The sequence below is a fragment of the Engystomops pustulosus genome, chromosome 2 (genome assembly GCF_040894005.1).
Source record: "Engystomops pustulosus chromosome 2, aEngPut4.maternal, whole genome shotgun sequence".
NCBI lineage: Eukaryota > Metazoa > Chordata > Amphibia > Anura > Leptodactylidae > Engystomops > Engystomops pustulosus.
Genome location: NC_092412.1, coordinates 138,987,156 through 139,246,906, shown reverse-complemented (window position 1 = coordinate 139,246,906; position 259,751 = coordinate 138,987,156). Strand labels below are relative to the sequence as shown.

At 41.1% G+C, this 259,751-nt stretch overlaps 5 protein-coding genes across 8 annotated transcripts; all 5 read right to left on the bottom strand.

Annotated features, from left to right (window-relative positions):
• Window positions 1–10,279: 10,279 nt before the first annotated feature.
• SRSF10 (serine and arginine rich splicing factor 10) lies at window positions 10,280–23,984 on the bottom strand. The gene is made up of 6 exons (XM_072136698.1): window positions 23,762–23,984; window positions 17,222–17,326; window positions 14,943–15,046; window positions 13,378–13,543; window positions 13,249–13,296; window positions 10,280–11,839 (listed from the first exon to the last, which is right to left on the bottom strand). Exons 1-6 carry the CDS (start codon window positions 23,824–23,826, stop codon window positions 11,578–11,580), a joined length of 750 nt encoding a protein of 249 aa, XP_071992799.1. The 5' UTR covers window positions 23,827–23,984; the 3' UTR covers window positions 10,280–11,577.
• Window positions 23,985–34,940: 10,956 nt separating this feature from the next.
• Window positions 34,941–37,426, bottom strand: LOC140116609 (fatty acid-binding protein, liver). The gene is made up of 4 exons (XM_072133087.1): window positions 37,273–37,426; window positions 36,860–37,032; window positions 35,686–35,775; window positions 34,941–35,077 (listed from the first exon to the last, which is right to left on the bottom strand). Exons 1-4 carry the CDS (start codon window positions 37,337–37,339, stop codon window positions 35,027–35,029), a joined length of 381 nt encoding a protein of 126 aa, XP_071989188.1. The 5' UTR covers window positions 37,340–37,426; the 3' UTR covers window positions 34,941–35,026.
• Window positions 37,427–51,672: 14,246 nt separating this feature from the next.
• MYOM3 (myomesin 3) lies at window positions 51,673–136,429 on the bottom strand. 2 transcript variants are annotated; one of them, XM_072136696.1, is made up of 37 exons: window positions 136,275–136,429; window positions 134,837–134,967; window positions 128,446–128,526; window positions 124,834–124,984; window positions 123,801–123,958; window positions 118,435–118,530; window positions 114,800–114,888; window positions 96,796–96,840; window positions 94,779–94,919; window positions 93,917–94,078; window positions 90,743–90,884; window positions 87,868–88,067; window positions 87,021–87,074; window positions 86,657–86,784; window positions 86,335–86,518; window positions 84,962–85,136; window positions 80,441–80,562; window positions 79,044–79,231; window positions 78,826–78,952; window positions 78,249–78,427; window positions 77,804–77,918; window positions 74,388–74,544; window positions 74,008–74,114; window positions 73,569–73,613; window positions 71,414–71,550; window positions 69,152–69,296; window positions 68,099–68,158; window positions 67,946–68,013; window positions 66,808–66,918; window positions 64,091–64,178; window positions 61,505–61,543; window positions 58,162–58,267; window positions 57,325–57,488; window positions 56,403–56,439; window positions 54,575–54,597; window positions 52,763–52,818; window positions 51,673–52,568 (listed from the first exon to the last, which is right to left on the bottom strand). In XM_072136696.1, exons 2-37 carry the CDS (start codon window positions 134,941–134,943, stop codon window positions 52,290–52,292), a joined length of 4,266 nt encoding a protein of 1,421 aa, XP_071992797.1. In that variant the 5' UTR covers window positions 134,944–134,967; window positions 136,275–136,429; the 3' UTR covers window positions 51,673–52,289. The 2 variants fall into 2 exon arrangements, with proteins under 2 accessions (XP_071992797.1, XP_071992798.1); XM_072136697.1 differs by having other exon boundaries at window positions 86,657–86,781.
• Window positions 136,430–146,786: 10,357 nt separating this feature from the next.
• Window positions 146,787–167,850, bottom strand: IL22RA1 (interleukin 22 receptor subunit alpha 1). Its single transcript, XM_072133086.1, has 7 exons — window positions 167,673–167,850; window positions 157,104–157,236; window positions 156,477–156,670; window positions 154,298–154,479; window positions 151,681–151,819; window positions 150,968–151,089; window positions 146,787–147,915 (listed from the first exon to the last, which is right to left on the bottom strand). Exons 1-7 carry the CDS (start codon window positions 167,713–167,715, stop codon window positions 147,157–147,159), a joined length of 1,572 nt encoding a protein of 523 aa, XP_071989187.1. The 5' UTR covers window positions 167,716–167,850; the 3' UTR covers window positions 146,787–147,156.
• A 20,764-nt stretch (window positions 167,851–188,614) lies between these two features.
• IFNLR1 (interferon lambda receptor 1) lies at window positions 188,615–251,354 on the bottom strand. 3 transcript variants are annotated; one of them, XM_072136693.1, is made up of 7 exons: window positions 251,145–251,354; window positions 231,807–231,954; window positions 209,851–210,014; window positions 194,589–194,743; window positions 194,072–194,228; window positions 193,108–193,232; window positions 188,615–189,551 (listed from the first exon to the last, which is right to left on the bottom strand). In XM_072136693.1, the coding sequence occupies exons 1-7, from the start codon at window positions 251,203–251,205 to the stop codon at window positions 188,898–188,900; spliced, it is 1,464 nt and encodes a 487-aa protein (XP_071992794.1). In that variant the 5' UTR covers window positions 251,206–251,354; the 3' UTR covers window positions 188,615–188,897. The 3 variants fall into 3 exon arrangements, with proteins under 3 accessions (XP_071992794.1, XP_071992795.1, XP_071992796.1); XM_072136694.1 differs by lacking the exon at window positions 251,145–251,354 and adding an exon at window positions 242,622–242,713; XM_072136695.1 differs by lacking the exon at window positions 231,807–231,954 and having other exon boundaries at window positions 251,145–251,352.
• Between the last annotated feature and the right edge of the window lie 8,397 nt (window positions 251,355–259,751).

Here is a 259,751-nt window from a genome sequence, read left to right as displayed (position 1 = left end):
TGTAGCAGGCCTTGTGTTTCCTAAATTGCCTGGAGAATTGGTATTCACTATCATACCCTGCCTCTGCTAGGCCCCTTCCACACTTGCGTTGCAGATCACGTCAGAGTCTGATCAGGGTGCGATCAGGGTTTGGTCAGTGAAAAACTGACATTTTGCATCAGAGTTCAATCAGTTTTCAGTCAGAGTTTGTTCAGTGTCTCAGTTTTTCACGCGCATTTTCAATGTAATTTCTATGCGTTTTTCACGCGCAGATAATGCGCGTGAAAAGGACTCAGGACTGAGTTCTTTCTTTTCTATGGCAATTGATGCGTGAAAAACGCATTGCACTTGCATGTGTCTCAGAGTGCAATGCGTTTTTGATGAGTCTCCATAGACTTGTACGGTGCGTTTTTCACCCGCGTGACTTGCAAAAGTAGAGCATGCAGAGATTTAAACACGCGTTAAAAAAAAAACGTGTGTGCGCATAAAAAAAATGCAAGTCTGAAAAAGCCCATTGATTACATTGGGTCAGAGTGCAATGCAAGTTCTGCACGTCAAAAGCATGCGTGAAAAACGCAAGTGTGGAAGGTGCCTTAAGGTTTTACTTAGAATTATTGTACTACTGAAAATTACTGAGGATTGAATGACATGGAGGAAATACTGTGAGTGCAGTCATGGATCCCACCAATTTGATAATCTAAAGGGGGCCTGGTTCCAGGAGTTACAGTATTCCTTAGGGGATCCTCCTGAAGCTTCGGGGCCAGGAGGATGCGGGATCAGCCCCTGCTACGTCCTCACATGTCTGAAGGAGTTATGTGAGTAGGTAGCCCCTTCGGTCAGATGGCCCCACCCCTCCTCCAAGTTACAGTCAGAGTCTGGCAGAGGGGAGAAGAGAAAGTCAGACTGCTGCAGGGGAATGAAGAAAGGTAAGTAGTAGTGTTTTTTTTTTCTTTAATACTCTGGAAGAGGAGACAGGAGGCCACAGGAAGAGGCTGGAAGACAGGAGGCTCCAGGTAGAGAAAGATGGAGGACAGAAGGCCTCAATATGAGGAAGGATAATATGGAGTATGAAGCCCATAATAAGAGGAGGATGGAGGGCAGCAGGCCACATTATGAGGGGGATAAAGAACAGTGGCCACACCATGCCCTACTTGGGACTGTAGGAATAGGGAGAATGTGTAGGCAGGACCGAATTATCTTTGGAGGCCCTCCTGCTGGATTCTCTGCGTACAGAGGGACACTGGAAAGAAGCTGCAATTATGCAAATTCTCCCTGCTTCTTTGTAGTGTACTAGTGTCCTCCAGTATGATTGAACGTTGTTGAATATATGGAGTTTGGGCACTCAGTCGCTAAAAGGCTCGTCTTCACTGTACTAGGGGACTGGCTGGCTATATGCAGGGAACTGGTTGGCTATCCATAGGGGCTGACTGGCGGTGTTATATGGCATAGTAGTAGTTTTAATTGTAGTACTATACATAGGGGACAGTATTATAGTAGTTATTCTTGTACGTAAAGGGCAGTATTATATTACTTATATTCTTGTACATAGGGGGCAGTATTATATTACTTATATTCTTGTACATAGGGGGCAGTATTATAGTATTTATATTCTTGTACGTAGGGGGCAGTATTATATTACTTATATTCTTGTACATAGGGGGCAGTATTATATTACTTATATTCTTGTACATAGGGGGCAGTATTATAGTATTTATATTCTTGTACGTAGGGGGCAGTATTAAAGTAGGTATTACAAACAGACATGGAAAAAATGGTGGCTCACCCTTGGAGTGTCTTTAGTACACTGTGCTCCGTGGACAGAAATTCTTGGTCCGGTTATAAGAGGAAATAGGAACTATAGAAAAATGGTGCAGTCCATAAGCACCAGCAGAAAAATGTATACCTTTTAGTTTATTGCTGCATATTAAAAAAGACAGACATATAGTAACAAAAAATATGCACATGGGCGGCTCCTTATTTATAGAAGTTATATTCTTGTACATAGGGAGCAGTATTGTAGTTCTTGTACACAGGGGGCAGTATTATAGTAGTTATATTCTTGTACATAGGGGACAGTATTATAGTAGTTATATTCTTGTACCTAGGGGCAGTATTATAGTAGTTATATTCTTGTACACAGGGGGCAGTATTATAGTAGTTATATTCTTGTACAAAGGGGACAGTATTATAGTAGTTTTCCAACACTCCGGCTATAGCCTCGGGTGCAGGATCGGGTCTCCGAGACACCCAGAGACCCTAGGGAGATGCGGTTTATTACCGCTCCTCCATTCTCCACAGCATTGCGCTGAACAATTGTGATGCAGAGAGGAGCAGAGCTGACACTGACACCCGCTCTATATACTCGAAGGTCACGTGACTGCTAGGTCTAAAGGGGTTAACCAGAGCGAATTTGGTAAAATTATAACTTTGGAGTTACACTTTATATTACAAAGTTTACTATTACCTGCACCATTCATTTCTGGAAAAAAATTATAATAATTCCTCTATTTATATAGCGCACACATATTATGCAAATTATACAGACCAAATCGGTCCCCGTCCCCAATGGGGCTCACAATCTAATCAACCAAGTATCAAGTATGTTTTAGAGTGTGGGAGGAAACCAAAGGACCCGGAGGAAACCCACGCAAACACGAAGAGAACATACAAACTCTTTGCAGATGTTGACCCTGGGACTTGAATCCAGGTTCCCAGTGCTGCAATGCTAACCACTAAGCCACCGTACTGCCCTATTATAAATAGCTTTAAAAAGTTTACTCTTTAACCAGTTAAAGACCAGGCCCTTTCCTGTGTTTTTTTTTTTTTTAAACTTCCATGTTTCACTCCACACAATCAAAAATCTATAACTTTTTCATTATTACATGTATAGAGCTCTGTGATGGCTTGTTTTCCGCGTAACAAATTGCACTGCATAGAGATGGTATTTATTCTTCCATGCTGTGTACTGGGAAGCAGGAAAAAAAATTAAAATGCAGTGACAATGGTGAAAAAACCCATTTACGGCGTTTTATTGTGGGCCTGGATTTTACAGCTTTCACTGTGCTCCCCAAATGACATATCTACTTTATTCTATGGGTCGGTACAATTACGGGGATACCAAATTTGTATAGGTTTTATAATGTTTTCATATGGCACTAATAACTTTCATACTTTGTTGTACGGAGCTGTGGGTGGTGTCATTTTTTGCGACTTTTGATGTTTTCAATGATATCATTTTTTGGACTGTATGACCTTTTGATCACTTTTTAGAGATATTTTTTTAAACTGACAAAAAAGTGGCATTTTCGACTTTGGGCGCTATTTTCCGTTACGGGGTTAAATTCATTGAAAAAAAAGGTTACTATATTTTGATCGGCATTTTTGGACGCGTCGATAACTAATGTGTTTATGATTTTTACTGTTTACATTTATATCAGTTCTAGGGAAAGGGGGGTGATTTGAATTTTTAGGGGGTTTTTTTCCAAATTTTTTTTTTTTTACTAGTTTTCAGACATTAACCCTCTGCTCTGATCGATCGATCCTATCATACACTGCCGTACTACAGTATGGCAGTATATGGGGATTTTCCTCCTCATTCATTAAAATGTGCTGATAGCACATTGTAATTAAAGGGTCAAAACGAGACAGCCTCGGGTCTTTGGAAGACCTGAGGCTGTCATGGTGATGTATCGCCTCTCCCTGATGACGTCACAGGGAGCGACTATCCTCGGCAAGATACCAGTAATCAAACACTGCGCCGGAGTACAATGTAAACGCCAATGTATTCATGAGGGGGCGGGATTGCTGACGCACGGCAGTCACCGCGGGCCTATGGAGCGGTCTCATACAGTCTCATTGAGACTCGTAGGCTTGCCATGTGCAATGATCTCTAATAGCCAGCAGATGGCAGGCTATTCGAAATGATTGTAATATTGCTATATACTGCAATACAGTAGTATTGCAGTATATAGTATTAGCAATCAGACCCTGCAGAGTTAAATTAACCTGGAGGGTCTGAAATAATGGTAAAAAAGTTGTAAAAAAGTTTAAATCACCCCCCCTTTCCCTAGATCACATATAAAAGCAAATAAACAGTAAGAATCATAAACATGTTTAACATGTTTGTCTGATCTATCAAAATATAATAATGATTTTTACCGGCGTTTAACCACGAAATGGAAAATAGCGAAAGTGCCACGTTTTGCGATTTTGAAAAATATAAAAATATTCTATAAAAAGTGATCAAAAGGCAATAAAGTCCTCAAAATGATAGAATTAAAAATGTCATCAAAAGTCGCAAAAGACACCACCCACAGCCCCGTACAGTGAAATATGAAAAAGTTAATAGTGCCAAAACATAGTTTCTACGGTTGAAAAAAGACACTTGTCCATCAAGTTCAACCAAGGAAGGGAAGGGATTTGATGAGGAAGGGATTTAGGGGAAACAATTCTATATAACATAACCATCTATGTTATTTAGGTGTAAAAAGGCATCTAGACCCTTCTTGAAGCTATCCGCTATCCCTGCTGTGACCAGCGCCTGAGGCAGGCTATTCCACAGATTGACCGTTCTCATAGTAAAAAAGCCCTGTCGCCTCCGGTGATTAAACCTTGATTTCTCCAAACGGAGACAGTGCCCCCTCGTCTTTTGATTTGATCTAATCTGAAACAACTTCCCACCATATTTTTTGTATGGACCATTCATGTATTTAAATAAATTAATCATGTCCCCTCGTAGTCGTCTCTTTTCCAGACTAAATAAATCTAGTTGTTTTAATCTTTCCTCATAACTGAGACCCTCCATACCCCTTATCATTTTTGTGGCTCTACGTTGAACCCTCTCCAGCTCCAGGGCATCCTTTTTATGGACCGGTGCCCAGAACTGGACAGCATATTCCAGGTGTGGCCGAACCAGTGCCTTGTATAGTGGTAATATTACATCCCTATCACGAGAGTCCATACCACTTTTGATACATGACAAGATCCTACTGGCTTTAGAGGCAGCTGATTGACATTGCATGCTGTTATTCAATTTATGATCTACTAGTACCCCCAGGTCCTTCTCAACAAGGGACTCACCCAGATTTACTCCCCCAAGGACATATTTTGCCTTTGGATTATTGGCCCCCAGGTGCATAACCTTACATTTATCCACATTAAACCTCATTTGCCAAGTGGATGACCAAACATTCAGTTTGTCCAAGTCACCCTGCAGCCTATGAACATCCTCCATAGACTGTATTACACTACACAGTTTGGTGTCATCTGCAAAAATAGACACAGTGCTATTAATTCCTACCTCTATATCATTAATAAATATATTAAATAGTAGTGGGCCAAGCACAGAACCCTGAGGTACACCACTTATAACTGGTGACCATTCCGAGTAGGAATCATTGACCACAACTCTCTGGATACGATCCTTCAGCCAGTTTTCAATCCAATTGCAAATGATTTCTGCCAAACCAATAGCCCTAATTTTACCCATCAGGCGTCTATGAGGGACAGTGTCAAATGCCTTTGCAAAGTCCAAGAACACAATATCCACAGCTGCTCCTCCATCCAGGCATCTGCTAACCTCTTCATAAAAGCAGATAAGGTTAGTTTGACAACTTCTATTCTTAGTAAACCCATGCTGGCTGTCACTTATTATACTATTTGATGTCACATACTCCAGTATGTAGTCTTTTACTAACCCTTCCAATACTTTCCCCACAATGGAAAAGTGAAGATTTTTTTTTTTTTGTACAGGTTTTCATTTATGAAATTTATGTATGAAAACATTATAAAACCTATACAAATTTGGTATCCTCAGGATCGTACCGACCAAAAGAAAAAAGTAGACATGTAATTTGGGGTGCTCAGTGAGAGCTGTAAAATCCAAGCCCACAAGAATATGGCGCAAATGCCATTTTTACTGCATTAAGAATTTTTTTTCCGCTTCCCAGTACTTGGCATGGAATAATAAATGCCATCTCTATGAAGTGCAATTTGTTAAGCAGAAAACAATCCCAAACACAGCTCGTTACAGCAAAAACTAAAAAGGGCCACGTCCTAAAGGGTTAAATAATAAGTGAACCCCTAATTGTGGGACAAAAAAAAATCCTAGCGGTACGACAGCCATGTTTGAATTTTATGGTTATATTTATTTTTCAGACCCCCAAGGGTACTTTACCCTAGGTTGTTTGATTGATCCTACTATATGCTGCCATACTACAGAATGGCAGTACATGGGGATTTTATTGATTTACAATGTGCCACTGGCAGTTTTTTGGGTGGTGTTTACACTATACACTAATGCATCTCACGTCGTTAAGGGGTTAAAGGAAATCTATCTGTAAATGTGTATAAAGTGCAGCAAAGCCATATATTTTGTCATTTTTGAAAATGATTGCAAGTAATTTTTTTTTTTTACATTGTTAATTAATGAGATTTCAAGGTAAATTTTATACTTTACATTTGCATTTGTAGTCATTTCTGAAAGAAAATCTATCATCAAAATAAAGCATGATAATCTTTATAGTGACTTTGGTAATAATTTTTTATTTGTTATCCATGGCCACCTTATGCTGATGCGGTTGGCCCTGGGTTCCTGGAAGATGAAGGCATTGAAGCTATGGACTTGCCTGCCCCCCAGACCTGAATCCGATTGAGCACATCCATCTGGAACAGCATGTCTTTAGTCCAGGTCTGGGAGGAGACCCTTAGTAGACCATCCACTACCTCATCACGAGCATGGTGAGCCGTTAAGGTCTCATCCACGATACTGAGCCTCATATTGAATTGTTTTGAGGACATTAGCTCAAAGTTGGATAAGCCTGTAGTGTGTTTTTCCACTTTAATTTTGTGCGTGCGATTCAAAACCCATTGGTTAATAAATTTGATTTTCATTGATTTTTTTTTTCTTTTGTGATTTTGTTAGCACATTCAACAGAACAAAGTATTCAATGAGAGTATGTAATTCATTTAGATCTAAGATATGTTATTTGAGTGTCCCCCTTTTTTTTTTTTTTTTTTGAGTGTTATATATCTGTGATTCAGAGTGCCAAATTGTTTGCTTCACCCACGGATTTAAAAGAAACCTACCACTTCGGATATGGCTTATAAACAGGAGATGCCGTGCACCAGCTCAGGGTGAGCTGGTGCCGGCACTTATCTTAGTTATGTTTTTAAACTGTTTTAAAGCATTTAATCACTTTATTAATGTTTACATCGGAAGTAGCTTCCACCGAGGTCGGCGCTCCATGCGTGCTACCACTTCCTATTCAGGCACACACAGGGTCGCGGGCTGTTAAAACGCTTTAAAACAGTTTAAAAACATAACGAAGATAAGCGCCGGCACCAGCTCACCCTGAGCTAGTGCTGCTTATAAGCCCTATCCAAAGTGGTAGGTTTCCTTTAACATTCCCTTTGCTGCATATTTTGGAGAATATATACATAGGGAGTACATTTACTTTTTATAGGTAATCTGGATTTGTATATATTTGTGATTTTTTTTTTTAAATGCATGAAGACCTACACAGTTGCACGAATGTGATACTAGTTGCCAACTGTTGATCATGACAAATGCAATATCCAGCTTCTCTGCTTTTAAAATATATGGGTTTCAGGAGTGCATTTCATTGATATATATTGCAGGTTGTGACAGTCTTTAAACTTCTAGCCCAAAAAGCAGATTTTTGGTTCTTTCAGTTTCAGTGATTATAGGATGTATTCATTCAAGTGAACATAGGACTATGAGACATCTATGAAATGTTTTTTTAAACTGAATCAGAAGCATGAACTTGCATACATCAAATGGCTTACTTGGCCAATTTTCAAAATGAAGTTGTTTGCCTTCAGAAAATATATGGCTTTATAAAGTTAAAGGGGTATTCTTGTCTGGGCACTCACATTCAGTTTCATTAACCCCTTAAGGACCAGGCCCTTTTTCGTTTTTATTTTTCACTCCCCACTTTCAAAAATCTATAACTTTTTTATTTTTCCATGTACAGAGCTGTGTGATGTCTTATTTTCTGCGTAACAAATTGCACTTCGTAGTGATGGTATTAAATATTCCATGCCATGTACTGGGAAGCGGAAAAAAAATTCTAAATGCAGTGAAAATGATGAAAAAACACATTTGCGCCATTTCTTGTAGGCTTGGTTTGTACAGCTTTCACTGTGCGCCCCAAATGACATGTCTACTTCATTCATTGGGTCAATACGACCACGGCGATACCAAATTTGTATAGGTTTTATAATGTTTTCATACATTTACAAAAATTAAAACCTCCTGTACAGAAAAAAAATTCTTCATTTTACAGTGTTCTTGCGCTAATAACTTTTTCATACTTTAGTGTACAGAGCTGTAGGTGGTGTCATTTTTTGCGACTTCTGATTACGTTTTCAACGCTTTTATTTTTAGGTCTGTGCGACCTTTTGATCACTTTTTATAGAATTTTTTCTATTTTTCAAAATGGCAAAAAAATGCAATTTGCGACTTCGGGCGCTATTTTCCGCTACGGGCTAAAACGCAGTGAAAAACGGTTATTATATTTTGATAGATCGGGCATTTTTGGACGCGGCGATACCTAATGTGTTTAGGATTTTTACTGTTTATTTATATTTATATCAGTTCTAGGGAAAGGGGGGTGATTTGAATTTTTATGTTTTTTTAATATAATTTTTTTTTTTTTTACTTTTTTTTATTTATTTTTTTTACTATTTTTCAGACTCCCTAGGGTACTTTAACCCTAGGTTGTCTGATTGATCCTATCATATACTGCCATACTACAGTATGGCAGTATATGGGGATTTTGCACACCATCTATTTCAATGTGCAGATCGCACATTGTAATAGATGGCCTAAAACATGATAGCCTCGGATCATTGTGTGATCCGAGGCTGTCATGGCAACGGATCGCCGCTCCCCGATGACGTCACGGGGAGCGGCGATCGGAGCCAAGATGGCGGCGCCCACGCGCCGCCGGCTCGTTAATGCCGCCGGCAATCATAGGGTTAACACCCGCGATCGGTGCCCGTGTTAGCGACGGGCATTTGCTTCATCATGAAGCAAATGCCCGGTGAGTATGAAGAGGGCTCAGCCCGTGAAAAAATGTTTTACCTGTGTGAAGATAATTTCTCATAAATAGTCATATAGTCCCTTAGAAACAAGACTTGGATACGGCCACCTCTGCTGGAGTAATTGCACAAAGAAACAAAAAGTTTTTGTAAATAAAATGTCTGGGAGTTACTGTACTGCATATCCCACAGCCGCCTTTTGGTAATGAACGCGGAATCCAGGTGGTCAGGCAGGGCTCAATAGCGCATTGGTGGCCACTGCTGCCAAAATATGAGGTGGTCGTATCCGAGGAAGATATCTCATTTATAAGGGTCAACATAGCATTTATGAGAAATGATCTTTACACAGGAACATTTTTTATAATAACATCCAATTGAAGTAACGTTTACATATGGCAAATGAATAAAATGTAAATACACCTTTAAGTATTATTCTTTATCCTGCAATTTCAGTTTTATGTGTCAAAATAAAAAATAAATAAAAAAATAACCGGCCAAGAATGCAACAAAATCTACAGAAACACCTGGCAGGGACAGGGTTACATAAGGCTATATATGGGTTACCATACATACTCGAGTATAAGCTAAGGCGCCTAATTTTATCACCAAAAACTGGGAAAATCTATTAACTCGAGTATAAGCCAAGGGTGGGAAATGCACTGGTCACAGCCTCCCAGTATACAGCCAGCCAGCCAGCCCCCCTCCCCCTTTGCCCAGCACAAAAAAAAAAAAAAAAAACCCCAAACAAACTTATATACTCACCTTTGGGTGGACCCAATGTTCGTCAGGACTCCCCCTTCTGTCTCCTCCATGATACTTGGGTCCCCATGGTTTCTATTTTGCTTGCTGTAACAGCCCACAGAGGCACGGTCATGCACTCTGCACGCGCACACTATGATGCGGCTGCTGATGACGTCACAGTATGTGCCGGCTGGCAGAGCACATGGCCACTTCTCTGCCGGCTGTTACAGCAGACAGAAGAGGAAACGCGGGGACCGAAGCATTGCGGAGAAGACAGAAGAGGAGCCGCGCCGTGCATAGGGGGTGCCAGAAGGAGAGTATGCAAGTTTATTTTTTAAATTGACTTTTTTTGTGCTGAAAAACTCTGCTTATACACGAGCACCTACGGTATATATTTATATTCTATATTTTTGAAATTCTTGATTTAAACTTACACACATTTAAAATACTTACAAAACTATATGTACAATACAATATAAAAACGTCTGCCTCTAAATAAGACAAAGACTTAAGTTTAATGGAGAATGGTTTGACATATCAAATACATCATTTAAAGAACACATTTGAGGATATGAACTAGAAGAAAATCTGTCTAAACAGAACTGTTTATGATTTTCAAATATAGCAAATATGAATATACATATTGATCCAGAAAGCGACCAAACTGTCCCTACAGCATTTCCTGCACTGTTATACCTAAGGGTGACACCTGTTGAACTGTAGACAGATTTTTTTTTTTTTGTAACACAACCACTGACAACACAAAGTTACTAGTCTAAAATGAAAAGAAAGTCAGTGCTTTTGTCTGTTAAAACCACCACTTCCTTTGGAGAACACCTGGCAGGTCAAGATTTTTACATATAACCCATATGTTGATAGTTTTCTCCTTTTGTAGGAGAAAAGTTACTGTAGCTCATCAGCATGCAAACACAATGTTAGATGTAAAATGCACACCTCAGGTCAATATTGCATATTTAAAAGTTGTTGAGATTTAATTCAAAACCAAGACCTATATACAAAAATGGTGCAAAGCAGACAAATATAAAAAAGGAAATGAGATAGATGGATTAATAGAAGAGATACCTTGTCAAGAACTAGTAAAATGAACCTGTGTATGTACTTTGAGACAACCAAATACTCTTAGAGCATTTGTACCCAAATTATAATAAAATGTAATTTCACAGTACTAGATCAGGCTAGCATGGGCTGCATTAGGATCTGTCCTCAGGATTTGCAGTACTATTAGAATTACTAATACTCTTCATATTGGTGAGGGTGGGTTGCAGAATCTATATACTACATGTTGGCGATCCACTGATACCTGATAACCTAATTCTGCAGCACCATTACTATGCTTCTTCCCTTTTATTTTTAAATGCAGAACAAAGTAAACTAATACAGCTAGGTAGAAACAAATACAATCTTGCTGTAGAAGAATGCAGAATACTTTTATGGTCCATTAGCCATTGTTTTTTGGTTTAGTGACTTATAGCGAGATAGCACTAGTAACTAATAGACATGCCCTTACTAAACTCTCTTATCAGCACGTCAAACATTAAAGACGTGTTCCAAAAGAAAATATTGTATTCTACTAACTGTAAAATATCTTAATTTAGTTTGATCAGCTGCTGTTAGACAAGTAACAGAAATGATTATGACTATTGCTTGCACACACAAAAAAAAAAAAAAAAAAAAAAAAGGTGTGTGTGGGAGGGGGCGTAGATGGAGAGAATTAAAAAAAAAAAAAAAACCACCATCACATTTCTCTGAATAAAATGGTTCACAGGCGCCATATTAATGACCACTTGATTTGTGACTGTTCCAGGACCGCGATCTTGATTTTGATCTTGACCTCGACTCTGAATGAGACCGAGACTTTGACCTTTCCCGCTCTTCTTTTCTGGACTCCCGACTTGCTTTGTATTTGCCATCTGCTTTGGATCGGGACTGAGATCTGGATCCAGAACGACGTTGCTCTTTTCTTTCTTCTCTTGGCTGGGATTTGGATCGAGATCTAGAGTTTGATCTAGATTGTGATCTTGGTCGGCGATTGAATCTAAGATAAGATAATAAGGTTACTTTGGAAATATCCCATATTGTTCAACTTTTTTTCATGCAGTTGTGTTTTTAACACATTTATTTTGCACAATTCACCTGCAATATCAGAAGGGCAGTGTGAAGTCACTATTTGAGATATACACGTTAGTCCACAATCAGGGCAATTTTACCCCCAGTAAATAGAGACTGAATGAAATTACAAATATGTAGCAAAGCACACCTGAATGTAGGAGCAGAACACCACATTTTCAAAGAACACAAAGCTCAGACTCCAAGCGTCATTGAATCAGCCAAACTATGCGGCCTAAATAATCTGACAGCAAACTGTACCCACATACCAGCACACAGGAGGGGGGCTGCAAGTGGGGGAGTAGGAATTACCCCTAAGATGGGCCAGTGGGGAGTCATTGGGGATTGTATCTATACCGGAGGCTAGTAAGACTCTTGTAGGAACTAACAGTGGTGCAGCCTCATTATGACTCATGTTGAGCCCATCAGGCATATTAACCACCAACAACCAAATATAATTTCATTAACTTCCTTTATAAAGCTTTGTCCCCATCCCTAGACAGAGTTTACAGGCATGTAGAGGAACAAACAATCAGGTCCTAAAGCTGCATGCAAATGACCAGAGATGGGTCCAATGATCCATTATCATATTGAGTTGTCCATTTTATTCATGAGTGGGAGGCACAGCCACAACCTCCAGTGCATGACTGACAGCCTATATAATGATGTGACACTCCTGGTGCTGGCTCTTCTATGTGTTTTTTGGTACTGGTGGCCACGCCCCCTGCAGCATGTGTGTGTATGAGATACTCCTATACACATGACTGACAGCTTGTATAATGATGTGACACTCCTGATACTGGCTGACATGCTGTTACTCCTATACACTATTTAGCCTATGTATGAGTCTCTCACAGGCAACAGATAAAGCACAAGCCCTAGCAATACTTTACATTAAGCACAGACATAAGCAGGTGAAGGAAAGGGGAGGGATAACATCACTTTACCTCCATGTGCCCAGGCTCATTTATATAAGAAAATATTATTTTACAATTCTTAATGTATGGATTGACTATATGAAGGCTGGGATGGAGTCCTTGAGAGCTTCTCCAACAGGTAGTGGTGACAGAATAAGTTAGAGACTATTAGTTACATATGTTTTAATGTAACTAATACATATGTTTTAATTCAGAACCTTTATATGAACTATGAACAGTTCAAGTGTTAGACATTTTAGACACATTCAATGCATGAATTCAAAGCTGGAAAAAGTTCACACATGTCAAGCTGCTATAACTGAACGCAGATTCAACTATGGATACAAACAAGAACACATCCAGATAGCAAATGCAAATATACTGGATGTGTATGCAAGAAACTTTGCAAAAGTTTACTCACCGGCCATGATGTGAACGGCTCCTACTGCGCCGTGGTCTTTCAGCTCGCCTAGTAAGTATATAAAATAAAAAGTTAAACCACTGTTTTGCAACAAAAATAACAAGCCATACCATCACAATATATACTTACCCTCTGGGACTATACGATCTGTCATAATTCTGCTCAAAAGAACGACTCCTAGACCTCCTTCTTTCATAACTGCGGCTTCTGGAACGCCTATTGTATCTGTCATAATCATCGTAACGTGAAGAGCCATAAGAGCTTCTACCTTCTTTAGCTTTCATCTGATTTGGTGCTGTAATGAGAAGAGGAAAAATAAAAAAGGCCGCTAATAGTATACAACATGTCCAATTTTCAGTCCACCAAAATTTGCCAATGTAAAAGTTTACATCCAAATAGATGAAATAAAACCCCTCAAACTCAAGTTGTGCTGAATAAATAGCTACCAAGTGACCAAGAAAACATATTGCTCTATCCTAATCCGAGGACTTTTTTTATTTAAAATTTTACACAATTCAGAACTTTTAGACTCTAGCAATAAGACTAACGGAATAAAAAATATGTTAGAATATTATTACAGGTCACTCCATGCTGAACAAAATTGTAGTAGGTCCACAAGTAGGGGTACCAATCCTTATTTCAATAAATCATTAACTCAGCGCTCAGTAGAAGTTCAATTGCAAATATTTTTTATTAAAACCTCACCGGTTGATTTTTAAAAAACCAAGACCGAAACATTAAATAGATGTGGCTTGCTAAACAGCGCTTTATTGATGCTTATACCACAGAAGATATTTTTCATTGTTATATAATGGCAATGACACAGACAAATGGTTTTCCAAAGCAATTACAATAAAGTATGTTAACCCCTCCACCCATTTCCCACCCCCTCCATGTGATCTGGCAAATTTTACTTTCGTAACACACCTTCCTCACTTCTCTAGTTCTCGGTGGGGCAGCATCTAGCCAGTGCCTGCCTTCCCCCACATAACCTAGCATGCTACCCCAAACACCCTGTGTACCAACTCTAACGTCTTCCTCCATAAAGTTTCCTACTCCCTGCACGTCCAAAACATATGCAGATCGTCCGCATCGTCCTCTGAGCATCTTTGACAGCAAGCGTCCCCCCACAAGCCCATTCTCTTCAATACCTTAGGTGTCTGATACACTAGATGGAGTAGGAACAGCTGTGATCACCTTAAAGCCACATACTCTGATATGCTAGTACCTCTTACTTCTACTGAGTGCTGATTTTATGTGATGCATGGGGTACAGTTTGCTATTATTAAGAAGCTAAAGGACCTGAGATGTCACTCTGGTCACATGACATGAACTGGGGGAGGGGGAAGAAACAAGCAGGACATGCCCCTCCCTCGGATGCCAGGTAATACAAGTTAAAATGTGATGTGTGTGGATGTAACCGAAACCATTTTAGCTAAAAGAAGGGTGTCGGGCAGTAAATATAGCTCTATAGGAACCTGTCACTGGCTGTTTAAGTGCAAATCTGGTGACAGGTTCCCTTTAAATAGGACCTCTAGATCACATCACTTGGCACTAGATATGGATCATCTACTGGTTTATTCTATGGTAATTATTGTGGTATGCAACCAGTCAGATCCTTAGTCTTATTTTAAAACTTAATCTAAGAAGTAAAAACAACAATTTCTAAGAGCAATTTTTAATTCCATACTCACTTTTACGATCGCCTTGAGCAAACTGAATTTCAATCTGACGTCCACAAATCCATCTTCTATCTAGATTATGCAAGGCATCTTCTGCATCACGGACATCTTCAAATGTGCTAGCAGTTAAGTCACTTTACAATATTGCATGGATAAATGACTGTTTCAGGTGAACAAGCAAGAGAAGCTCAATTTAACAAAAGTACTGTACATTTAAGAATAGGTTTCAGGATCCGGTTTATTTTCCAGTAATATTTTATTTCTGATGGAATAAAATAATTGTCTTTCACTTGCTTTCTAGCACGTATCTGTCATTTTTACACACTGTTCCAACACTGGCCACATAGGTCATCCTACACAGATCACCAATGAGGACAGAAATGGTCTTTAGGACCATTCACACCAGTGCCCCCAGTCTAAGCAGTTCCAACTCCTAAACTCCAAATTCTATGATGCACTGTGAAAGCTCTTTATCATCTCTGTATTTAACTTGCAAAGCTACCAAAACTTCTAAAGCAATTTAAAGGGACACCCAGGAAAAACTCCTTACCCCATTATGATGTTGTACATATAATATGTTACGAATGCCGTCACAGGTCTGCTTTCATCAGACACCATCATCACTTTTTCTACGCTTTTGGGGTTATATAAAGGAATTACATATAGGAACCAATAACTAAAAAAGGCGATCATTCCCCTGTATAAGTCGGGAACTAGTGATATAATGGAAAATTGTAAAAAAATAAATAAAAATTCACTGGAGTGAACATCGCTTATAGGTCACAGATAGTTTTGAAAATGCAGATCAAAATAGATATGATCCACTGCAAATCCAAAAAACTCAAGGATATAAATAGGTCAAGCTTTAAGAAGCTATGTCAATACTCACCTTTGATCACAGGGAAAGAACCATGTGCACAGAAAAGAGGGTTTATTTTTCACATTGAACAGGGCTCCATTGTTATCATTAGCAACAGAAGGGACATGACAGACCCACTAGCAATTCTGAGAGAATAGGTTTTTATCACCAATTGTCTGATTGTGCCATACTTCCCCTCATCTCGCCAATGACTTACAATTGGCTGTGCCTTCAATTTTAGGTTTACCATTAGTACAGAAATCTGTGAATGAGCTGTAAATCTGTACAAAAGGGAGAATAAGCATGGAAAATATTCATTTGTTCGACCCACTCCCCTTCAGAATGTAACAAATCTTAAAAAAAACAAAAAAACAATAGGGGCAGAATAAAAAGCAATTATATGCAAAGCCAGTAGAATTTAAAACAAGCTTGTCAACACTTTCCTTATCTATGCAGGCCAAAAAATAAACACAAGCATTGCTAAAGCAGCAGGAACACTAGTGCCTCAACGCATCAACAATCCCTTTTAAAGGGTTGGGGGTTTCATGGCTTGAAACCCAACTTTGCCAGTACATATTCATACCTTCCAAGCCTGAAATGTAAAAAGGATACCAATGCCAGCTCATTTAAGTATGATTGTGGTTGGTTATTAACGCAACCAGTCAAAAACTACCACCTAAAGCAACCCAGCGTCAAACCACGTACTTACAAAAGACTGTAAACACGTCTTTGTTTGGCAGGATACATCAAGACTCCTTTAAGCTTGACAACCATTCATTCAACTTTATCTTGTCCTTTTATTTCTAAGAGCTTGTCAGTAGGACTTGCCATGGGGTGCTTGCCAATTAATAGATGCTTCTATCTTTAACTTTGAATTATACATTTTCTGAATTAAGCGAAGCTTTGATCATATTTTGGCTTCTTCTTGCAGCTTTTCTTTTCCCACTTTCCCTTTAAATCTTCAAGCCTGATCATTAAGATGTCTTTGCTTTGTCTACTTGTCTCTACTCTAAAGGTTTTCATGCTTTCTCTGTGGTTCGCCTTTATTGTACAGCTTTAAACTCTGAGGTAATAACAGAGGACAGCAGAATTAATGGACAATATTCAGATATATCTCTATCCAACACACAGAGATGCCAAAAAATGCAGTGAACAATGTTAATGACACTAGATCCCTGTTATTCATGAAATACTATAGAAAATAAAAATTCTCAAATGGTCAATAAACAAATGAAATATCAACACTTATGTAATTGATTTTAACAATGTGAAGAAAACGCCACAGAATGCTGCAGAATTACTTTGCCATGTATGTACAGTGGCCAATACAGGAATATGATCACAGCAAAGCAATTCTCACATGCTGTTACCTCTCACACCATCTTCAAAACGTCATATTCCCTCATCAAGAGGCTGGAGGAAGAAAGGATATTGAACATAAGCAAATCCTCTTGGGCGTCGATTGTAGAAATCAAGTGGGACGTAAACATCAACAATAGGTCCATATCGACCAAATTCTCTACGTAGATCTTCAGACCTGGAATAAAGCACACGTAGAGTATATCAGATACTAAGCTATATAAACAAGTTAAAAGGGGCTCTTCATGGAAAATATTTCATGAGCTATCCAAAGGATTGTTCATTAAAGGGAACCCGTCACCACTATTTTCACAAATACAGGTAGTGACAGGTTCCTATAGAGCTCTAATACCTATTTGACACCCTGCTTGTAGCTAAAAATTATGCCCCTGAGATTCCCATATATTCAATTTTATAGTTTTATCTGGTAACTAAGCATGGCTACATGGAGTCCAGGTGGGCGTGGCCTCAGGCTGAATCCAGCAGCTCCTCCCCATCCCTATCTCTGTATGCTGCTATAATGTCATGTGACCAGGGTGACATCATCGCAGGTCCTATAGTTTTTGTAGCATTAGGAACTGTACACTAAGCACATATGTCATGAAATCACAGCATATTTAGTGCTCTATAGGAACCTGCCACTACCTGTATTTGTAAAAATAGTGGTGATGGGTTCCCTTTAATGTCATATCGGTGGGGAGCTGACAACTGGGACCCCTCAAATCAGTCAATTGCAGCAGCCTCCTGGCTTCCAACATAACTGTATGAAAACCCTTAAATTTAAAATGAAAACCAACTACAGGTCAATATTTAAGGGATATTATTTATAAATGCCTACAGATCAGGTGGAAAATGTTTTCAGAATTTTAACTCTCTGCTTTCCCACATCATATGCAGCATTTTATCATCTGGCATAGTACATCAGGAAAACAAGAGTCAGGACAGATCCCTATTCTATGGCGTCTTATATACCCTGTGCAGAAAGTAGGACAACCGCTAAGCTTCTGACAGAGACAGTAATGGTATCCCTTCCAGGACAGACTACCACTGGGAATTTCCCTTAGGTCTGTTTCCCCATTTTTTATTTACTTATAGATTAATGCTTTCAAGTATTCATCTAAGAGGTTAACATAGATATTAGAAACAATGCCTCTATTAGGACCACCTCCAACTGAATAGTTCCATCTCTAATAGACTTCTCGTATGCATGCCGTAGTTGAACTATAAAACTGTGCATGTGGTAGATTAAAGCTTTCCTACAACTGCACGAAGGACTTAAAGAGTACCTGTCACCCTCAAAAACGGCACTAGGAGCTGCTTACTAAAGTAAGCAGCTCCTAGTGCCAAAACAAACGCTGCAGTGTTACAATGCGTTTTCAGAAACCGCAGATAATGCTAACAAACATCGCTGCGCTGTACACTAGAAACACCGGACTGCTGTGCATATTCATGAGGGGACGGGATTAGGGGCGGTGACTGCGGCATGACGCGTGGCAGTCAACTCTGGCCTACGGAAAGGGCGGGGCTCATGAATATGCCGGATCGCTTTGAGAGCAGTCCGGCGTTTCCAGTGTACAATTCAGAGGTGTTTGTTAGCATAATCTGAGGTTTCTGATAACACTAGCATTGTAACACTGGGCATTTGTTTTAGCACTAGGAGCTGCTTATTTTCACAGTTTTTTTTTTTTTTTTACAAGTTCTCCCCTTTAACTGAGGCATCTATAAGAGCCTCAGTTACAGAGGAAAACCACCACCTGTCATTGGTGGTGCTGATCAGAGCTGGACTGGGTCCAATTAGACCGAGCAGCTTTGGTTTAACTACTTTAGACCTAGCGGTCATGGCAGCAGTGCCGGCGTTGCTCCTCCGTGCATCTTGCTACTTCAGCAGGATGCTGTGAGGAGTGGAGAAGGCAGAAGCGGTAATGAACCGCACGTTCCTTCTCCCTAGACGTTGGCGCCGAATGGCAACCTGCTCCTGCTGACGTCTAAGGTCCTAGATGAGTTAATAAAAAACGATTAAAAGATTGTATTGTCACCAGGACTGTATCAATGAAATTATAAGCTTGACCCACAAAAAAGGAAAATTTTCACAGCTCCAAACGACGTAGCATGAAAAAGTTATTAGTGTCATATTTTAGCTTTTAGTGTCCATGCTCATCAGGCAAGCTTAAATCCAAGAGAGATTAAAAGAATAGTTTATAGCAAGGATCGGCACCCTCAAAAGAGGCATGGGGGTGCCAATTGTAGGGGAAGGTACTCCCAGAAGGAACTATTCTCTTAATCTTGCTTGGAGGTTAAAATATAATGGTCCTGAAGGGATTGTGATCCTGAAAAGTACAGCCTGTAAGATCCTATCACACAAACAGGCTCTTACAGTCTCTGCACCAGACAATTCACCTGTAGACTGACTGAGCTAATAATCTGCTATACTCAAGTATTGCATAGTATTACAATGAGCAAGCAATCGGACGATTGCTTGTTCAATTCCCATAGTGGAACTAATAAAGTGTGGAAAATAAAGTTTTTAAAAATAAATCAATAAAAGAGTAAAAATGCTCAATGCCCCCTTTACATATAAAAGTCACATATAGGAAAAAAAAGGGAAAATCATCACAGAAACCCCACAGAGTATAGCTGCATTCGTAAAGGCTGCTACAATAAACTATCATTAGTAAACCTGCACGATGAACACCATAATAAAAAGGCTCAAAATTTGTGATTTACCAAAATTGCGCCCTCCACAAAAAGCAATAAAAAGTTCAAAAAATAAATATACTCCAAAATGTTATTGGCATAAAGTTCAGCTCGTCACGCTGAAAATAAGCCTCAAATCAAGTGCTATACCTCTTGGAAGAGGGAGATCCCAAAACTATAGATGTATTATTTCTACATTAGCCCACATTTATCAAAAACAGCATAACTGTATCAATTCACTGGAATGTCCCTACACAGACTATCAGACTAATACTCAACCTCCAAACATGCTCTTAAAACCAATCTCTTTAGGCAAGCCTATCACAATCGCTATCTGCATGAAACCTCAACTCTCTATTTACTAACCCATCCTCCTCCTGTCTATTATCCAACAAACATCAAATATATATACAAAGCTCCAGGCTTCTCTGCAGTCATTCTTATGGACTCCGTATATAAGATGGCGGCTGATTGATTGATGTTCCCTTATAAAGAACGGCTGGGCCATTATACAAGCTCTTATACCTTCATCTGCAGACCAAGCTCTTGGAGACCAGGCTCTCACTCCTATGGTACTCTCATGCAATATTATATTTTTTATATGTCCTCTTTGATTTGTAAAGTGTTACGGAATTTGATGGTTCTTACGAGCATACCCCACCAAACATTAGCTTACAGAACAAATGATGGCGGTGCCCATACTTTGTTTTTTCAATGCTGCTGGGGGCTGCAATTTGCAGCAAACCCAACCTCTCTATGGATAGGGCTCTTCACCCAATGAGCCCTCTGCAGACAGCCTTAGCACCGTACATGTACAGCTCTTCTGGTAGGTTCATGCTGAAAGCCCCTTACCGTCTGGCATGCGGGAAGCTGGAGCTTTGACAGTTAGGCAGAAGAGCAGCCTCCGCACAGAAGTTGGAGCTACTGTGCAGAACTCTGGGCTCCCGCAGGTAGGCGCTCTTCTTTACTTCCGCTCCATGCCGAACCTGACGCTAATTTACTACTTTTTTTTTTTTTAAGAGCCTTTTTTTATCACATAATACTCATTTGATTCATTAGCAAAATAGACTATAAGCAAACGGCTTTCAGCATGAACCTACCAGCAGCTCTAACTGATCAGGTTTCTGTGGTGGTAGGTTTCCTTTAATGCGGACCTGTCATCCTTAACAAAAAAACCCTAAAGTAAGCAGCTCCTAGCATTACCCCAGATGTAGCAGTGTTAAACTGCTAGTGTTATCAGAGGGAAACGAAAAAGCTAGCAGTTTAACACTGCTAAAAATGGGCTAGCACTAGGACAGGTCCTCTTTAACCCCTTAAGGACGCAGCCATTTTACAGCTTAAGGCTCAGCCCGATTTTTTGGATTCTGACTTGCTTCGCTTTATATGGTTATAACTTTTGAACACTGTTACTTATCAAAACGATTCTGAGATTGTTTTTTCCCCACATGTTGTACTTCATTTTAGTGGTAAATTTTGGCAGATAAGTTTTGCGTTTATTTACAAAAAAAAGAAAATGTGATGAATTTTTTGAAAAATTTGCCATTTTCGAAATTCTAAATCATCACGTTTTCAGGCAGATAGATTTACCAGCTAAATAAGTTGCTGAATAACATTTCCCATTTGTCTACTTTACATTTTCATAATTTCTGAAATATCTGGATAATTTATTTTGACGTCACGCGGCTTGCAAATAGAATATCGCTTTTCCGGATTTTCAGAATTGACTATTTTGGGGATAAATACAGTTTTGAATGAAATTTTACATATTTAGCATCAAAACCCCCTATATAACCAACCCATTTTCAAATCTGCACCCCTCAAGCTATCAGAAACAGCTTTTACGAAGATTGTTAACCCCTTGAGATCTTCATAGTAATTGAATCAAAATGGAGGTGAAATTTAGAATGGTCATATTGTTCCCTTATACGTTCATTTAGCACCAAAATTTACACATTTCCAAAATATAAAAAGAGAAAACCCACCATACAATTTGTTCTGCAATTTCTCCTGAGTACAAAGACCCCCCACATGTGGCCGTTACTTGTTTTATGGGGGCACAGCGAGGCGCAGAAGGGAAGGAGGGCGCTGCAGCTGCCAGGAATTTAGTTTCCTCATTGGCCCCTTTTGAAGGCTGTAAAATTTTCGCTTTTTCGTTATTGGGGCCATGTGACGGCATTTTTTTTGCGGGATGAGATGCTTTTTCCATTGTTACCATTTTGGGGTTGGTATCACCTATTGTTGAAAATTTAGGAACTTTTTTTGAGGGCAGGAGTAGAAAAGCATCAATTCTGTACTGGATTTTTTACTTTTTTTTTTTTGGTGTTCACCGTATAGACTAATAGTCATGTTATCTTTATTCTATGGGTTGATACGATTACGGGGATACCAGACATGAATATATTTTCTTACGTTTTACTAAATTTGTCAAACAAAACCCTAATGTGGGGAAAAATCTATAATTTTTGTATTGCCATCTTCCAAGTGGCATAACTTTGTTACGTTTTTGGCTACGGAGCTGGTTGATGGCTTGTTTTTTGCGGGACATGTTGTACTTTGCACCAGTATCATGTCTGAGTACATATGGTTTTTTGGTCGCATTTTATATCATTTTTTGTGGGATTGAAAAGGTAAAAATCATAATTTTTGGAGGGTTTATAACAGTTTTTTTTTACGGCGTTTATCGTGGGGGTTCAATAATGATTTACTTTTATTCTACGGGTTGTTACGGACGCGGTGATACTATATATGTGGGGTTTGTGTTATGATTTAGACTTTTTTTTTGAGTTATATGTCTCTTTATATGTTTTGGGGGTTTGGGGCATTTTTAGTGATTTATGACTTTATTTTTTTATTGAATAACTTTTTTTTTTACTTTTTCACTTTTATACCATGGGACATGAAGAAGCAATCTTCTGATTGCTTCTTCATGATAATATTCTGCAATACTCATGTATTGCAGAGTATTATCAGTGTCAGCCTATACACTTGCATAGGCTGGCACTTTGCCAGTAAGATGACGTCACAGACGCCATCTTACTGGCAATTCTTGCTAGTAACTCTGGGGTCCAGATCGGACCCCAGAGTTACTATAGCAACGATCGGCGCCCCCCGAAAACGGTTCGGGGGGGCCGATCGTGGGGGAAAGACCCCCCAGATACTTGTTAGATGCCGCGGTCGCGCTGACCGCGGCATCTAACGGGTTAAGCACCCGCGATCGGAGACAACTCCGATCGCGGGTGTTACACTGGGGTGCCGGCTATTAGTTACAGCCGGCACCCCGTGTTTCCCGATGCCGGTTCGGCTCTGATCCAGAGCCGAGCCGGCATAGGAGCCGTGGCGGATATATCCGCCACTGAGCGCTAAGTCACTGCGCTCCGTGGCGGATATATCCGCCGCGGAGCGCGAAGGGGTTAATGTCCATTAGGGAAATTCAGTGGTGGGTTTTGGAAAATGGGTTGGTACTAAAAGCCAAGCTTGGGGAATAGCCATCAACCTTCACACTGGTGCTAAGCTCACAGTAGGATACACAGGTTGGCGTGCGGGAGATTTTAGTAACTGCAAATTGAACTGCTCTTATAACACGGGGGGAGTGACTGAGGCCATAGTGTACACGTTTCTAAGGCGGGAAAAGCCGCGCGATACTAGACACTTGTATATACACACAATACACGGAGCACAGATCAATGCTGCGATACAAAATGAGAGTCCTGTAGGCTGCCTCTAATACAGATTTGTTAGAAAACGTGGTCCGGCATGTGGTCTTACAAATGCCCCAATTCTAATAAAAATATACCCCAGAGCTAACATGGCGGACACACAATACAAGCGGCCCGCACAGATCTGTGTACGGTTACCGGACCCATCGGGCGTTATATGCAAATACTAGGCCGCTCCTACCACTAGCAATATCTACACTTACCGGATGTCGTCTGCCACATTCCGGACGAAAAGCGAAGTGTTGGGGGGACGGAGGTACCTAGACATGGCGGATTTGTAAAGGAAACAAACCGTGTACAGTTACACGTTGCCACCAGCACACGAGTACAATGGCGGCTCCAGCGTCCGCGCTCTCCTAGGCCTAACGCGATCTCGCGAGACTTTGGGGGAGGTGTGGCGCTATGAAGGCGTGGAGGATGCTGCTGGCGGTCGTGTGGGCGCGCTGAAAATTATCAGGAAGTTGTAATATTAGTCCAGCTTTTCCTAGGCTACTTTTTTTTTACTCTGTAAAGTTTTTGCCGCAGACAGTACGTGTAACATATATATTCTCATGCTGACGGTGCATGTGCTATAGAAGCACAGTGTATGAAATAAACGTATGACATACAGGGCGCACTATAGAGCGGCAGATGTGGATTGTTATACTGCCATCAGTCGGACGGGAAAAGTAGAAAATGGCAGGAATTGCAATCATTTCAGAGTTTGTAGGACAGATAAATGGCATACAAATCCTGATGAATGTCCACCATAGTTTCGGATGTGTCCGTTAACTTGTCTATAGTTTTTTACTTATTTTGCGTAAAAAAAACCCCATTTCGTTGCAATATTTTTTTCTCCCATGTGAACATGGTTACTTTGCATTTGGCTGCTTTCATATTAACTTGAAAACAAAAGTGTTTTAGACCCTCAGGGCGCTTTCCCACGTGGTGGGTTTTTTAATCACGTTTTTAAATGCATCTAAAACAAAACTGGGAGTGGGTTTGACCAAAACGCATATGCGTTTGCAATGAAACACATGCATTTCATTGGAAACACATGCGTTTCAGGCAAACCCCCCTCCCACTTGTATTTTGGATGCATTTAGGGCGCTGTCCCACGTTGCGTTTGCAAACGCAGAACAAACCGCGCCCACCGGGGCGGTCCGCGGTCCGATCGCATCAGTGTTTCTATGGAAACGCCTGCGATCGGGAACGGGCCGCGCAGGCGTTTCCATAGAAACACCGATGCGATCGGACCGCCCCGGTGGCCGCGGTTTTGTCTGCGTTTGCAAACGCAACGTGGGACAGCGCCCTTAAAAACGAGACGTGGGAATGCACCCGCAGGCTGCATTCACATGTGGCGTTTACATCACGTTTTGAAACGCAATACAATAGCTGATGAGAGGAAATTTGCCTAATTACATTTTGTTAAAACACAAGGTGAGCATTATGTTAAAATTCCATTAACACCTAAATATTAACTTTTTGGCGGCGTGGATGAGTAGAAAAGCTTGAATTATGTAATTGATTTTTTAGTTTATTATTTTTGGTGTTCACTGTATAGCGAAATAAACCTATTTTGATCCTATGGGTCAGTACGATGACAGGGATACCATACTTCCATACTAAATTTCTCAAAATAAAACTTATGGGAAAAAATCATTTTTGCATCACCGTGGCATAACATTTTAATTCTTTTTTTGTCTATGAAGTACTCTGCAGTATCATTCTGGAGTAGGTATTTTTTGTGATCACTTTTTATTTGTTTTTTATGGGATCAAATAGGTAAAAATCATAATTTTGGGCAGGAAAAGGAAGCTGTGAAAGCACATAAAAGCTGCTCCACCACGCCTCTTTCCAGTGTCTTCCTGCCCTTTCTGAGGCAGGTGCTGTGAGAAAAGTCTCCCTCCGAGTGGGGGGAAAGGGGATGGATAAGGACAAGGGCCTCACCTCAATCGGGGGTTTCCTCCATTCCCGCGGGCCACAGCATGGATCCGTGGTCCCCATCTGCCTGCTAACAAATCCAAAACTGAGGGGGACTGGTTCAGCTCCTTACAGAGCACAGCTAATCCTCATGCGGGCTGCGTGCACGCTATACAGATGTCTCTATGACCGTAAGTTTTACAATCCCTTTCACTGTATGCTCATTGCTTTACCACCAACGTTAGACACCAAGTGTGATTCAGCTCCTCTTATCTACCATGGTGGATGATTGCAAAAATTCACCTTTAATTCTGGTAGCTGTAAATGAAGAACCCAATATATTTAGATATAAATTGAAATAGGAAATATTTTTGCCTATGCTAGTTCTTATCTTTCATGTCCTAAGAAGAGATTCAAAAACCTAAGGACAAAGAAAGAAAAGAGAAGACTAAATTGTCTGCTAAATCTAAGAGATGTGGTGTTTGCAATGCTGAACTGTTGGATTCATACCCCAAAGTATTACGTCCAGATAGTCTCGATAAAGTTTTACATGATGAAGAAATATCTATATTTGAGGAATTGAAGTCAGTGCTTAAAGAGGAACTTTCTCCTCAAATTCCATTTACCACGATCTGTCTGTCAGAACCGCCCCTAAGAGATTCAGACCTACAGTGCCAATGTATAATTATGATAGCGATTCTGCTACTCTGTCATGTTCGGGCAAAGATTCGCTAGATGAGGACTCCTCTCCTGGGTATTCTGAAGATCTGCCTTCCTCCAGATATTATTTGGCTAATGAACATATAGATAACCTTCTCTAGGCCATACGTAATACTCTGGAAAAGTCTAAATCGATCCAGGACGACCTCTTTGAAAACCAGACGTAAGAGAGTTTTCCCAGTTAATCAAACCCTTTAACATTAGATTTTGGAGGAATGGAAGGATCCAGAAAAATCTATTAACATGTCTAAAGAATTCCGTAACAGACTTTTATTTGAAGAGAGTGAGACTGTATTATGGGATAAAACTCCTAAAGTTTATATTCAAATAGTAAACTTTATGCAAAAGTAGTGAAAAAAACCAGATCTTCCATTAGAAGATTTTGGATCGCTAATCTGACAGCCCGTTTAGAAAGATCTGGGACACTGTTATGCTTAATATAAAGGCTAATATATTGTCCACCTCGGTAGCCAGAACCCTATATTTTTGGTTAACTGAATTAGATGATCTCATTTCAGCCAACACTGATAAGGACCTAATACTTCAATGTTCATAACTTTTGCTGACTGTTTTAGACTAGCTGCTAAAGAGAGAACCTTGTCCAATTCTGCTCGTAGAACCTTGTAGCTCAAACAGTGTGGGGATGACATAAGATCTAAAACTAAATTGTGTGGTATTCAAATCACTGGTAGTTTTTTGTTTAGGCCTGAACTAGACACCTTACTTAAAGAAGCAGCAGATAAGAAAAAAAGCTTTCCCTGAGATAAAGACACCCCAAAAACTAACTTTTTTTCATAATCCCAAGGATTATAGAGAACAGCGTAGGGGGTAATGGCAAAGAAAGGAGATAGAGCTACAATAAAAACAATTATTTCAAAGTGGGGGGTCCCCTTCTGTCTTTCAGTCAGCAGTGGCAGGATGTCTCTCAGAATCTCTGGATCCTTAGTGTCATTCAGCGGGTTACCTCGCTCCTCAAAAATTTCGAATCCCCTCAACAGTCTCCAAGTATGAATACTCTTCTATGGAAAAATGCGCAGGACTTGGTGTTAATGAATGTAATTATCCCAGTCCCCAAATTAGAGGACAAGGGTTTTTCTACCCTTTCTTTCTAGTAAAAAAGCCCAATGGCTTTCACCGATAAATAGTAAATTTGAAAGGGCTGAACAAATATATAATTTACAAAAGATTAAAAATGGAAACCATCTCTTCTTCAATTCCACAAATTCTGCCAAAAGCGTATATTTGCACGATAAACTTGAAGGACACCTTTTATCAAGTTCCTATCCAGACATCCTGTATTCCAGGGGTGGCTTGGTGACAGCATCTTACAAGGACATTCCAGAAATGGGTGCTATACTCATGGGACAAATCTCCAAGTCATCTAGACTGCAAGGTAGAGGTTCCACTAGAATTAAAAATATCCCTGAATTGGTGGACCCGCTCTCGAAATCTAAAGAAGGGTGTACCTATCTATTCAAACAGATGCAAGTCAGACTGGTTGGGGAGGTGTCCTTCCAGGAGATTCCCTACAGGGGTCTTGGTCCCCTTATATCGAAAGGCAATCCTCGAACATTGTGGGAGACACTAAAAAGACTTTGCTCGGTGTCTGCTGCATCAAACATCAGACTCTTCTCAGACAACAGAATCACATACTCAGGGCCGGATTATAGGCGGGGCTCCCGGGGCTCGAGCCCCGGGGTCCCCATCATCTTGCCCCCCCTAGGGGCCCCCACCAGATCGCACCTCCCGCGCCACCCGTCTGAGATGCCCGCCGCTCCCAGACTCAGATGACCGCCTCCCCGCTCATCTCCCTGGACGACAGAGACGCCCCCTTTACAGGTGACACCGCCTCCACCTCCAAGGCTACCCCCCTCGGCACAGGTTACCGCCTCCCACCTGCCCATCCCCGGCATGTGTGGCCGAACAACCAACCCCCGCCGGCCCGCCTGAATAAGAAAACCCGCTCGATTGCCCCGCCCCCCCGCTCCCGTTCGAACAGGCACCCACCGCCCCCCTGCCATCGCCAGCCGAACAAGCGAGCCCCGGCATAGGTGACCGCCTGCCGGACCGCCCATCCCCCGCCATGCATGACATCAACCCCCCCGCCCGGACAAGCAACCCCGCTTGAGCCCCCCCCCCTCCCCCGCTAGAAAAAGCACCCGGTGCTCCCCCTCCCCATCTGAACAATCGTCACCCCCCCACCCCTCCGCTTGAAAAAGCACCCGGCGCACCCCCCCTCCCCGTCCGACAACCCCCCCCCGCCGGAACAGGCACCGCCGACCCCCTCCCAGCCGAACAACAACCAAAAGACCCCCCACCCGCCTGAAGCCACGGCCGGTAAGGTAAGTATATACATTTGTATTTATCTGTGTGTATATACTGTGTATATACTGTGTATATGGGTATATACTGTGTATATATGTATATGCTGTTTATTTATGGGTATATACTGTTTATTTATGTGTGTATATGGGTATATACTGTTTATTTATGTGTATATACTGTTTATTTATGGGTATATACTGTTTATTTATGGGTATATACTGTGAATATGGGTATATACTGTTTATTTATGGGTATATACTGTGAATATGGGTATATACTGTTTATTTATGGGTATATACTGTGTATATGGGTATATACTGTTTATTTATGTGTATATACTGTTTATTTATGTGTATATACTGTTTATTTATGGGTATATGCTGTTTATTTATGTGTACATACTATGTATATGGGTATATATGCATCTACTGTGTATATACTGTGCATATGGGTATATATGCATCTACTGTGTATAGATGCATATACTGTATTTATACACGCATATATGTGTGTACTATATATATATATATATATATATATATATATATATATATATATAAAATTATATATAAAATTATATATTACGCTGGGTATATGGTATGTATGTATTTGCTGTATATACTGAATGTGTGTGTATTTGCTGTATGTGTGTATATACTTTATGAGTTTGTATATACTCTGTGTATTAATGTATAAATGTGTGTATATATGGGTGCAAGTATATGCGTGTAGAACTTTATCTGTGTGTATATAAGTATATAAAGGTGTGTATATATCAGTGTGGGGGATGTATATCTGGCCCTAGTATGTAGCTGTGTTACTGGGGATGAGGCGGCTGTATGTAGCTGTGTTACTAGGAATGAGGCGGCTGTATGTAGCTGTGTTACTGGGGATGAGGCGGCTGTATGTAGCTGTGTTACTGGGGATGAGGCGGCTGTATGTAGCTGTGTTACTGGGGATGAGGCGGCTGTATATAGCTGTGTTACTGGGGACGAGGCTGCTGTATGTAGCTGTGTTACTGGGGATGAGGCGGCTGTATGTAGCTGTGTTACTGGGGATGAGGCGGCTGTGTTACTGGGGATGAGGCGGCTGTATGTAGCTGTGTTACTGGGGGCGAGGCGGCTGTATGTAGCTGTGTTACTGGGGGCGAGGCGGCTGTATGTAGCTGTGTTACTGGGGGCGAGGCGGCTGTATGTAGCTGTGTTACTGGGGGCGAGGCGGCTGTATGTAGCTGTGTTACTGGGGGCGAGGCGGCTGTATGTAGCTGTGTTACTGGGGGCGAGGCGGCTGTATGTAGCTGTGTTACTGGGGGCGAGGCGGCTGTATGTAGCTGTGTTACTGGGGGCGAGGCGGCTGTATGTAGCTGTGTTACTGGGGGCGAGGCGGCTGTATGTAGCTGTGTTACTGGGGGCGAGGCGGCTGTATGTAGCTGTGTTACTGCTGGGATAGTGGAAAGGAAGCAGGACGACGTGTATGTACGGTACACTCAGTGGGGGCCTCCACCAGATTTTGCTCCCAGGGGCCCCCACCAACCTTAATCCAGCCCTGTGTGTACTTCTATACTACAGTAAGGCCATACATGGCAGGATCCCAAAACCAGATAAAAAAATAAATAAACAAATGTCATAAACATGTCAGATATTGTTGTGTCCCAAATGTCTTGATCTATTATTGTTATTCCCGGTGATGAACCCCGTAACGGAAAATAGCATCCGAATTTGAAAATAGCACTTTTTTGCCATGTTGAAAAATATAAAAAAATTCAATAAAAAGTGATCAGAAGGTCGTACAGCCCTAAAAATGCTAGCATTGAAAATTTCATCTGAAGTCGCAAAAAATTACACCACCAACAGCTCCTACACCAAAATATGAAAACGTTATTAGCGCCAGAAGATGGCAAAATCTGAAGAAAAAAAACATTTTGTACAGGAGGTTTTAATTTTTGTAAATGTATGAAAACATTATAAAACATATATTTGTTTGTAAAATATATACGTAAGCAATTGTCCTTGTAAATAATATTCACTAAAAAGAACTACAGGTATGCGGATTGACATAGGACATACTGATCTGGCTGAAACGTTCAAACTACTAAAATGGCATGCGAGTCTATGACAGTGTATGTAATTCAGAACGTAAGGAAGCCTGCATGGACCAAACTTTGAAACCCGAACTTACACAGAAGTTCCCAGAGACACATCCAAGGGGACAATACTCTGCAATGCCCAGTGGGTGTAGACAAATACATCAGAGCCCCGAACTACCAAGATAGTAAGTAAATATATGGTGGGTATATATTATACTATTTTATTTATTTATGTTTTAGATATATTGCCCATCAATGATTCGGCAATATGGATCTATCTTCACTGAAAGTATATTGTAACTGAGGAAGAATCAGTTTCGTATTCAAAACACATTTTGCCATTTTAATGTTTTAATGATGTTTTTAATAATGTCCTACTGGTTTTTAATCAGTTTTTAACACAATAAAACAATGGGGAAAATTTATCAAGCAGTCTAAAAGTCAGAATATTTCTAGTTGCCCATGGCAACCAATCACAGCTCACCTCATTTTACCAGTGCTCATGAATATTTTAAAGGGGAGCTGTGATTGGTTGCCATGGGAAACTAGAAATATTCTGGCTTTCAGACAGCTTGAAAATTTGCCCCAATGTTTAATATCACATGGTGCTGCGCCAAGTACCATATTTTTCAGACTATAAAGCGCACCAGATTATAAGGCGTACCATCAATAAATGCCTGCTAAAACGTCTAGGTTCATATATAAGGCGCACCTGATTGTAAGGATGAATGACCTGTGCACAGTTCAAGGCAGCTATTGTCTGTAAGTATGGTTCATATATAAGGTGCACTTGACTATAAGGCGCACCTTTGATTTCTGAGAAAATCAATGGATTTTTTGTGCGCCTTATAGTCTGAAAAATACAGTACTTTAACCCTAGGTTGTCTGATTGATCCTATCATATACTGCCATACTACATTTATAGTCTGAAAAATACAGTATTCCTTGGGGAATAACGGGAGATTCAACCAGGGTGAATTTAAACTAAAATCTGAAAGAAGTTTGTGTCTTGGTGTGCGGAACCCTTATATATCTAAAATCTTAGATTTCCTCCAGCATGGGTTCTTAAAGGGGTTAAGACAGTAAAGGTACAAATTTCAGCTCTCAGGGCTTGTTTTGAATTCCCACTTGCGGAACATAAACAGATTTGTCAGAGCCATAGTTAAGACTGCCTGACTATCCAGTCTGACATTCTGATATGTTTCTTAACATTAGTCCTAAATGCTTTAACCAAGAACCCCTACAAACCTATCTCAGATTGTGACATCAAACATTTAACCTTTAAATCTTCCTTCCTGTCACACACGGGGGTGCGGCAGAGTCTCTTGGAGCTAAAGTCTGTGGACTCCTCTGACCACCCCGGGGGATGATGTTACTAGCCACAACCCGGGACCAGAGTCTAAGTGGCCCCTGGTCTTCGCCGGAGCCCGCCACAAAACGGGATGGTCTTGCAGCGGCACACAGGTGCACCGGCAATCCGAGATATGGATCACGGGGTCACCCGTGACAGTACTACCTCTTTTAGGGGCCCTCTCCTTCTTTTTCTTCCATCTCCTCCAGTTCACCTTGGTGATGGAACACCTGTGGAGGAAAGCAAAAATAAGACAAAGCCGGATTAGGTGCTTGGACCTGGCATGGAAAAAGCTGAGGACATCTTGAGGACATCTTTTGGCCGGAGGCTGAAGTGGCCTTCGGGAAGGCAGAAGCTGGAGAGGCCCTTGGGAGGTCGGAGCAGCGCTGGGAAGCTGCGGAGGCCGGAGCGACTCTTGGGAAGCCGCAGGCTGGAGCGACTCTTAAAGCAGCTCTTGAAACACCGGAAATTGGAGCAGTTTGTGACACACCAGGGACTGGAGCAGTTCTTGGCGCACCAGAGCGGCCTCTGGGCAGGCTGGAGACTTTGGAGTGGCCTCTGGGCAGGCCGGTGACTCTAGAGCGGCCTCTGGGAAGGCTGGAGACTCTGGAAACACTGTGGTCAAGCAGGGCAGGCATGGAAGCCAGACTTGAGGTTGTTCGAACCTGGACCTGATTTTTGCCAGAAACGTGGTGTAGGTAGCCATGTCCGGATCACCACTATTCCACAAATGAATAAAAAAGAGAAAGAAGTGAACTGGGAGGACATCAATTTAATGTGCAGCAAGCACTGGGAAACAAAGCTCCTGCAAAAATTGGGGTTGCCATCAAATTTGTTAGGAATAAAAAATTTGGGTCCAGACTCTACTGCCAGAAAACATGACGGGGCGACTGGAGTAACAGGAGGAGGAGTCGCGGGAGCCTGCTACTTTTGGACAGTAATCTCTTGAGACTCCTGGGCGATATTGCTGGGAAGGTCAGCCAGTAGCTGGAGTGGGTCCCTGGCACAGTCAAGGTCTTTAGCAGGATACATGACCTGGGCGAAATCCATGGCCGGATTTTACTGTCACACACGGGGATGTGGGAGAGTCTCTTAGGGCTAAAGTCTGTGGACTGCCTGGACCGCCACGGGGTGTGATTGTACTATCTGCAACCCGGGACCGGAGTCTAAGTGGCCCCTGGTCTTTGCCAGAGCCCGCCGAAAAGCAGGATGGTCTTGCTGCGGTGGGGTGCCACAGGTCATTCCACGGGTGGGCATAGGCCTGTGGTGGCAGCCAAGGTAGGGAAGCAGGAAACCGGACACAGGGAAGGCAGGACCTCTGGATGACCACCGGGACACAGGACTGCCACAGGAATACAGGACCGCCACAGGAATACAGGACTGACACAGAAACACAGGACCGCCATAGAAAAACAGGACCGCCACAGGAAAACATGGAAGCGTCTGGAAACGAACAGGAAACACGGAGGTGTCTGGAAATGCACAAGAGGAACACAAGAAGTTTTCACTTCAGTGGCAATGGCTTGAAGATCCGGCAGTGAGTGAAGGGAGGTGTCGGATTATAAGGGCGCTTCGTATTAGCCAGCGCCAATTAGAGGGACGCTGGCCCTTTAAATCACAAAGTATCACCGTGCACGCACCCTAGACAGCAGGGACACGAGCGGGCCTAGTCCTGGACGGGAGCGGGACCCAGGACAAGGAAGACCGGACCAGGAGCGGGGAGAGGTGAGTGCAGGTCTGGGGACAGGGCACGCTACATAGTCGCAATATCGCGGGGGCACCCGTGACGCAGGGCTGGGGGAAACATGGATCGCGGGATCACCTGTGACACTTCCTAGTTGCAGTAACATTGGTCAAAGACCCTTACTCAGGGCTGGGGGAGACATGGATCGCGGGGTCACCCGTGACACTTCCTAGTTGCAGTAACATTGGTCAAAGACCCTTACCTCTCTATCCTGGAGGATCATATTGAGGTTGGATTCTTCCTTCTTCCCAAAGGTGGTCACAGATTTTTATTGTAACCAGGAAATTGTACTACCCTTTTTTTGTAACAATCCTAGTGCAAAAATCTTTGTGCAAAAGTAAAAATCTATCCAGTTTTCTGGGAAGAACAAAGGACAAAAAGCTTTGAAATCAACTATTGCAAAATAGATTAGATCCGCCGTCTCCAATGAATCAAACAACTTAGATTCCCCTAAGAGCATCAGAGACCACTCCACCCGAGCTATGGCGGCTTAATGAGCTGAAAAAAGAGGAGCTTCTATCTCCCAAATTTGCAAAGCAGCTACCTGGTCCTCTAACCACTACTTGGTCCTTGCTAACCACTATCGCCTGGACATTTCTTCAAGCCTTAATATGAGCTTTGGGAGAAAAGTACTCCCGGCAGTGATTCCTCGTTAATTATTTTATCTGGTAACTCTCCAGGTGCTGTCATGGGGGACGTTATGGAAAATGTGAATTAGACTAACTGGTAATTTGGTTTCCATGCATCCACGGACATAATTTTCTCTACCCTGTCCTTTTAATTTCTCAGATTATTGTTTTTTAGTCCATCTTCCTCAGAGACAACCCCCGACCCCCAAGAAAATACATAGCTTTTGAAGGTCATGGATCAGGAGCACAGTTGCAGTGAAAGTAAGTATGTTGTCCAGTGTACTTTCTCATGTACATGTTCATCCCAGTTACCTTGATAAAGAAGTGAAACCTTGTATAAAGGGATGTGAAGCAGTATCTGCAATTAAATAGATATGGAAAAACCCTGAGGTGACAGTTATGGAAAAAGAAAAAATAAATACTCTCCATTCTCTGTATTGATGTTGTTGATGGAAGCAGAATAGATTAGTATTCTATTTCGTTTCTATTAATATGCAATAGCAAGTCCCGCACGGTTTTTGTTTCTGATTCAGTGAAAACCCTCTATGCCTTCCACATTAAATATAACGGTATAAGTTTGTTTCTTTTTCAGTATGTGCAACAATTTTAATATAACAAAATACAATTTTCAAGTTAAATTGTTCCTTTATTAATAGACAACACATATTTTGGATTTTTTGTAAAAAAACACAAAACACTATTTGCAGGATATTAAGCTCTCTTGCTCTTCCTGACTAGTGTTGCTGAGCCAATGGAGATTGTCTGCAAGGAAGAAAAAAAATATGTAATAAAATCACTACTTAGCACCCATAATAACTTTAAATATTAAATGTTTTCTATCTCGTTGTCGTTGCCATATTGTCTGCCCATAGCCCAAGAACACATTGGAGTTGACCATTACTCCTGAGTTCAGAAAGTTCATCTAATTTTGACAATATTTATTGGGCACCTTGATGCACCTTTTTGCATGCAGATTTTAAAAATGAAGGTAGATTAATAATAGGAAGAGGCTTTGCTATCCACTCCTTTTTTTAAATCTTCTCCAGGAAAGTGTAGCTTGAACATGTTAAGACACTGGAGGCAAAACTGTTCTTAGTGCTGCATATGTGAAGTGTAAAGCAGATTGAGCTAGAAAACCTCTACACCAGCAAAGGTGAGAAGGTTGAGGAATGTTCAGTGCTTTATCCTCAGGATATTTGACAGTAGGTGAAAGCCCAATGGACACTTTGCCTTGCAGCACATTTTTTTATGTAGAATGTAGGTACTTCTGCATAGGTATGTTCAGCAGCTTTACACATATCTAGCATGCGGTTAACAGTTTTGCAGAGTCAAAGGGGCTAGCAGACTCCCTCTAGTGAGCAGAAACCCACCTCTACCATTTCATCTCCATTGACTTCCTGAATGTGAGTGAATGTGTCGCTCTTGCAGATTAGTTTTCCATTTTCTAGATTAACAGTAACCTGAAGAAAAAAATAACAACAGTTTCCCTATTAAACAGATTACAATTATAGAAATAAAACCGAACAGACCTGTCTTCCCTAATCTATCATGATAGACCAGTCATACATCTTAAACTGATACTAGTAACTATGTTTTCTGTATAGATGTTTGATCCAGAGGAAGGTAGGACAAAACCCTCTGAGTAGTGATGAGCGAACCCTTTAAAACCCTAAAAACTTGTTCGGCAGCATCCCCGTTTTCGGGGGGATGTCGCTCCTGATAACATTAAGGAGTGACAGTCCTCCCCAAAATGGCAGTGTCGTGCGGTACGAAACCCAAAATTTGCGGTTCAGTTCCACTCAACATTACACCTGCCATTGTTGCCAATTTTACCTCACCAGGAAAAATATCCTTTGTGATCACAGAATTGGAGCAATGACTCTAAAATAAAGGCATCATTTGCAACTAGTTACATTCTTTCTGTTGGATAGCCACAGTATTGATAAGTATCTAACCCTGAGTTTTGACTCCTTCCATTGACCTATGTCCCTTCAGCATGCAAAACTTTGCCCTTAAGGATTACATGGCAAAGCTTCCATACATTTTGTTATGACTGTGCCTGGTTTCTTAGGACTAGGCTGATGCGAGCTGCACAACCAGTATAGTTTATTATAGTACATATTAAGTATTTATCATACTAAGTATTTATCAATGTGGCACAGAGTATACCAGTGCAGAGTTAAACACGGCTTGTCTTTCATTGCTTAATTAATCAGTGATATAGTGATGATAATTCTAGCACAAGATATGACTGTCAAGTTTTCCTTCAGACCTTCTTTTAATTAGTCTTGGTAAAGTATTTTTTTTTTTTTTTTTTTGCAGCTTGGTTTTTTACTACAAGGACACTTTGCTTCAGAGGCCATGCCCCCTTTATCGTACTAGTTGGGAAATTGTCAAAAACAGTCTAAAAGCCTTGATAAATTTGGCGCAAGGCATTTTAGTTGTTTGACATCAATGACACCAGAATTCTGGTGTAAATGGATTAATAAACTCCGCCTCAATTATGTCTATTCTCAAAACAATGTGCAGACAATAATTCTTTACCTTGATTTTTTTTCCACCAATGGCAGTGATTTCTGACTCCTTTCCAACAGTAAAAGAATTGCTATGAGTCTGCTTTGGGGTCTTTGAGGTAACAACAAAGTCATTTCCAGTTTGCTTAATTTCAATAACTGGGTTGATATCCTTTGCTACTTTGACAATATCCTCTGGTAAACCTGGAAAACAGAATATTCATGAATATAAGCCACAAAATGTATACTTAAATTGCAGTGGAAATGCCAGTCCCTGTAGAAACCACTGTGTAGTTTAATTATGGCACTTGCATGTAACTTTTAATCTCCTAATTAGAAACCTACTGTATGGTAATGCCTACGCTAAAGCAGATATGCTCACCTTGCAGTTAGTACAAAGGGTAACTAAAGTAAAAACCTTTAACTAGCGCATGCATTTCTTACCTACAGCTCTCAGGAAATTCTCATAGTTCTCCTGAGCGTAAACATTCCAGGTTCCATTGAAAGCCATAGCGACTCTCTGTGTTGGAGGCAGGCAGAAGGATGTGAGAGGAGTGATAAGTGATGCAGCTTGTGCTGAGGCAGCTTATATCTTTCCAAAAACTCCATTGGCTGCTTCGGATGTCATAATAATTAACCACACTGCAATGAATCATTAATAACTTGTTTGATGACCATAGCAATGACCTATAGGTAAGTGTCCAGTGATACGTGTGAATATGATGTAACGTTACATTGCCATATCATACTCTAAAAAGAGTAATTATGTAATGCAATGTCTCTTAAAATGATGCTATTCTTATACATTCTTTAAGTTAGGCTTTGATGTTCTCTTACTCTTCAATGACCTGGCTATTTGCAGTTCAGTCAATTTTTTTAGGCGTTTCATTGTTACACTTTAAGAGCCCTAGCCGTGTTATTTTAAATGCTGACATGTTTTTGCAGTTAGACTCTTTTGAGGTACATAAAGACCCACATTTTAAATACCGTGCAAACTGCACTATGTGCAGTTTGTGAAGTGTGCAGGGTGCCCATGATTCATGAATTGTGTTGCATGGTCTTCATTAATCTGGTGCACCCTGAACTGCTCTGGAAGTGTGCACCATTTTTTTTTGTGCAGTTTGTTCATGCTGCAAAATTGTGACGTATGGTCTGATTAAGCACTAACACGCCCATTTTGGTGTACATTTTTTCTGATGTACATCTGATGTGGACATTTCTTAAAATGGGGCATTTGATGTGGACATTTCATTAAAGGGACATCTGATGTGGGCATTTCTAAAAATGGGGCATCTGCTGTGGACATTTCATTAAAGGGGCATCTCATGTGGACATTTGTTTAAAGGGGCATCTGCAGTAGACGTTTCATCAAAGGGGGCATCTGCCATGGACATTTTGTCAAAGGGGACATCTGCTATTGACATTTTGTCAAAGGGGACATCTGCTGTGGACATTTTGTCAAAGGGGATATCTGCTATGGACATTTCTATAAAGGAGGCTTTGTTGTGGACATTTCTGTGAAGGGGGCTCTGCTGTGGATTAGAGGGGAGCTCTTTTGTTGATATTTCATTAAAGGGGAGCTCGGCTGTGGACATTTCATTACAGGGAGCATCTCATGTGGACATTTCTTTAAAGGGGGCATTTGCTGTGGGCAATTCATCAAAGGGGCATCTGTTAAGGACATTTTTTAAAGGGGGTTCAGCTGTGAACATTTCTATAAAGGGGGCTTTGCTGTGGACATTTCTGTAAAGGGGGCTCTGCTGTTAACATTTAATTAAAGGGGCTTCTGTTGTTGACATTTCATTAAAGAGGGGCTCTGCTGTGGACATTTCATTAAGGAGGTGCAGCTGCTGCTGGACATTTTATTAGAGTAGCAGCTGTATTTTTTACCCTAGGGCTTATACTCAAGTCAATAAGTTTTCCCAGTTTCCTAAAGATGCTGTTACAGATGCTGTCAGTAGACAATTGTAATACTTGGTAGTGAGGCCCATAAATCCTGAAGCCTTTTTTGGTAACAAACAATGTGATCCAAATTTGTCATAATTATGTCAAGTTTCATTCATTTACTGCTCAAATTTAGCCTGATTCTTAAGTATAATGTGTCACCTTTCTAATCACATGTTGTTACATTATTTAGTAAAAAAATACTAATAATGGGACTGGGTGGGTGTGAGCTACACAGGGCTGCATCCTATATGAGGTAGGATAAAAATCCCACCTCAGGTGGCAGTTGCAGGGCCCTGAAGGGGATGGTATAACAGCAATGGGTACAGTGGGTGATTTGGCAGCCGTCTGAGCCGCTGGCAAGTCCGTATCTGTTTTATAATTTTCAAACTGGCCAAATTCTCAAAGGGGTTTTCCCACGGATCACAAAAACGAAGGGTACCCATGTACCTCCGTCGGATCCATCGTTGCTCCGTCAGACTGACCCGCGCATGACCATTCTGCTCCATTCTTTGAACCTGACAGAAATTGCTGAGCACCGCAATTTTCCCACTGAGACCCCCACTGATCAGCAAGTTAGGCCCTATCCCATGAATAGCCCATTAACAATAAAATCTTCAGGACCTATATATATATATATTAATAACCTGGGGGGGGGATGCCTTAATGTGGTGCTTAGGATTAAAATGTTAGTCCTAGAGGCAGTACCCGGGTTACGGTAGGTTTGTAGGTTTTTTCTTAAGTTGAATTTGTATGCAAGTCGGAACTGTATATTTATAATTGTAACTCCAGACAATTTTTTTTTGGTCTCTGTGACTATTGGATTTTTAAAAAATGTTAGATTGTCATAAGAACCAGGAATAACAATAAAGCTTAATTACAGACACCTTTAATAACTGTTAGAGCTGTTTATTGTAGGGCTTATTGTATCTAGGGCTAAAGTACAGTAAATTACCAACATCTAGAGGTCTGTTTGTAACTACGGGTCGTCTGTAAGTTGGGATTGGGTACTGTATATAACGTAACTGGAGGGGGGAATTGTATAGGGTATATATATATATATATATATATATATATATATAATTACTGTAGGTAGTCTGCTGGATGATACATTACTGAAGGCTGCTGGCTTTTAATTACTGAAGGGAGGATGCTGGACCTAACATTACTGAAGGGAGGCTGTTGCTGGGCATTTCATTAGTGAGAAGATGCTGTTGCTGTACAAATAATAAGTGATGGAAGATGTTGGATATTTCATTAGTGAGGTGGAGGCTGCTGGATGTTTTCTCAATGAATGGAGGCTGTTGGACATTTAATTAGTAAGGAGATATTCTGCTGGGTAGAACATTTATAAGGGGGGCTGCTGCTGGACAGTATATATACAGTACAGACCAAAAGTTTGGACACACCTTCTCATTCAAAGAGTTTTCTGTACTTTAAAAATTGTAGATTCACCCTGAAGGCATCAAAACTATGAATTAACACATGTGGAATAATATACTTAACACAAAAGTGTGAAACAACTGAATATATGTCAAATATTTTAGATTCTTCAAGGTAGTCACCTTTTTTGATTACTACACCATCACACCTCCTCCTCCATGCTTCATGGTGGGAACCAGGCATGTAGAGTCCATTCGTTCACCTTTTCTGTATTGCAACCAAACTCTCAAATTTGGACTTCTCAGACCAAAGTACAGATTCACACTTGTCTAATGTCCATTCCTTGTGTTCCTTAGCCCAAACAAGTCTCTTCTGCATGTCCTTAACCCCTAGGCGCACCAGGACGTTATAGTACGTCCCCGGGGCTAGATGCTTAGCGCACGGGGACGTTCTATAACCTCCTGCTTCTGGCACCGGCTCACGAACGGAGCCGGTACCAGAAGCAGCGGCTGTCAGCTGTCTAGTACAGCTGACAGCCTGCGCTAACACCCGCGATCGGAGCCGGCTCCGATCGCGGGTGTTAACCCCTTACACGCCGCGGTCAAACATGACCGCGGCGTGTAAGGGTGTTTGCGCTGTGGATCGGATCCCCGTGCCGCTTACCGGGGGATCCGATCCACTTCTGGGCAGCTCCGAGGACTGGCATGTGCCCCGGAGCTGCCCGGTCTCCATGGCAGTCAGACCCCTTCCGGGTCTGACTGTAAACTGTCTGAGCATGCGCAAGCTTGCTCAGACAGTTTACACTGCTCTACAATAAAATAGTATTGTAGAGCAGTGTATTGAACTTAAACCAGTGATCAGAGCATCACTGGTTCAAGTTCAAGTATGTATAAGTAAAAATATGCAAAAACACTTAACACTACACATTATAATAAATAAAAAATAAAAAATGTCACTTTCCCATAAAAACACTTAATAAAGTATAAAAAACACAAAAACACAAAAAACCCTGCATATTTGGTATTGCCGCGTCCGTAACAATCTGTATAATAAAACAGAATCGTTACTGGACCCGCACGGTACACGCCGTAGAAAAAAAAACGCAAAAACGTTCCGAAAAAAGATAATATTTAATTAATACCCTATAAAAAAATGCTCTAAAAAGTAATTTAAAAAATGTTATGCACTCCAAAATAAGCCCACTAAAAAGAACAACTCTTCTCGCAAAAAATAAGCCCTTAAACAGATTTGTGAGGCGAAAAATAAAAAAGTTATGCATATGAAAGACGGTGATGCTAAAAGTAACAACATTTTTGCCAAATTACTTTTTATGCACTAAAAATGGGAAAAAAATAAAAAATCTATATAAATGAGGTCTTTTTGTAATCGTGGTGACCCATAGAATAAAAATAATATACTATTTTTATGGTATGGTAAACAGCCAAAAAAAAAACCCCCATAAAATCTTCCTGAAAAGTGATGATTTTCATTTCCTCCACCAACAAAGAGTTAATAAAATCTCACCAATTAGCCTATAGATTCCCCCAAATTACGTACCAGAAAAGTGCATCTCATGTGGCAAAAGAAATAAGCCCCTATAGGTCCACATTAAAAAAAGAAAAAAATTAAAGCCTGTACAATGTGACATAGCAAATCTGATCTGGATCGCGCCTCCTTCCCTTCTATGCCCGGCCGTGCGCCCACACAGCAGGTTACCAACACATATAGAGTATCCGTGTACTCGGGAGAGATTGGGTAACAAACTTTGTGGAGCCTTTATTCATTTAATCCATTGTAAATGTTTAATTTTCCACCCAAAATGAGTGTATTGTGAAAAAATATTACAATTTGCAGACTGCACCTCCATTTTGTTTTAACCCCTATAAAACACGTAAAGCGTTAACAAACTTCTTAAAAGTGGTTTTTCATACGTTGAGGTGTGTAGTTTCCACAATGGGGTAATTTACAAGTCTCACTATTATTTAGGCCTCTCAGTGTCAATTAGAAGTTGAGCAGGTCCATCTAAATACAGGTTTTGGTGATTTTACAAAAAATTTGAAAAATGGCACCTAAATTCTGAGCCTCATAACATTCTAGTAAAATATGTGGAATCTTAAAAAACCATGCCAACATAAAGCAGACATTTGGGAAATGTAAGTTATGAATTTATTTGGGAGCTATGACTATCTGCATCAAAAGTAGAGAATTTAGAACGTTGAAAATAAAGAATTTTTCCAAATTTTTGCCAAATTTAGTTTTTTTTCATAACTAAACACAAAAGATATCATCCAAATTTTTAAACTAATTTGAAGTACAATGTGTCACGAGAAAACAATCTCAAAATCCCCTGGATATCTCATAGCGTTCCAAAACTATAACCACTTATAGTGACACAGGTCAGATTTGAAGAATGGGGCCGCGTCCTTAAGGCCAAAATAGGCTGTGTCCCCTAGGGGTTAACAGTGGTTTCCTAGCAGCTATTTTACCATGAAGGCTGCTACATGTTTGTTTGCTGCTAGAACTCTGTGTGGCAGTGATCTGGTCTCTAATCTGAGCTGCTGTTAACCTGCAATTTCTAAGGCTGGTGACTCGGATGAACTTATCCTCTGCAGTAGAGGTGACTCTTGGTCTTCCTTTCCTCTTTTGGTCCTCATGTGAGCCAGTTTCTTTGTAGCACTTAATTGTTATTTGCACTTGGGGACAAGTTTTCCCAATTTTTCATTTCTTAAAGTAATGAGGGACACTCATTTTTCTTTACTTAGCTGTTTTTTTGTAGCCATAATACAAATTCTAACAGTCTATTCAGTAGGACTATGAGCTGTGTATCCACCTGATTTCTGCACAACACAACTGATGGTCCCAACCTTATTTATAAGGCAAGAAATCCCACTTGCTATACGTGACAGGGCACACCTGTGATGTGAAAACCTTTTCTCATCAAGCGAATGTCAACAGTGTGCAAAGCAGTAATCAAAGCAAAAGGTGACTACCTTGAAGAACCTAGAATATAAGACATATATTCAGTTGTTTCACACTTTTGTGTTAATTATATAATTCCACATGTGTTAATTCATAGTTTTGATGCTTTCAGTATGAATATACAATTTTTATAGTCATGAAAATACAGAAAACTCTTTGAATGAGAAGGTGTGTCCAAACTTTTGGTCTGTACTGTATATATTCAATACTGTATGGAGGATGCTGGACAATACATTACTGAAGGGAGACTGTTGCTGGACTTTTAATTAATGAGCGATGCTGTTGCTTGACATTTAATTAGTAAGGGGAGGCTGTTGATCATTTCATTACTGGAGGGAGGCTGTTGCTGGACGCTTCATCAGTGAGGGGAGGCTGCTGGACATTTCATTGGGGAGGGTAGGCTGTTTGACATTTCATTAGTGAAGGGAATCTGTTGCTGGACATTTTATTTGGAAAGGGAGGCTGTTGCGGGGCATTTATTTATTGAGGGGAGGCTGTTGCTGGGCAATTATTTATTGAGGGGAGGCTGTTGCTGGGCATTTATTACTGAAGTGAAACTGTTGCTGGACATTTAACCCCTTAACGACCGAGCTCTTTTTTGTTTTTTCATTACCATTTTTCACTCCCCACTTTCAAAAATCTATAACTTTTTTATTTTTCCACGTAAAGAGCTGTGTAATAGCTTCTGCGTAACAAATTGCACTTCATAGTAATGGTATTAAATATTCCATGCTGTGTACTGGGAAGCGGGAAAAAAATTTGAAATGCAGTGAAAATGTTGAAAATACGCATTAGCACCATTTTCTTGTGGGCTTGGACGTATTCCACTGTATGCCCCAAATAACATGTCTACTTCATTCTTAGGGTCGATGCGATAACAAATTGTATAGGTTATATAATGTTTTCATATATTTACAAAAATTAAAACCTCCGGTACAATTTTTTTTTTTGTTTTGCCATCTTCCGGTGCTAATAACTTTTTCATAGTTCGTTGTATGGAGCTATGGGGGGGGGGGGGGGACATTTTTTTGGCAACTTTTGGTGACATTTTCAATGCTATCATTTTTAGAACTGTACGTGTAATCACTTTTTAAAAAATTTTTTATATTTTTCAAAATGGCAAAAAAGTGGCTTTTCGGCTTTGGGCGCTATTTTCCATTACGGGGTAAATGCAGTGAAAAAACGTTATTATATTTTGATCGATCGGGCATTTTCGTACGCGGCAATACCTACAGTGTTTATGATTTTTACTGTTTTGCTATATTTATATGACTTCTAGGTAAAGGGGGTGATTTGAATTTTTATATTTTTTTATTATAATTTTTTTTTTAACTTTTTTTTGTTTTTATTTTTACTATTTTTCAGACCCCCTAGGGTATTTTAACCCTAGGTTGTCTGATTTATCCTACCATATACTGCCATATGCTGGACATTACATTAGTGAGTAGAGGCTGTTGGTTATTTCATTAGTGAAGGGAGGCTATTGGATATTTCATTACTGAAGGGAGGCTGTTGCAGGACATTTCATTACTGACGGAAAGCTGTTTCTGGATATTTAATTAGGGAGGGGAGACTGCTGGACATTCTTTAGTGAGGGGAGCTTCTTCTGGACAGAACATATGTAAGTGGAGGGGAGGCTGCTCCTGGACAGTATATTTATGGTATATGAGTATGGTGGTGTGTTAATATGTCTGTGTAGTATATATTTGTATTATCAAGTGAAATGTGCAGGATGGGTTGGCAGCCAGAGTTTAGGTACATGGGGACGCGATCCAAAGTTTGCTTCAGGACCCACTGGTATTATATGTTTATATACTTGTATGTTATGCATTTGCACAAATCTGTGGTTGTATTTTTGTATGTTCCAGTGACACTAATAATTTCTCCTATGGGAATAATAAAGTTATTATTCTATTCTTGTTACACCGCTGCAAACAGGTTTTAATGATTATGTGGATGTCGAATGAATGATGTAGGATTATGAAGAATGTATACACATATGGTACCAAAACAACAGAGCTTGTTCCAACTTTAGCACTACATATTAGGCGCTAAAGTTGCGTATTTATGGAAAAATAGCATCTTTCAGATTGCATCACCCATTGAGCAAAATGAATTTGTGCTTTCTTTGCCACCGGCTTCGGTATAAAAAGATCTTTTAAACTTATTTTTGTACTGCCTAATCAGATATGTGTACCTTGTAATAAAGTTTTTCCTTTATCTATCTTGTTTTGTAATATGTTCCCATTCCAGTTCTACTGTTCTATGTCATTTGTCCTTTGTTCTACTGTTCTATGTCCTTTTCATACACTCGTACCCTGTTTGCCCCAATTTATATTTTTTACCTAAAATTCATAAGGACACATTTCCTCCTAATTTTTATCCCATTGTCTCTGGTGTAGGCTTCCTTTTTGAAAGGTTGGGGTCTTGGCTTGACACACTATTGCAGCCTTTTGTTTTGAGGTTACCGGGGGAAAATCTGAGACAGTAAAGCCGTAGTGTGTGCAATTAATTATATATCTTGGTCCAGTAATGATAGTTGGTCGGCGTGCAACATCGCAGTCCATGGGGGTGGATGTAGGTCTGTGGCATTGCAACTCCAACAGTACACTACTTTTTCCCCCATACTGCAAGATTTTGTAATCAATGTACTTCACTGGGCATTGTTTTAGACAATAAGTTAAATTGGCATCAGCATATCGAAAAGGTATGCATACATGCTAACAGTAATTTATTCTTTTTATGTTGACTAAGATCATTTGATGTGTCAAGGATAACGATGGTAGGTTTTATCATACAGTTATGATGAGTGCGTTTGCATTTGCTTTAGCAGCTTGGGGTAACAATCTCTAGTAGAGATCATCAAAGGTTGGATAAGATCATTAGGAAGGCATCCTCGACAGTGGGTATGACCTTTGAGAAATGGGAGGAACTGGTACAATGTGGAATATTGAGGAAAATGGATAAAAGCAGAGATAATATCGACCACCCCGTATATGGTGTGGTTTTAGTTCCCGTTTTATTTCTATGAAGTGCAGGTCTGAGAGATTTAAAACATTCTTACCAGCTGCTCTCAAGCTGTCAAATACTGTGAGGAAGGATAGACCAAGTCAAGATTGTGTATTAGATTGTGGTTGTGATTGTGATTGTGGTTTTCTGTTTTTATCTCCATCAATGTTTTGTTTGGATTTTATATTGCGGATGTAACACTTTAAGTTCCCTTTTGGATAATAAAGTTATTTATTTTAAAATTTATTTATAACAGAATCCTTTTTTCATCTTTCACAATCACTTTTTTCTACAAAAACTAGGCTGCCCTTTTTACCTGCATTGGCAACATGAGAAGAAAAATATCTATTCTCTTAGTAAAATCCATTTGTTGAGTAGATCCAATGGTATGGAAGGTATATCAACGACTGCCTCCTCATCTGACATGGGTATGGGGAGGCAGTTGTCTACTTCATATCTTGCCTCAATAACAATTTACCTTTGATCATCAACCACATGACATTCCCTTTTTCGATATACACCTTGAGGGAAGTTCTATGAAAAACATGGACTTCACTAAGCTTTACTGAAAGCCCACATCAGCTAACATATCACAGCTGTCATCCACGTCACACAATTAGGAACCTTCCGATAGGCGAATACATTAGAGCAAAAAGAGTCTCTTCCAAAGGGGAATCTTACAATTCAGAATGTCATCACCAAACGTCTACATCAAAGGGGATATGGTTCCAAATTATGTTATAGAGACCAAAGTATTACAAACAATTAAGATCTAGCACATTATCTTAAAATCAAAGTAAAAGAGCCAACCACAGTTACAAACAAGAAACCCAATTTTGTTACTCAATACTGCATGTAGTATCAAGAAATCACTCACATTATAAAAAAATATTTACCTATCCTATATCGGGACAAAACAGTGAGTCAACTTCTAAAAGTGGGTGTACAGTGTGTCACCAGAGCACCTACTTTGGGGAAAATATTGTCTCCTAACTGATTTACAAAAAAAAGCACCAATCCTATGTGGTTGGGATATATTTAGTGTATGTTGTGGGGGCAGAAGATGCAACATCTGTCATTACATGCACAAAACATTCTCCTTTGAATCTTGTGTCACAAAAAGTCTTCTTTTATAAAACAACATATCTGAATTATGAGTCCACTTATGTGGTCTATCTGGGGACATGCAAGCAGTGCAAACTACACTATGTAGGCTGCACAGTTAGAAAATAAAAGAACCACATAGCAGAACACATTAGTGGTGCCAATCTTAATAATGTTGTAAGTACTCGGAATGTTTCAGCAGCTTCCAAACACTTTCATGACTGTCATAGAGGATCTACACATCACATGACAGTGACTGCTATAGAACAGGTCCCCCACAACAATCGCAGCGGAGACCGCACTAAAAAGCTTCACATGCGTGAAGTCTTTTGGATTATGGTGCTAGAAAAACGCTATCCAACGGGCCTAAACTTCAGAAACAACTTATTTTTTATGTATTAACACAATGCCTACCCTGTATAGATAACAAACCACCACCATTTTCATATTTTTATGTATATTTCTACGCATGATTTACAATTTTTCTATGTTAATTTCAATATAGATCAATATTATCATATAGCATAATATATTTACCTTGTGTTGCTAGATCCTATTGCTCAATGCACATCATGTATCTTTGTGTTCATGCATTTTTTGAGGGTGCAATGTCATTTACTTATATGTTTGTGCAGTCTTGATGATTACGTGTCTTCCTATTTACACCATCTTTATGTTTGATCATGTGATCTTCGCACGTACACACCTCCAATGTCTGACCATGTGACTTTCATGCTGACACGCCCACCATATGATTGGTGTTTCCGGTGGCATTCCTCTGCATTTAAACGTGTTCACCACTTTTGAATGGCAAGGTGTGATTAAGGGTGATGTCACACATGGCGTTTTTAGGCCGCTTTTAGTTAATCCATTTGTGTACGATGCGTTTTTAAAAAATGGATGCCTTTTTTAACGCATGCATTTTTTACAATCTGAAAACTAAAAATGGCCCAAAAACGGCCTAAAAACGCCATGTGTGACATCACCCTAAGGACTATGACAAGTGATGTCACTTTTTAACCAAAAAAGGATTATATAAAATGTATTAGTTTTTACATCTTATTCTTCTGCCAGAGCGGATATATTTTTTAATTTTTTTTTTACAAAATCTAATGGTAGATGTCCTTTTAGATGATTATGCATTTCGGAGGTGGACCAGTGGTGGCGCACGCTGTTCAGTTATACAATGTCAGACAAAATGCTACAGTTGCACAAACACTTACTGTAATAAACACATGTGCAAGCACAAAATCCCCTTTTTTCAGTGCAAACTGTCCACAAAATACTAGCGCAGACACAATAATATAACTAGGTCACAGTGTTTGTATAATACAATTATATGAAAAGACTTTTTAATCCTCAAAGCATAAACCAAAAAATTATATTTTGTGACTGATATTTATATTTGTTTGTTGTTAATTTAGAGCAGGGAGTAACTAGTCTGCAACTTTAGCTAGGATTGTAGATTACCACATACAGTATTTAGGGGCACATACATTCTAATACATAAGCACAGAATTTGTACTGTAGGCAGGCAGCTTTTTGCATTAAAAACTGATTAATATCTTATTAGGGCACAGTTTTGCAACTTATTTGCACATATATTATTGACCACTTATAACACTCGGCAGTTGCTTTATCTTGTTAATACCAAAATGTAATCTTCTAGAAATTTGCTGGATTTCAATGTAGGCATCTGTTTGAAGAACAGGTTACTGACCTTACAGACTGATATTCAGACAATTTAGAAACTGACACGTTAGACCTTTTTTTTGAATGGAGTCTAGGTTACTCACCTTACAGAAGCAGCTTGTGACATACAAAGTTCATTGACCTCTACCTGTAAGTAGACAAGGTCATAGTTCTGCAACTGAATATTATATTCACTAAGTTTAGATTTCAGAATGTAGTGATTTTACCGTTGATATATTAGTACTGATTACAAATTAGAGGAAGTAAGCTGAGAATTGGGAATGATAGGTAAATAGGTGAGAAGTATTACCAATCATTTGACTTACTGGCTTTTAAAGCAGTAGTTTGTGATCAGAGCAATTTCTAGGTAGCATGTTGTAAAAAGCGAATCTCAAAAAATCACCCACACCCTCCCTGGAGGTTATTAAAATATATATAATGCGCCCTGATTTTTAGTATAAACAGCCCCCACAAATTATAAATACTAGAGAAACAAATTTATGTATGGATTATAGCGTATGTTGCACTTTCCCATTAAGTTACATTAGACATTGCTTCCCCTAAATTAATTCTAACATATACAGTGCCCCCCTTTAATCAAAATGTACTGTGTCTTTCAAATTATATTACTGTGTCATGAATTAATATAAAGCAATTTACATATATAATTCACCAGAACAAAGCTTAGTACATAAATACAGCACCAGTATGGAGTTAAATACATAAGAAACATACTAGAACCAAGCATCTACCCCCTCCCACCAGAATATAGGTAACCCCAGCACACTGCAGCCAACCTCCCCCCCCAATATATAGTTTTCCCCAGCACAATGCAGCCCCCCACCACAAGTATATAGGTAGTCCCCAGTACACTGCAGGACCTTCCATTGTATAGGTAGTCCCAGTACAATGCAGCCCCCTACCTCCAGCATACAGGTCGTCCCAGCTCACTGCAGCTCCCTCAGCCCCAATATATAGATAGCCCCAGCATGCTGCAATACACCCCCAGTATATAGTTATCCCCAGCACAATGCAGACATCCCATGCTGATAAAGGCAGCCTCCTTCCCCCATTCCCCAATATATAGGCAGCATTCTCCCCCACTCCCCAGTATATAGGCAGCCTATTCCCCAGTATATAGGCAGCCCACCATCCCCCAGCAAATAGGCAGCCTCCTTCCTCCACTCTCCAGTATATAGGCAGCCCCCCCACTCTCCAGTATGTAGGCAGCCCCAGCACATAAAAAAATAAACTCAGCTTCTGGTGCACATTGTGGCTCCTCTTCTATCTTCAGCAAGTATTGTGACCCAGCTCTGCACACACACTAAGATGTTGTGCACATAGTAATACATGCTCAAGAAGAGAGAAGAAGAGCTGCAGTGAGCGCCGGAAGGTGAGTACTTTTTTTTTTCTACTGTTGGTAGTGGCCCTGTTTCTTCCACCATGATGCGCCCAGGGCCGTCGGCCACCGTGCCCAGTAGAAAAAACAGGCCTGGTCGTGATAAGAAATCAGTAAACATCTGTAGTACAACAGTATTGTGATCTATATTTAAAATTTGTATTTGAAGGCCCAAATCAGAAATGGTACTCAATCATAAAAATCTGTTCTTTTTAGATTTTCTCTGTAGAATCCACTCTGGGTTTTAACATCTAAATACTGATATACTAACCATACTGTTTGAAAATGATCTTACAATGTCTTTTACTCATTTGGATTTCATCAGTTGCCATTTTTACTTACAGTTGTTGGTTGTGCTCCTGATAGGTAATTACTTGGAGATTAGCTAAAGTTTATAATGGGGTGGCACATCAGTCAGCCAGTTAAAGGGAGTTTACCGCTTTACAAGAAAAAAACGGTATTGCATAGGGCACTTTGTATACTTTCCATACATATTTTCCTGTATCTAAACCATCTGTCTTTTTGGAAATGAGCTTCTTGAAACATCAAGGGCAGGGCTGTGTCTGATGCACACATTTTCTTCTTTTTACAGATCCTTTTTGCAAGGACATAATTATGTAAAAGATCTCTGTTTGTGTTAGGAAGCATATAAAGAAGAAACTAGGTGTAAAAACTGACAGTCTGCCCCTGGTTCACTAAGAAGCTCATATGCATAAATATAAAATATGGAAGGCTTCTATTGTGCCTGACACATGTGAGGAAGGAAGGAAGGCGGGAGGAAAGGTGATAGTTATCTGCCCATTTTCTTTAGAAGAGATCTTTCATAAATAAATAGATAAAATTTCACATAAAAGAGGCAAAGTGGGAAAGAATATATCATGCCCTACCTCTTGGCGCAGGTAACTTAGTTGTGTAAAATTTGGGGACAGATTCCCTTAAAGTAAAATGCAGTTATATCGAAGAGGTCTCCAATTCACAGGATGAGAGATTGCTGTGATCCAAGGACTCCTAGAACTCAAGAGCAATATGACATGACCATTTTGTGCATATGTGATCTGTTGAATGCAGCCTGAAGCAGAAAAAACTTACCTCTTCTGGGTTTGGAGCACAATAGGTTTTGAGTTATGAATACTAATGGAAAATACTGCTCAGCTGTCACAAGCACAATGTACATAAAGTCATTTTCTATTCAAACAGAATAAGGAGCTCTGTTAGAAAACCCCTTTAATATTTACCCCTTTTAAATATTTTTGTATCATGTAATCACACAAAAGTCAAAGGTTTTTTTTTGCATATAAAAATAAGATCATACCATATACAGACATATATAGCTCAATTCCTTTATTGACATTTATTTAAACAGATACTATTCTCAGTTTTTACATCTCTACACTAACAGCACTCTCAGGTAAGGTATGAAATATTGTTATTAACATTCTTTGTATTATGTTAAAACTCCCCTGCTTACCCACCAGAACAATCACCTCCAAAGTCATATGCAAATGAGGCAAGAAGAGACACTTTTTGCCTGAGTCACTTCTTAATGCTAGAGGGGGTGGATGATTGTGATTCAGTGTGCTACTGATACAGAGAGAAAGGCATGCCTGGGAATTAAAGCTGCAAATAAAAATGTAATCCCTGTCTATGTGTTTAACTGCTGTATCAACGCTTCTGTAGCATAGAATGACAATTTGAAAGAGGAGGTTCTTGCCATTTACAATTATATCAGAAGCATGATTCCGTGTTCTATAGAACCCACAATAGGGACATTTGAATTGATTCTCCTCCAGCCTAATCTCATGCAAAAAGTGACCATTCTCAACATTTTCATTTGATTTTAGAGTTTATTTATTAGAAGTAGAGGGAATGGTAGAAAATATATTCTGTACCCAACCTGAGGGTGGCTTTTGTTAAGTAGTATAAAAACTGGTCTCACTGGTGACACTTTAATTCATAGAGTTAGGTCGCATGTCTTCTTAAGTTCTTCTGGTTCTTCACCATGTTTAAAAACACTTACAGTCACTTGCCCAACCTCTGAACCATACTTATTTTTTACATTAATGCTGTAGCGCCCAGAATCTTCTGCACAAATCTTCTCTATGGTCAGAGTTACAATTGTACCCTTTATATCCAGTTTATAGCGATCTTTAAATTCCACCTTCTTTTCATTCTTTACCCAAGAGACCTCAGGAGCAGGATCTCCAGATATATGACAGGTTAGACACAGGGTCTAGTAATAAGCAGAAAGTTTCCTGTTAGGTATATATTATCACCCCAGATTTTGTATGAAAAAATATATATACGGAAATAGCAAAATTTATGTGATTTATAATGTGTACAGTAGTGGAGAAAGTAACCCAAATGTAAGCAATATATTAAAAGTTTAATGTTTTTTTACTAACATAAAATATTCATCAATAATACCTTGTCTATCATTATTGTTGCCAAATCAGGAAGACCTCGGACCACTTTAGCGCGATCTATAAATATTAAACACATATTACACAGTAAATTATACATACATACATCTTCACATGGCTCAGGGTAAATGCTCTTGTAATATTGTATCAGGTTGGGTAAATCACTGCAGTGACAGTACTATGTAAGTGCAAAAGTAAGGCCATATGCACATGTTTGCTTTCTTTTTATCTATGGGCTTATACACATGACTGGGGTTTCTGAGTGTATGAGCCAACTGCCCAAGGCACAAAACTCAGGGCAGGTCTTTTCTGCAGTTATCAGCATGTGATCTAACCTCACAAATCGGTGACACATGGACTACAAATCTTTGTAGTGCGCCAAAATAATAAAATCACTACATGGCGTACACAGCGATTAGTAAATGAGTTAGTAGGTCTGGATTGTCAGTGTTCAAATTAGAATTGGGTCGGTAATCCATAATAGATTCACCTCAATGTATTGAGTAATGCAGAAAGTAAACCAGTAAACTGGCTGTAAGATAGCCGTACCTTATATTATCCTTATATTACCGGCCATATACTATGTTTCCGTCCTCGGCAAGCATACATGTGTGTAAAAGGGGCCTAATACTTATTGATTTTGATGCCACATTGATTTTGATGCAAAATGTTCTCTAATTTTCAGTGTTCTACCATGTGAAAATTCTCTAAGGGATGTATTCCCTTGTATGGATGCTCTGGAGCAAGTGCAAATTGTGTATCCCGAAATATATAGTGACCCCCTCAGTGAAAAAGCCCCCCTTGGCTTATATTTGAGGGAGCAAGGCCAGGGATAGAAGGGGCCCGCAGCCTGCCAGTTGGCAAACTGTGGGTCCATGACAGGGGAAGAAAATCAATTGTATGTGTTTAAGACACGCACACAATTGATAACCACAACATTGCAGGCAAAGACAGATGTGTGTGCTGTACGCGTCAACTGTATGATGTCATCAGGTGGTGCCACTGCCATCTCATACAGAGCGTACAGACCTGTCTCTGCCCACATTGCTGCACTGGTAGCCGAGGGAGAAGAGGAAGCTGTGGGGATCACTGGAGGTAAGTACATTGTTTTCATTATGAGGGCCCTGTTTCTGCTGCATTTTATTAGTGAGGAGAGGAGACATTTCTTTTATGAGGGGAGGCTGAAGAGGAAAATCTGGACCAATTTTATTGATACCTGTTATGAATATATAGAAGTATATAGCTAGGGGGCGACATGTCGGATCTGTTCTTGTACATCAGCGCCTTACACATGTCACCACTATGCCTCACTTCCCCAAGCTTTATTTTAAGTAGGTTAATTAACTGGGAGAGAGAAACCTGCATAGTCCTAATTCACAGCTGAGCAGCACCGTGATTATTCATACATTTCACTCCAAAAAGACAAAGGGACATATGAAACATTACTTCATTGTCAGTTATAGAATTCTGGGCAACCTTAGCCAGATACCAGTTATGGGAGCATAGTAAGTGGGGCCATGTTCGGTCTAAAAAAAATACAGGAGATCTGAATAAGTCTGATGGCACCAGAACCATAATCCTATGACTTCACATTAGATAACACTCATCCATTGTCCTGGCAGTTCCAGGTAGGAATTTTATAAAACTTACCGAGGGGCGGACAGGGTGTATTTAAACAACACATGTGAATGAGGCCTTACAAGTACTATTTTTTGTATTATTCATCTTATAATTATTATAATATATTTAATTTCATTAAATGATTAATGTAGTCATTAAAAATTGTATTTATATTAACCCTTTATTGGTTACTTACTTTTTTCTATTACTGCAGCTTCCCTGAAAGAAATATAACAAACATGTAATCTTAAAATGTTCTAAGCAGAGAATACCATAATAGTAATTACACCATAAAAAATACAAAAATCCTAAATCTTTGACATTTTGTGACAAATTAAAGGGTTTTTCTCTGTTCACTTACTACTGATAAGTTATCTAATGGTTAAGTTAATAGTAGTTGATTAGTGTGGGATGATTAGAGTGGAGGGGTGCCAGTCTTCCACTACACTAAAGATGGAGCTACTGCTAGCACTAATCCATCTGTTATGTATCACCCTTCTGGCCTCAACACAGCTCTCACAGCTCTTATGAGCTTATTGCTTATGAGTCAATGTATGGGTCATTAGTAAAAGAACTCTGAAAACCCCTTTGATTATATATATCTTATATATAAAGCTGATAGTCACATCCAGAGCTGCAATCATTTATCTACTGTTAGATCATCTCAGCTCTGGCTGTAATTGGAGTATTGATCTGCTGTTATTATTCTTACTAGATTACTAGATTACAATATGTTTTCAACAGCCCTGCTTACATTATGTCATAAATGTGATACTCCAGTCACATCCAGTGCTGCAGTCTTATTCATGCCATTATAGGGAGTTCACAGATAAAGTACTTCACATTATGTGGACTATTATTCTACTATGTTTTGATTTTTCAAAATAAAATGTCTTTGATTTGTGCTAATTATTTTTTTGTTAACCCATTCTATTTTGTTATAGCCAAGTTATTTATTATATTATTATAGATATTCCTATTTGCTACAGGTCAAACTACTAAAACCCCTTTCAGTTGCTAATTTTACTTGCCTTTCTGCTACAGGAAAACTGTTGTATGAGTGGGAGCAACAAAATATTAGCATATTTCTGCAATGGCTCATTACTTTAATGCACATATGTCTTAGTTTTATATCACCATGGAGGTTACACATCCTCCTTTCTTACTGCAGCTATTGAAAATTGACGTTGGAACTTTTTATGATTGTGAAATAAATCCACCTTCAAAGGGGTTTGCCCATAAAAGAAAATTCTCAAACTTCAATCACCTTGTGATGTGTACACAATAAAGATAATTTTTAATCCCTTACTTTACAATTTTACTCAGTTTTATTGCTGTCACTCGGCTGGTGAGTGTAAAAATCCAGAGTGTGGGTGGGGACTCTCTAAGCAGACACACTATGATTCATCTAGTGCTGTGAGAGTGCAGCTGTGTGCTGAGAATGTGCTTAGATTATCAGGGTACAGGTTTATATATATTTTTATTTAGCTTCTGAAGATTCACTATGATGAGGTCCCTGAGATGCATATAACACATGACATTCTCAGATCTGCTATCACAGCCATAATATACACTGTTAGCTATGCCTCTCCCCCTCCCTTGGATAAAGACCTTATCTGCCTGTAGATTTTAGTTTTACTCTCCTCACGCTTCTTGCTGGCAGGAAGTCTGTGTGTGTGTGTCAGCTTGTCTTGGAATGCAAGGGTAGGGGGCTGGAGGCAGAGAGGAGCTCAGTGCAGCATCAGACAGGAGAATAATGTGTCCTGCCCGTGCCTAGACTCCTGATTTAGGGTCTGATTCAGGGGCAACGGAAATTGTGTACACCAGGACTGGTAGAGATTGGTTGGAATTATATCTGTGAAATGCATTATTTTTGTTAATAACAGTGAATTAGAGAATGTGTTATTTTGTTATCCTTCTTGTATTTGTGGGAATACCGCTTTACTAACCCCCAGTATGATTCTAAACGAAGTATCATGCAGGACATTTGGGAAAAGACAACTTTAAATATCACAAACACTTACTTGCTTTTCTGGTACCCTTCCATTGCATCATCAAATGCTAAAAATTAAAATATGTAATATTAAAACATGACTGCATTAGGTAACTATATGCTGTTAATATTAAATCCAAAGGCCCAACTACTGAAATATTATAACTAAAACCCAAAAGATAATGTGCTGATTTTATTTAGAGATTTATTAAGGGGGGGGGGGGAAATTAGCATATGCCAGCGCAGGGTGCTACAGTGTGTGATTAGACTTTGCCACTCCCGCCATGCCTGGTATATCAGGAGGCTCCGGCAATTCTATGCAGGCTATAATGAGTGCGCAGGCTACAACTGCCACATGCTACTTGTTGTGGAGGTAATATAAAGGAGGAAATAATCACAATTCCTGGACATGTGCAAGGAATTGCAATTATTTCAAAGCTTGTATGCTAGACAACTGGCATACAAGCCTTCATAAATATCCCACTTAGCTTTTTTTGCTTATTTTTACTAATATTAAATAGTATGCAATAATATGCAATGGCAGTGTTAATAAATTCCCAGAAATAACAATATAAAACTTATATACTTAAGTATAATCCAAGATTTTCAGCACAGTTTATGCTAAAAGGCCCCCCTCAGCTTATACTTGAGTGAGGGCTGGCTTGGGCACAACAGCACAGGCCTCTATGCCCATTGGAGGCCCATGTCAGTGATTATTATAGAACTAATTTTGACCAAAACTGCCCGCTCGAGTACTATTATTGCAGCTAAGAGAGTTAATGGTATCTACATCTTAAAGAAGCAGTGAAAGGGTGCATTCACACGGTAGTATGCCCACCCAGCGCTGGAGAGGAGGTGTCCCCTCCATAGGAAACAGCGTCGCAAGGCTGCACACTCAGGTAAAGATAGAGGATGCTTTTTTTAACACAGAGGCATAATTTGATATTTATTACCTTTACCACTGAGGTCAAGTGTCCGTTTATGGATGTCTTTACCATCAAACAGCTCAAGTGTATATAGACCTCGGTCTGCATCAGTTGGATTGTTTATTTGTAGCCATACTTGATTCTCTGTACTGCCCGATTTAACCTTTTCTGTACTGGACAGTTTCTGTGTCCTGTGTATAAAATTTGCAATGTTTAATATATGCAGGTATTTTTTAGAATATTTTTTTTCTCCTTAGGAAATAATCCTGTCAAAGCTGCTACATTTAATCAGTAACTGTACATATTATGCTTGTAGACTGCTTATATAGATAATTCTGGCAGTTACCTGCCTCAAATATTACAAAAACTGATGTGGTGCTCTGCTTTTTTAATTTAGTCAATGTAAAAATACTGACCTTGGCTCTGAATTGGGGTATCAAGGCAGCATTTATTTGTGCTTGGCTATATGGATAGGATATATACATAGATCCCCATGTACATATTTCCCATTGAGAAGGCAACAAATTAAATATATGCATTGCTATATTAAAGATGACCTCTTACCACCTCAACCATCTCTTTTAGCTCCCATCATTGCTGAGCAATTCTTGCTGGTAGTTTCAGCAACCAATATGTTGTTCCGGCACTATACTGGTATGCACAACTGTTCTAGAGCAAAATTACCAAGTTGGTAGGGAAGGGTGATGGCAAGAAAATAATTCAAACTGCAATGGAATCGGTGGAATGTCAGGTATTAAAGAACTGAAAGGGTTGGAATTCTTGGAAGGTATGTAAGGCTGTCTTGGAGTCAGTCATCTATATACCATCTGTCATTTCTTTAAAGATTGGAGTGGTAGTACATACTTGTGATGCCACGCTGGATTCATTAGATCTGTGAATTGTTTCACATCACTGTAGATCTTAATTCCTTCAGCCGTGCCTTGGCATTTCAGAGGGGAGGCAGATAGTGCTTATAGGAGAACAGATAGATTAATCAGTAAATCAGCCTTATACAGTCAAAGGGGATTTGGGTACTCTGGAAAACTTAATGGGGCCATAACAAGGTTTAAAAAAAAATAAAGTGTACATACCTGCTAAAGCTCCTGTTTCCTGCATTTATTTGGTAATTGGTATCCTGACACTGCAGACTGGGACAAAAGTGTTGTGGGTTACCGGACCTGCTACAGGAAATCGGTGGCCTTGGTGGACCTCAATTACTTCACCTATGTCCACTGACAATATTTCTTGGACACAGGTTAAGTAAGTTTGGTTTTCTTTACCCTGCTCTGGTCCCCAAAAGGGATTTCCAGGAAACCCATTTGAGTAAAACATATTGTAACAGATGTAAATCCATTAAAAAAAAATTTGGTTCAGCATCCAAAAGTAGTTAAAAATCAGTTTCTTCTTTATTATTCAAACATTGTTAAAATGTCCATTAACAAACACCAACATGTTTCAGGAAAAACCCTTATTCATGGCATCGTAACAGATGTTAGTTACAGTAGAAGACCAAAATTTTTTACATACCTCAACTATGAGAAACAGAATGAAAACAAATCCACAAAATCACATTGTCTCATTTTAAAGAATTTTATTGCAAATTATAGTGTAAAATATGTATTTGGTCACCTACAAACAAGTAATATTTCTGGCTCTCACAGACCTATAACGTCTTCTTTAAGTGGCTCCTCTGTCCTCTGCTCATTACCTGTAGCAATGGCACCTGTTTAAACTTTATCAGTATAAAAAACACCTGTCCACAACCTCAAATAGTCACACTCCAAACTACACTATGGTGACGACCAAGGAGCTGTGAAAGGACATCAGAAACAAAATTGTAGACCTGCACCAAGCTGGGAAGGCAGCAGATAGGAATCTACAATAGGCAAGCAGCTTGGCGTGAAGCAATCAAATGTGGGAGCAATAATTAGGAAAATGGACATAGAAGACCACTGATAATCTCCCTTGATAAGGGGCTTCACTAAAGAACTCACCCCTTGGGGTCAAAATGATGACAAGAACGATGAGCAAAAATCCCAAAACCACACAGGGGGATCTAGTGAATGACCTGCCGAAAGCTGAGACCAAAGTAACAAAGGTTACCATCAATAACGCCCTACGTCTGTAGGGACAAATACAATGCAGTCTGTAGATCCTGCAGTGCCGAACGTGCCCCCCCTGCTTAAGCCAATAAATATCCAGGCTTTTCTAAAGTTTGCTACAATGCATTTGGAAGTTCTAGAAGAGTATTGGGAGAATGTCATATGAAACCAAAATAGAACTGCTTGGTAGAAATACAACTTGTTGTGTTTGGAGGAGAGTGAATGCTGAGTATCCAAAGAACACCATACCTACTGTGTAGCATGAGCATGACAACATCATGCTTTGGGGCTGTTCCTTTGCAAAGGGACCAGTTTGACTGATCTGTGTACATGAAAGAATGAATAGGGCCATGTATTGTGAAAATTTTAAGTGCAAACCTCCTACCATCATGCAAAGGTGGATGGGTCTTTCAGCATGAAAATGATTCCAATCACACCAACTGGACAATGAAGGAGTAGCTTCGTAAGAAGCATTTCAAGGTTCTGGAGCGGCCTACCCAGTCTCCAAATCTCAACCCGATAGGGAGCTGAAGGTCTGTGTTGCCCAGCGACAGCTCCGAAAACATTGCTGCTCTAGGGGAGTTCCACATGGAGGAATGGGCCAACAGTGTGTGCCAACCTTGTGAAGACTTACAGGAAACATTTGACATTGGTCATCACCAACAAAAGACATAAAACAAAGTATTGAGATGAACTTTTGTTATTGGTCAAATACTTATTTTCCACTTTAATATGCAAATAAATTCTTTAAAAATCAGACAATGGGGCATATTTACTAAGTTCCTTGGTTCAGCTTTCTGGCGGTCTATGCACATTCTTTCATCTGCAAACTGCTTGCACGTGTATTTAAGAAGTGCTTGCGCCACTTATGTGTCGCATGCAACCCTTTTGTCGTGGCTGTACTATTCTTCATGCAACAAAAATTTTGTTACTTAAATGGGCATTCTGGTGCACCAGATTTAACATGCAAAGTCCGACATATGTGTGTCGTACAGCCCATGTTAAAGGTGCACTCTGTTGGGGCAGAGCAGGGTGCGCCAGATTCACTAAGATCGTGCACCAGAAATCATGAATCTGGCGCTTCCCCGCAATGGACCCGACAGAGTTCACCATCTTTTTTGTGGTGCACCTTTAACATATGTTGTGTGACACAATTTGAAAGTTATATACGGCGCTCGGTCTGAATTGTTTTTGATAAATGTGGGCCAATAAATTTTGGAATTTTGTTCAAAAAGAAAAGTCTTCAGAAACTCATTTCTAGACGTATACTAATTCAGTTCTTTTTTACAACATTTATAGTGAGTGGGGACTGTGAGTGAGTAATTCAGGAAACTGGCGCCCTCTGCACATATTGCAGTTTACAATGATTTTATTATACGTGCCCCAATGTAATTTTCTGGATTTGTTTTCACATCTTGTCTCTCATAGTTTAGGTCTACCTCAATTACAGGCCTCTCTCATCTTTTTAAGTGGAAGGACTTGCACAATTTATGGCTGACAAAATACTTTTTTCCCCATTGTAGGTCGGGGACTGTCTGTATAGGAGATGAGTGACACTGAACTCCATTAATATCTGTTGCACTACATTTCTAGAATTCATGCAGTAGATTTAATCCTTAAAGGGAACCTTTTTCTGGACCCATAGAGAATAGTGTACACATTGTCAAAGTGTTTTTATTGTAAAACTGTCTTTTTCCGAAAAAAAAAGATAAGTTGGATCAAAGTTTACCTTTCTGTATGAAGAGCAGTGTCCCTAGTGGCCATTGAGGAGCGGGGCAGGCATGTATGGTGTCCTGAGGGTAAAAGCCACAATGGGAGGAGATATGGGGGAAATGGGAGTTTTTTTAAAATATAAAATCGTTATATGGAGCGGTTTCCTGAGGGTGGGGCAGAACCACTCCTCACCGGCCACTCCCATGTGACTAGGTACACTGCTCTGCATACGGAAATGTAAACTTCGATCTAACTTTTTTTTTTTTAAAAGCCAGTTTTACTATAAAAACTCTTTGGTAATGTGTAAACTATTACCAGAAAAAGGGCTCCTGATAACGGGTTCCCTTTAATGTAATTTTATACTGTGCTCTTCCCAATTTGTAAAGGCTTACCACTTATTCTTGAAATTTCTTTCATAATATCTTCAAAACCTGAAATAATACAAACACATATTAACATACATGCTTACACATCCACGTACCCATCTATTTTTCTTTATTAAAATAACCAAAAGAATAACCCCTTACCTCCACAATTAACAGTTCTACCATTCAGGATTATAGGCTTGCATGATAACAGATATACCAAATTTATATATGTTTTGTTATATTTAATACCTTAAGATAAATGTATCCCCACATTTTAACATAACTTTAAAAAAAAACATTTATGGGTGGTGAATTAACAGAAAAGCAATTTGCTTGGACTTTTATGCCTTCATTGAATTTTATAGTTTTTATGTTGTAATAGATCAGGCATTTTCAGATGCAGAATACCTTGTATATTTATGATTTTGATACTATTATGTGTTTCAAAGAAAGGGGGAGATTTTTGCATCTTTTAAATCATTACAACCCTGGAAGCCCCTAGGAGACCATTCCCAAACCCCATTCTTACACCGTTACCAACACAGTGCCTCAATAAAAGACACATCACAGGAAGATGTTAAACTTGGTAAACTTGGTATATACTTTCTTGCTATAGCCACTAAAATATAAATGGGGTGGGGGTGGGGGGATTTAAATTAACTCCTTATTTTTAATTTATGATTCAGACAATCAATATTTATTACTGTTGTGCTGGTCGCAATAAGAAGGTAATAAAGAAAATATATTTTGTTTCTTACTATTTCCCTTTTTACCCAATAATGACGCTACGCAGTGTGTCCTATCACTATTATTGTGGCTCGTGGGGTTCCCTAAGTATTCCATATAAATGGAGCGCTGGTGCATGTGCTGTAGGACTTCCAGGACAGTCATTTCCTCTGTCCTATAAAAGTGAATGCAGTGCTGGTGGAGTTAAACAATAACTTGATTGTAACTTGAATATTTTGTCCATTTAAATCTGATTTAAGTAGTCCCTTTTTTTGAGAGCGGTGAAATCTCAGCAGCTTCTCTTATTCCACAACCTGCTTAAAGGTAACAGCAGATCAGACATCATGTTCAGTATGACAGGTTCACTATAAATCTGCATATGCAGGAAAGATGCATTCATTTAATTTAGACAAGTTAAAGTTAGGCAAGTTAAAGGAAACCTACCACTTGAAGTGGCAGGTTTCTGATGGAAATACCGGGCACCAGCTCAGGGTGAGCTGGTGCCGGAGCTTATTTTTGTTAGTGTTTTAAACCGCGGTATCGCGGTTTAAAACACTTTTTAAACTTTATAGACGGTGCAGGGAGGTACCTCCCTGCGCCGGCTATAAAGTTTAAAAAGTGTTTTAAACCGCGGTATGGTGCCCGGTATTTCCATCAGAAACCTGCCACTTCAAGTGGTAGGTTTCCTTTAAAGTGCATGCATTTTTTGTCTGTTTTATTAGGTAGACATCCCTAGCCACAAGTCTGCCAGGTCCTAAGGTGAAGGCTAAATTGTCATGAGATATACAAATATATTTGACAGTTCCAATATCTTTACAAACATATTATTCATATTTTTGATAATTGAATCAAGAATGGACACTGCCATAGTTGGTACTAACTTCTAAAAGTTATGCTATCAGCATGTATGTTAAGACATTGCACAATTTTTGTATGAAGGCACTATGACATTGAGATGAAACTACAACAACTGTATGTAGGGCTTCAATGTATAATGTAGGAAGATGGAAGGAGGCTGCAGACAGCAATAAGACACATGTGTTATGGGGTTTATAGGAAACTGTTGTGAATAATTCACCCAATTTTTCTACTGTTAAGCACAGCACTGCAGCTTTAGAAACAGGCAAGTATGTGTATAAAATGATGACTATGCACTCTTTGTCCACTAGAACTGCTGGCTGCCCCAATATAGGGACACATTTACTTACCCCGTTCCTGCCCGATCCCCGATCCGGAATGTCCGACGAGAATAAATTCTACCGCAATCACGTAGATCCTGCATGTGTCGTTTCCCCGCTCAGGTCTACCGAAGTTCACCATCTTCTTCCCAGTGCATGTAAGTGCTTGGCTTGCGACACAATTTCAAAGTTGAATCCTGCGCCTAGTCCGAATAAGTCGGATGCGGCAAAATCCGATTGTGTGCCACAAAATCCTCTTTGCAAAACGGAAATTGTCGGAACATCTGACAAAAGTGCGGCCACAGGACCCTTAGTAAATGTGCCCCATAATGTGTGTCTAGTACGTAAGTGTGCAATGGGTGATGCTGCCAATTGTTTAGCCCCATTATCCTGGGTGTCTTCCAATAGAACAGGAAACAGTAGGGGAGACTGCTTAGTCAGACACTAGTAGAACTACTTGCCCCAGGCAGAGAGTGGCTGAGCAGCTTTTCTCAGTATTTCCTGGGATGTCAGGAAACACAAAGCAAGTCAAATGTTGTGGTGTCTAGAAGCATTGTTGCCAGTTCTATATTATTATATATAATTTTACTTTCTTACTGTTAAGCCACTTTACTTTTTTTTTCTTTTCTTTTGTAGAGCCCTTATAAGGAATATATCTTGCAAACCTGTAAAACTTTCTGTATTTTGTGTGATGTTATTAACTCACCTTCTTTGGTAAGATCCAAATCACTAATATCTTCACCTCTGCTATCCTTCACCACAGCTTTATAATGTCCTTTCTCTTCATTTGTAAACTGTTGAGAGAATTTATAACACTTTAACAACAAATTGTATTGCTTTTGGATCTTTTTCTACTACAGTCCAGTTTGAGGCAAAAGGTTTAAACCAAACTATTTTTTGCATATGTTCATTTACAGCAGATTTGATGTGATTAGCGCAAATCCAATGCATGCCCCCATGTGTAAAACCGCTCCAAGGCATTTTATTATGCAGGCATTCTTGTCCAAATCAAGTGTCTTAGCAAGGTCAGATTAAGCTAACAATACTCTGGGAACAAGGGTGAATTATGGCCCCATTAAAATCACATTTAGACCACAATATCTTCAGGATTAGGTAGATTACTTGTGACCAATTCCTAAGGACTACTGCTGCATGTGTCTTCACTTCTATATTCCCTGACCCATTGTTCTATTTCCAAAGACTTGCCAACTGTAGCTGCATTCCTGTATACCATGACCGCTTTTGCCTTAACTTATACATAGACTATATACAAAGACCATTGTACTCCCATTCAACTCTTCTCCTGATGAAGCCCCCTCTGCAATTGGGCACCCAAGGCACAGGCCAAAAAGTGCCTTATAACAAATATATACTGTACCTGTGTCTAACCTCACAAATTCTCAGACTAGAATCTGTTTGAAATGCCATGGAGTGACCATTTTTAAAGAAAATCTACCATCAAAATCAAGCTATATATTCATAGATCCAGGCACCTTGATTGTGGAATTCTTCTTACATTTGTCAACCATGGCCTCCTTTCTTCTAAAATCAACTTTTAAAATTAAACTAATAAGCCAGGCTATGAGTGTGTTATCAGAGCCTTTCTGGGCTTCAGATTCACATGATTTTATATTCTGAAGGAGCACTTTCCCCCCTTTCACTGCATGCTCACTATTCACTGCTGCCAAGATTACAGTAGGTACAGGTGGGGGTGAGGCTGAGACTGCTGCACGGTGTAAGAGCAGCTTGTTCAGTGAAAGCACAGAGGGCTTCTGTAAAACACTCATAGCTCTTTAGGTTCATTGGCATGGTTTTAAATGTTTATTTTTGAAGGAAGAATGCCACGTATAACATATAAGAAGATTCACAGATTCACATTCACAGTGCCTGTATATATTATATAAGTATGTGACTTTGATGATTTTGTTTAAAACAAAGGCTATGGCATATGATTGGGATATCTACTTTTGTCCGTAAAATGTATCTGCTAATACTGCATCCATTGTCTTTGCCTCAGAAATTCAGGGGGCTTAGGCCGCTTGCATACAAATATATGGGGGCCAGGGGCGTAACTAAGAGAAGCAGGGCCCCATAGCAGATTTCTGCATGGGGCCCCCTTCCCCTTAAAAAATATTTATACATATTTGTACACACACTTTTACACACTCATATATACACACAAACACACACATATGTATACACATAAATACATACACATAACATTCTGCTCTCACTTTTCTATACTTGTACATACATACATACATGTATACACTGATACGCACATATTTATGTACCCATCTACACATTTATACACTAATATGTACAGTATATACAGACATACAGTATGTACACATTCATACATTTAAACACACACAGTATATACATCAAATTTACATATATACTGTATTTATGCATACATATAATATATATACATCATATACGTTTACATACAGTATACACCCACTGTGTATACACATACATGAAGTATAAAAACACTATATACACACATAATTCATATACATATAGCATATGCACACATACATACAACATATATAGATATATATATATCTACATAAAGTGTATACACTCATACAATATATATACACAGTATACAAGCATACTGCATATACACACAGTATATACACATATACATACAGTATATTGAGCATATACACACACATGCATACAGCACATATACACACATGCATCAGTATATTCAGCATATACAGGTGGTTGTTTTGTTGAATGGCAGCGTCCAGCAGGAAGCAGGTGGGCATGCCAGCTGGCTGCAGAAGAGGTGCGTAGACGGGCCTGGTTGCTCTGCCTCTGCGCCCCTGTCACGAGGAAGTGATAGCCCCGGGAGAGCGTTGATAATTTTGACTCTGCAGACTGCAGTCCATCCCAGGCCCCTTAGCAATGTGGGCCCCGTAGCAGCTACAGCTGTTGTTACGCCACTGATGGGGGCCATTGCTGTGACTGGATCACGGCCTAATAGATGTCTGTAGCACATGGTTGCGTTGCAGTGAGCACACAGTGTTTAACCCCACGTGACCAAGTAGGGTGCCTGCACAGAAAAATATAGGAAATGTCCTATATTTTGCCATATTATGGCCCCAGCCTTTCAACTTTCAAAGGCTTTCTCCTGAACATGACTGTATGCTGCCTGATCATACGTTCGTGTGCAAGGGGCTTTATAGTCAGCGTGCCGGATATATGTATGGGGGCAATGGGCCTTATAGTCAGCCAGAACAGAAACAAATTTTCCTCCATGCAGGTACTAAAGTTTGAGATCACCCACCACCTCAAAAGCATATCTTTTACAAGTTTTACAAGTCCCAGGGAATAGTACCTATCATTGTCTATAAACTTAAAATAGAATGGAAAATGTACATGGAGATAAAGATGCTATTTTTGGTCACTTACTTTTTTGATAGACAATGTTCCTGATCCACTTTGTCCATCAAATTTCCCATTTTGAAGTGGCTTCTTATCAAAGGACCATTTAAGGGTTGTGTCTTTCTCAGTATTTGTCACCTTAACAAACAGGAAAAATGAATACAGGTTAGCCATCTTGCATGCCTGGTACATATTCAGGGTATCAGTACAGGCGTTCCCCTACTTAAGAACACCTGACTTACATACGACCCCTAGTTACAAACGGACCTCTGGATGTTGGTAATTTACTGTACTTTAGCCTTAGGCTACAATAAACAGCTGTAACAGTTATCACAGGTGTCTGTAATTAAGATTTATTGTTAATCCTGGTTCTTATGACAATCCAAAATTTTTAAAATCCAGTTGTCACAGAGGCCAAAAATTTTTTGACTGGGATTACAATAATAAAGTATACGGTTCCAACTTACATACAAATTCAACTTAAGAACAAACCTACAGACCCTATCTTGTATGTAACCTGGGGACTGCCTGTATTCTGCAATAATCCCAATAGGAGACAAATAAGTATCTCACGCTGTTGTGGTTGAAACCTAACGTTATTTATATTTTGTTATTACAAATAACAACTTAAACTAAAATATGATTTTTTAAAATTACACAGGATTTGTAGAAACAGGAACTCAATCTAGCATTGTCTTTGGCTGTATTTTAAGCTCTCAAGTCCAATCAGAAACCAGAAGGAATTATGTTAATCAATGTAGCATCAAGATAAGGGCCAAATGTTCCCTTAACCTGTGGGTTTGTACGATGTCTAGGAAAATCATTTTCCAAATGGTTAAGGAGCTGTAAATGTGATAAACTGCTTATATTTACCTCTCTCCTTGCTCTTATTCCACCACTGCCCTGCAAGTCACTGCCAGTTTAAATTTGGATATAGAGGATGGTGGTGATTATGGCTGTGTTTATGTACATATGTATATATTTTTATTGATATTTGTGTATATAAGCGCCACATCCCTTTGCCTTTGAAAAGCATCCAGATGTCTACTATACATAGGATGTGCTCAGAGATACCTCACACCTCCTTCTCCTCCAACAACAGGATGCTAGACCCTGTTAAAAAAAACATTCATTATAAACATACAAAAACATTATAAAAAAATACCTTGCATGTTATGATAACATGACACTCTTCTGTAACCTTCCACTCCAATTGTTCTATAAAATGTGGACCTGTTATAAGTAAATAATCTCATTTGACTGACTGTTCATCATTTCACCAAACTAAAAATTATATGGAGGGAAACTTTTTTTTTACCTTTCTTCTTTTTCCATTGCTTACTTTTTTGCTTAGACTCATCGAGAATCTTATCAAAGTCTGTGAATGAAGTTACATGTAAATAAATCAATAAAATTTCTTTAAAACTGGTTAAAAGGGAAACCACCAGTGTTACCCATAGCAACCAATAACTGCACACCTTTTACTTTTTCAAAAGTTAAAACCTAAAAACATCTATAGTTGAGTAACTATTCATAGGTAAACTACCAAAAATGACATATATTCATAGGTAGACATAGACAAAATGTGATCTTGGTACAGTAGACTATGATACATTTATGCTGGTAGATTTCAGCTATAAATTGTGTGTAACCTTTACTTTTATTGTATATCTTAGAAAACTTGATAAATAACTACCTTATATACTCGAGTATAAGCCTAGTTTTTCAGCACAAAAAATGTGCTGAAAAACCCAAACTCGGCTTATACTTGAGTCAAAAAAATAAATCAAACCTCGCCTTTCTGGCGGCACCCGTAGATCTTCTGTGCGATCCATCCGGTATTGTTGTGCTGCACAACGGGGAAGGGGGGGTCTATATACACTGGGGCAGGGGCTGGCAGGCTATAAACACTGGGTCAGGGGCTGGCAGGCTATATACACTGGGGCAGGGGCTGGCTGGCTACATACTGGAGAGGCTGTGACCAATGCATTTCCCACCCTCGGCTTATACTCGAGTCAATAGGTTTTCACAGTTTTTTGTGGTAAAATTAGGGGCCTCGGCTTATACTCGGGTCGGCTTATACTCGAGTATATACGGTAATAATAAGCATCTCCAGTTGCTGTACCGCAACAATTATAAATTAGCAGTGCGAGTTCAAATATGAAGTGACCATGACCATTCTCTGGATTAGGTTGGAGGAGACATATCTACTCTTTATATCAATGTCATAAATCCACCTACAAAGTATAGTTTATTTAATTTTACAACATAAAAAATGTGCCCTTGAAATACATGGGTCCATGTGATAGCTGTTGGCCCAATAACACATTTGTGTGCATGTAGCCTGAGCTCCACAATATATGGTGCTCACCTTCTCCAGTAAGGACAATACTAAACTGGTTTGCTGCTTTTCCATCTTCCACTTTGGCAGTATATGTGCCTTTATCTTCTTCACTAAAGTCTTCTTTGATGATTTCAATGAGACCATTTTCTTTGTCAAACTTAATTTTACGTTTCTGCAATGAGAAGTATACTAGACTAGTATGTATTATCGCCAATTTTTTTGTTATAGTGCCTTGTGTTCACAGCTAATGCATGTGTCAAAACACTGAATATTGGAATTTGTGAGGAAAATTGATTAATACACTCCTCCCCCCCATGACATTATGTATTTTAAATCACTGCATCCCAGTGATCAAATGAAAGACAAGATGCAGACTGAATAATTGAGATTGTATAGGGGAACTCTAGGAGGTGGCGGTTACATGTTTTGTCATGCAGTTCAATCAGCATTGAAATAAAAGGAATAGAATTTGCACCTCTCATTAATGTGCTCTCTACTTTTATGATTAGCCACTGGTTTCGACTTTATAAGCTGCATAAATAAACTTTCATGTCAAAACACAGCCTTACACAAGATTAACATTTTGCATCACGAAAGAGAGGGTTGACCATGGTTCTTCTTGACCACCTGGTGATTTTAAACTGACTCATTAAGTGTCCATCACAAAGTTTTGTACTATCCAAATGCACTTTATGATTAAGGCTGTCACGGGTGCTTAAGTTATGGGTCGCGGGCTCAACCGTGACTCTCAGTATTCGCAAGCGCAGCGTCCTGGCCTCTTACCTTTCCCCGCTCCTGTTCCCGATCCTCCAGCTGTGCGAGCACGTCCTGGTCTCCTACGCTGGCTTCAGAAAATGTAAAGGCCCAGCGCTTAGTTAATTGCCGCTGGCCATTTCCCAGAATTCTATATAAATCAGCCTCTCCCTGTACACCCTTAGAGAAAGCATTGTTTCATGCCCTGCACTGTTATTGTGATTTCCCGTTGTGACCCTGGTTCCTTTCCTGACTACGCTCCTCTGCTGCCTGCCTTAACCAATTGCTACTTCCCTGCCTCCAATCCCATGCTGCCTGTCCTGACCTCCTGCCTGTCCCCAACTATGATTCTGCCTGATGTCTGTGTACCTCGCCTTGGCTTTCCCCGCGGAAAAAGTCGCACCTGTGGAAATACCTGGTACTATGCTGCACAAATGCATTTTCTCTACAATTTTATTGTATTTGTATTTTTTTTTTCATCTTCCCAGTACACAGCATGGAATATGAAGTACCATCACTAGGAAGTACATTTTGTAAAACATTATGGAATTTTGAAGAAGGGGAGTGGATAATGGAAACACAAAAAATGCTGCTCACTCCCGGCCCTCTCCATAGAGAAAAATGTTGAGCAGCGCCTTTTCCCCGGCTACGGAACAGTACGGTGCCATGTGCCCATTGTCGGCCTATGTGGGACGTATATATGAGATATATACATGTCCCGAAAAAGGCAGTGTTAATGCAGCATAAAAGTATGGAGTTCACGTAATGGAAAAAATAAACCCTTAGATTACACTGCCAACCATGGGGCATGAGCTAACAGTCGAGATCAAAATTATCTCTCGGCAGTTGGCAGGGGTCAACCGTATCCAGGGAAAGTGCAAAGAAACATGACACAATAATATATCAGACCTTCTCAGACATAATATTTTGTAAATGATTAGTATTAAAATTATTTTCTTTTCTTTCTAGTGGATTATACCTTCCCAGAGATATGTTATGAGACAATTTATAACTCAGTTACTTACCTGGAGTTCACTGAAAGTACATTCTCTGACGATAAAGCACTGTGCGCCCTGGCGATCATGCGCCCAATATCCTGCATGTGTCGCTTCCCCGCTCAGGTTCAACGGAGTTCACCATCTTTTAAGTGGTGCATGTAAGTGCATTGGCTTGCGACACAATTTGAAAGTTAAATCCCATGCTCAGTCCAAATCAGTTGGATTGTCCGAGGGCCCGCCACCTAATTTCTGTTGCGTGAATGACAGCATAGCTGCGCTAAAAACTGATTGCAAAGCTGCACAAATACCAAAAACGGTGAACGGTCATACAAAAGTGTGACCTGTGACCCTTAGTAAATAAGCCCCAATATTTTGTAAATGATTAATATCAAAATTATTGACTGTAAATTTCAGTTGTAGAGGTGGTTTTCATTTTCTCATTTATTTTTCTTAAATATTTGATTGTATATGATATATTGATATTTTGTAGATAAAGTGTATGCATACATATATACAGCATATATATAAAAAAACATACTGGTGTATTTTCAATGACTTTGTCATTAAAAATCATTTCCAGATCTGCAGCAGGGGACAGTTTTTCCACTTCTAACCAAAGACGCACATCCCCATTCTCCAGCACTTCCACATTCCAGCCTGATATTTTCTGTATCACTAAAAATATAAAAATATAACATTAAATCCCATCACGTGTACCAAGCCATCACATTTCATTCATAATATCTTTTCTGTATGCATATACTTTCCATAGGCAGCAGCAGAAAAGCTTGTTTTCAAGCATTTTTGACATACAATGTATTTCTACGTTTAATGTCACCTATTTTCTGTACAAAACAAACTAAAATCTTTTAGGATGGAAAAAAGACCGTAGAAGTACACTTTAAAGGAAATCTAACATCAGAATGAAGCATGCTAAACCAGGGGCACTTACTCATAGATCCAGGTACCGTGACTATTGTAATCTTCTTATATTTGTCAACCAATCCCTCCTTCCTCCTAAATTAACTTTAATTATAAGCCAGACACACTCTGGATGGCAGAGGAACTGGGGGATGTTCTATTTTACAATGTAACAGCCTGTTAAATTCTGAATCATTAGCATAATTTAATAGTTGATTTTAGAAGGAAGGAGACCATGGATAACAAATATAAGATTACCACAGTCACAGTGCCTGGATCTATGAGTAAGTGTCACTGTTTTATCATGATGGATTTTGATGGTTGATTACCGTATATATTCGTGTATAAGCCAAGTTTTTCAGCACAAAAAATGTGCAGGAAAACCTCACCTCAGCTTATACACGAGTCAATAAAAAAAAAGCTTATATACTCACCCTCTAGGGGCCCCAATGCTCACCACAGCTCCTTAATGTCGGCGCAGCTCCTCTTCTGTCTTCCCCACGGCTCCTCTTCTTTCTTGGGTCTTCTTTCTTGGGTCTGTAACAGCCGGAATAGCCATTCAGCCATGTTATCTGCCAGCAGGCGCATACTATGACGCGGCCACTGCTGATGTCATAATATGCATGTTACAGAAGACCCAAGAAAGAAGAGGAGCCGCGATGAAGACAGAAGTGTAGCTGCGCCAATATCAGGGAGCCGCGCAGAGCATCGGGGCCGCCGAAGGGTGAGTATATAGGTTTATTTTTTTTTAAGTGCTGGGTGGGCTGGCTGTATACTACTTGGGGCTGGCAGGCTGTATACTACAGGTGGCAGGTTGGCTGTATACTACAGGGGGCAGGCTGGCTGTATGCTAGAGGGGGCAGGCTGACTTTATACTAGAGGGGGCCGACTGACTTTATACTACAGGGGGCTGGCTGTATACTAAAGGGGGCAGGCTGGCTGTATACTACAGGGAGCAGGCTGGCTTTATACTACAGGGGGCTGGACAGCTGTATACTACAGGGGGCTGGACAGCTGTATACTGCAGGGGGCTGGACAGCTGTATACTACAGGGGGCAGGCTGGCTGTATACGTCGGTGGCTGGCTGGCTGTATACTACATGGGGGCTGGCTGGCTGTATACTACATTGGGGCTGGCTTGCTGTGCACTACATGGGGGGTGGCTGTATACTATTTGGGGGCAGGCTGGCTGTAAACTACAGGGGGCTGGTTGGCTGTATACTACATGGTGGCAGGCTAGCTGTATACTACAGGGAGCAGGCTGGCTGTATACTACTGGGAGCTGGCTGGTCATATACTACTGGGACCTGGCTGGCTGTATACTGGGAAGGGGGGTCTGTGACCAATTTATTTCCCACCCTCAGCTTATACTCCAGCCAATAGGTTTTCCCAGTTTTTGGTGGTAAAATTAGGGGCCTCGGCTTATACTCAGGTTGGCTTATACTCTAATATATATACAGTACCTTTAAAATTATTACAGCACCATTAAGGAATTAATGGTGCTCTATAAACAAATTATAATAATATAAATTTAAAACTATTAAATAATGACAGCATTTCCAACTTATGGCTAGGAATATCAGCATGGCAAATAAAGATATGGCAATGTTTGCTTAATCTTCCTTCCAGATATTAAAAATTGTGAGGGCATTTCTTGTGTACAGCCCCCTTCAGGTCAACCCACTGAACTGTAGTATTACAAACAGGTAGCCATGGCACTGTTTATGGATATAAGTAACCATCTAGTTATATAGACTGTGAAAATGCACTTACTTGGATGTTGGACTTCATGGCTTTTTTTGAGCAAATCTGATAATTCTAAGAGGGAACATAATGAAATTATAGAATTGTTAATGACTACTGTTCATTACTAGTTCTATTTGTTTACACAATTATATTATCCAACCTTAGGCCCCATGCACACAACCGTATGGGGGTCCATGATAGGGCTGTACAATTTGTGGCCTTATCACAGCTCCCAGAGGCGCCTGGTCACAGTGTGGTCAACATATAATGAAATGAGTTTTCCATGCCTAACAAATTAATGACCCACCCTCATGCTATCAGATGCAAAATAGAGCTGATCTTTGGGGAGGGGGGGTGGTGGAGCCCCTGATCTGATACTATTTTATGGATTAGATCAGCTCTGGATAACATATGCTTTTTATTAGATTATTTTTACTTATTTAACATTCTGTAACTAATTTCCTACCATCCTTTGTTAGTGTATGGCTAGCTGATACCCCATCCGCATTTGGAACTTCCACTGAATAGACACCTACATCTTCATCAGATGGCTTTTTCAAGATTAACTTGGACCTTAAAAAATAAGAACAATGAACTGTATGTTTCTGAAAAAAAAAGGTGCAAATTTTAAATTATGCATTTATTTTTTTTAATTCAATTCAGATCAAGTATCTGCAACATTTCAGCTGTTTGTAGGCATGCTCCCATATACAGAACTTCAACAAATTCTCATACTCCTGTAGGCAATGTCAAAAGAGTAATCATATAAATCATGTACAATGTACATTGCCATAGAAAGCTACAGATCTTGAACAAAGAAAATAATAATCTAATAAAAACGTTTACTTGTTTCCCTCTGTATAGATGTTTGTTCTCTCTGGATCTGGAGCACCCTTGTAGTCTTTAGACCAGTCGAACTGTGGGGAATCAACTGGATCTGGATTCTCAAAGGATAGGTATATGAATCCTTCATCATCCACACCAACCTCAATTTCATTTGTGCCTGTGGGTGTGAAATAAATAATTTAAATGCTTTGTAGGATGTCAGGGCTACAATCAGGGCAGGTTAAAAGGAGTCTGTAACATTGCACATGCAGTCTAACAGCAGGAGTGGAGGAAACTGTTAGAGCACACAGTAAGGACACCAGAATGTTGGAAACAAGTATACAGGCAGCCACCTGGGTTACCTACAAGATCGGGACTGTAGGATTGTGCTTAAAGGGTATTTCAGGAATATGAACTTCTGAGACAAAAAATGATAAATCTATAAATAAATGAGTAAAATGAAACTCAATATCATGAATCAAAAAAATGGAGCTTAAATAGTTTGCTTTTATGATTCACTAAATTTTATGGGCTTTCTAATGCCCAACTTCCATAATCCTCCATGCTCTGCTCCCTGTGATGATCTAACAGACTGTCTTGCTCTGTTACCATAGTAATGATGTGTGTAACTGCCATCACTGCACATTGCTTCACTGAGATAACCCACTTAATAACCCACAATGTGCTGCTTGTATTGCTTCCTTAGCTTCCATGCACAGGAAGCAGTTCTCTACAATACTAACTGACATCATTGGAGTTTGCAGGTAATTAAGGAAACTTAACAGCTAAAGCCTAATGCACAGACTAGAACAAGGCAGCAAACTTGTCCTTAGTTACCTGCAGCCTCCGTTACCAGTGGCTTATACAGCCCTACATGTGGATAAAGAAGTAGCAGCCGCTGGTGTAGAAAGTTTGTTCCTCCGCCCCCGCCACACTGAACACCCGCTCTGATGCCACACTACTGGCCTGACAGGAAAGCTTCTCTACTGCAAACTCTGCAAGTTGCAGCCACACATCAAGTTTGGCTTCCCAGTAGTCCAGGGGATCCTCTACCTGGGTAGGTCACCACCTGCTGGTGAAGGGTCTGCTCCATGTCCTGCTGCTGGTGGCGGCCACCCTCCTCACTAGGCGGGTGAAGTAAGCTGCTCATTAAGGACTCCAGACTTAAGCTGCTGCTGATGGAGCTTCTACTGCTCCTACCCCCCCCCCACTCTCCCCACAGCAGCCGTGGCAGTAGTACCTGAGCGATGACTGCCAGGAAGCCCCTTGTCAGACCTGACAGAGGATGGACAATGGGGCACATAGGCAGCGGCCAACTATCTGCACAGTATTTCTCTATAATATGCCAGTTGTTCCTCCCTCTTGGCAGCTGGAATAAATGCACCCATTTTTGACTGGTAGTGAGGGTCCAAGAGGGTGGAGAGCTAAAAGTCATCCCTATGCCGGATGTTGACTATTCGGCTGTCACTAATTAGGCAAAGCAGCATGCTGCGGGGCCATCTGCGCAAGTGACTCTGAGGGACTCCCGGTCTCCATATCCACAGTATACTGCGACTGTGCTTCTGGGTCATCTGCCTCGTCTTCTACGTCCTCCGAATCCTCCTGCTCCTCCTCTCCTGTCACCTGAGTAGAAAAACCACTAATTTCACAAGACTCTGCTTGTGCTCCAATTTCCTCCTCCTCCTCCAGTTCAGCCCCCACTGGACTCATGTGGCTATGAGATGTAGTCGCCACTTCTCCAGTGCCCTCACCAGAGAGATTTTGCAGCATCTGTTCCAGGACATGAAGCAGTGGAATGACGTTAATCATCCCGCAGTCCTGGTGACTGACAAATAAAGGGGTCTCTTCGAAGGGCCTGAACAAACGGCAGGTGTCACACATGGGCTGCCAGTGGCTGACATAAAACAGCGCGCGTTGGGTGAGCATGGGCTGAGCCCTCTCCATAGCAGGTAAGTCTTTGCTGCATATTGCCATCTTGGTGACGATCGTGCACCCGGTCTATCAAAATATAATAACGTTCTTTTACTGCGTTTAACCCTGTAACGGAAAAGAGCGCCCAAAGTTGAAAATGGCACTTTTTTGCCATTTTGAAAAATACTAAAAATTCTATGAAAAATTATCAAAAGGTCATACAGTCCAAAAATTTGTAACATTGAAAACGTTGTCAAAAGTCGCACAAAATGACTTCACACACAGCTCTGTACACCGAAGCATGAAAAAGTTATTAGCGCCAGAAATGGCAAAATGCCCCCAAATTGTTTTGTAAGGAGGTTTTAATTTCTGTAAATGTTTGAAAAAATTATAAAACCTATACAAATTTGGTCCCCCTGTGATCGTACCGACCCAAAGAATAAAGTAGACATGTCATTTGGGGCGCACAGTGAAAGCCGTAAAATCCAAGCCCACAACAAATTGGCACAAATGTGTTTTTTTCACCATTTTCACTGCATTTGGAATTTTATTCCATGTCCCAGGACATGCCATGGAATATTCAATACCATCACTATGAAGTGCAATTTATTACGCAGAAAACATCACAGAACTCTTTACGGGTAAAAATAAAAAAAGTTGTAGATTTTTGAAGGTGGGGAGTGAAAAATGGAAATGAAAAAACAAAAAAAGGCAAGGTTGTTAAGGGGTTCAAAGTTCTAGTTACTGAACTTGATAGATTTATCTATCAATAAAATTGAATTATTAGCTAAATATTCTTTAGGTCCATAAGGGGTTGAGCTTTAGTCACCTGTCATTATCAGAAACATTGCTCCCTGCAGATTAGGAAGGAGAAAGTTAAGGAAAAAATGATGAGAAACTTCTCTCATAAATAAAGTATATGAAAAGTTTATGATTATCACCTGCTCTTTTTTTAAAAATAAAAAATAGCTTTGGAGGTTTACTTACACTGTTAGATGTAGCCTTTTTTCAGATCAAAATGAAAATCTACCATCAAAATCAATTATGATAAACCAAGGGCACTTACTGATAGATCTAGGATCCGTGACTGTGGTCATTTTCCTCTGTTTGTTGTCCATGGCCTCCTTCCTCTAAAATCAACTTTTACAATTATGCTAATGAGCCAGAAAAGCTATGAGTATGTTTTCAGAGCCCTTCCATGTTGTATCTTCACAGGCTGTTATATTCAGAAGGAGAGTTTCCCCCGTCCACTGTATACTTAGTGCTGCCCAGATTACATGAAGTGCAGGGGGAGGGTGAGACTGAGAGTTGTTGCTGCAGTATTAATAATCCCAGTGCCCTTTAGGCTCATTAGCATAATTATAAAATTTGATCATAACTGTGAGAATCTCTTTATCATACATGACTTTGATGGTAGATTCATTATTATTCAAGCATGCAAAAATCTGGATAAATTGTTTTGGTGAACTAAATGCAAAACTGATCACATTAAAACTTTCTATTGACTTTAATGAAACTTTCCGAACCTGGCTTTGTCACAGGTGTCACAGGATCGCAAGGCACAGATGCAATACCAGGACCAGATGTGTTAACAGCCAGAACACGGAACTGGTAACTCTTATCTTTTTCCAGATTCGAGATCTAAGAAAGAAATATCAAATCAAGTAAGTAATAATGTAAGTGATACACTGTAAGTCTCACACAGGTAACCATTAGCCAAGAGGCCTATTTTGACATCATAAAATAGTTTATCTGCCCATTTCACATGGCTCCATGCACATGACGTGTGTTTCACTGGGCAGTAACCCCAGAGATGCTCTATCTTTTGACTGAGTCATGGCATGGTGAGACACTTTGTGCTGTGACTGTGTTTAATAGATCTCTATGGGGGCCATGACCTGGCCACAATTTGTGCTGGGATATCACACATGGTTGTGTTTATAGAGCTTAAAGTGAATCTAAAATATGTACCTTCATATGTGTGTTAGGTATAGGATCCTCACTGATCCTTTTCCAGTCTCCAGTGCCTTCTTCACATGCCTCTACAAGGTAGCCAGTCACCACGCTGCTTCCTGTGTATATTGGGAATTCCCAGTGGAGCATCAGGGTGTTGTCTCGCACTTCTCTGCATCTAACATCATATGGCGGACCTAAAATTTAAAATACAAATGTTCTGACAGAGGTGTAACCTTAAGATTCTGGGTCCCTTTGCCAAAGAAGGTCCTGAGCTACCATATATTATTTAGTGCACTGCTGTTAACCCATTTGGCTCAACTGGGCTCGATCTGACATCAGAGCCAAGGTGTGAATGCCTCCTCTGATGTACTCTGATGAAAAGATGAATCTGACAGTATTGCAGCAGCTACATTCTTTACAGTTGTCATTAACACAAGATGATTGGCTTCTGGGACCAAAAGAGAACAGACAATTCCTTTTACTTTGTCATACATTGATTTACTGATTTCTGTAGATAATAATAGGTGGAAACTTGATGAACTTCATAAAAGCAGTGCTTATAATTAAATTCTATTTCTAGCCATATCATTACCTGGCTCAGGCATGGTCCATTCCTCACATTTAAAAAGGTCACTTGGCTCAGACATCTTTCCAACTCCTGCCGAATTCATAGCTCGTGCACGGAACTCATAGAAGTGTCCTTCAGTTAGACCTGTTACCTTGGAAATACATACATTACCTTACAACAATCAACTTAACTAAGGACAGATACAAATGAATGACAGATGGAAAAGAAACAAGAAATTATACCTTGCATATTGTTTTTTGGATTGGCTCATTATTGACATCTTTCCAAGCAACATCATCAGAATCATGTTGATCAAGAAAATATCCTTGTATTTCTTTCCCTGCTGTGAATTTTGGAGCTTTCCAACATATTGTCATTTCATCTTTCCCACAGCTCAAGAGAGCAAAATTATAAGGAGCCGATGGACAGCCTATAAAGGAATTATAGGTGTAATGTGATACGTTTTTTCTGCCAGGATTCACAGAAATATCTCAAGTCCTGCTTTTAAACAAAGAGTTTGCTAGCTCTACTTGTCAGCTTGTAAGCAGGACCCCCACATTTTATCTTAGAGTCTTCACAACATGAACAGAATTTACAACTTTTTCACATTAAAGGGATATTCTCGTTTAGTCATTCACATTTAATTGAATTCATCTGTCATATACAGACATTTCTTCAAGTGGATGTTATTAAAAAAAATGTTCCTTTGTGAATATTATTTTCCATAGAAACCTTGTCCGTGGATATGGCCACTGCTTCAAGAGTGATTGCACAACTAAACGCATAAAGACAATTTCCAATAAATGTAGTGAAGTTGTCCCATAGAAACCTTGTCTATGGATATGGCCACCATTTCAGGAGTGATTGCACAAAGAAACAAATTGTTTTACATATCAAATGGCAGGGATTTACTGCTTGCCCCACAGACATCCTGTGGTAATGGACACTGAATCTAGGTGGTTGAAAAGGCTCAATAGCGCATCTCTGGCCACCGCTTCCTGTATCTATCTCATTTCTAAGGAACAAAACATGGCTCCATTTATGGGATATTATCTTCACTTAGGTACATTTCTTTAATAATTGAAGAAATGTATCTATATGGCAACCCAGAGAATGGCCAGATGGGAATACCCTTTTAAGCTATGTTTTTCCATATTCAGTGGCTCAATTGTTAGGCCATGCAGTCTTAAATTGGGGCAGCACGGTGGCTGAGTGTGTAGCAGTACAGCCCTGCAGTGCTGGGGTCCTGTGTTCAAGTCCCACCAGGTCAATATCTGCAAAGATTTTGTATGTTCTCTCCGTGTTTGCGTGGGTTTCCTTCGGTTTCCTCCCACACTCCAAAACATACTGGTAGGTTGAATGGATTGTGAGCCCCATTGGGGACAGGGACCGATTTGGCAAGCTCTGTGCAGCGCTGCGTAATCTGTGTGTGCTATATAAATAAAGGAATTATTATTATTATTATTATTATTATTATTAAATTCAGCTATTACAGGAAGCCTGACAAATTTGCATTCAATCCTTATTCCTCATTCACATTGTCACACTAAAAGTATAATGATCTGTTTTCAAATGTAATAGTTATGGTCTTCATGAGTAGAAAGATAAGGCTGCTGGGAAAATATGGTTTTGCACTTACAGATCGCTTCATTTATATTCAGTGGGTCAGATATTGGTGATCTTTCACTAAGTCCAGCTTCATTTACTGATCTCACACAGAATTCATAGTCTTTACCAGTCTGCAGCTGAGGCACAGTAAACCTGTAAAAAGAAACAATTATTAATAAATTAGGGTTTATAGATAGTAAGCTCTTGCAAGCAGGGTCCTTACGTTGATTGTTTCATATGACTGTTTTTACTCTGTAATTTCTTATTTTATTTTTTTATGTCCTCTATGATTTGTAAAGCGCTATGGAATATGATTGTGCTGTATAAATAAAGATTATTATTATTGAAGTGTAGTACATCTGTTTCCTTTTAATAAAGAATTTTGGGGAGAAGAACAATATGGAATTATTGATAACTTTTTTTTAGATTTTTTGTTCATTACTGTGGTTGTTCGTTCCCCACACACAGACTTAGGGCCGACTGTCGGCTCTGCCGCATTTTAGGGAAATAATAACTGTGCATAATGCATAAAGTTAAATCCTCACCATAGTGATCAGTCCATGGCACTACATATGTCATGCCTGTGATCACAGAGTGATCACACAGTAATGTGAAATAGGCCTTACATGACCCTGTGTTCCTATTACCACTTGTTCCTGATAATTGCACCAGTTATCAGTGCATGTAAGGCCCTTAAACATCTTATTTAAACATCAACTTTTAATTTTTATTTTTCCAAACAAAGCTATTGATATATATAATGGATCCACCCAGTTGCTTGAAGGGTCATAATTTTAGGTAATTTAAAAGTATGATTCACTTATTTTTATGTCAAACTCTGCCACTGTCAAATCATGACACAGTCCCCCTTGCATCACCAACCCATTGGCACCATTAGCCCTTTTTGCATAGTAGAAATTAGTTCTTGTTCTCTTTTAGTAGTCTGAGAGGTGAGCTCTTGAGCTCTCATTTACATAACATCACCAAGTGTCATTTGCTTTTCAGTATAAGACAGGAGTGTTATACTTCCAATGAGCTGCAGCCCTAAAGGTTACAAATGCCATTTCTTAACATATGGTTAACTTTGGAAACCATGGGTTTTGGTGATAGATTTATAGCTTTGGTAAAATTATTATACAATGACTCCTCAGCAAGGATCTTAGTTAATGGGGAGATATCAAGGGAGCTGAAACTGAGTAGAGGTTCTAGACAGGGTTGTCCATTATCGCCTCTATTATTTGCCATTGCTTTAGAGCCCCTAGCTTGCAGAATTCGCCAGGCGCAAGATATACATGGTTTTAGTTACGGTGGGATCCATGAAAAAATATCATTATATGCAGACGACATCCTGCTTTTTTGTGGGACCCATGCAACCATCTCAAGAGTTTTCACAGTTTTCTCCGAATTCGGGGAGTGTTCCGGACTAATGATAAATTGGCAGAAGTCGGCCTGCCTCCCAATAGACCCTCTTGGTGATTTTTTGCCTAGGGATATAGAGATTTTAGCACCGGATGGCTATATAGACTACCTGGGGATAAAAATCTCAGTGGATGTACTCAGATTTAATGAGCTTAATATCACACCGCTATTAGGACACATTGGAAAGAAAATTAAAATTTGGAAAAAATTACCTCTCAATCTGTTGGGTAGAATTGCTTTGATTAAAATGCAACTCCTTCCAAAAATCCTGTACACAATCTCTGGATCCCCCAGAAGACTTTTAAGACAATAGAGAGTCTCTTTAGGGAACTAGTATGGAGGGGAAGACAACCTCGTATCAAGCTGGAGGTTCTTATGCTCCCATTTGAAAGGGGAGGTTACGGACTTCCTGATTTGAAAATATATTTCTTAATTTCACAACTAAAAATTCTTCTGATATGGGACTCCTTTCCTTTGGCGGACGCACACACTAGGCTATTACAGACTGATGAGGGCATAGTGAAGTTGAATATACTAGAAATATTGGAAACTGGTATATGGGACGGGCAAAATAAAATGAAATCTCTTCCAACTTTTTTCCTCATGTCGCAGGTGTGGAGAGAGATAAAATCTCTTTGGACAATGTTAGATCTACTCCCATTTACCCCTATATGGAGGAACTTGAACTTGGGGGCTCCTGTAGTCTTCACTCCACCCTGGACCGCAAGAGGGATTATATATATACACCAAATTATTAGGGGTGGTAGGATTAAGCCCTTCTCTGTAATTCAAAAAGAATTTGGGATTACCCAGGTTTGTTACTTTGCCTACTTACAACTCGCTCACTGGTGGTCCTCCTCTAATAAGGTAGTGATGGATTGGGATAGTCTACCTCCGGCGATAAATATAATATAGGCCTCAGTCAACAAAAAAATGAATAATAAAAAACTCTATAATATGTTGGTGCTACAAAAACACCACAAATATACTAATAGAGTGGCAGTAAAATGGGTGGAGGAAGTGGGAATTCTTGAGGACCAGGCATGGTCAAAAACTTGTGGTGATATTTATAAAATCCCGTCTCATCATCTGGCCCAACTGTCCATTCTCCAGAGAACATACTATACACCACAAAAAAATCTCAAAGTTCTCTGGAGAGAGGGTTTGTTGCAAAAGATGTGGTAAAGAAAAAAACGATGATGTGCATACTCTCTGGTTTTGCCCTTCGATTGAAAACTATTGGAAGGAAGTCATTAAGGTCACTGAGTGGTGTTGTGACTCCCGTATTCCCTTAGATTTCAAAGTTTGTGTATTGGGCATCTGGCAACGAACTGAAGGTCCTGATAGGGGAAAACTCGTAGCAAAAAAATTGCTGTTTCTTGCTAGATTCTGTATCATCAAAAAATGGTCTTCAGTAGATCCGCCCTCAATAGCTCTTTGGAAGCGTACAACCAATAAGACAATTTTGGCGGAAGGCCAGGGAAGGGGTATAAAATCTAAAGCAACCTTTTTCAAGCTATGGTCTAAATGGCTTAACTCCTATTTGTCAACAGAGGAGAAGAGGGTGTTGGGATACCCAGCTCAATTGGTCTAGGTGGGACATGGGTACCGGGAGAGAGCCCCCCCCCCTACCCCCCCCCTTTTTTTTATTTTCTTCCTAGAGGGGTTGGTGTTTTATTTAAAATTATTAATTAGAATTAAGTGTTTATTTGTTGGGGGTGGGTGGTAATGAATTTAAAAAAAAAACAAAAAAAACAAAAAAAACAAAAAAAACAAATGCCATTTCTTGACTGTATGTTGAACCAATTTATTGCAACAATTTAAGTGAATAAGCGACAAGGTAATTATTTAATCAGTGCCCATTTTCAGCTAATCTGCAGCTCAGCTCCGGTTCATAAACATTTTATCCGCTGTTACTGACAGAATCTCTCTGCAGTCATTTGCTGTTTTGCCATAGCTGGATTTCACCTCCTCAAAGAGGACAGCCTTCCTGTTTGCCTTCTATAGTAAGCTTGCTGTGTACCTGTATTCTGGTATCTTTAAGGGAATCTCTCAGACACATCTTGCCCCCCAAACCACCCAAACCAAACGTCCAACCTCTAGTGAGTTGCTCTGCATGATGGCATTGAAATAAGTCAGTGGCTCCTGTGAATTATAAAATTAACCCCCACCACTCAGTTTTGTGATCCTGTGAATTGAGTCAGCCGAGTGTTCCTAAACTAATCTGAGTCTGAGCCTGCAATACCCCATTCCTCCTGTGTCCTCTTGTAAACATACCTCTTTCTATGCTGTAGCTTAGCAGGAGGAGTGTGCAGGAGTCCTGTTTACAATAGGACAGAGGAGTAAGGGCTCATTCACACGGTCGTTCTTGGGGACGTGCATGCGGCCGCATATACATCCCCATAACTGCAATTGCGGCCCGGCAGCGGTATGGTGCTACACATGTGGCACCGTTCCGCGCCGTACACCACAAAAAGTTAGAGCATTTTTTAATTCACAGGAGCCACTGAGTCATTTCAATACTATAATTGAGAGCAACTCAGTAGAGAAAATGCAGTAGGACCTTCAGTTTGGAAGGCTAGATGTGCTCAGCCTTTAAACTCTTTGCTTGTATCCAAGCTATTCTTTTCTTTTGTGATTTTCTATTGCATTTGTCCTGATGGGTTTGTCTTGGCTCTGGAGACTATTCCTCTATGTTTCTACTGTCTTGTCTTCATCTCTGTGTTTTGCACTTTTTCACAGTAAGGATCCTGCATTGCAGTAATCTGTATCTGTATGACTTGTTGTCCTTCTATTCGGCGTAAAGCATTTGAAAGAGTAATGGATTGATTGTTCTTGATTTGCTACAATCATTTCCACTTTCTAAAACACACTATATTGGAGAGGCACTATCATGCTTCACTAAAGCATTATTTTCAATATGCCTTTTCACACCAGTGTGAATCTGCCATAAAAATGTGCCATACTTCTTTTTGCTGCTGCCTTGCTGATATCTGTGATCACAGATACAAGCCCATTATTTTTTTCTGTATTGCGGAATGCTGACATTCCACCCATACAAAAATTTTATTATTTTCTTTTATACTAGCTATTATATGATATCAGTGTAGTGTCCTAACTACAGTTTACTTACCTTGTACACTGCAGTGGCTTGTTGTTTACAGGATGCCACACATCCTCCCCTACCAATCGACTGTATAAGTAATAACCAAGAATCTCGGGTTCATGTTCAACTTTCTCCCACTGTACTACTGAAGATGTCTTTGTGTCTCGAAGGGCTGTAATATGCCCCGGGGCAGGAGGAAGCACTGTAGAGCAAAAACATTTAATAGATTGATATTAGTTTAAAAAGAACTTTCTCCAAACAAACACCTGATCCCCAGGTCCACTTGTGCCGGCTGTTTGTCATCGGTTAAAGAGAGCAGACCTCATGTTTTAAGGTAGAATAGATTGCCTGGGCCACAAACATGGCCAGGAATAGGACCTTCTCTGAGTGTGGTGGTTCAGCTAGTCAGCTCACACATTTGTCCATGTGCTAGCCATTGAATTAATCAGTAGCACTTAGACAAAAAAACATTCCTGTATAGTTAGTAATCTGATTTTCTAATATTTTTATATTGAAAGTTTGTATTGATTTATTTTAAAACCTTCATAATGAAAATTCCATACATACTTTTAAGGAAAGTCACCCAAGGCTGCATTCACACGAACGTATGGGGGACGTATATATGGCCGATGTATATACGGCGTGTATACGTCCCCCATACACTTCTATGGTCTCACAGCCCTGTACGGGAGTTGTACGGTGCAGGACATGGCCTATCTTACTCCGTAATACGGCGCTGTGCGCTGTATATTCCAATGGAGAGGGGCGGGGGTGACCTGCACTCATCCCCTGCTCCTCTCCGCAGCGCTGATGTATGCCCGCCGTACTACAGTACGGCGGGCATACATCGTGTGAATGTAGCCTAACATATACATTTTTACAGGACTGGTAGACTATGCTACATGTATAAGAGCCATCCAAAGCAGCCCTGACAAATGATTTGAGGAGTAGCTTTTAACATCTATTGAAGGCGTATACCGATCTTAAAAAGAGAATACTAAAAAACAGCCTCTATGGCGCCTCTTTAGAGTGCTTATGAGAATGTATTTGCTCTAGCCAGACTGGCTTCTTTGTTATGCTTTAGAAAGTGTTGGGGTCAAGGACACCATTGGTGCTAGTAATTGTTAGTGGAATACTTGTTATTGTAAATTAAACTATTGCCATGTGTTGGTGAAAAAAAGTTAGTCTTTTTCCATCTTTTATTACTTTCTATTTAACCGATTTGGCCCATGTTACTTTATGGTTAGTTTTGAAAGTGTTTTTTTGTCATATGGTGGAGAAAACTGATTTTCTCATAGATGTTTGACAATTGTTTTGTTAATATTTAGCTTAGTCTATACTTCCTTTATTCCTTAATAAATAAAATATACTTCATATAGAATGATAACAGAAGCAGTCACCTAATGTAGCTTTAAGAGAGATTGGGGAACTTGGGTTAGATGGATCACTGATTCCATGTTTGTTTGCAGCTTGCACCCGGAAACAGTAGGATTTGTCTTTTTCAAGATCCATTACCGAAAACCGTGGAGAATGGAGAGATTTGTCCAGATTAATCCTTTCCCATTTCTTGCTTCCTTCAATGCACTTGACAGGAAGGTTATGTAAATATGTAAATGCAAATACTGAGTGAATATATGTTTTTATGAACACAATACATTTGCTTTCTTTTTTGTCTAGCTATATCAGCTTGGCAACTTGAAATATTAATGGTTAAGTACAAACCTTTTCTACATAATAGTTTATAGGCTCTTTTCCACATGGATCAGGTTCATCCCATGAAAGCACAATGTAGTCTTCATTGACCTCTGAGGCATGAACATTTATTGGTATTCCTGGCACTTTGACATCTTCTAAATCAAACAAAGAAGAACATTGTGCACTAAATAGTCATCAAAGTATAAAGTTGTTGAGAATTCATGTTTATAAATCTAGGAACATGTAATTTAATCATGTAAATTATGAGAAATCTGTCATCCATGAAAATATATAAAAATTAAATCATCTAGCTCCCATATTAAATCAATTGCCATAGAGACTACTTTATGCCATGTTTAAGTCATGCAGTGACTCTGATGTACACACCTACCTTTAAGATCTTCTTTATTGATTGTTATTTCCCTTGCTTCGTCATATGGAATTACTGGTTATAGAAAAGAAAACAAAATAAATAGTGTAAACTGGAATTTGTGTATATATCTGGGTATTACTGCTAAACCAACTCGATTCCTGCATCTTGGTTAAACTATCATTTCATTTGAAATCATTTTACTGGTTTGGCCTATATTTGCATATTGATTTCTGAGAATTTCAGAGGACCATGTAAGAAAGGTAGCCTTTAAAGGAAATCTACCACCAGGATCAGGGATTGTAAACCAAGCACACTTTCATGCTGTCAATTGACAGCTATGGAGCCTGGAGCTCCTCGGGCTGATTTGCATACATTTTATAGTCTTTTTTTTATTATTTTTTATAAAAAGCAAAAGAAGAACAGATCCTGCATGTAAGTGTGCTTGGTTTACAATGCTTTATCCCTTGAATGGTAAACTTTCCATAAGAATAATAGTTTCCTCCCTGACCCATATGAGCATACTTTAATTTATTAAACCTACACAAAACAAACCGATTCTTATGTACATAAAATATACCTTTTATTTACATGTTAAATAATATATAACATGCTGATACACTACCCTTAAGTTCTTATAATATCTTGCAAATGCATTGGGAGGGAAAATTACAGAAGGGAGCCAATAGTGTTCTATAAGAAAAAGGAAGCTAGGGGGCTAGAGGACATTTAGTTTTTGTGGGGGACTCTCTAAGTGGGGGTCTCTCACCAAATGAGAAGCATGCAAACATTTTCTAGATTGATGAAAATCAAAGTTAATGTTCTAATTAATAGAGTTGTGTACATTTAAAAACATTCGTATACAAACCTATGGATTTTTTCTCCTGATCCGGATCTCTCATGGTCACACAATCAGTAGGTCTCGAAGGGTGACTAACTCCAGACTTATTAAGGGCCTTCACTCGAAATTGATATGTATTTCCTTCAGTAAGTCCACTTACAGGAAGCTTGCAGATCTTTGCAGGAATTTGATTGCATTGTGTCCAATCATTTGTAGAAACATCAAGTCTTTGTAAGAGGGAAACATATGAAAGAATTGTAATTGTATATTTTACTTTGTATAAAATCAAAGAGTGTTAACACCTTAACGACTTGGCCCTTTTTAGTTTTTTCACTTCCATTTTCACTCATCACCTTCAAAAATCTATAACATTTTTTTTTCCACGTAAAGAGTTGTGTGATAGGCTTATTTTATGCATTACAAATTGCACTTCATAGTGACAGTATTTAATATTCCATGGCGTGTACAGGCAGTCCCCGGGTTACGTTCTGCAGGTTTGTTCTTAAGTTGAGTTTGTATGTAAGTCGGAACTGTATACTTTATTATTGTAACCCCAGTCAAATTTTTTTTGGTCTCTGTGACAATTGGATTTTAAAAATGTTGGATTGTCATAAGAACCAGGATTAACACTAAAGCTTCATTACAGACACCTAAGATAACTGTTATAGCTGTTTATTGTAGCTCAGGGCTAAAGTAAAGCAAATTACCAAAATCCAGAGGTCCGTTTGTAACTAGGGATCGTATGTAAGTCAGGTGTTCTTAAGTAGGGGACCGCTTCTACTGGGAAGCGGGAAAAAAATTCCAAATGCAGTGAAAATGGTGATAAAATGCAATTGCAACGTTGTCTTGTGGGCTTGGATTTTACAGCTTTCACTGTACGCCCCAAATGACATGTCTACTTTATTCTTTGGGTTGTTGTGATTACGGAGTTAACAAATTTGTATAGGTTTTATAATGTTTTCATACATTTACAAAATTTTTTATTATTTTGCCATCTTCTGGCGACAATAACTTTTTCTTACTTTGGTGTACGGAGCTGTGGGTTGTGTCAATTTTTGTAACTTTTGATGGTGTTTTCATTGCTATAATTTTTAGGACTGTGGGATCTTTTGATCACTTTTTATAGATTTATTTATATTTTTCAAAATGGCAAAAAAGTGCATTTTCGACTTTGGCCGCTATTTTCCGCTACAGGGTAAAACGCAAACCAATATTATATTTTGATAGATCGGGCATTTTCGGACGCGGCGATACCAAATGTTTTTAGGAATTTTACTGTTTATTTATATTTATATCAGTTCTAGGGAAAGGAGGGTGATTTGAATTTTTATTTTTTTTTCATTATAATTTTTTAAATTTTTTTTTTATTTTTACTTTTACTATTTTTTAGACTCCCTGGGGTACATTAACCCTAAGTTGTCTGATCGATCCTATCAAATACTGCCATACTACAGTATGGCAGTATATGGGGATTTTACTCCCCATTCATTACAATGTACTGATAGCACATTGTAATGAATGAGTTAAAACGAAGTAGCCTCAGGTCTTCGGAAGACCCGAGGCTACCATGGCGACGTATCGCCGCTCTCCGATGACGTCACAGGGAGCCACGATCCATGCTGCCCATTGTTTGTTTTTGCTTGCACATGTATTTATAAAGTATCCCAGCTGCACGATACCCGACAGATGGACCGTGCGCCACATTTATCATGCATTTATCATTATATTGCAGGCTCTATGTTAAAAGTACACCAAAAAAAGTTGGTAAACTGTTGGAGAACAGGTACCACAATTCATGAATCTAGTGCACCCTGCACACTACACAGGTAAACTGCACATAGTGCAGTTTGCACTGTTTTTGATAAAGGTGGGCCAATAAGTTTTTTAATTTTGTACAAAAAAAAAAGTTTTCAGAACCTCATTGCTAGGCACCTAATAATTCAGCTCTGTTTTACAACTTTTACAGTGGGGACATAAAGGAAATCTACCTCCAGGATTAAGGTTTGTAAACCGACCGCACAGACATACTGTTGTGTGCCTCCTCTGTCAGGATCTTTTCTTCTTTTAGCATCTTAAGCTGTTGTTTTTACAAAAAAAACACAAGGGGATCCAGGCTCCATTGACATCTATTGAGCCTGGAGACCCCCAGGTTATTTGCTTTATTTTTCTTCAGTAATTTAAACACTATTTTTCACAGTTTTTTTTGTAATCCCTCACGACCATTTGATTATGGAATAAATTGATTCCTTGTATAATAAATGCACTGCACAACACTATGCTGTGGATAAGAAAGGAAAGTAAAACCCTCTGCTATTGAACTAATTTAGGTCAGTATGACCTGGAATCTAAATAGTGAACTACATGGTACTAGCAAAGGGAAAAATACAGGTAGCCAGTGGTAACAAACAGCCTGTCTAATAATGACAGTAAAGAGTCAGATGCCAGTCTGTCTTTATACCCAAACAGAGAATAGAAAAAATTGAAAGAAACATTGGGGGAGATTTATCAGAAGTATCTAAGAACAGAAATGTTCTAGTCTCTCATGCAAACCAATTAGAGCATTGCCCACAGCTGTTTATAAAATAAAGCTGATCTCTGATTGGTTACAATAGGCAAGTACAACAGTTCTGCTCTCAGACACCTATGATAAACCTCGCCCAAATGTCTTTTACAAGCTTTTTAAATATTATGTAACTTATAAAAAGGGATGTGACTTCACCAATTACCAGAACTGTGAAAATTGGGTGACCACTTAGCTTCTTTAAAGGAGAGGGTGCATATAGTCACTCTATTAGCTAAAGACAATGCATGCATGCAGCTTACATTTAGGCAAGTTCCCAGTCTTGAGTCCTTAAAATAGTTATCCATAGAATTGTTATACTATCTTTTACAGTGTAGTTACCTCTCGATAAAGTAACCAATTATGGGACTGCCCCTGTCATCACTTGGAGGAGTCCAGGTTAATAGTAGGCAGTCTTTTTGGATGTCTTTGCACTTTACACTGAGAGGAGATCCTGGTTCCCCGGGCTTGTTTGGTTCAGCATCTTGAGAAGAATGATTTAAATATAATTAATTTTATGAACCTTAATAAATGCACATGTAATCCTATCTATGGTAAATTCTTGATATGTTTTTCCTAAACATAATCATAAAACAACATTATCAATAATAATTGTACAGAATTTGTAATAAAATCCTTACAAAGTGCCATTTCACTAAGCAGTTTAAGTTCAGCACTAGAATGGCTCAAGTCCTACAGAACAGCTCTCCATTTTGTTTCAGAGAACGAGGAATCTTACAAAGTCCTTCGCCAGATTGCCAACAAGTTCAAATAAGGCAAATAAATAATAATAAAATGCAAAAATCCTTTAACTATATAATGACATATTCTTTATAAAAAACCACTTGAAACTGAGAAGCGTTACTAAATGCCACATAAAGATCCACTAGATCAATTTACTGGTCCTTGGCAAATAATTAATTAATGTTAAATGGATTATATTACAATATAGTGATTTTGAGACCAAACTAAAGTAACAATATCATGTTTAAGTAGACAAAGAAACATAACACAATTTAGGGCAGGTTTTTTGTACAACTAGGTTTTCATATTCATGGAATGGAATAATTTTAATTGGTAACCTGGTTTACTACCTGATGGAAATCTCTGTGTTGTATTGTGTCATGTCATTTACAAAAGTTAGTCTGCTCACAGGATTGAGTTCAAAAACCTCTTGGTTAAAAGTTAAAAGGGTAACAGAGCTTACTGATCAGTTACCATGTTTTTTGCAGTACAATCAATATTGGATTTCTTTGCTTTTAAAATGTAGTACTGATATTGAAAACAATTTAAACTGAATATTTTTGCATCATGTCATGTAATAGCTGACATGAAAAATTAAACTTTATCTTGATGCATTATTTTTTTCATTTTAGTCATATTGTCCACACACTTAATCCACTATGGTGGAATAGACTGCCTTCCAATTTATGAATAGGCTTACTGTCACGGGTGGACCCGCAACCCACATTGCGGGTCGCGGGCTCACTCGTGCCTCTCGCTCCCCGCAGGCGTCGCGCCAGCGCGTCGCGTCTCACCTCTCCCCGAGTCCCGGCCTCGCTCCGTGTGCACGTGGCCCCGTGCCTTAGGGCGCGCGCGCAGCACTTCTAGGAAATTTAAAGGGCCAGCGCGTCATTGATTGGCGCTGGTCATTTCCCAGAAGGATATTTATATCTGCCTCTCCCATCTAACCCTGCCGGATCTTTGTGCCTCACAGCCTTAGAGAAAGCTCTGTTGCGATTTGCCTGCGTTCCAGTGTCTCCTGCGTTCCTGACTCCCTCCGTGTTCCTGTGTTACCTGACCTCCTCCGTGTTCCCGTGTACCAGTGTTCCTCCGTGCTGCTGTCGTGTGTGCTGTGTTCCCGTACCCTTCTGCTTGGACCTCCTGTTGCTGACCCCGGATTGGACTCAAATTGACGTTGAATCTCTGCCGCCTGCCCTGACCCTATGCCTGGACTGTGACCTCAAGTTTGACTGCTGTTTCTGTACTTCAACCTTGGCCGCCACTGCAGAAAAGTCATGCCTGAAGAACGACCTGGTGGTACCATGCCGCAGCTTGTCTAACCCGCTTTGTGGCGGGCTCTGGTGAAAACCGGGTACCACTTAGACTCCGGTCCCAGGTAGTGGCTTGAGTCATCGTCTGCAGTGGTCCAGTGGATCCACATCCCGTAGCCTGACACTTACTTTGCTAATTCCTAGAAAGTAGCAAAAAGTAGCTAACACAAAAAAAACTTCCTTAAAATCAATGATTTCCAGCAAAGTAAAACAGTAAGGTTAATAAAATGTATGTCAGAAAGTTACACAATTGTTCACTAAACAAAAAAAGAATTCTGTATTTGCATATGGCTAAATAGTATCTATATAATAAGATTGTATAAGATTGGGCAATTCAAAGAGCATTTAAACAAAAAGTAGCACCTAAAAATATAAAAAGTGGAGTATAAATGCCAAAATACAATGGCACCAGGATCTATTGTGCTCTACGTCATTTTACAAATTATACAAAGGAATAAAAGCAATAAAGAACTAAACCTGTCTCATACACACTGATGTGTATCAGAAATACTTGAACCAAGTCTGATATTGATGGGTAGAACATTAGTATGAATTGTTGCTTTTTTTTTCAATATAGCTGTTTAAAATCTTTATTTTTTCGTGTGGTTAACAAGACTGATTTCTTATTTTAAGATAAGATAATCCTTTATTAGTCCCACAGTGGGGAAATTCACATTTTGATTAGTTTGCTTTGGTGAGTTAAATGCAATCCTTTTGTTTAATTTTTTGTAACATTATGTCCCCAACAAAGCGTTTACTAAGACCCAGCAGCTCTGCCATGCAGATCATCAATTCCAATAGAGGTATCAGCTCTGCAATATATCTATCTATCTATCTATCTATCTATCTATCTATCTATCTATATATATATATATTACTATATATGGCTCCCTGAACACTATTTATGGGGGTCTCAGTAGTAATTTTAAACTCACATTTACTGGTCCTTATCTGTTTGAGCACAATATAGGCTGTGTGGAGGCAGGCTAAACAATTTGTCTCACTGATTCATATATACAAATTTAGGGATCATTCAGATGGCTGTTATGGGGCAGTGATCTGGTTGCATTGTTTTTTAACAAATCACAGCCCCATAGACCCCAATTGCTCCCGGTCACAGTTTGTTGAGCACACAGTGTGCCACTGCATCGTTACCAAGTATGGCGGCTTTGCCGCAAAATATTGGACATCTCCTATATTTTGGCAGATTTGCAGCTTGTCTGCTTATGGAGGGAGGAGTGGTGAAGAGCACTCACCCTCCTTCTCCTGAAGGAGACACATGGCTATGTAAATGTGACCATTGATCATGGTTTCAGGGAGCAAGACAGAAGCTTGATAATCAAAACTGTTACAAAAAAAAACATAATCTGCAGTGAATTGTAGAGTATTTATGTACTGCAAAGTATAGTGAATCTAAAGAACAATAAAAATACTGGAGAAGAACAAATACATATAAACCCACCTTTTACAAACATATAAGTGGTTTGTTCCTGATGCCCAGATGTAGCAGGCACACTGACTGTGTAGAAACCTTCATCTTCTTTAAATGCAGGAGACCCACTTAAAGACACATCAAAGCCTTCACAGCTTATCTTCCTACTTTCTGTCTCTTGTACTATTGCTCCTGTCAATTGAAAACAAAAAGTGTAAATAGATAGTTGGTGCAATAGTTTTCATTATAAAAGCTTCTTGGAAAGATAGAAGGGTCTGATCCAGAACTTTATGGATGAAGATGAACGCAATGTATTGAGACAGGGAGCTTTTAATCCCCACACATAATAAATAGTGACTTACAGAAAAATAGTTGAGAAAGATTAGGAAAAGGAAAAAAAGAAGAAACAGAAAGAAAGAGATAGAAGTGGTTCATTGCTCAAGAGGAGCAAATAAGGGATGGGATAAAATCTATACTTAAATAAATATGTTGATTAATTGTTATTAAACAATATTGTATTTGTATTAGCATTTAGAGTGGATTTTTTAGAGCATGACCAACCTTCCAACAAGCTTACAGAAAGCAATAATCCGGTATATGTACATGATGAATAACATAGTCTCTCTGCCCATTATATTACGGAGCAGCTTACCCTCTGCACATGTAATAAGGCACCTCAGAGAGAAATGTGTTTTATAATAGGTAAGTGAAATAAAAAAATCCACTTTCTTCGTTCATGCTATTGATTTATGCAATGTTTGTTGAAAAGTTAGTGACAGATTACCACTCTTATATAAGTATGTTAGGACATATGAACATGAGTAAATTTTATTGGAGTTAGAATATTAATGTATTTGCTATTTTTTTTCTTGAAGTTATGAAATATACACACCATCTCTAAACCACTGTACACTTGGCTTATGTCTTTCAAGACTGGAGGAAACAGAACAAGACAGCACAAACGACTCTTTCTCTCTTGTAAAAACTGGTCCCAAGGTACTAGTAAATTCACCTTCATAGGCTGGAAGCAACGCTATAAACAATAAACAACTAATCATTTAAAGATAATACAAATTGAAGTCACAATTTTGTCTTGAAGTCATGTAATACATTAAAGCATTTTTTGCCACACTAAGACACACCCTCACAAAAAAAATGTTATCCCCTGGTTTGTTAGAATGATGCAATAATAGACGCGGAGGCCTCAAGTGCTAAAATACAACATACATTTAAAAATGTATTAAAATAGAGAAATATAGTTGACCGCTCACCTTGTATGTCGATTTCTGTGCTGGCTGCTACTCGGGGACCACGAGTAAAAGATAAATGCTGAATGGAAGAAAACGCATGCCGCACCAGGTGTGAATAAAAACGTAGTTCTTTATTTTCCAGAATTTCTTCAGATTAAAAATAGTACTATTTTTAATCTGAAGAAATTCGGGAAAATAAAGAACTACGTTTTTATTCACACCTGGTGCGGCATGCGTTTTCTTCCATTCAGCTTAAAAATGTATTGATGTATAGTACTTCTGTTTTAATTTCTAAATATCCATTCTAAATTAATTCTCTAGTGTGTGAGGGTGTCAAACTCAATTTCACTAAGAGTCACATCAGCCCTATAGTTGTCTTGAAAGGACCAATGTAAGTCTAGCTTTGATGTCTGTTTGGTGGTTGTCCTTGTGCCGACCACCAGGGCCGCCATCATGGAGTGAATACTCTTACTCACTCCTATTGTTCCATACGACTGTTTGTACTCTGTAATGTAATATTTTATTTGGATATATCCCCTATTATTTGTAAAGCGCTGTGGAATATTATGGCACTAGATAAATAAAGATTATTATTATTACTCCTCAGTCTCGACACTTTTACAATGCAAATGAGGTCTGGAGGAGGCACAGTATTCCCTCCCCATACCCCAGCACAAGGACCAGAGCCACAGAAGCTGCAACAAGGCCCTGAAAATGAAATATTAGCTAAACAGAGCAGTTACTGTACCTTCCACCCGCTTCTTCAGCAGTTGAGGAGCGCAGAAACTGACTGATATTTTTATCTCCGCTCTGTTTGGAGAAGTGCAGCTACCTCCTGCTCTTCCTACATTGTCCTCTGACTCAACAGCATAGAGGACCCATGTAATAGTTGATGGAGAGAAGGAAAAGGGAAGTCATCATCCACCTCTCTCCAGGGAGATGAGACTTTTTCGCATGAGCTCTCAGAAGATGAGAAAACACTGCATTCTAGATCTCCTATACAAGTACCAGCTTTGTAAAAGTGATGTTATTCAGGACTTTTTCAGTCAGCTGTAAATGGTCCATGAAATATAAACCTTTTTCTGGTTGTATTGTATTTCACAGGCCAAACACAGCCCCGGTAGTATATTACCATCTGCTCCCAGGGTTGTGTTTGGCCTGTGAAATACAACCAGAAAAAGGTTCATATTCCATTGACCATTTAAAAAATCACAGAAAACCACATACATCAATTGACAAATAAATGTTTTGAACATGTTTATTTTAAAGGGAATGTGTTGCCAATTAACACATTTAAAATTATTTAAAGCACAAAACTAAATAGATCACCTTTTTCTAATCGATATTTATATTCTAATTTTAGATGTTAGGGGCCATCTTGCCAGAGCACTAGTAACAGCATTTACAGATATGCTTTACAGCATCCTTATGTCCATAGGCAGCCATAGTCTGGAGCTGACAGTTTGAGACGTATTAAGAGTTTTCTAGGCATCCTTTGTGCACATAAGCTGTAACATCTTTGATGATGAATATTTGTACAAGGATAGGGTTTTCTTGCTATTGCAACCTGTCTTGCCAGTGATTTAAGTTCTGTAATTGTTAAAAAAAACTTTATTTTCTGGTGACACCTTTCTTTTAAGTATTCAGAAGTTTACTCACCAGGATAAGATACGGAATCCCAACCGGACTTTAATCCTATGTATTCTGGAAATCAATAAGTACATTTGGTTTAGAGTTTAACTTCTTTAGAAGTTCTTACACAAAGTATTAGTTACTAAATGCAAAGAGAAGGAGATATGGAAAAACAAAGGAAGTTCAGATTCAACTGAGAGCTATTTACACCTTTGATGCCAAGATGCAAAGAAATGATTGCTTGTTTACCTTAACCCCTTAACGCTGAAGCCACTTTTCACCTTCCTGACACGGCCCATTTTTTAAAATCTGACATGTGTCTATTTAAGTGGTTATAACTTTGGAACGCTTTAACATATCCAGTTGATTTTGAGATTGTTTTTTCGTGACACATTGTACTTCATGCTGGTTGAGAAATTTAATCAATACATTTAGTATTTATTTATGAAATAAATGGAAATTTGGCAAAATTTTTGAAAAAAAAATGTTTTCCAAATTAAAAATTTTCTACTTTTTGGAAAATTGGTCAAATCACTAAAATAACTTGATAACTAACATTTTCCATATGTCTGCTTTAACTTGGCATCATTTTTTAAACATCTTTTCCTTTATTTAGGATGTTAGGAGGCTTATAACTTTAGGTGCAATTTTTCAGATTTTCATGAAAATCATCAAAACCTACTTTTGGAGGGTCAGTTTAGTTAGAAGTGACTTTATAAGGCCCACATGACAGAAAACCCCCACAAATGACACCATTTTAGAAACTACACCCCTCAAAATATTCAAAACAACCTTTGGGAATTTTGTTAACCCTTTGAGCGTTTCATGAACGTGAAAGATAAATGAAAGTAAAATTAGAGAAATGTAATTTTATCTTACTATAGATTCATTGAACACTAAAATTTGCACCTTCACAATGGGTTAAAAAGGAAAATGCATTTTACAATGTTGAGGGCAATTCCTCTTGAGTATGCCAATACCCATTTTGTCACTGTACCCTGTTGTACAGTCACAGGGAGGCACTTGGAATGGAAAGAGCGTTGTTTCGTTTTTGCAGGGCAAAAATGGCTGAAAAAGTTTTCATGAGACAGGATGCATTTGGAGAGCCATAATGGTACCAAAACAGAGGAAAGCCCCAACATGAGACACCATTTTGGAAAGTACACCCCTTGGAGAGTTTAGCAACGTGTAATTTGTGTATTTTCCCCAACAGGTGTTTGATTCAATTAGGCCCCAAAAGGGAAAAAAGGTGAAAATTTTCTCAAAAAAGTCACTTTTACCCCAAATTTTTGTAAGCCACAAGGGATAAAAGATGAAACAACCCTATAAATGTGTAAAACTATTTCTCCTAAGCACAGAACTGCACCACTTTTGCATATAAAGTGTTGTATGGGTACACAGTAGGGCTCAGAAGGGAAAGAGGGGCTTTGGCCTTTTAGAAGCCAGATTTGACAATCATCCTTTACATGTGTCAGGATGCATTTGGAGAGCCCTAGTGGTACCAAAACAGAGGGGAACCCCAACAAGTGTCACCATTTTGTAAAGTGCACCCTTTGGAGAATTCAGCAAGGTGTAATATCTGTATTTTCCCCTACAGGTGTTTGCTTCAATTAGGTCCCTAAAAGGAAAAAGGTGAACATTTTCCCAAAAAAGTCACTTTTACGGCTAATTTTTGTATCCCATAAGGCATTAAAGATGAAACAACCCCAAAAAATGTGTACTAGCATTTCTCCCGAGTATAAAATTGCCCCTCACATGCAAATAAAATGTTGTATGAGTATGCAGTGAAGCTCAGAAGGGAAAGAGGGGCGTTGGCCTTTTAGAAGCCAAATTTGACAGACATCCTTTACATGTGTCAGGATGCATTTAGAGCAGTGGTTCTCAACCTTTCTAATGCTGTGACCCCGCAATACAGTTCCTCATGCTGTGGTGACCCCAAACCATGCAACTCGCAGTAAAAACACAGTAAAATTGCGGCTCCGATGGCTTTAGGCGACCCCCGGTTTTGGTCGTTCGACCCCCACTGGGGTCCAGACCCACAGGTTGAGAACCACTGATTTAGAGAGCTGTAGTGGTACCAAAACAGAGCGGAACCCCAACAAGTATCACCATTTTGGAAAGTACACCCCTTAGAGAATTTAGCAAGGTGTAATATGTGTATTTGTCCGTTTGATTTAATTAGGACTTAAATAGATAAAAGGTAAAAATTTTCCTATAAAGGTCATTTTAACCCTAATTTTTTATAGCCACAAGGGATAAAAAAATGTAATAACCCCCAAAATGTGTAAACCTATTTCTCTCAAGTGTAGAAGTACCCCACATGTGTATATAAAATGTTGTATGGGCGCACAATAAAAGGAAAGGGGGAGGTTTGCGTTTTAGAAGCCAAATTTGACAGAAATGTTTGACATGCATTTGGAGAACCCTAGTGGTATAAAACAGATAAGAATCCGAAAAGTGACCCTAATCTTTGAATGCACACCCCTTAGAGAATTTTGCAATGTGTAATATATGTATTTGCCCCTATAGGTGAATGGTCCAATTAGGCCCTATTAAAATCATTAAAAAGGTGAAAATTTTCCTATAAATGTCACTTTACCCCTAATTTATGTAAGCCACAAGGGATAATATATTAAATAACCCCAAAAAAGGTGTAAAACTATTTCTCCCGAGTGTAGAAGTACCCCACATGTGCATATCAAATGCTTTATGGGTGCACAGTAGAGGAAAAGAGGGATGTTTGTCTTTTAGATGCCAAATTTGTAAGAAATCCTTCACATGTGTCAGGATACATTTGGAGAGCCGTAGTGGTACCAAAACAGAGGAAAACCTGAAAAGTGACCCTAATTGTTGAATGTACACCCCTTGGGGAATATAGCAAGGTGTAATATGTGGTGCAGTGTAATACACATGGTGAAATGAGCATTTTGAACATATAGGTGGTTTCCAAATATGATGTGCAATGGAGTCCAAGATGGAAATTGAAATTATTTCTGGAAAGTTCAGTGCCCGTTATGTGGCACCCCTTATGAAATAATGGAGGGGTATAGGTATAGGGAGCAACGGGACATAACAGTTGTTACAATTATTCATTTTACCGAAATTAATTCACAACAGGTTGGGCGTGAATTGTGAATGTCTAGTGTATAAGGAGGTAGAATATATCAAGGGACCATCTAAACTTCTGTCACTCTGGAGGTGTCGCAGGTCTCTTAGTAGTATATAGTGTCCATCCTAACTCCTCTTTTGGAACAGACTCTTTATTGAGTCCTACCATTAGAAGCAGCAGAATTTAGCGGGAAAATGCTGTCCTGGCAAAACACAGGAACATCTAAACCAGAGGTACTGGGGCCCTGTCCTTCTTGTCCCAATATTAGTTTCCTAATATCTTCCTCTTGAAAACGGAGAAATGATACGGCAGGACATTGGAACAGCTCGTAAGAGTTGTACAGCATCATCTGTACAATGTGCACGGCCAGCACTTTTGTACCATATCTTCGTTTTAGTAGGGAAATTATCGCCAAGTGTTGCTCTTATTCACCCTAGCGATGCCCATTGTGACGAATATTGCTGCTTTTGGCTGGACCAAATCGACCAGCCAATAGCGCCAAACATGGACAGAGGGGGGCAACAAAACCCCTCTGGACCGCAAGGCAAAATTGGTGGCTGTCAGGAACAGCCGCCACCCTGCCCCGATCACCGTGTCTACAGACATGGTGATCGGTATTACTGACGTCATAAGTAAATTCGCTGCTATTGGCTCATCTGAATTGAAGAGCCAATAGCAGCGATAATAAACTGGGGGTGTGTGGGGGGGGGGGACGTAACCCTTCTGGTCCATGGGGCAGGATGGATGGCTGTGAGGAACAGCCGCCGTCTTACCCCGATCAGTGAACAGTTGCCGTCTTACCCTGACCGGTGTTGGAAAGTCACTACCCGCCGCACCGTTCTATAACAACGCTCGTTGGGAATAGGCTATACAATCTTTTTTTATTTTTTAAGCAATTTAGACAAATAAGAGCTTATTTGTAAAAAAAAAAAAACCTTAATTTTAGTGGGTTTTTAGCCTATTGAAGCAATTTTATTAACTTTTTACGTGTGGAGGAAAATAAAATCATCAATTCTTGTTTTGGATTTTTAGCATTTTTTTGGGGGGGTGTTCACTGTAGCATAACAATAATATATTATCTTTATTCTACGGATCACTACGATTACGGTGATACCTCATTTATATAGTTTTATTTTTATTTGTCCAATTTTATTGAAGGAAAACTAGAATAGAAAAAATTGCATTTGTTTTAGTATTGCCATTTTTATAGTGGCATAATTATAGTATTTTTTAGTTTACGGAGCTGGTTGTAAGCTTATTTTTTGCTCTTTTTATTGGTATCATTTTGGTGCTTGTAACTTTTTCGGATCACTTTTTAGAACATTTTTTGTAAAGCAATTCGATAAAAAGTTTTAATTTTTGGCAAGTTTTTGGGTTTTTTTTTTACCACGTTCACCGAGCGGGTCCAATTATGATTAGGATTTATTGTACAGATTGTTACGGACGCGGCGATACCAAATAAGTGTTTTTTTTTTCGTGATTTAGTGTTTTTTAAACTTTATTACTTGTGTAAAGGGAAATGTGGTGTTTGGGGGGACTTTCACTTTCTTTTATTATTTATTTTTATTGTAAAAAACCTTTATTTATTTATTTTTACTTTTTTTACAGTTACTGCCATCTAAGCTTGAACGGCGTGTTAGGGGTTAACACCCGCGATCGGAGAAATCTCCGATCGCGGGTGTTAGAGGCGGGTGTCGGCTATAATATATAGCCGACACCCGCAGCTTCTGGCGCCGGCTCCGTTCAGGAGCCGGTGTTAGAAGCTTGACGTAATAGTACTGCATTTTGCGGGAACGCACCTCCCGCGATGCAGTACTATTACGTCAAATGTCGGGAAGGGTTAAAGGGGTATTCCAGGAATATGAATGTTTGATACAAAAACCCATGATGCTATAAATAAATGAATGTAACAAAACAAAAATGTCATTAGTCACAAAATGGAGCTTAAATAGTTTGATTTTATGATTCACAAAATTTTATGGCCTCTCTAAAGTTATCACCAAGATGGCCGCCACTGGAAACTACATGTCCCAAGATCCTTTAGTTCTCAGTAACTCCTCCTACCTCTTATGCTCTGCTCCTAGTGATGATGTAACAGGTTTTCTTGCACTGTTACCATAGTAATGATGTGTAACTGCCATCATCAAAACACTGGCCATACTGGATGCACCTCAACCAACTGACTACAGCCAAACATAGTGGTGATCACATGACCTGCCCAGGCAGGTGCAGGACATGTGATGTGGACATGTGACCAGCGGCCATCTTCTGTCCTGTGTATGCTCTGCAACGGACCGTGCAGAGGAAATGAGCGGACTGATTAAAGGGCCAGTAGCATTTTAATTCTCCATTACAGTCCATGTCATCAGCATTTTTCTGCTAACGGGAGCAACATTTTAAATAACAACTAGAGATGAGCGAACACTAAAATGCTCGGGTACTCGTTATTCGAGACGAACTTTTCCCGATGCTCGAGTGCTCGTCTCGAATAACGAACCCCATTGAAGTCAATGGGAGACTCGAGCATTTTTCAAGGGGACCAAGGCTCTGCACAGGGAAGCTTGGCCAAACACCTGGGAACCTCAGAAAAGGATGGAAACACCACGGAAATGGACAGGAAACAGCAGGGGCAGCATGCATGGATGCCTCTGAGGCTGCATAATCGCACCATTATGCCAAAATTATGGGCAACAGCATGGCCATGACAGAGTGACAGAATGAAGCTAGATAGCATCTAAAACATCCAATAATTGACCCTGACACTATAGGGGACGGCATGCAGAGGCAGCGGCAGCAGGCTAGAGAGTGTCATGGCGACATACCCTAAATGGACTCAGGCTTCAAACCAATGGGTGGCAGAGAGGAACCAAAGGAGGTGAGCAAGAAGCGCTCAAATAATATCGGTACATGATAAAAGTTTGCCAGTATATTTTGTGGATTACACAGCAGGGTGGCGACAAAGTTAACATGGAAGCCATGAAAACAACCCAAAATTCTGCCTGACACAGCTCGTTTGATAAGGGGACGATGTATGGAGGCAGTGAACTAGTAGTAGATTAAAGGTGCTGCAGTTAAAACTATGTTAGTTGGATCTTGGCATGGAGCTGGCGCTCCGCTGCCAGGCGAGCTTTCGCCAATCCAAGCCCCTGTCTCTAGGCTACTCCCCAAACAGCACTTCTAAGAACCTTTTGTATAAGATCAAGTGTAGTAGCGTTCTTATAAGTTTAGGATATGCCGGCTGAGGGGAATGTAAACAGATGCGCAAGAAGCGCTGAAATAATATCCCTAAATGGTAAAAGTTTGCAAGTATATTTTGGGGATTACACAGCAGGGTGGCGACAAAGTTAACAACTTTGATGTGGAATGCCCTGTAATAGCTCTTGGGCGGTGTGCCTTTTATCGCCTAGGCTCAGCAGTTTCAGCACCGCCTGCTGTCGCTTAGCGACGGCACTGCTGCTGTGCCTAGAGCTACCGACTGATGGCGCCATGCCCACGGATGGTAATTCGGAGGAGGAGGAGGTGGAGGAGGGGTGGGAGGAGGTATAGTAGGCCTTTGAGACCTGGACCGAGGTAGGCCCCGCAATTCTCTGCGTCGGCAGTATATGACCAGCCCCAGGGTCAGACTCGGTCCCAGCCTGCACCAAGTTAAGTGTAGTAGCGTTCTTATAAGTTTGGGATATGGCGGGTGAGGGGAATGTAAACAGATGCGCAAGAAGCGCATGATGCGCATGGAGCTGGCGTTCCGCTGCCAAGCGAGCTTTCGCCAATCCAAGCCCCTGTCTCTAGGCTACTCCCCAAACAGCACTTCTAAGAACCTTTTGTATAAGATCAAGTGTAGTAGCGTTCTTATAAGTTTAGGATATGCCGGGTGAGGGGAATGTAAACAGATGCGCAAGAAGCGCTGAAATAATATCCCTAAATGGTAAAAGTTTGCCAGTATATTTTGGGGATTACACAGCAGGGTGGCGACAAAGTTAACAACTTTGATGTGGAATCCATGAAAACAACCCAAATTTCTGCCTGACACACCTCGTTTGATAAAGGGACGATGTATGGAGGCAGCTATATGGACGACTTTTGGAGGTAGCAATGGAGACAACGTGTGGAGGCTGCTATGGAGACAATTTAATTTGGATAGTGCCTGTATGTGGCAGTCCCAAACATTTTTCAAACCAGAGGAGCAGGTAGGTGGCCCTCCAGTAAAATGGGATAGATTGAGTGCCTGTATGTGGCAGTCCCAAAAATGTTTCAAACCAGAGGAGCAGGTAGGTGGCCCTCCAGTAAAATGGAATAGATTGAGTGCCTGTATGTGGCAGTCCCAAAAATTGTTCAAACCAGAGGAGCAGGTAGGTGGCCCTGCAGTAAAATGGAATAGATTGAGTGCCTGTATGTGGCAGTCCCAAAAATTGTTCAAACCAGAGGAGCAGGTAGGTGGCCCTGCAGTAAAATGGAATAGATTGAGTGCCTGTATGTGGCAGTCCCAAAAATTGTTCAAACCAGAGGAGCAGGTAGGTGGCCCTGCAGTAAAATGGAATAGATTGAGTGCCTGTATGTGGCAGTCCCAAAAATTGTTCAAACCAGAGGAGCAGGTAGGTGGCCCTGCAGTAAAATGGAATAGATTGAGTGCCTGTATGTGGCAGTCCCAAAAATGTTTCAAACCAGAGGAGCAGGTAGGTGGCCCTCCAGTAAAATGGAATAGATTGAGTGCCTGTATGTGGCAGTCCCAAAAATTGTTCAAACCAGAGGAGCAGGTAGGTGGCCCTGCAGTAAAATGGAATAGATTGAGTGCCTGTATGTGGCAGTCCCAAAAATGTTTCAAACCAGAGGAGCAGGTAGGTGGCCCTCCAGTAAAATGGAATAGATTGAGTGCCTGTATGTGGCAGTCCCAAAAATTGTTCAAACCAGAGGAGCAGGTAGGTGGCCCTGCAGTAAAATGGAATAGATTGAGTGCCTGTATGTGGCAGTCCCAAAAATTGTTCAAACCAGAGGAGCAGGTAGGTGGCCCTGCAGTAAAATGGAATAGATTGAGTGCCTGTATGTGGCAGTCCCAAAAATTTTTTAAAACAGAGGACCGGGTAGGTGGCCCTCCAGAAAAATGGAATAGATTGAGTGCCTGTATGTGGCACTCACAAAAATTGTTTCAAACAGAGGACCGGGTAGGTGGCCCTCCAGAAAAATTAAATGCATAAAGTACTATAGGTAGAGCCAGTGGGCCCTGTCAAAAAATAGCCAGTTTCCTCTGCTTTACTGTACAAAGAGCAGGAGAAGGAGGAAAATGAGGAGGAGGAGGAGGAGTGGATAAATTATTCAGGTTGAGCTTCCTTCACCTGCTGGAGATTGGAAATTAGGAGAAATCCATGCTTTATTCATCTTGATAAGCGTCAGCCTGTCAGCGCTGTCAGTCGACAGGCGTGTACGCTTATCGGTGATGATGCCACCAGCTGCACTGAAAACCCGCTCGGACAAGACGCTAGCGGCAGGGCAGGCAAGAACCTCCAAGGCGTAGAGCGCCAGTTCGTGCCACATGTCCAGCTTTGAAACCCAGTAGTTGTAGGGAGCTGTGTGATCATTTAGGACGATGGTATGGTCAGCTACGTACTCCCTCACCATCTTTCTGTAAAGATCAGCCCTACTCTGCCGAGACTGGGGACAGGTGACAGTGTCTTGCTGGGGTGACATAAAGCTGGCAAAAGCCTTGTAAAGCGTACCCTTGCCAGTGCTGGACAAGCTGCCTGCTCGCCTACTCTCCCTCGCTACTTGTCCCGCAGAACTACGCACTCTGCCGCTAGCGCTGTCAGAAGGGAAATACTGTTTCAGCTTGTGCACCAGGGCCTGCTGGTATTCATGCATTCTCACACTCCTTTCCTCTCCAGGGATGAGAGTGGGAAGATTTTGCTTGTACCGTGGGTCCAGGAGAGTGAACACCCAGTAATCGGTGCTGGAACAAATTCTTTGAACGCGAGGGTCACGGGATAGGCAGCCTAGCATGAAATCTGCCATATGCGCCAGAGTACCAACGCGTAAGAATTCACTCCCCTCACTGGCCTGACTGTCCATTTCCTCCTCCTCCAACTCCTCCAACTCCTCTTCTTCTGCCCATACACGCTGAACAGTGAAGGACTCAACAATGGTCCCCTCTTGTGTCTCGCCAACATTCTCCTCCTCTTCCTCCTCATCCTCCTCCACCTCCACCTCCTCCGATATGCGCTGAGAAACAGACCTCAGGGTGCTTTGGCTATCAACAAGGGAATATTCTTCCCCCGTCTCTTGTGACGAGCGCAAAGCTTCCGACTTCATGCTGACCAGAGAGTTTTTCAACAGGCCAAGCAGCGGGATGGTGAGGCTGATGATGGCGGCATCGCCACTGACCATCTGTGTTGACTCCTCAAAGTTACTCAGCACCTGACAGATATCAGACATCCACGTCCACTCCTCATTGTAGACTTGAGGAAGCTGACTGACCTGACTACCAGTTCTGGTGGAAGTTGACATCTGGCAGTCTACAATCGCTCTGCGCTGCTGGTAAACTCTGGATAACATGGTCAGTGTTGAATTCCACCTCGTGGGCACGTCGCACAACAGTCGGTGAGCGGGCAGTTGGAGGCGGCGCTGCGCTGCCCTGAGAGTGGCAGCATCTGGGCTGGACTTCCTGAAATGCGCACAGATGCGGCGCACCTTCGTGAGCAAATCAGACAGATTGGGGTATGTCTTGAGGAAATTCAGATTTAACACATGGGCCAGGCATGGCACATGTGTCAGTCTGCCGAGTTGCAGAGCCGCCACCAGGTTACGGCCGTTGTCACACACAACCATTCCCGGCTTGAGGTTCAGCGGTGCCAGCCACAGATCAGTCTGCGCCGTGATGCCCTGTAATAGCTCTTGGGCGGTGTGCCTTTTGTCGCCTAGGCTCAGCAGTTTGAGCACCGCCTGCTGTCGCTTAGCGACGGCACTGCTGCTGTGCCTAGAGCTACCGACTGATGGCGCCGTGCCCACGGATGGTAGTTCGGAGGAGGAGGTGGAGGAGGGGTGGGAGGAGGAGGAGGCATAGTAGGCCTGAAACACCTGGACCGAGGTAGGCCCCGCAATCCTCGGCGTCGGCAGTATATGAGCAGCCCCAGGGTCAGACTCGGTCCCAGCCTCCACCAAGTTAACCCAATGTGCCGTCAGCGATATATAGTGGCCCTGCCCGGCAGCACTCGTCCACGTGTCCGTGGTCAGGTGGACCTTGTCAGAAACGGCGTTGGTCAGGGCACGGATGATGTTGTCTGACACGTGCTGGTGCAGGGCTGGGACGGCACATCGGGAAAAGTAGTGGCGGCTGGGGACCGAATACCGAGGGGCGGCCGCCGCCATGAGGTTGCGAAAGGCCTCGGTCTCTACTAGCCTATAGGGCAGCATCTCCAGGCTAAGCAATCTGGAGATGTGCACATTAAGGGCTTGGGCGTGCGGGTGGGTTGCACTATATTTGCGTTTCCGCTCCAGCGTCTGGGGTATGGAGAGCTGAACGCTGGTGGATGCTGTGGAGGATCGTGGAGGCGACGATGGGGTTTTTGTGGCAGGGTCCTGGGCAGGGGGCTGACTAGCAGCTGACACAGGGGAAGGAGCAGTGGTGTGCACGGCCGGAGGTGAATGGGCTTGTTGCCACTGAGTGGGGTGCTTAGCATTCATATGCCTGCGCATACTGGTGGTAGTTAAGCTAGTAGTGGTGGAACCCCTGCTGAGCCTGGTTTGGCAAATGTTGCACACCACAGTCCGTCGGTCATCCGGTGTTTCCTTAAAGAACCTCCACACTTCTGAAGATCTAGCCCTCGCCGCAAGAGCCCTCACCACGGGAGCTTCACTAGTTGACAGTGGCGCTGATGCACCAGCTCTGGCCCTGCCTCTCCGTCTGGCCCCACCACTGCCTCTTCCAACCTGTTCAGGTCGAGGACTCTCCTCCGTCTCAGAAGCACTGTGTTCACCCGGCCTCTCAACCCAGCTTGGGTCTGTCACCTCATCATCCTCCGATCCCTCAGTCTGCTCCCCCCTCGGACTTCCTGCCCTGACAACAACTTCCCCACTGTCTGACAACCGTGTCTCCTCATCGTCGGACACCTCTTTACACACTTCCACTACGTCAAGAAGGTCATCATCACCCACAGACTGTGACTGGTGGAAAACCTGGGCATCGGAAAATTGCTCAGCAGCAACCGGACAAGTGGTTTGTGACTGTGGGAAGGGTCCAGAAAACAGTTCCTCAGAGTATGCCGGTTCAAATGCCAAATTTTCCTGGGAGGGGGCAGACTGGGGGGGAGGAGGCTGAGGTGCAGGAGCTGGAGGAGTGGCGATTTCGGTGACATGGGTGGACTGCGTGGAAGACTGACTGGTGGTGGACAAATTGCTCGAAGCATTGTCAGCAATCCACGACATCACCTGTTCGCACTGTTCTGGCCTCAACAGTGCTCTACCACGAGTCCCAGTAACTTCAGACATGAACCTAGGGAGTGTAGCTCTGCGGCGTTCCCCTGCTCCCTCATCAGCAGGTGGTGTCTCACCCCGCCCAGGACCACGGCCTCTGACCCCTGCAGTAGTTGGACGCCCACGTCCCCGCCCTCGTCCTCTACCCCTAGCCCTCGGGTTAAACATTTTTAAAATGAGAGTTATAACTTTATTTTTTTTTTTACTTTTTTTTGTTTTTTTTTGTGTTTTTTTTTTTTTTTTGTGTTTTTTGTTTTTTTTTGAGTTTTTAAAACCAAACAATGCTATCCTATTGCTATGGCTATTTTCTAGCCAAGTATCAAAGGAAGCACAGTACTATGCCAGATGAGATGACACTGAGTTATTGCCTAATAGAAATCCAACCCCTACTGAATTTTGCCACTTCGGCCTTTGCTATGGATATGTGCGCCACTAAGCGCAGAACACAGCGGTCGCAAGTCCCACTACAAATTGCTCAGAATTGGCAAGTACATGCACTGCAGAAACTACAGCCACCAGCAGATCAACCAGAAATCAAATATATAGAACGCTACTGTAGGCTTCAAGAAGCTGTTTGTATTCTCCTATGGCTATTTTCTAGCCAAGTATCAAAGGAAGCACAGTACTATGCCAGATGAGATGACACTGAGTTATTGCCTAATAGAAATCCAACCCCTACTGAATTTTGCCACTTCAGCCTTTGCTATGGATATGTGCACCACTAAGCGCAGAACACAGCGGTCGCAAGTCCCACTACAAATTGCTCAGAATTGGCAAGTACATGCACTGCAGAAACTACAGCCACCAGCAGATCAACCAGAAATCAAATATATAGAACGCTACTGTAGGCTTCAAGAAGCTGTTTGTATTCTCCTATGGCTATTTTCTAGCCAAGTATCAAAGGAAGCACAGTACTATGCCAGATGAGATGACACTGAGTTATTGCCTAATAGAAATCCAACCCCTACTGAATTTTGCCACTTCGGCCTTTGCTATGGATATGTGCGCCACTAAGCGCAGAACACAGCGGTCGCAAGTCTCACTACAAATTGCTCAGAATTGGCAAGTACATGCACTGCAGAAACTACAGCCACCAGCAGATCAACCAGAAATCAAATATATAGAACGCTACTGTAGGCTTCAAGAAGCTGTTTGTATTCTCCTATGGCTATTTTCTAGCCAAGTATCAAAGGAAGCACAGTACTATGCCAGATGAGATGACACTGAGTTATTGCCTAATAGAAATCCAACCCCTACTGAATTTTGCCACTTCAGCCTTTGCTATGGATATGTGCGCCACTAAGCGCAGAACACAGCGGTCGCAAGTCTCACTACAAATTGCTCAGAATTGGCAAGTACATGCACTGCAGAAACTACAGCCACCAGCAGATCAACCAGAAATCAAATATATAGAACGCTACTGTAGGCTTCAAGAAGCTGTTTGTATTCTCCTATGGCTATTTTCTAGCCAAGTATCAAAGGAAGCACAGTACTATGCCAGATGAGATGACACTGAGTTATTGCCTAATAGAAATCCAACCCCTACTGAATTTTCCCACTTCGGTCTTTGCTATGGATATGTGTGCCACTAAGAGCTAAACACAACGGTAGCAAGTCCCCCTGCTAATTCCTCACAAAATGGTAAAAGATGCAAATTAAAATAAAAAAAGTAGAACGTTATTGTAGCCCTAAGAAGGGCTGTTGGGTTCTTTGAGAATCACTCCTGCCTAACAGTAAGCTAATAGAACACCCTAACGCTTTCCCTGAGCAGCAGCAGCTCTCTCCCTAGCGGCATCCAGAGACAGAATGATCCGAGCAGCGCGGCCAGCGGCTAGTCTATCCCAGGGTCACCTGATCTGGCCAGCCAACCACTGCTATCGACGTGTAAGGGTACCACGTCATGCTGGGTGGAGTGCAGAGTCTCCTGGCTTGTGATTGGCTCTGTTTCTGGCCGCCAAAAAGCAAAACGGCGGGAGCTGCCATTTTCTCGAGCGGGCGAAGTATTCGTCCGAGTAACGAGCAGTTTCGAGTACCCTAATGCTCGACCGAGCATCAAGCTCGGACGAGCATGTTCGCTCATCTCTAATAACAACTAATTACACATAAGCTTATATTTTAAGGACCCAATTGTATATAAATTATGCTGATTCCTGGAATACCCCTTTAAGCACTATGTACAAGCAGATATAGATATGTCTAGTGGATCTGAATCCGTCGCCCAGTGCAAGAGTTTAACTGGAACTATAAATAGGGCTGGAGGTGTAGAGAAAGCTTAGGATAATTGATTAAACACACAATGGTCCACATTTACTAAGATGCTTGCTGGCGGACTGTGCGCGACCTAAGTGAAGTGGGAAATCAAACAAAATTGGTGTCAAACGTTTGTGCTGGTTTGTGCAGCAGAAAATTTCGTTTGTGCAGCTATCATTTTTAAGATATTAATAAAAGTTTCCAGAGGTCATCAAAGGTCAACCAGTCCCCCCACATTGCCCAAATCAAACACTGTCGGAGCAGTGCAGAGGGAGCCAGATTAATGAAGAATGTACGCCAGAAATCCTGAATCTGGCGCACTCTGCATAATACATTCAACATAGTGCAGTTTGCACTGTTTTTAGTAAATGTGGGCCAATGTGTTTCTGTGCCATATACAACCAACATACATGGTGTACATAATATTAAAACCACTCCCCTTTGGCTGAGCCTGAAAAAATACTAGAAGTTTAGGTTTTGTAGTGGAGACATAGGGGGTTATTTATCATTAGGCAGGCTCCTTGGGACAGTCCTATATTCTATGTCTATTTTTGGAGCACTGCTGCCCATCAGATTCATTAAAGTGGCTTTGGCACTTTAATACATGCTCTTATGGTCTACTTTCTGTCTGGTATCTTTTTAAAAAGTCCCCTCAAAATGCATAAAAATATGTCATGGCAAGGAGGCAGATGACAGGGCTCACTGTCTTGTTTGTCTTTCCTATATCTAGTCCCTTATTACAAATAGGCTTCCAAAAGCGAAGCCTATCCAGACACCTCCATTCCGTTCATAAAGTTAAATAAATTGCTAAATAACAGAGAATTATTTTGGATATTTAAACTACAAGGTTAAAGGGGTATTCCCACAAAGACAAGTTTCTTAAATGTACTCAGGATAACAAAATAATACATTCTCTAATTTACTGTTACTAACAAAAATTTCACAGCATTGGTCATTTCACAGATAAGACCAACCTGTCTTTTCAGTCCTGGCATACACAATTTCAGTTGCCCCTAGACACCACCCTATAACTTCTTGGTTTTCTGTCTGTTGGCCGTTAAGCTGAGATTTCTGTTTCTCTCTCTGCTTCATGCACTCTAGCCCCTCCACTTGCATTCCAGGATGAAGCTCTCACTGATTCACAGACACTGAATTCCTGCCGGTAGCAGCGTGAGGAGTGTAAAGCTACAGACAGATAAGTTCTTTATCTGGGAAGGGGGAGAAAGGCACAGCAGATCTAGTAGTGTGTTGTGGAATAGCAGAAGAGTAGGAGAGCTAACTGTGTCATTGTATGTAATAGACATCTCATGGATTTTATCATCTCTGATCTCTTTTTCTATGTTGTCAGAAACTAATACAATGTTCAGAAGGTAAATGAAACTGTATATAAACCTTTTACCCTGATAATCTAACCACATTGTCAAGCCACAGAACTAGATGGATAAAAATGTGTCTGCACAGAGAAGCCCCGCCCACACCCTGGAATTTTGCACTGACCAGCCTGGGGAGTGATAGGAGCTACAACAGCAATACAGCTGAGTAAAATTGTAAAGTAAAGGGTTACAAATTATCTTTATTGTGTTAACATTACTAAGGGATTGAAATTTGAAAATTTTCTTTCATGGGAAAACCCCTTAAAGCTTCAGATAGCCTTAAAGGATAACCCTGAATTTATAATTATTTTACCAAATTGTCATATGTGATACCCCTTTAAAAACAACCTGAACAATGCCCTTCTTGTGTTACTTGTCCCTTTCTTTCAAAAGTTATGGCAGAGGTGAAGTGGGCGGAGATTAACATCTGCCTGTATCTGCCTTGTGTCCAATTCACCCTGCCCACAGTTCCCACGATACCTTGTGTTCTCTAAGTCCACTGGACACTAGCTATTGTACATACAGGATGTATATGGTGACTAGCTTGGCACCTTTCATTAAATAATAGAAAATTAAATATGTAATAAGTTATAGTAAAAAGTTACATGAAGTGTATAGTCTGTGATATTTGAACACAAATGGATAATAGCTCCTCTGTATTGTGCACAAAGTTTTAAGTACAAGGTTGGAGAGGGGGTGGAGTATGAGGTGAAGAGAGAGAAAAAGTTCTGTAGAATCACAGACTGGGATGGAGAGACTGACAGGAGGCAGGGGAGATCTTGAGACATCTGTATCCACAACACTAAACACGATCAGCTCTGCTATACACACAGAGAGCAGTGTCACATGACCTTCCACTCCTTCTCCCACTCCATATCTTGTTTACAAATGTACGGTTCATAAGAGTAACCAGAAAAGGCAGGAGTCCAGCAAGTATAGAGCCATGGGTATAGCAAAGAAACTGCTGGAGACAGCAAACTAAGAGTATCCCTTAACACTCTGACCAAATCCAAACTAGCAGGTGGACTGGAAGTCCCAGATTTAAAAGATAATTATATGGCTACTATACTAAACCAAGCCAAAACCTGGTGGCTAGATAACTTAGGCTATAAGTGGTATTCCATAGAAAGACACTGTAACAATAACATACCTTTAAAAACCTGCTTAATCTACTTATTATGGAAGATCCAATCCCAACCTCCCAAATTAAGTACCATGTCAGCCACAGAACAAGCTTGGAAAGTATTAATACTGTCTAACTCTAAAGAAATAACACATTAACCGCTAATAAAGATACCAATTTCTTTCCTTGAACATAGCATACAAACCATAAACTTACGGGGTTGGCATTCCCAGAACGTAACAAATTTAGATGACCAAATAACAAACAAAGACATCACTTCCTTTACCTCCCTATCAGACAAATTTAAAATTTCCCAAAGTGAAATTAATGTCCACACACAAAACCACACTACCATCAATAAACAAGCATGTGCTATACAAGATAAGCCCACCCGTAAAAAAGGAACCTCCTTCTTCTATACACAAATAAATAACAAAGAGGAACTTAATAAACTTCCGCACATGCTGGGAAAAGGAGTTGGATTTATCCTTCTCTATCAAACAATGGTGAAACGCCATATCACTAGCACACTCTACAGAATTGGAGGCTATCCCATATGAGATGGTATTTTACACCATTCCGATTATACAAAATATACACTACAAAAAGCACATTGGTAAATGTCCTATGGTCCTGCCCCAAAATCAAACATCTCTGGCAGGAAGCTTAAAAAATATAGGCAGTCCCCAGGTTACATACAAGATATGACATACCCCAGACAGAATTTTTTTTAGTCTCTGTGACAATTGGATTTTAAAAATGTTGGATTGTCATAAGAGCCAGGATTAATAATAATAAAGCTTAATTGCAGACACCTTTGTTAACAATTATAGCTATTTATTGTAGCCTAAGGATAAAGTACAGTAATTTAACAGTATCCAGAGGTACGTTTGTAACTAGGGGTTGTCTGTAAGTCGGGTGTATTTAAGTAGGGGACCACCTGTAATCAAGAACATGAGCAGTACAAACATTCCTTTCACTGCAGCCCCAGCTTTACTCTTGATGGATCTAAATGATCTCCCCCTTAAGAAAGGGAAAATAGCATCTCACATCTTAATGGCACAAAGCTAGCAATCACCAGACTCTGGAAGGACACTGGATTCCCCAATATTGGGCAAGTGATAACACAAATTAACAGAACATATGCACACTGAAAAGCAAAAGCGATAGAAAATAACAAATATAGTGCTTTCTGCTCACTCTGGGACATATGGTCACAAAGTAAAATTTGCTCAAGGCCCTTTCTGTTATTCCTTTGATGTTTTGTTCTTTAAGAATGCCTCACCGGCGAAGGTTTCCTAGGTTGTATACTAGTTACTCACTTAATGGATTCACAAGAATCCACTTTTTTAAAAAAAAGAACAAACCTATAGAGCCTATATTGTACATAACCTGGGGACTGGGTGTACTTACTTTGCTCCAGATCCTCTTTATTGTAACAGGGCCCTCAAGTGCTCTGTTGACACTGGCAGAGCCAACCAGTGGCCGCAGCAATCGCATGAGGGAGGATGCTGCCATCACTGTGAAGTCCTTGTGGCCTAGCACACTCTGCACCCCCACAAACCAAATGTCTTCTGGTGCCAAAACTACCACAAAGTACGGAAGTAGAAACTCAGCTTCGTTCTCTGTGTAGTGGCCAAATAAAGTTACCACAGCTCATCTCCCTTTCACTTAAATACTAGGTAGCTAATTCAATTACTGGGAAATAAAATTACTTACGTTTAACAAGAACATTAGCAAAGGAGGTGGCCTGCCCAAAGCTATTTGTAGCTACAACACTGTAGTCAGCCGAATCTTCCATAGAGCATCTGTTAAGGAGATGTAAACAGAATTATTAATGAAGAAGAGTACAAGGATAATTGTAGTAGAGGACAATAGAGAACAGTGTATTTGGCACTTGCTTATACTTTGGGATTAAATGGATTTTCCTTAGAATACAACATCAATATCTAATGCCATGTTTTTTAGTGACTGTGCAACTGGAGCTGACAGCATGTAGGGGCCACTGGAGACTAGGCTGGCTGTATGGCAGCTTGACTGCTGGTGTCACAGAAGCCTGGATTGTGCAATATGCAGCCACACCAGTGGCGTAACACCAGTGGCGTAACTTGACACTGATGGGCCCCAGTGCAAAGTCTGTGCCAGGCCCCCCTGACTATAATGTATGGTTCATAGTACTAGTCTCCTCATATGGGAACGCGAGACCTTATGGGCCCCCAAAGCCTCTTTGGCCCGGTTGTGACCACATCCTCTGCACCCCCTCAAGTTACGCCCCTGATCCACACCCATTTGGGCCTGCAAGGAGAGAAGCAAGAGGTGGAGCCAACGCAGGTGTGAAGGTTTCCCCCAGTGGCATTCCCCCCCTTAGCTGTTATGATGTAGTTCCATGATTGTAGCGGCAGGTCAGGAGCACACTGGGTAGAATAGAGATCTGAACAGCAACATGTAACAAGCTTGCTATGAACATCTACCATTAGAGGCCTAGCAGGGCTTTAGATTGGCTTGCTGTAGTGGTATCAATAGTGATTGGCTTGAAGGAACCTCTGTTTGGACCAGTGGTCAGCTTCACTGGAAAATGTCTCCATTTGTCTCCAAATGTCTCCAGCACAAACACACTCAAAGCACAAATCTCAAGACAGAGACCAAAGACCAACTTACTAATATCTGCTACGCCTTAGAAAACATTAGGAAGATTACAATTAGTTACAAATATAATGTAAATAACATTTTAACCCTTGACATATAAATATTGTACAAATAATGGCCTATTCCTCCCACTTCATGCAGGAAGTATGCAGTTTAATATGCAATTAAAGGAATCCTGAGTGCGAATGAGGGCCTAAATATTTGGATTACCTGAGTTAGGGAAGATAATGTGGTGATCAGTCCCACTAGATCACTGGGACCAGAATTCTAATATATCCAGTATTTGAATTTCTAAGCTACACATTTAACCTCTATGTTCAGGGTAGACCTGAAAGTGTTATTCTGGTACAATGTTGGTCAATCTTTGAAGAGTATTACCATTATTCTGCTAAAATTCTCACTGTATACTGTAGAAAATACTAAATTTTTTGATTTTGAACTACCTTTTATGTTATTTTTCTGAATCTCTGTTTAACGTCCATTGTTTGTACTTCTGCATCTTTTCTGCATATCCTTACATGTATTGTCATATTCTTGTGGTATCTTACAAGACCTTTTTACCCTAGTATGCTTTCCATATGGCTGCAATTGTGAGGCTCAGATGACAACATGATAGATCTAGTACACTGTTTAGAAAGTCACATTGGTTTGTAATTCATTATGTGATTTCCATGTGTCTTAAGGTAAATGCATCATTAAATCTAATCATGTAACTCTGGTTCTGAGTAAAGATAACATAAGGATCTTGTAAAAGTTATGATATAATTATTTCAAGTGTGTGACTATACAGAGCTTTATAGTAGGTTCATATGATCAATTCCTAGGTTTGGCCACTAGATGGCAATAAACAGCAAAATACTGCAGTGTTACATAGAGCAAAAGAATCAATATACAGTGTGAATACACAACACCTGTGTACAAGCTGCAGTTTTCATTATTAGGGTGGTTTTCACATCGTTGACTGAACCCATTTTGGCTTATGGACACATACAGATTGGTTTTCTCTTCCTGGCTTCAGTTAGTTTTCACCTTAGTGAACCATTATTTCAATTGGCCTTTTTACATTTCAGTTTTTTCCACGGATCCAATGTTGGCAGCGAGCACAAAAAGAACAAGTTCTAAACCGACCACTGATGAGTGAAAAAAAACTGAAGTGTGAAAAACCCATTGGAAAGAATCGTTCAGTAAGTGAAAAATCACTGAAGACAAGAAGAGAAAACCAATCTGTATGCGTCCATTAGCCAAAATGGGTTCAGTGAAAAATCACTGATGTGAAAAAAAACGCAATGCAAGTCCACCCTTATTCTATGTTTACAGCTGATGTGAACTGGGTCTTATAAGGGTTATTTGGAAGCATTTTAAAAAAATAATCCTAAAACTAATCCCTTCCCTTCTTGTTTTCTTGTAAACAGTGACTTATACTTACTGATAAAAACTAAAATTCTCAGAAACCATGGTAGCCCAATATGCTTTATAAACTAATTTCAAATAGGAATTTTTCTGAAGGCAGCAAACAAGAACATATGGTACAAAATGGAAAAATAGTAGAAGGCAAATCAATACTGATACAAATGTAACCATTGATTTCCATATACAGTAGCCTACTTTGCATCATATTTCAATAATTTATGTATAGGCCATTGTCTAAGTGGTTCCCTGATTTTCACCCTTAACTCAGTTCAGGAGATCTCCAGATTACAGTTGTCTCTGTTCAGTGAGATGCCATGTGTGGCACCGAGGGACAGGCAGGGAAGTGGTCAGTGGACAAGCCAAAGGACAGGCAGAGTTTGTGTATTATGTGAGTAAGCTTTAGATCAGGGCATAACACATAGAATAAGTAGGTTACACAAGCAGAAGTTAAACACAGTTAATTGATAAACTTTAGTGGCCACATTTGTAGGCCACTAGAGGCTAAGTTATTTATTTCCCGTAGGAGAAGATGCGTTAAATAACATTTGGTGTAAAACAGTTAATTGACAAGACAAATGGTGCACACAGTGGCCCACATTTATTAAAGCCCCTGCACCAGTTTTGTGTCTGACTTTTCACGTTCTTTTCAGTGCAAAATTCTTGCATATGTATTAATAAAGTGTCCGCGGCACATTTGAGGCTGCACTATAACTGACGTGACAAAAAATTCTGCAGGGAAAGGGTTGTTCCGGACTGTGAGAAACATTTAAGGTGCACCAATAAAAGTTTCACTCTGTTGGAGCAGTGCAGAGAGCACCACAAATCATGAAGAACGGGCGCCGCAATTCATGCATATGTAGCACACTGTTTGCACTATTTTTAATAAATGTGGGCCATTAACCCTTAAGTTTGCAGCCAGAGCAGATACATTTGCCTGACAACTCAGAGGTGGTAAGTAATGATGATAGCACCAACAATACAAGTTACGTATAAGGAGCAGCAACAATCTCAAGGGAGATATACTAATAACTGACATAGAACCTCTAAGTGTTTCTATATCTCCCACAAGAATTATTACCCTTGAGTCTAAAATTCAGCACCATATACATGTGAGGTCAAAAACATGTTGTGTATGGCTGATAAAGGCTGATTTAATATTGCTTGTGGCTGGGGGCCATGGTTCCACAAAACATTTTCAGTTGGATGTTCTCTCTAGCCGCTCAGCTTTTTGGTTTTACAATTTTTCCGACTGGTATCCAAACTCTACTGAAATTATTAAATAAAAGGATTAACTTTACCTTCGGATCTCCAAGCTAAGAGTGCCAAATTCATTGAGGATTCTATATTTTCCAGGGGGTGAAGTTTTTACTTCAATAAGTTGCCCATTCTTAAACCTGTAGATACAGCAAGATTTACACAGGAAAGTGTGCTTACCAGAGGGTAAAAAGAATTACTAGAGACAGTTATAAAATACTTTAAGTGGGACAAAACCATGTTACCAGTACGACCTTTTACATGAACGTATGCACGCCCGGTCATGCATACAGCCTGCCCTGTTCAGGGGAGAAGTGCGGAGCGGCCATACTAACGGAGAAAGATAGAGTGAGCTTTATCTTTTTCCCCGATACGGTGTTGTGGGAAATACCGTATATTCCGGCATATAAGACGACCTGGTGTATAAGACGACCCCCCTACTTTCCTGTTAAAATATAGAGTTTAAGATATATTCGCCGTATAAGACTACCCCTTTTCCAACGCATACAAAACACCGGTAAAAATTTTTTAAAAAACTGATTTGAATTTAACATGGTCCTTTTTTTAATTTAAATTCTTATGACAAGCAGGTATATAGCAGGAAAACTGTCGCTCATAAACATAAGGCATACAACAACAACAACATTACCATCGTCCATTTTACTGTAAATGTTACCATACTGTACCTTAAATTTTTATTTTATTAAATATTCCATGCCATGTACTCAGAAGCGGGAAAAAAATTCCAAATGCAATGAAAATGGTGAAAAACCGCATTTGCGCCATTTTCTTGTGAGCTTGGATATTACGTCTTTCACTGAGCACCCCAAATGACATGTCTACTTTATTCTTTGGGTCGGTACGATTAAGGGGATACCAAATTTGTATAGGTTTTATAATGTTATCATACATTTACAAAAATGAAAACCTCCTGTACAAAAATTTTTTTTTTGATTTTGCCAACTTCTAGCGCTAATAACTTTTTTATACTTTGGTGTACGGAGCTGTGGGTGGTGTCATTTTTTGTGAAATTTGATAATATTTTCAATGATATCATTTTTAGGACTATACGACCTTTTGATCACTTTTTATAGATTTTTTTATATTTTTCAAAATGTCAAAAAAGTGCCATTTTAGACTTTGGGCGCTATTTTCCGTTACAAGGTTAAACGCATTGAAAAACCGTTATCATATTTTGATAGATCGATACCTGATGTGTTTATGATTTTTACTGTTTATTTTTATTTATATCAGTTCTAGGGAAAGGGGGGTGATTTGAAATTTTAGGTTTTTTTATTATAATTTTTTTTTTTTAACTTTTTATTTTTTTATTTTTACTATTTTTCAGACTCCCTAGGGTACTTTAACCCTAGGTTGTCTGATCGATCCTATCATATTCTGCCATACTACAGTATGGCAGTATATGGGGATTTTCCTCCTCATTCATTACAATGTGCTATCAGCACATTGTAATGAAGGGGTTAAAACGAAATAGCCTCGGGTCTTCGGAAGATGCGAGACTACCATGGAGACGGATCGCCGCCCCCAATGACGTCACGGGGAGCGGCGATCCCAGGTAAGATGGCGGCGCCCATGCGCCGCTATCTTTTTGAGGCTGCCGGCAGCTTTGCCGTCAGCCATCACTGTGAAAACACTTGCGATCGGTGCTAGCAAAGACTTACCGGCTATGGAGTGGGCTCGTGAGCCCTCCATGCGGTCGTGATTACCGGCGTATAAGACGACCCCAGACTAGACAGAAGATTTTTCTGTCTTCAAAAGTCGTCATATACGCCGGAATATACGGTATGTCCTTCAAAATGAATGGACGTATTGCCCACTGAAATGCATGGAGCCTTATGCGAGCTGTACCTCAACAGTATGGTACGGATTGCACATGGCTGTTTTTACACTTTCATGTGAAAGTAGCCTAAGGGCGAGGTTGGACTTTATTCTTGAGTTACTGCACATAAGGAATACTTTTTATACTTGTTCCCCAAGTAAGGAAGTTACAAAGGGCACATAAAGATGAGTATCACTGTTTTATACAACTGATGTGTAGCAGAACTTCACTGTTACTTTTAAAACTACCGGTATATAATATATTTCTATGTGCTCTTCTAGCAAAAGAGATATTCCCCACTGAGAGGGATTTCTCATCTTAAATTATGATTAATAAGTAAGAAATGGTGCTGGTTTCTGATTTGTCGGAGTTGGCTTGTAGACATTTTTTTTTTTTAGATTGTGAGGAGTATTAGCGATGACATATTCTTGGAATATACCACAATCTTATGTGATTGAAAAATCATTTAAAAAATAAAGTTATTAGTTCCCTGTAGTTGACACTTTAGAATGTCATGGTGTCCTCTTATATGTCTAGTTGTCCATGATGTAATACAATGGTGGCCAAAGATCATGGGAGGGACTGTATATTCTGAAAAATCATTAAGAAAATTCTCAAGCAGAGAAACTCTATTCCCTTTAATGTCATTATATCCTAGTAGGGATTGCCTTCAGGAGTGACTTCAAAAGACATCTTGTGAAGGTAACTGCATTCTGGAACCAGAAATCTAGCTTAAAGGTGCTAACTCTTTAAAGGCTAAACCTCAAAAGGATAACAGCCAGTCAGCTGATCTTTGGTAGCAACTTCCAAAATATCTGAACACTGGCTTCCTACACTGCCTAGTGTCTTGCCTAACACAGTCGACTCCCAGTACCACCCAGAATTTCTCCTGAAAATGTGTCTCTGTTGAATCAAGTTAGGCCAACTTGCTCTAGGGCCCCTACCATATGTGCTTCAGCACCCTCCTGACCTCTCACTTTAATAGCTCTCTGTGAAAAAGGCCATCCGTGATACACCATACATCATATTCTTGTTGCATTCCAAAATCCTTAACGTTTACATATTTACTCTACCGCGGTGTTTCATGAAGCTTGTATTCTGTTTTAAAAATTGCACTTCTGAGTGGAACGATTTAGTATTCTGTTCAATGTACTGTGAAGCTAAACAAAAAATTCCAAATGAGGTGAAGTTGAGAAATTAAAACACAATTTTCTAACTGTTTGGTTTTTACAGCTTTCATGATAAACCAAACTTATTTAGGGTTTGTAATTTTTAATGGGTTTTTATATTACCGTATGTTAAAAACCTACTGTTACGGCAATCACAGATGACTTGACAGGGTGCAGCAATGGAATTAGGAGCTATAGCTTCTCCACGCCCCAGTAGCCTCTTTCCATCCCTCCTACCAAGAAGTCTTCAGTGTACAGATCGTTGTTGCACTCTGCATAGTCTATGCAAAGCCAGAGCTACTGTGCATGCGCAGAACTCCGGCTTCTCAGATGTGTGCATTGCAGTTGCACGCTGACGACTTCTTGGTAGTAGCGATTGAAAAAATGTACTGGTGGGTGGAGTAGACATAGCTCCTACTCTTCCGAGAAGCTTCGCCACGCCCCATAGGCTCTAAATTTGCATATAGATCAGATTATAGTTTTTATAAAGTTCTGGGCCACTAACAGTTTTATTTAAAAAGATCATAGAGCTATAATACATTAAATGAACCTGCCACTGGATCTACCTCCATTAATTTTATACATCCGAGTCCATGAACCAAATGTATACATTAGACAATGTATGCTGAAGGGAGTTTGCCACCTCCAGCATGCAGTAAAATGTGCTGGCAGCATATTCTAGAGAAATTCTATGTGATTTGTAACATACCTTAATTATGTCTGTCACAACATTATACACAACATGCCAACAGTTTTATGTTGGAATGAAGATATGCTTGTTTTCTTGAGAAGAGAATAATTCCACCTGTATACCACAAGCTATCCTTCTGGCAAATTCTGTTCTTACCTGACACCCAAAAAATGTAAGTTGCTAAAAGCTTCTAAATAGACATGAGTATTTATAAAAAAAAATGCCACCTATGTAAAGTTCTTTTTATAGCCCTGTGCATTTTATGTACATGTTTTGCACCAAATTTATGAAAAGGCTCATAAACCTTAGTTATGTCTGCTATATTGTTATATTTGGAGTTATGTAGTGGAAACAAGGGCATTAAAGATTCGATTTTATTGATTTAGGTATATAAAATACATATATTGAATATTATTTATTAACCCCTTAACGCATTAGGATGTACATGTATGTGCTGGGTTAGATCGTTGCTGCCTGTGACGTCATCGGGGAGCAATGATACGTTCCCATGGCAGCGTGGAGTCTGTATCCAGGATCTGTCATTGGCAGGATCTATAACACTGTGCAAAAGACATAGGGGCAGATTTATAAAGCTGTCTGAAAGTCAGAATATTTCTAGTTGCCCATGGCAACCAATCACAGCTTTCCCTTTAAAATATTCATGATCACTGGTTAAATGAAAGCTGAGCTGTGATTGGTTGCCATGGGAACTAGAAATATTCTGACTTTCAGACAGCTTGATAAATCTGCCCCATAGTGTTATAGATGCCTAGCAAATTCTTCATATACTGCAATACTGTAGTAAAAATACAAATAAAATTATAAACATGTTAGGTCTAGCTGTGTCCTAAAAGTCCGGATCTATCAACATGGTTATTCCCAGTGGTGAAATGGCGTCCAAATGTCCAAAACTTTTTCGCCATTTAGTAACACCATAAAGTAATGTAGATGGAAAATTTGGAGTGCACAGTACAAACTGTAAAACCTGTGTCCATAAGAAAATGGTGAAAATGCAGTTTTTTTCTAGAATTTAATTGCATTTAAACATTTTTTTCCAGTTTCCCATTGCACGGAAAGGAATATGAAATGTTGTCACTAACAAGTAAAACGAGCCCTCCTTTAGCTCCATAAACAGAAAAATTAAAAAGTTATGGATTTTTAAAGATGGGGAGTGAAAAATGGAAACGCAAAAAACAAAAATGGCATTTCCAACCGACCGCATTTCTGACGGACCCCTTGCCGCTCCTCAGACTAATGGAGCAGATGTCCATGCATGACCGTTCTTTTCCGTCAGCTCCATAGAGATTAATGGAGCAGAAAGTCATGCGCGGCCGGCTGCTCCATTAGTCTAAGTAGCTGCGAGCGGTCGGTCGGACCACTCGTTCTCGTGATCTGCGGGGGTCTCAGCACTGAGATCTCCACTGATCAGCAAGTTAGTTAGCAAATTGGTAGTTACTTGTTATAGAATTACCTTTAATCTGCAATATTAATCTAACATTAAAATGAATAGGCAGCAACTGATTTATTGGCTAGTTTGGTTGCCTGCTAGCACTGAATGTTAGCATGGGGAATAATAGAGTATTGTATGTGCTCCAAGTCTGAGTGGGCATCCACTGAATACTCTGTTGTGTGTTGCTTTGAGCAGGAGCGGATTCACCATTGTAGAATGTTGGTGCTACTAAATAAGCTACATAGATAACTCTGCCTTACCACTGGACAGTTGGTTTGGGATTCCCCAAGACAGTGCAGACCAACACAACAGACATTCTTTCCCACACACAGTGTGGCCTGAGGGGTATCCAGAACATGGGTGCACGTCTTGAACATAACTCTCTGAATTCTTTATTCTTTCTGGATTTTTCCTCAGCCTACATGCAATAGAAAAATCACAATGTATGATATGTATGTGTATATCACAGATTAATACACACAATCAAAACATGTACATCATATAAACACATACTTTCAGTGAATAAAAAAATTACTAGCAGAAACATAGTGTAGATTCTTCTTTGATTGGCCTTAAAAAGGTATTCCCACAAAGACAAGTTTCTTAAATGTACTCAGGATAAAAGATAACACATTCTATAATTCAATGTTATTAACAAAAATACAGCATTTCACAGATATGATTCCAAACTGTCTATCAGTCCTGCTTTACACAATTTTGGTTGCCCCTAGACCCGACCCTGGATCTTCTGAGTTTAGGGTCGGCAGACATCTTGTTTTTCTGTCTGACTCTGCGCTGAGTTCCTCTCTGCTGTGCCTCTAGCCCCCACCCTTGGGGACGAGGTGAATATAACGTTTGGGTTTTATTTCACCAAGGGAGAAAAATCATAAAGGGCGATTTAACACTAAACCCCTGCCAATAAGGACCTTTATTTTGTTCCCTTTAAATACCAAAATGTTTGAATTGCAATACCAAATGAGCTGAAGGCCAGCAAGCTAATCCATTAACTAAATAGAAGACACTAATAGTTACCATGGTGTAATCTCTATACTTTCTGCTGTATGATGGTTGTTAGGTTGCATATGGAAGTGAATGCTGTACTAAACCATATGGAAATGTAACTAGAATCTATATCCTGAGTTTTAGAATCTGTAAAGATTTAAAGTGAAATATTTAATGAGAATGTTGGAAAATTATTTTTTAAGTTTTTTAGGAACACTTGTTTCTGTAGTCAATTCTCTGTTTAACCAGTAAATCGAGCAACAAACATGAGTCTAGTCAAGAAATACTTACTTTTTCATGTAGTGCTCTACGATCTGCTCTGACACGCAATGCTCTGCATGCCTGAAGTACCTTGATTTCTAACTTCTCCATACTGTTCCTGAAACCAACATGTTTTTGTCCTCTTGTTTCCAACCACAAGTCTGAAGAATTCCACTTTATTCTGTTATCACAGTGAAAGCATTTATTGTTGATTAATATTGTTTCATAAAATTTTCTTAAAGTGAACTTGTCATTAGGAAGGCCATTTTTACATGATGATAGGTTTCAATAGCCTCTAGCATGTTGATTTTAAAAATGCCTTTGTCATGAATATGAATAACGGCAATGCTTTTTAATTGTTTCTTTAATGTTACCTGTCTCCCTGCCTCCAGTGTGTGGTGAGTCCAGGGAGGGGTATTTCAAATGAGAATTGCTTGTGGCGGTTAGCTGACTAACGTGGGGGTAGTAAGAGTTCTAAGGGGGAAAGAGGGCGATGAGTGAGGAGGAGGCATTACAGAGAAGATGACTCATGGAATTTGAACTGACCCCTGCTGGCAGGGAGCCAGGTAATGTTGAGGAAACAATTAAAAAGCATTGGAATTATTTAGAAGCATGGCAAAGACATTTTATAAATCAACATACCAGAGGTTATTGAGCCAGTCATCATATAAATATTCTGCTTAGATTTTGCTGCAGTATACCATGAACCAGGTCTGATTCAGCTTTTGCATGTGGTGCCACTACAACCATGATTGAAACAGACCCTCTAGGACCCTCTATGGCTTTCGCACATAATGCTGACACGCTGGCCTAAGGTGTTTGCTAGTGCCCCCACCACACTCCATGAATGTTACTGGAAATGGTGGGAATGATTGGTTGGACATAAGGTGCTGGGGAAAGGGGGAATTGATAGATGGTTGAGAACGGCACAGCCATTGTGTGAATTGGGATATGTTTTTTGATTGAGTAAAGAATATTACTACTAAGTTGGAAAAGGAGTGTTTCTGATGAAAAGAAAAATTTTACATTTATACAAGTAACATCGGCCCTTTGACAGTTAGGGCTGATATGACCCTCAGTGAAATTGAGTTTGACAGCCCTGCGCTATATATAATACATATATAATGCATATTGAAATATAGTAGAAGTAGTACATCTGTATACACTGTTACAGGTGTTGTACCAAATATAAGAGTTATTCCTTGGAAATAGTTCCCGATGATCAGACAATGTCATTCAGTGGTTAGGGAATTACATCATCTTGGGTCAAGCCCCTTAAGGCTTTTATTTACTGATTAGGACCTTCCTAGCATAGAAGCATAGAAATCTTTAATATCAAAATTATTTATATACTCTGTTCAGCTCTTCCTACTTGGTGACTTGTAGCCTTCTGATAAACAATACAGAGGTAAGCAAATATAATATACCATTAGTATATCTTAAATATAGCTTGATAGGTGTTGCATACACTTGTTTAAACAAACCTTGAGCAAATGTATCTAAAAAAAATCCATATACAGGCGATCCCCTACTTAAGAACACTCGACTTACATACGACCCCTAGTTACAAACGGACCTCTGGATGTTGGTAATTTACTGTACTTTAGTCCTAGGCTACAAGGATTAACAATAAAGCTTCAGTACAGACACCTGTGATAACTGTTACAGCTGTTTATTGTAGTCTAGGACTAAAGTACAATAAATTAACAATATCCAGTGGTCCGTTTGTGACTATGGGTCGTATGTAATTCGAGTGTTCTTAAGTAGGGGACTGCCTGTATTTAATCATTGGTATTTAATAATTTGTATTATGTGGTGAGTTCCTCTCGACTCCGGCATCCTAGAGTATCATAGATGACTGCCTTGAGTTGGGTTTTATCGGTGTGGAGCCTGTAATAATTGTAAGACTACTACTTTTCAAAGTAAAACAACTAAATTAAAATCTACCGCTACCATTTGCCTTGGGTGCATGGGCAGAGGAAAGCTGAGGCACAACACAGATCATCAGGTATGGTTATCGCTTGTATGTTGGAACGCCAGTATAAGCTTCAAACGGTCTTAAATGACTGGTGCATGTTGGGTAATACAATAAAGGCTTGGTTCCTGCCAAGAGGTCTTAATATAGATGAGAAGCTGCAGGTTCTGTCTTATAGTAAAAAGCCTTTGTTTAAGATGTACAATAGAAAACAATTCAGACCAGCCAATCCAATCTCTCCTCTTAGTGCGGAGTACTGCTTGTGACAATAGTTATTTGCGTTTCATAGGCTCCACCTTTCTTTCTTCTATCTGCCAGAGATGTAGTATTGAGTTATTATACTTTCTTTGGTATGGAGATCTGGCAGTGTCCTCTACACACAACCAAACTTAGAACAGAATTATATTTCCTGGGTTTAGAAAAATGGCAACACCTATTAAAATAGTTGATAAAATTATATATGAATATATGCAAATGTGTCTTAAACAATTGATGTAAGGACATTTATAAAAACAAAACAATGGAAATAGATATGAAGATGCCCCTAGACCAGTGATGGCGAACCTTTTAGAGACAGAGTGCCCAATCTACAACCAAAACCTTCTTTTATGTCGCAAAGTGCCAACCAGACAATTTAAGCAGTAGCCTATTGATCCCAGCTGTATCACAAGTTTCAATCGTATTGGTTTCAATACAAGTTTCAATACAATAGAAAGAAGATGGAGAAATTTGGATTATAGCTTCCTTCCAGAAGAGGAAGATTAAGGGGACCCAGAGCAGGAGCTCCAAAGGTAATCCATCTCTCTCCACACCTTCTTGCTTCTTGTGTAGCCCTGGCAGCCAAGGAGGTATCGCTTTAAAATAGCACTGAGCATAGCATGTCCTTATCTTGGACCGCAGGCAGAAGCCTTGAGGTGAAGGCATGGGTGCCCACAGAAAGGGCTCTGAGTGCCACCTCTGGCACCTGTGCTATAGGTTTGCCACCACTGCCCTAGACTCTTACGTGGATGGGCAGTGGGACAGACGTCACAAAAAAAAAAAAAAAAGATTTCCATCTCATCAATTATACCCTTCACTGCCAAGGAATTGAATTCAGACAACATTTTAGAATCAGTCCTAGACATTCTAGAGATAAAGTGTGGCCCTTCCACTTTGCCTTAATTGATGAAAATTTTATGTTTTTGGATCAGAGGTAAGGAAATTTTTGATACTGGGTGAATAACTACGGTATTAACAACTATGACATTTTATTTCTACCATTCTTCAAACTATTGCACAGTTAACTCTCTACATGTGAAAACCAGTATATGACTTTCTTCACTTAGTGATTTGCCATCTAAAAGGATTTACTGGACTATAGGGATCTCTCTAAATATATTTGCGCAAAATTTGGTTGGTAACCTTTTTCCATCCTCAAAAATGTTAATAACCTATCCAACGTGATGTTCTAATTAATTGAGAATTTAGGGAGCAGGAACAGACCAGACACTACACAACGTAAGGAACTATCAACTTCCTGCTTCGTCCATCGAACAGTTGAACAGTAAGGGAGCTGGGTCTCACACTCCATATTCACCCATTAATCATTTTGGGTCCAGAAAACCCCTTTTTATAATCAATTTAACAATTTATTTTCATTGGACTATAAGAAGAAAGAATGTACTTACAACGTAAATCTAAGTGTCTGTTCAGCTCTGGCTATTGAGAGGTCAATAGAAGGGACAGGCATGTTGGCAAGTTCTTCCTCACTGAAACGCGTAGAATTGAAACAATATAAATAGAATCTTTACTATATAACAAGAAAATTTACTATATAACATGTTTTTTACTATTTTTTGTCTATGTTAAATTAATGGAATCATTTTATCTTTTGGTTCTCAAAATTGTTTCTAAATGGACCTAAAATATTTATTGCTTTAATACATCTAAAAACATGAAAGAGCTTTGCAAATTTAGTGCTTTGTATGTACAGCCCCTTTTCAAATCTAGGTCTTGGTAGAGTTGTGTACTTCATTCATGGGATTTTATTCCATCTGCATATCTCATGCTAATATGCAGAAAATAGTTTTTTTTAAATTGTATTTAATTGCAATACATAACCAAGAGAAAAGGACAGAAACAGATTTTGAATTTTAAACCAGATGAGATTCCCTTCTATTAAAAACCCTGTCGAAAATCTCCATATACTGCCATACTCTTGTATGACAGTATATGGTAGGATCAATCAGACAACCTAGAGTTACACTTAGGTTATTAGCATCACAACATGGCAAAATGAAGATTTTTTTTTCATAATAAAGATTTTACATTTTTTATTAAAACACAGTAAAACCTATGTACATTTGGAATATTTGTGATCATACCAACCCAAGAAAGTAAGCAGAGGTGTCGTTTTTTAACAGAAAGGTGAACAAGTAATACCTCTGATGAATCAAGGTGAAACAAGTGTCAGGTGGTGTCCACCCTTGGTCTGTATATACCTGTATATGTGTCCATTGTCCTCTGTTATTCCACTGGGTAATGTGCAATACTTGTTTGTAAGCAAATAACTTATGCTTTATTGGATGTTGAATTAAGAGGAGATTTAACTTCAGAAAAGGTCACTAAGTTGTACCGTAAACTATATGTTATCCACATCACATTACAGACAATTTACCAATGGGAGAATTTATACGGGCACATGTTGTAGTAGAGAGGAGGATTTTTTCACCAAAAATGTAACCATCTCTGATAGATTAAAAAATAGGCGGTATTCATCATTTATCATAACAAGAGCTTTTGATATTGCTAAAGTGAGAATGACTTGGTTATATTTTCAACAGTTTATAGTGTTGATTTTTATTGGATATATTGAACATTATCACAAAATATTGCCAGTTTTGCATTCAGATGATAAAATGTCAAATTTTCTGAAAAAGATTTATTAAAAACGGCAAAGACAGTAGGTCATTGTATCTCCACCCATATATGAATCCTCTTGCAATGGCAATAAACAAAACTGGTCTAATCTCATTGCAACTGGTCTAGTCTCATTGCAACACATGTCCATATGTGCAAAAAACTAAAACATTTTCTTCTTTGCAGACTAATAAATATTTATCTATCCAGTCTTTGGTAAATTGCAATATAAAATATATTGTGTATTTTCCTGCACTCTATGTCATTTGCAGTATGTCGGTAACAGTAAGAGAACTTTTAAAGTGTGATTCGGGGAACATATATCTGATGCTATTAACCCCTTAGCGCTCTGCGCCGTAGCTGTACTAACGTGGCTACTTTGAAGAACCTAGAATATAGGACATATTTTCAGTCGTTTCACACTTTTTTGTATATAATTATAATAAGGAATAAGTATATAATTCCACATGTGTTAAGTAGTTCCTCATAGTTTTGATGCCTTCAGTGTGAATCTACAATTTTTATAGTCATGAAAATACAGAAAACTCTTTGAATGAGAAGGGTGTGTCCAAACTTAGCTGTAGCCCCTGTCCTTGCCTGGATATTTTATATCTATCTGTCTTTCTGGATCTTTCTGTCTCTCTCTTTCTCTCTGCCTACCCGTCTACCTCTGTCCGTCTTGTTCTGTCTATCTCTCTCTATCTGTCACCTTTTGTCTGTCTCTCTCTGTTTGTCTCTGTCTGCTTCTCTCTCTGTATCTGCCTGTCTCTGTCTTTCTCTCTGTCTCTCAAAGTCTGTCTCTCTCTATATCTCTCTGTCCATCTGTCTCTGTCTGTTTATGTCTGTCTCTCTCTGTATCTATCTGCCTGTCTGCCTCTGTCTTGCTCTGTCTGTCCATCTCTCTCGGTATCTCTGTCTCTCTGTTTGTCTCTGTCTGTATCTCTATATCTATCTTTCTCTCTGTCTGTCTCCATCTATCTGTCTCTATGTCTGCCTGTGTGTCTTTCTCTGTCTGTCTCTCTGTCTGCCCCTCTGGCTGTCTGTCTTTCTCTGTCTCCATCTCTCTATCTCTATCCATACTACCTCATTCAGAAGTTGTCTTATACTCATTGCCTATAGTAACCAATCAAAGCTCAGAGCTAATATAAATGACCTGTGGTAAATGAAGCTGAGTCATGATTGGTTGCTAACTGCTACATTAGGGGGAAAATGTAATCTCAAAACCTAGTCTATGAGTCATAGAGAGTGGCACAACGCTGCAGATTCCTTTAGTGGACATACACACACTCACATACATTAACTCAGCTTTATATATTAGATCTATGTGCAATATATATATATATATATATATATATATATATATATATATATAGTTATTTTAATTGAATATGATCCTCTATGTATTTTTCATGAATAACTAATGTAAGACATTTTCCTTTAAGTACCAGTAAATCTATTTTAATGAGACAGATTTTCCATGCCAAAAAGGATTAAAGCCTATGTAATTCTATCACAGTATGCAAACATGTTAAATGTTTGGCATTACATCTACATTCTTGAACAGTACACAGAGGGTTAGAAAGCTGACAGATGATGAATAAACCTAATATTTTGTGTAAAAGTTTTGATCTTGCAGCTGCTTGGAAATATAAGCAAAACTCAGAGGACATTTAGTAGACGTTTGCATCTGTTTTCTATATTTGACCACAATAGCCACTGTCCCCATAATTAAATAATGAAGCAATTAGGTCCTCTATATTTTCATTGAATCAATGTAATGTTTTTTTATACTGCATTTGTTATGTAGGGATGATGTAGGTTACCGTATATATTCTCGAGTAAAATCCAACCGGAATATAAGCCAAAGTACATCATTTTACCACAAAAACCTGGGAAAACCTATTGAGTATAAGTCTAGGGTGGGAAAAGCATTGGTCACAGCCTACACCCAGTATATAGCTAGCCAAAGCGCTCATGCCCCCAGTATATAGCCCGCCCATGCCCCCAGTATAAAACCGGCCAGCCCCCAGTATAAATCCAGCCCATGCCACAGTATACAGCGAGCCTATGCCCCAGTATATAGCAAACCCATGCCCCAGTATATAGCCTGCCAGCCCATGCCCCAGCATATAGCCTGCCAGCCCCCATTATATAGCATAAGCTGGCCCCAGTATATGGCCAGACTGACCCGTAGTATATAACCAGCCAGCCCTCTAGTATATATCCAGCCAGCCCCATAGCAAATAGCCAGCCAGTTCATAGTATATAGCCAGCTAAACCCTAGTACATAGCCAGCCAGCCCAAAGTACATATCCAGCCAGCCCATAGTAGATAGCCAGCCAGCCCATAGTTTTTAGCCAGCCAGCCAGTCGACCCCAGTGTATAGCCAGCCAAAGCCCCGGTATATAGCCTGCCAGAACATGTCCCAGTATAAAGCCCACCAGCCCATACCCCAGTATATAGCCTGCCAGCCCATGTCCCAGTATATATCCTGCCAGCCTATGTCCCAGTATATAGCCAGCCCATGTCTCAGTATATAGACAGCAAGCCCCCTTGTATATAGACTGTCAGCCCCCAGTATATAGCCAACCCTCTAGTATATAGCCAGCCCCATAGTGTATATAGCCAGCCAGTTCATATTATATATCCAGCCTCCAGTATATAGCCAGCCAGAACATAGTACATAGCCAGCCAGCCCATAGTATTTAGCCAGCCATCCTCCAGTAAATAGCCAGCCCATAACCCAGTATATAGTCTGCCAGCCCATGTCCCTGTATATAGCCTGCTGGCCCATGCCCCAGTATATAGCCTGTCAGCCCATACCCCAGTATATAGCCAGGCCATGCACCAGTATATAGTCTGCCAGCCCATGCCCCAGTATAAAGCCTCCAAGCCCATACCCCAGTACATAGCCTGCCAGCCCCTGGTATATAGTCTGCCAGCCCCTTGTATATAGCCAGTCAGCCCCCAGTATGTAGCCTGCCAGCCCCCAGTAAGTAGACAACCATCCTGCCAGCGCATGCTCCAGTATATAGCCTGTCAGCCCATAACCCAGTATATAGCCAGGCCATGCTACAGTATATAGTCTGCCAGCCCATGCCCCAGTGTAAAGCCTCCAAGCCCATACCCCAGTACATAGCCTGCCAGCCCATAGAATGTAGTCTGCCAGCCCCTTGTATATAGCCAGTCAGCCCCCAGTATATAGCAAGCCAGCCCCCCAGTTTATAGTCTGTGAGCCCCCAGTATATAGTCAGCCAGACCCTAGTATATAGCCAGCCAGCCCCTAGTATAAAGCCAACCAGCCCCTAGTATATGGCCAGCCAGCCCTCTAGTATATAGCCAACGCCATAGTATATAGCCAGCCTCCCGTATTTAGCCAGCCAGCCCCCTATTACATAGCAAGCCCATAGTACATAGCCAGTCAGCCCATAGTACATAGCCAGTCAGCCCATAGTATTTAGCCAGACATCCTTCAGTATATAGCCAGCCCATGCCCCAGTATATAGTCAGTCCATTCCCCTGTAGATAGCCTGCCAGTCCCTAGTATATAGCCAGCCAGGCCCCAGTATAGAGTCTGCCAGCCCCTAGTATTTAGCCAGACCTATAGTATATAGTCAACCCCTTAGTTTATAGCCAGCCAGCCCCATAGCAAATAGCCAGTCAGACCATAGTATATAGGCAGCCAGCTTTCAGTATATAGCCAGCCCCCTAGTACATAGCCAGCCAATACAAAGTACATAGCCAGACCATAGTATTTAGCTAGCCAGACTCCAGTATATAGCCACCCATACCCCTAGTTTATAGACTTTAGAGACATTTTGTGTTGAAAAACTTGACTTATACTAGAGTATATACGCTATATGCTGAATACTGTATATAGGTATTGGGTAGAACTGAGATACGTATATTAGTCTGGCCCTCCAAAACCATTCCAATTTCTCATGGGGTCCCATGTGAAAATTAAATGCCCACCCCTGTCTGAACACAGCAGACTGATGAGAAGAAGTGGCTAAAACATAACTCATTGTATGCCTAGAGAAAATTTCACTTGATAATGCAGATCTGTAAAGAGGTAAGTCAATCAGGCAGCTGTTTATAAGATGATAAAGCATAACTAAACATTATAGAATTGTTCTTTAATAAAGTATATAACAAAGTTTACTATTATTATATGCACTATTGATTTATGCAATTTGCTCAAAAGTTTAGATACAGTTTAAGGTACAAACAGCATCACTCTTGTCCATTGCCTTTATTGGGATTGCAGCTTAGTCTTATTCTGTTAGTAAACTGAACTGGCTTGCAGTTACAGGCACAAATCCTGTGATTTCTTAAAATAACATGTACATTTTATCTAATCCTGAACAACCCTTTTAATACTGAAACATTTGAGCATGACTTTACAAATTTTTAATTCCAAGCATATAATAGAGAATGGATGTAATATGATTGGTCCAGTTAAAACAGCCATTGAATGTATATACACAGATTTTTATCCAATTCAATTTGAATAAATAGAAGAAACTGATCCTTTCCCTTTCCATCTGGCATCAGTTGTTTCAAAGGTGGAAAGGCCCAAAGGTGTGTATCTTTTTGTCCATTTGTAACTTCTTCAAAAGCAGTAAAAAAAAAGCACAAAATTGCCGCAGAGAAACCCAGTTTAAACATATATTGGTGGTCATTTACTAAGGGCCCGATTCGCAGTTTCCCGACGTGTTACCTGAATATTTCCGATTTGTGCCGATTTTCCCTGAATTGCCCCGGGATTTTGGCGCACACGATCGGATTGTGGCGCATCGGCGCCAGCATGCACGCAACGGAAATCGGGGGGCGTGGCCAAATGAAAACCCGACGGATTCGGAAAAACCGCCGCATTTTTAAAAAAAAAATGTGTAGCGAAAATTGCACTTAGCTTCACTCAGCCTGGCTCGGTGTATTCCAGTGCATTCTGATGCTCTTTAGCGCAGCAGTGCCACCTGATGGACGTCGGAGGAACTATCCCGGCCGGACCCGAATCCACCGCAGAGAACGCGCCGCTGGATCGCGAATGGGCCGGGTAAGTAAATCTGCCCCATTATGCGCCATCATTTCATATATAAAACAAATTCAGTCCAACCAGTATAGGTTATGTATGAGGCACCAGATAAACAATAGACTGACCTTGTTCTAAATTTTTTCTTGCTCATTGATGTTTCCATTTGAAGCTTGCGCTTACTTTGCCCAGACTCCTCATCTTCCATGTGGACATATCTAACAATGTTTTCCATATCCAAAACAGATATTGAAAGTTGCTGTAGTTAAAAAATGGAAAAATAAAACTTGAAATATAGCTGCACATTACATATTGCTGTTCAATATTTAATTCAATGTATTGACCAATATATCCTATGAATATTGGTTTCTCTTATCAGATCTGTGGAGATCCATGTAGAGCTCAATAGGTATGTTGCGATAAGAGAGTGTTAGGGCAGATGCACACGACAGTAAAAAGCACTCGCTTGCCATCACATAATGGTATGTCAGGAATTATTCACAAGATGGAAACCAACAATATGCTTTCCTATCCACTTATAATGAATACTATTGCGGCCTTTAGTAGAGAATAACAATTGTCTTGCTGCTTTAGTAAGGTACCTTATCAGAATTTCACATTGAAAATTTGCACTAGGCTATAATAGCAGCAAAGTGGAAGAGAATGTAATAAACCTGAATCTAAAGCATATGTGCAACAATATACGAAGCATAACACATGCAGATTTAGTTGTGGATTCGCCACAGAATGTGTTTCTTGTGTGGAGCCTTAGACAAGGCTTACATTGTTTTTAATTGTTGTTAGAGTGGTTACGGGTTTGCAAGCAAAATCAAATAAGAGCCACAGACTTCCCTTTTCATCCATGATAAATTGCAAATTAGAGGATTTTTTGAAATTTAATAAGGTACAATAGAGTTTCCTTAAATGTTTATTTTTAATAAAACAATAGCAACATAAGTTCTCAAATAAAGTAATAATTATGTATAATTAAATTTCAATGAAAGTCAGGTATTTTATATCTCTTTATAAGTAATGATTTGTGCTCTTTACTATTTGACTTGACTATCTACGGAGTCAGTCAATTTGAAACTCTCAAAAAGACATGTCATGAAGCAGAAACATCTTTTTTCACAACAACAACAATATAAGTTAGAAAACCATTGAAGAAGGGGGTAACAGATACCTGAAAGAAAATCAATAGATGACACTGTTCTAACAGAGCTCTGCCTTGCATATTGTTCTGTCTAGCGTTGCAGGTCAATCCTTGAGCTTGTTAGCATTTGGTAACAGTATTCACTTATACAATTGTGGAATGAACAGGTTTGGTTTACCATGTGATCTTATTCTTTTCTGAATATTCCCTAATGTTATATGTGTTGCCACTATGAATCATAGTACTATTGTAATTTACACTACAGTATCCACTTTTTCACTTTTATCAATATTTATGCCATTTAGTGTTTCATCTACACCTTAAGTTCTTCACAACCTCATAAGTTAGGTTTTTTCTGTAAATATAAACCAAAATCATAATATTTGAAATAATAATGAAATGAGATTACTCACGTTTCTCTCTGACTGTTCTGAGAACTAGTTGAGCTCAGAAAGAAGCAGCACTGTCCCCTATCTTGGCTGGTGACATCAGAAGGGCACTCAAAAAAGGGGCTGATTATAAGCTTTATAAAAATAGCTGCTCTTTGAGGGATGAACCTTTTAAACTATGATCCCAAACAATCTCTGGTTTAATTTCAACAAAAGTTTCAGTACACAGTGCATCTTCTATTTTATACCGGGATGAGAGAATACACTATGGGTATATAAATATACTAGGGATTAAGATGGATTTAAGAAAGGCCACCAGGAGGGGTTTCATGGAGAGTGTATTAAATACTGGACACTGACATTTGCAAAGAACAAAGAGGAAACTCTCATTTCATTTTAATTATGGTTAAACCACAAGATGTTCTCAATTATATCTTCCATCTGTTTAAATAGCTATATAAAGCTATATACTTGGGGTCTATTCATAAACTGTGCATGGGTTTGGTACAAACTGAATCAACAAATACCTTTATTTAAAAGGTTTTGCAAACTGCTTTTTATGAACATTTTTATTCTTTACTACAGCGGGGAAATCAGGTATTTGATACACAATACATTCTACAAGTTTTCCCACTTAAAAAGAATGTAATTTTTATTGTGGGTACAATTCATGAGTGAGAAACAAAATCTAAAATAAATCCTGAAAATCACATTGTATGATTTTTAAATAACTTATTTGTAATTTATTGTATACAACAAATATTTGGTCACCTACCAACCAGCAAGAATTCTGGCTCTTTCGGTGCAGTTCTTTAAGAAGCTAATCCTATTCTGCAACCTTTACCTGTATAAAAGACTCCTGTCCACACACTGAATTAATCACACTCCATCTCTCTACCATGGCCACAACCAAATAGCTGTTATAGATCTGCACAAGGCTTGGATGGATTACAGGACAATAGGTAAGCAGCTTGGTGAGGGAGACAACTGTTGGTACAATAATTAGAGAATGGAAGAAACACAAGTTGACTTTCTGCCTCGGTTTGGGGCATCATGCAACATCTTACCTCATGGGGTAAGGATGATTCTGAGAAAAGTGAGGTATCCTTTACCTTTAGTAACACAATTCTCTGTCATGGATTAAAATCCTACAGGACACCCAAGGTTTCCCTGCTCACACCGACATATGCCCAGGCCTGTTTAAAGTTTGCCAATGACCATCTGGATTATCCAGAGAATCATAAAATGAGATTTTCCGGAATTTCTTTAGATTTTGTCTAACACAGTTGAAGTGGACTGATATATGTTACAGAACTGTCCTTTACTTGTAGGTGGGAAAAGTTGGAAATCAGCAGTTATATACTGATATGCTACACATATGGCACATGTGTTTTGTTCAGGATTTTGAATAAACATGGATGACTCTGTAATTTTTAAATTGTGGGGGTTGGGGGAGGCAGAAAAACACAGGATATGGCTTTTGAAAAGTGGGAAGTGAAAAAGAGAAATGCAAAAACAGAAAATGAAGCTTAAATATTGTTACATTCATTGCAGAAAACAATGTTTAAATTCTTCTACTTTTTATGCTCCAGGAAGCATTTTAACATGTCATCTCAGTGTGTAAAAAGAATCAGTTTATGGAAAGCTTGTTGGCAACTGTCATGGCATGCCTTTGACACTGCAAGATCATGGGACCAATGAATCGAAAGAGTCCTTCTTTTACTGCTTGGATGCTGCAGAGAACGGCGTATCTTCACATAGGCAGTATGAGAGGATACCCGGGGCCATTAGCTTCCAAGGGGTCCACACCCGCCCGGGCCCTATAAGAAGATCCACCACATGTCTATACTCACATTTTGACTTCTCCCCGGCCCCACGGCTCAGTCTTTCTTTCTGGGAGGGGAGAAGACGGAGCCATGGTGCTGGGAAGAAGAAGCCGAATGTGAGTATAGAGGGTTTTTTCCAAGAGGGCCCTGCTATGGACTTCTCATTAATATGGAGGTAGGGGGGAACCTGCTCTGCTGTGAACATTCTGTAAAGGGGGGACCTGCGGTGGACATTTCATTAAAGGAAGCATCTGCTGTGGACATTTCATTATAGCTGGCATCTGCTGTGGATATTTCATTATAGGGGCTTCTGCTGTGGATATTTCTTTAAAGGGGGGTTCTGTTGTGGACATCTCATTAATGAGGTATGGCTGCTGCTGGACATATTATTAGAGTCACGGTTGCATTTCCTAACCTAAGGCTTATACTCAAGTCAATAACCTTAACCTTTTATTTTTGTAAAATTAGGAACCTTGACGTATACCCGATTATTTACAGTATGAGGGGGAGTTCAGCTGCAGAGCACACAGAGGCCGGGCCAGCCAGGGGTAGCAGTTCAGATATCCTACACTGTTTGGGAGATCTGGTCTGGATGGTAGTTGGGGTGGATGGTTACTTTTATGAACATTACAAGATCAATGATATAGAGGATATAGAGCAGTGATGGCGAACCTTTTAGAGGCCGGGAGCCCATACTGCAACCCAAAACCCACTTATTTATTGCGAGGTGCCAACCAAAAATGAAAGCAGTAACTTATTGCTCGCTTTTCAACAACTTTTAATCATATTGGCCTCCTCAGGACAGCAACACAGTAGAAAGTTGGAAAATATTCATAATTTTAGCTCCTTTCCAGTTTTCCTCTGTACACAGAGGATCGTGGGGCCAGCAGGAGGTCCCCCAAAGATAATTCGACCCTGTCTAATGCTACCTCCTCCTACAGTCTCAAGTAGCGAAGTCAGTAGGAGTATTGAAAGCAGCATCTTTTAAGTTGCTTGGAACAGCAGGAAGACTCAATGGGGCAGATTTATTAAGCTGTCTGAAAGTCAGAATATTTCTAGTTGCCCATGGCAACCAATCATAGCTCCCCTTTAAAATATTCATGAGCACTGGTAAAATGAAAGCCGAGCTGTGATTGGTTGCCGTGGGCAACTAGAAATATTCTGACTTTCAGATTGCTTAATAAATCTACCCCATTGAGTCTTGTCTGGTGTACTGGGGCGATGGCCTGGGTGCCCACAAAAAGGACTCTGAGTGCCGCCTCTGGCACCCGTGCCATAGGTTCGCCACCACTGACATAGAGGATGTAGAGTAGTACTTATGTCCTAATATCTGGGCACATGTTTGTTTGGATGCTGTTTGGGCCCTAGTCGTGTGAACAGCCCAGGGCCCTGGGACACTTAATCCGCCACTTGTTTTATAGAAACAGCTCTGGAGCCCAACCATCACTTTGCCATAATAGCACTGTGGCTTATATAAAATACCTTCTTGCTGCAACCTGCTAATCAATTACAGAAAGGGAATAAAATATATGAATAAATTGATGGCCACAAATATATCTATGTATTTGCATTTAGAGCATCTCCAAACATAAACTAAATGTCTTTGTAGTCTTTTATTGAAGAAATGCTGCATTTGAGACCTCTAAGTCATGTCTAGTTTACCTCCACTGGTTTCAGCGAAAATACTTCAATATTTTTATGTAAGAGATTGATTCTGGAACTTCCATGATGCTTTACAGTGCAATAACACTTCTAAACATGCAGCTTGTATGGCTATAGACTTGCCTCTCCTTCAGATTCCAGTTTAAGAAGTAACTTTCCCAGAGTTGCCACTTAATGGCTTGACGTCACTAACTTGTAAAGGGGAAGTGGCTCTCAGTGGAGCAATGCAACTGCTTCAAACAGAAGGTCAGTGGGGGTGCCAGGTGTTGGATCTTTGCTCAACTAATATTGATCATCCTACTGATGACTTATAAAATAAATAAATCAGAATAGTCAGTTTACACAGGGCAGGGATCCTTGTATTTGCCGCCATAATCCACAGATAGCAGATGCCCCATTGGGGAGGCTCTTCAAACAGTTTGAGAGGTACTGCAATAGAAGATGTTATTTTGTAAATATAAACATTGGTAACATAGTGTTTAAAGCAGCCCTGCCTGCTGCAATAGACCGTCACCAAGATACACTGTGGATAGCAGACACATGCTAGAATTTCATTGCTGGTGACAGTGCGATGTAGCAGGTGCAAGGGATTAACACAGAATACCAACACACACTGTACCTTTTTTTCTGTGTCAGCTCACTATCTCCTGCCAAATTATTCTACAAACTCAATCCCGGAACTCTTCTTAGGCTGAACTATGCTATTATTAAGCCATGCTTCAACATTTAATGGAATACACATGAAATTTATTAACTTTATTAGTCTATATATTTTGCTTATAAAGAGGTTAAGGACTGCAAAATGACAGGGTCGCTTCGACTTTGGTATCTGTACTAAGTCAAACTAATCTGGTGCCCCATTGGTTCTACAGACCAACACTTATTATGCATGGCTGTTATGAGGCCCTCAGAAACATTAAACTACAAAAAAACCCCATTCATTTATAACATATACCCTTCAAGTCAATGAATGTATTGACATCCAAAACTATAGCAATGGAACAAGTGTCTAACATCTTTTTCAGTAATCAGGGGCGTAACTAGAAGAGACTGGGCCCAAAAGAAAATTTTTGCATAGTATTATAGTATATAAGGCTGGAAAAATACAGTCCAACAAGTCCATCAAGTCCAACCTTTAAGAATTAAATAAATGTTTTATCCCCATAACCCGTGATATTTTTTCTCTCCAGAAAGGCATCCAGGCCTCTCTTGAACATGTACATAGAGTCCGCCATAACTACCTCCTGCGGAAGAGAGTTCCATAGTCTCACTGCTCTTACAGTAAAGAACCTTTGTCTATGTTGATAGTAAAATCTCTCTCCTCTAGGCGTAGAGGATGACCCCTTGTCCTGGTCACAGGCCTAGGTATAAAAAGATCTTTGGAGAGATGCTTGTACTGTCCGTTCAGGTATTTGTACATTGTAATGAGGTCTCCCCTCAGTCGTCTATTTTCTAAACTGAATAATCCCAAATTTTGTAATCTGTCATTGTCTAGTCCCCCAATTCCCCTAATAATCCTGGTTGCTCTCCTCTGCACCCGTTCCAGCTCTACTATATCCTTTTTATACACTGGTGCCCAAAACTGTACACAATATTCCATGTGTGGTCTGACCAGGGATTTGTATAAGGGCAAAACTATGTCTTTATCATGAGAATCTATTCCTCTCTTGGTACATCCCATAATTTTATTTGCTTTAGCAGCAGCTGCCTGGCTCTGGTCACTAATTAAGTTTACCATCCACCAGCTCCAGTTTTACCATGTAATTGACTGTTTAGAACATAATTATACTTTTTGTTTCCATGGCCCAAGTGCATAACTTTACATTTATCTACATTAAACCTCATCAACCATTTCTCTGCCCACTCCTCGAGCTTCCACAAATCCCTCTGTAATGCTAAACTATCGACCTCAGTATTTATTACTTTACACAGCTTAGTATAATCTGCAAATATTGAAACTTTACTGTGTAAACCCACTACAAGGTCATTAATAAAAATATTAAAAAGAAGTGGCCCCAATACTGACCCCTGTGGCACTCCACTGGTAACGTCAATCCAATCTGAGAATATGCCATTAATGACAACCCTCTGTTTTCTATCACTAAGCCAATTACTTACCCAAATACACAGATTTTCCCCTATTCCCAGCAGCCTCATTTTATATACCATCTTTTTATGTGGCACAGTGTCAAAAGTACAGATATACAACATCCACAGCGTCCCTCAGATCCAGTCTTGAACTTACCTCCTCGTAGAAACCAATCAGATTAGTCTGACAGGACCGATCTCTCATAAACCCATGCTGACGCTGAGTTATAAGGTTATGTACAGTGAGATACTCCAGTATAGCATCTCTAAGAAACCTCTCAAATATTTTCCCCACCACAGAAGTTAGACTCATGGGTCTGTACTTTCCAGGATCGCTTTTTGATCCTTTTTTGTATATTGGTACCACGTTTGCTATGCGCCAGTCCTGTGGAACATAACTAGTCCGCAGTGAATCTTCAAATATTAAAAATAACGGTCTGTCTATCACGGTACAAAGTTCATGCAGAACCCGGGGGTGTATGCCACCTGGCCCCGGTGATTTATCTATCTTTGTGGTTGCGAGGCGGCGCCGTAACTCTTCCTGGTTTAAACTGTTGACATTCCAAAGACAATTTACATTATTCCTCATTGTGTCTTCCACCAGGGGATTTTCCTGGGTAAAGACAGTTGAGAAGGCGACATTCAGTAGATTGGCCCTTTCCTCATCTCCTTCCACCATGACCCCCATGTTATTTCTAAGGGGACCCACACTCTCTGTTTTTAGTTTCTTATCATTTATATACTTGAAAAATAATTTGGGATTATTTTTGCTCTCCCTTGCAATATTTCCCTCAGTCTCTATTTTTGCGGCCTTTATCTGCTTATTACAGGATTTATTTTTCTCTCTATAATCCTGTAATGCCTCATCGCTACCTTCACGTCTTAGCACCTTAAACGCCTTATCTTTCTCACTTATTGCTTTCCTTACAAGACTAGTTCCTTACTAGACTTTTTCAGAATATATGAGAAAAAGTCCCATTTTTGGGGGAGGTCTTCCCTTAGTTGCTGAAAATTTGTCCTCCTGAAGTTTAGAGTGTTGGTTGCCCCTCCACTAACCCTCTTAGTAACGTGTAATACAAAATCAATGATATTATGATCACTATTACCCAGGTTCCCCCCAACCTGTAGTTTTGATACCCTATCAGGTCTGTTGGTAATGATAAGGTCCAGCAGTTGGCTCCACAACTAGTTACGAAAGGCAATTGTCTTTTGTTGTTGACAAGAACCTGCTGCCTTTGAAGGACCATGCTTTGAAGCCGCATCCATTTCACTTATCAGCATTTCCTCTGCTGCCTCCATTATATTTGGAGGCTTATAACAAACCCCTAGTAATATTTTATTATTCTTTTTCCCTCCTCTTATCTCCACCCATAGGGACTCCACATTTGCATGGGGCCCCCATTCCCCTAAATATATAAATATTTACATACTTGTACAGACATGTTTATACAATTATACGCATTTATACACTCATATGTACACATATTTATATATTTATACACACACACACATAAAATTCTACACTCATACACTCATTTATCAATACTCGAAAACCACATACATGCATGTATACACACTTACACACGATACTTATGCATAAAGTATACACTCACCATATATATATATATATATATATATATATATATACATACATACATACATGCAGTATAAAGACACATATACACAAATACAGCACATATATACAGCAAATATGCAAATTCTAATCATCACAATTTCCATAAATGCACAAACATTACATGTTATAATAAAAGTGTAAAAAAACACCATATTTACATGTGGATTTCATACATTGATAAATTCATTATTTGGGGCACGTTTGGCAAATAAATTGATCTGTTTAGGTAATACTGTAGCATGGTCTTTATCCAAATATATAGAATAGGGATATATATTTTAATAATTTGTGTGAACTTGTTGTATTGTAAACTATATGTTGTTGAGAAGGTGACTTTAGGTTTGTCTTTATATTTGTCATTTTCAATAAGTAGTTTTGTGCGTGGAATGTGTTCTACTATTTTGTGGCTCTGTCATCAATTTTGGATACTGTCTTTTGAGTAGATCATTATTTTAGATTCATACTACACTATTTTGATTGATGTATGTGACAAAGTGCTTCACTTATGACTCCACCCCCTCCCACACCAGTAGCAGGTCGTCTATATAATGGCTATACCATCTGATGTGGGGTAGGAACAGGATGTCAGGAGTGAAGAGGAACTGCTCTTCGCAGATAGCCATGTAAAGATTGGCCAGGGATGGGGAGCATTTGCCCCCCATCGCTGCGCCACATTTCTTAATGAAAAATTGATTGTCAAAAGAGAAGTTGTTTTTTAGCAAGAAATCAACTGACATTAGCAGAAATTCTCTCACTTCTACTGTATATGTACTGTACTTGTCAAGACAAATATTTAGGCATTCAATGTCGTGGTAAAGTGATGGGTACAGGCTGACAAAAGGCTAACTACATGTTTAGTGTCCCTGATATATCTTGGAATAGAGGTGACAGTAGTCTACCCACTCTCCCAATCGCTCACTGGGTGACCCAATACCGGCCACTATGGGTCTTACAGGTGGAAGAACACTTGCTTATGTATTTTGGGAAAGGAATGAAAAATGGAAGTTATGGGGGATTCAACATAAATATAATCTGCGATTTTTTCACTAATTGCACCTACACATACCGTATTTTCCGGACTATAAGGTGCACCGGTTTACAAGGCGCACCATCAATAAATGCCTGCTTAAATTTCTAGGTTCATATATAAGGCGCACCGGATTATAAGGATGAATGACCAGCATGTGGCAGACCTGTGCACAGTTCAAGGCAGCTGTTGTCTGTAAGTACGGTTCAAAAATCAAAGAATTTTTTGTGTGCCTTATAGTCCGAAAAATATGGTACTCCTTCTGATAACAATTTTTTTCAGATTCCTTTGTATATCTGCTGTAGGATTGGAATTAAGGCTTCTGTAGGGATCTACATCTGACAATAAATCACAATTTAATTGTCTATACAGTCCTGCAATCAGAAGAACGATAACCCCCCCTTTGTCAGCCTGTCTTACTAGTAAATTTCGATTCATTTTTAGTTCTTTAATGGCTCGGCGATGTTTTCCTTCCAAGTTATCCTGCATAAATTTTAAATTACAGAAATGATGTTCAATCAAGTCCTTTTCCACTTTTTCCTGAAAAGTATCCAATGCTGGAGGTGATTGTATTGGATAAAAAAAATGGATTCTCGATGGAAACGCAGGGTCTGAATTGTTTTGATGTACTTTAGTAGATTCATCATCTAGCTGCCGGAGTAATGATAAATGGTATTGATCTTGGAATGAATTTGTGTCTTTGTTTAATGAAAGTATTTTTATTTCCTAGTGTATATTTCTCAGTTAAATAAAAAAAGATTCCCTTTTATACGATAAAAACTTTGCCATAGTTGCCATGGTTGTCTGAGACCATACATTATGTATCAATGGTCATTTTGAGTTAATATGAATACTGAAAAAAATATAAATTATACATTACAACTTTAACTTTGTAACCCCTCTCTTTTTAACTTTAAACCCATAAAATGAAAATAAGTTCCTATAACATTTTTTCTTTATTTTTAACTACCCCTATGTGTCAATAAAAAAAATTTTTGTGGCTAATTTTTTTAAGATGTTGCATAAAAAAAGAAGTTATGTCCCTTAAGGGGAAGCAGGCACCATATTTTCACATATACAACTACTGACAGGTTCCTATAGAGCTCCATTAACTGACACCATTCTTTTATCTAAAAATTGTTTCCTTCACAACCCCATAAATCAATTTTATCAGAAATCAGAGGGAGCGTGTCTTGTTTGGCCGACCCCTCCCATCTACTCCTGCCCATACCTTGTGCCTCCTCACTATTTAGCAGTTCATATCATGTGACCAGAGTGAGGTCATCAAAGGTCCTGTACCTTTTACATGGTCACAAGACATGCATGTGACACATATGTAATTTGCATACAAAAATGTTGTGGCTAATTTCAGTTGATATGGGGAGGAGTTGCAATTCTTTATCAACAGGCATTGTTAGTCAGGGAAGCAAAATTCTGATGACAGGTCCTCTTTGAGACCAGTAAGTATAAAAATGTGCTTAATATTCCCTGGTCATTAAAAGATTTTAAGACCTGGTCAGAAAGGGGTTTGCACAGTTTGCAAAAAAACAGCTAGTGGCAGGTTCTTATAGATTCCTATTGGCATATTGATACCCTTCTTTAGCTTAAAATTGTTCCCCTCATGTCTGCATATAAGCAGCTTTATCATTTTAGCCTCCTACCATTAGCAAACTTTACACCATGCATACTGTATATCTGATCATATGAATCACAGCATGCCTGCATGGTATTCAACTCCTCTCCCTCCTCCAAGGAGGCTGCTGTGATTTCATGTTATACAGATGTATACATGGTGTACACTTTTCTTTTATTATTCTGGTTGTCTGTAGACTCTGCTACAGAAATAACGTTTAGAAACCTTACAAAACTCTAGGGTGGAGTCCTAGTACCTTTAGTATTGTTGCATTGTACATCAATAAAACTGCAGGAGACAAGAAGGGGAACTCTATGAAACAGTAATGCCAAGGAAACATAAATATTTTCCTGAATATAATTTAAAGTAACTAAAGTAAACCGATCTGTCAAAAAGGGAAAGCTGATTAATACACATTGCTTAAAACAAGAAGAAAGGTTGTAAAAAAGGACATTTAAACAGTTTTAGTAAATAAAGTATACAACAAATTTTACTATATCATCTGAACTTCTGATACATGAGATTTAGATAAAGTTAAGTTTTATGTTGTCTCCAATTGCAGCTGCATAAATTTTTTCAATTCAGATTTTGATATAAAGGAGTGTCAAACAAGAGTAAAAAAAAGATCTACATAATAATAATAATTCTTTATTTGTATAGCGCACACAGGTTACGCAGCGCTGCACAAGCATGTCAAATTGGTCCCTGTCCCCAATGGGGCTCACAATCTAAACAACCTAACAGTATGTTTTGAAGTGTGGGAGGAAACCGGAGTACCCGGAGGAAACCCACGCAAACACGGAGAGAACATACAAACTCTTTGCAGATGTTGACCTGGGTGGGATTCGAACCCAGGACCCCAGTGCTGCAAGGCAGATGTGCTACTCACTCAGCCACCGTGCCGCCCTTCAGTTTTTCCACCACCTTTCAGCCCTTTATGTGCATATTAAAATAATGTTCTGTGAATAGTTACACAAGGGAATTCTTTCTCTGATCACTTTCTTTACATGATGTTTACAAGTGTCTAGAACATGTTATAGAAAGCATTGCTTTTTGTATACGTTTCTTGTGTCCAGAGTTTCTGTTGTAGAACTTTCCACAGGATTCTGTAGGATATATGAGCTTGTCACATGTACCATGGGTTCCTCTACTGGGTTACTTGTAAAACCATGGAAGTGTACTTCAGTAAGTAAAACTGGGGATTGTTCCTCAGTATGTTCCAACTGTCCAATGATATCCTCATTGTCTCTTACTGTCACACTTGATATTAATCCCATTGGAGCAATGCTACTGAGATCAACACTTGATTCTTCACAAAGTAAAGAAGAGGAGAAGAGATCAAATTTGAAAGGATTGTCAATAACAGCATTAGAGAGATCACCATCATAGTCTACCAAAGGCTGATGAGTATTTATCTGGAATTCTCCTTCAGAGTCAGAAGAAAGTTTGATGCAAAGATCTGGAGGAGTAATTTGAATGTATGTCCTCTGCAACACCTCAGCATAGGGTACTGAGGAGACCAAACTATTAGTAATATTCTGACGACAATGTGATGATTCCTGTGTATCAGCTGCAGAATCCTGTCCTTCTGTAATAGCTCCATGTAATTGACTTGCATATATTTGTAGTTGTGAGTTACCAGATATATCCTCCCAAGCTTTTCTTGATATGTCCTGGTGTTTTTGCTCATAATTTTTTATAAAAGTAGATGGACAAAATCCCACAGTGCAGGAGCTGATTATGTTATCCTTTGGCATGGCCATCAGAGACTGAGGTGTAGATTTCTTGATAACCTATGAAATGAGAAATGTGTGATTTAATTGAATGTAACCTTGAGAATACTTATTAAATATCAGAAATATTTTATAGGCTAGGTGCAACTAAACTATGCATGTAAGATGCAGTTCAGCCTTTTTACTATTGCTACTTTTATTTGAGAAGATTGAGGAAGGATGCACACGCCCGACAATCAGTAAGCGAAATTTTGAGGTTATATAACCTACAAGTGTCACTAATGGAATTATAATTTAGCAACCTGTTTAAACAGGACCTTTACACACCCCCATTAACCCCAACTCTTTGCATCTTTACATACTGTAAGTGTTGTTGCAGTGATGATGTCAGAGTTGGAGTTTTTATCTTTAGCTCCCACCATTCCCAAATTATGAAAATATCATTGTATTTGGATTTCTACTTTCAGATGATCAGTGTCAAGCTGTGACTGCGGCCCTGGGTTGTAGAAGACACCATACATATGACAGTAAAGAAATATTGTGAGTAGTAAAGAAAAATCCCAACTGCCACAGAATCAATGGAGCATACCTTATTAGAAGATGCAAATGACAGTAATGAACGTATATGCAACCTTTCAACAACCTTAGTACGTGAAGAGTAACATTGGGGCACATTTACCTTCCCTGGTGCTGCTGCGCAAAATCCATTCACGTGCACCACAATCCCCTTCTAAATACCTGTCCCAGCGGCACAATCCCCAAAAACGTCGGAAAACGTGATGGAAATGCGATCCGTGGATCCTTAGAAAGTAAGCCCCAGTATCTCTGGTTGTTATATAACATATATTCTTCATTGTTCAGAACTTTTTGACTTCTCTCTCCAAGCTCTGCGTGATTTTCACTTCTTACTGAGATGGAAGGTACAAACGTACTCTCACCCCTGATCACTGAACTTCATTTTATAGACCTCTATATAATGAGACACCTCTTCTGTTGTGCTTGCTAGCTGGACAAAAATCAGAAGGGATTTCAGAGTGAAATTAATTTTATAATTAAGAGAGCCTAAAAGGAGCCATGTAAGTGTACAAACAAAATACTTTCCTTACAAAAGGAAACATGTTTTTTAATTTCACCCTCTAATAATGTCTTATGGCGTTAGGAATATGTTTTGAAAGATTAGTGACCACAATTTAATGATTGATTAAATTATGGGCCGCAGCCAAAGAGCTTAAACGGAATAAGAAACAAAAAGACTCTATACCTCCGGCTTTTTCTCGCACGGCTCTGCTGTTGATATTTCATTTAAGGGGGGCTCTGCTGCAGCACTTAGACTAATAGACTAATTAGACTAATACTAGATTAATTGACTAATTAATATGGCACTCCAAACATATGCAAGTAATAGATAAATTATTGAAACATAAAATTTAATATCATTGTTCCTACATGTTTGGAAGCAGAACGGGGATTGTCAGGGCTATTCACTCTTTAGCCCAGGGCTGAAAATAAGAAAATTGCCTACACACTGAAACTGAGCTGCAGCACAGTGGCCAAGATCATACATCAGTTAATAAAGTCATGGTCGACCTAAGAAGTTCAGTGCCTGTGCCAATGCCATATCCAGAGGTTGTGTTTACAAAGAAAGAGGTATAAGTCTTACCAGCATTGAAAAGGGGCAGGGAGTAAGCCTGTCAGTGCTCAGACCATATAAAACATACTGTGGCACATTTACTTACCCGGAGTTTACCAGAAGTGCATTGTCCGACGATATCCTGCATGTGTTGCTTCCCCACTCAGGTCCGACAGAGTTCACCATCTTCCAATGTAAGTGCATTGAACACGACACAATTTTTAAGTTAAATCCTGTGGTTTGTCCGAATCAGTTGGATCGTCCGAGGCCCCCCCCGATTTCTGTCGCATGAAAGCCGGAGCGATTGCACCAAAATCTGATCACGTGCACCAAAATCTCCTTCTAAATACCTGTCCCAGTGGCGCGATCCCCGAAAACATCGGAAAACCGACGGAAATGCGATCTGTCGGCCCTTAGTAAATAAGCCCCACTGTATATAAAGATGGTGTCTAGTGGTCTGACCAAGGTAAAGTTATTTGACATTAAACATGTGTGAATACATAGATAAGTGTCTCTTGCCTACCATCAAGCATGGTCGTGGGGTGTCATATTTTGAACTGTGCAGTTCAGTGAGGGAACCATTTATGCTACATGTGCCCTGGCATACTGAATCTGGATGCATAGCAGTATTCCAATATGAATCAAACACACCTCTAAGGTGATGCCAAACACTACTTACAACACAATGAGGAGGGTAGCACAACCCAGAGTACAATTGAGCTGGTGCTGGAGTCATACTCTTGCCTTCCTCCCTCCACCTGTATGTCCGTTTGCCAGCATTGCTATTGGTGACCAGCACCTGAAACTTTACTACATTTGTCTTTTACCTCTTCTATGGTTACAGCACTTGCACTTTAGACATACACAGTTGTGGTTTGCACTTTAGCACGAGGAAACATTCTCCTCTTTTCTGATGCCAACTATTTATGTATATAGAACTACTTGGTTTTTCATATCCTTATGCTTTATGCTGGCATACATACCTGTTCATATATCATATTTTCTTTTGGACATACACACTTGTTCACTCAGAGTAATTGATAATAGAGTGTTTGGGTGGATTCATTAGACACTATTGAGTGGGTCACCAGGTGTTACTTCATGTACATTACATGCTTTAAGTGATTTTAAATGTATGTCTCACTGTTTCTCTGCTTTGTTATAGACGAGCTTTATTGGTGCATCTTGTCTTCTTGTTGGTTTACTTACCTCTAAGGTGATGATAATCTTGCTAAAGAAACTGAGAGTAAAGGCGCTGAATTGGCCAAGCTGGGGCAAGGACTTACAGTATACAGTACAATGCACAAAGAGCAACGCAGAACATTTTACCTTTACACAATGAAAATGCTTCTGGTGTTCAAGACAATCATTGTATTGAGTAAGGAAGAAAGGGAGATTGCAACAAAGAAACAATGTCCTCTGCTAAAATAAATCTCAAACATTTATAATAAATGCTTAACCATATTTTTGGCACATACTCACAAGAGAATTTGGTATGTTTACTCTGTGTCTTAGATATCTGTAACTCAGGAAAAATATCCCAACACCCAAGCCAGTGATTAAAAAGGCAACCAGACTTGCACTTAGGGTGACCAGTGAATAATCTGCAAAAAGAAAACTACATATTAAAATGTGGCCATAAGACAAAAATGTACACTTTACACATCTGTGCCAATCATTAAAGGGAACCCGTCAACAGCAAAAGACCTCATAAATCTCTTTTTTAAATGTCTCATTGTAGTAGCAACATCTAGAAAATCAACTTTGAAATGAGATGAAAATTGGCTATATAAGTCATGAAGGTGGAGAGGCCTTTACAGAGGTCTATCTCTCCCGCCTCAGAACACTTGCTCTGCTCAGACTGATATAATGGACCAGACATCAGGAAAGGCGGTTATTGATGACCCCACAGTAGATGTTCTGTCCGCCAATTTAAATCTTTCTTTAAATTAGATTTTCTAGGATTGTTCAGAATAAAATAAATAACGAATACCAGGCTCAATTTCGTACTGTCTATTAAAGAAGATTTACACTTTTTGTTTAAAAGTTTAAAAATACAATAAAATTCTATTTTATAAGAACAAATATGTAATTAGTATTAAGATATGTACTAAGGACAATGTGACAAAATATTTATCTGACTAGGCTACAACATAATAAATCCAGAAAAATAAAGAACATCATTTCTTGTTCACCTGGAAGTGTTTTCACTGCAAAAAATTGTAGATCACTTTTTCTTTCATTACTGATCGAAACATAAATGCTTCCATTATATTCTGTGTTAGGAGACAATCCATATACTTTAAATGTTCTGTCTCTTTGGGATTTTTGCCACTGAAATATAATAAAAAGAACATAGCCATTAAGTGAAATTTTCCATTAAAATCAGGCATGATAAACCAGGGACACTTACTCATACATCAAGGCACCGTGACTGTGGTAATCTTCTTATATTTGTTATCCGTGGCCTCCTTCCTTCTGTAATAAACTTTTAAAGTTATGGTAATGATCCAGAAGGGTTTGGGGAAGGGGGCCAATACCAGAGCCCCTCTGTGCTGCTGATTTAGAGGTTGTTTGTTACAGTGTGCAAGGAGCACTTTCCCCTTCCAATGTGTGCTGAAATTTCCTCTGCTGCAGTGAGATTACATCAGGTAGAGGAAGGTGAGAAGTGCTGGGAGAGAAGGGGGATGCTGAGACTCTGGTAATGCCCCCATCTAGGTTATTAGCATAATTTTAAAAGTTGATTCTAGAAGGAAGGATTCCATAAATAAATAGATTAGCACAGTAACAGTGTATTCCTGTGAGTAAGTGGTTTTACTATGCTTCATTCTGATGGTAGATTTCCTTTAAGTTAAAAAGTATTAAATATTCTCTTGCCAGATTAGTTAGATAAAGGAAGTTGGATAAAGTTAGATAAAGGAAGTTGACAATGCGTTATTGATATAATGAAACATCTTCTCATTTTTTTTAACATATATGTATTCCATAATTTTAATATTTTGATGTAGCAAGGCAATACAAAGTTATTATTGTTAGCTAAAGAAGCATTGCATTCTGGCATAGCGTTATGGTGGGCATTTATCAGGACTTTTACACCACTGAAGTGGTGTGGAAGCCGTAAAATATTCACAAATGCTAGCTTATTGCTAGCACCTGTGATTATTTTCTCCTTAATGCCACCTCTATGCCAGGGGGACATGGAGAAGCCTGAAGGGGCATGGCAGGTGGGTGTGCACTAGTTGCAGCCATTGACTTCTTAAAGGCGAGAAGTCACTGACTGGGCTTATTTATAGGAGCATTGGTGTATGATAAATACCCTCCATCGTGTTAATCTACACTTTGTGCCTGCATTGCATTGAGTGAATAGTAATTTATTGTGTGCTTTTTACAAGCCCACTATAAGTTCTGTGTCGATATTTTGAATCAATCCAAAAAAAAAAACCTCTTAGGTTCCTGTTCAGTTATCTATAACGACCTATCAAAATGGGCTAGGAATATTTGTGGTTCAGACAACTGTGCTATTTCAGACAGTCCCCAACTTACTGACAACTCCTAGCTACAGAAGAGCCTCTGACCACTGTGAAGCTCTGGTGCAGCTCTCTGGATGCTGGTCATTTACTGAACTTTAGCTCTAGTCTTAAGTGAATGACAACCCTGGGCTTTGCACCCAATTACTGTATATTATATTTGTTGTGCTGCTTTGCTGCCTTCTCTCTCATATATATATATATATATATATATATATATATATATATATATATATATATACACAGACACACCTGCGTGTCCCGACAATAATACGAGACAGGTGACGGAGATACTGGAGAGGCTACACTCTCCCAGTAGCCTCGCCAGTTAATTTACATTTTCCTTTTTTAAAGGTTTTTAAAAGTTAGATTAAATTTTAAGATTGGTAAAATAAAGATTGGGGCAATTTAGGTAAGAGGAATCTACTGTATTATACAGCCTGCCCCCATGTATTCTACAGCCTGCCCCAAGAAGTATACAGCCTGCCCCGAGAAGTATACAGCCTTCCCCCCATGTATTATACAGCCTGCCCCAAGAAGTATACAGCCTGCCCCAAGAAGTATAGCCCTCAGTATGCCTAGCGGATAATAAAAAAATAAACTTCATACTCAACCTCCGACGATACTCACCTTTGATGCTTAGTGGCGGCTCCCGGTCCTCGGCGGCGGCTCCTGGTCCTCGGCGGCAGCTCCCGATCCTCTGCGGCGGCTTCTCTCTTCTATCTTCACTTGCCGGCAGTCGCGTCCATGTGACCTGCCGACGGGCGCACAGTGCGATGCGGCGGGGTCGCCGCTGATGACGTCATCAGCGACGACACCGCTACATAATATTGTGCGCCCGCCGGCAGTCGCGTCTGTGCGTGAAGATAGAAGAGAGAAGCCGCCACAGAGGATCGGGAGCTGCCGCCGAGGTCCAGGAGCCGCCGCCGAGGACCGGGAGCCCGCGCCGAGGTTCCGGGAGCCGGAGGGTGAGTATTAATTTTTTTTTAATTATTATTGACTCGTGTATAAGCCGAGATGAGGTTTTTCAGCACATTTTTTGTGCTGGAAAACTCGGCTTATACACGAGTATATACGGTACCTTAAAAAAGGTACAGTACTACTGGCTAAATCATATGCTCACTCAATTAAAGAGGTGTTGTAGAAAGTGGTCTCCAGCAAATACTGACTAAAAAATCTGCATAATATTTCCCCCCACTGCTTACATATCCACTTACATGCAACCCTGTAATCTGTCAATATCCAACTAGTATTTACACCCACTGGTAACAAATCTACCACTTACAATGTCTTGTTTCTCAGGGTTGAAAAAGTTTAGATGATATTCAAAATGGACATCCCTGTAAAGATTTTCCACTGTCATGTGCTTCTTGTCTCTACCCCTTACAGGTACAGAGAGTGATGGAATGAAGATTGTTATGGAATTCACATGCGGAATATAGTTCAATGTAGGTAAATCCAAATATGCTGCAGAAAAGAGAAGAAAAATGAAATGTCATTTAAATTATTATTTACAAGACCTCATCCAAAGCCCAAACAACAACTATTAAATGTCATATTTGAAATGCCTTTGGGGCTACTTTACTAAGGGTCCCGCGGATCGCACTTTCATTAGATTTTAGAAATTTTGGTGATTTGCGCCGCTGTGACAGGTATTTAGAAGGGGATTGTGTCGCACGCAATCGGATTTTGGCTTTCATGCGCCAAAAATCGAGGGGCGGGTCGTCGGACGATCCGACTGATTCGGACTGATGCATGGGATTTAATATTCAAATTGTGTCGCAACCAATGCACTTACATGCACCGGGAAGAAGAAGGTGAACTCCGGCGGACCTGAGCAGGGAAGCAACAGATGCAGGAAATTGTGCGCACGATCTTTGTGAATTGCGCAGGAGTGCATGATCGTCGGACACTCCGTATTTCAGGAACTCCTGTGGCCGGGTAAGTAAATGTGCCCCATTAACAACTTGGCCCTTTTTGTTTTCGTGATTCTATTTTTCACTCCCACATTCAAAAATCTATAACTTTTTTTTTTTCAATGTACAAAGCTGTGAGTGGACTTGTTTTTTACATAAAAAAAAATGTACTTCGTGGTGATGGTATTTATTGTTCCATGTCGTGTATTGGTACATGCACTCCAAATGACACATCTGCTTTATTCTTTGGGTCAGTACAATCACAGGGAATTTATATAGGTTTCATTGTGTGTTAACACATTTTAAAACAATTAAAACCTTCTGTACAAAAAACATTTCTTAATTTTACCACCTTCTGACGCTAATAACTTTTTCATTCTTTGCTGTACAGAGCTGTCTGATAATCCATTCTTGCAGGGCAAGCTGGTTCTGTATGACATACTGATCTCTTTCTATAAAATTTTTATGTGAAAAAGCGTGATTCACACATCTATTTTCCGTTACGGGGTTCAATGCCAAGAATAATCGTTAATATATTATTATATAAATATATACTATTATAGCTTGCTACTTTTGGGGCTTGGCGATACCTAACATGTTTGTAATTTTATTTGTTTATTTTTATATCAGTTCTAGAGAAATGGGGGTAATTTGAACTTTTATTTTTTATGTTTTTCACTTATTTTTAAATAAAATTTCAGACCCCTATTTTTCAGACCCCCAATGGTACTTTAGCCCTAGGTTGTCTGGTCGACCCTACCATATACTGCAATGGTACACATACACATCGGATGGAAAAACGAAAACTAAAAACTAATGTATATACTGCAAAATATATAGGAAGAAGACAATAAATAAGGTGTGTATCTTGTCTGTGATCATTGAGAATCGTTCACCTGAGCCCTGTTGGGAATTGCATCTTACATGCCCACATTTAACTGAGGTCAAAATTCAAGCTGGCCTACTAATAACAGTGAAAACCAGCTTTCTGCTTAGTTTCCTGCCTGATGTGTTTCAGAGTCACAAAGGGATCTAAGGCAAAGATTTGCAGACAGTGTAACTAGATTGGGTACATTGGTACTTCTGTCAGCTTTCATCACATGGAGGAGCATGACTGAAATGGAGGGACTGATAGGGAATAGAGGAGATCTTCTGCCTCACTATTCTATGTAGGAGAATTCTGCATCCCCAGATTTGCACAGCCACAACTCTACTGCTAGCATACACAGAGCAGTTGGAACACATAGAAAATTAGTGGATACAATGGACGGTTTCACAGCTATACAGCCAATGAAAACATCAAGTGGAGACGCTAAACTGAGGAGGATAGCATAGAAAATTCTGGTAAATAAAGTAATAAGCAAAGTTATCCTACGTCCCAAGAGCTAATGATTTGTGAAAAAAACAACAGAGTTATGATTTAAGTTATCAGACTTGGAGCACAAAGCATAAAAATAATTATTAGAAATGTATATACAAACTTATACTTCAACTTATATATCATGATGATGTATCAAAGTTTCACTTTTGCTTCTTAGAAATACTTACTATCATCTCTTGGATTCAGTCTTTTTGATATAACCCAATCAGAGATACAATTTGGTGACAATGCCTGGACTCTACCGAAATACTGGTTTTCCATAAAGTCTTCTTCATCACCAGTAATTGCATTTGTCAAATTACAGTAGCCTTTAGAAATATTTTGACAGCCATGAAGGACCAACCATTCTATTTGTCCATATCTGCATAAACATAACAACACAATTTAGAAACTCCAGGTTGAATTTGCAGTTGGCATTACTGCCCCGAATATGAAATGATCTTATAAAAGTTTACGTAGATCTTGTGTTACGGCCATATTATCGTGTACCAGCCATACTAAAATGTGAATTACAGACATTGACCCCAGATTTATATTTATACTCAGATAAGATGACAAGTACTTGATTATTGTGACAATACTGATAATACTGGGACCTCCACTAAACCAGTATGACTAGATCAGTGGTCATAGTAGTGGTACTTTTCATAGACTCACAGACTATCACATGTGTAGTTTAGGACAGATTTACTGTAAGTGGAATTGGTGGAAATGGCACAAGAATAAAACAACAAATGCTCATAGTGTAATGAAAGCATGTTATAATTACTCGCTACCATAGTTAATATACTTACCGCTTGTATTGGACATTAAATGATACATTCGGTGGCAGATTATCATTGTCCCAGTGTAACATGTATTGAAAATTTGTTGCAGTAAAGGTCACATTGTAGTTAGTGAAGGTAAGGCAGCTTTGACAACTATGCACTAGAATAAATAAAGTATATTATTATTAATGGTAATATTAGCAGTAAAGGACATAGGTGCAGTGTTAAGTGTTAAGGTGTGTGTGAAGGAGACCAAAAACTGATGTTCTGTTAGTTGTAACAAATATTTGCAAATAAATTATTGTATGCACTGATTTCATCATTACAGATATACAAGTATTTCTACCATTTCCCTGCTTATAGGTCCTATTTTGCCACCGCATCAAGTTAGGGGATCACTGCACATAACCATCTGTACTGTGAAACAGAATAAACTTAAACCAACATTTCAAACATTATGTGGCTTTGGATGATTTCTTTCAGGTACTAGAGGGTGCTTCTGCTTCTATCAAACACAACATGGTCCGGTCCTTCATCTTTTAACATTACAAATTGGACACTTAATCTAGTCAGTGTTTACCTTTTTGGCCATCAGCTGCAATCTCCTCTAACCCAGTTTCTTTATTAATTCTCCTATTCTGCTATTGTGGAAGTGATAGGAAAAGGGTAAAAGACATCTACCACTAGGGTGAAGGGTTGAAAACCAAGCCCACGTACATGCTGGTGTGTGTCTCGCTAGCATCTGCTCTTATGTTAGCTTCCTTGCTAGCCTTGGTTTAAAAAAAAAGATTTTTAAAATTATGCAAATTAGCCATTAGTGGCTCTGGGCTCCATATTTGTTAATCGAGCCTGGAGCCCCTTGGGCTCATTTTGTAATTTTACATCTTTTTTCCTTAAAAACAAGGGCATAAGAAGTTCAAAGAAGAGTGGATCCTACCAGAGGGCGCACACGTCAGTGTGCTTGGTTTACAATTCTTGATCATGTTGGTAGATGTCCTTTAAATTTACCCTTACCGAAAATTGGAATGTACTTAACCGCTTCATTACCGGACTGTTTACCTCCTTTCTTACTAGGCCATTTTTCAGTTTTAGCAGCAGATCTATTTGACTGCAAATAACTATTACATTTCTAACTCAACATGTATGTATTTATTTTTTAGGATCACATTAGACTATTGTGTTATGCAATGAGATGATATATTTAATGATATATATATATATATATATATATATATATATATATATTTAAAACCATCTGGTTTCTGATTGGGTTTTATCCTGTGATTTTGCTGCAGCAAAAGCAAGAACTCAACCTTTGCAGTGCAAAGCCTGAATTCTGCTCCGGAATAAGCAGCAGTTAAATTACAAGTAGAGATGAGCGAACATACTCGTCCGAGCTTGATGCTCGTTCGAGCATTAGCGTACTCGAAACTGCTCGTTGCTCGGACGAATACTTCGCCCGCTCCAGAAAATGGCATCTCCCGCCGTTTTGATTTTTGGCGGCCAGAAACAGAGCCAACCACAAGCCAAGAGACTCTGCACTCCACCCAACATGACGTGGTACCCTTACACGTCGATAGCAGTGGTTGGCTGGCCAGATCAGGTGACCCTGGAATAGACTAGCCCCTGCCTGCACTGCTCGGATCATTCTGTGTCTTGATGCCGCTAGGGAGAGAGCTGCTGCTGGTCAGGGAAAGCGTTAGGCTGTTCTATTAGAATAGTGTTAGGCAGGAGTGATTCTACAAGAACCCAACAGCCCTTCTTAGGGCTACAATAACGTTTTATTTCCCTTTTTTTTATTTGCTTGTGGCTGGGCTTGCTGGCATTAGTAGTGCAGCTAGTACCATATTGTGAGGAATTTGCAGGGGGACTTGCTACCATTGTGTTTAGCTCTTAGTGACACGCATATCCACCTCAAACACCGAAGTGGGACAATTTATTAGGGGTTTGAGTAGAATTAGGCAGAGTCTGCTGATTTTTTTTTTTTTTAGCTGTATTTCATTTTATAGCTCAAACTCCTCTTGCAAAGCAGTGTGCTCTCATTGTAGGCTACAAAATAGCCATAGGAGAACCCCAACGGCTTACTTAGGCCTACAATAGCGTTATATTTCCCTTTTTTTTGTTTGCTTGTGGCTGGCCTTGCTGGCACTAGTAGTGCAGCTAGTACCATACTGTGAGGAATTTGCTGGGAGACCTGCGACCGTTGTGTTTAGCTCTTAGTGACACGCATATCCACCTCCAACACCGAAGTGGGACAATTTATTAGGGGTTTGAGTAGAATTAGGCAGAGTCTGCTGATTTTTTTTTTTTATTTCATTTTATAGCTCAAACTCATCTTGCAAAGCACAAAATCCAGTTGTGTGCTGTCAGTGTAGGTTAGAAACTAGCCATAGCAATAGGATAGCATCGTTTTGTTAAAAAAAATAAAAAACTAAAAAAAAATAAACACAAAAAAATTTTTTTTTCAAGTTTAATTTGGAAAATGTTTAACCCGAGGGCTAGGGGTAGAGGACGAGGGCGTGGACGTGGGCGTCCAACTACTGCAGGGGTCAGAGGCCGTGGTCCTGGGCGGGGTGAGACACCACCTGCTGATGGGGGAGCAGGGGAACGCCGCAGAGGTACACTTCCTAGGTTCATCATGTCTCAAGTTACTGGGACTCGTGGTAGAGCACTGCTGAGGCCAGAACAGTGCGAAGAGGTGATGTCGTGGATTGCGGACAATGCTTCTAGCCATTTGTCCACCAGTCAGACTTCCACGCAGTCCACCCATGTCACCGAAATCGGCACTCCTCCAGCCCCTCCACCTCAGCCTCCTTCCCCCCAGTCTGCCCCCTCCCACCAAAATTTGGCATTTGAACCGGCATACTCTGAGGAACTGTTTTCTGGACCCTTCCCACAGTCACAAACCACTTGTCCTGCTGCTGCTGAGCTATTTTCCGATGCCCAGGTTTTCCACCAGTCGCAGTCTGTGGGTGATGATGACATTATTCACGTAGTGGAAGAAGTGTGTAAAGAGGTGTCGGATGATGAGGAGACACGGTTGTCAGACAGTGGTGAAGTTGTTGTCAGGGCAGGAAGTCCGAGGGGGGAGCAGACTGAGGGATCGGAGGATGATGAGGTGACAGACCCAAGCTGGGTTGATAGGCCGGGTGAACACAGTGCTTCTGAGACGGAGGCGAGTCCTATAGCAGAACAGGTTGGAAGAGGCAGTGGTGGGGCCAGACGGAGAGGCAGGGCCAGAGCTGGTGCATCAGCGCCAAATGTTGCCCGCAGTCAAGCTCCTGTGGCGAGGGCTAGATTTTCAGAAGTCTGGAGGTTATTTAAAGAAACACCGGATGACCGACGGACTGTGGTGTGCAACCTTTGCCAAACCAGGATCAGCAGGGGTTCCACCACTACTAGTTTAACTACCACCAGTATGCGCAGGCATCTGAATGCTAAACACCCCACTCAATGGCACCAAGCCCGTTCACCTCCGGCCGGGCACACCACTGCTCCTTCCCCTGTGTCATCTGCTAGTCAGCCCCCTGCCCAGGACCCCGGCCCAAACACCTCCCGTGCAAAAACCCCATCTTCGCCTCCACGATCCTCCACAGCATCCACCAGCGTTCAGCTCTCCATACCCCAGACGCTGGAGCGCAAAAGGAGGTATAGCGCAACCCACCCACACGCCCAAGCCCTCAACGTCCACATCTCCAAGTTGCTTAGCCTGGAGATGCTGCCCTATAGGCTGGTAGAGACCGAGGCCTTTCGAAACCTCATGGCGGCGGCCGCCCCTCGGTATTCGGTCCCCAGCCGCCACTACTTTTCCCGATGTGCCGTCCCAGCCCTGCACAAGCACGTGTCAGAGAACATCCTCCGTGCCCTGACCAACGCCGTTTCTGACAAGGTCCACCTGACCACGGACACGTGGACGAGTGCTGCCGGGCAGGGCCACTATATATCGCTGATGGCACATTGGGTTAACTTGGTGGAGGCTGGGACCGCGTCTGACCCTGGGGCTGGTCATATACTGCCGACGCCGAGTATTGCGGGGCCTACATCGGTCTAGGTCTCAAAGGCCTACTATGCCTCCTCCTCCTCCCACCCCTCCTCCACCTCCTCCTCTGAATTACCATCCGTGGGCATGGCGCCATCAGTCGGTAGCTCTAGGCACAGCAGCAGTGCCATCGCTAAGCGACAGCAGGCGGTGCTCAAACTGCTGAGCCTAGGCGATAAAAGGCACACCGCCGAAGAGTTATTACAGGGCATCACGGCGCAGACTGATCTGTGGCTGGCACCGCTGAACCTGAAGCCAGGCATGGTTGTGTGTGACAACGGCCGTAACCTGGTGGCAGCTCTGCAACTCTGCAGACTGACACATGTGCCATGCCTGGCCCATGTGTTAAATCTGATAGTTCAGCGTTTCCTCAAGACATACCCCAATCTGTCTGATTTGCTCACGAAGGTGCGCCGCATCTGTGCGCATTTCAGGAAGTCCAGCACAGATGCTGCCACTCTCAGGGCAGCGCAGCGCCGCCTCCAACTGCCCGCTCACCGACTGTTGTGCGACGTGCCCACGAGGTGGAATTCAACACTGACCATGTTATGCAGAGTTTACCAGCAGCGCAGAGCGATTGTAGACTGCCAGATGTCAACTTCCACCAGAACTGGTAGTTAGGTCAGTCAGCTTCCTCAAGTCTACAATGAGGAGTGGACGTGGATGTCTGATATCTGTCAGGTGCTGAGTAACTTTGAGGAGTCAACACAGATGGTCAGTGGTGATGCCGCCATCATCAGCCTCACCATCCTGCTGCTTGGCCTGTTGAAAAACTCTCTGGTCAGCATGAAGTCGGAAGCTTTGCGCTCGTCACAAGAGACGGGGGAAGAAGATTCCCTTGTTGATAGCCAAAGCACCCTTAGGTCTGTTTCTCAGCGCATATCGGAGGAGGTGGAGGTGGAGGAGGATGAGGAGGAAGAGGAGGAGAATGTTGGCGAGACACAAGAGGGGACCATTGTTCAGTCCTTCACTGTTCAGCGTGTATGGGCAGAAGAAGAGGAGTTGGGGGAGTTGGAGGAGGAGGAAATGGACAGTCAGGCCAGTGAGGGGAGTGAAATTTTGCGCGTTGGGACTTCATGCTAAGCTGCCTATCCCGTGACCCTCGTGTTCAAAGAATTTATTCCAGCACCGATTACTGGGTATTCACTCTCCTGGACCCACGGTACAAGCAAAATCTTTCCACTCTCATCCCTGGAGAGGAAAGGAGTGTGAGAATGCATGAATACCAGCAGGCCCTGGTGCACAAGCTGAAACAGTATTTCCCTTCTGACAGCACTAGCGGCAGAGGGCGTACTTCTGCGGGACAAGTAGCGAGGGAGAGTAGGCGACCAGGCAGCTTGTCCAGCACTGGCAGGGGTACGCTTTACAAGGCCTTTGCCAGTTTTATGTCACCCCAGCAAGACACTGTCACCTGTCCCCAGTCTCGGCAGAGTAGGGCTGATCTTTACAGAAAGATGGTGAGGGAGTACGTAGCTGACATACCATCGGCCTAAATGATCACACAGCTCCCTACAACTACTGGGTTTCAAAGCTGGACATGTGGCACGAACTGGCGCTGTACGCCTTGGAGATTCTTGTCTGCCCTGCCGCTAGCGTGTTGTCCGAGCGGGTTTTCAGTGCAGCTGGTGGCATCGTCACCGATAAGTGTACACGCCTGTCGACTGACAGCGCTGACAGGCTGACGCTTATCAAGATGAATAAAGCCTGGATTTCTCCGCATTTCCATTCTCCACCAGGTGAAAGAAGCTGAACCTGAATAATGTAAGCACTCCTCCTCCTCATTGTCCTCCTTCTCCTCCTCTTTGTACACTATAGCAGAGGAAACTGGCAATTTTTTTGCCAGGGCCAACTGGCTCTGGCTATAGTACTCTATGTATTTAATTTTTCTGGAGGGCCAACTACCCTGTCCTCTGTTTTAAACAATTTTTGGGAGTGCCACATACAGGCACTCAATCTATGTAATTTTTCTGGAGGACCAGCTACCTGCTCCTCTGGTTTGAAAACTTTTTTGGACTGCCACATACAGGCACTCAATTTATTTAATCTTTTTGGAGGACCAGCTACCTGCTCCTCTGGATTGAAAACTTTTTTGGACTGCCACATACAGGCACTCAATCTATGTAATTTTTCTGGAGGACCAGCTACCTGCTCCTCTGGTTTGAAAACTTTTTTGGACTGCCACATACAGGCACTATCCTAATTACATTGTCTCCATAGCAGCCTCCACACGTCGTCTTTTTAGCTGCCTTCACACGTTGTCTCCATTGCTACCTCCACACGTCATCGCCATAGCTGCCTCCAAAAGTAGTCCATATAGCTGCCTCCATACATGGTCCCCTTATCAAACGAGCTGTGTCAGGCAGAATTTTGGGTTGTTTTCATGGCTTCCACATCAAACGTGTTAACTTTGTCGCCACCCTGCTGTGTAATCCACAAAATATACTGGCAAACTTTTATCATTTACCAATATTATTTCAGCGCTTCTTGCGCATCTGTTTACATTCCCCTCACCCGCCATATCCTAAACTTATAAGAACGCTACTACACTTGATCTTATACAAAAGGTTCTTAGAAGTGCTGTTTGGGGAGTAGCCTAGAGACAGGGGCTTGGATTGGCGAAAGCTCGCCTGGCAGCGGAGCGCCAGCTCCATCCCAAGATCCAACTAACATAGTTTTAACTGCAGCACCTTTAATCTACTACTAGTTCACTGCCTCCATACATGGTCCCCTTATCAAACTAGCTGTGTCAGGCAGAATTTTGGGTTGTTTTCATGGCTTCCTCATCAAACTTGTTAACTTTGTCGCCACCCTGCTGTGTAATCCACAAAATATACTGGCAAACTTTTATCATTTACCGATATTATTTGAGCGCTTCTTGCTCACCTCCTTTGGTTCCTCTCTGCCACCCATTGGTTTTAAGCCTGAGTCCATTTGGGGTATGTTGCCAAGACACTCTCTAGCCTGCCGCTGCTGCCGCTGCCTCTGCATGCCGTCCCCTATAGTGTCAGGGTCAATTATTGGATGTTTTAGATGCTATCTAGCCTCATTCGGTCACTCTGTCATTGCCATGCTGTTGCCCATAGTTTTGGCATAATGGTGCGATTAAGCAGCCTCAGAGGCATCCATGCATGCTGCCCCTGCTGTTTCCTGTCCATTTCCGTGGTGTTTCCATCCTTTTCTGAGGTTCCCAGGTGCTTGGCCAAGCTTCCCTTTGCAGATCCATGGTCCCCTTGAAAAATGCTCGAGTCTCCCATTGACTTCAATGGGGCTCGTTATTCGAGACGAGCACTCGAGCATCGGGAAAAGTTTGTCTCGAATAACGAGTACCCGAGCATTTTAGTGCTCGCTCATCTCTAATTACAAGCCATACACCATAAATTATTTTGTCTTCTGCAGTGTGTGTATGGGATTTACTTCACAACTGAAGACAATTAGTAAATCATGGACTGTGCAGTGTCCTCTTTTACGGACCGATCATGTTCAATGAAGGGGACTCTGAGTATCTGAGTGTCATATGTATGCAAGGAGTCCCTTCTTACTCATAGACCACCGAACTATAATCCTGATAAAAATTTGACGCTGGTGTCTTGCAGGGAAACTGGGAGTCCTAGAATCAAATATAGCTGTGATGCATGGAGTCTTGGCCATGGCACTGATTGTTCTGTGAAACAGCCATGAGTTTAAACCCTTATGATTTTTACACAGAAAATCCAAGTGTAATGCACATTATGTACCTCAGTGTTAACCCCACAGCTGTTCCGCAAGCATCAGAAACACGTCCCAATAAACTTGCTTCTGATGTGTACACTGTCTTCCACAGCTGGGGATGGAGCTCAATCTTTGCATTGCAGAGATTGCTACTGAATTACGCTACAGATTTACCACAAAATGCCATACAGCAAATCCACATTTAATATGGAATACATGAGACATGCTGACAATGTTAAAGGGAAGGGGTCATACCTATCAACCGCCCCAGGTCCAGTACGACAGTCCCAGTTTTCAGTCTCTGTCCCACCCGTGTGTGTGCTGGGACACCAGATCTGTTGGCATCCACTGGACACTGACAGAGGTGATTATAGTGACAGTGCAGGGAGCTGCCGGCTGCACTTTCACGGTTTCTCTGGTTTTGCTGTATGTAGCAGAGCCGGCAGGTGCCTGGTGATGATCTTATCTCTGCCTGCTGGCTTCACTGCTCATACAGTACAAGAGAGAGGAGCTGCTGCGAGGGAATGGGAAAGGTGAGTATCTAGAGTAAAGGGTAGAACAAAAGATGTGGCTTAGGACAAATAAATTTGTCCCACTTTCTCTCCTACAAAAGTTGGGAGGCAGGGCCTAGGTGATTTTACAGTTTTATAAAGTTTACTAAAACGTAGTAATTATTCTTGATGATCATTGTGACTTGCAAACATCCCCCATGGTAGGAGAAGCACACAATACTTGTCATATCAGGTGACAATAAATGTTTCACATGATTTCTGATTGAAGGTAGTGAGCTCTCACAGCTATGCAGTAACCAAGAAAATTATAAGAAAGAAAGCAAAAAACTTATGAAAAACTGGTTTTCACTTGAGTCTCCCTCCTATTCAAATGAATCTTAACTTTTCAGCTTTTATTATGTTTCTTTACATTCTGAACATATATGCAGTTTTATGTCACACTAATTGTACAGTCCCAGCTCTTCAACAGTAATGAAAGCTGGTGAATGGCCCAAATTAAAGAGCTCTCCTTTTATTGTTACATGAGTCATATTAGAGAGAGATTTCTCGATTTTACAGTCCAATGGACCCTTGGCAACATGACTGCAAGTGGTACCTGGTTTTCACCACAGCCTGCCGCAAAGCAGGTTGGACTTGCTGTGGCGTGGTACCACCAGGTCGCTCAACAGGCAAAACTTTGTCCGCAGTGTTGTCCAAGGCTAGGTACAGAGATGTAAGGCAGAATTATGGTTGAGGACAGGCAGTAGGTCGAGACAGGCAGCACAGAATCGAGGTCAAAGGCAGAGCAGAAGGTCAGGACTGGCAGCAGAGGTGCGTAGTCAGAAATGGAACTGTGGTCACGACGGGAATTCACCAAACCAACACAGAGCATAGAGAACAAGCTTTTCACTAAGGCACAAAGATCCAGCGGGAAATATGGGAAGAGGCTGGCTATTTATCAAATAAGCAGGTAGTTAGCGCCAATTAGTGGTGTGATGGCTCTAAATGTCGCAGAACTGGCGCGCATGCACACTAGAAGGCTGGAACGCACACGCTGGATGCCGCCAGTCGATCGTGGAGAGGTGAGTGAGACTGCTGGCTGGAGGAATGTTGACTTTATACATTATTAGAATTGCACAGGCAATGAAACTATGTGCCACAGTGTTCAATGTAACAACTAATACTATATTATTCTATTTCAATCCACAAAATAAATACCATTAAAAAAGGACAGAATTGCAGATTTGTTTTTATTGCTCCCAAAACGGCCCTACTAAAAAAAATTCATAAAGTTCTCACAGTCCTAGTAAAAAGTTCTGAAAGGTTATATCTCTCAGAATATGGTGACAAAACGTGAATGCTAGTCAGTTAGTAATTAAACAATGCAAAAACTTGACCTTTAACTATATTGATTAAACTCATTGATTGAGATCTTGTAGTCAACATGGGTAGGAATGGGCTATCTTTCTCATCCGATCAGGCCCGATAGTTTATATGGCAACCAGTGGCTTTGCATTGAAGCCTCTTGGTCTGCCATGCACATAATTTATATTATAAATTTATATAAAATTATAAATCTATTATAGAAGCAATCCAATGATCACATATTGACATTCCATAAAGGAACTAAAAACGTAGTGAAAAACAACAACAATAAAGGGATAATGCACGTAAAGAATTCAAAATCAGTTTGTGCAAAAATAAAATACAGAGGTATCCCTGCATCCATAACATTTCAGCCAACTTCACCATTGCGTTATTTTTCCTGTATAGTAAGTGATGTAAAATGAATGATGGAAGACTAGCCAAAGAAAAAAGCAAAACAAGTCTTTAGAAGAAATGGAGCCAATAAAAACACACAACACCATCAGTGGAAAAATATTATTGGTCTTGAAAAAGATAATATAGAAACAAAAAACTATATATATTTTGTATTGCCATAAGCATATCAAAACAAAGGAATAAAGATATAGTGCTATTTTTTCTGCGTGGCAAGGAAAAGGTTCTCTCTAGGTATGTGATGAGAGAAAATTTCAAAAAATGGCTTGGTCATTGAGGCCTAAAATAGGCCAGTCACTAACGGGCTAAGGTTGCCAAACTGAAACAGAAGTTGCGAAACAGCTTATTTTATCACTCCCCCAAAAATATTACTGAATTACATGTATTCTATAAATGTGCCATGTCAAAATTATAATTCATCACTTAAAATGATCATCACTTTATGATGAACACAGTAGGAAGTAACATTTACATCAATGCTAGGATTTGCCGCAATGTCTTGTGTCTCTATTTTTACTACTCTTCCTGAAACTGCTATTTCCCTCTACATATTCCCATGCTGTAATAAATTAAACTTACCTGAAATCAGGTTGAAGGCCAGGAATAGGTATGTTCCCTTCATCAGTCTCTAGAGACAGAGTTGATCAAACTGGTGGTCTATACACAGTTTGGATTTAAGGGCAATAACACCAGAGCTCTTGTTTATCTGGTAAGTTGTGTGCGATAGAAAATATCAGTGTCACTGATTTTTTTTCTATACCAGAAGGGAGTTTCCTGTTTCAAGGTTGTTGATGACTGAATTTACAACCTGAAAGTCAAGTCTTGTGAAATAGCCCAAATAGCTGCACACATGTATTAGGTTAGATATGTTTGCATGTGAAATAGTTAAGAGTCTCATTACGTGGTAAATTGATTTTGGACTTCATTTGACTTGTGTTTAAGCATATATTGGCCACTTCTATCAATATTGCACATAGAATTATTCAATATTGTTTAAAGGTTGTATTATCATCTGTCAAAATGAAATAAAATGTATCTAGCAGTGGTTTCAAGATGCAACAAATATGAGCACACAAAGTCAAACTGACTCCATTTAACCCTGGGATGCAGTGTATAAGGAGTTTAGTGCAAAAACTTGAACTCACTATATTAGGACTAAGGGTCCAAAGGTCAACATATTATAATAAAGTTTTTGTATATCTTAATAGTCAGAGGATGGATGTTAAAGAGGGCCCCTACATTTATGGAATAGCACCATTGGTTTCACAACTTTGCAACTTTTTCACGGCTTATATGTCAGAAAACATTTTGTAAGTTTGCTTTCATAAATATCAAACAATATGTGTGGAGGAAAGCCAATAATAGACATTGCCAATAGACAATGTGAAGCATTGTGACATTATCATGATATGGGGATGCTTTGCTTTTGCGGGGACTGGGAGATTGTCAGAGCTAAAGGGGAGATGAAATACAACAAAATCTTGGAAGAAAAAATTTTAGGGATTTGGCAGTTGAGCACAAGTTCATCTTCCAGCAGGACAACAACCCCAAGCATACAGCCAAAGCTACAATAAGATGATTTACATCAAAGCATATTCAAATAAAATGGTCCAGTCACAGTCCAGACCAAATCTCATAGAGCAGTGGTGGCGAACCTTTGGTACGGGTGCCGGAGGTGGCACTCGGAGCCATTTCTGTGGGCACTCAGACCATCACCCCAGGACAGAGTTCACCAAATAGGACCAAATCCAGCAAGTACCAGGCAGTACAGGTGTTGACAGAACTGCAATATCTTTGGAGGTCTTCCTGCTGGACTAACCATTTTTCCTCTACAGAGAAACCCTGGAGAGAAGCTACAACGAGAGTCTGAATTTGCTCTCCTTCTTTCAACTGTATTGGTGGCCTCAGGGGGTCGATAGGATTGAAAGATGTGGATGAACAGATAACAATAAGTTGCTGCCTAAAATGCCATGTTGGCACTTCCCGGTAAATAAGTGGATTTTGGTTGTAGTTTGGGCACTCTGTCTCCAAAAGGTTCGCCATCACTGTCATAGAGAATCTATGGCTTTACTTGAAAATTGCTGCTCGTAAAGGTTTTCTAACCAAGGGCAGGCTATGTTGCATAGAAAAATGGCAAAGATAGTGTCTCTTATAATCTAATTTACATATGACTTGGCAGGATTTTTTTCAGGTAAGCAGGTCAGTTTTAACATAAAAAGGGAGGATAGACCTGTTTATAGTACAGTGGGAATGAGACCTAGATACCTAAATGACCCTGCAGAGACGGCAACATTAATGTAAGGCAGTAGGGAAGGGCAGTCATCAGTTGACCCTGGCCAAGACATTCTATTAAAATTATACATGGGACGCTAGTTTTTTTCATCCTCTTTACCCCTCTGCTTTAGGGGATGCGATGAAGTGGATCAGCACTGCATATTTGGTGGACATGTCCTAGAATCCAGTCTTTCTGGAAAAATGTTGCTTTTCTGATATCAACAATGCTTCACACAACTATAGGACTCACTGCTCTGCTTCTAGTGGCTTAAGAACCAGGCCTATAAACTTAGTCAATTAATCTGCATGGCTGCTAGAATCCATGATGTGGCTAATTGAAAATCACTGCTCCTTTTGGTAGCCTAAGTGAAAGGCAGTTTAAATAAGAGGATGACCTTTGAAAAAATCTCAGAGATGATAAAATGGAAGCATTCCTCAAAACACAGCGACCTTAGATTGGTTGGCTAATGGACCAGAGGGACTGTAGCCGCACAGGACTTTCCCCTCCCACTGTGGGCTAACTGCTCACTGCTGCTGAGATTACGGAACGTGTGGAGGGAGCAGGAGGGAGGGAGAGACTGAGACTGCAATGTAACAGCAGCCTTTGAATCCACAGCACAGAGGGCTTTTGTCACATGCCCATAGTCATTCATTAACATAATTTTAAAAGTTGATTTTAGATGGAAGGATTCCATGGATAACAAATATAAGAAAAATACCACATTCACAGTTCCTGGAACTATGATTTAGTGTCCTCAGAAATACAATTAGACCCACTTTTTTACGGTGCAGAATTTCAGCTGCATTTAGATACTGCTGCATTTAGGAGAATGTTTACTACTGAAGGGTACATTGCCGTTCCTTTTACCCCTTTAAATTTTGTGGTAAAGGAAAATTTTATTGAAAAAAAAATTGTCGTTGGACTATGATAATACATTTATAATAATATGGGGACTTGAGAATGATTGTCCTAATTAGTGTGACTTCTTGCATTAGGATGAGCATTTTTGTCTTATTGATCTCGTGGACACTCCAGTGTACCAGTGTGATCAGCACACTGATTGTAACAGGCTGGTTGCTGCTCAGGGCCTGCTCCGGCACCTGGCATGTCTGGGCAAGTGCCGGGGTCCACAGAGCTGCTGGGGGGCCCACACGAGCTGTGCAGCAATATGACAGCGGCTGTGCACATATTCAATCTTCACTTCCTGGGAGCTTTGTCCTGGACTGTTCTTCCCCCACTCATCTTAACTTGGACAATGCACAGTATAGGCATAAGCTACTGAACAGAGCATTCATGTCATGCAGTACATTTTGGGTCAAATCCTCCCCCCATCACCTTTTCACTTGTAGCTGCAGTAAAGCTGAAATCTGGCAGCTCAGATATCGGGAAAAAGAGTCAGAAGAGGAGAACAGTGGAGACTCCTCTGTGTAATACCACAGGGTTTGTGATGACGTGTATGGATGTTTTTTTACAGATCCATATAATAAGTGTATTGTATGTGTGATGATGTGTTTGCAAACAAAGCAAAAGGTATGATTTTTACACATCCAAACGAAAAACACCATACATAGTGATCGAAAAGTAACATTTAACACATCCTGATTCTAATAAAAAGTACAGCTCATCCTACAAAAAAATAAGCTTAATCAGGAAATGATAAAAAATGCTTCTCAGAAAGCGACGTTGCAAAATCAAGGTATTTGTCTTTCCAAATTAGTTTTTATTCTGTAGAACAAGTTAAACATAAAAAGTATATTAGTGGGGTTTTGGCGTAATCATTCTGAACAATAGAGTAACATGTTATCTATGCTATTTGGATAATAAAGCCCAATAAAGGATGAACAATGGTGTAATGCACCCCCAAATATAGTGTTTCTGTATTCCCTGAGGGATCTAGTTTCCAAAATGGAAAGGAACTTTTCAAAAGCGTAATGTCACATGAAAACGATGTCATCAATATTTGCCCTCTAAAAGCTCAATGGCACTCCTACTGCTCTGTGCTATGCTGTGGGACCCTAAAATATTTTACATCCACTTGCGGAATATTTCCTTACTCATAAGAAACTGCACAACCAAATCTGAGCTGTGTTTTCTCATTTTATCCTGCATGAACGTATACATTTTAGGGTTAAATAATCATCAAAATCTAAAAATTCCTAATAGACCACCCATTTTGTTTTAATTCTTGTGAGATGCCTAAAGGGTTAACAAGCTTACCAAAGGCTGATTTGAATAGTTTAAAGGGTACAGTTTTAAAAACGAATTTCATGAATCTGAAATTTGGAAAATCGCTGTTCGAATTTTAAGCCTTCTAACATCCTAATAAAATAAATTCACATTAAAAATGTTGTCAACATAAAGCAGATATTATGGCTAAGATTACTTAGCAACCAAATTGGGTGGTTAGACTAACTGTATGGTGAACATAACATTTAGAAATCAGAAAATCTTTAAACATTTTCCCCAAATTTATTTTTTTTTATAAATCAGTGCAAACAATTTCAACAAAAATATAGCATTAATGCAAAGTATAAAATGTGATGAAAAAACTGTCTAAAAATAAAATAAGATAAAGCCTTCTAAAGTTATAGCTGCATATCGTGACACAGGCAGATTTGAAAAATTGGGAAAATTTGGAAAATGAGCTGTGTTTGGGGTGTCAAGCTTTTACTACTTCAGAATTCCTTCTTCAGAATTTAGGACAAAATGTATCAACTAAAACTTCCTCTAGCGAACATCTTAGGATCCCTAATAATTCTTAGTCATACAGTTTATAGACATTGAAATTGCTATGACTAATACATGCAAATACAGTAGAACATTGCCAGTATTATGTAATGAAAATGATAATTAACCTCTAGATAACCAGCCTGTTTCAGCCCTCATTGCATACCTGAGGGGGAAGCCGTGCCAGAGGAAAAATCCGAGGGGTAACGTGGAAAGGAAAGTTACTATTTACTGCAATTTATGTGCAGAAAATCACTGGGGGCATATATTTATGTGTACAGTATATTCTGGTGTATAATTATATTTAAATAAAACCAACAATAAAATTCACAGATCAATAAGTAGTCACTTCTTCACCTCCCTGTAAACATATGTAAATTGGGAGATTTGCTGAATTATAAAAAGAATAGGGGAATTATAAAATACAACTTGATAACAGGCAGACACATGCACCCTGCTAAGAATGACAAGCCACTAGCTAGCTCAGGTAAACTGTGTACTCACTATCTGCCTATTGTAGCATTGCAGCTGATATATTCTAGTACTTAGGAATTCCTTGCAAGCTGACAATATCCTAATACTATGCATTTCTTTCCGCATTTATAAAGGGTCTTATCCTTCTACTGAAGAACTGCATAAACCACTGGTACTGGTGATATGTAGTACGCTGTTGAGTTGGAACATTTATGCAAATTCCTTCTACTCAAGTGTGGGTGTGATGAGTGGCGGACGCAAATAAGCAGCTGTGTCCTTCTGGTCTCCAAACCCTATGGCATTCCTATTGGAGCAGCCAGACACCCCTTTCACATTCCACCAGAAGTCAGCATGTAATACCAGCTTCTGTGAATGTCCAGATGTCTTCACTCCTTCGAGTGGGCAGGCTTGAGTGACGTGGAGAGAGTGGGAGGTGTACAGACTCCTGAAGATCCACCCTTTCAAAGGGTGACTGTCTATTCAAGAGGAGGGAAAGTCATGAACCAGTTGGAAGAACTGAAGGGCATGTAGGTAAGTACTGTGGGGAATTTCTCTGGAAGTCCAAATCAAGTGTTTTATTTTCACACTTCAGCAACGCAACATACATTTAGCCATAGCTAGGTAGAAACAAAACAAAGACTTCTAGGTTGGGCACTGACTAATACAATAACAAACCCTCACTATTCATGAACCTGGCTGCCAGGCACCCGCTTTTGTCCTACAAGATATGGTGGCACTTAGTTACCTTTCCTGTATGTAACAAAATCTAATATTCAGATCCCACACCTGCTGATTCTTTCATAAGGCTCAAAATATAATGGAGGCAGCAGAATAACTGCTCATTAGTCAAATATATGTGGCCTCAAAGCACTTATGTGGCAAATTACTGATCATGGGGCACTTTTACTATCCTGATATAGGCTGGGAGGCAGAAACTTGTAGGTCCTACAAAGGCAGCAGGTTTTTGGCAATAACAAAAGACAAAAACCTGTCACAGGTACAAGACGCAACAAGAGGGGGCATTTTTAAAAAAAAATAAAAGCCCCGAAACTAAATGGGGTGTTTCTAACAATATTCTAAAAAGTTCATGTGAAATACACATACCATATGGGAATAAGAACAATAGAAAAAACAATATGGTTATCTAGTACTGTAAGGCAAGCTACAAAAGAGGAAGATAAGACATATAAGTTACTAAAACATGAAGGTAGCGATGAGGCATTACAGGATTATATAGAGAAAAAGGAATCCTGTAGAAAATAAATAAAAGCAGTAAAATTTAAACTGAAAGAACAATTGCCATGCAAATTAAAAATGATCCCAAATTATTTTACAAATACACAAAAAGTAAAAAACTAAAAATGAAGAGTGTGGGCCCTCTGAGGAATTACTTGGGGGTCATGGTGGAGGGGGATGAGGAAAGGGTCAATCTATTGAATTCAGGAATAAAAAGGAATCTCCAGCACTTTAATTGTTAGAAAAATATAAAAACTTCACTTTATTTAAAACTAGAGATGTACATCCATAGAAAAAGATCTACACGTTTCGAGCCAAGTCTTTCTGGCTCTTAGTCATGATCCACACTTATTCCTATAAACTCACTACTCACTACTTATACCAAACAAAACAGCTTCAAGTTATACACCTGCACGGTAGCTAATTATTAACTGCATCCTTTCCACTTCATGGATTCTTCAAAATGCATCTATATTGAAAAAACAACATAAATCATAAGTAAACATTAAAATTGATGTTAATTCCGAAGCATCAAGTCACATTTATAGTTTAAACTTTTGGGAGATTTTGTGTCTAGGCTCAGGATCCAGAAAGCTTCATGGCTTCTGAGTTTTCTTACCCAATCTCCTCCCCTGCTAGGGCATTTAACCCTTTCAATAATAATGATGTTTAAACTGGTTTTGGACTTATCCATAAATATACATGCTCCAAATCAGGTACCACCACTCATAAGACCCTGTAGTTTTTAACCAATTATCAGTATGCGTATTGTGTGATTGATATAATGAAGGTGATCCATGTTGCCAATTGTTTTTGATGTGATGTGGGTGGAGTTACTAAACTTAATAGATGGTCTAAATCAACACGCACAGCGCAGAGAAATAGACTCATACTGCCACCCTTATACAAGAATAAAGCTTCTTTTTTTAAAAGAAAACAACTTACCGTGTATACTCTTGTATAAGCCGAGTTTTTCAGCACAAAAAATGTGCTGAAAAACGTCCCCTCGGCTTATACACAAGTCAATGCACGAGTAAAAAATACTTAAAAAATAATAAACTTATATACTCACCCTCCAGTGGCCCCGATGTGCAGCGCTGCTCCCCCGATGTCCACACGGCTCGTCTTCTGGCTCCACGCCTGTCTTCTTCCGTCTGCTGGGTGCTGCCATGTTTTTCCCCCGGGCGGCGCCTAGTATGACGTCAGCAGCGGCGCGTCATACTATGCACCTGCCAGCCAGGGGAGAACAATGGCGGCGCCCAGCAGAAGAAAGAAGATGGGCGCAGAAGCCAGAAGACGAACCGCGCGGCAGGCCAGACTACTGGGGGCAGGCTGTATACCACTGGGGACAGGCTGTATACTACTGGGGGCAGGCTGGGGTGGCTGTATACTACTGGGGGCAAGCTGTATACTACTGGGGGCAAGCTGTATACTACTGGGGGCAGGCTGTATCCTACTGAGGGCAGGCTGTATACTGCTGGGGGCAAGCTGTATACTGCTGGGGACAAGCTGTATACTACTGGGGGCAGGCTGTATACTACTGGGGGCAGGCTGTATACTACTGGGGGGAAGCTGTATACTACTGGGGGCAGGCTGTATACTACTGGGGGCAAGCTGGGCTGGCAGTATACTACTGGGGGCAAGCTGGGCAGGCTGTATACTACAGGGGGCAAGCTGTATAATACAGGGGGCTGGCTATATACTGGGGGTTCTGTGACCAATGCATTTCCCACCCTCGGCTTATACTCGAGTCAATAGGTTTTCCCAGTTTTTGGTGGTAAAATTAGGGGTCTCGGCTTATACTCGGGTCGGCTTATACTCGAGTATATACAGTAATGCTGACTTATATATACAGAAACACCCTACTACAATAACTTTTCCGATAAACAAGAATGTAATACTATAATACTGCCCCTAAGTAAAATGTATTATAATATTGCATTTTATGTACAAGAATATAACTACTAAAATACTGCATTTTATGTACAAGAATATAACTACTATAATACTTCATTTTATGTACAATAATATAACTACTATAATACTGCATTTTGTGTACAAGAATATAACTTGTCTCCCCAGTATATAGCCAGTCCCCTGTCCAGCACGCAAAAATATTAAACCATGCACTCACCTTTCCGACGCTCCCCGCAGCTCCGCTACGTGATGCAGTCCAGCTGTTAGTGACAGGTCCGTGCCCACCAGCAAGTGCACAGACTGTGATCAGCTTCTTGCCAACGTCATAGTTTGTGCGCAGATGGCGCACATGGACCTGTCACTGACAGCCAGACTGCATCAGCCGACCTGTGGAGAAGCGTCGGAAAGGTGCGCACATAGTTTATTATTTTCAGACCGGCTCCACCAGTCCCAGACCAGTCCTGCAGCGGCCCTACAGCTGTCAACCCACCGTGATTTCTACACTAACATGGGTGAATAGCCTCTATCCAGTAATCTGCGTGTAATTGTTTCACATTCTTGTGTAACTGCTCTTGTAAATTCACCCATTGGCAAATTAGAATTAACATGACGTGTATGACAATTGTCTGCACATAAGAGTGTATTCCCACTAATAGCTTTCCTGAATGTCTATTTAATAACTCGTCTTATTGTAGCGTCCCCATTCAAAATAATATGCAAAATTGGCATAGTGTTCTTGTGTGTGGAGTGCATGAATTGGAGACTACAGTCATTATTATTAATAAATAAGAAAGCAGGGATGAGGTTTTGAGAACCTTACCCCATCATAAAATGATCATACCACTGTATGTGTGGTGTAAATATATTATTAACCCCATAGAGGGCATGCTCCTCCCACCAAGCGACATATACTTTTCCTGAAGAGGGGGATCCTTGCAATTAAAGAAAAAATTGATCGTCAAATGAAAAAAAGTTATTAACAAGTAAAAATTGAACTGCTGGCAAAATAAATTCTTTAAAATCATCTGAATAATCTGTATATCTGGCCATCACATATGATAATGCTGCTAATGCTCTATCGTGTGGAATACATGTATATAGGGCAACGATGTTGCATGACAGCCAAGACAAATGTGAGTCCAATGTATGTCCTCAATTCTTTTTCGTACCTCTCTAGTATCTTGTAAGAATCCAGGAAAGATTTTAACAATAGGTTGTAAAGGGAATCTATCCAGGAGTTAAAATTCTTGAGGAGAGATCTCACCCCGGATATTATAGGACGAATTGGAAGGGGGGGGACCCCTTTATGTACAGTCATGGCCATAAATTTTTAGAATGACACAAATATTATATTTTCACATGATCTGTTGCCCTCTGGTTTTTATGTGTGTTTGTCAGATGTTTTTATAACATATTGAAATACAAGTGCAATCATATTATGAGTAACAAAAGCTTTTATTGACAGTTAGAATGAGTTACTGCAGCAAATCAATATTTGCAGTGTTGACCCTTCTTCTTCAGGACTTCTGCAATTCTCAATCAACTTCAGGACCAAATCCTGACTGTCCATTCTTGCACAATCAATGCTTGCATTTTGTCACAATTTGTTGGTTTTTGTTTGTACACGCGTCTCTTGATGATTGACCACAAGTTCTCATTGGGATTAAGATCTGGGGAGTTTCCAGGCCATGGACCCAAAATCTCTATGTTTTGTTCCCTGAGCCTTTTTTTTTCACCTTTGCTTTATGGCAAGGTGCTCCATCATGCTGGAAAAGGCATTGTTGATCACCAAACTGCTCTTGGACGGTTGGGAGAAGTTGCTCTTGGAGGACATTCTGGTACCATTCTTTATTCATGGATGTGTTTTTAGGCAAGACTGTGAGAGAGCCGATTGCCTTGGCTGAGAAGCAACCCCACACATGAATGGTTGAAGGATGCTTTACAGTTGGCATGAGACAAGACTGGTGGTATCCCTCACCTTGTCTTCTCCGAACAAACTGTTTTTCAGATGTTCCAAACAATCGGAGAGGGGATTCATCAGAGAAAATGACTGTACCTTTTGCAGAATATCAGTCTGTCCATGATGTTTTTTCTGGAGAGAAGTGGCTTCTTTGCTGCCCTCCTTGACACCAGGCCTTGCTCCAAGATTCTCCGCCTCACAGTGCATGCAGATGCTCTCACACCTGCCTGCTGCAATTCCTGAGCAAGCTCTGCACTGCTGGTAGCCAGATCCCAAAGCTGAAAGACTTTTAAGAGACAGTCCTGGCACTTGCTGGTCCTTCTTGGGCGCCCTGGAGCCTTTTTGATAACAATGGAATCTCTCTCCTTGAATTCCTTGATGATGCGATAGATTGTTGACTGAGGTGCAATCTTTCTAGCTGCGATACTCTTCCCTGTTAGGCCAGTTTTGTGCAGTGCAATGATGACTGCACATGTTTCTTTAGAGATAACCATGGTTAACAGAAGAGAAACAATGATGCCAAGCACCAGCCTCCTTTTAAAGTGTCCAGTGGTGTGATTCTTACTTAATCATGACAGATTAATCTCCAGCCCTGTCCTCATCAACACCCACCCCTGTGTTAATGGAGCAATCACTGAAACGATGTTAGCTGCTCCTTTTAAGTCAGGCCTTTAATGAAGTTGAAATCTGTTTTGGGGGGAAAAGTTCATTTTATTTTATAGGCAAATATTGACTTTGCAAGTAATTGCTGTTAAGCTGATCACTCTTTATAACATTCTGGAGTATATGCAAATTGCCATTATAAAACCTGATGCAGTAGACTTTGTAAAAATCACCATTTGTATCATTCTCAAAACTTATGGCCATGACTGTAATTTTGCTGAGTGCAAGCATTATGGGGCCTACAGGAAAGTGAGGTTGAAAATATGTACTTTCTTTATCAGTTATGAGATTTAAATGACCACTTTACCAGACCTGCAAGTTTTTTTCAAATATCATTAGCAGGATCTCCCAGCATATTAGTAATAAGTTGTTCATATAAATTTTTGTCTAAAATAACATTTGAGCCTTATTGGCGGCTCTTACAACAATATAAGGATAATTACAAAGATCTTTGAAAGCCTTGTGTTCAAATGTAGAGATATTAGAGTTCTATTGAGTGTCCTTGTAATAAAGTAATGTAATTCTTCTGGTCTTTTTCCACCAAAGTTTGACAGGTGTACATCTCTTATGTGCAGACAATTGTCATCCACGTCATGTTACTTCTAATTTGCCAATGAGTGAATTTACCACAGCAGTTAGAAACTGTAGTGACAAAATGATTCAACACAAAAATGTGAAACTATTACACACAGATTACTGGATTGAGGCTATTCACCCTTGTTAGTGGAAAAAGCTTGCAAAACAGACAAACCCTATTATACGGAAAGAAACAGATATTTAATCCAAAAAATATTCTCAGCCACCTTTAGCACAGATTTTGACGAGATGACAATTGCATATTACTAAGAAATAGCTCAGGGGTGAGCCATCTCCATAGCCGGTAAGTGTTTCCTAAATATTGCAGATCTTTTTTACCTTTTATACTTTTTATACCTTTTCTATCCAGATCTTTTTATACCTTGGCCCGTGACCTCTTGCCTAGAGGAGAGGCGGTTCTACCATCGCCATAGATAGAAGGTTCATAGTTAGACTATGGAACTCTCTGCCGCATGTTGCAGCAATGGTTGATCATTTGAACATGTCCAAGAGGGGCCTGGATGTCTTTCTGGAGAGCAATAATATCACATTGTATGGGAATTTTTTTTTTCTTTTTAGAATAACACTGACTGCCATATTAGGGGGGATAAGACTGTACCCAACTGATGGCTTTGGCAGCTATGCCCAAAGGAATATCAGATGAAATGTGTATGGCTGATTGTTTCAGTTACTCTGTTAAAGGGCACACAGTTAAATCTGTACATTCCTCTGCCCTTCGTTCTCAGAATGAGGTTAATGCTCTTTATGGCGGTCTAACACTCAATGGCTTGAAACTAGAGATGCCTAATGTGTTTGGCCCATATTGGTTATGGGTGTACCCCTAAGGTTATGGAAATCGCCGCTATGATCCTTTATACCAAGTTTTAATTGGTGGATAATTTTGTTAATGTACTCTAAAGGACACAAGCATGTAGCCACAAGTCCTAAGTTCTACATGTTATGTGGTCATAGATGAGAGTCAGGGTCAGCACTGACACTTTGAATTGTGTCCCGCATCCTGATGTAGGAGCGTATATTGCAATTTTGGCATCTGAAGATACCATTTCTCTTCAACTGGTAGAGCCATGTGCTACTTATTTGTTGTGGGGTTTCCCTCCTGGATGTGACTGATGGTCATTCTCCAATTCCATCTCTCATATCAGGAGGGATGATATGAGGGATTTCTTAATAATAATAATAATAATAATCTTTATTTATATAGCGCCATCATATTACGTAGCGCTTTACAAATCATAGGAAACAAATACAAATATAATATAACATGACAGAGCACAACATTTGTATGGAACAACAGGAGTGAGGTCCCTGCTCGCCAGAGCTTACGGTTTATGAAGATGATGGGGTAACACGAGGTAAAAGTATATTTAGTGGTCAAGCCATTCTTCTTAGGGAATAGAACAAAATATAATAAATGGAATTGCTGTCGCTTGAACCGATCAGCCGTCATCTTACATACCAGGTCCAGGGTGAATGGGACTGCAGAGAAGTCTGGTGCCTGTTGGTTGCTGGATAACAGATGGGAGGACGACACAGGACGGGTTAGTAGAAGAGTTTAAACTTCATGCAGTTAATGAGTGTTATAGGCTTGCCTAAAGAAATGGGTTTTAAGAGCACGTTTGAAACTTTGGAGGTTAGGTATTAGTCTGATAGTCCGGGGCAGAGCATTCCATAGAATTGGTGCAGCTCTAGAGAAGTCTTGGAGACGCGAGTGGGAGGTCCGCACTAGGGTAGAGGTTAATCTAAGATCACTGGCAGATCTAAGAGCACGAGTTGGGCGATAGACTGAGATTAGAGAGGAGAGGTAGGGGGGTGCAGCATTATTCAGAGCTTTGTGGATGAGGGTTATTATTTTAAACTGTATTCGAAAGGAGACTGGCAGCCAGTGCAGTGACTGGCATGAACTGGAGGCATCCTTGTAGCGTTTAGTCTGAAAGACGAGCCTGGCTGCTGCATTAAGAATCGATTGGAGAGGAGAGAGTTTGGTGAGTGGAAGACCGGTTAGTAGAGAGTTACAGTAGTCTAGTCGAGAGTGAATCAAAGCAACAGTAAGCATTTTACAGGTTTCAAATGTGAGAAACGGTCGGATTCTGGAGATGTTTCTGAGATGCATCCGGCAAGAGCGAGTAAGAGATTGAATGTGTGGCTCAAAGGAGAGGTCAGAATCCAACACAACCCCAAGACAGCGGGCCTGCTGCTTTGGGGTTATGGTGACCCCACAGACTGATATGGAGAGGTTAGGATAGGCTCTGTTAGTGGATGGTGGAAAGACAAGAAGTTCGGTCTTGGAAAGATTAAGTTTCAAGAAGAGAGAGGACATGATGTTAGAGACAGCAGAGAGACAGTCACTAGTGTTCTGGATTAAGGCAGGAGTGATGTTACGTGCTGAGGTATACAGCTAGGTGTCATCAGCATAAAGATGATACTGGAAACAAAATCTGCTGATAGTTTGTCCAATGGGTGCAGTATAGAGGGAGAAGAGGAGAGGACCTAGGACTGAGCCCTGAGGAACCCCGACAGAGAGCGGAACAGAAGAAGAGATAGATCCAGAAAAGGAGACACTGAAAGTGCGGTCAGAGAGAGGAGGAAAACCAAGAGAGTGCAGAGCCTTTTAGGCCAATGGAGCAAAGCATCCTGAGGAGGAGCTGGTGGTCCACAGTATCAAACGCTGCGGAGAGATCCAGAAGAATGAGGAGAGAAGAGTCACCTTTGGATTTAGCAGTGACTAAGTGGAGACTTTAGTAAGAGCAGTTTCAGTAGAATGCATAGGGCGGAAACCAGATTGCAGGGGGTCAAGGAGGGAGTTAGCTGAGAGAAAACGGGAAAGTCGAGAATAGACCAGGCGTTCCAGGAGTTTGGAGATGAAAGGGAGGTTAGAAACTGGTCGGTAGTTAGCAGCACTGGATGGGTCCAGGGAAGGTTTCTTTAGTAAAGGGGTAACAATAGCATGCTTGAAAGATGAGGGAAAGACACCAGAAGAGAGAGAGAGGTTGAAGATTTTAGTTAGGTGAGAAGTGACTGCTGGGGAGAGAGACTGTACCAGATGTGAGGGGATGGGGTCACTGATGCAGGTAGTGGGGCGAGCAGAGAGAAGAAGCCTGGACACTTCTTCCTCTGTGACTGGCTCAAAGGAAGAGAGTGAACAGGGTAAGGTATCAGAGAAAAGTGGATTTATGGAGTTAGTGGACTGAGAAATTACTTCCTGGCGAATGCAGTCGATTTTATCTTTAAAGTAGGTGGCCATATCTTCAGCCCCAAGGTCTGTGACCGGTGGCTGCACCTTTGGTGTTAGTAAGGAGTGAAGAGTATTGAAAAGCCTTTTGGGGTTGTTAGAAAGAGAAGATATTAGATTAGTAAAATAGACCTGTTTAGCAAGATGGAGAGCAGAGTTATAGGATTTAAGCATAAATTTAAAGTGAAGAAAGTCAGAGGAAGTGCCCGATTTTCTCCACAGACGTTCGGCACTCCTGGCGCACTTACGAAGGAAACGGGTTTGTGCCGTGTGCCAAGGTTGCCTACATCTGTGTCGAAAGGCTCGAACCGATGGTGGTGCCATCTTGTCCAGGGCGCTTTTGAGAACATGATTGTAATGATTAGTGGCCAGGTTAGGACAGGAGAGAGAGGAGATGGGGGACAGCGATGGCTGCACAGTTTCTATGAGGTGGGGAACACTGATGGCACGTGGGTTCCGGTATGTGTGATAAATGGACTTATTCTGTACAGGACAAGAACTATTTACAGTAAAAGAGAGAAGGTTATGGTCTGAAAGTGGAAAGTCATTGTTAGTAAAGTCAGAGACAGAAGAGAGTCGGGCGAAGACCAAGTCAAGGATGTTTCCCTCTTGGTGGGTAGGAGAATCAGAGAGTTGTACAAGTCCCAGAGAGGTAGTAAGTGATAAAAGCTGAGAGGCTGAGGAGGAGATGGGGGTGTTCATAGGGATGTTAAAGTCTCCCATGATGAGTGTTGGGATATCACAGGAAAGAAAGTAAGGGAGCCAGGAAGCAAAGTGATCAAGGAACTGATGGGGTGAACCAGGAGGACGGTATACTACAGCCACACGAAGAGAGAATGGCCGGAAAAGTCTGAGGGTGTGAACCTCAAAAGATGGGAAAGTAAGAGAGGGTACAGGAGGAATGACCTGGAAAGTGCACCGTGGAGAGAGGAGTATGCCGACCCCTCCTCCCTGCCTATTCTCTGGTCTGGAGGAGTGAGAGAATTGCAAACCGTCATAGCCCAGTGCAGCAAGTGATGCAGTGTCATCCTGCTGGATCCATGTTTCAGTGATAGCCAGCAAGTCAAATGACTTGGAAAGAAACAGGTCGTGAATGGACTCCAGTTTATTGCACACAGAGCGGGCATTCCAGAGAGCACATTTGAAAGGAGTTGTAAGACGGGAAGGGGAGATAGTAGAGGGGATGCATTGGATATTGATGAGGTCAGTAGGGTTCCTATGAGGGATGGAAAGTTTTGAGCTGAAAGAAGGAGGACCGGGGTTTGGAGAGATATCACTTGCTGCAAGTAGGAAGAGAATAGACAAGGAAAGAAGATGATTAAGCGATTTATGAGAAGGTGAACTCTGCTTCCCAGCAGAACCAGATTGAGTATGGGGGTTGGATAAAGTATAGAGAACATGGGAGGAGTACAATGGTGAAGGAAGGATTGAAGAACAGATGTGAACGGAAGACACTGATGGGATAGATGGACGAAAAGAGAGGAGAAGAACAGGTAGCAATAGTACAAAGCCATTGAAGAGGTAGACTGACAAACCAGATGTGAAAATTGATGATTTGTTTGCATTTCTATGCAAGTTTACCTTTCTCTTGCCCTTTCAAATTGCCGCTTTTATAATTGCCATTTTTCAAATTATTGCTTGACACTCGATCTATAGGACACTCTAGCTATAGGACGGTCTGCAGCCTACAGGCCTTGCAGGCTAGAGGAAACTAAATTTAAAGGGAAGGGGCAGAGCCATACTTGGGTTGTAAAATCATTAGACCCGAAATGCAGGACACATGAGTGAAAGTTTCTCATGCAAAGAAAAACAAACAAAGTTTCTAGATATAAAGATCAGTTAATTAAAGAAGATCAAACAGGATTGTAAACTTTAGGAATAAGAATTTGAAGCAGGGATGGGTTACCTGTAGAGGAAGAAGAGGAGAGATGGAGGTTATAGTCCATTAAATTGCCGCTTTTATAATTGCCATTTTTCAAATTATTGCTTGACACTCGATCTATAGGACACTCTAGCTATAGGACGGTCTGCAGCCTACAGGCCTTGCAGGCTAGAGGAAACTAAATTTAAAGGGAAGGGGCAGAGCCATACTTGGGTTGTAAAATCATTAGACCCGAAATGCAGGACACATGAGTGAAAGTTTCTCATGCAAAGAAAAACAAACAAAGTTTCTAGATATAAAGATCAGTTAATTAAAGAAGATCAAACAGGATTGTAAACTTTAGGAATAAGAATTTGAAGCAGGGATGGGTTACCTGTAGAGGAAGAAGAGGAGAGATGGAGGTTATAGTCCATTAAATTGCCGCTTTTATAATTGCCATTTTTCAAATTATTGCTTGACACTCGATCTATAGGACACTCTAGCTATAGGACGGTCTGCAGCCTACAGGCCTTGCAGCCTAGAGGAAACTAAATTTAAAGGGAAGGGGCAGAGCCATACTTGGGTTGTAAAATCATTAGACCCGAAATGCAGGACACATGAGTGAAAGTTTCTCATGCAAAGAAAAACAAACAAAGTTTCTAGATATAAAGATCAGTTAATTAAAGAAGATCAAACAGGATTGTAAACTTTAGGAATAAGAATTTGAAGCAGGGATGGGTTACCTGTAGAGGAAGAAGAGGAGAGATGGAGGTTATAGTCCATTAAATTGCCGCTTTTATAATTGCCATTTTTCAAATTATTGCTTGACACTCGATCTATAGGACACTCTAGCTATAGGACGGTCTGCAGCCTACAGGCCTTGCAGCCTAGAGGAAACTAAATTTAAAGGGAAGGGGCAGAGCCATACTTGGGTTGTAAAATCATTAGACCCGAAATGCAGGACACATGAGTGAAAGTTTCTCATGCAAAGAAAAACAAACAAAGTTTCTAGATATAAAGATCAGTTAATTAAAGAAGATCAAACAGGATTGTAAACTTTAGGAATAAGAATTTGAAGCAGGGATGGGTTACCATTAAAGACAGCAGATCAGGACACACAGATGAAAATTGCAGAGATATAACAGCAAGCAGGGATGGGTTACCATTAAAGACAGCAGATCAGGACACACAGATGAAAATTGCAGAGATATAACAGCAAGCAGGGATGGGTTACCATTAAAGACAGCAGATCAGGACACACAGATGAAAATTGCAGAGATATAACAGCAAGCAGGGATGGGTTACCATTAAAGACAGCAGATCAGGACACACAGATGAAAATTGCAGAGATATAACAGCAAGCAGGGATGGGTTACCATTAAAGACAGCAGATCAGGACACACAGATGAAAATTGCAGAGATATAACAGCAAGCAGGGATGGGTTACCATTAAAGACAGCAGATCAGGACACACAGATGAAAATTGCAGAGATATAACAGCAAGCAGGGATGGGTTACCATTAAAGACAGCAGATCAGGACACACAGATGAAAATTGCAGAGATATAACAGCAAGCAGGGATGGGTTACCATTAAAGACAGCAGATCAGGACACACAGATGAAAATTGCAGAGATATAACAGCAAGCAGGGATGGGTTACCATTAAAGACAGCAGATCAGGACACACAGATGAAAATTGCAGAGATATAACAGCAAGCAGGGATGGGTTACCATTAAAGACAGCAGATCAGGACACACAGATGAAAATTGCAGAGATATAACAGCAAGCAGGGATGGGTTACCATTAAAGACAGCAGATCAGGACACACAGATGAAAATTGCAGAGATATAACAGCAAGCAGGGATGGGTTACCATTAAAGACAGCAGATCAGGACACACAGATGAAAATTGCAGAGATATAACAGCAAGCAGGGATGGGTTACCATTAAAGACAGCAGATCAGGACACACAGATGAAAATTGCAGAGATATAACAGCAAGCAGGGATGGGTTACCATTAAAGACAGCAGATCAGGACACACAGATGAAAATTGCAGAGATATAACAGCAAGCAGGGATGGGTTACCATTAAAGACAGCAGATCAGGACACACAGATGAAAATTGCAGAGATATAACAGCAAGCAGGGATGGGTTACCATTAAAGACAGCAGATCAGGACACACAGATGAAAATTGCAGAGATATAACAGCAAGCAGGGATGGGTTACCATTAAAGACAGCAGATCAGGACACACAGATGAAAATTGCAGAGATATAACAGCAAGCAGGGATGGGTTACCATTAAAGACAGCAGATCAGGACACACAGATGAAAATTGCAGAGATATAACAGCAAGCAGGGATGGGTTACCATTAAAGACAGCAGATCAGGACACACAGATGAAAATTGCAGAGATATAACAGCAAGCAGGGATGGGTTACCATTAAAGACAGCAGATCAGGACACACAGATGAAAATTGCAGAGATATAACAGCAAGCAGGGATGGGTTACCATTAAAGACAGCAGATCAGGACACACAGATGAAAATTGCAGAGATATAACAGCAAGCAGGGATGGGTTACCTGTAGAGGAAGAAGAGGAGAGATGGAGGTTATAGTCCATTAAATTGCCGCTTTTATAATTGCCATTTTTCAAATTATTGCTTGACACTCGATCTATAGGACACTCTAGCTATAGGACGGTCTGCAGCCTACAGAGTCATTTCCTTGCCACCATCTTTGTTAATCATATGTTCTTAGTAGTCTAACCATTTCCTGCTCCTCCGTCATTGCAAAGTTATGTGCTCTCTTAATAATTCTTGTCAGACACCCCCAAGCCTGCAAAAGAGCATTTAACTCATAATCTTGTGCATCAAAGTCAGCAAGATGGCTGCAGTTCCTTTAAAGTTAGAGAAACTGTGGTCCTGTCCTGATCTTGCTTGTGAATTTGAGTCCTATATCATTAAGAAGTCCCTCATCAAAGCATTTTAAACTCAGACCTGGAGCCTGCCCATAGTAGCAACACATCAGCAGGGACCAGGTAAGTAAATGTACCCCATTGTTGTCATTCCTCCTCCAGAATCCCCATCAACCTTAGAGAGCTCTTGTTCATCTCTTCCTATCATCACCGTGAGATAGTCTCCGTTTTGAAGTAGCTGGCTGGTGTGTTGGGTATTATAAACTCACTGTTGATTCCTGTCAACTATGTGCTTGGTCAATTTTTGTGGAGTTCTTAAATAGATATTTTTTATGGACACATTATTACTTGCTTACTAAGGAAACTCCAACTTGGAGAATACATTTGGGCTTCATCAAACAACTATCCATATTCCTCCCTATAAACATGAACTAGAGAATTCACTAATGAGCAAAAATAACAGGGGGGTTTAAAATACAACCTTTCTTGAAGTTTACTAGATAAAAACAAGACTCCATAAAAACATGGTGTCTGATGATACCTTACCCTGCTGCCGCATAAACTTTCTAGCTAGCGAGGACATGTTACTATAGGCAGATAGTGACATCTAGTGGACCCCTGGCCACTAAGCTAGCTGGTGGTTTGTATTTGAATGAATATGTGTCCCAAAAAGATCAGACCCTGAATGTTCTGTTCACATAAATCAGCATGCATGTTTTTATGAAGTGTTTTTTATCTAGTAAACATCAATAAAAGTTATATTTTATATTTCTAAAGTTATATTTTATATTTATTATATTTTATAAACTTCCTATTTTTTTTTCAACTCATTGAATACACTTATATATTTATTTTTGTGAACAGAAGTACATGAAGTGGGTAACGTGGGTTCCCTGGCAGCATCCACCAGGCAAAACCTTATGTAGATAAGTGCAAAATGTAAATAAAACGTGTGATGGCTGTTAGGTATAGTATCCCAAAGTCAAGCAAGTGCGGGGATAGTCATGGTCTAAGTCCCTACATGGCATGTTGTGCCCACGCTTATGGGCTCATCAGGGGAAAAGGTAGACCAATAGAGTCCTGCGTTAAGGATGGTACAGATGATGAAGCCAAACGGAGTAGGAATATACAATACAGGATTGTCTCTATGAATGTTCCAGACAATTGCCAATGAACAAAAGGCCGGTCACCATCTATGGCGTTGGTAGAAATTATGCCAGGGCCGTGTATGGGTGCTGCGATAACAGCGCCAGATGAAAACACTGCTGGGCATCAGTGGACCACCTCAGGAAAAGCCCTGGCTTCCGTAGTTTATACAAGTTTAATTTATACCTGACTTCCTGTCTGTAGCGTGTTGATGTCCCAGTGGGAGGGGGACTCACCACACCCTGCTGGCAGGGAGTCAGGTATGAGTGAAACTATTCGAAACTACTGAAATTAATCAGAATGATGACAAAGGCATTTTTAAAAACTGCATAGCATAGGCTAATGGAACCTGACACTAGCTAAAAATGACGTGGTTCAGTGAGGAAAACAAAGCCAGTGTGAAAGAGCCAGATTTTAAGTCTATTTTAAAGGTTGGTGAAATTTTTAAGAACTTAAATAGCAGTTAAGCAAAAGGGAGGAGATAGATGGTAGAGATAGGTGGTGGTATGACTTCTTGGTAAAAAAAACAAAGTTTATTTGTAGTTTGTTACCATGGAGATACAATGAGCTGCATAGAAAGCTGTAAACAGAACAAGAGAATTTTCAATTAAGATTATTGACATCTTAATTGATATATCATTTTCAAGAAACTGGAACTTTTATAAGGCAATATACATTTATGAAAAGATATTTCATGCATGACCCTTGTATTAAATATAAGAAAATACTGAAAAATACTGAAAAACTAGTAAATACTGAATTTTACACAAAACAAACGAACAAAATTAAAAAACGCACATCTTCACGACAAGCTAGTCCTCTGTGTATACCCTGAACGCCAGTCATTTGTTTTATAATTTTGGAAAGGATATTTGGAATCCGACGCTTTATAGTCTGTACTCAAGTCATCTTCAGAGTCTGTTAAGAACTGGTCACCAGAGTCTCCATCTGAGTGATCCACAAGGTTATTGTTCCCTACACACAAAGTATGAATGGGAATATTCAGTAATGAATTAGGACTCGGTATGGTTAGACTGTCAAATTGGTTGCTTGCAGTTAAGCAACATATTTGAATATCCCTTGAGTCATTTACATCGATCACATTATGACAATTATAAGTTTGGTTACTCTGTGTTTTGAATAACATGTCTGAATCTGATCCGGATGTATTTGGGCAGGTACAGCCAGATGAGGATTTATCACTACTGGAGTTTAATTCTAAGCCTTTAAAAGATGTGTACTCCTGTCCCTGGCAATCTGAAATTTGCATGGTGGGTCGCATCATGTATCCTTGGCCACCAGTAGAGTAAATACTGACACCATCATCATGCGTGTTAGGAAGCAGGGATTTAGTTGATGATTCTTGTTCTACGTTGTAAATGGTAAGTGAATCATAGATGTCCGGATTAAGTTCTGACAAACATGGATCCTGTCTGCATTTGGTGTTCGAAAAATCCTAAAAAATAAAAATAAAAAAATTGATAATTTTAAAACATTGAATTTAAATTTTATATTTGCAAGAATGTACTTGGATTATGTTTGTAGTCATAAATCGGACTGTTATGCGCTAGTGTAAAGCCAAATTCTAACACCAGTAAAATTTTAAATATTTATGCGTGTATGATTTAAAGGATTGTCGACTTAAAGCACATTACAGCAACTAATTGATATTGTTTGTATAATGAAAAGTTATAAAATTTTCCAATATACTTTCTTTACTGTCATTCAACAGGAAGTTTCATTGTTTACTTCCTGTCTCTGGTTATGTGATGTCACACAGATGCACGGCTTGTTATATCCCTGGTCATGTAAGGTCAAGCAGTTGTACAGCTTCTTATCACACAGCTTTGATTACACCTGTGTGACATCACCTAACTAAAGACCATTGTTTATCTATAATTAGCTCCTTAACGCTCTGCACCATACTTGTATGGCACCAATCGCAGGTTTTAACCGTTCCGATTCCGCCACCATCTTTTTTCCAATCGTCGCTTCCCAGGATGTCATCGAGGAGAGGCGATAAGTTGCCATGACAGCTTTGAGTCTTCATCAGACCCGAGGCTTCATGGAATTTGCAGTTTTGTTACCATGAGCCAGTGGCCAGTGTAAAAATGCAATTTACTGCAATATGGTAGCATTGCAGTATATGGTAGGAACGATCAGACCGTCTAGGGTTAAAGTACAAAAAATTGTAAAAAAAATTGTAAAAAAAATAAAAAAAGTTAAAAAATAAAATATTTTTTTTAAAAACTAAAAAAATTCAAATCATCCCCTTTTCCTACGACTGATATATAAATGTAATAAACAGTAAAAAATCACAAACATGTCAGTTATTGCAGAGCCTCAAAATACCCGATCTATCAAAATATAAAAATGGTTATTGCAAGCGGTGAACGTCAGAAAGGAAAATAGCACCCAAATGTCCGAAATGCTACTTTTACACCATTTTATATCAGATACTAAGATTTAATAAAAAGTGATCAAAAGGTTTCACAGTCCTCAAAATAGTAGCAACGAAAACGTCAGCTCCTCTCACAAAAAAGATACCTCGCACAGCTCTGTACAGTATGAAAAAGTAATTAGCGTTAAAACACAATAAACCAATATAAATTTGGTATCACCATGACTGTACCAAACCAAATAAAGTAGATGTATCATTTGGAGCGCACAGTGAAAGTCCTAAAAACTGAGCCCACAAGAAAGTGGCGCAAATGCGTTTTTTACTCAATTTCACTACATTTGGAATTTTTTCCAGCTTCTCAGTACACGGCATCGGACATTAAATAACATCATTGGGAAGTAAAATTTGTTATGGAGAAAATAAGCCCTCACACAGCTTTGTACACAAAAAAAAATTAAAAAGTTAATGATTTTTGAATGTAAAGAGTGAAACATTTTACGAAAAAATCCTGTGTCCTTAGTGGGTTAAACAATGAAGCTTCCTGTTGTATGACAGCAAGCAGAGATCTTGAACACTGAATAATTAATACAGAGTGTATTGGATAATAACTTTTCATTACACAACCAATATCAGTTATCCATGTTCCCTTTAAGACAGTTTCCTTCAAACTTTAGCATGGTCTAGTTTTTTGCAGTGTTCCCTGCTACCACTTAATCCAGATTTAGAAATTGGGAATCTTTCTTGCAAATTTGCAAACAAAACAGACATTTTGGCACACAACCATGGCTGCCCCCTACCAGGCGTAAAAAACAGTTTGGAACTTTTTTTTAGACTTTTGTAGACTTCTTGGCACTTGTGTCAAATTCTCTTAATACCTTTACTCCTCCAACATCGGATGCATCAAAGGAAAAACCTTTAAAATACATCTGACTAGCAGAAAAGCCAAAAAATAAAAAAAAACACACACAAAGCCATTGAATGTTTTATCGTTGACTGGAACCAGGGCCGCATCTGCCACGAGGCCAGATGAAAATCTCTCCTTAGGTGGCAGAGCCCTTCGCTGCCCAAATTGCCCACCAGATAAATAAATTGCACCGGTCTCTTTAAGACACAGGTGCGATTTACATGTGGAGTGACCGCCTTTCTGGCTGCTCGCAACGCTCTGTACTATGCAGGGACACAGGCGACAGGTGATAATGCTGCCTGTGTCTCTGCGTGGAGCCGCGGCTGACAGAAGAGCTGGGACAAGAAGGGAACCGCACTGCATGGGAGCTCACTGCCTGCAGGTAAGTATCAGCTTTTTTATTTTTCACAGACAATTATTGATTAAACATGGCCCTATATATATTTCTAAGGGGCCGAATACTGAAATAAGGGATAGGGGGACTTCTATGTATATCAATATTCATGTAAATGGAGCTGGATAGTGTATATACCGTGGTGGATGGGTCTGTATATATTTATATGGGGCCGGATACTGTAAATCCTGGAGGTGAATAACGAGGCCTTTAAATATGTGAGAGCAGGGCTTTTTTTTTTAAATAAAAAAATATATATATTACACACACACACAGATATATATATATATACATACATGCACACAGTATATATTCATTAGGGGGTGCTATATATTTACATTGGTAAGGGTAGCACTGTATATAAAATGGGATATATTAGTTATAGGATACAGTACATAACTTTATATAGTAATGAAGGATTGTTTTTGTATGTGTGGAGAGTGTGGTCAGTTGTATTGTGAGGGGTATTTATTATTTGGGAGCGCAGTGTTGTTATCCAGGAGATTTTATACTGTAAGTGACTGTGTGGTATTTTTAGGGACGCTAAAGCACGCACAGAGCTACGTCATGGATTGGAGAACCTGGAATAAAGTCCTCCTGATGGAAGAGATTGTCATCTATAAGGTACTAGATGTCACTAATGACTCTCAGAACCTGTAGTCAGTCATACAGTGTCAGGGAGCTGCCTGTGGGGATGTTAATTGTTAGTAAAGTTTTCAGCATTTACTGGGTGCCGGTTCGGGCAATGGAACAGGAGAGGGGGGGGGGGCAGCATTTTAATATTCGCCTCAGGTAGCAAATATGCTAGAATCAGCCTGACTGGAACATATTACAGGCAATAAATTTACTGTACTCTTTTTTCAGATAAAAGTATAAAGCAGTTAAAGGGATCCTGTCAGAGCAGTTTGGGACACTAAACTATGGTCCTTATTGATTGCACATGCACATTGAATCAGAGGTGTGTCTCATTGGTTTCATTGAAGCACTGCATCATCACCAGAAGTACTACAGATGGGCCCGATGGGGCTCATTGGACTCAAATTTAGGCAACTATGATTATTTTATTGTCTTTTTTTTACGCCCCCCCCCCCCCCCCCCTTCGACAGAAATGATAAAGAGCTGAAACAAACACTGATATATAGCTGTGGATTGTTTAGTGTCTGAAAACACTGACAGGTTCCCTTTAAAGGCTACTCTCAAAGCAAAGCATGTGAAACATCTTAATATGTGAATAATCAATGAAACAATTCATAAACCACACCTAAACAGTATTGCATATACAGTAATTTAAAAAAAAAACTTCTGCAACTTACCAATGTTTTTGGATTCTTTGATTTTTGTGTTATTTTAATGCAAATAGGAAAAATAACAACAACAACAACAGCAACAAAGATCCCAAAAAATAGCAAAAAAACAAATGCTGTGCGATTGTATCCATCTGAAAAGAAAATATGCCATATTTTACATATTAAAAGAACAGCATACACAGAAAATGAGCCTTTAAAGGGGTTGGTCACTTTACATGAAGTGTTCTGTAATGTATTGGAGGCGGTGTACAACTTTGTAGCTGTATATTGAAAAATTACCTAGGATCCTGTCCCCAACACAAATAAAGTAAAACTGGCCAACCCCTACAAGCAAATGGGTAGCTATGTAGTCAATGAGAATACTTTACAAAAAACATTGACAATGGCTACTGTCAAGTCAAAAAAATACAGAAGGTGTACACAATAAACCCCATAAAAGTCTGTAGATGACCTCCTATAGTATATATAGAAAATTAGCCGCCATACAAATGTTTCTAATTACAATTTTACACTTTTGTCATTAAAGTTGTGCATCATTTTTAAAAGAAAGCTTATGATAGACAATGCACTGAAAATGCACATCAATTATATAGATCCAGGCACTGTGGCACCGTGACTTTGGTTATCTCCTTCCAAAATTAACTTTTAAATGTATGCCAATGAGCCTAAAAGGCTCAGCGCTGCAGATTCATAGGCTATTACACTGTATGCTGGAACTTCCTCTGCTGCAGTAAGAAAACATCAGGCAGAGGAGGGGGGGGAGAGACAGTGTAACAGCATGTAGATCGGAAGCATGAAGGGGCTCTGGAAACTGCCCCAGTAGCCTCATTAGCATAATTAAAAAGCTGATTTTAGAAGGAAGTATGCTATGGATAACAAATAAAATAAGATTATCACAATCACTGTGCCTAGGTCTATGAGCAAGTGTCCCTGGTATATACGTTTTGGCATTTTTATTTACATTTCATACCTTTTTGGGGAAAATGGAGGCAAATAGAATCAGATAACTTGCTCTTTTTAATTTTATCATTTACATATATTGTCCTGGCAGCAATACAATATTCTCCTTCATATCCAAGTGTTTTGATTGTGACTGTAGGCTCATCCAGTTCCTGCTCACGTATTGACTGGAGAGAAAATGGAAAAAAAATACCTTTTAATGCTGAAACTACAATTCCATTTATGTGAAAAATCTGATTTCAACATTTGCACAAGAAGATTTTTTATTATATGAACTGCTAACACTGGACAGGCAGTTACCTGTAGAGTGGCAAACCAACATGGGGAAAAGATAAAACAAAAAGCAAAGAGCAATAAAAAAAGATCTAACAAGGCTAGAAGATTTACAGTTTAGTTGGTGTATACACACGTCTATATGTATATATAAAACGATGACCCTATAATAGCTATGATATTTTAACAGTTACAAACATGTTCAATCCTTATATTATTTCTTTATGTTGTGCACTTATATGTACTTTTTGTACCTCGTTTGAATTGTAATCTTTCCACATCACCACAAAATACTTCAAAGACATCTTGAAAATAATCTGAGGTACGCAAACAGGCTGCTCTGTGAAGGCTTTTGGACTTATAAAACCATCGCCCCGCTTTATAGTCAGGATTGGAGGTTCTGGGTCCACTACAAAAGAAACACAATATATCACAGCAATATATCTATATGCAACAAAACATGTAATGTGCAAATCTCAGAATTCTTTAATAAAGGATCAATCTCAGATAGTGTTTATAAGTTGAGGTACTGTGCAGCAAAAGTTTGTGCAAGAATTTGGTGCCAAATCTTAACCCCTTAACGACTAGGCCCTTTTTTGTTTTTGCATTTTTATTTTTCACTCCCCACCTTCAAAAATCGATAGCTTTTAATTTTTCCATGTAAGGAGCTGTATGAGGGCTTGTCTTCTGCCTAACAAATTGCATTTCATAGTGACCATATTTAATATTTACTGGGAAGCAGGGAAAAAATTCCAAATGTAGTAAAATTCGTAAAAAAAATTTGCCCCATTTTCTTGTGGGCTTGGATCTAACAGCTTTCACGGGCGTCTACTTTATTCTTTGGGTCGGTACGATCACAGAGATACCAAATCTATATAAATCTATACAAGGTTTGTAATGTGTTCATATATTTACAAAATTAAAACCTCTTGTACAAAAAAAATAAAAAATTCTTCATTTTGCCATGTCCTGGCGCTAATAAATTTTTCATACTTCAGTGTACGGAGCTGCATGTCATTTTATGTGACTTTTGATGATGTTTTCAATGCTACAATTTATAGGACTGTACGGCATTTTGATAGCTTTTTATTGAATATTTTATATTTTTCAAAATGACAAAAAATTGGCATTTTCTAACTTGGGCGCTATTTTCCATTACGGAGTTAAATGCCGGGAAAAACAGTTATTATATTTTGATAGATCAGACATTTTCGGATGCAGAAAACATGATTTTTATTGTGTATTTATATTTATATCAGTTCTACAGGGTTAATTGAATTTTTAGGTTTTTTAATTATTGTTTTTACTATTTTTTAGACCTTTTAGGGTGCTTTAACCCTAGGTTGTCAGATTGATCCTACCATATACTGACATAGTACAGTATGGCAGTATATGGACATTTTACACATCATGTATTACAATGTGCAAATTGCAGAAAAAGAGACAGCCTTGGGTCTTTGAGTGAACCGAAGCTGTCATAGCAATGGATCACCTCTCCCTGGTGTTGTCACGGAGTGACAATCCGAGCCATGATGGATATTTAATGCTGCCGGCAGCTTTGCAGGTGGTGATGGATGGGTTAACACCAGTCTGCATTTTGAATTGTTTCAGTACTTTAGAGTATATTAGACATTACCTGGCTCCCTGCAAGCACTGTCCAGCAAGTCATGGATTTAAGGGGTGGAATTATCGCCAACTGCCCAAGTCCCCACCTCCTAGGTTAGCTGATTTAGGGGGAGTAAGCATGGGAGAGGCGGAGGGATGGGGATGAATCAAGGTGATGGGGTCGTTGGAGCTGTCCCACCACGCCATGACTCACTGGATGGTTCTGGCAGGGAGCCAGGTTATTCTGACTGAATAACTAGGCTGCAAAAGTGAGGCATGTATGGAGAATCAAGACATTTATTCAGGCTTAAAATCTTGTTGATATTCGCAAACCAGCAGGTGACCAGAGCTCAACAGGGGATAACTGATGGCTAAGATGTACTTCCCTGGATGTGGGCTGCTCTGTAGTAGCTGCAGAAGTACCTGCAACACCCCTGCCGATGCAAGGCAGAGGGGTTGTTGCGAATACGTCCCAATATGTAGCTTGCAACCTGTGTGGAGTCTGATCAACCCCACAGCAGGTCACTACACAACACGGGGAACACTGCAGCGGTCAGGCCCGGCGCCAGCACCCAGCCAACCCGGGCAAGTGTCGGGGCCCCGGGGTACTGGAGTGACCCACTCTGGCCCCCGGATCAATTGTACCAGTGTCGCTATAAGACACTGGTACAATTGATCACCATCCGGGTCGATCACTTTTCTGCCAAAGGCCAAATCTAAGACTCACCTGTCCCGGTTCCCACAATGCGGCGCTCTGCAGGGTATGCGATGGCTCTGAAGTCGGTGCACATGATGACGTCATTGGATCACGTGTGCCGGCTTCAGAGCCGGCGCGTACGGGAGGCCCAGGCCGAAGACAGCTGCAGGCGCTGCTCCGGGGGAACCAGGAAAGGTGAATTCTTTTTTCTTTTCCGGAGGGGGCGTGGGTCAGTGTGTCCGCGGGGGGCAGGGGGAGATGGAGGGGGTCATCGTGTCCGTAGGGGGAGGGAGGGGTCATCGTGTATACAGGGGGAGAGGGGGGTCAGTGTGTCAGCGGGGGGGGGGGGTTAGTGTGTCAGCAGGGGTGGTTAGTGTGTCCACAGGGAGAGGGGGGAGGAGGGGGTCAGTGTGTCTGCAGGGGGGGTTCAGTGTGTCCGCAGGGGAGGGGGGGGGTCATTGTGTCAGCAGGGGGAGTTCAGTGTGTCCGCGGGGGGGGGGGGGGGTCAGTGTGTCCGCAGGGGGAGGTTGGGGGGGTCAGTGTGTCCGCAGGGGGAGGTTGGGGGGGTCAGTGTGCCCGGAGGGGAAGGGGGGGTGGTCAGTGTGTCCGCAGGTGGAAGGGGGGGGGCAGGGTGGCCACTGGAGGGCAGCCCACGGAGGGGCCCAGTAAAGCTCTGTCGCCCAGGGGCCCACTAAAACCTGGAGCCAGCCCTGGCAGCGGTAGATCCTGCCTAGTAAGGCAGGAGTTAATTGTTTAATGTGATGTCTTTCCATCAGCCAATCACATCTGTTCTACTATTGTATTGTAAGCTGGGATGCAATTGGAGGAGTAACCACCACCTGACCAGTGGGAGTAATAAAACCCCTGGTCAGGAAAGTTCTAGAGAGCAGTCAGAGTGAGTCTGACAAGAGTCAGTCAGAAAGACCAGTCAGTCAGGGTCAGTCAGACAAAACAGAGCAAGAGAGCCAACTCACTGCTTGAGCAGCTCTGAGGAGTTAATGAGAGTAAAGGGGTATCATCCTACCTTCAAGGGTGATATCTGAAGTAACCCAGGACAAGCTGAAGCATCCTACTAGGACACAGCTATGCCCCTGCATCCAGGCTGGTGATCAATCCCTGTGGTTCTCTCTCCAAGTGCTTCCCCAGCCTTCTACCGTTGTCAAGATTTTTTGGCACGTTATCTATTGTTCCTGTCGGTTCCAATAAAGAACTGTAAGTTACTTTTGTACAACGTCTGCCTCCGTCTGATCCCTGCTGCTATGGCTGTCACCATCACGGGAACCCTATCCACTACACAGGGACTCATACTCCAGACCCTAAAGGGTTGCTCCAGGGAGAACTACTACAGCAGCCTCTCCCTCATCATTTCTTGCCAACACCACCTGCTGGAGACCTGCCAGGCTGTAGGACAGCCCTCCGGTCCCCTTACCAAGCACCGTGTCAACAATCTGCCCTAGGCCGCAATAGCCAGCCACTCCGGTATTCCGGGCCTCGACTGTCTCCAGGCCCGAAGAAAAAGGCTAGGCCCTGGTGGGGGATGTTGCATACCCTTTTCATCATTTTAGTTTTGCACAAAGTCTCTTCTACCTTTTTAATGGGTCCTCTGCATCCATTTTGCTTAAACTGATGCTGTCCCTTTCACTGTCACTAGCAGCCTGCCATGGCTGTAGCATGCTCACGTGGCTTCTGAAGGGCTTCCATACTTGCATTACTGTGTAAAGCTTCATCCTCCATTTCCACCATTTTGCAGCTTAAAAATCGGCTAGCGTCTGCATGTACCTTTATGAGTTAGCTGAGCATGGAGTATTTAGACTTAAAAACATGAGATGTTGTTTCTAAGTCAACCAAGTATTCAAAATGATCATTTAAGAATTGTGAAATAGTTGCCACTGTCTTAGTTTTACATACTAGATTTTCACTTTCCAAATTGAGTTGGTTGAAGCCTTGTAATTCTTCTAAAGAATCCCTAACATTCAGTTTCACCAGAATGCTCACATTTTCCTGACTTTTCACTGTATAAAGTTCACATAAGGTACAAAGTTATCCTAGGGCTCCCTCTGGTGGTGAAAAACTATATGCAGTCTTGGGGAGAAGTGTAATGGCGGAAGAAAGTTCATGCTTTAGACTTTCAAGTTTCTCTCTAACGTTCCATATAGGGTTAGCAGAGTCTCTAGCTTTCTCACTGGACTGAAGGACTTACATTCTGCTTTCTATAGTAGTAGTAAGTGTTCATCCTGAAAAGAAGGTAGAGTTTCCCTTTAAGCTATTTTAATTGATGGGCTGGTAGCTTACTATAAGGATGGGTGCTGTGGTGATCTGAGCTATATATGCACACACAGCAGATATCACCTGGCAGCTTTAGTCCAACATAAAATGAGACTGCTGGGACTAGGGGAAAATCTGTGTATTTGGGTAAGTAATTGGCTTAGTCATAGAAAAAAAGATGGTTGTCATTAATGGCACATTCTCAGATTGGGTTAAAGTTACTTGTGGAGTATCACAGTAGTCAGTATTGGGGTCACTTTTTAATATTTTTATCAATGTCCTCATAGAGGGCTTATACAGTATAGTTTCAATATTTGCAGATGATACTAAGCTCTGTAAAGTAATTAATATAGAGGAGAATAGTGTAAAATTACAGAGGGATGTGTGAAAACTGGAGGAATGGGTGGAGAAATGGTTGATGAGGTTTAATGTAGATGAATGTAAAGTTTTTCATATGGTACATTTCTTGGTAAAACTGATGGAGAAAAACATTTGGGTGCATTGGTGGATGGTAAACTTAATTTTAGTGACCAGAGCCAGGTGTCTGCTGCTAAAGCAAATAAAATTATGGGATGTAACAAAAGAGGAATATTCTCATAATAAGGACATAGTTTTTCCCTTATTCAAATCACTGGTCAGACCACACAAGGAATATTGCGTACAGTCAGCGTCGGACTGGTCCAGTGGAGTATCGGGGAGTCCTCTGGTGGGCCCCAACGCCTTCAGGTCCTTGATACCCACTCCACGATGCACGCCCCACGGTGCCCTCTCCGCTCGTGGCCCTCAACACCCTGCAAGAGTGAGAGGAAAAAGCAATCGAGGAAGAAAGCTTTTTATCCAGCTAGATGCGAGGAGCCAGTAGATCGATAAAATCATCAAAATTTATTAAATCCATAAAACGGTAAAAAATACACAGCACAGCATAATGGGGAAAATGTGCTGTGTATTTTTTACCGTTTTATGGATTTCATAAATTTTGATGATTTTATCGATCTACTGGCTCCTCGCATCTAGCTGGATAAAAAGCTTTCTTCCTCGATTGCTGCTTTGTGTGCACCTGTGGCCAAGGTTGTCCGTGCTGGAGCCATTTGGAGCCGAGAAAACGAGGATTGTCTGGACTATGTGGTGAGCTGATCTACGATAGTATTTCGTATCTGTTGATTTGCTCTGAGAGGAAAAAGAGTCCGCCTGCGCCAGAGTACAAAATACCTCTCCCGGCGACGCCTGACCTTGGTTATTAATTCCCTGTTCGGTGACATCATCGAGCCTGCACTTAGTGACACATGAGCTTCATTGAGTCACTGCATCCCAATTACCGGCCCATGGCTGCTGCACATGGTAAGTATATATTTTTTTCTTTTCCCAGAGACTATGGTGGTTCGGGGGGAAGCCCTACTGGGGTAAGGGGTTGTTACTGGGTTAAGGGGCTCTGTGGCAATACTGGGGGGAGGCCCTGTGACAATCCTTGGGGAGGGGGCCTGTGACAATACTGGGGGGGGGACCTGTGATAATATTGGGTGGAGGCTCTGTGATAACACTGGGGGGAGCCCTATGACAATACTGGGGGGGGAGGCCCTGTGACAATACTGGGGGGGGAGGCCCTGTGACAATACTGGGGGAGGGGAGGCTGTACTGGGTTGGGGGGCCATGTGATTGTACTGGCCACGATAAGGATACTGGCTACAGAGTGGTCATCATTGTATAATTGCCTACTTTGGGACACTGTTATACTGTTTATGAAGTGAGGAGCGTAAAATCTACAGAAAAAAGGCCGGTCGGCTTAATGAAAATGCCATGGAGGGCTAGGTCATAGAAGAAGATGAAAGTAAGATTTAGAGTAAGTGCTGGTGTTACCCCTAAACCCACAATTCTGCAGGATCTCTCATGTGCTGTGACTCCGATAAGGAGAAAATAAGACTTTTACTTCTCCCCTCAAGGACTTTGCTCCCCACCTTCAAAAATATATAACTTTTTTATTTTTCAATGTACAGAACTGTGTGGGAGCTTGTTTTCTGTGTTACAAATTGCACTTCATAGTGATGGTATTGAATATTCCAGGGAGTGTACTGGGAAGCAGGAAAAAATCCAAATGCAGTGAAATTGGTGAAAAATCGCATTTGCACCTTTTTCTTGTGAGCTTGGATTTTACGGCTTTCATTATGCGCCACCAAATGACATGTCTACTCTATTCTTTGGGTCGGTGAGATCACGGGGATGACAAATTTGTATAGGTTTTAATAATATTTTCATACATTTACAAAAATTAAAACCTATTACACAAAACAAACCTTCATTCTTCTTCAATAACTTTTTCATACTTTGGTGTGTACTATGGGTGGTGTCATTTTTTGTGAGTTTTGGTGACTTTTTCAAAGCTACCATTTTGAGGACTGTATGACCTTTTGATCACTTTTGCAATATGGCACCGACCATGGGTGTTACCTGCAATAGGCAGCAAACACCCAACTGGTCAGCCCATGAGCCCTCTCTTTCCTCCCTCTCCCGATGTGCGCTGTACTGTTACAGCGCACTTCAGGAAAGGGTTAAAGAGCTATAGCCACTGTACACAGCAATACATGGACTGACATACTCAGACAGACATGTCAGGTGTGATGTCAGATCTGTATTGTCCTGTGACTATTGCTGCACAGTGCTTTATCCACCGTAGTTAGTGTGATAATACTCTGCTGAGCTCCTTTGTAGACATAGTATTTGCTGCTGTGCACATTTTTTTTTATCACCCTTCAGATTTTGTTCATGGCCCTGTATCTAATGTTAGATGATTTTAATAAATCTCTCAGAATGTGTTTAATTAACACTTCAATTAGGAGTAGTCTCATTACATGAAGGGTGGGCCCCCCCCAAATTTTCTCTGGTGGGCCCAAGGTACTCCAGTCCGGCATAGTACATAGTAGAACTGGAACGGATGCAGAGGAGGGCATCTAAGATTATTAGGGGAATTGAGGAACTATGACATAACTAAACTTTATTCAGCATAGAAGAAAAAGACGATTAAGGGTAAAATGTATAAATACTTGAATGAGCAGTACAGAGATCTATCCAAAGATATTTTTATAACTAGGCCTGTGACCAGGACAAGGGGGCATCTTCTGCGCCTAGAGGAGAGGCAGACACATAGACAAAGGTTCCTTACTATAAGAGCAGTGATAATATGGAACTTTCTGCTGCAGGAGGTAGTTATGGCGGACTCTATGTACATGTTCAAGAGAGGCCTGGATGCCTTTCTGAAAATCTTGTTGATATACACAAACCATCAAGCGAAAAGATGATAGTTTGTAGCTCAACAGGGGTTTACTGATGCCTAAGATGGCAGGCACACATGTACTATAGGGGGAATATGGGAGTGGCTCACACCTCAGAGCTTGGCTACAGGATCTCATAAAGAACATGTCAATAATAATGCAAATCTTTACAGCATGTCAAACAAAATAGAGATAAATTATAGTATCATAGTATATAAGGCTGCAAAAAAGAGTTCCATAATCTCACTTCTCTTACAGTAGAATCCCGGTTTATGGCGATGGTAGAACATCCTCTCCTCTAGGCGTAGATGATACCCCATTGTCCTGGTCACAAGCCTAGGTATAAAAAGATCTTGTACTGCCCGTTCAAGTATTTGTACAGTCATCTGTTTTTTCTAAGCTGAATAATCCCAATAAGGGTTCCAGTTCTACTATGTCCTTTTAACCCCTTAAGGACGCAGGGTTTTTCCGCTCATTTCTCGCTCTCCAACTTCAGAAATCCTGTGTGAGGGCTTATTTTGTGCGTAACAAATTTTACTTTCCCGTAATGTTATTTATTTTAACATGCCGTGTACTGCAAAGCTGAAAAAAAATTCCAAATGTGGAAAAATTGAAAAAAAAAAACGCGTTCTTGTGGGCTCAGTTTTTTCGACTTTGACTGTGCACTCAAAATAACACCTCAGCTTTATTATTTGGTTCGGTGCAATCGCGGTGATAGCAAATTTATATAGGTTTTATTTTGTTTTAATACATTTTCAAAAATTAAACGAATTTGTACAAAAAAGAGAAAAAAAATTGCCATCTTCTGACACTAATAACTTTTTCATACTTTGGTGCACGGAGATGTGTGAGGTGTCATTTTTTGCGAAATGAGGTGAAGTTTTTGAGGTCTGTGCGACATTTTGATCATTTTTTATTTCATTTTTTATGTGATGTAAAAAGGTGTAAAAGTCGCATTTCGGACATTTGGGCGCCATTTCCCGCCTCGGAGGTCACCGCCGTCCGTAACCGTTTTTATATTTTGATAGATCGGGCATTTTGGGACGCGGCGATACCTAATATGTTTGTGATTTTTACTGTTTATTATCTTTTATATCAGTTCTAGGGAAAGGGGGGTGATTTGAATTTTTAATATTTTATTAATTTTTTTTTACTTTTTTTTTCTTTTTTTCCCACTATTTCTTAGACCATCTAGGGTACATTAACCCTAGATGGTCAGATCGCTCCTACTATATATTGCAATACTTCTGTATTGCAATATATGGCATTTTTGCAGGTCATTCATTACAATGAGCCACTGGCTCATTGTAACGAACCTCCAGAAGCCATGTAGCCTCGTGTCAAAAAAAGACCCGAGGCTACCATGGCAACCGATCGCCGCCCCCTGATGACGTTCGGGGGCGCGGCGATCGTAAACATCTTTTAAACGCCGCCGGTGACTTTGCCGGCGGCAATGACAGGATTAATAGCCACGATCGGTGCAAGCACTTGTGCCCAAAACTGTACACAATATACCATGTGTGGTCTGACCAGGGATTTGTATAAGGGCAAAACTATGCCCTTATGAGAATCTATTCCTCTCTTGATACATCCCATAATTTTATGTGCTTTAGCAGCAGCTGCCTGGCTTTGGTCAATAAATTGAAGTTTACCATCGACCAATACCCCCAAGTCCTTTTCAGCTCCAGTTTTACCAAGTAATTGACTGTTTAGAACATAATTATACTTTTTGTTTCCATGGCCCAAGTGCATAACTTTACATGTATCTACATGAAAACTCATCAACCATTTCTCTGCCCACTCCTCAAGCTTCCATAAATCCCTCTGTAATGCTAAACAATCAATCTCAGTATTTATTACTTTACACAGCTTAGTATCATCTGCAAATATTGAAACTTGACTGTGTAAACCCACTACAGGGTCATTTATAAAAATATTAAAAAGAAGTGGCCCCAATTCTGACCCCTGTGGCACTCCACTGGTAACATCAACCCAATCTGAGAATTTGCCATTAATGACGACCCTCTGTTTTCTATCACTAAGTCGATTACTTACCCAAATACACAGATTTTCCCCAAGTCCCAGTGGTTTCATTTTATGTACCAACCTTTTATGTGGCACGGTGTCAAATGCCTTTGAAAGGTCCAGATATACAACATCCTTAGCCTCCAGTCTGGAATTTACTTCCAAATAGAAGCCAATCAGATTAGTCTGACAGGACTGATCCCTCATAAGCACATGCTGATACTGGGTTATAAGGTTATGTACAGTGAGATACTCCCGGATAGGATCTCTAACAAACCTCTCAAATATTTTCCCCAAAACAGAAGTTAAACTCACAGGTCAGTAGTTTACAGGATCACTATTTGATCCTTTTTTGTATATTGGTACCACATTTGCTATGTGGCAGTCCTGTGGAACAGAACCAGTCCTTGGGGAATCTTGAAATATTAAAAATAATAGTCTGTTCATGCAGTTTCCTCACACACACCTAAACATACTGTTAGGTTGTTTAGATTGCGAGCCCCATGGGGACAGGGACCGATTTGGCATGCTTTGTGCAGCGCTGCAGAATCTGTAGGTGCTATAAAAATAAAGTATTATTATTATTATGTACGAGTATACCATCTGGCCCCGGTGATTTATCTATTTCAGTGGTTTTGAGGTGGTGCCGTACCTCTTCCTGGGTTAAACTGTTGACATTCAAAAGATATTTTCCATAATTCTTCATCGCGTCTCCCACCACAGGATTTTCCTGGGTAAAGACAGTCGAGGAGAAGGTGGCATTCAGTAGATAGGACCTTTCCTCATCTCCTTCCAACATGACCCCCATGTTATTACTCAGGGGGCCCACACTCTCCGTTTTTATTTTCTTAACCTTTATATACTTGAAAAATAATTTGGGAATACTTTTGCTCTCCTTGGCGATATCAGTCTCAGTCTCTATTTTTTTGGCCTTTATCTGCTTTTTACAGCATTTATTTTTCTCTCTATGATCCAGTAACGCCTCATCGCTACCTTCTGCGTTTTAGCACCTTAAACGCCTTATCCTTCTCGCTTATTGCTCGTCTTACAGTACTAGTTAACCACATTGGATTTTTTCTGGTTCCTCTCATGCTCTTTCCTATATGGTATGTGTTTCTCACAGGCCTTTTTTTAGAATATTTGATAAAAAGTCCTTTTTTTGGGGTGCTTTTGTCTTTGAGAACATTGTCCCAGATTATGCCTATGAGGTCTTCCCTGCTGAAAGTTTGCCCTCCTGAAGTTTAGAGTGTTTGTTGCCCCTTCACTAATACTCTTAGTAAAGCGTAATACAAAATCAATGATATTGTGGTCACTATTATCCAGGTTCCCCCCAACATATCATTTCGAAAGGATAAGGTCCAGCAGTGCCCCACCCCCCTCTTGTTGGCTCCAGGACTAGTTGCTAAAGGTAATTGTCTTTTGTTGTTGACAAAAACCTGCTACCTTTGAAGGTCCTGAACCCCCAGTCAATATTGGGGTAATTGAATTTCCACATGATAAGTACTTCACCATGCTTTGAAGCCACATCCATTTGACTTATCAGCAGTCCCTCTGCTGCCTCCATTATATTTGGAGTCTTATAACAAACCCCTAGTAATATTTTATTATTTTTTCCCCTCCACTTATCTCCACCCATAGGGATTCCACATTTTCATTTGTGTCACCGATGTCATCTAGCAGGACAGACTTAAAGGAAACCTACCACCACAAATCTACCTATAAAGGTAGATTGGGTGGTAGGTGCATCAATGGGACGTGAGGATAGCCCTTTTAAGGGCTAATCCTCACGTCCCCTCACTTTTTTGGTAACTTTTATTCCACATATATTTAAATTTACTTATGCGGCTACCGGGGCGTGGAGTAGCCGCATATGAGATTACATGAGGCGGCTACTCCACGCCCCGGTACCCACTTTACCCCTCCTACTCACCCATCTTCGGCGCGCAGCTCCGCGTAGCTGCGCGCCCTCGTCCGGCGACCCTGCCGTCTGCACATGCGCAGAAGAGCAGGCCCGCGCCTGTTTCGGAGCAGTGACCGCGCAGGCGCGGGCCTGCTCTTCTGCGCATGCGCAGACGGCAGGGTCGCCGGACGAGGGCGCGCAGCTATGCGGAGCTGCGCGCCGAAGATGGGTGAGTAGGACGGGTAAAGTGGGTACCGGGGCGTGGAGTAGCTGCCTCATGTAATCTCATATGCGGCTACTCCACGCCCCGGTAGCCGCATAAGTAAATTTAAATATATGTGGAATAAAAGTTACCAAAAAAGTGAGGGGACGTGAGGATTAGCCCTTAAAAGGGCTATCCTCACGTCCCATTGATGCACCTACCACCCAATCTACCTTTATAGGTAGATTTGTGGTGGTAGGTGCCCTTTAAGGCAAGATTTCACATATAAACAAAGCCCTCCCCCTTTTTTATTTATACGATAGTAACAGCCCAGTCATTGCTATTGTCTGGCCATGTTTCGCTGATACCCAATATATATTTTCTCTCCAACATTAAGAGTTCCAATTCCTCCATTTTGATTGTGAGGCTTCTGGCATTTGTGTACATGCACTTTATATGGTTTTCCGTATCCCTGCTCCTTTGGTTCCCATTCCCCGATCGTCCTGCCCCATGTACCATGACTCTTACCAGTTTCCTATTTACACTCTCTTCTTGGCCTGCACAAGTGTAGTTACCCTCCCCCCAGTCTAAACACTCCTCCAATCTTCTAGCCATTTTTCCCCAAGACAGCTGCACCCTCCCCATTGAGGTGCAGCTCATCACTACTGTAGAGCCTGTAGCCAACAGCAAAGTCAACCCAGTTCTCTATGAACCCCAAAGCCCTCCTCCCTATACCAACTTTTAAACCACTTATTTACCTCCCTAATCTCCTGCTGCCTTTCTGGTGTGGTACAGGTAGCATTTCAGAAAAACTACCTGTGAGGTTCTTGCTCTGAGCTTATGGTCTAAATCCCTGAAATCATTTTTAAAAGGCCCTTCTACCTACCTCTTACTTTGTCATTGGGGCCAATGTGGACCATGACCGCTGGATCCTCACCAGCCCCTCCGAGTAATCTCAACCCGATCTGCAACATGCTGAACCCAAGCACCCGGCAAACACACTGTTCGGTATGCACGGTCCTTGTTATAGATTGCCCTGTCTGTTGCCCTAATAATAAAATCTCCCACTACCAGCACCTGTCTGACTTTTCTTATGCTCCCCCTCCCTTATTACTGGTCCCCTGGTTGATAGAAGCCATGTCTAGCTGCAACATTGCTACCCCTGAGCCTATTTCCCCTTTATCCGTCAGCTTGGCTAACTTATTGGGGTGCACCAGATCTGGACTAGACTCCCTGCATCTCTTCCCTCTACCCTGCCTTCTACATGTTACCCAACTAGCTGCCCCGCTCACTCTGCACCTCCATATTTCCATCCCCACACCCATCTTCCCCAGAGAGTTTGTGCTCCAGGAGCAGCAAACTTTGCTCCATATTGTCAATTGCCCGCAGCCTTGAAACTTGCTCATTTAGATCCAGAATCTGGGCTTCCAGATGAGCAATTTTCACACATCCAACACAGATGTACTCCCCCTCGAACGGTTGTTCAAGGAAAGCATACATGGCACAGGATGTACACTGTGTAGCATTGCCACTTATGGAGTCCATCACGCTAATGGGGAATACAAGAGAAATACGGAAGAAAATAATATTTCAAAGTAAAGTAATACAAAAATACAGCAGTTACCTGCTAAAGTCCCTCAAACTCAAGTCCCTTAATCCGAAGTACCACTTTGGACAAAGCACCACTTACGATCAATGCACACTTGGCAATAAGCTTGCACACTCGCTTTTCTGTTTGCTAATAATAGGTTATTTGCCAAAATAAGCTGCTGTGTTCACTGCAACAAGATCTGGCTGTAATGTACATGACACATCTAATGTCTAACATTTAAAATGTTCTGACACAATTCAGATTGTGTTTTTAAAGTCATGAATAGAAACTAAAAAATATATTATGTTATGCAAAGCTGTTCCAAAGATATTGTCATTTAAATAAGAGCATAAGAAAGTCTGCACACCACTGTGTAATGGCTGCAGGATTCATCCCAAGAATAATTCCACAGAAATTCTGCAAACATTTGCAGCTACCATGCACATAATGATGCGATTTTGGTTCAGCTAGGGTATTGCAAAGGTTAAATTCCGGTTAAATTTCGCACCATGATCTGAAACAGTTAAATGACATGCTATGGGGACTAATTCAGGACTGATAACCAATGAAAAGTGGGAAGAGGTATTAAAAGCTATTAAAAAGGTATCACTAAGTGAAAAACACAGTTGTACAGTTTAATACAGTTTACATTATACACCAGTAAATTTAAAAAAAGTGAATTTAAGGGATAGCGTGGTTCTTTGCAGATGTTTAATGGGGGAGCAAATTACTTAAATACTAGTTTTTGGAATTGAGTATTAAGATACGCGGAGAAGGCCTTTGAGGTTTGGAGGAGTTGTTTGGCTCTGTAAAAAAAAGAGAAGTACCATACACAGATTGAGATATGATTAACAAAATCTTATTTGCAGTCTGATGTTTGAGGGCTGTGTTGGTTTACTGTGGGGTTTGTTTAAGCAAAATTTGAAGCCAGAAGCTGCTGGTATTAACCCCTTCCTGCACCCTGATGAAACTGTAGGGTGTGGGATCCTGGCAGCATGTAAGAAACGCAATAACTGCTGTAACAGCTCAAATTGCGATCCCGGCTGTTTAACCCTTTATGGCATTACAATGATGATCGAGAGGAATTGTTGCTATGGCACCTCTGAGGTCCAATTAAGGACCCCAGGGCTGCCTTCATAGAAGCCTGTTAGGATTGTGCTGAAAGCATGATCAACAGTGCTTATGTCTGCCAATGCAATATGCTGTAATATATTAATATTGCAGTAAATTACACTGAACAAATGATCAACTGTTCATGTCTCTCCTTGGGACAAAATAAAACAGTCAAAAAAAGTTTAAAAATAAAAAAGTGCAAATAAAAAAAATATTAAGAAAACAATAAAAGTCCCCTGATGCCCAATCCCACATAAAAATCTAATACAACATAAAAAAGTGAAAATTGTGAAAAGATATGATCCAAATTTTTCAACTAATTTGAATTACAATGTGTGATGAGAAAACAATTTCAAAACACCTTGAATATAAAAAAGCGTTCCAAAGCTAGGCAGATTTAAAAAATCTGGTCCCGATGGGATTAATCATCCATATTTTTAGGCAGATCAGGCCAGCCACCTTGGAGTAGTTTATAAAGTATTGACTTGTTACCTACTGCTATGTTAATAAATCAGCTCTAGTGATCAGGTTGGATCAGTGTAATTATATTTTAGAAGCACATTACTCCAAAACTGCAACTCCAAAACTTATCTACAGCCGTTTCACATTTTAATTTATCAGAATGACAGAAAAAAAGAAGACGAGCCCAAAATAAATACGCAAGAAAAGTGGCTTAGAAAGTTCCTTCAATAAGTCAAGCTCAATGTGGCGGATACTTGTATTTCCTAATTTCCAGCACAATTAATTTCTAAAATTTAAAAAAAAGCTAAATTTCCTTCAAAGGTTTAGATAGAGGTTAGAACAAGAAAAAAAAACAGTAAACAATCACTCACAGGCTGCCCCATTCATACATACCTAGAGATGTATATTGTATGTTTTCGATTTCAACCCATGAGGAAATAGAGGGATAAACAGCTCGCACTCTTACTGTGTGGTTCAGGTGCCAAAATGTCATTAAAACACAGGTGAAGTCACACTCTGTTACCGAGATATTTTTGCATGCAGGGACAGGTGTCCATCTGAAAAAGAAAACAGATAAATATTTAGAGAGATTTATATGCCATGGCCCATTCTATGATGAGAGCACTCTACAAGCTGGTCCTGCTTCTTTACAGGACATGTCCATCAGTAATCTACAAAATAAGGGGAAAAAAATTAAATAAAAAATAAAGGTATGGGAGTATGGCTTGGGGGAATTTTCTATTGTACAGAAAAGCTGCAGAATGTCTTTCCTTTTTTTAAGGTGAATCCTGGACACTCCAGTAGAGTTGTCATGTAGGATATAAAGGTTTTGGTAAATTCTGCATGCCTTAAGATTATGGTGCATAGTTGCAATTAGAGATGAGCGAACATACTCGTCCGAGCTTGATGCTCGATCGAGCATTAGCGTACTCGTAACTGCTCGTCGCTCGGACGAGTATTTCGCCCGCTCGAGAAAATGGCAGCTCCCGCCGTTTTGCTTTTTGGCGGCCAGAAACAGAGCCAATCACAAGCCAGGACACTCTGCACTCCACCCAGCATGAAGTGGTACCCTTACACGTCGATAGCAGTGGTTGGCTGGCCAGATCAGGTGACCCTGGGATAGACTAGCCGCTGCCCGCGCTGCTCGGATCATTCTCTGTCTGGATGCCGCTAGGGAGAGAGCTGCTGCTGGTCAGGGAAAGCGTTAGGGTGTTCTATTAGCTTACTGTTAGGCAGGAGTGATTCTACAACAACCCAACAGCCCTTCTTAGGGCTACAATAACGTTATACTTTTTTTTTTATTTGCTTGTGGCTGGGCTTGCTGGCACTAGTAGTGCAGCTAGTACCATATTGTGAGGAATTAGCAGGGGGACTTGCTACCGTTGTGTTTAGCTCTTAGTGACACACATATCCACCTCAAACACCAAAGTGGGAAAATTTATTAGGGGTTTGATTTCAATTAGGCACAGTCTGCCAGTTTCTTTTTCTTTTACGTTTATTTTTTTAATAACTCAGTGTCATCTCATCTTGCATAGTAGTGTGCTTTAATACTTGGCTAGAAAATAGCCATAGGAGAATCCAAACGGCTTACTTACGCCTACAGTAGCGTTATATATATTTGATTTCTGGTTGATCTGCTGGTGGCTGTAGTTGCTGCAGTGCATCTACTAGCAAATTGTGAGCAATTTGGAGTGAGACTTGCGACCACTGTGTTTTGCGCTTAGTGACGCACATATCCATCGCAAAGACCGAAGTGGGAAAATTTATTAGGGCCCGGGGTTGTATTTCAATTAGGCACAGTCTGCCATTTCCTTTTTTATTTTACGTTTATTTTTTTAATAACTCAGTGTCATCTCATCTTGCATAGTAGTGTGCTTTAATACTTGGCTAGAAAATAGCCATAGGAGAATCCAAACGGCTTACTTACGCCTACAGTAGCGTTATATATATTTGATTTCTGGTTGATCTGCTGGTGGCTGTAGTTGCTGCAGTGCATCTACTAGCAAATTGTGAGCAATTTGGAGTGAGACTTGCGACCACTGTGTTTTGCGCTTAGTGACGCACATATCCATCGCAAAGACCGAAGTGGGAAAATTTATTAGGGCCCGGGGTTGTATTTCAATTAGGCACAGTCTGCCATTTCCTTTTTTATTTTACGTTTATTTTTTAATAACTCAGTGTCATCTCATCTTGCATAGTAGTGTGCTTTAATACTTGGCTAGAAAATAGCCATAGGAGAATCCAAACGGCTTACTTACGCCTACAGTAGCGTTATATATATTTGATTTCTGGTTGATCTGCTGGTGGCTGTAGTTGCTGCAGTGCATCTACTAGCAAATTGTGAGCAATTTGGAGTGAGACTTGCGACCACTGTGTTTTGCGCTTAGTGACACACATATCCATCGCAAAGACCGAAGTGGGAAAATTTATTAGGGCCCGGGGTTGTATTTCAATTAGGCACAGTCTGCCATTTCCTTTTTTATTTTACGTTTATTTTTTTAATAACTCAGTGTCATCTCATCTGGCATAGCAGTGTGCTTTCATACTTGGCTAGAAAATAGCCATAGCAATAGGATAGCATCGTTTGGTTTTAAAAACTAAAAAACACACAAAAAAAAAAAAAACACAAAAAAAAGTAAAAAAAAAAATTAAAGTTATAACTCTCATTTTCAAAATGTTTAACCCGAGGGCTAGGGGTAGAGGACGAGGGCGGGGACGTGGGCGTCCAACTACTGCAGGGGTCAGAGGCCGTGGTCCTGGGCGGGGTGAGACACCACCTGCTTATGAGGGAGCAGGGGAACGCCGCAGAGCTACACTCCCTAGGTTCATGTCTGAAGTTACTGGGACTCGTGGTAGAGCACTGTTGAGGCCAGAACAGTGCGAAGAGGTGATGTCGTGGATTGCCGACAATGCTTCGAGCAATTTGTCCACCAGTCAGTCTTCCACGCAGTCCACCCATGTCACCGAAATCGGCACTCCTCCAGCTCCTGCACCTCAGCCTCCTCCCCCCCAGTCTGCCCCCTCCCAGCAAAATTTGCCATTTGAACCGGCATACTCTGAGGAACTGTTTTCTGGACCCTTCCCACAGTCACAAACCACTTGTCCGGTTGCTGATGAGCAATTTTCCGATGCCCAGGTTTTCCACCAGTCGCAGTCTGTGGGTGATGATGACCTTGTTGACGTACTGGAAGAAGTGTGTAAAGAGGTGTCCGACGATGAGGAGACACGGTTGTCAGACAGTGGGGAAGTTGTTGTCAGGGCAGGAAGTCCGAGGGGGGAGCAGACTGAGGGATCGGAGGATGATGAGGTGACAGACCCAAGCTGGGTTGAGAGGCCGGGTGAACACAGTGCTTCTGAGACGGAGGAGAGTCCTTGACCAGAACAGGTTGGAAGAGGCAGTGGTGGGGCCAGACGGAGAGGCAGGGCCAGAGCTGGTGCATCAGCGCCAAATGTGTCAACTAGTGAAGCTCCCGTGGCGAGGGCTCCTGCGGCGAGGGCTAGATTTTCAGAAGTCTGGAGGTTCTTTAAGGAAAAACCGGATGACCGACGGACTGTGGTGTGCCACATTTGCCAAACCAGGATCAGCAGGGGTTCCACCACTAATAGCTTAACTACCACCAGTATGCGCAGGCATATGAATGCTAAACACCCCACTCAGTGGCAACAAGTGCGTTCACCTCCGGCCGTGCACACCACTGCTCCTTCCCCTGTGTCAGCTGATAGTCAGCCCCCTGCCCAGGACCCTGCCACAAAAACCCCATCGTCGCCTCCACGATCCTCCACAGCATCCACCAGCGTTCAGCTCTCCATACCCCAGACGCTGGAGCGGAAACGCAAGTATAGTGCAACCCACCCGCACGCCCAAGCCCTTAATGTGCACATCTCCAGATTGCTAAGCCTGGAGATGCTGCCCTATAGGCTAGTAGAGACCGAGGCCTTTCGCAGCCTCATGGCGGCGGCCGCCCCTCGGTATTCGGTCCCCAGCCGCCACTACTTTTCCCGATGTGCCGTCCCAGCCCTGCACCAGCACGTGTCAGACAACATAATCCGTGCCCTGACCAACGCCGTTTCTGACAAGGTCCACCTGACCACGGACACGTGGACGAGTGCTGCCGGGCAGGGCCACTATATATATAGCTGACGGCACATTGGGTTAACTTGGTGGAGGCTGGGACCGAGTCTGACCCTGCGGCTGGTCATATACTGCCGACGCCGAGGATTGCGGGGCCTACCTCGGTCCAGGTGTTTCAGGCCTACTATGCCTCCTCCTCCTCCCACCCCTCCTCCACCTCCTCCTCCTCCGAATTACCATCCGTGGGCATGGCGCTATCAGTCGGTAGCTCTAGGCACAGCAGCAGTGCCGTCGCTAAGCGACAGCAGGCGGTGCTCAAACTGCTGAGCCTAGGCGATAAAAGGCACACCGCCCAAGAACTATTACAGGGCATCACGGCGCAGACTGATCTGTGGCTGGCACCGCTGAACCTGAAGCCAGGCATGGTTGTGTGTGACAACGGCCGTAACCTGGTGGCGGCTCTGCAACTCGGCAGACTGACACATGTGCCATGCCTGGCCCATGTGTTAAATCTGATAGTTCAGCGTTTCCTCAAGACATACCCCAATCTGTCTGATTTGCTCACGAAGGTGCGCCGCATCTGTGCGCATTTCAGGAAGTCCAGCACAGATGCTGCCACTCTCAGGGCAGCGCAGCGCCGCCTCCAACTGCCCGCTCACCGACTGTTGTGCGACGTGCCCACGAGGTGGAATTCAACACTGACCATGTTATCCAGAGTTTACCAGCAGCGCCGAGCGATTGTAGACTGCCAGATGTCAACTTCCACCAGAACTGGTAGTCAGGTCAGTCAGCTTCCTCAAGTCTACAATGAGGAGTGGACGTGGATGTCTGATATCTGTCAGGTGCTGAGTAACTTTGAGGAGTCAACACAGATGGTCAGTGGCGATGCCGCCATCATCAGCCTCACCATCCCGCTGCTTGGCCTGTTGAAAAACTCTCTGGTCAGCATGAAGTCGGAAGCTTTGCGCTCCTCACAAGAGACGGGGGAAGAAGATTCCCTTGTTGATAGCCAAAGCACCCTTAGGTCTGTTTCTCAGCGCATATCGGAGGAGGTGGAGGTGGAGGAGGATGAGGAGGAAGAGGAGGAGAATGTTGGCGAGACACAAGAGGGGACCATTGTTGAGTCCTTCACTGTTCAGCGTGTATGGGCAGAAGAAGAGGAGTTGGAGGAGTTGGAGGAGGAGGAAATGGACAGTCAGGCCAGAGAGGGGAGTGAATTCTTACGCGTTGGTACTCTGGCGCATATGGCAGATTTCATGCTAGGCTGCCTATCCCGTGACCCTCGCGTTCAAAGAATTTATTCCAGCACCGATTACTGGGTGTTCACTCTCCTGGACCCACGGTACAAGCAAAATCTTTCCACTCTCATCCCTGGAGAGGAAAGGAGTGTGAGAATGCATGAATACCAGCAGGCCCTGGTGCACAAGCTGAAACAGTATTTCCCTTCTGACAGCGCTAGCGGCAGAGTGCGTAGTTCTGCGGGACAAGTAGCGAGGGAGAGTAGGCGAGCAGGCAGCTTGTCCAGCACTGGCAAGGGTACGCTTTACAAGGCTTTTGCCAGCTTTATGTCACCCCAGCAAGACACTGTCACCTGTCCCCAGTCTCGGCAGAGTAGGGCTGATCCTTACAGAAAGATGGTGAGGGAGTACGTAGCTGACCATACCATCGTCCTAAATGATCACACAGCTCCCTACAACTACTGGGTTTCAAAGCTGGACATGTGGCACGAACTGGCGCTGTACGCCTTGGAGGTTCTTGCCTGCCCTGCCGCTAGCGTCTTGTCCGAACGGGTTTTCAGTGCAGCTGGTGGCATCATCACCGATAAGCGTACACGCCTGTCGACTGACAGCGCTGACAGGCTGACGCTTATCAAGATGAATAAAGCCTGGATTTCTCCTAATTTCCAATCTCCACCAGGTGAAGGAAGCTCAACCTGAATAATTTATCCACTCCTCCTCCTCCTCATTTTCCTCCTTCTCCTCCTCTTTGTACAGTAAAGCAGAGGAAACTGGCTATTTTTTGACAGGGCCCACTGGCTCTAGCTATAGTACTTTATGCATTTAATTTTTATGGAGGGCCACCGACCCGGTCCTCTGTTTTAAACAATTTTTGGGAGTGCCACATACAGGCACTCAATCTATTCAATTTTTCTGGAGGGCCACCTACCTGCTCCTCTGGTTTGAAAACTTTTTTGGACTGCCACATACAGGCACTCAATCTATTCCATTTTTATGGAGGGCCACCTACCTGCTCCTCTGGTTTGAAAACTTTATTGGACTGCCACATACAGGCACTCAATCTATTCCATTTTTCTGGAGGGCCACCTACCTGCTCCTCTGGTTTGAAAACTTTTTGGACTGCCACATACAGGCACTCAATCTATTCCATTTTTATGGAGGGCCACCTACCTGCTCCTCTGGTTTGAAAACTTTTTTGGACTGCCACATACAGGCACTCAATCTATTCAATTTTTCTGGAGGGCCACCTACCTGCTCCTCTGGTTTGAAAACTTTTTTGGACTGCCACATACAGGCACTCAATCTATTCCATTTTTATGGAGGGCCACCTACCTGCTCCTCTGGTTTGAAAACTTTTTTGGACTGCCACATACAGGCACTCAATCTATTCCATTTTTATGGAGGGCCACCTACCTGCTCCTCTGGTTTGAAAACTTTTTTGGACTGCCACATACAGGCACTCAATCTATTCCATTTTTATGGAGGGCCACCTACCTGCTCCTCTGGTTTGAAAACTTTTTTGGACTGCCACATACAGGCACTATCCAAATTGAATTGTCTCCATAGCAGCCTCCACACGTTGTCTCCATTGCTACCTCCAAAAGTCGTCCATATAGCTGCCTCCATACATCGTCCCTTTATCAAACGAGGTGTGTCAGGCCGAAATTTGGGTTGTTTTCATGGATTCCACATCAAAGTTGTTAACTTTGTCGCCACCCTGCTGTGTTATCCACAAAATACACTGGCAAACTTTTACCATTTAGGGATATTATTTCATCGCTTCTTGCGCATCTGTTTACATTCCCCTCACCCGCCATATCCTAAACTTATAAGAACGCTACTACACTTGATCTTATACAAAAGGTTCTTAGAAGTGCTATTTGGGGAGTAGTCTAGAGACAGGGGCTTGGATTGGCGAAAGCTCGCCTGGCAGCGGAGCGCCAGCTCCATGCCAAGAACCAACTAACATAGTTTTAACTGCAGCACCTTTAATCTACTACTAGTTCACTGCCTCCATACATGGCCGCCTTATCAAACGTGCTGTGTCAGGCAGAATTTTGGGTTGTTTTCATGGCTTCCACAACAAACTTGTTAACTTTGTCGCCACCCTGCTGTGTAATCCTCAAAATATACTGGCAAACTTTTACCATTTACGGATATTATTTCAGCGCTTCTTGCGCATCTGTTTACATTCCCCTCACCCGCCATATTCCAAACTTATAAGAACGCTACTACACTTAACTTGGTGCAGGCTGGGACCGAGTCTGACCCTGGGGCTGGTCATATACTGCCGACGCAGAGGATTGCGGGGCCTACCTCGGTCCAGGCGTTTCAGGCCTACTATGCCTCCTCCTCCTCCCACCCCTCCTCCACCTCCTCCTCCGAATTACCATCCGTGGGCATGGCGCCATCAGTCGGTAGCTCTAGGCACAGCAGCAGTGCCGTCGCTAAGCGACAGCAGGCGGTGCTCAAACTGCTGAGCCTAGGTGATAAAAGGCACACCGCCCAAGAGCTATTACAGGGCATTCCACATCAAACTTGTTAACTTTGTCGCCACCGTGCTGTGTAAGCCACAAAATATACTGGAAAACTTTTTTCATTTACGGATATTATTTCAGCGCTTCTTGCGCAGATGTTTACATTCCCCTCACCCGCCATATCCCAAACTTATAAGAACGCTACTACACTTGATCTTATACAAAAGGTTCTTAGAAGTGCTGTTTGGGGAGTAGCCTAGAGACAGGGGCTTGGATTGGCGAAAGCTCGCCTGGCAGCGGAGCGCCAGCTCCATGCCAAGATCCAACTAACATAGTTTTAACCGCAGCACCTTTAATCTACTACTAGTTCACTGCCTCCATACATGGTCCCCTTATCAAACGAGCTGTGTCAGGCAGAATTTTGGATTGTTTTCATGGCTTCCATGTTAACTTTGTCGCCACCCTGCTGTGTAATCCACAAAATATACTGGCAAACTTTTATCATGTACCGATATTATTTGAGCGCTTCTTGCTCACCTCCTTTGGTTCCTCTCTGCCACCCATTGGTTTGAAGCCTGAGTCCATTTAGGGTATGTTGCCATGACACTCTCTAGCCTGCCGCTGCTGCCGCTGCCTCTGCATGCCGTCCCCTATAGTGTCAGGGTCAATTATTGGATGTTTTAGATGCTATCTAGCCTCATTCGGTCACTCTGTCATGGCCATGCTGTTGCCCATAATTTTGGCATAATGGTGCGATTAAGCAGCCTCAGAGGCATTCATGCATGCTGCCCCTGCTGTTTCCTGTCCATTTCCGTGGTGTTTCCATCCTTTTCTGAGGTTCCCAGGTGTTTGGCCAAGCTTCCCTGTGCAGAGCCTTGGTCCCCTTGAAAAATGCTCGAGTCTCCCATTGACTTCAATGGGGCTCGTTACTCGAAACGAGCACTCGAGCATCGGGAAAAGTTTGTCTCGAATAACGTGTACCCGAGCATTTTAGTGCTCGCTCATCTCTAGTTGCAATGCTTCTGTTCCTGCTTTTTACATTGCATAGGTTACAGATTTTGATCCTGTCCTTTATCCTATGTCCGTATTACATTCTAGTCCTTTGATTTTGTTTTCAGGTCTCTCTGGATCTTGTTATGGCCTGTTTCCTGACTTTAGTTAAGACGCTGGAATAACTGGAGGCTTTGTTCACACTTTTTATTTGGATTGTGTTAATAAACAATCTAACTGGAATGGGGAGGGGCTTGGCCCGATCGCATATCTGTTAAAACTGAAACGTATGCAATCGTTAACCCCTTAATGACCGCTGTATGGTGTTTTTACAGCGGCCATTAGGGGTACTCCTTCTGACTCGCTACCTTTTTACGTCAGTGCATCAGAAGAAGATTGGACATCGGGTCCTGTAAGTGCTGGTGTCGTCATCACAGCCAAGACCTGGCACTAACACCCGGGATTGGAAAAACTCCAAGCTTACTGGGGGATCCGATCCTTCCTACAGCAGCCCCGGGGACCGGCGTGTGCCCACACACTGCTGGCTCCTCTTCATGCCTGATTCGACCCCTAGCAGGACCTATCTGTAATTAACTGAGTCAACATGCTCAGGTACTTACATTATACACTACAATTGTAGTGCAGTGTAAGAGCTAATTTTTTTAAACACAAAAAAATAGCCCTTTTAGGACTGTCAAGGCAATATAGCGATTTATTTACAAAACTGTTCTGCGACAGAATAGAGCCTTATCAGTCAGGCCTAAAACTTAACTTTTATTCAATTGGTAAGATACTCTAACAAAATATTTATCACATATTGTTTCTTAAAATTCACAGGTTGAGGCTGCTGTCCTTCCTATCTGCACTTATAATGCTGAGTGTTTACTCAGCCTGTAAATACACAAGCGAGTCTCTGCAGCGACCCATCAATGAACCAGCCTCAAACGAGTCAATTAAAAGCCAAACAAAAGCTCCCCAACATGTTTTGCCAGAAAACCAGCGTCATCAGGGGATAAGGTCTACTCCCAGTAGGAAGGACTGCAGCCTCAACCTGGAATTTTAAGAAACAATATGTGATAAATATTTTGTTATCTTACCAATCTTACCAATTGATTAAAAGTTAAGATTTAGGCCTGACCGATAAGGCTCTATTCTGTCTCAGGACAGTTTTGTAAATAAAGAGCTTGAACAAGCGATTGGATGAAGTCTAGCCCAAGTCTAGAAAAAAATAAAAATATCTAAAACACAAAAAAGTACATATTTGGTATCACCATGTTTGTATTAATCTGTACAATAAATCTAAAATATTGAACCCGCTTGGTGAATGACGTAAAAACACAAAAAAATTCCTGTTATACAATAAACATTTTTAATCAAATACCCTCACAAAAAAATGTTCTAACAAGGTGATGCACCTTAATATAATACAACTGAAAAGAGCAGCAGAAGTACAACATGTAATACAACAGAAGAACAACACACAGAAGTTATGCTCCTGAAAAGTTGTCGATAAAAACAAAAGGGATTTTCTCCAATATTGGTTTTGCTCAGTAAAATTAAGCAAACAAGAGAAAAACAAAATTGAGTTATCAACAAAATCGTAGTGAACCAGAGAATAAAGATAAAATGTTATTTTATTTTATGTTATGGCGAGAAGGATAAAAAAAAAAAGTGCTAAAAATCCAAAATAAAAATTAATGATTTTGTTTGTGTCCCCTTCAAAATACTTAATAGAATTTCGGGAATAAGCTATAGAACCCCCCCCCCCCCCTGCGAATTAAGTATGTATACATTATTTTTCACCCCGCAAATAAGAAGCCCTCATATGTTCGCATTATCAAAAAAATGCTTTCATTCTATGCCTGGCCGTGTCCCCATACAGAAGTTTACCACCACATATGGGATATCGGTACATCCGGGAGAAATCGGGTATCAAACTTCTCAGAGCAGTTAATTATTTAATACATTACAAAAGTGTAATTTTTGGCTTAAAGGACTGTACTTTCTAAAAGAATTCAAAAGTTTCTAAATCACACTTCTATTTTGTTTTGTGAAACACTTAACCCCTAGGGGACACAGCCTATTTTGGCCTTAAGGACGCGGTCCCATTTTTCAAATCTGACCTGTGTCACTATAAGTGGTTATAGCTTTGGAACGCTATGAGATATCCAGGGGATTTTGAGATTGTTTTCTCGTGACACATTGTACTTCAAATTAGTTTAAAAATTTGGATGAAATCTTTTGCGTTTAGTTATGAAAAAAAACAAAATTTGGCAAAAATTTTGAAAAATTCTTTATTTTCAACGTTCTAAATTCTCTACTTTTGATGCAGACAGTCATAGCACCCAAATAAATTCATAACTTACATTTCCCAAATGTCTGATTTATGTTGGCATGGTTTTTTAAGATTCCACATATTTTACTAGAATGTTATGAGGCTCAGAATTTAGTTACATTTTTCACATTTTTTGTAAAATCGCCAAAACCCGTACTTAGATGGACCTGCTCAACTTCTAATTGACACTGAGAGGCCTAAATAATAGCAAGACTCGTAAATTACCCCATTTTGCAAACTACACCCCTCAACGTATGAAAAACTACTTTTAAGAAGTTTGTTAACCCTTTACGTGTTTTATAGGGGTTAAAACAAAATGGAGGTGCAGTCTGCAAATTGTAATATTTTTTCACAATACACTCATTTTGGGTGGAAAATTAAACATTTAAAATGGATTAAATTAAAAAAGGCTCCACAAAGTTTGATACCCAATTTCTCCCGAGTACACGGATACTCTATATGTGGTGGTAACTTCTGTATGGGCGCACGGCCGGGCATAGAAGGGAAGGAGGCGCCATCCAAATCAGATTTGCTATGTCACATTGTACAGGCTATAATTTTTTTCTTTTTTTTAATGAGGACCTATAGGGGCTTATTTCTTTTGCCACATGAGATGCACTTTTCTGGTATGTAATTTTGGGGCATCTACAGCTAATTGGTGAGATTTAATTAACTCTTTGATGGTGGAGGAAATGAAAATCATCAATTTTTAGGAAAATTTTTATGTGTTTTTTATTTGGCCGTTAACCATACCATAAAAATAGTATATTATTTTTATTCTATGGGTCGCCACGATTATGAAAATACTTCATTTATATATATTTTTTATTTTTTACCATTTTTACTGAGTAAAAAGTAATTTGGCAAAATTGTTGTTAATTTTAGCATCACCGTCTTTCATATGTATAACTTTTTTATTTTTCACCTCACAAATCTGTTTAAGGGCTTATTTTTTGCAAGAATGATAGCTCTTTTTAGTGGTCTTATTTTAGATTGCGTAACTTTTTAAAATCACTTTTTTTAGAGCATTTTTAAAGGGCATTAATAAAAAATCATCTTTTTCAGAGAGAGTTTTTTTAGGTTGTTTTTTACGGGGTACACTTTGCGGATCTAATAACAATTCTGTTTTATTATACAGATTGTTACGGACGCAGGGATACCAAATATGTGGGGGTTTTGTGTATTTTATTCAATTGTACTGAATAAAAACTAATTTGGAGAAAATCTTATTCATTTTAGCATCACCATCTTTTCATATGCATAACTTTTTTATTTTTTGGCTGACAAATCTGGTTAGGGGCTTATTTTTTGCGAGAACAGTTGTTCTTTTTAGTGGGCTTATTTTAGAGTGCATAAAATTTTTAAAATCACTTTTTAGAGCATTTTTTATAGGGTATTAATTAAAAATTATCTTTTTTCGGAACGTTTTTTGCGTTTTTTTCCTCCGGCGTTTACCGTGCGGGTCCAGTAACAATTCTGTTTTATTATGCAGATTGTTACGGACGCGGCAATACCAAATATGCAGGTTTTTTTTGTGTTTTTATGTTTTTTTATACTTTATTAAGTTTTTTATGGGAAAGTGACATTTTAGGGGCTTATATTTTATGTATTTATTTTTTATTTATTATAATGTGTAGTGTTAACTGTTTTTGCATTTTTTTTACTTATACATACTTGAACTTAAACCAGTGATGCTCTGATCACTGGTTTAAGTTCAATACACTGCTCTACAATACTATTTTATTGTAGAGCAGTGTAAACTGTCTGAGCAAGCTTGCGCATGCTCAGACAGTTTGCAGTCAGACCCGGAAGGGGTCTGGCTGCCATGGAGACCGGGCAGCTCCGGGGCACATGCCAGTCCTCGGAGCTGCCCGGAAGAGGATCGGATTCCCCGGTAAGCGGCACGGGGGATCCGATCCACAGCAGGAACACCCTTACACGCCGCGGTCATGCTTGACCGCGGCGTGTAAGGGGTTAACACCCGCGATCGGAGCCGGCTCCGATCGCGGGTGTTACAGCGCGGTGTCAGCTGTGATAGACAGCTGACAGCCGCTGCTTCTGGTACCGGCTCCGTTCGTGAGCCGGTCCCAGAAGCTAGACGTTATACTACGTCCCGGTGCGCTAAGCATCTAGCCCCTAGGGTGCGCCTAGGTGCGCCTAGGGGTTAAAGGACATCTATCAAGGATTGTAAACCAAACATACAGACATACTGGAATGTGCCCCCTCTGGAAGGATCTGCTGTTCTTTTAGCTTCTTAGGCCCTTGTTTTTGAGAAAAAAGGGCTTTAAAAATTTAGCAAATTAGCCTGAGGGTCTCCAGGCTCCATAGGGGTTAATGGAGCCTGGAGCCCCTCAGGTTCATTTGCATGATTTTAAAAGCCTTTTTTGTAAAAACCAGGGCATAAGAATCTAAAAGAAGAGCAGGTTGTTGATGAGCTTGGTTTAGATGTAGTTTCTATACTGGGGTAATTTATGTGGTTTTACTATTATTTAGGCCTCTCAAACTTTAAAGTTGAATTGTCCCTCAAAATGTGAGTTTGGCGATTGTCATGAAAATGAGAAAAATTGCAATTAAAGTGCAAAGCCTCATAACATCCTAGAAAAATTAGATGACGCATAAAATATTCCAGCATAAAGCGACATTCCAGAAATGTTAGCTATTAAGCTTTTTGGGTAGTTTAACTATCTGCCTGGAAAGCAGAACATTTCAAAGTTTGAAAATGAAGAATTTTTCCAAGAATTTTTGCCAAATTTAAAATTTTTTCAGAATTAAGCGCAAAACTTATCACCTCAAATTTTTCCAAATAACATGAAACAGTCCAAGAAACAGTCTCCTGATATTGATAGAGGTGGATTTCAGAGGCAGAAATCCAGTTTGGTCTTCATTTATTATAGGTGTAATAACCCTAATTAGACGGTTGGCCATTGCCTTGGCAAGGAGCTTTACATCCGATGTTTGCAGCGAAATGCGTCTATACGAATCTGGCAAAAGAGGGTCCTTGCTTTCCTTTGGCAGCACCACTATAGTAGCTTCCTGCATGGATAGAGGGAGCGAGCCTTTTGCAAAAGCATCTTGGAACACTTTAAGCAGCTGAGGAAGAAGAACTTCCCCATACTGCTTGTACACCTCAGTTGGAAGGCCATCTACCCCAGAGGCCTTATCATTTGCCATTCCTCCAGCTGCACCTTCTAGCTCCTCCAAGGTAAGGGGTTGCTCCAGCATCTCCCTGTCTTCTGCTGATAATTTGGGAAGAGCCAGCGTACTAAGGAATACTAGCATATTCTCCTCTGATGACTGTCTCTTTGACTGATAAAGGGTGGAGTAGACGTCTACTAGCACTTTTATTACTCCCGCTGTGTCACAGTGTATGGGAAGTGCCTTTGTGATCACTGACAAAAGATGCCCAACTCTTTCCCCTTCCTTAAAGAAGCATTGATTGGCAAACATACTCTTGCCATTAGCTACTTCTAACAGGTGAGAAAAGAGTAAAGATGACTGTGCATTCCTCAATCTGTTCTGTCTATCAGGACAAACAAACGCTATTCTGCTGGTTCCATTTCCCTATGTATCGCAACATCTAGAGCGCGGGATCGCGTTTTAGTAGCACTAATATTCTTCATCAATATACCTCTTAAATGCCCTTTTAGCACTTCCCACACATTAGACAGACTCTGAGCCCACATCTTCTTCGCTGAACCTACTTATCTCTATTTCCAAACCACTCGTTACACTAGGAATGGACAACCAAAAGGGGGTAAAACGCCACAATCTATTCACCACCCTGGGGGTATCATAGATAGACAGTGGAGTCAACACTGGAGAGTGGTCAGACAGGGAGCGAGGAAGATACTGCACCTACCCCACTTTGGTCATTGCCATCGAGTTCCCCAGGGTAAGATCTAGGTGGGACAGCGAAGCAAAGGTAGAGGAGCAGTCTGAGTACTGTCTCTCTTGCGGGTGTTGACGTCTCCACACATCTAGCAGATCAACTTCAGGCAGCAGAAGACCAAATGGGGTCATCCCCTGCCCCAGCTGACCATGGGCAATTCTGCATTTATCTAGATCATATTGGGCTATGTTATTAAAATCTCCAACAATCAAACACGGTATCCCAGAGTATTTAGCGTCATACTCCAATATGCACTGAAGTACCACGCTGGAATATGGGGCGGGTAATATACGCAGTCACCAGCAAAAAAACTTGAGAGCCCACTTTGCAGTACAAACATATAAACCTCCCCTCAGCATCCACCGTTTTTTCCATACACTGAAAAGGTATGCTTTTATGTACTAGGATACTAACTCCTCTTGTGTATGAGGAGTAAGCCGCGTGGCACTCAAACCCTAACCACACATTGTGTAACGGAGACAGACGATCCCTGGACATATAAGTTTCTTGTAAGCAGTACAGTCATGGCCATAAGTTTGGATAATGATACAAATGTTAATTTTTACAAAGTCCACTGCATCAGGTTTTATAATGGCAATTTGCATATACTCAAGAATGTTATAAAGAGTGATCAGCTAAACAGCAATTAATTGCAAAGTCAGTATTTGCCTAGAAAATGAAATTTTTTTCCCCCCAAACACATTTCAACTTCATTGCAGGCCTGCCTTAAAAGGAGCAGCTAACATCGTTTCAGTGATTGCTCCATTAACACATGTGTGGGTGTTGATGAGGACAGGGCTGGAGATCAATCTGTCACAAAGTAAGAACCACACTTTAAAAGGAGGCTGGTGCTTGGCATCATCTTTCTCTTCTGCTACCCATGGCTATCTCTAAAGAAACACGTGCAATCATCATTGTACTGCACAAAACTGGCCCAACAGGGAAGAGTATCGCAGATAGAAAGATTGGTGACTGAGGTGCAATCTATTGCATCATCAAGGAATTCAAGGAGAGAGGTTCCATTGTTGCCAAAAAGGCTCCAGAGGGCCCAAGAAGGACAAAGCACCAGAACCATCTCTTAAAAGTGTTTCTGCTTCGGGAATGGGCTACCAGCAGTGCAGAGTTTGCTCAGGAACGGCAGCAGGCAGGTGTGAGGCGGAGACTCTTGGAGCAAGGCCTGGTGTCAAGGAGGCAAGCAAAGAAGCCACTTCTCTCCAGAAAAAACATCAGAGACAGACTGATATTCTGCAAAAGGTACAGGGAGTGGAGTGCTGAGGACTGGGGTAAAGTCATTTTCTCTCATGATTTCCCTTTCCGATTGTTTGGAACATCCGGAAAACAGGTTGTTCGGAGAAGACAAGGTGAACGATACTACCAGTCTTGTCTCATGCCAACTGTAAAGCAATATAATATAATATTTGTCTCATTCTCAAAACTTATGGCCATGACTGTAGATCCCTGGCTGCTGTCTTAATAGATACTGAAAAACTCCCATTCTTTTTGTGGGGTCTGAAAGGCCCTGACATTCTAGCTAACTACAGGAACATATGTATCCATGTGATATTTCAGGTATTATAAGCGGTGGTTGTAATATTTCATAATTCTCATAATACCTTGAAAATTGTTCAGAAAAATTGTAGCCCTGGCTATGAACCCTTAAACAATTACCCTTACCCCTCCCCTGCTGCCCTTGAAAACTTCCTATTACAGGAAAAACCACCACATTTGTAATGGGTGAATTTGTAATCAAATTTGTAATCAAATACCCGCCAAGTGCTCTTTTCTCACCTCTTTACTTCCCCTTACACTTCTTCAGAGGATTGACATAGCAATATAAAGCTACCATCAATAACTATAACATATACATTGCAGTACAGTACCCGCCATTTTACAGTTCTCCCACGACTGACCAGCAGTACGTGGAAAGACCCACAGAACGACATATCAGAACCTGTATTATTAACTCAGCCTTAGGTAAGTGTCCCGACAACCACATAAAGGATACTCAAAACTGTTCTCGCCATCAGTCCTGGTGTTGGGCCTCTGCCACCAAGGCCTTTAGCTGGACTTCATGCTGGTCAAGCCAATCCAACAAACCTCCCAGATCTTCAAAAAAGTGTGAGAGCCGGAAAAATCATTGAGTACACCACCTTCAGATTCTGTAGTCGCCTCTTTATATCAATAAAGTTGGCTCTGCATTTCTCTACTTTAATGGAATAATCCGGGAAAAGTAATACTTTGGGCCCATTAACCGTTAGGTCACGATGTTCACGGGCAAGGCATAAGATAGTCTCCATATCTTTGAAGTGCAGGACTTTGGCTATGATGGATCCTGGACCTGGGCTGCAAGGGCCAGGTGGTAACTCAGTGCGCCCTTTCTATGGCGTACAGTGGAGATAATGCTTCAGCGCCAAATTTTTGTAGTAGCCATTGTTCAATAAAGGCCATTGTATTTTGTCCTTCCACCTTTTCTGGAAACAAATGGAGGGCTGGTGTTAGATGCGTTAATGTGGGGATCCACAGGTATGCATCAACGTGGCCAATAGGAGGGGGAGACAAAAAACGCAAAGGATTCAAGTGTATTGTTTGATAAGGAAAATATATAATAGAATGTCTCTCACCTGGTTCAGCGAAAGATAGAGCGTGAAATAGATGGAGGGACTGCTGCCGACGGGACTCAGGTCCGGGCAAACCAGAGTTGACGGACTTGGCTGTGTGCTGAAGAACCACGAGGAGTCGTCCCGTTCTGGAGGCGCTGTCACACTCAGAGAATAGACTGGGATGGTGTATCCATAAAACCAGTTTTAATAAAAAGTAAAAGGTAAAACACTACGCGTTTCGGCCCCGGGCTGGAGCCTTCGTCAGGTGGATAATTACATACAATTCTGTGGGTGTATTGCACATTTTTATACATAAAAAACTCTACGACATTTATGACGTGGATCGGATATGACATGTCAAGAGTATTAATAAAGATACATTGTGAGCAAAAAAAAGAAAGAAAAAAAGGGAAGAGCAGTATAATATATGTATATATGTATATAAATACGCAGGGTATTGACAACCTAAAGCTCAATGATTTATGAGTCTTTACGGGAGGATAGAGAACACGGGGATTTTTCTTTTCAGCGGAGACCTTGTTCAGAGGAATTTGTTGATAGTTATAGGCAACATATTGACACATTGTGTCAGTGTGTGGAGTGAGTTGCTAGGTGACCCAGAGGGGTCACGTGTAGTACGAGTTCAGCGGAGAGAGATTGTGAAAGGGATCGCATTATGAGATGTGAAGCAATCCAGGAGGAGACTGCGGGTGAGTGTCAAAGAAGTAGCTGTCTGTTTTGTTAACCCATTATGTGTAGGTGTGTGGGAAGGAACACATATACACATATACATATATATACACATACACATGTATACACACACACACATACAAAATTGGTTGTCACTAGCAGAGGTGGTAGATGAATGTATGTAATTATCCACCTGACGAAGGCTCCAGCCCGGGGCCGAAACGCGTAGTGTTTTACCTTTTACTTTTTATTAAAACTGGTTTTATGGATACACCATCCCAGTCTATTCTCTGAGTGTGACAGCACCTCCAGAACGGGACAACTCCTCGTGGTTCTTCAGCACCTTTTCTGGAAAGCCCACCAGGCGGACATTATTTTGTCTGGCCCTGTTTTCCAAATCATTCATTTTAGACCAGAGGGCCAGAATCTCTTGTTGAGCACCTCTGGAGACCTTCTTGCATTTCCCCATGTCATCTTCTAAAACAGAGGTACGTTGCTCCGCTTCTGTGGTTATCTCAGATATTTTGTGAACATCGTGCCTGAGCACTGTATGTTCTTCCCTTATACCTCCTATCTGCTGCACCAGGGAGGTCATGGTCGCGTTGCCTTTTGTCACAGCACGCATAACATCGCTGATGGTTGTTAGGAGAGCGATGTTTAGGCCTTTGCTGCTTGGGTGGTCATCAGAGACATCTCCATCTGAGGGCTGGGTATCCTGGTTAGTGGGCATCAGCAAGTCAGTCTCTGCTGGCGCTGATTTTTTTCCAGAAGCTGGACGAGTGAAACGCTCCAGCCTGTCAGCTATTTTCCGATACCTTTGTTTTGGCTCTGCATTTTCCGGGACTGGATCAGTGGAGCTGGTGTTTAGGTAGTATACCCCTTGCTATGGCCACGGTTACCGGGAGTTCAAGGCTGCGGGCAGATAACAGATCGGATTCTTGGCGGGAGCTCTGCTCTGAACGTCCTACAGCATGCTTGGCTAGGCCATGCCCCCCCGATCGCATGCTTTTCAGTTGAAACGCATGTGTGTTCTGGAAACGCTGCTTCCCATTCTGGACAGATTACATTTCTAAACGCAATCGAAGGAAAATATTTGAATATACCCTCTGACGTTTGCTCATCAACTAGCTGAAATCCATGCAGATAAACTTCTACCACATGTGTAACAATGTCAGGAAATCAAACAACTGTGGAGCATAAACAGTGAAGAGAAGAAGCTGGAAGGGCGAAAATGTACTCCTGACTTACACATGCACTCTAGGGTTTAGCTGGACAGATTTTAACAGGTAGAGGAGGTGATTGTGTCTCCCTCCCCAGCTGCTCCTCTGTTACTGTACCCCCACAGTAAAACAAAAATCAGATACTCACCTTTCCACGTTTCCCCGCAGCAGTTCATCTCTCCTCTGCTTCTGCTGTGTGTAGCAGAACCGGCATGTCATCAACTGCAAGCTCTGCTACATACAACAGAAGCAAAGGAGAGAGAAGCTACTGCGGGAGAATGCGGAAAAGTGAGTATCTGTGTTTTTTTATTTTACCAGAGAACAAGAGGAACAGTGCAGAGAACCAACAGCTCCCTGCGTTATCACTGTTATCAGCCATGTTGGTGTCCAGAGGATGCTGTCAGAGTTAATGTCCTGGCATATACCTCCAGCCGGGCAGGACAGCAGGACAGAGCCCGAAAATTTGGCCTGTCCCTCTGGTCAGGCGAGTTTGCTGCTAATCAAGCACAGTGATACTATGGTTATAAAGCCAGTTATTGGTACTTTTGGCAGAGTGGACAGGTGTCAAGTCCTGTTGGAAAACAAAAATTGTGGAAACTTCACACTAGACCTCAAGTAGCTTGGATTCTGAGCCCCTCCACTCTTCCTTCAGACTCTGGCACCTTGATTTCCAACTGTAATGCTAAATTTACTTTCATCTAAAACAACACCATGGACCAATGAGCAGCAGCAGGGGCTTAATTACAGCAGTAGCAACCATAGCAACTGCTTTGGGGCCCTCAGTGTCAGGGAGCCTTGCCATCTGACGTGACACACTTAATAATGGTGAATGTGCATCATTATATACATATGCTGCACATTGTACAGCATAATATGTATATAACAGTGAAATCTTCTACAGTACACAGCTGAGGTCTGCAGTTACTGGGAAAGATATGTGCCATCAACCTCCCTGGGATAAGAAGACTGCTTGGTGAACGGAGAAGGGGGACCCATTCAGAAGTCTGCCATAGGGCCCAGCCTCTCCTAGATACGCCCCTGTACAGCAGTCCAGTTATTTTTCTTTTTGGTCCAAGCAAGATGCTTCTGGCATTGTCTATGGGACAGGAGTGGCTTGACACATGGAATGAAAAACTTGTAGCCAGTGGCTTACCGTTCGCGGTCGCAGCGGTCTCCATTGAGACTGTGTGATGGGCCAGGGCTAATGCCTCTGTTCTCTGTGGCCCGGGCCCCCCCTGTCATGCACTGCCAGAGATTCAATGATTCCGGGCGGGGGCGTGTGCCGCCCATGGCAGGTATGTACTTGTGCCCTGTGCCGGCACATCCACCATGACCCCACGTCCACATGACTGCCGGCCGACACATCCACTCTCCTGCCGGCCAGCACTTCTCCGTGATCGCCAGCGGCACCTCCGCTTCACTGCAGCCTCACTTGTCCTGGTCTGCTCTGGGTTCCCCCCCTCCGATCCAGGCTCTGGCTTCCTCCCCCCCTTGGCTCTGGTCCCGCTCCCCTTGGCTCCAGTCACCCCCCCTCCCTCTGGCTCCGATCAGCTCCCCCCGGCTCCGGTTCCCCCCGGCTCCTGCAGTCACATGATGTGTTTGCTTTTTGTTTTGAAATGCATTGCATTGTTGTGTACGTGGAAATATGTGGAACATATATATATACCGTATATACTCGAGTATAAGCCGAAACCCCTAATTTCAACACAAAAAACTGGGAAAACCTATTGACTCGAGTATAAGCCGAGGGTGGGAAATGCATTAGTTACAGCCTCCCAGTATATAGTCTGCCAGCCCCTGTAGCATACAGCCTGCCCAACCCCTGTAGCATACAGCCTGCCCAGCCCCTGTAGCATACAGCCTGCCCAGCCCCTGCAGTAGGAAAAAAAATAACACTGTACTCATCTTTCCGACGTCCCCCATAGATCCTCTTCTGTCTCAGACTGTCTCAGACAGAAGAGGACCTATGATGTCAGATGATGTCAGAAAGGTGAGTTTTGACTTTATTTTTTTAGTTGACTCGAGTATAAGCCGAGTTAGGGTTTTTGAGCTTAAATTTTGTGTTGAAAAACTAGGCTTATACTCGAGTATATAAGGTAATAATTTTTTAGGGCTCACTCTGACTTTAATTGTGGGAGACAGTGTGGCCAGTTGTGAGGGGTGTATATTATTTAGTAGCGTTTTCCAGGTGACATTATAGTGTGACTATGGTATTTTTATGGCTGCAGTGTTAGAGATGTGCTGCTGGAAGCTGGAAACATCTGGCGAATCTTGTGGCAGATTAACCGCGACAATGCAAGTTTGCATTGGATATAATTAACCAATTACATATCTCCTAATCACACATCTAAGCGATTTTTTTTTTCTATACATGGGTTCTCAATGCAGAGTTTGGTATATTGCTAAATGTATATCAATAAATATATAAATGTATATTAATACAGTACAGTTAAAGTATATATAGTGTATAATGTACATGATCACAGTGTTGCTGTATCACGTTTCACTATTATACTTAAGCTCTCAAATAGAGATTCTACCAATCATTCTTTCTCTGATCAATGAAAAAGGTGGGTTACTTCTTCTTTAGTTATACCCTTCATCACAAGTTCTCTAAACTCCCAAAAGTTTCACAATTTAGTCAACCAGATATAAAATTAAGATTTCCAAACTTCTCAGTTTAGATACCAACTCTATGAACTCAACTTCTATGAGCACGGATTCTAGTATTTTAGGCATATCTGAAACAATTTTCCACTTGATCCTCCAAACCATTGGAGGAGAATTTTAAATCATTTTTGGAACAAAAAGTATTAAGAAGTTGTAGTTTAGACTTACCTATATGGTTCCTCAGTGTCTACAGTGTAATCTGTGTACTGTACTTCATAGGTTACAGTAAAGAGAGTTTTAGAAGCCGGAAGCCATGTGAGAACTAGACTGAAGTTTCTGGAGTCAACTTTTACATTGGAAGGTTTATAGAGTTCACCTAAAACACAGAAATGCAATGCCTTAACAGTATATTACAAACATATATCATAGCAAATAGTGATTTGTTTGTCATGTTCTTACTACATCTATGTTCTATAAAAATGATGGTCCGTTATGCACCATTATGTTTGTTATGTGGGGCAAATAATATATATGGTATTAAATATAGTTTTGATGCAACTTTGTAAAAATAGCTTATGAATTGTAATAGATGTTGATTAGAGATGAGTGGGTTGGTTGAAATTCGGGTATAACGTGTTTGTCTGAAATTTGGTTCGGAACCAGGATTTCGGGCTGTACTTTGACCCGCACACAAACTCCATTGAAGTCAATGGTGACCTACATTTTAACAACCAAAAATAGGTGTAAAATGGGGTTAGTAAAGGCTAGAGGGCTCAAAAATGGTGTGGTTAACAGGTCAGTTGCCCTGCACACAATAGGCTAGGAAAAGTACTTGAAATAATAACAAAGAAAAAAAATTAATTAAAAAAAAAGATGTCTCAGAGGTTGAAGGCTCTCTGGGTGTTCAGACCCAGGTAATCTCTGCTGTAAAGGAAAAATATGGGAAAACCACAAAACCCTCCTCTCACTGCAGTTGAAGGCGCTCTTTTTACATAAAGGATTTTAGTGGCAATGGAAAAGCCCACACCTCTCACCAAGTTTAAAATTCAGGCCCACGAGAGAATTTAATGCATTGAACTTACATCGTGTGATTCTGGAACTGAACTGACATGCTGAGATCAGTTCCAGTTTATGAACATTCAGGATGATCATTAAAGCATGATTAACACATCAAACTTGCCTGCGGACAAGCAGCGTTAAAACATCTGCATTTCTAGTGTTAGGGAAATTGGGGCATATTTTCAGGGCCTCTGCGCGTCAGTGGCGTCCAGTGCTTCAGCATTAAATCAAGCAGCTTGCCCACTGTGACTTCTAGTGAAGCTCTCTGGATGCTTTACTTTACACCCAGGCTGCAATGATCAGCTGTAAAGTGTCTGTAATGAAGTTATTGATAATCCTTGGTCCAATTACAGTTAAAAATTTTTAAACTACAATAAAAAAATTTTTTGTCTGGATCTACAATTATAAAATATACAGTTTCAACTTACATACAAATTCAACTTAAGAACAAGCCTTTGGAATCTATCTTGTACGTAACCCGGGGACTGCCTGTACATCTTTGTGAGAGTGCTCTGTTGGAGTTTGTGCAACATTATTAACCCCTTAAGGACGCAGGGTTTTTCCGCTCATTTCTTGCTCACCACCTTCAAAAATCCATAACTTTTTCATTTTTACGTGTACAGACCTGTGTGAGGGCTTATTTTGTGCGTAACAAATTTTACTTTCCTGTAATGTTATTTATTTTAACATGACGTGTACTGCGAAGCTGAAAAAAAATTCCAAATGTGGAAAAATTTTAAAAAACCACACCCGCGTCACGTTCTTGTGGGCTCATTTTTATTTACTTTGACTGTGCACTCAAAATAACACCTCAGCTTTATTCTTTGGTTCGGTGCGATCGCGTTGATACCAAATTTATATAGGTTTTATTGTGTTTTAATACATTTTCAAAAATTAAACGAATGTGTACAAAAAAAGAAAAAACATTTTTTGCCATCTTCTGACGCTAATAACCTTTTCATACTTTAGCGCACGGAGCTGTGTGAGGTGTCATTTTTTGTGAAATGAGCCAACGTTTTCATTGCTACCATTTTGAGGTCTGTGAGACATTTTGATCATTTTTTATTTCATTTTTTATGTGATGTAAAAAGGTATAAAAGTCGCATTTCGGACATTTGGGCGCCATTTCCCGCCTCGGAGGTCACTAATGGCCTCAACCGTTTTTATATTTTGATAGATCGGGCATTTTGGGACGCGGCGATACCTAATATGTTTGTGATTTTTACTGTTTATTATGTTTTTTATGAGTTCTAGGGAAAGGGGGGTGATTTGAATTTTTAATATTTTATTAATTTTTTTTTATTTTTTAAACTTTTTTTTCTTTTTTTTCCCACTATTTCTTAGACCATCTAGGGTACATTAACCCTAGATGGTGAGATCGCTCCTACCATATACTGTAATACTTCTGTATTGCAATATATGGCATTTTTGCAGCACATTCATTACAATGAGCCACTGACCAATAGACACCATGCTGCACCCCTCCCTCCCCCACATTGTCATCAGCAGTATTAACCCTTAGTGCTCACACAGCACAGGCAGAGACTTCATGTAACTGATTTACTTATGATTTCTTCCTCTTATTAAATGTTCCCTGCTCCTCCATGTGATGCAAGCTGCCAGGCTGGTCACCATATGCATCCTGTATGTGCACTATGCAGTGTTCAGTGGATGTACTTGTGGGAAGCTAAATAGATTTAATGTTAAATTACTTTGAGAGAGAACACAAGGCATCATGGGATCTGTGGGCAAGCTAACTGGCCTCAGCTTGAGGGCATAGACAGACAGACATTAGTCTCCTTCAACTTCCCCTCTGGTGAGAGAGATTTTTGTCAGACACTTTCGGAACAAAAAATGCTAGAACTTTGGAAAGAAAGGACAAGCAGCACAAAGTAGGCATTGTTCCGTTTTTTAAAGGGGTAAATCATATATCATAATTTGTTGAAATCACTAGTCCTGTTTAATTTTTTTTTTTACTTGACTTGGTATTTGATTGACTTGGTATTGTCTTTTGCACAAGTTCAAAGTCATATAGTTAAAACTTAATATTGCAACATACCATAGTGCAAAGGTCATGATAGTAGCTACAATATTCTCAGGCTACACAAACCTTTATTGTGTGGATATGTTTGTGCTAGATAGTCCATTCTCCTGCTGCTAGGTTGTGACATGCAAGAATAAATGAAAACAAAACTATATATATCAAGATCATAATTAGCATACTGGGTAAAAGGGAACCCCATCACTCCAAAGTTTGCAGAATCAATTGTTAAATTAATAAATAGTCCTGGTGTCCCATTCTCTCAATTGTATCAGTGTCCTGATATACCCACAACACATGACAATAAAAGGAGTACTCTGTGCTATATTTGTATACAGAAAAAAGAATTGGTGCCATGCAATGTAAAATTACACACAAACATATGACTGATTGGGGTGTCGCCGGACTAATATACCCCATCCATATGCTGTATCCCACTGTTACTGAGTGACCCCCTTATTGTTCCAATTCTTAGGCTTAGTGGCCACACAGCAAATTGGTTCAGGAATAGAACCTGCTCTATTAATTGTGGCACAGCCACTCTATTCCATTACCAGGTGTAATTCACTTATATGGAGCTCCCTTCTTAGTTAGCCCCCCTTATTGTCTCCCTTCTTATACATTCCCCCTTCTCAGTTAGCCCCCCTTATTGTCTCCATTCTTATACAATCCCCCTTTTTGTCCCCCTTCTTAGTGAATTATCCCTTACAATAAAAACACAAAACATAAACATAGTACTTACCTTGTTCCGGATCCCTCCCGACGCTAGTCCGGCTGTCTTCTTCTCCTACTCAGCACCAGTGCAGCAATTATGTCACTGCAGCGACGGCGCTTGGATGCCTCAATCCCATGTACTGGTCACTAGCGGTTTCTGTGCTAGACAGTGCGGGCCTCCTGGCACAGTGCACGAGAGAGGAGTATACTGATCTCGTCTTACATCCAGCCCATGCACTGCACCTGGGGACCACTGTCACAGGGAGAGGAGGGCCCACGGCTGTCTGACGGTAGAAGGTAATATCAGCACATAGCAGTCTGCGGCTGTGGACCCTACCCTCCCTGTGGGCCCAGTCATTATGCCCCGACTTTTATCTAATGTACCACTCCACATCTGTGAGAAGGAGCAATGGCCAGGCCTGCAAGGGACTATAAGCTATGAAAGAAAAGAAAAAAAATACAGTTCTTGGTGACCTTTTTTTTGAGAGGGTTTACAGTGAAGCATGAGCACTGGGATCTATTGCAAATGGAAACAATGAGACATGATTCAATAACATTTAGTATTTTGGAAAAAAATTGTCTCATGCAAGGCCAATTTACTTTAGTTATCTACTACACTATAAAGTAAACCTATACTGTATATATCATCAATTCTTGTGTACTACTGCTGACAAATTTTCACAACACTTTACACGAGATCATGTAATTTTCCCTTTACATATTCCATGGAGAGCTTTCGCTAACAGGATAGGGTTAGCGGGAGTTATTCCACATCCCTTCAAAATCTTAGGACTAAATCTATACAGAAACCTGGTCATATCACATAACCCCTCTGATTTTAAGAGAAGCATACATCAAGTTTGGTATGGGTGGTAGAGAATGGAGGTGTCGATTAAAGGTGGTTGCATAATTGTAAAGAGTTTTTATAACAATTCACTTGAAATTCAAATGTAACTCACGGAGGAGCTGTACAGTTCACATTCGTATATGAACATCACTCACTCAGTGACGTCACAAGTCGGAGGGCAGGAGGAAAATCCATAAAGTATAAATTATTGGGCTATGCAAATGCCTACTGTCAGTATTTGAACAAGCCATTTTGAACTGGAGAAGCCAGAAGTTCTTCTGCCTCAGTAGTAAGGTCTTTATATTTTATTTCCTTTTATTTTACAATTGTTTATACCTGAATTGTTTGTGTATTATTTGTAATACTTTTATCTGGCAATTGTATTATTTGTTATGTCCGCACTGTACATCTACATATTTGTAGCCTTAAAGGACTTACGTTTCTGAAGAGCTAGTGTTACCGATATTAACCCCTTCAGTCCTCCACACATGACTTCTCATATGCACTAACAAACTAATAGCTGTGGTTGGTTGGTTCTTGACTCAGTGGTTCCCGCTAGAGTCCTCCTACATGCCCCCTCTGGTGGCAACTTGTACCTGCAGGGGCAGTGGGTTGGCAGATGCAATACACACAAATTACACATGCAACCTAGTTCCCCTATTCTTTTAGGTTACATTACATTCATGTCTTGGATCTCTACACACCTTATCATGGGAGAATATTGGCCCCAGACAGTCTTCCTATCCAAGGATTTATTATGACACAGATTTTTGGAAAATTGTGTTGATCACAAGTATTTTTTTTTCCTGCTGACCCCGAATAGGTGAACCTGCAGTTTGTTTACCCAAGTGTTCTTGTTGCTAGTCTTGACACAACTGTTGTAGAGCCGATTTTCCGGGTTTTCCCTTGTTGACATTGGCTTTTTGTTTCCCTCCTCCCCATTTTAACCCTGGCCCCTCCTCTTCCTGACCCTATTCCTCTGGGTGTTTGGACACACATCTCCCTTTCTACATCTCTTCATAAGGGTAACACCATGACAACCCCTTAATATTGCCATTTTAATGCAAAGGTACTTCGCTTCCAAGAGACACATTTCCATTCGACAATAAGGAACAAATACTATCCTAATTTTATTCATAGCATGAACCCAGAGGGGAAATCTAAAGGAGTCTCTATATTTCTATAAAATGCACTATTCTACACTCTCCCGACAAAGCAGAGTGTTGTGAAACACGCATCAAGGATGGTCCTTTGACGCTGACCACCCTTATCTCACCATGTCACAAGGTATTTAATATGCAGGACTAATATATGTCAGCCATATAGTTGTGTGCCTTGTACTTACAAACTTCTGGTCTTGTATTCGCCATTGCTTATATATATATATCTGTATAGTGTAATCACATAGATTGCATATATTTAGCAGCTGATAGTTGTACTATGCATTATACCGCACAGTATTGGCTATTTGTTACTATAACAATCATATTTAACCACATTTTTTCAAAAAATAATTTTTCCTAGATATTTTATAATTGGTATAATCTAGGACAGTGGTGGCTAACCTATGGCACGGGTGCCAGAAGTGGCACTCAGAGCCCTTTCTGTGGGCACTCGGCCATCACCAGAGATGACTCCAGGTATCTTCCTAAAGTCCCAGACAGCCCAGGACTTTCTGTGCACAGAGCTATTTTAAAGTGACAGGACTACCTGGGACTACTGGAGGGGTGGGAAGGTGTGGACAGATCTTGGTTATCATTGTAGCTCCTGCTCCAGCCCTGACAATTCTTCCTGTTTATGGGACCCTGGAGGGAAGCTCCAATGATCATCTAAATTTCTTCTATTTTCTGCTTTATTGATGTTCTCAGGGTGCTGAAATGAATGAAATCTGTGACTAATTACATTTCTGTGTTGGCACATTGCGATAAATAAGTGGGTCTTGGTTGTAGTTTGGGCACTCGGTCTCTAAAAGGTTCGCCATCACTGATCTAGGAGAACATAAAGTGTAGTGTACATAGGTCCCTGCATCACTATTGTATATACTGTATGATGAATATGGTGGCCTCGTCATTGTATCATGTTTCACCTTTATAAGTTCCATCTGGCTATTGTTTTAGCTTCAATTCTTGTCCAAGTATTATTTTCTATTACAAGTTGTGTATATTCTACAATTTTTTCTATAATCTACCTTTTTATTATATTTTTATTATTTATGGGTAATTGCTTCGCATTGTGTGGATTTTTGGTTGAACTACTCTACACTCTGACACAAAGAATGACCCAGCAGCTAGTTATGTTTTCTTCTGGTGCATAATTAATAAGGCAACATACACTTTTGCATCTATTTATGCCCCCAATACATCACAGACAGACTTTCTGATCCGTATGTTGGATGATTTGTGCACGTTTGCCAAGGGCCCTATAATCTTGTGTGCAGATTTCAATCTCCTGATTAATCCACTGCTTGATTTGTCCTCTGGCAGGTCCACTATTTCTTACAATAAACAACAGGTTTAAGAGATCCCTTGATGCCATGCAGATATGTGACGTTTGGCATTTGAAGAACCCAAACACAGGGGACTAGTGTTTCTTTTCTCAGGTACACAACTCTTATTGCCGAATTGACTATATCTTTACACATCATAGTTTTGTCATCGCGTCCTGCAGCAGGGCTTCATTAGGTTGCCTATATGTCTTGCTGAACTTTGAACCCAAGCATTGCGGTTTTCACTGGAGCATGTCAATGACACTTCAACCCCGAGAGTTCTATTTAAAACTTTGAAGTGATTGATGCGAGGCATCCTGATGATACATGGTTCCTAATTGAAAACTGAAGCTGCCACGAAAGAACAATCGCTCTTGGCTTCCCCTGGAGTCTAAAGTCTAAATATAAACAAACTCTCCAGCAAGACTTTTCGTCAGTCACAAATTGAAATCCACTCTTGATCAGGGCCAAAAGTGCCTACTGTGCCAACTTACTACTTACTTTGCATGGGGCATTAAGCCATGCAGCATGCTAGCCAAGGCGTTGAGAGACAGGCAGGCCACCTCATATGTACCCACAATTAAAACATGTTTGGGCCAGCAGGTATATAAGACAGGCAAGAGGTCTTTATGTTCTTTTATACTGACCTCTATAACCTCCCTGTTCCCTCCTTGACATTCCCTTTTCCTCTGCCGCCACAAAGTCTTGATACAAACTGCAAAAAACAGTCCACCTAAAGCTTAAAACTGAAGACAGTTCTGCCCTAGAACAAAGCTTGAGCTCACAAGAGCTGGCTGATACAAGTAAGCACCTGCTGGGCCCAGGCGGCTTCACGACCCCGTTCTTCAAGCTATTGCAGGAAGAGTTATCCCCCATATGTTATTAGCATTTAACTATCACTCAGAGACATCATTTATCCCCATCCTTTCTCCATGTCCATGTCATTGTACTACCTAAAGAGGGTAAGGACCCTCAACTTTGCGCAAGCTACCATCCGATTTATTTCATAAACGTAGATGAAAACTGTTTGTGAAGCTTATGGCCTATCATCTGGCTTGCCTCCTGGACTCCCTAGTCCACCAGGTCCAGGTTGGTTTCATAACGGCTAGAGAAGCAAGAAATGATATACTTAAAACCTTTTCCCTAATCCATCATTCTCATAGATCTAAGATGCATTTTTGCTCCTGTCCCTAATGGCAGAGAAGGTTTTCGACCAGGAGGATTGGGAATTCTTGGAGGCGACCCTTGGGACCCTGTATGCTCAAAAACATCAAATCTCTATATCATCCAGCTACATCGCAAATTTGTGTGAATGGATCCCTCTTGGGTGCGTTTACTATACAAAACTGCACGCAACAGGGATGTCCTCTTTCTTCATTGTTATATGCACTAGTAATGGAACACCTGTTAGCAGAGTTTCGAGCTAATATCGATATCAAGGGGCTGACAGCGGAGGGTTGACAGTACAAATACTCTGCATTTGGCGTTGATCTGCTTCTCTATATATCTCACATCTCTTCCTAACATTTGGCTATTTCTGTAATTATAAAATACAAAATAAATATCAGCAAGTGCGTAAAGACGCTCACACTCTGTGCTGACTTCCCCTTCTCATGGCAAGAGAAATCGATCAAACACTTGGGTGCTTATGTCCCTGCCGACCTAAATTCTACTTACCTCCCTAAATTATTTCCCCTTCCTCGTAACCCAGAAGTCCGATCTGCTGGCCTAGTCCCATAAATGCCTTTCATGCTTAGGACGAGCCAGCTGCATTGAATTGACGATTCTACCCCAACAGATGTTTTCAGATGTTTCCTTTAACCAAAAGGCTCTTCTTCCAAGTGCAGAGACAGTTAAGCAACTTCTTGTGGTCTGCTTGCTCTCCCATAGTAGCTGAGGGTGGCCCTCGTTAGAATGAAGATAAAAGTGCGGCTTGGTCTACCAGACTTCAGGGGGTACTAGGTGGCATCTATTTTAGCCAGAGTACTTGATTGTTTTCACTATCCTAAAGTACAAGATGTTTGCTGGTGCTGTGGGGCCTCTGAGGGCACCATGGCCCATATTTGGTGGAGTTGCCCTAATCTCCAACCCTTTTGGCAGAGTGTGATTGCCCTTATACACAATCTCACTAAACGTCGTCTGGACAATACCCCGGCGAACCCTGCTTCTTGCCACCTTGTCTACCTCCATCTCAAAGGTAAAGCACTCCCTAGCGGGTTTTATGCTTATTCCGGCTCGGACAGTAATTACAAGATTGTGGAAGTACCCCAGGTCCCCCTCGATATCTGAATTATTACAGGAAATCCTTCACCTTCAACGTATGGAGGAACTCCTTTTTAGTACAGAGAGCAGACCTGAGGCCTTCCCCTAAACTTCGCTTTCCAGGCATCACCAAGGTTTGAGATGTTTGTTTGAATTCATCTGTAGCCTCGAATAGTTAGAGCAGTGTCCAGACACCCTCTTCTGTCCTCCTTTCTCCCTGATATTTTTCTTGTTACTTAACTATATAAAGGTTCAATGTGTTCTGCTGAAACTATGTTTTGACTCTTATAGCTTCCTGGCCAACCCAGAAGTATACTATGACAGCGTCATAGTATACGTGTATAGTCAACAGCTACTCATTTGCTGATCTTTTGCCAATGCACACCTTTAGAGAATAAGCTGAGCTTGTTACTTGCACTTTTAAGATGAGATGTGTACCACTTCTGATAATATTACTTTTGTTAGAGACCTCTGTCACGTAGTCTCGTAATATTATGGTTATTGCGATGTCGTGTATATTTGTCAACCTTTATTTGTTAATAAAGTTTTGATTGATAAAAAAAATTAGTGTTCCAAAATGGTATGACTGAAAAGAACAACTCATCATGCAAAAAAATAAGCCCTCAAACAAGTTTTGTGAACCGAATAAAAAAAGTTATCCCTCTGAAAAGATGGTGATGAAAAATTAGATATAAAGAAAATTCTTTTAATTTCAGTAAAATTGTAAAAATACAAAAAAATCGATACAAATCAGGTATCACTGTAATCATAGCGATCCATAGAATATAGACATCTTTTTTATGGTAAGGTGAACGCACCAAAAAAAATACAAAAAATACAAAACCAGAATTGATGAATTCTTTTCTCTGCACATTCAAGAGTTAATAAAATCTAATCAATAAGCTAAAGAACCACTAAAATGAAGTATTTTTAAAATGCACTTAATATTGTAGAAAATAAGCCCTTCTATGTCCAAATGCACAAAGAAAAAAAAAGAGTCTGCAAGGATTGCTCTTTCTTATATACAGGTTCATAAACACCACAGTCTAGCTGTGAATTTGGAAGTTAATCAGACTGTCCGTTTAAATATTATCTGGTGGTGCACTTGAGGATACTCCCCTGGCCTACCATCTGTATTTACCGTAGGTGGATGGCGATTGAGAAACTTGGGTAAACAATCTTTCGTTATACAGTACTATAGTAAATATCTGATGTGGCCTTAGACATTTCACTCTTGGGCTCTATGTTATGCAACTCTCTGGACAGCTCCAGTTCTGATCCTTGGCCTAGTTCTTGATCTTCTAGTTCCTAGTTCCTGTTTCCCTGACTTTGCTTCACCCCTTCCTTGACTGGACTTCCTATTTAAACCCAGCCTTGCCTATACTTCCTTGCAAGATTATTGTGCTTCCAGCCTTTAGTCTAGCTTTTCTCCTTCTCTCCTGCAATTGACTTCTCTATTGTGCAACAACCCCCGGCTTCCTCCTGACTATGCTACCTGCCTGCTCCTCTGTACTGCTAAGCTTCTCCTGTGTGCTGACCTCTGGCTTCACCAACTATGATTCCTGCGTGCAATTCCCAAGTAAATTTCAACACTTAGACTCCAAAACCAGATGCAGATCGTTACACTAACAGTACCTTCAAATCAGTCATATACAACAGTCACTGATGGCCGCCATCTACAATTACAACTCCCATGATCCTTCAGTTCTCAGTAACTCCTCCTCTTATGCTCTGCTCCCAGTGATGATCTAACAGATGGTCTTGCTCTGTTACCATAGTAATGATGTGTATAACTGCCATCACTACACATTACCTGCACTGAGATTAAATCTCACCACAACACTGGCCACACTGCAATCAACCGACTACAGCCAAATTTAGGCTCTATGCACACGAATGAGTGCCGCTATGGCCAGACGAGCACACATCAGGCACACTGGAGAGGAGGAGAAGTGAGCACTTCTCCATAGAAAATCATCACGCACAGCCGTTCTTAAAGCCAAAGCTAGAGCACGCTCTATCTTTTTGCGGCCCCATTGTGCTCACCGTACCAAGCCCGGGCGTCATAGACAACTATGGAGGACGTATATGAGGCCATATGTACATACCCCATGTGTTCGTGTGCATAGAGCCCTAAGTAATAATCATATAACCTGGCCAGGAAGGTGCAAGGCATCTGATGTGCACATGTGACCATCTTCTGTCGGTGTCTCTTCCACAGGAAGAAAATCAATAGACTGATTAAAGGGCAAGTAGCATTTTAATTCTCTATTATAGTGTGTGACCACAACATTCTGATGGTATGTTCCCTCCGCCTACTGGGATGTGTACTGGCCTGGTCGGGCACTGGGATCTAAGGCTAGTAAATGTCCCAGTAGCCTCTGCGGTTAATTTACAAATTACTAAAATAAAGTTTTTTAGCAAATTAGGTTCCAGGATTATTAAATTACAGATTACAGCAGAGACAGGCAGGAGGAATCTACCATCCTCATAAGTTTCTTTTAATATTTACCTTGGAAAAACATTGGCAATCAATCGTAGACTGCATTCACATGGTATTTTTTTTATCAGAAAAGATCCTGTAGTATATACTGAGCACATCCATAGACATTTTTTTATGCCTGACCAGTATATGTTGCATACTATGGGAAACACATGTTGGAAAGACGCAGCAAGCTACTTCTTTAATCATGCTTAGGAGAGGCCATTGGAGCCTATGGGGGACAGGTACAATTTATTGCACCTCCAGCCTCTTGCTAAAAGCATCACTGTCTGCTACCATTGTTCATTTCTCCTCCATCTTTCAGACTGTATGAGCACACAGAGGGATACTTCCTAGGCCTCCATTGTAAGAGTTTGTTGGGAATCCACCCGATGTATCCTTACTATAGATGGCAAAAGATGCAATGTGAACCTAGCCTTATCTGTTGATTGTATACCTTACAAAGTACAAGGAGGGTACCAAGTGTGTGTTGTTGGTCCTTATTCTTGTTGATTGTATAGATGTTGATAGTCTATTTTTGTATTTTACTTTCCTTAATTTGATATTAGAGTAAATACAAATCAGACATCAGAATCATGATGAGAGTTTTGTAAATAGAAGCCCTATCTACTTTTGTTTTATCGGCCTAATTATGCTTATTATGTATAATGTTTATTCAATAAAAAAAAAGTGTTATTTATAAAACCAGTTTATTGAGTTTGGTCAATAAAGTGTTTGGTATCAGTTAATACCCTTCCTAATACACCAAAGTTAGCCCCTCCCCAGTTGTTGTTATTTTTATTTCAGTCTTCCCCATGGATCCTATGGTGCACCTGGCTCCTGTGATGAGTTGGAAAGCATGTGACCACCATAAATAAGTTTAATAATATGTTATTTCTAGGCTGTGGGAGCACTAAAAAGAAAAAAATATAAACCAGAAAAAAACCTTAACCTTATAAACCTTAAAAATGGCCATACATCTTTGACACTTGTTGGCAACAATAAAGCTGGTTAGATCTGCTTTTTTTGTGGCAATGTGGAGTTCTAACAGACACAAAACCTAATTTGGCTACTTACAATAGTTTTATGTAATCCCCAAAAAATGGTATTTCACAGCAAACAAGTGAGGAGCGCAGGTATATCCTGCTCAGAGGTGACCTTGTGACATCATAAACTGAAGAACTGAACTTTGCAATATCATAAACGCCATCATAAAGAGAAATATAAAATGTATTTTCAAAAGGTAAATACCCCCCTCCCCGTGGTAAACTTGTAACCGTGATGGCTTCAAAGGTTTTTCAGATTTTATTTTTGTCTTACATTCATTGGTTGTGTGTCTCAAACGCTCTGCAATCAATTAAAGGAATAATTGGAATGGCGGCTGCACCAACACAGTGCAAAGGACTCCATGCCACATTTGGCGTCTCCTTAATTATTTGTTGATCAGCAAGGATGGTGATGAATCCTCACTCAGCTGATATCGATCAACAATTCAGAAGATAGGTGATCAATAAAAAGAAAACCTTAAATATCACTTTGTACATTAAGTTACCCCATTAATGAAAGTGTATTATATTTTTTGTGTTCACTGTAAACCATATAACAAGTTATCTATGTCTCAGTACGATTATTTACAGAATAATGTGGGGGGAAAAAATGTATAGCTTTTGCTTTCGTCTTCCAGGTGGTATAACACTTGTTTTACGGAGCTGTTTGAGGGCTTGATTTTTGTGAATAAGCTGCACTTTACACTCGTACCATTCTGTAGTAGATATGTTTTTTTGATCCTTTTTATAGGTGCAAATAATAATTTTTGGTAATTTTGTTTTTTAAGGGCATTCATTATGTGGGTACAATAATGATTTAGTTTTATTGTAAGGGTTGTTATGGATGCATCGATACAAATATGTGCAGTTTGTGTTGTGATTTTTTCCTTTATATCTAAATTTCATGTGGTAAATTAGAATTGTCAGCCAATGCGGACACACTAGGGCTTATTTACTATGGGTCCCATGGCCGCATTTTCGTCCGGTCTCCCGACTTTTCGGGGATCGAGCTGAGGATTGTGTCGCATGCGGTCGGATTTTGGTGCATCGGCGCTGGTTTTCATGCGTCAGAAATCGGGGGAGGGGAGGGGAGGGGCGGGCCATCGGACTATCCGACGGCTTCGGACAAACCACGGGATTTAACATTTAAATTGTGTCACAAGCCAAGCACTTACATGCACCGGGAAGAAGAAGGTGAACTCCGGCGGACCTGATCGGGGAAGCAAGAGATGCAGGACCGCGGCAGATGTGCATTCTCGTCGGGGAATGCACTTCAGGGATCGCGCAGGGATTGGTAAGTAAATCTGCCCCATTGGCTGAAACAGTGCCTATAAGGTCTGTAAGGGTAGACTGATTGGACATAGCAACAATGAGTGCCACTCGAGAACCCTGCGGGGGAGGGGACCCCATTAAACAATATAAATGCTGTGGTCAAGCTGACCGCTGTATTTAGCTCACCCCAACACTGGGCGTTACATGGGGATGTTAGTGATGAGCTGAGCCAGCATCGGCACAGAGCACAAATTAACAGTGCTCTGCACTGTACACGTATGATGAGAAGCGGGAAGGGGTTAATCATGGTGTCTGCTAACTTAGTGGAGTCTGCTAACCTACATCTCAATCAGAGGACAATAAAAATGTTGCACTCCTAATCTGATCCAATGCCTACCAGTACTTCTTCAGTAGTTAAGACTTTGTGGTTCTGCAGATGGGCAATCATTTTGTTTATGTTATGACTTGGATAGTGACAAACCATCCAATTTGGACTCCCCATTTCTTATATGGATCCAGATGTTTAAGACAAATTTATGAAGTATGACATATTAAGAAGTCCTCCAGTGGTGAAAAATCTCATAAAAAACAACTTTAATAAATCTGATGTGCAATATACACTCACCGGCCATTTTATTAGGTACACCTGTCCAACTGCTCGTTAACACTTAATTTCTAATCAGCCAATCACATGGCGGCAACTCAGTGCATTTAGGCATGTAGACATGGTCAAGACAATCTCCTGCAGTTCAAACCGAGCATCAGTATGGGGAAGAAAGGTGATTTGAGTGCCTTTGAACGTGTCATGGTTGTTGGTGCCAGAAGGGCTGGTCTGAGTATTTCAGAAACTGCTGATCTACTGGGATTTTCACACACAACCATCTCTAGGGTTTACAGAGAATGGCCCGAAAAAGAAAAAACATCCAGTGAGCGGCAGTTCTGTGGGCGGAAATGCCTTGTTGATGCTAGAGGTCAGAGGAGAATGGGCAGACTGGTTTGAGCTGATAGAAAGGCAACAGTGACTCAAATCGCCACCCGTTACAACCAAGGTAGGCAGAAGAGCATCTCTGAACGCACAGTACGTCCAACTTTGAGGCAGATGGGCTACAGTAGCAGAAGACCACACCGGGTGCCACTCCTTTCAGCTAAGAACAGGAAACTGAGGCTACAATTTGCACAAGCTCATCGAAATTGGACAGTAGAAGATTGGAAAAACGTTGCCTGGTCTGATGAGTCTCAATTTCTGCTGCAACATTTGGATGGTTGGATGGTAGGGTCAGAATTTGGCATCAACAACATGAAAGCATGGATCCATCCTGCCTTGTATCAACGGTTCAGGCTGGTGGTGGTGGTGTCATGGTGTAGGGAATATTTTCTTGGCACTCTTTGGGCCCCTTGGTACCAATTGAGCATCGTTGCAACGCCGCAGCCTACCTGAGTATTGTTGCTGACCATGTCCATCCCTTTATGACCACAATGTACCCAACATCTGATGGCTACTTTCAGCAGGATAATGCGCCATGTCATAAAGCTGGAATCATCTCAGACTGGTTTCTTGAACATGACAATGAGTTCACTGTACTCAAATGGCCTCCACAGTCACCAGATCTCAATCCAATAGAGCATCTTTGGGATGTGGTGGAACGGGAGATTCGCATCATGGATGTGCAGCCGACAAATCTGCGGCAACTGATGCCATCATGTCAATATGGACCAAAATCTCTGAGGAATGCTTCCAGCACCTTGTTGAATCTATGCCACGAAGAATTGAGGCAGTTCTGAAGGCAAAAGGGGGTCCAACCCGTTACTAGCATGGTGTACCTAATAAACTGGCCGGTGAGTGTAGATCAAAAGAGCTCCAAAAACTTTTTTTTAAGGCTGAATGGCATATCTACTCTCATGTGATATTTAGTCACCTGTTCTGGCTCTTTTCTCCACTGTCTTAATTTTCTATTGTCCTTTGAAAAATTGTAAATGTTTGCTAAGCAACTTTTTTGCCACTGTGCTGCTGAGCTGCTCAAGACATGCTTAACGCATTTTCGTGCCATTTGCTGTGTGTCTAGAGATGCAGGGATAGAAGTAAATAGCAAGGATAGGGGATGCATATTAATTATTTTTTTAAACCTTTGTGAATCATACACAGAAAAATGGCAGTGCAGCCTCAAACTATAATGCTCCATAGAATATAAAAAAGTAAAACATAGCCTCATGCCAACACCAAACATAGCCGTCTGCAGGTCTTCTCCAAAAATGATGGTGTCACAGCATTGCGTCTATCTGTATCAAGCCATAGCAAGAGTCACATGATTAGTAATGACTTTCTGTCCAAACTCTGTATTAAAATAAACAGTTTTTTTATGCAATGCTCAGGATTTTCTTTTATGAATGAGCAATGCCTACAGTGAAAGATGTGCCCTTACATGGTCTGGCATAAATTATCATACAAATCTTCATTAGCTCATTGCTGGAGTAGATTTTCTTTTCTGGTGTACAGACTTCTAACCGTCACTCACATTTCTCCCAAAGTACATTACGCCAGTAAACCTTTTTCATATACACCAATATTTTAATTGGTTTATGTAAAACTACAAAACTTTTTTACCCATTCTCTATCATTTTCTTAAAGGAAATGTACAACTTGGAAATAGTCATTCTGACCCACACTAACTTGCACATAAGTGGAGCTAAGCTGGTCCAAGCACATATTTTGGTTAAACATATAACGAAATGGATGGATTGTAACTATAGATTCTTATCTTTGCTAATAACCCACTTGGCGCTTCTCTCTACGTCACATAGCGCTTGGGCATTAGCATAACAGGGGAGGCATGCAGAGTGCCCTCAGGAGCATTAGACCATGCGCAAAGCCAGCTCACATGGGGGCTGCGTTTGCGAGGAGACCGCCGAAGTCTCACCGGTGGCTGTGCGTACTATCGCTGAAGTCTTGTGCTATCGCGAGACTTTGGCAGTCTCCTCGCTGAAGTCTCGCGATAGCACGAGACTTTGGCAATAGTAGGCGCAGCCACCATGTGAGCCGGCGATGCACATACCCTAATGCTCCTGAGGGCTCCAGGAGCGAAGAAGGGAGAGTGGGGGGAGGCGGGGACGGCACTCTGCATGCCTCCCCTATAATGCTGTGACGTAGAGAGAAGCGCCGATTGGGTTATTAGCAAAGATAAGAATCTAAAGTTATAATCCATCCATTTCATTATATGTTTAACCAAAATATGTGCCTGCACCAGCTTAGCTCCACTTATGTGCAAGTTAGTGTGGGTCAGAATGACCATTTCCAAGTAGTAGGTTTCCTTTAAGGAGATATCCCAGAATCCAAATCCCTCAGGCCCCTTCCACACTGGCGTTTTTCACGCGCGAGTTCTGCGCGTGCATTTGACGCGCAGAACTTGCATTGCACTCTGTCCCATTGTATTCAATGGGTCTTTCTTCATTAGCGTTGGTTTTCACGCGCGTGCTTGCGTTCGTTTTCATGCACGGCAAAATCGCAGCATGCTCTACTTTTGCGTGTCACGCGCGTTTTTCCCGCCCCATTCAAGTCTATGGAGATGCATCAAGAACGCATTGCACTCGCAATGATTGCGAGTGCAATGCGAGTGCAATGCGTTTTAAACGTAAGGGTTGCTAGGTGACCAGAATAACAGTATTTCCCCTGCTCGAGATCGATCATTTAATTAAAAAAACACAATGAAGAACAGTGAAGAATAGAATAAAAACAGTGAACACAGTGAACACAGGATCATTTAAGAGAAAAACACAGTGCAGAACACAGTGCAGAATAGATTACAGATGTTCGGCACATCTGCTTACTTGTCGGGAGATACGCACGGAACGGTGCGCCCAAAATAGCATGTGAAGAACAATATATATGTGTGAAGAACACATTGCAGATGTATTTAAACATCTGCAATGTGTTCTTCACACACATATATATTGTTCTTCACATGCTATTTTGGGCGCACCGTTCCGCGCGTATCTCCCGACAAGTAAGCAGATGTGCCGAACATCTGTAATCTATTCTGCACTGTGTTCTGCACTGTGTTTTTCTCTTAAATGATCCTGTGTTCACTGTGTTCACTGTTTTTATTCTATTCTTCACATCTGCTAACTTGTCGGGAGATAATATACACGGGGAACAGTGAAGAATAGATCGCAGATGTTTGCAACTTATCAGAAGACATTATTTTTCAATTAAATAACACATTTTAATCCCAAACCATGGTCCCTTTGAAAAATGCTCGAGTCTCCCATTGACTCGCGCCGAAAACGCAAAAAAAACGCTAACAACACGCGCGTGAAAAACGCAAAAACGCTAATTACTCCAAGGAAAAATGGAACAAAAACGCAGCCAAAAACGTCAGTTTTTCACACATTGCACCCTGACGTGAAATGCAACGCTAGTGTGGAAGGGGCCTCATACACATGGTATGAAGGACTTACGACCCAGGGTACACAGTTCTCACACCGCTGTTTCCCCTTGCCATAAGGAGGCTTCCCCCTGGCCAATCATAGTTAGTTGCTAAGGGTATCAATTTGCTGGATTAGTTGTTCGCCCACCAATCCTGAAAAAATGTCCATGTCAGGCGGCCGAACGTAAACATTAAACCCAATCATTGAGTGGCCACAAAATAAAACATATCTATGTATGCTGTAGGTTTCCTACTCAGCTGCTGAATATTAAATTGTTTAATGGACACCTACCACCAGGATGAAGGGTTGTAAACCAAGCCCAATTACATACAGGTGTGTGTCCCATCTAGCAGGATCAGCTCTTCTTTTAGCTTCTTTTGCCCTTGTTTTTACAAAAAAGGGTTCCAAAATTATGCAACTAAGTCTGAGAGGCTCCACATTCCATTAACAGACCCAGATCCCTGCTGACTGCATGCAAGTGTGCTTGGTTTACAATCATTCCTCCTGGTGGTAGATTTCCTTTAGGAGAACTCTTGAAAAGTGAAGGCGTATAGCTTTTACATCTTATGTTACATACTGACATATCAGAGTGACAGTGTTAGCTACTACTCCAGTCACATGGAAACTTCTCTTAGCTTTCATATCTTTTACGTGGGAGTCTTAGATACGTAATAGTTTCTGAAAGTTCAGAGCTGTATGACTCATGTGTGACGCCTGGTATTCACACGACACCTGTAGAGAGAGGACAGTATATTTTGCTCCCCCATACAGTGACTCTTGTTCCCTATCTGCTTGTTTAATGTAGTAAGCTAAGTTTGTTATAATAATTAGTCATATATTCACCATATTGATACACATCAGCTCAACAATGTATTACTTACATTCCTTCTTTGTTATGCTGTGCTCTACTACAATTATATATAATGTATAACTTACCTGTAACATAGCCCGCTATGCAGATGACAAACAGGACAATCCACTTTAGCCAACCAGACATGGTTACATTACAATCCTCTCATGAACATGGCTTATTTTTATACATGTATTGCTGGCCAGGCTTCCTGAATGACACAGTACGCCACACAGCACCTGAGCACTCCCAGCTTCAGTCCGCCCATTGGGGAAGTCCATCTGGGTGTATACTTATCTGCAACCCTTTCCTGCCAGGATCTCACTGAGGTAGAACTGCAATCAGTACAGTTACTGGCGAGAACATTTCTGCATTGTTTCAGATAAAATAAGTGGCAGAGTATCTGACATCTCCAGAGATGTTCTCTCTATGGGATTTCCTTATATCACTTGCTGAGGGCTGAAGTTTAGGGCTGGATTCACACTGGTGTTTTCTTTTCGTACTGTTGCTTTTGGCTGCATTTACACATTGAATTTTCATTGCAGTTTTGAAACGCATTCTAAACGCATCCACAAAATGCATCCTAGAAAAGCATACTGTATGTGTTTTTTGCACAATGAGGGACATTTATCTAAATTCTGAAAATGTGTTTCTAGTTTTGTTATTTTTACATTGAATTCACACATTGCTTTTGCGTTGAATTAGAAACACAATGCGAAACCAAGTGGGCGGGGTTTGATCGAAACACACACGTGGTTCTATTGCTGACATGCACAATGGGTACTCGTTACGGATCACATGATTAGGCCAAGCCCCATCCACTTACATTTGCATTGTGTTTCTAAAACAATGCAAACCTGACGTGTGACTGCAGCATGATAAATCTCGTAAAAGTCTCAAAGGTCTAAACGACTTAGCCATTTTGCAGCTTCCTGACACACCAAAATAACTTGATATCAAACATTTTCTAAATGTCTGCTTTATGTTGACATGGGTCAGAAGGTAAGAGTTCTCCTTATGGAGAGCTTGCCTTATAGGCGTGTGGAGACTTAAAGCCAAAGATGCTCCACTAGGGAATTCTGGGAAGTATGCAGGGGCGTTGCTAAGGTGGTAAAAGATCCGGGGCACAGGCCCCAATGCATGTCTATCGCACTTTCAGTAATACCCCCTCCCGTACATAACCCTCTCATATTTGGTTGTGCCAATAACAACGTTACTGAGGGTATATACAGCTACAGAAAGACTTGTAGGAGAAATCCCTACCTGTTACATGCAGTGACTGCTTGTGACGTGTCCACTTCACTATTAAGGTGGCGTTTTTGGCCGTTTTTGGGCCGTTTTTAGTTAGTGCGTTTTCACATCGTTAAAAACGCATGCGTTTTTGTCCGGTTTTTATTGCGCAATTTCGGAAAATCGGATAAAAACGCATGCTTTTTTTAAAAAACGGATGCGTTTTTTAATGCATGCGTTTTTACCGATGTGAAAACGCACTAACTAAAAACGGCCTAGAAACGCCACGTGTGTCTTCACCCTAAGACACCTGTGGCGTTTTTAGGCCGTTTTTGGGCCATTTTTAGTTTTCAGATCGTAAAAAACCAGTTTGAATTAAGATAATTGGTCAAACCTATCAAAAACGCATGCTTTTTTAACGATGTGAAAACGCACTAACTAAAAACGGCCTAAAAACGCCACGTGTGTCTTCACCCTCAGGGCGCGTTCACACGTTGCGTTTTGACCTGCGTTTTCATTGCGTTTGAAACGCATATACAACAGCTGAGGAGAGGTGATTTGCCTAATTACAGCACTGTAAACGTTTCCATTTACAAAACGCATCTTAAACGCGATGTTAACGCATGCGTTAACAAAGCGTTAACGCATGCGTTTTGTTAACGCATGCGTTAACATTGCGTTTACAAACGTAAACGGTAATGTAATTAGGCAAATTACCTCACATCAGCTGTTGTATATGCGTTTCAAACGCAATGAAAACGCAACCAAAATGCAACGTGTGAACGCACCCTTAGGCATCACCACTTCTCCTTCCTGTGGAGTTCACCACACAGACATCTAAGGCCGGCACCACACGTAGCGCTTTGTCTGCGCTTGCAAACGCAGACAAAGTCGCGCCCACCGGGCGGGCCTCGGCCCTGGGATCGTGAATGAGCCGCCGCCCGTTTGGTTGCGTTTTCATCGCGTTTGAAACGCATATACAACAGCTGATGAGAGGTGATTTGCCTAATTAAATTACCGTTTACGTTTGTAAACGCAATGTTAACACAGGTGTTAACAATGTGTTAACACATGCGTTAACGCGTTTACGATGCGTTTTGTAAATGGAAATGTTAACAGTGATGTAATTAGGCAAATCACCCCTCCTCAGCTGTTGTATATGCGTTTCAAACACAATGAAAACGCAGGTCAAAACGAAACGTGTGAACGCGCCCTTATAGTGTTATCTTGCTGCTGCCCTAAACAAATACAAGACACCAGGCGCTCGTTATCCATCACTTAACCATCACTGGAAACTCATGTGTGAGCAAACCGAGGCCCCATGCTACTGCCACGTGTGAACACGCTTCAAGAAATGTCCCCCACACACAGCCCCCCTGTAATGTCCCCCACACACAGCCCCCCTGTAATGTGCCCATACAGTTCTCCCACTCACCTCACTCGTGCAGCTCTGTGTACGGCTTCCCACTGCAGGTCATGTGATTGTGACATCATCACAGGTCCTGCAGAGGAAGCAGTGTACACTCTCATCACGATCTATGTCCATTGGACACGGATCGTGATGAGAGAGAGGAGGGTGCCTGGGCAGAGGGACAAATGTCTTGCTGACCCAGGGAGATCGGGGGCAAAGGCCAAAAGATCCGGGGCACGAGCCCCGGATGTTTTGACCTAGCGGCGCCCCTGGAAGTATGCAAATCCGTTTTCCAATTTGCTAAATGGAAAACAATGCCTTCTTTTTGCTACCTCGAAAGGCACCCCCTTAACACCAAGTATGACCTACAAGAAGTGTAATAACATGATGTGCGATTAATAGAGATGAGCGAACATACTCGTCCGAGCTTGATGCTCGTTCGAGCATTAGCGTACTCGAAACTGCTCGTTGCTCGGACGAATACTTCGCCCGCTCGAGAAAATGGCATCTCCCGCCGTTTTGCTTTTTGGCGGCCAGAAACAGAGCCAATCACAAGCCAAGAGACTCTGCACTCATGACGTGGTACCCTTACACGTCGATAGCAGTGGTTGGCTGGCCAGATCAGGTGACCCTGGAATAGACTAGCCCCTGCCTGCGCTGCTCGGATTATTCTGTGTCTGGATGCCGCTAGGGAGAGAGCTGCTGCTGTTCAGGGAAAGCGTTAGGGCAGTGGTCCCCAAACTACGGCCCGCGGACCGTTTTTATCCGGCCCCTTGGAGCGCCAGCGGCTCCTGCTGAGGCCCCCGGCAAGTCGCGGCAGTCAGGCAGGAGCCTCCGTCCGTCCGGACAGGAAGCTCCTGCCCGCCACTGAATAGTGCTCGACGCGGCCGATATGGCCGCTCGAGCAGTATTATTACAGGTGGAGTTATGTGGCCGGAAGACGACCCCGGCACACATCGCTCCTTGTACCTGGCTGCGCGGCCGCGTGATGACGTCATCACGCGGCCGCGCACCCCTTCCCGGCCGACAGCAGCCCGAAGATAGAAGACTCGGGAGCCGCTGCCAGAGGTGAGTATAGGATTTTTTTTTTTTAACCAGCAGCAAATATATTTTGGCGGCCGGGGGGCCCGGATATAAAAAAAAATTAATTATGGGGGCCTTAAATATAGTATAGGGCAGTATAGGGAATAATTAATAATAGAGGAGCAGTATAGGGAATAATTAATAATAGAGGGGCAGTATAGGGAATAATTAATAATAGAGGGGCAGTATAGGGAATAATTAATGGTGGGGGGGCAGTATAGGGAATAATTAATGATGGAGGGGCAGTATAGGGAATAATTAATGATGGAGGGGCAGTATAGGGAATAATTAATAATAGAGGGGCAGTATAGGGAATAATTAATGGTGGAGGGGCAGTATAGGGAATAATTAATGGTGGAGGGGCAGTATAGGGAACAATTAATGATAGAGGGGGCAGTATAGGGAATAATTAATGATGGAGGGGGCAGTATAGGGAATAATTAATGGTGGAGGGGCAGTATAGGGAATAATTAATGATGGAGGGGCACTATAGGGAATAATTAATGATGGAGGGGCAGTATAGGGAATAATTAATGATGGAGGGGCAGTATAGGGAACAATTAATGATGGAGGGGCAGTATATGGAATAATTAATGATGGAGGGGCAGTATAGGGAATAATTAATGGTGGAGGGGCAGTATAGGGAATAATTAATGATGGAGGGGCAGTATAGGGAATAATTAATGATGGAGGGGCAGTATGAGAAATAATGATGGAGGGGCAATATAGGGAATAATTAATGATGGAGGGGCAGTATGAGAAATAATTGATGGAGGGGCAGTATGGGAAATAATTAATGATGGAGGGGCAGCATAGGAAATAATAAGTGGTGGGGGGAAGCATAGGAAATAATTAATGATGAAGGAGCAGTATAGGATATGTGCAGTGTACAGAGGAATTTCTTATTTTTTTTTATTTTTTAACTTTAGTCCGGCCCTTCAACGGTCTGAGAGGGACCGTGAACGGCCCTCTATGTAAAAAGTTTGGGGACCCCTGCGTTAGGGTGTTCTATTAGAATAGTGTTAGGCAGGAGTGATTCTACAAGAACCCAACAGCCCTTCTTAGGGCTACAATAACGTTATACTTTTTTTATTTTTTATTTGCTTGTGGCTGGGCTTGCTGGCACTAGTAGTGCAGCTACTACCATATTGTGAGGAATTTGCAGGGGGACTTGCTACCGCTGTGTTTAGCTCTTAGTGACATGCATATCCACCTCCAACACCGAAGTGGGACAATTTATTAGGGGTTTGAGTAGAATTAGGCAGAGTCTGCTGATTTTTTTTTTTTTTTAGCTGTATTTCATTTTATAGCTCAAACTCCTCTTGCAAAGCAGTGTGCTCTCATTGTAGGCTACAAAATAGCCATAGGAGAACCCCAACGGCTTACTTAGGCCAACAATAGCGTTATATTTTCCTTTTTTTAGTTTGCTTGTGGCTGGCCTTGCTGGCACTAGTAGTGCAGCTAGTACCATACTGTGAGGAATTTGCTGGGAGACCTGCGACCGTTGTGTTTAGCTCTTAGTGACACGCATATCCACCTCCAACACCGAAGTGGGACAATTTATTAGGGGTTTGAGTAGAATTAGGCAGAGTCTGCTGATTTTTTTTTTTTTTAGCTGTATTTCATTTTATAGCTCAAACTCCTCTTGCAAAGCACAAAATCCAGTTGTGTGCTGTCAGTGTAGGTTAGAAACTAGCCATAGCAATAGGATAGCATCGTTTTGTTAAAAAAAATAAAAAACTAAAAAAAAATAAACACAAAAAAATGTTTTTTTCAAGTTTACACTTTAATTTGGAAAATGTTTAACCCGAGGGCTAGGGGTAGAGGACGAGGGCGTGGCCGTGGGCGTCCAACTACTGCAGGGGTCAGAGGCCGTGGTCCTGGGCGGGGTGAGACACCACCTGCTGATGGGGGAGCAGGGGAACGCCGCAGAGGTACACTCCCTAGGTTCATCATGTCTCAAGTTACTGGGACTCGTGGTAGAGCACTGTTGAGGCCAGAACAGTGCGAAGAGGTGATGTCGTGGATTGCGGACAATGCTTCTAGCCATTTGTCCACCACTCAGTCTTCCACGCAGTCCACCCATGTCACCGAAATCGGCAGTCCTCCGGCTCCTCCACCTCAGCCTCCTTCCCCCCAGTCTGCCCCCTCCCACCAAAATTTGGCATTTGAACCGGCATACTCTGAGGAACTGTTTTCTGGACCCTTCCCACAGTCACAAACCACTTGTCCTGCTGCTGCTGAGCTATTTTCCGATGCCCAGGTTTTCCACCAGTCGCAGTCTGTGGGTGATGATGACATTATTCACGTAGTGGAAGAAGTGTGTAAAGAGGTGTCGGACGATGAGGAGACACAGTTGTCAGACAGTGGTGAAGTTGTTGTCAGGGCAGGAAGTCCGAGGGGGGAACAGACTGAGGGATCGGAGGATGATGAGGTGACAGACCCAAGCTGGGTTGATAGGCCGGGTGAACACAGTGCTTCTGAGACGGAGGCGAGTCCTATAGCAGAACAGGTTGGAAGAGGCAGTGGTGGGGCCAGACGGAGAGGCAGGGCCAGAGCTGGTGCATCAGCGCCAAATGTTGCCCGTAGTCAAGCTCCCGTGGCGAGGGCTAGATTTTCAGAAGTCTGGAGGTTCTTTAAAGAAACACCGGATGACCGACGGACTGTGGTGTGCAACCTTTGCCAAACCAGGATCAGCAGGGGTTCCACCACTACTAGCTTAACTACCACAAGTATGCGCAGGCATCTGAATGCTAAACACCCCACTCAATGGCACCAAGCCCGTTCACCTCCGGCCGGGCACACCACTGATCCTTCCCCTGTGTCATCTGCTAGTCAGCCCCCTGCCCAGGACCCCGGCCCAAACACCTCCCGTGCGAAAACCCCATCTTCGCCTCCACGATCCTCCACAGCATCCACCAGCGTTCAGCTCTCCATACCCCAGACGCTGGAGCGCAAAAGGAGGTATAGCGCAACCCACCCACACGCCCAAGCCCTCAACGTCCACATCTCCAAGTTGCTTAGCCTGGAGATGCTGCCCTATAGGCTGGTAGAGACCGAGGCCTTTCGAAACCTCATGGCGGCGGCCGCCCCTCGGTATTCGGGCCCCCAGCCACCACTACTTTTCCCGATGTGCCGTCCCAGCCCTGCACAAGCACGTGTCAGAGAACATCCTCCGTGCCCTGACCAACGCCGTTTCTGACAAGGTCCACCTGACCACGGACACGTGGACGAGTGCTGCCGGGCAGGGCCACTATATATCGCTGACGGCACATTGGGTTAACTTGGTGGAGGCTGGGACCGAGTCTGACCCTGGGGCTGGTCATATACTGCCGACGCCGAGGATTGCGGGGCCTACCTCGGTCCAGGTCTCAAAGGCCTTCTATGCCTCCTCCTCCTCTCACCCCTCCTCCACCTCCTCCTCTGAATTACCATCCGTGGGCATGGCGCCATCAGTCGGTAGCTCTAGGCACAGCAGCAGTGCCATCGCTAAGCGACAGCAGGCGGTGCTCAAACTGCTGAGCCTAGCCGATAAAAGGCACACCGCCCAAGAGTTATTACAGGGCATCACGGCGCAGACTGATCTGTGGCTGGCACCGCTGAACCTGAAGCCAGGCATGGTTGTGTGTGACAACGGCAGTAACCTGGTGGCAGCTCTGCAACTCGGCAGACTGACACATGTGCCATGCCTGGCCCATGTGTTAAATCTCATAGTTCAGCGTTTCCTCAAGACATACCCCAATCTGTCTGATTTGCTCACGAAGGAGCGCCGCATCTGTGCGCATTTCAGGAAGTCCAGCACAGATGCTGGCACTCTCAGGGCAGCGCAGCGCCGCCTCCAACTGCCCGCTCACCGACTGTTGTGCGACGTGCCCACGAGGTGGAATTCAACACTGACCATGTTATCCAGAGTTTACCAGCAGTGCAGAGCGATTGTAGACTGCCAGATGTCAACTTCCACCAGAACTGGTAGTCAGGTCAGTCAGCTTCCTCAAGTCTACAATGAGGAGTGGACGTGGATGTCTGATATCTGTCAGGTCCTGAGTAACTTTGAGGAGTCAACACAGATGGTCAGTGGTGATGCCGCCATCATCAGTCTCACCATCCCGCTGCTTGGCCTGTTGAAAAACTCTCTGGTCAGCATGAAGTCGGAAGCTTTGCTCTCGTCACAAGAGACGGGGGAAAAAGATTCCCTTGTTGATAGCCAAAGCACCCTTAGGTCTGTTTCTCAGCGCATATCGGAGGAGGTGGAGGTGGAGGAGGATGAGGAGGATGAGGAGGAAGAGGAGGAGAATTTTGGCGAGACAGAAGAGGGGACCATTGTTGAGTCCTTCACTGTTCAGCGTGTATGGGCAGAAGAAGAGGAGTTGGAGGAGTTAGAGGAGGAGGAAATGGACAGTCAGGCCAGTGAATTCTTGCGCGTTGGGACTCTGGCGCATATGGCAGATTTCATGCTAAGCTGCCTATCCCGTGACCCTCGCGTTCAAAGAATTTATTCCAGCACCGATTACTGGGTATTCACTCTCCTGGACCCACGGTACAAGCAAAATCTTTCCACTCTCATCCCTGGAGAGGAAAGGAGTGTGAGAATGCATGAATACCAGCAGGCCCTGGTGCACAAGCTGAAACAGTATTTCCCTTCTGACAGCGTTAGCGGCAGAGGGCGTACTTCTGCGGGACAAGTAGCGTGGGAGAGTAGGCGACCAGGCAGCTTGTCCAGCACTGGCAGGGGTACGCTTTACAAGGCTTTTGCCAGTTTTATGTCACCCCAGCAAGACACTGTCGCCTGTCCCCAGTCTCGGCAGAGTAGGGCTGATCTTTACAGAAAGATGGTGAGGGAGTACGTAGCTGACCATACCATCGTCACACAGCTCCCTACAACTACTGGATTGAAAAGCTGGACATGTGGCACGAACTGGCGCTGTACGCCTTGGAGGTTCTTGCCTGCCCTGCCGCTAGCGTGTTGTCC

Coding starts and splice junctions, on each gene's coding strand:
- SRSF10 (XM_072136698.1), bottom strand. CDS start 23,826: ATGTCTAGGTACCTCCGTCCCCCCAACACTTCGCTTTTCGTCCGGAAT. Junction 17,327..23,761: donor AATGTGGCAGACGACATCCG/GTAAGTGTAGAT, acceptor GCTTTATTCCAG/GTCTGAAGATCTACGTAGAG. Junction 13,544..14,942: donor TGCTCAAGGCGATCGTAAAA/GTGAGTATGGAA, acceptor TTCTCATTACAG/CACCAAATCAGATGAAAGCT.
- LOC140116609 (XM_072133087.1), bottom strand. CDS start 37,339: ATGGCTTTCAATGGAACCTGGAATGTTTACGCTCAGGAGAACTATGAG. Junction 35,776..36,859: donor TTGGTGGAAAAAAAATCAAG/GTAAAGAATTAT, acceptor TTTTTTCTTCAG/GTTACTGTTAATCTAGAAAA. Junction 35,078..35,685: donor ATGGAGATGAAATGGTAGAG/GTGGGTTTCTGC, acceptor TCTTCCTTGCAG/ACAATCTCCATTGGCTCAGC.
- MYOM3 (XM_072136696.1), bottom strand. CDS start 134,943: ATGGAAAACATTGTTAGATATGTCCACATGGAAGATGAGGAGTCTGGG. Junction 74,115..74,387: donor ATCTATACAGAGGGAAACAA/GTAAACGTTTTT, acceptor TTATTTTTTAAG/GTCCAAGTTAATCTTGAAAA. Junction 58,268..61,504: donor AGAAATTTCAAGAATAAGTG/GTAAGCCTTTAC, acceptor TTCTCCTATAAG/CACTATCTGCCTCCCCTCTG.
- IL22RA1 (XM_072133086.1), bottom strand. CDS start 167,715: ATGAAGGGAACATACCTATTCCTGGCCTTCAACCTGATTTCAG. Junction 157,237..167,672: donor GGCCTTCAACCTGATTTCAG/GTAAGTTTAATT, acceptor TATTTATTCTAG/TGCATAGTTGTCAAAGCTGC. Junction 151,090..151,680: donor TGCAGTGAAAACACTTCCAG/GTGAACAAGAAA, acceptor TTCTTTTTGCAG/ATTATTCACTGGTCACCCTA.
- IFNLR1 (XM_072136693.1), bottom strand. CDS start 251,205: ATGTCTGGTTGGCTAAAGTGGATTGTCCTGTTTGTCATCTGCATAGCG. Junction 210,015..231,806: donor GACACTGAGGAACCATATAG/GTAAGTCTAAAC, acceptor TTTCTTTTTCAG/ATGGACACCTGTCCCTGCAT. Junction 194,744..209,850: donor CATACAATATACATCTCTAG/GTATGTATGAAT, acceptor TTTCTTTTGTAG/TGGACCCAGAACCTCCAATC.